General features: G+C 42.3%; 1 protein-coding gene across 4 annotated transcripts; it reads left to right on the forward strand.

Moving 5' to 3' along the window:
• The first annotated feature begins 70,935 nt into the window (after positions 1-70,935).
• Positions 70,936-241,914, forward strand: TNRC18 (trinucleotide repeat containing 18). 4 transcript variants are annotated; one of them, XM_063430182.1, is made up of 30 exons: positions 70,936-71,146; positions 73,939-74,167; positions 115,389-115,514; positions 120,244-121,872; positions 153,590-153,686; positions 160,192-160,397; positions 161,686-161,832; positions 161,926-162,239; positions 167,818-168,214; positions 168,969-169,850; positions 171,558-171,736; positions 172,528-172,661; positions 180,917-181,045; positions 182,159-182,324; positions 183,994-184,312; positions 185,787-186,059; positions 189,953-190,150; positions 199,529-199,932; positions 200,836-200,913; positions 202,175-202,309; positions 209,486-209,627; positions 211,066-211,183; positions 211,293-211,368; positions 218,316-218,424; positions 227,328-227,444; positions 230,376-230,540; positions 233,219-234,468; positions 235,535-235,771; positions 239,223-239,297; positions 240,427-241,914. In XM_063430182.1, exons 2-30 carry the CDS (start codon positions 73,990-73,992, stop codon positions 240,631-240,633), a joined length of 8,487 nt encoding a protein of 2,828 aa, XP_063286252.1. In that variant the 5' UTR covers positions 70,936-71,146; positions 73,939-73,989; the 3' UTR covers positions 240,634-241,914. The 4 variants fall into 4 exon arrangements, with proteins under 4 accessions (XP_063286252.1, XP_063286254.1, XP_063286253.1 ...); XM_063430184.1 differs by having other exon boundaries at positions 182,159-182,252; XM_063430183.1 differs by having other exon boundaries at positions 161,929-162,239.
• Positions 241,915-288,358: the final 46,444 nt, after the last annotated feature.

The raw sequence follows: 288,358 nt of genomic DNA on the forward strand, positions 1-288,358 counted from the left end.
CCCGCACTACAGATGGATACTAACACAAACTAAGCAAATGTGGTACGTGGTTCTACAGATGCTCCTCAATATTGCAAGGGACCTGCGTGTCCAACAACACTGTGGGCCTGCGAGCCCGATTGTATGTCTGCATTTTCTTGTTGTGAAATTCAATTCACCACCAGAGACCTGCGAGTCTTACTGTTACATACCTATGGAAAAACAAATAAAAACTATATTTACAACAAAAAAACAGTTAAAATTTACTTGTGTTGTGCACATGTGTTTTGTTATTAATTTTGCTTTATTATTTCGTAGTTCCAGTATTCGTTTATTCTTTAATTCATACTTTAATTCAATTAATAAAAAAAAAAAATACTTTTTCTTGTACACACTATCAAGTCAGGGGAGGAGTTTTGTTGTATTTTACTCATACCCAACAACATTTTTGGGGTATTGGTGAATTGTTAAAACTGTGGTTTCAAATACTTATAAAATCCTTTTATGTACAGAAATCTTGAAGTGTCTGATGGTTCTGTGAAAGTGTAAATCTTCTTTAGAACGTATGGACTAGGGCGATTTGAACTGATCCATTAATTGTTAAAGGGTTATTGAAAATAATCAGACTGGTGAAATTGAGATCATTTACATCATTAACAGCTGATCGATAAATATCAGCTATAAGAGTAATATACATTAGTTTGTTCTAATCTGAACCACAGGCTGAAGCCCATCCCCCTTTTCATCCATATAGATCAGAATTCATGGGATTCTAACAAAGTCACTATAGTACAGAGGTAGAATACAGTATTTAATGACACCCAGGGCCGGATTAAGAGCCCAGTGGGCCTGGTGCTGACAATTATGATGGGGCCTAATTACAGAATCTTATCGACCAAAAACACTAAAATAGTCATACCTCTCAAGCGTCATGTATCTGATGGAGTTGGTGTTGGAGGGAAACTCAAAGGATGCAGCTATAAGAAAACACATACTCTATGCTAATCTCTTTATCTAATTCATGCTTTCATCTTTCAAGTAAATCCATACTGTGGCGGAACCCACCTCGCCACTGGACATTGGAGGGGCCTGGCTGCCTGCCTCTTACCTGCTGACTATGGCCCCTGGAAAATTGGTACACTTAAAGATTTATATTTGGGCATATTGTACTGTATATTGCTGCTACTGGCCCTTTTAACAGCATCTATGGACACATTGGGACTTTTGGGACTACTGTCCCTTTAAGACTGTGAAGCATGTTCTAGTGTGCTGCCTGTAATATTGTATATGTATTCATGTGTTAAGTTTAGCCTGGGTGATATGTATGCAGCATTCAGCTGATTGTTCGGTAGAATCACTCCATTCATTATATTGAGTGAAACTACCGAACAACCAGACCACCCAGGAATAAGTGTGCCTCCAATTACAGTTTGCAACAATGTTGCAAACGGGTAATTGGCAATCAGTGTAATGTAGTCTTTGTCCTCTGGGTGGCCGCCATTCGGGAAACAAACACGTGGCGGCGGCCATCTTAAACTACCGAACAGCGGTGTTTTGCCGTCGAGTGTCTGGAACTAAAATCGGACACTTGACTAGGCAAACACCGCTGAGACCTCCATACTTCCAGAAATTCGTATGGAAACTACCGAATGACCCGCCGTTCGGTAGAAAGAACCCCATAAACAAGGGAATTCATTCAAACCCTCTCCAGGCTCTATAACACAGGCAATTCGCCTGTTTTCATTCCCTTGTTTGTGACCGACCGCAGGGCCAAAATGCATGGAACTGTTTTCGGATACTTTACCCATGCGGTCGGTCAAATCTTTGGAACCCCATATCTCACGAACCATTCATCCGAATTACTTGAATTTTGGATATGTTGTCCCCCTGAATAAGGGCTATCCAGCGATGCTGGATTTAAAGGTGTACCCCCTGTTTTTGGGGTACATCCAGGAATTGGGGAAAAGTGTGTACTGTATAATTGGGTTAAGTGGTAATCTAAGGGGAGGAAATGTGTGGGAGGTACATCCATGTGATTGGTCAATATCATCCTCCCCCTGGGAGTGTCCTGTATGTACCTGTTTGTGAATAAAAGCCAGGCTGGATGAGCCAGTCCTGAGTTCCTGTTTTACCCTCAAAGTGATGTGTCGTCTCATTATTGGGGGAAGGATTTAATGTATGCTGTTCCAGTTGACTGCTAGGAGTACAAGCCTATTCGTATGGTTCCTATTCAATGGTCTACAGCATTCATACGCTTGGGAGAATTTAAAGGTTTCTCGGATTCGGTGATTATGGTGTCTGCCAGAGTGCTTGGAGTCCTCAGGAAGCACTAGGAGCATCCATTAACGGAGGTACCAAGTCGGGGTGCCAGGCGATCCGTCAAGTAAATCCATACCAACAGCAGTGTCCAGTGAAGCAGGAAGCCAATGGGCGGGGTAAAAGAGTAGGCCACTGATGCGAATCACATGACTAGAACTGCCAAAAGGGGCGAACATGCCCAAAAAGGGGGTATGTCTGTCCAAGGAATTGGAAGGCCAGCCTGGCATCAGTGTCAGTGTCCCCATGTCGCCCAGTCCCCTAGTCTCCCAGTGTCTGTGTCCCCATTTCTTCCAGTGTCCCCATGTCTCAGTGTGTCCTGTGTCACTAGGATACTAGGGGATACTAGACATGGAGACACAGACATTTGGGGACACTGGGAGAAATGGGGCCACAGACACTAGGGACACAGTCATGGGGACGCAGACACTGGGAGACATGGGGACACAGACACTGGGAGGCATGGGGACACTGGCTGGGAGACATAGGGACACTGGGAGGCATGGGGACACAGACATATGGGGACAATGGGAGACATGGGGACAGAGACATTTGAGGACACTGGGAGCCATGGGGACACTGGGACACTGGCTGGGAGGCAAGGGGACACTGGGAGCCATGGGGACACTGAGACACTAGGTACACTGACAGGGAGGCATGGGGACACTGGTAGACATGGAGACACTGTGTCCCTAGTGTCTCCATGTCCCAATGTGTCTACCTATGTCTCACAGTGTCCCCTAGTGTCTCAGTGTCCCCATGTGTCTCAGTGTCCCCACGTCTCCCAGTGTCCCCTAGTGTCTCAGTGTCACCATGTGTCCCCTAGTGTCTCAGTGTCCCCATGTCTCCCTGATGCCTTTCCCCTCATCCCTCACTTCCCTGAGCTGTAGTCTGGCTCTGCAGGCTGGGAGCTGCTGTCTGAACTCTCTGTGCTGTGTAGCTGCTCCCCTGCGTATCAGTGAGTAGAGAGAGGCAGGGAGGGATATGCTGGTATTGCAGAGTAATCTCCGTTTATACTGAGAAAAATATTTGCATTTGTATTGCCGGTATTACTGCAATACCATCATGGCCAGGCAGCCTCAAGTACAGGCTGTGCCTTAAAATACCAGTCAGGTGGCAAACCTAAGAGTAGTTGTTTTTTTGTTTTTTTTAAATGGGCCTATTCCATGGGCCTTGGCCTGGAGCTGCAGCTCCATCAGCCTCTATGTTAATCCGGCCCTGATGACACCAACGTGATTTACACTAGAGACACATCTATAGGTTCTGGAAAGGGTAAATTTGCGTTTATGCATCTGTAAAGATATTGTAAGCAGTTTTATACTTTGGGACTTTGGTTGTTTTTGATATGTATACTAGAAATTGGCTGTAAACAAAGCACAACCTTAAAGTTCACCATTATATTTTTCATTAGCGTTAAGGCTTTAAGAAAGTTTGAATAACCACAGAAATTCAAGAAATGCATACTGAGCTTGGTGTGTATCATAAAAAATATCAAATTATATTTCATGAACCATATGATCTGAATATTAGTACAAACCACCTATGCGTTATTTAGCCACTATCTAACTTCACCTCAACATAAAACAGGAAGCTTTCTATAGCTTTCTGTGATTATCGTTTTTTCACCAATAATCAGTTTGCATCAGATTCTCACCTAACACTGATATGGGATTCATATACAACAGAAGGACATCTGGAGTATCATATACTCTGAGTGAAAAGAGTGTAAGAGTTGGTAATTTTATCAAACACATCCAAGCCAGCATGCTCAACATTCCAAGAAGGAGAACTGACAACCAATTACCAACATTTTACATCTAATCATCTGGATTCATTCCTGCTGTCTGAAACATTAAAGGTATCCATTGGTCCATAACTCATGTTATCCAGTCTGTGCACTAGGTTAACTCTGCACACTCACATAGCATTGGTTCAGAAAGGCCTGCAGCTACCTCTTTTGCCAATATTGGGTATGTTCCGAAATTTAGGTATGGGGACCTGTATACATTTCTATGTAGCTCCCTTGCCCCCTTACACAAAGGTCTTGGATTTATATATTCTCCTGTGATTTGTAATACTAACTTAAGTAAAGCACCAGGTTATTTCACTCTTTATACATGTTATGGTTTGTAAGGGAGTTGAGTTATGATCATTCGTTTACATGGCTGTCCACTCTTTCCATTAGTGCTGAGCACATGTAGCTTTTGGAGCAAGAGTAATACTGTAAATTTGAAGTTTTAGATGGTCGAAATGTTAGGCTAGCTCATGAAACGAACATACTTCAGAGCCAAGGTCAATTATACATTTGATGGGGCAAGCTTTTCAAAGCTATGCTGATCGGGAAATTCACCACAAGCTGCCTGCACTGTTTAAAAAAATAAGCTCCCTATTTCTGTAATGAACTCATGAAATGTAAAGCAAAGTACAGAAAAAAGTGACTATATATTATATTTAATAGCTATTTTTGCATAGCTTCCCTAAATGTGACTTGTTAGAATAATAGATCACTATTATATGTCATTGTTGTTTATTTAATTTCCTTTAAAATGTGTTGTTTCCTGAAACTCTTCCTTTTTTAATGCACGGGTTTGCTTCCTTTCGATCTGTATCAGCAAACCGAACAGCACACAGGAAACTACAGAAACATGCCATGTTGCAGTTGTAGTAGACTGTGCAGGAGGCATATTTGTGATAACACGGACTGTTAGAGGCTGTATAAGCTTGTAGATAATTTACATGACTTAAATACCTGTTTATACAATGTTTTACAAGCATCCTTATCAGAGAAAAACATTATTGCTTTATTTATGTGTTGCAATAACAGAACTCTTGGAAAAGTAAAATTTGTTTCAAAATGGACAAAGCATAAATGTGGCTGAATGTTAGTAACATTTAAGTTTGATTTTATACCAGTGAGCACTACAGTGAAAAAAGTATTTGATCCCCTGCTGATTTTCAACGTTTGTCCACTGACAAAGAAATAATCAGTCTATAATTTTAATGGTAGGTGTATTTTAACAGTGAGAGACAGAATAACACAAAAAAAAGAAAATCCAGAAAAACGCATGTCAAAAATGTTATAAATTGATTTGCATGTCAATGAGTGAAATAAGTATTTGATCCCCTATCAATCAGCAAGATTTCAGGCACCGTGGTGTCTTTTATACAGGTAACAAGCTCAGATTAGGAGCACTCTCTTAAATGGGTCATGGGTGGGTATTCCAGCATGACCATGACCCAAAACACACAGCCAAGCAACAAAGGAGTGGCTCAAGAAGAAGCACATTAAGGTCCTGGAATGGCCTAGTCAGTCTCCAGACCTTAATCCCATAGAAAATCTGTGGAGAGAGCTGAAGGTTCGAGTTGCCAAACGTCAGCCTCAAAACCTTAATGACTTGGAGAGGATCTGCAAAGAGGAGTGGGACAAAATCCCTCCTGAGATGTGTGAAAACCTGGTTCCAAACTACAAGAAACGTCTGACCTCTGTGATTGCCAACAAGGGTTTTCCACCAAGTACTAGGAGTCAAATACTTATTTCACTCATTGACATGCAAATCAATTTCTAACTTTTTTTATATGCATTTTTCTGGATTATTTTTTGTTTTTGTTAGTCTGTCTCTTACTATTAACCCCTTAAGGACTGAGCCAAATGTACACGTTGTGAACAAAACAAAACGTAAACAAAACCTGGCATTTGCGCTACATGTCTGTCCAACCCTAATTCAACTCTTTCATATTAAATGCACCCACCCTTATTATATATAATTTTATTCAGGGGAAACAGGGCTTTAATTTAATAACAAATATTTAGCTATGAAACATAATTTTATATGAAAAAAATGGGATAAAATAAGATGTTTTGTTATTTTTTTAGTTCTACATGACATTTTAACTGTCAATGACATAATACTGTTTGCTTTTACTGCAATAAAATACACATATTTGTATTCAGCAAAGTCTCATGTGTAAAACAGTACCCCCTATGTACAGGTTTTATGGTGTTTTGGGAAGTTACAGGGTCAAATATAGCGTGTTACATTTGAAATTGAAATTCGCCAGATTGGTTACGTTACCTTTGAGACTGTATAGTAGCCCAGGAATGAAATGTACACCCATAATGGCATGCCATTTGCAATAGTAGACAACCCAAGGTATTGCAAATGGGGTATGTCCAGTCTTTTTTAGTAGCCATTTGGTCACAAACACTGGCCAAAGTTAGCGTTACTATTTGTGTGTGAAAAATGCAAAAAACACCAATTTGGGCCAGTGTTTGTGACTAAGTGGCTACTAAAAAAGACTGGACATACCCCATTTGCAATACCTTGGGTTGTCTACTATTGCAAATAGTATGCCATCATAGGCGTAATTTTCATTCTTGGGCTACCATAGGGTCTCAAAGGCAACGTAACCAATCTGGCGAATTTTAATGTGACAAAAATGAAACGCAAGCCTTATATTTGACGCTGTAACTTTTGAAAACACCATAAAACCTGTACATGAGGGGTACTTTTGTACTCGGGAGACTTCGCTGAACACAAATATTTGTGTTTCAAAACAGTAAAAAGTATCACAGCAATAATATCGTCCATGTAAGTGCTGCTTGTGTGTGAAAAATGCAAAAAAGTCACTTTTACTGGCGATATCATCGTTGTAATACATTTTACTTTTTTGAAACACTGAAATTTGTGTTCAGCGAAGTCTCCAGAGTAAAACAGTACCCCCCATGTACAGGTTTTACGGTGTCTTGGAAAGTTATAGGGTTAAATATAGTGCTAGCAAATTCAATTCCCTATACATTCGGCATGGGTTGTAAGGCAGGTCCCGCTAATTGTAGTTAATTAAAATACCTAATTATGTAAAAATATTACATAAATATATATGTAGAAATGTATATATATACGTATGTGTGTGTATATATATATATATATATATATATATATATATATATATATATATACAAAATGTTCAGAATCTGGCACTCTACCTTTAAGTGGATCCAAAAAAAAGCCTTGGTGCTGCAGAGCGTAAATATATATACGAGAAGTGAGAAGAGCACTCCAGAGGACTTGTTTAAAGTAGTTTATTCCGTGTAAAAAAAAAAAATCGACGTTTCGACCCTCAGGTCTTTATCAAGATGCTAAACAGAGTACAACCGTGACATTATATACCCTAACAAATTAAAAAGTAATCACTTACCCTGAAAAAGCTGTGCGCCCCAAAGCCATGTGTGAACGCTGATGTGTGATTGCAGAGACTGCCGTGGCGATCCCGTCAGTGAATGATGACGTCACGAGAGGTGCGACTGGGCAAAAACGTGATCATGCGTCTCGTAACCAAGGGAACCAAGTGTGGGCAGACTTACGTGATGTATGTGAAGTTACGAAAATTACGAGAATTAAGAGAATTACGAGAATTAAAGAAATATGGAAGTAGACGAGATTTGATAGTGGAACCGAGTACTGGAATGGACATGTGCTGTATGCATAAAATAAGGATCCTAACAGTTAATGGACCCAGTTAAGAACGGCATAATATGTATGTATAGTACCCATGGTATAAGTAGTATAATAAAAATAAAAATGAAAATAAAAATAATAAAAATAAAAATAAAAATAACTAGCCGCCAAGAGCGTGTATAGGAGGGTGAAAACTAAGTATACTAAGGTGTATGTGAGGATGGGAAGTAATGAACAATGTAAGGGGACTGAGTGTGAAGTGGGTGAATGTGTATAACGAACGTGACCAACCAAAACGTGAAAGGACATCTATATAAGTAAGCAACCCTGTGAAGAGTGGTCCTAAAGTGCTGTGTACATATATGAGAGTATGCAGGGCTGCCATCAGAAATTTTAGAGCCCCTGACACAGCTTAAGATCTGGGCCCCCGGGGCCAGCCCCGAGTCCGCCCACAAGGATGAAGTGTGTGTGTGTGTATAGTGGATGCGGTATGTGTGTCATGGATGCAGTGTGTATAGTGGATGCGGTATGTGTGTCATGGATACAGTGTGTATAGTGGATGCAGTATGTGTGTCATGGATGCAGTGTATATAGTGGATGCAGATTGTACGTTTTGTGTAATGTTTGTATGCATGCATTAGATGCAGAGTGTGTGTATAGTGAATGCAGAGTGTGTGTTTTTGTAGTGGATGTAGTGTGTTTGTAGTGAATGTAGTGTGTTTGTAGTGAGTGAAATGTGTGTATAGTGAATGTAGTGTGTGTGTCTGTGTGTGTAGTGCAAAGTGTGTTTAGTGAATGTAGTGTGTGTGTAGTACAAAGTGTGTTTAGTGAATGTAGTGCGTGTGTAGTGCAGAGTGTGTTTAGTGAATGTAGTGTTTGTAGTGTGTGCAGAGAGTGTATAGTGAATGTAGTGCAGAGTGTGTTCAGTGAATGTAGTGTGTGTGTAGTGCAAAATGTGTATAGTGAATGTAGTGTGTGTGTGTGTGTGTAGAGCAAAATGTGTATAGTGAATGTAGTGTGCGTCTGTAGTGCAAAGTGTGTTTAGTGAATGTAGTGTGTGTGTGTAGTGCAGAGTGTGTTTAGTAAATGTAGTGTTTGTAGTGAGTGCAGAGTGTGTTTAGTGAATGTAGTGTATGTAGTGTATGTGTAGTGCAGAGTGTGTTTAGTAAATGTAGTGCAGAGTGTGTTAGTGAACAGTGCAGGGGGCAGGAGCTGCAGTGGGAGCAGGCGGGTAGGGGATGCAGTGGGAGCAGGGGGTAGGGGATGCAGTGGGAGCAGGGGGTAGGGGATGCAGTGGGAGCAGGGGGTAGGGGGTGCAGTGGGAGCAAGGGGGGGTAGGGGATGCAGTGAGAGCAGGGGGTAGGGGATGCAGTGAGAGCAGGGGGGTAGGAGATGCAGGGGGGTAGGGGGGATAGGGGATGCAGTGGGAGCAGGGGGTAGGGGATGCAGTGGGAGCAGGGGATGCAGTGGGAGCAAGGGGGGTAGGAGATGCAGTGGGAGCAGGGGGGTAGGGGGATAGGGGATGCAGTGGGAGCAGGGGGGTAGGGGATGCAGTGGAAGCAGGGGGGGTAGGGGATGCAGTGGGAGCAAGGGGGGGGGTAGGGGATGCAGTGGGAGCAGGGGTGGTAGGGGATGCAGTGGGAGCAGGGGGGATAGGGGATGCAGTGGGAGCAGGGGGGATAGGGGATGCAGTGAGAGCAGGGGGGATAGGGGATGCAGTGTGAGCAGGGGGTAGGGGATGCAGTGTGAGCAGGGGGGTAGGGGATGCAGTGTGAGCAGGGGGGATAGGGGATGCAGTGGGAGCAGGGGGGTAGGGGATGCAGTGTGAGCAGGGGGATAGGGGATGCAGTGTGAGCAGGGGGGTAGGGGATGCAGTGGGAGCAGGGGGGGTAGGGGATGCAGTGGGAGCAAGGGGGGTAGGGGCTCCCAAAACCCTCCCAAACCTTACCTCTCTGGTGGTCCTCTTCTGAAGGAACCTCACAATGCTGACATGCTGCCTGTAAGTCTGCTCAGGGCAGCTCCGCACAGCTCACTCTGCACTGTGACTGGTGATGTCACTTCCTACAGAACAAGCTGCACGGAGCTGCCCTGAGCAGTTACAGGCAGCTCAGTGAGGCTGTGTTTGGAGACAGGCACACTGAGGGGCAGCCTAGTGGGGTCTTTGGGAGGGCCCTATAGCTGTCCCTCAGTGTGCCCTGCACGGAGGAGATGATTAGTAGCAGCAGGGGCCCGCGGACGGCTGTGCGGGCCCCTTGCTGAGTGCAGGCTGGCTGGGGAGATTAACTCCCCAGCTCAGCCATTACTTACTGCAGCAGTATGTGGGGCTCGGGCCCCCCAGGACCGCCGGGCCCATGACAACTGTTATGGTTGTCATGCCCTGATGGCGGCCCTGAGAGTATGTGCCAGAGATAATAGAGAAGTGCTGTGGCATGCAAAAGGTCGTGCAGCGGATGGTCACAATACTGGGGCCATCCGCTGAGAGTCTTATGAGGATAATGCTGGTGAAGAACAAAAAATGGGAAATAAATATGGAAAATAAATATGGAAAATAAATAGAGCCCAGAGTATGACTGTCGAATTCATTTGGGCAATGCCTAAATATGTACAGACAGTTATATACAAATATACAGTATAGAGTCCAAAAGTACATCGGTGGCGTGTAACAACGCCGAAAATGGTAGAAGTCATCATAATGCAGAGGTTAGGCAGATGAATCAACAGGTAGACCAAATAGGTCAAGGAACATAATAAAGATGAAAAACCATGATAGTGAACAACTAAAAATACTACAGACGGCCATGATAGATGTGTCCAAGATTTGATGGACATGACAATTAATAAGTTTGTTTAAAAAATATTCCAAGAGAGTTCAAACAAATCAGCGCGTATCCAAAAAAGCGTGAAGAGAGACGTATTCATTAAGGCCCCTGGGATGTAAGGTGTCCAGTGTCTTAATCCAGTATGCCTCCCGTTGGAGCAGGATCCTGGATCGATCACCCCCCCTAGACAGAGGGGGGATGTGATCAATGGCTATGAATTTGAGCGTGGGTAAACGGTGGTTCATCTCCAAGAAGTGCTTGGCCACCGGTTTGTTTGTCTTGCTGTCCCTAAAAGCAGTCATAATGCCTGAACGGTGGCCTCGCATTCTGTCTCGTAATGTGAGATCGGTTTTACCCACGTAGTATAGTCCACAAGGGCAGGATATTAAATAGACTACGTGGGTGGTGAGACAGGTGATGTGATGTTTAACCCCTTAAGGACACATGACATGTGTGACATATCATGATTCCCTTATATTCCAGAAGTTTGGTCCTTAAGGGGTTAATGGGATAACGCTTCCCTGAGTGCGGATGGGCAAATGAGGAACCTGTGAGCATGTGGCCACAAGTGACACAGTTGGTGCATTTAAAGCAGCCTGTTTTGCTGTAAGTTTTTTGTGTCCCATATTGCTCAGGGCAGTCATTGTGGACCAAAATGTCCCTGAGGTTCCGATTCCGTTTCAAGGCAATGCGGGGGGGATGTACAAAGGCAGAATGTAGTGTAGGGTCGGAGGATAATAAGTCCCATCTCCTACGGATAGCCTTGGCGATTTGGTCACTAGCCGTGTGATATAACAGAGGTAGTGTGACAATCCTGGGTTTGGTAACCAGCGTCGTAGGTTGTGTGACATGGCTTGTTGTAAATATCCCAGGCCCTGTCCAATGAGCGTTTCAATGTTGGATATGAGTATCCTCTTTTCAAAAACGCCTGTTGCATCAGAGAGATCTGTGTTCTAGTGTTGTCCAAGTCTGAATTGTTCCTCAGGACTCTGAGGAACTGTGAGGTCGGGAGTGATCTCTTGAGTGCACTGGGATGGAAACTTGTTGCATGCAGGACCGTATTGCGGTCCGAGCTTTTTTTGAATAGGGTATACCCAATGGATTGGTGGGAGCGAAAAATTTCTACATCTAAAAATTGTATCCTCTCAATGTCACAGCAATGACTAAGACGTACCGGGGAATTTATCATGTTTAACTCTTGGATCATGGTCTCAAAGGACAAAGGAGGACCTGCCCACAACATGAGGATATCGTCCACATATCGAAGATATAGAATAAGGTTGGACTGATATCTTGATAGAATGTACTTCTGTTCATATGAATACATATAACTGTTGGCGTAGTTCGGAGCTATGGCCGATCCCATCGCCGTTCCAGTTTGTTGAACGTAAAAAGATTTCTCAAAACGAAAGTAATTGTTACTCAAAGTAAAATCAAGGCATTCAAGGAGAAACTCGATAGGAGGTCCCATATATTGGTCATATTTATTTTTATTTTTTTTATTTTCATTTTCATTTTCATTTTTATTTTTATTTTTATTATACTACTTATACCATGGGTACTATACATACATATTATGCCGTTCTTAACTGGGTCCATTAACTGTTAGGACCCTTATTTTATGCATACAGCACATGTCCATTCCAGTACTCGGTTCCACTATTAAATCTCGTCTACTCCCATATTTCTTTAATTCTCGTAATTCTCTTAATTCTCGTAATTTTCGTAACTTCACATACATCACGTAAGTCTGCCCACACTTGGTTCCCTTGGTTACCGAGACGCATGATCAAGTTTTTGCCCAGTCGCACCTCTCGTGACGTCATCATTCACTGACGGGATCGCCACGGCAGTCTCTGCAATCACACATCAGCGTTCACACATGGCTTTGGGGCGCACAGCTTTTTCAGGGTAAGTGATTACTTTTTAATTTGTTAGGGTATATAATGTCACGGTTGTACTCTGTTTAGCATCTTGATAAAGACCTGAGGGTCGAAACGTCGATTTTTTTTTTTTACACGGAATAAACTACTTTAAACAAGTCCTCTGGAGTGCTCTTCTCACTTCTCGTATATATATTTACGCTCTGCAGCACCGAGGCTTTTTTTTTGATCCACTTAAAGGTAGAGTGCCAGATTCTGAACATTTTGTATATATATATATATATATATATATATATATATATATATACACACACACATACGTATATATATACATTTCTACATATATATTTATGTAATATTTTTACATAATTAGGTATTTTAATTTTAATTTGTTTTAAATATTTTTATTTGTATATATAGTGATATATACGTATATATTTATGTATATAGATATATTATTTCGTTCTACGTGTATTTTGATATAAATATATATATTAATATCACAATACAGTTAGAACAAAATAACACACATTTATATATTTTTTAATTATTTATTTTTAATTATTTTTTTTATTTTTATTTTTTACGTATTTAAATTTTTTAATATTATATATAAATATATATATAACAATAATTATATATATATTTAATCAGTATCAGTCTATGTGTAATTTAGACTATATATATATATATATATATATATATATATATTAATAGTAAAATACACCTAGACAGTGTATGTATATGTGTGTATATATATATATATATATATATATATATATACTTAGATCATATATATATGATCTAAGTATATTATTGTGGGGTTTTTTTACACATTTTTTTTTTTACATTTTATTTGATTTCCAGCCAGCAGGGGGACTAACTGTCATTATGTCACGGTAATATACCCCAACACGCAGGAATAGTACACAGTCAAGAGACAAGAAACAGTGTTCGTCTTACCGGACCTTAGAATGGCCGGACTAGGACGAGAGAAAGACAGAGTCAGAACAAGCCGAGGTCTGGTACACAGAGGACAAAACAGCGGATAAGCAAGTAAGGATAAGGAGAGAGCGGAGTCAGGAACAAAGCCAAGGTCAAGCACCAAAAAACCAACTGAACGATACAAGCACTAAAGGGAACTGGACAGAAACCACGATAGGGCAAGGAGCAAGGGGAAACAGGTGAGTATAAAAACCCTAAGGTTCACTTTGATTGGCTCCTGTCATATCCACGCCCCCAAAACGTGAGTGAATGGGGGATGTGGCCTGACAGGGGCCAATGGGAGACTGATTCTAATTTAGTCTCCCACTGTCCCTTTAAGAGCGCGCCCGAGACGCGCGGCGCGCTCTTAGTGTCGGGCGGGACATGTGACCGCTTCTCGCGGTCACTGCCCGCCTGACTGATCCCATCGTTGGCTGAGCCGCGCGCGGCTCGTGCAGGAGCAGGACCGCGCGCGGCGAGAAGGGAGGACCCCGGCCGGCCCCTGGAGAGGGTAAGTACCGCTACACATTACAGGCAGTCCCCCTGCTGGCAATGCAGCAGCCAGCTAACCCAGCCATGTCCTCGCAAGGACCTCACTCTCACATGGCCGGGGGGGACCGGAGGAGGCAGGATCCGCCGCAGGGGACTCCCTGGGATCCCAGGTGAGTCTCCCTAACCGCGATCGCCAGTGACCGGGAAAGTAACAAAAAAATGGAGGGCGTACTATTACGCCCTGCGGCATTTAGAGCCGCTTAGAATAGGGCGTAATAGTACGCCCTCCGGTTTTAAGGGGTTAAAATACACCTACCATTAAAACTATAGTCTGATCATTTCTTTGTCAGTAAACAAACTTTAAAAATCAGCAGGGGATCAAATACTTTTTTTCCCTCACTGTATTTGCAGGGTTTTTTGCATACAAATCCAGATACATCTGCCTAGGCCCTACAGGACCCCCACCTCCATAGGTGGGTATCATACCGCCCAGGCACTACTATCTGGAGCTGACCTATAGCTTCTGAAAATTGCAAGTGTGTTTTTATACTCCTTTCACCAACTGTCAGAAGATACTACACTACATTGTTTTCTCTTGGTTCTTTTCTCTCCACATATTCACTGATAATCTCCTGTATTCAAGACTATCCGCAAGGTGCTGCTCCCTCATTCTGTACTTTTTACCAGAAGGAAGAGACTCTGGTTTGGAGTGTTTTAGCTGCCTACTAATACTCTCATTAGCGCCAGAAATCCTTTAATAGTTTTATTGTCTTTTTTATTTGTGTTTTTGGGTTGGGAGAGCAGTATAAGAATGTTAGTTTAACCATAAACAGTCTTTTCATAAAACAATGTTTTTCAGGTGGAGTAACTGTTTAAAGGAACAGTACACCCACCCAAATCTCTAGAACCTGCAGTAATGGTTTTGGTGCCAATAGTTCCCTGCCAGAGTAAGTTGTCAAGCTGTGTAAGAACAATTTCGTGGGCCTCCTGTCAGGGTACTCACCTGTTAGACAGACAGCCAGACGTGGCCGCTCCTGGAGTTCCCAACAGGGGACTCGAACCAGGGAACTTATCAGTCCTAGTCCTGATTTCTACCTCTGAGCCACAGCAGCTTTACACAGAGACTACTGAGTCCGGTCCTGTTCATCCTGGCATGGCTTATACACCGGGGGCTGCACCTTGACTTGGCTGTGTCTCACCTGACTCTCATCGGTCATCAGCAGGGTATTTAAACCCAGCCTCTTCCTGTGCTCAGTGTCAAGTCTTTGATCTAGTGTTCCTGTGTCGTACCTGTGTTCCAGTTTATCTGCTTCGTTTATTTGACCTCGGCTTGTGACTACGTTTATTCTGACCTCTGGCATCCCATGACTTCGGCTACTCCTCGTTGTTCCTGACCTCTGGCATCCTTTGACCTCGGCTATCCCTCGACTATCCTGCTGGTTCTGTCCTTGCCTGTCCTGCGTATTTGGTACTGCATCCTGCACAGCCCCCGTGCACAGACCCACAGGCCAGGTGAATTCTTACCTGACCACCTCGGCCTGTGGCTATCTGCAAGGGTGAGCAACATATCTGCGCTACAGACTCCCAACTCAGGTAAGACCCTGACACCTCCCAAGCACCACCTCTGCATCTGGGTTTTCCTGCAGGAGATACAGGGTTGTGCTTGTCGGCTGAGAGCACTTTATTTGACTACATACTTTGGAAAGGCACCAGGGCATGACGGGCACCATAATCACTACAAAAGGCTTTAGTGTTTATGGCGCTTGTGATACCGGAGAAACTGACGGAAGCCAAGCACAGAGAGATGGACACAGGTTTCTTCAGGAAGGAAGAGATTCTTTATTCGGTTCACCGATCGGGACTCAGAGGGACTAATGTCACCAAAATACAACAAGTTCTGAGCCCCGGACAATAGTGCAGGCTCCTTATATAGGCACATAACTCCTCCCATATTAAGCTCCACCCGCACATTCTCTTGACCAATCAATACAAATAAGAATTAACTTCCTGCTTGACCGCATGGCCTGTCCAGCACAATGGAGGAGGGGAATACTACATCCTGTATTCTCGCACATGCTCCGTACACTACTGATCGTATCTTGCCACGTGCAACCAACTGATCGATACGTCAGCATATGCACGTACACATGCCACGTGGTAATCTCGGCCTACTAAATTTATTTTTACCGAGATTCCACCACATTCCCCCCTTTGATGCCTCTTGATATTTTACAATTACTTGAGGCATCACTTAACCTTGGTTTGCATACACCTCAGGTTACCATGAACCAGACCAAACTTTTCCTATGATGTGAATCCCTCAACACTCCTCTTCCTGCATTGGTTCTCTCTGATCTAGAGCCTCATATTTATATATGGCCATTATTTGTGCTGCAGCCTTACTTTCTGCTATATTTTCTATCAGGCTTTGCACAGACCTAACTACTAAGGGGATAAGACATGGCAGGAGTAGACACAACATTAAAATCAGTATGACTCCGCCTACCAATGCCTTAAGCCCTCCAAACTGCTCATACCAGTTACCAAACCAACTACTTGGATTATACCCTTTCCATACCTGAGTAGGCACATGCGCTAGTTTAACCATATGGCTAGTAAGCTCAGCTATTGCTTGCCCTTCGTCATCTATTTGAAGACAGCAATTGCTCAGATTAAACTTCCCACATACACCTCCATCTACTGCCAATAGGTAATCCAAGGCTAATCTATTTTGGTAAACTGCTGTCCTCATCCTGGTATTATGCTTCGCTAGAAGATTGAGCGCTTGTGAGGTCTCATTAGTAATTATCTCAACCACCGCCTGTAACCTTATAATGCGGTTGAGCATATAAATTGGGGTTCTATATCCGAAAGTACCATCCTCTGCCCACGTGGCTGGCCCATAATAATCTATAATACGCTAGGGAGGCCATTCATCATCTTCCCAGGCGCCTATCTCTATGGGTCCCCTTTTCTTCCTATGATTCACATCATACACTTTAACACCCAAAGTCTCACCTGTTTCAATAGGTAACAAGAAGAAGGATGGTTTGAGCATACATAACACACATGCCCCTTCCCAGTCCTGTGGCAACTCCGAATAGGCCTTCTTACCACAGATCCAGTACAAATTTGCTGGGGCTTTCCAACTAGATGTGATAGATAAATCAAACCATACGTCCTTTAAATTGGCATATCTTGCAAACGGGTTAGATGGTTCTGAGACATTTGAAGCCGACCACCAAGTTGTATTCTTTGTATCATCATCAAAAGCTTTTTGCCCTAGACAAGTTAATTCTCCTACAGAAGTATTAAACATCATTCCTTTCCTTGCTATGCAAACATAACCTATGATGGAGGTCTTTAATCTCCACTCAGATTTACCTCTAACACTCATCTGATAATCGGCTTGTGAAGATATTAATTGTTCAACTGCCTCAGAACCGGACATTACCTCCTTTGCTTCCCAAGGCCATTGGTCTCCCATGTTAGTACCTCCACACACATAGCAGTTGGTAACATTAAGACTACCGGCAATACTTTCAGCTAAATCTATGAACAGGTTTTTAGCCTTATGGGGGATCTTATTATCTATACTCATCTCTTCATAAAACAAATGGAATACCTGATGAGTTTGGGAGGTTACCGTATCGGTCTCTATCCCTATAAACAATACTGTCCCAGGGTCTAAACCCGTCCCGTATATTTGAAACCCAAATAAATTACCATATCTATCTAAGAATTGGACAGGATTGTTTATAAGAATATGGACTGGATTACATTCCATAGACTTACAGTATGGATTGGTAGGCAACTTAGTCACAATCATGTCCTTGATATTGCTTTACATGCATCAAATAGCAGAACACCCGAAGAATGTACGGATTCTAACACCATTTTATTTATTAGGGTCCCCTGAGGATCTCCATTCCTGAGAGTCAACCAAATTGTACGGGGTTGATACTCTGGAATGAAGCACTTAGGTTCTCCTATCCCTAAATGGCATACACTATACTCTACATTTAAGTATCTACACCTAGACACATCACCTTTACACTCATATTGCGAATGCCAAATTAGGGTCTGGGAAATATGGTTACCTGTTCTTGTAGTCTTAATGCATACCTCACAGCTAGGAGTGTCGGTACCTCTACCTTCCTGAATATAAAAAGACATATAAATAAATATTATCATAAGCACATCTTTCGTCGGCATCCTCAGTCTTCGTCCGTGCGATGGCACCTCAGCTTCCAGGATGTAAGGGCTGCAGGGAATGGAGTTCTGCTCGTCTTCACAGGGGTCCCTTCGAGACTTTCCTGGCTTTTAAATTACACGTTGGTGAGCAGACAGGCTTTATTATGGCCGTCTAAACACTCACTTACCAATCTCTGAAACAATAAAATTTGTAATCCACAAGTTTCCTCGTCACTCCGACTGAGTCGTGCGCTTTAACCGGATCTTGCAGGGATTCTCTGGATCTGATGTAGCTTGCCAAGAATCTACCGCTGCTGGTTTAACCCTGGAGTGATGAATCCACGGAGTCACTTCAGCCACTTTTATTGCTGTAGGGGTAGACAAAAGAACAACATAAGGACCCCTCCACTTGGGCCCTAACGGTATATTATTCCACTCTTTAATCCACACTTGGTCTCCTGGGTGGTAACTATGAACAGGGGGATAAATATTCACAGGTAATCTATCTTGTACCCATTTCTGTACCTCCTCCATAGTCTTACCCAACTCTACAACCTGCTGCCGGGTAATTCCTTCTACCAACTGACTCAAATCCCCCCTTAAGTTACCAAGTACGGGAGGTGGACGCCCATACATGATTTCAAAAGGAGAGAGACCCATCCTTCTGGTAGGTGTACTGCGAATTCGCAACAGAGCTATGGGCAAAAGAACGTTCCACTTAAGTTGGGTCTCCTGACACATTTTTGCCAACTGGTTCTTAATAGTTCTATTCATTCTCTCTACTTTACCAGAACTCTGAGGTCTATATGCCGTATGAAGTCTCCACTTTATACCAAGCATATGAGTCAGTTGTTGTAGGCACTGATGAACAAAAGCTGGACCATTGTCCGATCCTATAGAGCAGGGTAGTCCATATCGGGGTATTATTTCTCGTAGCAGGAATCTCACAACTTCTCCTGCTTTCTCTGTACGAGTAGGACATGCTTCTACCCAGCCTGAATAGGTGCACACAACTACTAGTAGGTAGCGATGTCCACCAGATTTAGGCATTACTGTATAGTCAATTTGTAAATCGGACATAGGGAGTCCCCCCATATACTGAACTCCTGGTGGCTTTACTGGTCCTTGCCTTGCATTATTTTTAGCACACGTTACACATCTTCGTACAATGGCTTGAGTTAAGTTGGACAATCTTGGTATGTAGAAATGTTTTCTGAGAGATTCTTCTGTACCATCTCTTCCAGAATGCGTCCCGTTATGATAGTTTTGGACGATTTCTACCGCTAGTGATGCTGGAATAACTATTCTCCCATCTTCTAACTGATACCATTTGTTCTCCAAATACTTTCCAGGTTCAGTCTTTAACCACTCTTATTCTTGAGCTGTATACAGGGCCGGCCTTAGGGGTGTGCGAGCTGTGCGGCCGCACAGGGCGCCATGGTGCAGGGGGCGCCCTGCGGCCGCATAGCTCACACGGCATGTCTGTTAGCCGCAATGCTAACAAGACATTTGCCTTGGGCGGCATTTTCCAGGGGGCGGCAAAAAAAGCCGCCCCCAAATGCCCAAGGCAAATGTCTTGTTAGCCTTGCGGCTAACAGACATGCCTGGCTGCTGGGCGGTCGGGCGGCGCTGGCGGGCGGCTGGCGAGGGAGCACTTCCTCTGAGCTGTATGCTCAGCTCCCTCGCGCGCCGCAGAGTGAGGCTGGGAGCCGGAATATGACGTCATATTCCGGCTCCCAGCCTCACTCTGCAGCGCGCGAGGGAGCTGAGCATACAGCTCAGAGGAAGTGCTCCCTCGCCAGCCGCCGCCAACGCCGCCCGCCCAGCCCAGCAGCCACTGGACCACCAGGGAGGAAGAGACCCCCCCAGCATTCCCAAAGGTAAGGAGGCTGGGGGGGGTCTAAATAAATGTTAAAAAATGTGTTAATGTGGGTGAGTGTGTGTGTATGTCAGTGTGTGTCTGTTAGTGTGTATGTTAGTGTGTGTCTGTTAGTGTGTGTGTGTATGTTAGTGTGTGTCTGTGTGTATGTTAGTGTGTGTCTGTTAGTGTGTGTATGTTAGTGTGTGTCTGTGTCTGTTAGTGTGTGTCTGTGTCTGTTAGTGTGTGTCTGTGTCTGTTAGTGTGTGTCTGTGAGTGTGTGTGTCTGACTGTGTGTGTGTGTGTGAGACTGTCTGCGCGTGTGTGACTGTCTGCGCGTGTGTGACTGTCTGCGCGTGTGTGACTGTCTGCGCGTGTGTGACTGTCTGCGTGTGTGTGTGTGTGACAGGGTGTGTGGGAAGGGGTAAGGAGTGGGGGAGAGGGGGATGGGAAGGGGGGGCGCTGTGAAGATTTTTTGCACAGGGCGCCCAAATGCCTAAGGCCGGCCCTGGCTGTATAAACTGGAGTCCATTGAGACAGTGGAGTTGGAATAAGAGCAGCTATATGTTCCACATATTCCTGTCTTCCTGATTCAGCGGCACGCTTAGCTGCACTATCTGCCATCCGATTTCCTTTGGTTACATCACCATCTCCTCTCAGATGCGCTCGACAACGTATAATACCGACTTCTTTCGGTTCCCATACTGCTTCCAATAGTTGTAGTATTTCAGCTGCGTACTTGATTTCTTTGCCCTCTGAATTCAATAGTCCTCTTTCTTTATACAAAGCTCCGTGGGCATGAGTGGTTAAAAACGCATACTTGGAGTCCGTGTAGATGTTCACTCTTAAACCTTCAGCCAATTGTAACGCTCGTGTCAGTGCTATTAATTCTGCCTTTTGACCGTGGCCGAGCTTCTATCACCTTGTCTATCGTTGTTACTGCGTATCCTGCATAGCGAATCCCTTCTTTCACATAACTACTGCCGTCTGTGTAATATTGAACATCGGGGTTCTGGATGGGAAAATCACGAAGATCTGGTCTACTTGAAAATACTTCATCCATCACTTCCAAACAATTGTGTTGACTTTCAGTAGGTTGCGGCAGAAGGGTAGCTGGATTTAAGGTATTGACAGTCTCTAAATGCACTCTTGGGTTTTCACACAACATTGCTTGATACTTGGTCATACGGCTGTTACTAAACCAATGATTTCCTTTGTAATCCAACAACGTCTGTACTGCATGTGGAACTCGTACATAAAGTTCTTGACCCAGAGTGAGTTTATCGGCTTCAGCTACCAGCAGGGCGGCTGCAGCTACGGCTCTTAGACAAGGTGGAAGTCCACTGGCCACTGCATCCAGTTGCTTAGACATATAGGCAACAGGTCTTTGCCATGATCCCAAGTACTGTGTCAATACTCCCACAGCCATTCTTCTTTGCTCGTGTACATACAGGTAGAATGGCCGTGTGTGATCAGGTAGACCTAATGCTGGGGCACTCATCAAAGCCTTCTTCACATCTTCAAATGCCGTTTGTTGTTCTTGAGTCCATAAGAAGGGGTCGTGTTCTGTACCCTTGATAGCTGCATACAGAGGTTTCGCCAATATCGCGTAACTGGGAATCCATATACTACAGAAGCCTGCTGCCCCCAAGAACTCTCGCACTTGTCTTCTATTCTTGGGTGTTGGTATTTGGCACACAGCTTCTTTTCTCTCTGGCCCCATTATTCTTTGACCTTCAGAGATATGGAATCCCAGATATTTGACAGTTGGCAGACACAACTGAGCCTTCTTCCTAGACACCTTGTATCCTGCCTTCCAGAGAATGTGTAGTAGATCGCGTGTTGCTTGCTGACATATTTCTCTTGTGACTGCGGCTATCAACAAGTCATCTACATATTGTAATAATACACACTCTCCTGGGATGGACTCGAAATCCAGTAGATCTTGACTTAGAGCTGAACCAAATAAGGTAGGTGAATTTTTAAACCCTTGGGGCAGTCTTGTCCAAGTCATCTGGCGTTTTGAGCCCGTTACAGCATTTTCCCTTTGGAAAGCGAAGATACATTTGCTTTCTGCGGCAATTCGGAGGCAAAAGAAGGCATCTTTGAGGTCTAAGACTGTAAAATAGGTAGCCCCGCCCGGAATTAAAGCAAGCAGGTTATACGGATTGGGCACAACTGGGTGTATACTAACAACCACATCATTGACTGCTCTCAAGTCCTGCACAGGACGATACTCATCTGTACCGGGCTTTTGAACAGGCAGCAATGGGGTGTTCCAGGGGGAAGTACAGAATTTTAGGATACCATACCGTATGAACTTATCCAGATAAGATTGAATATTTTTCTTAGCCTTCTGCGGGATGTGATATTGCCGTAGACTCACTGGATAAACCCCAAGCTTTAGTTCGATTCGAATGGGTGGAATATTGCGGGCCAGTCCTGGTGGGTTGTTCTCTGCCCAAACTCCTGGTATGTTGAATAAGGATTCATTACTCTTAGGGTTTTGGCTAGTCAACGCTGTATAAAGTCGCCACTCTTCTTCCTTTGGTACGGATAATGTCATAATACCTGAAGGTCCATTAAACTTTAAGGATGTTGTTCCGTTTGGTAGGAACGTAATCTGCGCTTGTAATTTGGATAGCAAATCACGTCCCAACAATTGGACTGGACATTCAGGCATGTAAAGGAATTGATGTTTTACTACGTGGCCTCCCAATGTACAGAGTCGACTTTTAAGAACCGGTTTTTCAGCACTCCTTCCAGTTGCTCCTATTACGGTAATAGTTCTTCCAGATGGAGGAGCAACTAGATCAGTCACCACCGAATGTTCAGCACCAGTGTCGATCATGAATGCACTCCTTTTTCCCCCTATTGATACCTCGACCATAGGCTCCGCTCGACCAAGGGGGATGGAGCCCGGTCGGTATCAATAGCTCTCCATGACCGTGTCAGCCAATCCTACAAAGTCCCTATCGCGGGACCTTTGCGCTGCGGGATAGTATCTGTCTTCTCTTACACTTCCTCTGTTATTACTATTACTCCCTCCGGGACCTCCTCTACCTCTCGCTCTGCCTCTAAAGTTTCCATAACCTGCCCTGGGTGGGTCTCTCTCGTATTGCTCTCTTTTTGGACACTCGCTTCTCCAATGCCCTTCTTCTCTACAATACGCGCACTGATTCCTACTCAGGGGTTCCCTATTTCACCTACTATCGCCTCTATCTGGGCCCCGTCTATCTACGCCTGCGGTTGCTACCGCTAGCATATCCGCCTTTTTACGCATCTTGCGCTCTTCCTCTTTCTTACTTTCTGATTCCCTATTCATATACACCTTATTTGCTACCTCCATTAGTTGGGTGATGGACATTCCTGCGAACCCTTCGAACTTCTGTAGCTTGCGCTTAATATCTCCGTAAGCTTGGCTGACAAAGGCAGAGTTTACCATTCGGGAATTCTCAGTGTCTTCCAGATTAAAGGGAGTATACAGGCGGTATGCCTCCAATAATCGGTCATAAAAGACACTGGGCGCTTCATCACTTTTCTGAATCACCTCAACCGTCTTCGACATATTTATGGCTTTTCTCCCTCCGGCTTTCATGCCAGCAATTATAGCGTCTCTATAGGCTTTTAGTTGAACCATATCTGCGCCATTAACATCCCATTTGGGATCAGCATTAGGATAATGAGTTGCGGCCCATGCTGCTGGATTTGCTTGGTTTAAAGTACGGGCTTCTTCCTCCAGCGCTTTAATAGCCGCTTGGTTTATCCTAGTCCTCTCCTCGTTGTTAAACAATGTCATTAATAATTGCTGGCAATCAGCCCAAGTTGGATTATGCGTCTGGACTATCGAGGTGAACAGGTCGGTCATGGCTTGTGGCTTTTCAGTATACGAGGAATTGTGGGTCTTCCAATTCAAGAGATCGGTAGTCGTGAACGGGACATATACGAAGACTGGGTCAGCATACACCATTTGACCTAAATCATTAAGGTAGGCTGACCCAGGATTCAAACGAAGAGGCATCTGGTAATGTTTAGGTTTTTGGGTTCCAGTCAGTTGTCGGGTTAGTATAGGGCTTGGTGGAGGGGCGTCGGTTAGGGGTTCCGGTCGGGGGGTAATAAGACGTGGGGATGTAGAAGCTTTATTATAGGGAAGGCCGGTGAATAAAATATTCCGAGCCGGGCTAGAGGAAGCCTGACCGGAAGCTTGAAGTGGCGCCAAATCAGGATGGGTGGGTTTAACGGGGGTTGGTTCCGGAAGTGGAGGTTTAGTATGATGTGCGGTGGATTCTGAGCTGGAGGAGGAAGTAGATGGGGACAACGGGGGAGGGGGTGTGGAACTTCCTGTACTTGTATCATTTCCCCTTGAAGAGAAGTAAGGGGGCGGCATAGGGATCTCGGACTCAGGGGGCGTGTCCAAAATGGGCTTAACCATGGTCCTAGTGGACAAACAAGTCCTGGCCACCATGAGGCGACATTGCTCCTCGTGGCATATCCAGGTCCATCTTGGCGAGTCGTTTACGGCCTGCCTCCAACAATCAATGTATGGAAACTGTCCGTAAAGTTCAGGCCTACCTGATACAGCCACGTGTACACGCTGTACCAGATTTGGATCTAAACTGCCACGTGGCGGCCATGCCGCAACCAAAGTAGGCCATTCCCTAGTGCACAAAGTGACCAAACGTGCAGGAGACATTTTAACCCCCAAATCACATACTGTAAATCCCTTTTTAAAATTCTTTACCATACATCCTAAGGGATCCAAAATCGTCGACTCCGACGCACCCATACTTATCAATGGAGCGTCGTTGACAACGAATGCTATACACATGCTCTATTCAACAGTCACACCCGTTTCTTCCGGCAACAGCACCACGTGGTACAGTTACCAAGTGAAACGTACACAATAACACATTAAAAACACTCAGGGAATTCCTGTACACACACAGCTGTTACACCAGTCACTAAGTAATCGAAATTATGCCCTTTGGCGAAACTATACCGTCACCCACGCTATAATTCTCTATATATGAATTACCCGTCTATAACACACCCTAGTAACATCGTCTTTTACAAACAGCGGTTACAGTACGGTTAGCATAGGTCAAAGTACAATTTAAGGTCACAATACAATTATTAGTGGTTATGGTGTTAAACATGCAATAGACGACAGTTATTAGTACTTATATACAGTGTCAGTAAATATACAGGGTTATGGTACCGTGCACTATAATACAGCAACACACTATTAACACTCTCGCTAGACGGCAGAGCTCACGCTATCTAACAAGATATACACGTTACTAAACAATCTTTATCACATATACAATCCCAACTAATCTATTGGCCAGTACCTTGATGGACTACCTAAAACTATCTACATCCGTTTTGGTTAGCCACACTGCCCAAGCACCACATATAGCGAACTAGAGGGCGGAATTTACAACAGAACCCTTTTAGTCTTTCTACTCTATCAAGTCTAGTGGGTTCCAAATTAGACAGAACCCCGCCTGACTCCAAACCAAATCAAACGGTCTTACTAAAGAGCGTTCGATTGAGCGGTGCGCCTTCGCTCCTTCCCTCCGACAGAGGGGGCAGATTCCATACACAGATTAACCCCTTATGGGCCTACCACACAATCGGTATACCCCTAGTGGGTCCGCCGTCTAAAACAGCGGTCGTCTTACCTCCTCGTTCCTGAACCTGAGTTCACACTCATCGACGGGGACACCCCAGCACTTACTACGTAGAGGCCGATGATCTCCTGGACAACAGACCAGTGGTGCCGAGACGAAGGGAGGTCCACGCAGAAGTTCAGGGGTGCAGCCGTAGAGAACGTGGGCAAAGAGAGACCGTCTCACGCCTCTGCTTCTCAGCTACCGTTGAACGATGAGCTTCCCGGCCAATGCACCAAATGATACCGGAGAAACGGACGGAAGCCAAGCACAGAGAGATGGACACAGGTTTCTTCAGGAAGGAAGAGATTCTTTATTCGGTTCACCGATCGGGACTCAGAGGGACTAATGTCACCAAAATACAACAAGTTCTGAGCCCCGGACAATAGTGCAGGCTCCTTATATAGGCACATAACTCCTCCCATATTAAGCTCCACCCGCACATTCTCTTGACCAATCAATACAAATAAGAATTAACTTCCTGCTTGACCGCATGGCCTGTCCAGCACAATGGAGGAGGGGAATACTACATCCTGTATTCTCGCACATGCTCCGTACACTACTGATCGTATCTTGCCACGTGCAACCAACTGATCGATACGTCAGCATATGCACGTACACATGCCACGTGGTAATCTCGGCCTACTAAATTTATTTTTACCGAGATTCCACCACACTTGTACTGTTTGTTTAAAAGAAGACAAAAAAAAAAGTATTAAAGTATTTTAACAGTAAGGATGCACAGCGATGTTCTTTTGTTTGCAGTATATAATGAAAAAAGTATGTATGTTAGTATTGCCAAACAGTGCTCATTTTATGTGTCAAAAGGCAAGCCACAAAGCAAGGGTTTAGAAAGCTTGACTCACAAAATTGTAATGTACATGATCATACTAAGGAGGGAGTCTCACATTCAACTGTCCGGGAGATCAGTTTTCTATCAAATTGCAAATCTGGCAGCAGGGAAGGAGTACGTGCTACACATGCCAGTAACTGACTCCTTAGAAAAGAATCCTTTACACCGACCTCCATTGTCTACATTTATAATTAAAAGAACCCTTATTGATTGAAATAATTACTCCTTTTCTGGAGCGAATAATGTAATACTGCATAAAAGAGTCTGCAGAGCTAACCGAAACCCTGCAGATTTTGCAAATATATTAATGTGCCAATTCCTTACATCATTTCTAATCATGACAGGGGACGGAGGTGGTCTTTCTGGGGAACATACATAACAAATTGTCAGGGTTATTCACTAAAGTACAAACTGTTGGCAATTCAAAGTGAACTTCACATTTTGGACTACAATAACCAAATTGGGGGGACAAAAAATCTGAAACCCTGCAGATTCTGCAAATATATTAATCATGGTGTTAGAAATCATATAACATACTGCTTAGGTGTTATTTTTTTTGATCTGGCAAACATCTTTATTACTTTTCCAGACAATCGTTTCTGCAAATAAATAAATAAAAAACACAAAAAACATGACATTTCAGTTTCCAAGCCATCAGCTGTAACTTCTCTGGATAATGAATCTGGCATTGCACAAGTATCAGAGTTTTTGTTACCAGTTCCAGAGTGTGGTATGGCTGAAAAGGTCTCCTGAGCCAGCACAGTAGCATTTCAATCACCCTGGCTTTGTCATTTCAAATCTTCTTCAGAACTCGAATTATGACACAAATGGGAAAAATTGTAGTCTTATAAAGCTCTGGTTCTAACAAATGCATCCTGGTGCTCATGTATTTATTCTTGAATGTGGCCTATTAGGTATATATCCAATTCTCTTGAACTTCCATTTCCTTGCCTCAAATTCAGTTTGACCCAGAAACTCTGCAAGAGAATGTTGCTGCAGTGGCAGGTAATCGACAAAAAGCCCTTCTAGATGGCAACATGAAGAGTATTATTATTTCTGTCAAAGTATTAAAAAAAAAATGAAAATAAAGTTCAGGAGTTCTTTAAATTCGGAACAAAATTCTTTGGTTCATATTAGTGAGTTCCATGAACCTTGATCTTTCTTTGTAGCACATTCAACATCCTTTTCCACTGACATCTGTAATCCTCTTTAGAGATGGACCTGGAAGTAGAAAACAAAACACACAAAAAAAACTCTAGGTTGGCTCACACTTCTGAACACTTCAGCCTTATATTGAATTCTTCTGGCTTGTGAATCCATGGATTTTAACTTTGACTCAGACTGAATTAGAAAAATTCCCATCAAACAAGTACTCTAGTAGAAGTAAAGATCCGCAAAAACTCATGCATGCTTGCTGATGAAATTTTCCTACAATTGGTAATTTTTGTCTCTGTCATCTGGCAAGGAAATATATACAGGGCCGGCGCTATCATTAGGTGAATAAGGCATTCGCCAGGGGTGCCCACGGGGAGGTTTCCTGGTGGGCTGCACTGTTGCTGTCTGGGGACGCTGTGTTCGGCGAGCGGCTCCTTAGCCACCCCCCAGTGCACCCATTCAGCTGCTGGGGTCTCTCTGCCTCCAACAAGGCTGGCTCATCCTATAGGCGACTTGGGCAGTCGCCTAGGGCTCCCCTTAGGAAGGGTCGCCGCCAGGAATGCCGGCCCCCCTCATGCTGCAGCCACCTGAGCGCTCTATAGAGAGCCTTAGGTGGCTGCAGCTCTGCTTAGGCTGACGCATCCATTAGGGCGCACCGGCCCGGGGGCGTAAGATATGAGGGATGGGCAGGAGGGAAGTGCACAGCACTTCCTCTGGTCAGTCCCTCTGCTGTAGCGTGGCCAAGCTCGGGTACGGTCCGTGGTACAGGAACATCTGTTTTCTGTACCTGGCCAGACTGACAGGAACTGCTCACTCAGTAAGCACTTCCTGTCAGTCCGGCCGTGTACAGGAAACAGAAGCTCCTGTACCGCAGACCGGACCGGAGCTCGACCACGCTACAACAGAGGTAGGTGAGGAGAACGGGGAAGGGAGGGGGAGGAGGAGGGGGGGGGGGAGACCATGAAGGGAGCAATGGGGGGGAGGAGAGACCATGAAGGGGGGAGAGAGGAGAGAGACCATGAAGGGAGGGGGGGGATGAGGAGAGACCATGAAGGGAGGGGGGGATGTGGAGAGATCACTGAGGGAGGTGGGTGAGTGGAGGAGAGACCACTATGGAGGGGGGTGGAGTGATGAGGAGAGACCACTATGGAAGGGAGGGAGGGTGGAGGAGAGACTACTATGGGGAGGGGGTGAGGAGAAACCACTATGGGGATGGGGGGGTGAGGAGAAACCACTATGGGTATGGGGGGTAAGGAGAGACCATTAATGGAAAGGGGGGAGAAGAGGAGAGACCACTAAGGGAGGGGGGTTAGGAGAGTAGAGACCACTAAGGGGGAGGGGAGAGACCACTAATGGGGTGGGGTAGAGAAGAGACCACTAAGGGACAGGGAAGAAGAGACACTTAGGGACAGGGGAGAGCTCTAAGGAACAGGAGGTGAGAGCTCTAAGGGACAAGAGGGGAGAGAGGCTGAGGAAGGAGGGAAAGAGAAGCACAAAAGAGGGAAAGAGAAGCACAAACTCTATTTCACACTACACACACACAATGCATCCCTATACATATAAAGAAACACACAATGCATCCCTACACACACATAAACACACCATGCTTCCCTTACACACAGAGAAACATACAATGCATCCATTACACACACACACACACACACACAGCAACCCTTACACACAAAGACAATGCACCCCTTGCACACATACACAGAAACACACAATGCATTCCTGCCATGAATACCAGGAGAACCTACACACGCAGACACATCACAGACACAAAGATATTGCAATGCAGGTCCTTAGAATGGCTGGTGTGGCGGAACCAGCCCTGCCACTTGTGTCTGGAGAGGACTGCTTGCCAGCCTCTTGCCCTGTGATTATGATCCCTGGGAGGTTTGGCCCTTGAAATAACAGATTTGGGCATAATGGTTTTTTGTTGTGCTGCTGCTGGCCCTTTAACTCGACGAGAAAGCGTTTGTACTTTTAAATTGGCACTTCGAATGCCGTCGAAGTGCCGAAGTAGTCGAAGTGGCCGCCATTCGAAAAACGAACACGTGGCGGCGGCCATCTTGGTTCAGTCCATGCAGTCAGCAGTGTATGTAGCCAAATTCATGGAACTGAAATCGGCTACACAGTTCCGCGAACACCGCTGAGCCTTACCTTCTCCCACAATGATTTTGTAGCTGCAGAGACTAAGCCCCGTTCGAAGATTCGAACGGTCGTTCGAATAGGACTTAGTCATTTTTTCAGCCTGAAATAGACCGACCGCACAGCCCAAATCTATGGAACTGTTTTGGGCAGGAAAATGTGCTTGCGGTCGGTCATAAAGGACTTCCATCTAACTTTTTAACCCCTGAACCGATTGCCCTGATTTTTGAGTATGTGTTTATTTCTCGTATGCTGATTATGAAAATGTATGCTTTATGTTTGTGACATGTATATTTTAGAAGTAATAAATATTGTGTAAAAACTGTATTCCTCTGCCTGTGATAATAAGATTACCCATTGTGTTCAGTAATCATATCAATCAGAGGGGAAGATTTTGTGTGGGAATGTCTGTGTGTATTGTACGGATTGATTGGTTGTTCTGTAAAACCCTGTAGGCTGTACTGTGGTTGTGGATTTTGAATAAAAGAGACTGTATGTGCCAGTATAGTCAGTTCTGCTTGACCTCAAAACGAAGTGTCGTCTCGTTATTGGGGGAGTTGGATTGTATGCTGATTGCCAGGAGTGTAAGCGGATTCTATGCTTTTCCAGTTCGGGAGATTGGTGCTTACAGTTGCTGCCTGTGCATCTGGAAAGGGGAATATCGCCTAAATGGTCTTTAACCTCTGGTGAGCAAAATGGTCCGTTACAGCCGGGCTATGCAAAAGAGAGAGTAGTCAGAGTACAAGGATCACAGAAAACAAAGTAAACGAAAAACGAGCCAAAGTCAGTAACCAGAGAATAAACCACAATACAATGTATTGGGCTATGAAAGACCACAACAGGGCACTGAGGCGGGGGGGGGGGGGGGAGTAGGTGAACTTATATACACACAGGGTGTGTTTGATTGGCTAACTTCCAATTAGTGTTAATTACAACACATGGTAGGTGTTTTTTCCCTCTCTTGAGATCAGTGAGGTCATCACTGTGTGCCGGGTCACATGACCGGGTCAGACACACATATAAGAAAGCTGCCTTGGAGCCTGCAGCATCAGAAACACTGTAAGGTTGGGGAGTGGCATCAGGGACATCTGCAAGCTGTGGACAGGAACCAGAAGACGCTGCTCGCGGTGATGAGGTAAGCAATTCCTTACACACAGTGCATCCCTTACATACACAGAAACACACCTTGCATCCCTGACACATACACAGATTCATACAATGCATCCCTTACACACATCCAGAAACACACAAACACACTGCTTTCTATCCCTTACACAGACACACTGCATCAACTACACAAACTGATATCCCTATAATAACACATAATACATCCCCTACACACTCCACCCCCTGTGAGCGAACTCATGGGTGGAACATGTAGGTGGACTTATGGGTGGACCTTATGGGAATACTCACCGTCAGGCCCTGGGACCCAGACCAAATTAAGGTTTCGACCATGGAATTATGCAATAGCTGTGAATGGTCCAATGGACCATGGAATTATGCAATAGCTGTGAATGGTCCAATGGTTGGATCTCACCAAATGAAGGTTTCGACCATGGAATTATGCAATAGTTGTGAATGGTCCAATGGTTCTCAAATATGTAGATATGTACATATTTGAGAACCATTGGACCATTCACAGCTATTGCATAATTCCATGGTCGAAACCTTCATTTGGTGAGATCCAACCATCTCAGTATTATATGTATAGTGAACTATCAAAGTATTAGTAATTTTTCTTTTTTACTTTTTTCCCTTTTTCCAATTTTTTCGTTTTTCATATTTTTGATTGATTTGATTTTTTTCTCTTTCAAATTTTTTGCAACTTTTTAATAAAAATTATTTTGCATACTTATATATTTTTTTCAATTTTTTTTCAATCTTGTATATATGCCTTTTTCAAAAGAGAATCACTAAGGAATGGATCCATCTGAACACTTATTAACTTATACACAGTATACACGATGTATCTAATTACTGTATATAATTTTACATAGCCTGGGATGTGTATATATATATATATATATATATATAAGCTTTTTGTACCATAGATGAATTGTTAAGGAGTTTATTTTTATCTGTGTACCATACATGTAGTGACTAATATAAGAGTGATTTACCTACTTTGATGCATTGGTTTAGATAACCAGTGAACTGTGAAGGAGATCATCAGAATACAATAGTGATTTATCAGTCTATGTTGTATGAAGTGACAAATACAATAGTGTTGTACATGTTGTTGATGAATTAATTTAGATACCTAGTGTATAATAAATCAATTTCACTTTTTTGCATATTAACTAGAGACTCTCTTATATTTTTTTATGCATATGGTTATGCATATCAGTGCAGTATTTAATTGATGTTTTTTGTATATATCATCAAGGTCCTTGATGGGGAATACCTCTAATACCTGCACCACCCAGTAATTGAGTGCCAACACAATTAATAATACCCAGATACCCCTACACCACCGAGGTTCTGAGCCGCCAACGGACTCGAAACTTACCTAAATATGTTTGAACAGTGTACCCTTTTAACCAATCAACTAACTACCCTTACTCCTATATTAAATAAGGCCCATTATCCTTAATGTTCCTTACCCAACCCCGCCACAAGCTTAGACCTTGAAACCACAGAAAAAACGCCCTGGCCAAGCCTTCCTGAAACCCTAAATTAAACAGGTCCCAAACCACATCTAAGAGATGGACCCCATCAGGAAAGAAATAGCCCGCTAACACACTTTCCACCTCCCTGTGCCGAACCACCACTCCCCTCCACCTTCCTGACAAAGCTAGCCATCAAACCGTTCACCTTCGCTCGGCAGTGACCAACAGCTGCCAGGTCCCGAGCGTGCCACCAACAGAGCCGGGGAACAATTTCAGACCAGACAAGCTGAACCCCAGGGACACTCGCCCTAATACTGTTAATATCCTGCTTCATCCGCTTAACCAAGAGACACTGCGGGATAAGCCACCTGCATCTTCTACCCCCCTCCACCATCCTGAACACCTCACTGCAAACCTCTTGTCACCCGAAGCCCCTGTAGCCAAACCAGAGCAACCTCATTCGGTCCTCAGGAAAGCCCAGCTGCTGACCCCGAAAATGGGCTGCAGCTCTCCTTTTGGCCCAGAATATGAAGGAATGGCCCACGATCCAAGTCACTTGACCTAGGGGAAAAAGAGAAACATGTCAGCTTAGGCAACGTCCCCCAAGCTGTCACCCAAAGCCAGCCCTCACAACAGTTTGTCAAGGCGAACGTAAGACTGGAACCGGACCGATTCCCACCTACCGATCTTTTTAACAAGCTCATCCCCCAGGCCCAACCATGTAGCCTCCTTTGCGGCCCCTTTCCTGAATGAGTGTGTCCCGAACTGGCTCATCCGGAGGCCCAGCCTGCTAAGCTCCTTCTGAAAGACCCTGAAGAACTGGAAACGGGAGAGCGAGGAACCATCAGTGTGTACTAAAAGCGAACTGCCAGTTGTTGGACGCTGAGACAAGTATTGCAAAGTACTAGCTATCGGAATCCCGGAAAAGCATGTAGCATCACTTCGACACCTTTCCCCTTGACATCAGTCTTAGACCGGGCAAGGTAGATTACCACCCGCGCGGGGTCCAGCCGAACGTCCAAGAGCAATATCTCCACTTGCCTGTTAGTGCTGACCAGCTCCCCGATCCGGAAAGCGCTGAAGAAGGCCAGCAAAAGACCACTTCGAATAACTCTTTTTCGTAACCATCGAAGCAGATGTCCTGTAGGGAACACACCAACTTTTCCGGGAGCACAATGGAAACCCCGGGTCGTGTTGCCTTTCTGTAAACCCTTCCCACCCCCGCAGTTTAAACCAGAACCCCAGCGCAACCATGTGCCTATCCACTACTACCGGGGAGGAGCCCCTGCTAAGCAGTCCAAATGTGTACCAAAGCAATGAATCCAGCCCAGCACCAACTGCCAGGACCCTATCCAAACCCTCCAGCCTCAAACCTTACAATATGCCGTCCAGGTATGCAGGCCAATGATGCCCTCAGCAGTCCCCCAAGCAGGACGTCCCCAGTTGCCACATCTCCGTCTGGCAGTCTTCCCCAGCCTCCTGTGCCCCGGGCGCCTCCTTCTGGAATTGGGACCAATGCAAACAAGACAGAGCATCAGCCACCACATTCATGTGTCACGCACAGGACACCACATTGAGGGATATGCGAAGCAAGACAAACTTCTGCAAGAGGCGCACCACTGGCACGGAGGCGGACGACATTTTATTCACTGCATGCACCACCGCCATATTGTCCGTGTAGAAGACCACCTTTCTATTGCTCAGGAGTGTACCCCAAAGAGACAAGGCGACCACCAACAGGAACAGTTCCAGGAAAGCCAGATTCCGTACCAGTGGGCTCCCCAGCCAAGCAGCTGGCCAGTGCGCCACGCACCACCGCCCTTCAAAGAAGCAACCCAGCAGATGATGGCTCGCTGGGTGCACGGTCAACAACCGGAAGGCTGCCTCGATATCCATCTTGGCCATCAGTGCCCCAGCCCAGCCCCCTTTACCAACTCGACTGCTTGTCGAATGATGCATAAGAGGCCGAGCACAGCTCCCTAGCAATGTCATTGTTGACAGATGCCCCTTTAGGCGGTACTTGGGTGGACTCACTGGAGGACCTGGAACAAGAAGGAGAATTCTTGGGCAGATTGCACTGTTCCATATTCATCCTCCCCGCACCACCCAGGGAGCTGGAAGCCCCTGCGGTAGTGGCCACCCAGGGACCTGGAAGCCCCGCTACCCCTCCCCTGTTGCTAAGACTACAGCTGGGCCCATGACGAGGACTGCGCTGCGCACCCCGCCAAAGAGGAACCGAGCGCCCCCAAGAGATGCTAATACACTGCTTCCTGACTCTGACAAGCTGTTGTTCCCTTCTGCCAAAGGACTCCCTCTCTGCCCCCATTCGGGTCTCGGGGACCTACTACTTCGGGACCTCCGCCCGGTCGAGTGTGACCTCGGCACATCCCTTGTGCCTCACAAGGTGCGAACCCCATGGTCCGCCTGCCCGCTTTGGACGGCCATAACTTCCAAGGTGCAAACCCAGTGGCCCACCTGTTGGCTTGCCTCTCGCTCCATGCCACCTAAAGCCTTGGCCACCCGCGCCGACGGAATCCATCGCACCCAGCGCCGCGCCCACCTCGCAGCACCATCGCCAACGTCCTGTAGATTGAGAGCTGCCTGGGTGCGAACATTCTTCTGAACCAGGACAGCCCCTCCCGCACCTGAGAAGTCTGCCGTACCAGAAGACCCACCAGGGGGCTCCGCCACTTGACTGCGCTCCCTCCTTGCTGCGCCCCCCTGTCGTGAGAGGTGGACATCCCCAATGACCCGCTGTCGCTGGCTGCCAGGTGCCCCTGTCTGGGGTTGTGACCCTCCACAAGTTAGAGGGGCCCACTGCCTGCCTAAAGCCAGGGGAAACTGACTGTGTCATGGGTAAAGCCCTAGAAGGCCTGCTTCCACCCCAAACAACGCCCCCAGTAGTGCCAGGGCCTGCTGCAAACCCACCAGGGCCAGTACTAGCATGAGGGCTGCTGGTCCCTCCAGGGATATGGCGCCATCCAGATCTGGGGTGTTCTCCCCGACTGCCAGGCGGAACACCTCCATGGGCCCCTCCTCCACCAGGGGGTCCTGTTGCTGTAGAAACTCCCAGGCCCTGCCCGCTGCCCGCGGGAGCCTGTACTCCAAGTGTGGCAGCCTCCGGACCTGGTGCCGCGCTGCCTTGGGGGGCGGAGCCAACGATGCCCGCCTTGTGAGCCGGCGGGATACCTCGCAGCCAGCTCCTGCCAGGCCCGCAGGTCCCGTGGGGGTCTCCTCTGCTTCTATCCCTGGGCTAAGGCGCTGTGGAGGCCTCCGCAGCTGCGCTGGGTGCCCTCCTCTGCGGCCATCTTGCTCCGCCGCTGCCATCACTGCTTCCAGCCACTCCTGCAGCTGCCCCCCTGCTCCTAGCAGCCTCCTGAAATACAAAGAAAAGCTTTCCAGGCCCAATCAGTGCACAACAAGCGTGCACCAACTCTGCTACGTAAGAAATTAGAGTGAGGGATCACAAAATGGCTGACCATTTATATCAGCCAACCCCCAAAGCCTAATCCACCAATTCCCTGCTGCTCCCACCCCTAGACCGCCTCCTAGCCCTGTCAGGGTCCTATTCCCTAAGCTGCGCTTTCTCCATGGGCTTCATAATGGGCTGATTATGTCTTTAATACATTCATGAATCATTAGTATCCATGGAGGTTATCAACCAAACTTAGATCACTATTCTAGAATTAGAAATTACTCAATTTCCTCCCCGAGCTAGTCATCGCCGATCCTGTGATGTTAAAAACAAAGAGAAATCGATACGACCCTCACCTCAGAGTTAGACCTGCTGTGTTGTGGTGGAATCTCGGTAAAAATAAATTTAGTAGGCCGAGATTACCACGTGGCATGTGTACGTGCATATACTGGTGTATCGGTCGGTTGGTTGCACGTGGCAAAGATACAATCAGTAGTGTATGGAGCATGTGCGAGAATACAGGATGTAGTATTCCCCTCCTCCATTGTGCTGGGTAAGCCATGTGGTCAAACAGGAAGTTAGTTCTTGTTCGATTGATTGGGTAAGAGTATGTGTGGGTGGAGCTTATTATGGGAGGAGTTTCATGCCTATATAAGGAGCCTACACTATTGTTCGGGGCTCAGATCTTGTTGTATTTTGGTGACATTAGTCCCTCTGAGTCCCGGTCAGTGAATCGAATAAAGAATCTCTTCCTTCCTGAAGAAACCTGTGTCCATCTCTCTGTGCTTGGCTTCCGTCAGTTTCTCCGGTATCATTTGGTGCATTGGCCGGGAAGCTCATCGTTCAACGGTAGCTGAGAAGCAGAGGCGTGAGACGGTCTATCTTTGCCCGTTCTCTACGGCTGCACCCCTGAACTTCTGCATGGACCTCCCTTCGTCTCGGCGCCACTGGTCTGTTGTCCAGGAGATCATCGGCCTCTACGTAGTAAGTGCTGGGGTGTCCCCGTCGATGAGTGTGAACTCAGGTTCAGGAACGAGGAGGTAAGACGACCGCTGTTTTAGACGGTGGACCCACTAGGGGTATTGGATACCGATTGTGCGGTAGGCCCATAAGGGGTTATTTGGAATCTGCCCCCTCGAAGGCGCACCGATCAATTAAACCCCCTGTAGTCAGCCCGTTTAATTTTGGTTTGGAGTCAGGCGGGGTTCTGGTGTAAATAGCCCTAGCCGGACACCGGTGTCTTGTCTAGACTAGCGTTCTAGGGTGTATATTTCGTTCGCTAGGTCAGAGGGACCGGGAGTCTAAGCGGCGTCTGTGTAAATTCAGTCCGCTAGATCTCAACCTATCTTGGCTAAGTGGGAAGGCGTGTAAATTTGGAACCCACTAGATTTTTGATAGAGTAAATACACTAAAAGGGTGCTGTTGTAAATTCCGCCCTCTAGTTCGCTATATGTGGTGCTTGGGCAGTGTGGCTAACCAAAACGTATGTAGATAGTTTTAGGTAGTCCATCAAGGTACTGGCCAATAGATTAGTTGGGAATTATAAATGTGCTAAAGATTGTTGTAGTAGCGTGTATATCTTGCTAGATAGCGTGAGCTCTGCCGTCTAGCGAGAGTGTGAATAGTGTGTAACTGTATTATAGCGCACGGTACCATAACCATGTATAATTACTGATACTGTAAATTAGTACTAATAACTGTCGTCTATGTTGTATGTTAACACCATAACCACTACTAATTGAACTGTGACTTTAAATTGTACTCTAACCAATGCTAACCGTACTATAACTACTGTTTGTAAAGACGATGTTACTGGGGTATGTTATAGACGGGTAATTCAGATATAGGGAATTATAGCGTGGGTGACCGTATAGTTTCGCCAAAGGGCACAGTATTAGTTACTTAGTGACTGGTGTAACAGCTGTGTGTGTACGGGAATTCCCTGAGTGTTTTGTTGTGTGCGTTTCGCTTAGTAACTGTACCACGTGGTGCTGTTGCCGAGGGAACGGGTGTGACCGTTGGAAGAGTGTTTGTTTAGTTTCTGTTGGAGACGACGCTTCATTGTTAAGTATGGGCGCGTCAGATTCAACGGTTTTGGATCCCTTAGGATGTATGTTAAAGAACTTTAAAAAGGGATATACTGTATGTGATTTTGGGGTAAAGATGTCTCCAGCACGCCTGACTACTTTATGTAGTAGGGAATGGCCTACTTTGGTTGCCGCATGGCCACCACGTGGCAGTTTGGATCCTAATCTGGTACAGCGTGTACACGTGGCTGTATCAGGTAGGCCTGAACTTTACGGGAAGTTTACATATATTTACTGTTGGAGGCAGGCCGTAAATGACTCGCCAAAATGGATCCGAGTATGCCACGAGGAACAATGTCGCCTCATGGTGGCCAGGACTCGCTTGTCCACTAAGGCCGTAATTACGCCCATTTTGGACATGCCCCCTGAGTCTGAGATCCCCATGCCGCCCCCTTACTCCTCCTCCACCGGAAGAGGAAGAGGAGGTGCTGTTGGAAACGCTCTTCCTCTTGCCCCGTTGTCCCCACCTACTCCCTCCTCTAGCTCAGAGCCCAGCCCCCTTGTTTTAAACCCTCCCCTTCCGATACCTACCTCCGTTAACTCCACCTACCCAGATTTGGCGCCATATCTAGTTTCCGGTCAGGCTCCTCCTAGCCCGGCCCGGAATATTTTACTTACCAACCTTCCCCTTAGTAAAGCGTCTCCATCCCCTTGTCTTACTACCCCTCGACCGGAACCCCTAACTGACGTATCTCAACGAAGCCCCATACTAACCCGACAAATGACTGGTACCCTACAACCCCGACATTATCAGATGCCTCTTCGATTGACTCCTGGCCCGACACTTATTAACGGTGACGGCCAGATACAATATGCTGATCCAGTCTTCGTCTATGTCCCTTTTACAACCACTGATCTATTTAATTGGAAGACCCATAACTCCTCTTACACCGAAAAGCCTCAAGCCATGACGGATTTGTTTACCTCTATAGTCCAGACACATAATCCCACTTGGGCTGATTGCCAGCAATTGTTGATGACATTGTTTAATAATGAGGAAAGGACAAGGATAAATCAAGCGGCAATTAAAGCGCTGGAAGAAGTGGCCCGTACACAAAATCAGGCCAACCCAGCAGCATGGGCCGCAGCCAATTATCCAAACACCGATCCAAATTGGAATGTCAATGGCGCAGACATGGTCCATTTAAAAGCTTACAGGGACGCTATTATTGCTGGCATGAAAGCCGGAGGAAAGAAGGCGATTAACATGTCTAAGACGGCTGAGGTATTACAGAAATGTGATGAATTGCCGAGTGTCTTTTATGACCGTTTATTGGAGGCATACCGTTTGTATACCCCCTTTAATCCGGAGGCTCCTGAGAATTCCCGGATGGTTAACTCCGCCTTTGTCAGCCAAGCCTAAGGAGATATAAAGCGTAAGCTACAAAAGTTAGAGGGGTTCGTAGGGATGTCTATAACCCAACTCATGGAGATAGCCAATAAAGTATATATGAATAGGGAGACAGACAAAGGAGGAAGAGCGTAAAATGCGTAGGAAAGCAGATATGCTAGCGGTAGCTATCGCAGGCGTAGATAGAAGGGAAAAGGAAGTATATAGGGGAACGGATAAAGGCGAGAGTAAATGGAATGGGGAACCTTTGAGTAGGAATCAATGCGCGTACTGTAGGGAAGAAGGGCATTGGAGGAGTGAGTGTCCGCGAAGAGAACAGTATGAGAGAGACAGACCTAGGGCAGGATATAGTAATTATAGAGGCAGAGCGAGAGGTAGAGGAGGTCCTGGAGGGAATAGTGGTAATAATAGAGGAAGTGTTAGTGGAGACAGGTACTATCCAGCAGCGCAGAGACCCCGCGATAGAGAAGATAGGGACTTTGTAGGTTTGGCGGACACAGTCATGGAGGACTATTGATACCGACCGGGCTCCATCCCCCTTGGCCGAGCGGAGCCTATGGTCGATGTAGCAATAGGGGGAAAAAGGAGTGCTTTCATGATTGATACTGGTGCTGAACATTCGGTGGTGACTGACCTAGTTGCTCCTCCATCTGGAAGAACTATCACCGTAATAGGAGCAACTGGAAGGATTGCTGCTAAACCGGTTCTTAAAAGTCGACTCTGTACATTGGGAGGCCACGTAGTGAAACATCAATTCCTTTATATGCCTGAATGTCCAGTCCAACTGCTAGGACGTGATTTGTTGTCAAAATTACAAGCACAGATAACGTTTCTACCTAATGGAACAACATCTTTAAAGTTCAATGGACCTTCAGGTATAATGACAATATCTGTACCAAAGGAAGAAGAGTGGCGACTTTATTCAGTGTTGATCAGCCAAAACCCTAAGAGTGATGAATCCTTGTTCAATATACCAGGAGTGTGGGCAGAGAACAACTCACCAGGACCCAGTTGTGCCCAATCCATATAACCTGCTTGCTTTAATTCCGGGCGGGGCTACCTATTTTACTGTCCTAGATCTCAAAGATGCCTTCTTTTGCCTTCGAATTGCTGCGGAAAGCCAGTGTATCTTCGCATTCCAATGGGAAAATGCTGTAACGGGCTCGAAACGCCAGATGACTTGGACAAGGCTGCCCCAAGGGTTTAAAAATTCACCTACCCTATTTGGATCAGCTTTAAGTCAAGACTTACTGGATTTCAAGTCCATCCCAGGAGAGTGTGTATTATTGCAATACGTAGATGATTTGTTGATAGCGGCAGTTACAAGAGAAATATGTCAGCAAGCAACACATGATTTACTACACATTCTCTGGAAGGCAGGATACAAGGTGTCCAGGAAGAAAGCTCAGTTGTGTCAGCCAACTGTCAAGTATCTGGGATTCCATATCTCTGAAGGTCAAAGAATAATGGGGCCAGAGAGAAAAGAAGCTGTATGCCAAATACCAATACCCAAGAATAGAAGACAAGTGCGGGAATTCTTGGGGGCAGCAGGCTTCTGTAGGATATGGATTCCCAGTTATGCGATATTGGCGAAACCTCTTCATGCAGCTATAAAAGGTACAGAGCACGATCCCTTCCTGTGGACCCCTGAACAGCAAAAGGCATTTGAAGATGTGAAGAAGGCTTTGATGAGTGCCCCAGCATTAGGTCTACCTGATCATACATGCCCATTCTACTTATATGTACACGAGCAAAGAAGAATGGCTGTGGGAGTATTGACACAGTACTTGGGATCATGGCAACGACCTGTTGCATATATGTCCAAACAACTGGATGCAGTGGCCAGTGGTCTTCCACCTTGTCTAAGAGCCGTAGCTGCTGCCGCCCTGCTGGTAGCCGAAGCTGATTAACTTACTCTGGGTCAGGAACTCTATGTGCGAGTCCCACACGCAGTACAAACGTTGCTAGACTATAAAGGCAATCATTGGTTTAGTAACAGCCGCATGACTAAGTATCAAGCTATGTTGTGTGAGAACCCGAGAGTGCACCTAGAGACTGTCAATACCTTAAATCCAGCTACCCTTTTGCCACAACCTACTGAGAGTCAACATGATTGCCTGGAGGTGATGGATGAAGTGTTCTCAAGTAGACCAGACCTTCGTGACTTTCCCATTCAGATCCCTGATGTCCAGTACTATACGGACGGCAATAGTTATGTGAAAGAAGGGATTCGCTATGCAGGATATGCAGTAACAACCATAGACAAGGTGATAGAAGCTCGGCCATTGTCAAAAGGAACATCGGCACAGAAGGCAGAACTAATTGCACTCACACGAGCGTTACAATTGGCTGAAGGTTTAAGAGTGAACATCTACACGGACTCCAAGTATGCGTTTTTAACCACTCATGCCCACGGAGCTTTGTATAAAGAAAGAGGACTACTGAATTCAGAGGGTAAAGAAATCAAGTACGCAGCTGAGATATTACAACTACTGGAAGCCGTATAGGAACCGAAAGAAGTTGGTATCATACATTGTCGGGCGCATCTGAAAGGTGATGGTGATGTAACCAAAGGAAATCGGATGGCAGATAATGCAGCTAAGCGTGCCGCTGAATCAGGAAAACAGGAGTATGTGGAACATATAGCTGCTCTTATACCGACCCCACTGTCTCAATGGACTCTAGTTTATACAGCTCAAGAAGAAGAGTGGTTAAAGACTGAAGCTGGGAAGTACCTGGAGAACAAATGGTATCAGTTAGAAGATGGAAGAATAGTTATTCCAGCATCACTAGCTGTAGAAATTGTCCAGAACTATCATAACGGGACACATTCTGGAAGAGATAGTATGGAAGAATCTCTCAGGAAACATTTCTACATACCAAGATTGTCCAACTTGACTCAAGCCATTGTACGAAGATGTGTGATATGTGCCAAGAATAACGCAAGGCAAGGACCAGTGAAACCACCGGGAGTCCAGTATATGGGTGGACTCCCTATGTCCGATCTTCAAATAGACTATACGGTAATGCCTAAATCCGGTGGACATCGCTACCTACTAGTAGTTGTGTGTACCTACTCAGGTTGGGTAGAAGCATGTCCTACTCGTACAGAGAAAGCAGGAGAAGTTGTGCGGTTCCTGTTGCGAGAAATAATACCCCGATATGGACTACCATGCTCTATAGGATCGGATAATGGTCCAGCCTTTGTTCACCAGTGTCTACAACAACTGACTCATATGCTTGGTATTAAGTGGAAGCTTCATACGGCATATAGACCTCAGAGCTCTGGGAAAGTAGAAAGGATGAACAGAACTATTAAGAACCAATTGGTAAAGATGTGTCAAAAGACTCAGCTTAAGTGGAATGTTCTTTTGCCCATAGCTCTGTTGCGTATTCGTAGTACACCTACCAGAAGGATGGGTCTCTCACCTTTTGAAATCATGTATGGGCGTCCACCTCCCGTACTTGGTAACTTAAGGGGGGATTTGAGTCAGTTGGGAGAAGGAATTACCCGGCAGCAGGTTGTAGAGTTGGGTAAAACTATGGAGGAGGTACAGAAGTGGGTACAAGATAGGTTACCTGTGAATATTTATCCCCCTGTTCATAGTTATCATCCAGGAGATCAAGTATGGATAAAAGAGTGGAACAGTGTACCGTTGGGGCCTAAGTGGAGGGGTCCTTATGTTGTTCTTTTGTCTACCCCTACAGCTATAAAGGTGGCCGAAGTGACTCCGTGGATTCATCACTCCAGGGTTAAACCAGCATCAGTAGATTCTTGGCAAGCTACACCAGATCCAGAGAATCCCTGCAAGATCCGGTTAAAGCGCACAACTCAGTCGGAGTGACGAGGAGATATCGGGATTCCAAGTGTGATTAAAGAGATCAGCAAGTAAGTGTTTTGACGGCCATAATAAAGCCTGACCACTTACCAACGTGACATAGCCAGAGTGTCTTGAAGGGACCTCTGTGAAGGGAAGAGAGGACCTGCAGAACTCCATTCCTTGCAGCCCTTACATCCTGGAAGCTGAGGTGCCATCGCACGGACGAAGAATGAGGATGAACACGTCAAGAGAAACGCACCTGATAATGTATATATTTGTGTTTTTAATTATTCAGGAAGGTAGAGGTACCGACACACCTAGCTGTGAGGTTTGCATTAAGACTACTATAACAGGTAATCATATTTCCCAGACCCTTATTTGGCATTCACAATATGAGTGTAAAGGATATGTATCTAGGTGTAGATACTTAGGTATAGATTATAGTGTATGCCATTTAGGAGTAGGAGAACCTAAGTGCTTCAATCCAGAGTATCAACCCCGTACAATTTGGTTGACCCTCCGGAATGGAGACTCACAGGGGACCCTAATAAATAAGACGGTATTAGAAACCGTACATTCTTCGGTGTTCTGCTATTTGATGCATGTAAGGCGATATCAAGTGGTAGAAAACCGTGGAATGTATGTGGGGATCTTAAGTGGGAGAGAACGTATGGGTCTAATGATAAGTATATTTGTCCCAGTAGTAAAAACAAGTATGTAAATCCAAAATGCCCAAATAAGGATTATAATTATTGTCCATATTGGTCTTATGTAGGGTGGGCAACTTGGGGACAGACAGTAGATAAGGATAGAATTGTTACTAAGTTGCCTACCAAACCATATTGTAAGTCTATGGAATGTAACCCAGTCCATATACTTATTAATAATCCTGAACAATTTATAGATGGGTTCGGAAACTTATTTGGGTTTCAGATATATGGGACGGGTTTGGATCCTGGGACAATATTATTTATAGGGATAGAGACCGATACCGTAGCATCCCAAACTCATCAGGTTTTCCATTCTTTTTATGAAGAGATGAGTGTAGAAAATAAGATCCCCCATAATGCTAAAAACCTGTTTATTGATCTAGCTGAGAGTATTGCTGGTAGTCTTAATGTGACCAACTGCTATGTGTGTGGAGCTATGGGAGACCAATGGCCCTGGGAAGCAAAGGAGGTAATGTATTCTGGTTCTGAGACAATTGAACAAATAATATCTTCTCAAGCCGATTATCAAATGAGTGTTAGAGGTAAATCTGAGTGGCGATTAAAGACCTCCATTATAGGTTATGTTTGCATAGCAAGGAAAGGAATAATGTTTAACACATCTGTAGGAGAATTGACTTGTCTAGGGCAAAAAGCTTATGATGATGATAATACAAAGAATACAACTTGGTGGTCGGCTTCAAATGTCTCAGAACCAACTAACCCGTTTGCAAGTTATACCAATTTAAAGGACGTGTGGTTTGATCTATCTATTACATCTAGTTGGAAAGCCCCAGCAAATTTGTACTGGATCTGTGGTAAGAAAGCTATTCGGAGTTACCACAGGACTGGGAAGGGGCATGTGTGTTAGGTATGCTCAAACCATCTTTCTTCTTGTTGCCTATTGAAACAGGAGAGACTTTGGGAGTTAAAGTATATGATGTGAATCATAGAAAGAAAAGGGGGCCCCTAGAGATAGGTACCTGGGAAGATAATGAATGGCCTCCCCAGCGTATTATAGATTATTATGGGCCAGCTACATGGGCAGAGGATGGTACTTTTGGATATAGAACCCCAATATATATGCTCAACCGTATTATAAGGTTACAGGCAGTGGTTGAGATAATTACCAATGAGACATCGCAAGCGCTCTATCTCCTAGCGAAGCATAATACTAGGATGAGGACAGCCGTTTACCAAAACAGATTAGCTTTGGATTATCTATTGGCAGTAGAGGGAGGTGTATGTGGGAAGTTTAACCTAAGCAATTGCTGTCTTCAAATAGATGATGAAGGACAAGCAATAGCTGAGCTTACTAGCCATATGGTTAAACTAGCACATTTGCCTACTCAGGTATGGAAAGGGTATAATCCAAGTAGTTGGTTTGGTAACTGGTATGAGCAGTTTGGAGGACTTAAGGCATTGGTAGGTGGAGTCATGCTAATCTTGATGCTGTGTCTTCTCCCACCATGTCTTGTTCCTTTGGTAGTTAGATCTGTGCAAGGCATTATAGAAAATATAGCAGAGAGAAAGGCTGCCGCACAGATAATGGCTATATATAGATATGAGGCTCTAAATCAGGGAGAACTAGTACAGGAAGAGGAATGTTGAGGGATTCATGTCTTTAGGGAGTCGCAAAGTCTGGTCTGGTTCATGGCAACCTGAGGTATATGCAAACTATGGTTAAGTGATGCCTTTGGAATTGTGAAAATATCAGAAGCATCAAAGGGGGGAATGTGGTGGAATCTCGGTAAAAGTAAATTTAGTAGGCCGAGATTACCACGTGGCATGTGTACGTGCATATACTGGTGTATCGGTCGGTTGGTTGCACGTGGCAAAGATACAATCAGTAGTGTACGGAGCATGTGCGAGAATACAGGATGTAGTATTCCCCTCCTCCATTGTGCTGGGTAAGCCATGTGGTCAAACAGGAAGTTAGTTCTTGTTCGATTGATTGGGTAAGAGTATGTGTGGGTGGAGCTTATTATGGGAGGAGTTACATGCCTATATAAGGAGCCTACACTATTGTTCGGGGCTCAGATCTTGTTGTATTTTGGTGACATTAGTCCCTCTGAGTCCCGGTCAGTGAATCGAATAAAGAATCTCTTCCTTCCTGAAGAAACCTGTGTCCATCTCTCTGTGCTTGGCTTTCGTCAGTTTCTCCGGTATCAGTGTGACAACACGGAAGTGCAAGTGTGCATGCATGGGTTTCCACTTTGCTATTTCTAGGTAGTATACTTTTTTTTCCTAAAACAAACACGTTTGTTAACTCTTATTTATCATCTTCTAAAGGACAAAATTCAAATAAATATACATTAAAAGGTCCACTCCTAAACTAGCCATGTGAGCGAAAATCCAGCCATAGTTAGAGTGCACTGACTCTAATCTATCTATTGTGTGAAACTGAATCAAATGCCTTGGCAAAATCCAAACAGATCACATCCACTACAACACCCTGATCTATACTTATACTTCTTCTGGGAATGCAATTAGGTTAGTTTGATATGACATGTGCTTCATGAAACCATGCTGATTTATGCTGGCAACCATGATCTTCTCAAGGAATTCTTGAATATTTTCCCTTAATAACCTTTCAGATACTTTTCCAGCTACAGAAGTTAAGCTAACAGATCTATAATTTCCAGGCAAGGATTTTGAACCCTTTTTGAACATAAGAACAACATCCGCCTTCTTCCAACCTTCCGGAACACTTCCTGAAATAAAAGAATCTTGAAAGATTAAAGAGCAAGCATTTGCATATCTATTGCCATAGGTCCTTACTTAATATATACTGAGGAGAAATAGTTATTTAAAAGTTTTGCCTTTTCCTGGTCTTCATTAACTAACACCCCCATCCCGGTTTTTAAAGTACCTACACTTTCATTTTTATTTTATTTTTAGAATTGATGTACTTAAAAAAGGCTTTGGGGTTGGTTTTTCTCTCTTTGGCTATCATTTTTTCATTTAGAAGTTTAGCAAATCTAATCACCTTTTTGCACACATTATTGGCTTCCTTATAACCTTTCCTTGTAAGTTTTAACTAGTGATGTCGCGAACACGCAAACGTTCGCGAACAGGCGAACCTCCATTGACTTCAATGGGCACGCGAATTTTAAAACCTACAGGGACTGTTTCTGGCCACAAAAGTGATGGAAAAGTTGTTTCAAGGGGACTAACACCTGGACTGTGGCATGCCGGAGGGGGATTGATGCAGAGTCTGGTTTTAATCCATAAAGGGCAGAAATCTCCTAACATTCTTAAATCGCAATGGATATGGATTGACACCTGACATATGACATATTGACACCTTGACATATGGATTGACACCTGTCCTCAGAGGCCCTGATACACACTGACACAGAGCAGAATAGGGACTGTTCCCCCTAAATCGGGTCACTTGGCAGATATGGATTGACACCTATCCTAAGGATCCCTGATACACACTGACACAGAGCAGAATAGGGACCCTATATAGGGTCACTTGGCAGATATGGCGTGGTCGTGGGAGGAGGAGGATGACTTCCACCTCTTCCCCTGTTAGATTCCCATTGTGCTGTGACATCACCCTTATACGCTGTGTAAAGCATACTTTTTCATTTATTTTGCAAATGCTGCATCCTTTCCGACTTGTAATTCGGTAACGTTTCCGCCACTGTCTGCTTATACCGGGGGGTCTAGTAGCGTGGACACCCAGCACAGGTCGTTCTCCTTCAGCCTTTTTATACGAGGGTCCCTCAACAGGCACGACAGCATGAAAGACCCCATTTGCACAAGGTTGGATGCCGAGCTACTCATTTCCCGTTCCTCCTCCTCACACAGAGCAGAATAGGGACTGTTCCCCCTACATAGGGTCACTTGGCAGATATGGATTGACACCTGTCCTCAAAGCCCCTGATACACACTGACACAGAGCAGAATAGGGACTGTTCCCCCTACACAGGGTCACTTGGCAGATATGGATTGACACCTGTCCTCAGAGCCCATGATACACACTGACACAGAGCAGAATAGAGACTGTTACCCCTACATAGGGTCACTTGGCAGGTATGGATTGACACCTGTCCTCAGAGACCATGATACACACTGACACAGAGCAGCATAGAGATGTTACCCCTACATAGGGTCATTTGGCAGGTATGGATTGACACCTGTCCTCAGAGACCATGATACACACTGACACAGAGCAGAATAGAGACTGTACCCCTACATAGGGTCACTTGGCAGATATGGATTGACACCTGTCCTCAAAGCCCCTGATACACACTGACACAGAGCAGAATAGAGACTGTTACCCCTACATAGGGTCACTTGGCAGATATGGATTGACACCTGTCCTCAGAGCCCATGATACACACTGACACAGAGCAGAATAGAGACTGTTCCCCCTACATAGGGTCACTTGGCAGATATGGATTGACACCTGTCCTCAGAGACCATGATACACACTGACACAGAGCAGAATAGAGACTGTTGCCCCTACATAGGGTCAATTGGCAGATATGGATTGACACCTATCCTAATGATCCCTGATACACACTGACACACAGCAGAATAGGGACTGTTCCCCCTACATAGGGTCACTATGTGCCTTTTTTTTTGGTTTGGTTTTTGAAGCCACAGTGCAGCACCAGAGGGCCGAAAAATTAGGCATGTACACATGACTGAAAAATTAGGTATTGTTGCAGCCGCTGCTGTAGCAGCGGCCATAAAAATTGATGTTTGTTTCCCAGGCACAAAGTGCCCTAAAACATTGCGGCTTGAACCCTAGTTGGTGGCGGATAAGTCACGCAAGTCAACCGGCATTCAGAGCTAAAATACTGCAGCGTGTGGACCATTTTTCGCCCAAGGCAGCTCACCTCATCAGGTCGTTTTTAGTCGAATGTATCGCCCAGTGTCAGTCCCTTCGGGATCCATCCCTCATTTATCTTAATAAAGGTGAGGTAATCTAGACTTTTTTGACCTAGGCGACTTCTCTTCTCAGTGACAAAACCTCCTGCTGCACTGAAGGTCCTTTCTGACAGGACACTTGAAGCAGGGCAGGCCAGAAGATCTATCGCAAATTGGGATAGCTCAGGCCACAGGTCAAGCCTGCACACCCAGTAGTCAAGGGGTTCGTCGCTCCTCAGAGTGTCAATATCTGCAGTTAAGGCGAGGTAGTCTGCTACCTGTCGTCGAGTCGTTCTCTGAGGGTGGATCCCGAAGGGCTGTGGCGATGTGTAGGACTTAAAAAGCTCTGCATGTCCTCCATCAACAACACGTCTTTAAAGCGTCCTGTCCTTGCTGGCGTGGTCGTGGGAGGAGGAGGATGACTTCCACCTCTTCCCCTGTTAGATTCCCGTTGTGCTGTGACATCACCCTTATACGCTGTGTAAAGCATACTTTTTAATGTATTTTGCAAATGCTGCATCCTTTCCGACTTGTTGTAATTCGGTAACATTTCCGCCACTTTCTGCTTATACCGGGGGTCTAGTAGCATGGACACCCAGTACAGGTCGTTCTCCTTCAGCCTTTTTATACGAGGGTCCCTCAACAGGCACGACAGCATGAAAGACCCCATTTGCACAAGGTTGGATGCCGAGCTACTCATTTCTCGTTCCTCCTCCTCACTGATGTCAATGAAGGTATGTTCTTCCCCCCAGCCACGTACAACACCACGGGTACCAGATAGGTGACAACGAGCACCCTGGGATGCCTGTTGTGGTTGGTCTTCCTCCTCCTCCTCAAAGCCACATTCCTCCTCTGACTCCTCTTCCTCACAATCCTCTTCCAGCATTGCCGCAGGTCCAGCAAGCGATGCTGATAAGGCTGTTTCTGGTGGTGATGGTGACCACAACTCTTCCTCTTCCTCTTCCTCTTCACACTCATCTACGGCCTGATCCAGCACTCTTCGCAGGGCACGCTCCAGGAAGAAAACAAATGGTATGATGTCACTGATGGTGCCTTCGTTGCGACTGACTAGGTTTGTCACCTCCTCAAAAGGACGCATGAGCCTACAGGCATTGCGCATGAGCGTCCAGTAACGTGGCAAAAATATTCCAGCTCCCCAGAGGCTGTCCTAGCACCCCGGTCATACAAATATTCATTAACAGCTTTTTCTTGTTGGAGCAGGCGGTCGAACATTAGTAATATTGAATTCCAACGTGTCGGGCTGTCGCAAATCAAGCGCCTCACAGGCCTGTTGTTTCGCCGCTGGATATCGGCAAAGTGCGCCATGGCCGTGTAGGAACGCCTGAAATGGCCACACACCTTCTTGGCCTGCTTCAGGACGTCCTGTAAGCCTGTGTACTTATACACAAAGCGTTGTACGATCAGATTACACACATGTGCCATGCACGGCACATGTGTCAACTTGCCCAACTTCAATGCCGCCAACAAATTTTTTCCGTTGTCACAAACCACTTTGCCGATATCCAGTTGCTGCGGAGTCAGCCACTTTTCCACCTGTGCGTTCAGGGCGGACAGGAGTGCTTGTCCGGTGTGACTCTCTGCTTTCAAGCAAGTCAAACCCAAGACGGCGTGACACTGCCGTATCCGGGATGTGGAATAGTACCTGGGGAGCAGGGGGGGTGCCGTTGATGTGGAGCAAGACGCAGCAGCAGAAGAGGACTCAGCCGAGGAGGTTATGCAAGAGGATGGAGTAGGAGGAGTAGAGGAGGTGGCAGCAGGCCTGCCTGAAAGTCGTGGCGGTGTCACCAACTCCTCTGCAGAGCCATGCATTCCATGCTTGCCAGCAGTCAGCAGGTTTACCCAATGCGCAGTGTAGGTGATATACCTGCCCTGACCATGCTTTGCAGACCAGGTATCAGTGGTCAGATGGACCCTTGCCCCAACACTGTGTGCCAGACATGCCATTACTTCCTTTTGCACAATCGAGTACAGGTTGGGGATTGCCTTTTGTGAAAAATTTTGGCCGGGTACCTTCCACTGCAGTGTCCCAATACCTACAAATTTTTTGAACGCCTCAGACTCCACCAGCTTGTATGGTAAAAGCTGGCGGGCTAATAGTTCGGACAAGCCAGCTGTCCGACGCTGGGCAAGGGGGTGACTTTCTGACATTGGCTTCTTACGCTCAAACATGTCCTTGACAGACACCTGACTGTGGGCAGATGAGCGGAAACTGCTCAAGGCAGGAGACGGAGTGGCGGATGGTTGAGAGGGGGCAAGGAGGACAGCAGTGGTTGACGTGGCTGAAGATGCTGGACCAGGAGGAGGATGGCGGCTTAGAGTTTGCGTACTGCTTGTACTCATGTGTTGATCCCATAGGCGTTTGTGATGTGCGATCATGTGCCTACGCAAAGCAGTTGTACCTAGGTGGGTGTTGCACTTCCCACAACTCAGTTTCTTTTGGCACAGGTTGCAAATGGCATCGCTGTTGTCAGAGGCAGACACACCAAAAAAATGCCACACTGCTGAGCTCTGCAATGACGGCATTCTGGTGGTGGACACAGCATGCGTTGATTGGCGTGCTGTCGGGCTGATCCCGGGTGCCGATGCATGCTGTCTGACTGTGCCACTAGCTCCTTGCGACGACCTCCCCCTGCTTCCAACTCGTCTCCTCCTCCTCCTCCTCTCTGTCTCCCCATCTGAACTTTCGCCCTGTTCTTCTTCTTGCCGAGCGGGCACCCACGTGACATCCATGGACGCATCGTCATCATCAACCGCTTCACTTGTATTTGACAACTCGGCAAAGGAAGCAGCAGCGGGTACAACATCATCATCATCACACTGTACGTCCATGTGTGTAATGCTGCCTGCCTGAGACATATCCCTGTTATCTACATCCTCTGGCAATAATGGTTGCGCATCACTCATTTCTTCAAACGGATGTGTGAATAACTCCTCTGACATACCAATTAAAGCGGCTGTGGTGCTAGTTTTGGTGGTGGCGGCAGGCGGGTGAGTGGTATCTTGAGAGGTGCCTGAAGCTAAGCTGGAGGAGGATGGTGCGTCAAGGTTCCGAGCGGAAGCTGTAGAAGATTGGGTGTCCTGTGTTAGCCAGTCAACTATGTCCTCAAACTTTTCAAGTTCAGGGTACGTGGCCTCTGAAAACTGGGCATTATTTTAGGGCCAAAGGGAATCACAGCACCACGACCACGATGGCCCCTGCGGGGTGGCCTGCCTCTGCCTGTCATTTTTTTTGGATTACTGGTACTATGCGTGCAAGCTACTGTGAGACCAGATATGAGTGGCAATGTGCACTTGCAGAGGTTGGCAGAGTACACGCTATAGGCTTGACACACCCGCTTGAAGACAAGTAACTGCTATTCAATCTATAACAGTTGTTTTTAAATGTCAAGATTAAGCTATTGTGACACCAGATATGAGTGGCAACTGGCAAAGTACACTGGCAGAGGTCTGCAGAGCACACGCTGAAGGCCTGACACACCCGCTTTGGCCCGGTGTCGCTCCTCATGCTGCGCCACCTGAGCGCTTTTACAAGCCTCAGGCGGCGCAGCACTGCTGCATGGAGGGCGTCCGGGTTTGAGTGACCGGCAGGAGGGAGGCGCAGAGCGCTCCCTCCTGCCGGTCTCTCCATGTAGCGTGGCCGGGCGCGCGGAACGTGGGACAGGAACCTCGGTTTCCTGTACCCGGCCGCCGGCGGAATGACAGGAAGTGCTCACTCAGTGAGCGCTTCCCTTCAGTCCGCCGGCGGCCGGGTACAGGAAACAGAGGTTCCTGTCCCGAGTTCCGCGCCGCCCGGCCACGCTACATGGGCAGGAGGGGAGGGTAAGGACCACTAGGGGAGGGAGGGGGAGATAAGAACCACTAGGGGAGGGAGGGGGGATAAGAACCACTAGGGGAGGGAGGGGGGGATAAGAACCACTAGGGGAGGGAGGGGGGGATAAGAACCACTAGGGGAGGGAGGGGGATAAGAACCACTAGGGGAGGGAGGGGGATAAGGACCACTAGGGGAGGGAGGGGGGATAAGGACCACTAGGGGAGGGAGGGGGGATAAGGACTACTAGGGGAGGGAGGGGGGATAAGGACTACTAGGGGAGGGAGGGGGGGATAAGGACCACTAGGGGAGGGGGGATAAGGACCACTAGGGGAGGGGGGATAAGGACCACTAGGGGAGGGAGGGGGGATAAGAACCACTAGGGGAGGGAGGGGGGGATAAGAACCACTAGGGGAGGGAGGGGGGGATAAGAACCACTAGGGGAGGGAGGGGGGGATAAGGACCACTAGGCGAGGGGGAGGGAGGGGGGGATAAGGACCACTAGGGGAGGAAGGATGGAGATAAGAACCACTAGGTGAGGGAGGGGGGATAAGAACCACTAGGTGAGGGAGGGGGGATAAGAACCACTAGGTGAGGGAGGGGGATAAGAACCACTAGGGGAGGGAGGGAGGGGGGGATAAGACCACTAGGGGAGGGAGGGGGGATAAGGACCACTAGGGGAGGGGGGAGGAAGGACCACTAGGAGTGGGGAAGGTAGGGACCAGTAGGGGAGGGGGGAGAAAGGACCACTAGGGGAGGGGAGGGGGAAGTAAGGACCACTAGGGGAGGGGTGAGTCAGGACCACTGGGGGAGGGGGGTGAAGGAACACAGGAGGAACGGGGGTGGGGAGGTAAGGACCACTGAGGGAGGAGGAGGGGAGGTCCACTAGGGGTTTGGGAGAGGGAGGACCACTAAGGGGGGGAAGGACCACTAAAGGGGGGTAAGGAGAGAGCACTACTAAGGAGAGGGGAGGAGGGTAAGGACCACTAAGGGGGGGAGATTACCACTAAGGGGGTGGGGGGAGTAGGGGAAGGTCTACTAAGGGGTTTGGGAGAGGGAGGACCACTAAGGGGTTTGGGAGAGGGAGGACCACTAAGGGGGAGAGGGGGGAGTGAGAAGACCACCAAGGGGGGACTGCAGAGGGACGGGGCCAAGGGAGAGCACTAAGTGACAGAAGGGGAGAACACGGAGGGACAGAAGGGAAGGGGAAATCAATAATTGACCGGAGGGGAGAGCACTATGATTTTTTTTTTTTTTTTAAATAAAGAGCTGTTCCCCTATCCCTATCCCTATCCTACCCCACAAACCCTCTCTTTTACACTACACACATACACAATGCATCCCCCCCACACACACACACAGAAACATACAATGCATTCCTACTCACACACAGACACACCCGAAACACACAATACATCCCTTACGTTCTCTTACATAATTAATGCACCCCTTAGACACACACTGCATTCAATTACATACACAGAAACACACCTTGCATCCCTTACACACACACACACACACACCCAGAAACATACAATGCATTCCTTACACGCAAACACACACTACATCCCCTATAAACACACTACATCCCTTACACAGATTGCACACATAAAACATCCCCAACTCATGGATGGGCCATGTAGGTGGATTTATGAGTGGGCATTGTAGGCGTATGCCCCCTGGGGGCCCAGACCTTGAGCTGTGTAAGGGGCCCTAAAAAATGGAGCTGCTTCCTGTTCGTTAATTGTTGTGAGCACTGTTACAAACAGTCTCCAGAGAACCTCTTCTACACCAGACCTGTGGAGCCAGACTGAGCCCATCATCAGCCTCTTGTCCTCATCTGGTGGTAAGTAGGCAATCCAATATATTATTAGTGGCACTAATCTCTAATTTACCTCACATTAAATGGATACTATAGTCACCAGAAGCACTACAGCATAATGTAGTAGTTCTGGTGTCTATAGCCTGTGCCTGTAGGCTTTTTAATGTAAACACACTGTCTTTTCAGATAAAAGACACTTTGTGAAGACTGGCGTTGGCCCATATGGCAGAGCATATGGGCGGGGCATTGTGATGTCACATAGTGGGCAGGACATATGGGGGGGGGCGGCAAAATTTGTTTTGCCTAGGGCGGCAAAAATCCTTGCACCGGCCCTGTGTGTGTCATGCTGTGTGTGTGTCTGTCATGGTGTGTGTGTCTGTGTCACGGTGTGTCTGTATCATGGTGTGTGTGTGTCTGTCTGTGTCATGGTGTGTGTGTGTGTGTCTGTCTGTGTCATGGTGTGTCTGTCATGGTGTGTGTATGTCTGTCATGGTGTGTTTGTGTGTGTCAGTCGTGGTGTCTGTGTGTGTTTTTAAAAATAGTGTTTTACTCACTTCAGCCAATCCGCACTGACACAGGAAGCGCCTCTAGTAACCGCCTGAGTGTCTGTCACTAGAGGTGTCACTAGGAAGCAATGTAAACACTGCCTTTTCTCTGAAAAGTCAGTGTTTACATTCAAAAGCCTGCAGGGACAGGCTATAGACACCAGAACCACTACATTAAGCTGTGTGTGTATGCGCCTGCTAGTGAGTGAGCTTGCTTGCATGTGTGTGTGTGCCTGCTAGTGAGTGAGCTTGTGTTTTTATGTCAATGAGCTTATGTATATTAGTGAAATTGTTTGTCTATGAGGCTGTGTATCAATGAGCTTGTGTGTGTCAGTGAGATTGTCTGTGTCTGCATGTGAGTATGCTTACTGTATAATTAAATGTTTTACTCTGAAAGAACCAATATTTTTTTATTAGAAAAAACAATATATATATATATATATATATATATATATATATATATATTTTTTTTTTTTTTTTTATTAATATATATTTATTAATTACTCAATCATCTAGGGTGGCAAGACATAGCCTTACATATTACATGCTATTGTAAAGCGCTACGGAATCTGTTGGCGCTATATAAATGGCAATAATAATAATAATGCGACAATATATGGTGCAATGACTTATGGGGCTGGCATAGATTTTTTTTTTCCAGGGCTGCTTTGTATCCCCAGTCCGTCCCTGCCCGCCGCTCAGGGGTGGAGGCCGGGGGGAGGACAATAGGTGTGTCCCCCTTATTCTTCTTTAGGGCCCCCACCCACCATTCAGGGATGGGGGGACGGGGGAGGGGAAACTTTTTTTGTTTGTTTAGTTTTTTTACAGTGAGCAGCTACAGGCTGCTCACTGTTTACTAGACATGCCCCTACTCGCAGTATAGCGAGTAGGGGCATCATTTACTAATACTAAGTAATCTATACTTAGTATTAGTAAATTTGGCTGAAAGACCAATTTACAGTTGCAAGAAAAAGTATGTGAACCCTTTGGAATGATATGGATTTCTGCACAAATTGGTCATAAAATGTGATCTGATCATCATCTAAGTCACAATCACAGTCTGCTTAAACTAATAACACACAAATAATGAAATGTTGCCATTTTTTTATTGAATACACCATGTAAACATTCACAGTGCAGGTGGAAAAAGTATGTGAATTCTTGGATTTAATAACTGGTTAAACCTCCTTTGGCAGCAATAACTTCAATCAAACGTTTCCTGTAGTTGCAGATCAGACGTGCACAAACGGTCAGGAGTAATTCTTGACCATTCCTTTTTACAGAACTGTTTCTGTTCAGCAATATTCTTGGGATGTCTGGTGTGAATCGCTTTCTTGAGGTCATGCCACAGCATCTCAATCGGGTTGAGGTCAGGACTCTGACTGGGCCACTTCAGAAGGCATATTTTCTTCTGTTTAAGCCATTGTGATGTTGATTTACTTCTATGCTTTGGGTCATTGTCCTGTTGCAACACCCATCTTCTGTTGAGCTTCAGCTGGTAGACAGATGGCCTTAAGTTCTTGTGACAAACTGCCATTTGCCACTGGGCATTGGAGAGGACTGATCGCTAGCCTCCTGCCCTGCGACTATGGCCCTGGGATGTATTGCCCTTTAAAAACTGCATTTGGGCACGATGGATTTTTGTATACTGTTTCTGGCCCTTTATCTGTGTGGTACAAAGAAAGGGTTTGTACTTTTAAACTGGCACTTCGGATGCAGTCGAAGTGCCGAAGTCGTCGAAGTGCCGAAGTCATTGAAGTGGCCGCCATTCGACAAACGAACACGTGGCGGCGGCCATTTTAACTTATTCGAACGCGGTCAGCGGTGTGTGCAGCCAAATCTATGGAACTGTTTGCAGCTACCCAATTGCACAAACACCGCTGACCCGTACCTTCTTCGACACCGCGGCTGGAGACTAAGTCCCGTTCGAAGATTCTCTGTGATTCTCATTTTCTCGGTGCAAAATAGACCGACCGCACAGCCCAAATCCATGGAACTGTATGAAAATGTGGGCATGAAAATGTGCTTGCGGTCGGTCCATAGAGACTTTTTAATATTTCTGGAACCACTGAACGGATTTTCACGAATTTTTAATATGTTGTTCCACAAGTTGCGTTGTTCCTAAAAATGTACATTTTATTCATGTACGATGTAAAAAGAGAAAGTTACAAAATTGTATAAAAATGTATAAGTTTTAGCTTGGAGATAATTGAGGAGATACAGCAAGAAACTCTATTATCTCCCAAGCAGAGGGGCGGGAATCTGTGGGATGTAACCGTTATCTTATTGGTTAATGCCTAATTGCCTGTGGGTGTCTCCCTTGCAGGGGAGCACTGCATAAAAAGAGAGTACCTGCCATTAAACATCAGAGATCTTCTTGACCCTCAATACGTAGCCTTGTCTCGTTATTGGAGGGAACTGCTATATCACACTGGGGATTGCTATGCTCTGCATACTCCCTTGAGGTTGAATCACTTAGCTCTTGTTCCTGATACTCTCTCCTAGAGGAGAGGTCTTCCCCACATGGTCCTGGAGGACAGAAGCTGATTCCAGGGTGGATGGAAGACGGCGCGGCTCCAGTTAAGCTACAGCGGTTGTGGTGGTTGTGGTGTCCAGCGAGGTGCTTGTGTAATTTGACTCATAACTCTCTGATTGGTTACTTAATCCACCAATCAGAGAGTTATGAGTCAAATTACACAGCGTGGTAAAATTCCAAAGAACTTCCCCACGCTGTGTAATATGACACAGAGCACTCTGATTTCAAACCAACCAACCAACCAGAGTACTGTGACAGGTATATGTAGAGACTTACCTGTCAGTCTCTTCATTTACCTGTCAGAGCACTCTAATTGGAGAGTGCTCTGAGCCTAATTGCAGGGCGGGGCAAGGCTTTATAAGCCTTCCCCTGACCGGCAGAGCTCAGTCTGCGTGGAGCCCTCCATGGGTGAAGATGGGTTGGTTTTTTTTTGCGCTTTTTAAAAAAAAAAAAATATTTTTTATAATTGCGTCGGTTATTATGGATTTTTATTTGGCCTTTTTGGGGTCTGAAAAAAATAAGATTTTAGAAGAAAGAAAACATCGAATGGTAAGTTTTTTTTTTTTTTTTTTTTTACAGGTTCTTAGTTAATGGTCCCCCCTCATTATTTTTAGGGTGAGGGGGGTAGGTAGGGGGATAATTTTTATTGGGGGGGGAGGGGTGACTAGGGGTTTGGGGACCCCTAGTCACCTGGGGGGATGGGACATTTTTTAGGGCCCCCACCCGCCGCTCAAGGGTGGGTGCCAGGGGGGAGGACCTTTGGTCCCCCTCCTTATTAGTATTTAGGGCCCCCACCCGCCGCTGAGGGGTGGGGGCCAGGGGGGAGGACATTAGGTCCCCACTTATTCCAATTTAGGGCCCCCACCCGCCGTTCAGGGGTGGGGGCCAGGGGGAGGACATTAGGTCCCCACTTATTCCAATTTAGGGCCCCCACCCGCCGTTCAGGGGTGGGGGCCAGGGGGAGGACATTAGGTCCCCCCCCATTATTTTTGTTTAGGGCCCCCACCCACAGCTCAGGGGTGGGGGCCAGGGGGGAGGACATTAGGTCCCCCCTTATTCTGATTTGGTGCCCCCACCCACCGCTCAGGGGGGGGGACATTAGCCCCCCCCCTATTCTGATTTAGGGCCCTCACCCGCCGTTCAGGGGTGGGGGCCAGGGGGGAGGACATTAGGTCCCCCCCTTATTCTTGTTTAGGGCCCCCACCCACAGCTCAGGGGTGGGGGCCAGGGGGAGGACATTAGGTCCCCCTCCTTATTCTGATTTAGGGCCCCCACCCACCTCTCAGGGGTGGGGGCCAGGGGGAGGACATTAGGTCCCCCCCCTTATTCTGATTTAGGGCCCCCACCCACCGCTCAGGGGTGGGGGCCCGGGGGGAGGACAATAGGTCCCCCCCCCATTATTTTACATTAGGGCCCCCACCCGCCGCTCAGGGGTGGGGGCCGGGGGGGGGGCTTATTTTTTTTGTGGTTACAGTGAGCAGCCATAGGCGCTATAACGAGTAGGGGCATAATTTACTAATACTAAGTAATCTTTACTTAGCATTAGTACATTTGTCTGAAAGACCAATTTAGGTCTTTCAGCCTTTTAGTTGATAGCTCCCTTATACCGTGGGAATTAGGGAGTTATCTACTTATTCATTCCTGTCATTAAACTGACTGGCTAAGTAACTTACATTTTATATGAATGTATGTTACTTGATTGTTGTAAGTGTTGCAAATGCTTACAGGTGAATCCTGGCTATGTTTGTATACGTTTTATTTAAAATTGTATACAATGTAACATTCTTCTTCTTTCACTGGATAAGTATATTAGTACTTAGGCAATACTGTGCTTCGGCACTTCGGCAATTTCGTAACTTCGGGACATCGGCAATTCGGAAGTACCCGAATTGTCCGAAATTCGTCTGAATTCCTATTCGGACCAAAACAAATTGCACATGTCTACTAGCAGCCAGCAGCCAGTGGGCAATATTTAAAAGCTCTTGATGGCAAGTATATATTTTTCATCAATATTATTAGGGTCAGAGTTATTTAAAGGGACACTATAGTCACCAGAACAACTACAGCTTATTGAATTTGTTCTGGTGAGTAGAATCATTACCTTCAGGCTTTTTGCTGTAAACACTGTATTTTCAGAGAAAATGCAGTGTTTACAATACAGCCTAGTGATAACTTCACTGGCCACTCCTCAGATAGCTGTTAGAGATCCTTCCTGGGTCATGGCTGCCTAAAATGCATCCAAACATTCAGTATGCAGATGCTGAACTTTCCTCATAAAGATGCATTGATTCAATTCATCTCTATGAGGAGATGCTGATTGGCCAGGACTGTGTTTGAATCATGCTGGCTCTGCCCCTGATATGCCTCTTTGTCAGTCTCAGCCAATCCTATGGGGAATTACTGTGATTGGATCAGGCTACCACTTCTGACGAGGTCAGTAGACTGCTTGTTTTTTTTGAGGCAAACAGCATGCAGAGCTACAGCTTCAGGCTTGAATACAGTAAGATTTTTCTATATTTATGAAGGAATGAGGGGCCCAGGGGGGCTAGATGGTGGTTTTAACATTATAGGGTCAGGAATACATGTTTGTGTTCCTGACCCTATAGTGATCCTTTAAGTTTAATGGCGGTGGCTATGGGACTGGAGTCCCCTACCACCTGAGAGAAGGGGCATACCGCTATTTAGGGTGAGGAATAGAGGCATGTCCAACCCTCCATTGTTAATGATATAGAAGATGGAGGATCTAGGGGACATTAAGTCCCCCATTTGATTTTACACCTACCGCCAATGGGTGTGGGCCAGGGGAGGACACTAGATTCTCCAGCCTTCAATATTATAATTAGAGCCCCTACCAAATGACCATGACCGCGGAGCTGACTGGAGGCCATCTGCTTTGGCTCCAGATCCGAGCCCATGAAAATGACACAAAATGAAGATACCGACCGCTCCAAAGTCGGATTCTCCGATGTCACTGTATGGAGAATAACCCCAGCTTCAGTCGAATACCCGAAAGAACCTTATCGCACACCGGGAGAGCAGAAGCTGCTATCCCCGGCCTACAGGCCACCACGAGCCTGGACTCATGCGGCTGTTGAATTAAACCTGACAACACGAAGATACGCTCTAATGAGACACCCAGGCAGAAGACTGACACCACACGAGAGATGCCTTCCTACACAGAGAAATCCTCCAGCTCAGGGCACTACCCCGCTTCCCCCCACCCCCTTTGGCCGGCGGGGGATATCCCGACCTCATGGTGAAGGCTTTCACTGCGGTGGGAGTTCCGGCGTAAGTAAAACGCTGATCACCTGCACTGGTAAAGGCTGCCTGAGGAACAGCCCGCTAGCACACATGGATGCTGGCATGGAGGGGAATATTCACTTCCATAGAGAATCACTTTTATGCTGCTCTGGGGACCCAGACGGCTGCTGCCCTGCAGATGGATCTCCGGACGTACTGCCCCCTGGAGAAGTAAAGGACCCTGCTTTTGGGTTTGAGGGTGGCCCAGAGAAGATTTTGTCCCCGGCGCAGTGAGTCCTGTGGAATACACAGACCTTTCCGATGCATCGGTGACCGTGAGGGAAGTGCCCCAGTCCCAAGTATGTGGCCAGCGCTGGGTGAGGCATGCCGGTCCAAGCGCTTCATGGAAGCATATGTGGTGCTGGGGAGGTGCAGGAGACGGTCGGTGTATAGACCTTTTTCCCCCAGTGTATTTTGCATGGCCCATAATCCTGGGGCAAGAGGCTGGCTAGCAGGCTCCTCCAGGAGCCCGTGACAAGGTTCGGTTCATCACACTTGGGTTGTCTTCTTTTGCAAATGGTATGCCATCATGAGGGTAATTCTCATTCATACGCTCTCATAGGCAACATACCAATGGCAAATTTCAATGTTAAAAAACAGCCTTATATTTGACCCTGTAACTTCCAAAAACACTATAAAACCTGTACATGGGGGATACTGTTATACTCATAAGACTTCGCTGAATACAAATGTTAGTGTTTCAAAATAGTAAAAGGTATCACAACAATGATATCATCAGTGAAAGAGCTGTTGGTGTGTGAAAAATGCAAAAAAAGGCACTTTCACTGACAATATCATCGTTGTGTTCAGCAACGTCTACCAAGTAAAACAGTTCCCCCCATGTACAGGTTTTAGGGTGTCATGGAAAGTTACAGGGTTAAATACAGTGCTAGCAAATTAAATTATCTGGACTTTCTGCCTGGGTTGTCAGGCAGATCCCCCAAATTGCAATCAATAAAATTACTTAATTATGTAAAAATATTACATAAATATGCACGCAGAATTTAAATTTACATACATATTTATATATTTAAAGTCTACATGTATATTTATGAAATTATTTATGTATATGATAATTAGATTGATTTAATTCTCTCCAGTTGTCCTGAAAGAATCCAGGAGGCGGGCGTTCACCCTAACAGTTTCAGTGACCACGGTCTAGTGACCTGCATATGCAAAATAAAGGCCACTAAATCCCCTCCCAAGATTATAATCATCAGGTCTTTACAAAAATGTAATCTTGAGGCGGAGCTTGACAGCCGAAACAAACGGTCGCACTCTTCTGGAGCTCCGAGGCCCAAGCGAGCAAATACGGACAAAAACCCACCTAACCGGCTACAGAACCACGGCAACTGCCCCCGGCCCGCACTGTAACAACATGGGTCGCAAAACCACCAAAAAAAACCCGGGGAAAAACAACCCAGGACTCACCATAGGAGACATGTGGCGGCAGGCCCGTGGCGCAAACGAAGCCAACATGGCGGCACTCCACGGAGGTTGTTCGGACTTCTCCGATGACCTCTCAGGGGAGGAATACATACCAACCCACACAGCTGGACGACCCTCACCACCGTCCAACGCCACTCAGGACTCCGCACCGGTAACAGTGGCAATCCTCAGGCAGATGCTAGCGGATCACCACGACGATATCCACAAGGAGATCACAGCGCTGAGGGGGGACCTAAAGGGGGTAACAAGCCGCCTAACTACAGTGGAGACCCGAACCGACACAAATACCGAGGACATTAAAGAACTTAAAAGCACTGTCCTGGAGCTCCAACTACAGCAACGCTCTCAGGAACACCGCATGGCTGAGAACGAAGACGCCAGACGGCGTAACAATCTGAAGCTCAGGGGGCTCCCAGAGAATACAGCAGAGGCAGACCTTCCACAGGTCATCAACCGCTTGCTCAAAACGATATTGCCGCTAGCACAGGCAGAGAACATTCACCCAGAAAACATATTCAGGGTCCCCAAGTCACCTAAGGCGCCTGCTGGGTCCACCAGAGACACCATACTTGCTTTCCGGAACGGCAATGACAAAAAGGCGCTACTGGATGCCCTACGGGGCAAAACGCCCCCGCAGTTGGATGGCAGGGCTCTGAGCTTCTACGCGGACCTCTCCAACGGCACCTTGGCCTGGAGAAGATCCCTCCAGCCACTGACCACTCTCATCCGTCAAAGAGGCCTCAGCTACCGCTGGCGGCCATCCCACACCCTAACGGTCCAACAAGGTACTGACTTACACCAGATACGAGAACTGAGTGACGCGGCTCCACTCCTACAGTCTTTAGGCCTAACAATGGACTGCCTCAAACCACAAAGCCAGACGAGCCAAGTTTCCCCGCGACACAGATGGGACCCAACCAGGACTGTCCCATTTGTCCCACAAGGCCTCACACCGGACCCATACGCTACGATCACCACCTGAACTGACCTGCGTTAGGCGGCCGCACGGCCCACCGGTCCCGACGGCAGGCATAGGCACACTGAACTTCCAGCATACCAAACCCAAGCTACGGTCGGGACAGTCATCACACAGCCTATCATAACCTACCTGAACTGTGTTTCACGCTCCCAACGGCTGGGGCCACACCGCATGATACGCAAAGATATCACATCTAACCCCGGATACCACTATTGATCAGCGCTCACTGTTGCAACTCACCCATCCCTGGAACTGTAATTAACAAGGCCACTAGACTGCCGGCAGCTCCCCACTACGAGATGACAGCTGTACAGTCCACACGGATACCCACGGGACATAACCCCTTTGGGGTCAGAACTGCTAATCACAAATAACAGGAATGTGTATAGATGACTATCATTGCTCAGCTTACCGCATATTGGCCATGGCCCTATATTGTTATATTGTCACATAAAATGTCCCAATGCAGAATATAGGTAGCGACGCACACACACACACACAACGGACATAAAGCGCCAAGCGACCACACATAGATTAAGGCTATGGGCACAGACAACTCAATATAAGGGCACGCACATAGATGACAACCCTGGCTGACATGGCGCAACTTAACTAAGACACGCCCACTCACTACCAGAACCCGACAAATGCCTGGGGCCCGTGAGAGTTAAGGTACAACACCCTCCCGACCCGGCACTCCTAGGGAACATCATTTCACCTGACCACAAATGCTAATTTGTTACAATAGATAAGTTACTAAACTTAAAGTACGTTATACCTAAATAGGTACATTTATCTTTGTTGAGCAGACATGGAGGTAAAATGACATAAGCTGGGGGACCCATGTATGACCCAGTAGTCAAGCTAACGCTGCTAGCACAGAGCCCACATCTTGTACAACATGTTTACCTTCCTGTATTCTTTTAGGTGTGAAGCACAGTTTACGCACTTTTCAATTTTACTTTCATGTCACAGTTAATCCTCATCTGTTTTAGTCTGCCCATAGATTGTAAATAAGCTGAAGTATCTCCTGGAAATGCACTCCAATCACTGCCGTTACTTTTAGTTTGTTGTAGCATGTCTTAACATTCCGGTTAATTGAAACTTGTGAAGCGCATGCCAAGCTCTCACCACACACTTAACCTTAGAACCGGCGAACGCCATACACCTACTTATATGCCCATCACACAGACGGCATATGCCAACTGGCGACAGTTGGTGATAGTTAGCCCAGCCAGCTCGGCACATAGACTCCATAGGTCGCCAGGTGACTCTTCGTTTCCACACATATGCGCACCGTAGATCTAACTGGGTCTGGGGTGCGCTCTAATCATCCCAGCTTGACCCATCTACATAATTACACACGCTTGTATTTTACCCTATTTTGTGAATAACGATTAAGAAATGTAGTGAACTTGCATGCACGATACCTAGAACGTTCAGCGACTCTAATTGCATACTGTTTATTCTCAACCTGTAACATGTTTGCTAGTTTAAGCTTACTAATAATATAAAAATGTGCATCGTCTTGCATGCCACTGTTCTTATTGCAATACCAAAGCTAACGCTGTTGTGGCGTACTTGAAATGATTTGTAAACACCTGCACAACAAAATAAAGAATTAAAAAAAAAAAAAAAAATGTAATCTTGAATACATTTTCAATGATCTTAAGAACATACCATGGTACAGATTAGGTCTAATACCAGATCTAGCATTTTTTCAGTCCGAGCTCTTGCGTGTTTGGAATTTGCATGCCCCCTGCATAAAAGTGCAACTAAAATGGACACTCCTGCCCTGGGTTACAGCTGACCTCATTCAAATGTACCAGTTTAGAAATTCACTGAGGTCAAAGTTCAAGCATGCTGGCTCCCATTCAGTGGCGTACATACCAGGGTCGCAGGGGTCGCGGCTGCGACCGGGCCCAGCCCACCAGGGGGCCCGGCCGCCCCTGCGACCCGGTATGTACGCCACTTGGCCAGCCTCTTCTCCTGGGGGGCCCAGGAGCCGGCCACCTCCGGGCCCCCCGAGGCTGGCCCTGCTGTCACCCGGCTGGCCGGTCCTGCGGGCGCGCGAGGGAGCACTCTCCCCTGAGTGCTTCCTCTTCAGCTCCCTCGCGCACTGCAATGATACCGGAGCCGGAAGATGACGTCATCTTCCGGCGCCGGTATCAGTACGCGGCGCGCGAGGGAGCTGAAGAGGAAGCACTCAGGGGAGAGTGCTCCCTCGCGCGCCTGCCTGCCTGCCCGCCGGGTGACCGGCCCCCCAGGAGCCCAGCAGCACCACTGGACCCCAGGGAATCCCCTCAGCACTCCAAAAGGTAAGGAGGCTGGGGGGGTTAAATTAAAAAAAAAAAAGTGTTAGTGTGTTACTGTGAGTGTTGGTGTGTGTGTTAGTGTTACTATGTGTGTTAGTGTGTGTTTTACTGTGAGTGTTAGTGTGTGTGTTAGTGTTACTGTGTGTGTTAGTGTTACTGTGTGTGTTAGTGTGTGTTTTACTGTGAGTGTTAGTGTGTGTTAGTGTTACTGTGTGTGTTAGTGTGTTTTACTGTGAGTGTTAGTGTGTGTGTTAGTGTTACTGTGTGTGTTAGTGTGTGTTTTACTGTGAGTGTTAGTGTGTGTTAGTGTTACTGTGTGTGTTAGTGTTACTGTGTGTGTTAGTGTTTTACTGTGAGTGTTAGTGTGTGTGTTAGTGTTACTGTGTGTGTTAGTGTGTTTTACTGTGAGTGTTAGTGTGTGTGTGTTAGTGTTACTGTGAGTGTTAGTTTGTGTGTTAGTGTGTGTGTTAGTGTTACTGTGTGTGTTAGTGTGTGTTTTACTGTGAGTGTTAGTGTGTGTTTTACTGTGAGTGTTAGTGTGTGTTAGTGTTACTGTGTGTGTTAGTGTGTTTTACTGTGAGTGTTAGTGTGTGTGTTAGTGTTACTGTGTGTGTTAGTGTGTTTTACTGTGAGTGTTAGTGTGTGTGTGTTAGTGTTACTGTGAGTGTTAGTTTGTGTGTTAGTGTGTGTGTTAGTGTTACTGTGTGTGTTAGTGTGTGTTTTACTGTGAGTGTTAGTGTGTGTGTTAGTGTTACTGTGAGTGTTAGCGTGTGTGTTAGTGTTACTGTGTGTGTTAGTGTGTGTTTTACTGTGAGTGTTAGTGTGTGTTAGTGTTACTGTGTGTGTTAGTGTGTTTTACTGTGAGTGTTAGTTTGTGTGTTAGTGTGTGTGTTATTGTGAGTGTTAGCGTGTGTTATTGTGAGTGTTAGCGTGTGTGTTAGTGTTACTGTGAGTGTTAGTGTGTGTTAGTGTGTGTTAGTGTGAGTGTCAGTGAGTGTGTTACTGTGTGTGTCTGTTACTGAGTGTGTTTGTATTAGTGAGTCTGTTTGATGTCTGTTAGTGAGTGTGTGTTTTGTGAGTGTGTATGTATGTCTGTCGCTGAGTGTGTCTGTCAGTAAATGTGTGTGTCTGTTAGCTAGTGTGTATGCGTCTGTTCGTGAGAGTGTGTATGTGTGTGTCTTCAGCACTTACCTTTCTCCAGCGCCGGACTCCCTTGGCGCTGGGGATCCCTCCGCCTCTCAGCTCCGAATGCGCATGCACAGTAAGAGCCATGCGCGCATCCAAACCGCCCATAGGAAAGATTACTCAATGCTTTTCTATGGACGTTCAGTGTCTGAGAATCGCGGAAGCTCCTCTAGCGGCTGTCAGTGAGACAGCCACAAGCGGCTGGATTAACCCTCAGTGAAACATAGCAGTTTCTCTGAAACTGCTATGCTTTCAGCTGCAGGGTTAAAACTAGAGGGACCTGACACCCAGACCACTTCATTGAGCTGATGTGATCTGGGTGTCTGTAGTGGTCCTTTAAGTGTGTGTGCATCTGCATGCACTGGTGTACATACCGCGGTCGCAGCCCTGCAACCCCTGTGACCAGGTGCCCGCCACCATGTGTTGCGGCCCCGGCCCGCGCAGAGTAAGCGTGCGGGGGGGCCCACGGATCAATTTTTGCACCGGGGCCCCATAGGTCATGTGTACGCCACTGCTCCCATTCACTGTACTTACAGACAATGGCATTGAGTAATGCTTTCCTATGGGTGGATTGAATGCGCGCGCAGCTTTGGCTGCGCATGCGCATTCGACTTCACTTGGGAGCTGACGTCGGAGGGAGAGGAGAGGTGCCCAGCGCTGGATTAAGGTAAGTGGCTGAAGGGGTTTTAACCCCTTCGGCCCAGCGGGAGGGGGGCCCTGAGGGTGGGGAGGACCGAAGGACTATATAGTGCCAGGAAAAAGTTTGTTTTCCTGGCACTATAGTGGTCCTTTAATACATTATTTAATTCGTTCTGCCGCTTTGTACTAGAATGTAATTACTTTACCCACCACTGTGACATGTTAAAAGAGCTTAACTGTTGCTGGAATCCTGACGCACTCTTAATCTTTCCACAGATCCACTACTAGCTCGCTATTTAGCATACCGCAATACAAAAATAAAATGGCTCGATCCTCATTTTCCTACAGAGCACCGCAATTATGGAATAACCTCAGAGACACAGTCAAATCTTCATTCAATCTTAGAGATCTATGGCAATATACCTCAGCACAGAATGCACCTGTCATGGTTGAATATATTTATTACCTGTTATGTATTAAAAAAAATGTTTTTATTATATATAGTTTGTAGATTGTATTTTTGTAATATTGCATCCTCATGTGACAATGCAATGTTTTGTGGACCCAGGACATACTTGAAAATGAGAGAAATCTCAATGTATTCTTCCTGGTAAAATATTTTCTAAACAAATAAAACATGGACATATGTATATTCTGTATTCTATATAAAATTCAACGTTTCAGCCCCCACATGGTGCTTTCATCAGGACAAAAAAAATAACACACACACACACACACACACACACACACATATATACATATATATACACACACACACACACACACATATACATACATATATACATATATATACACACACACACACACACACATATACATATAAACACACACACACACACACACTTTTTTAAATTAACTTTTTTATTTTATTACTTTTTTTCAAACAGCAGGTCACATGGCCATGGGGTCCTAATTTGCAGAGGGGGGACTTCCTGGGCTGTCATACAGTCCCCCCAGATGTAGAGGAAGACCGATCGCTGGCAGGGAATGGTGTTGATTGGGTAAGTTCATAGGAATTGCGTCGGATGTCTTGGTGGGTATGTTTTTTTTTAATGAATTTATTCTTCACCAAGTGCCTCGAGGCACTCAGCACATCGGACGCTTGCCCCGATGGCTTCCGATGCTCTGCTACACTGCCTAGCGCCACATGGGGCAACGCGGACGTGATCGCCCGGCAGTAATGGGAGGTATTGCAGGATGTCTCAGCATCGCTGCAATACCGTTAGGGCGGCTGGAATCGATCACGTTCGCTTCCAGCGCTCAAATTTACCACGGACGTATCAGGTACATCCGAGGTCATTAACAACCGTTTTTTGTCGGATGTACCTGATATGCCGTGGTCACTAAGGGGTTAATGGGCGGAGGACAATTGGTTATTGCTCTGTCCTAACTGTCTGGTGTATTTGTTATTTATTCTACTGCAACAATAAAACCATAATGAGTATAAAATGTTCACACTTTACCAAATAACCTTATGGGGCTTATTCACTAAACCCTGTTTATAGTCAATTGCAAACTGATGTGTGTGTATATATATATATATATATATATATATACAAAAATAGAAAAGTAGGAGCTGCACTCACGGTCTTGGTATCAAAATAGAAAAATTGTTTATTCCATGTGTCACAAACGACGTTTTGGTCCGCTCAGGGACCTTCCTCAGGATAAAGTCAAAGTATATATATATATATATATATATATATATATATATATAATTTTTTTTATTAGTTACATTATTCAAATTTTTGCTATTATTTGGGGTTAAGTGAATAGGTTTAGTACAAGTTATGCACTAAACTGAGAATTCGCCATGAATTTAAAATTCAAGGCCAAAAGTAGCCACACTGGAAGCATATCAGACTTAAAGAATTGTTCGAGATCAGGAATTGTTGTACTTTGAATTCACACATTAGTGAATACCCCCGGAATATGACATTAATTATAAAGCACCATTTCAAATATTTTGTTCTTTTTCCTTAAAGATTACATCCTACAGCGAATTCATGGCAGCAATTATTATGATTATCAGGATTTATTGGAAATTACTATTCATCTCGATGATCTATCTAAAGGATAAAGCATCATGTGATTACATTAAAAAAAAAAAAAGTTAAAGAATGGGTGACATCTGACAAATATCCAGAAGACAATGCAATGCAATGATTTGTTGACCCAGGACATACTTGAAAACGAGAGAAATCTCAATGTATCTTTCCTGGTAAAATATTGTATAAATAAATAAGAGAGAAAACGCAAAAACGGTTTTGTTTTTTTTGTTGTTTATTTTAAATATATCCCTTTCTATATATCCTGGAAATCAAACCAAATAAGCATATTTAGCCTCCATCCATCCAAGCACTGTGATGTATTTATTTCTATATATCTTCAGCCCTAATGTATGGACCATCATGTTTTGGAGAAGCGGTCTTGTGCTCTAGAAAACAGACTTTCCAGCCTCCCCCTACTCAGTTAACCCGTCCCTCCTTCCCAGCTCCCATTCTTGTTTTCCCAAGCAGTGTGCTACTGACGGGTGCCTTGAAACTGCCCACCTGGGTTTGGTTGAGGGTGACTTGAAACTGTTGCCAGCTCAAACTCCTGTTTATTTTTAAGTAAAGGTTACTTTTCTCCTGGAATAACAATCACAGAAATAAAATAACACTAATAACTTAAAAGAAAGCCATCCTAAAACTAGCAGGACAAGCTGACAGCCTACTGTACAAAAGGTGTAAATCACACAGTATCCAGCACAGCTTTTGCATTACATTTACTGAAGAGTTTCCAAATAAAGCCATAGCACTGCAGTTCTTCCCTCACCTTCTGTGACTGTGATTAAGATTTCCCTCATTTGCAACAATGTCCTACATATGATCTCTGGTAATTTTGCGTGAATCTTAGACTGCTTCTCTGAGAATGGTCCTCATTAACCACTGTTCCTGTAACATTTTATAATGGTCTCAATTATTGTTAAATTTCCCTCTTTTATAATATTGTAAAGCGCTGTGGAATACGTTGGTGCTATACAAATAATAATAATAATAATGTTAACCAGAGAAACCCAGTAGGGAGGGAGGGAAAGCCACGTAGGCAGTACAGCAGGAGAATTTTTGCAAATTTAGCGAACAGTTCACCGTTTAGTAAATAAATACCCCAGTAGTAATTTCCCCCCTTCCCCCAACATAGGAGAGTATTCGGTTTTCCTCATACATAACAAAAATGTTTTTAGATATTTTGCCTCTAATGCAATAAAAATCCCAGGGAACACACTTGGCACAAAGCAGGATTTATTGGGAATACTTGCTTGTGTCTCTCAGAGAGAGGGTGGGGGGTTCAATCCATCTAATATTCTGTAGAACTCAGACCTAGAAGGGCGGCCTGGAAACAGCCTGGAAAAATTCTCACCACTCTTTTTGATTATTCAGCCTCCCCGGGGGAGCCTTGAAACCGTCGCAGTTCTTAGTCCATAACTGGCTTTATAGGAATGGCTGTGGGCCAAACTGTTTACATGCGACTGATTGACGGAGTTGCTGGCCAATCGGGTGTTTACTATGGGACTCTGGTTGGGCTTCATGGAGGGAGGCGGGTCTAAGTACACAATGCTTGTTTCATTGCTAGAGAGTCAGTTCATGCTTTGGGATGGGGGACTGCCAGGGGTCTGTGTGATGTGCTGCCTTACAGCTCAGTCCTGGGGGGAGGCTGGTGAGGAATGTGCCTGGATTATAAGGGTATGCTCTGTGGATTATTGTTAGCCAAGGGGAGCATTGAAGAGAGGGGATTGTGGGCTCTGCAGCCTCCAGAGGAGTGAGAAAAGGAGCTGCGTGGACCCACAGCAAGGTAAAAGCCATTTACTAGGACACTACACTCTATAAAGTCATCTCCTTCAACTGAGACTGTATACCATGTTACACTGCTACTAGAATCATGGCAACTAGACCATATCTTGGAATGCACACATCTGTGTTTCTACATGTCTTATGAGACCTCTTGTTGCCTTTTACTTTAATAGTAAATCTTAAAATATATTTGTTAAAAGAGAAATTGTAGAAAATACCCATACTAAATAAAGCAGCTGCTGTACCCCCTCTCACCATGGAGAGTTTTTTTAGGCACTAGTAAAGGGTATAAATAATGACTGAGGTTCAATTCACAAAATACAAGTTCTAGGGGGTAAGCAACCTTTGACACTACAGTTGTTGTGGACTACATGTCCCTAAATATCTTTCAGTCATAATGCTGGCTGGCAAAGCTTCAAGGGAGATGTACTCCACAACATGTGGAGTGCAGAAGGCTGCCTGCTCCTTTTCTAGGACATTGGTTCTTAACCCCTGGGTCAGGACCCAGAATTGGGGCCCCATGTCATTTAATTATTCCCCCCCTCCCCTCCAAACACGCACCTTCTTAATGCCTCAAGCTACTGCTCCCAATAAGTTGTTTACTCAAGTATTGACTTCCACATGCAGTGGATATATATGGCTTCTGAAAAACGTCTAATTAGGGTATTTTGCAATATTTATTTTGTAAGACATCTGACACTTAAAGAATGGGTCACTGAAAATGTATGTACAAGCTAATACCATTTATATAATTTGTTTCCCTTACCAAAAAAGGTTAAGAATCGCTGTTCTATAGCTTTAATTATAAACAGGAATTCAGCCATTTTAGCTACATGTCAGTTTTCTTCCCCCAATTACACACTCCCTACCCGATGAACAGCCGCCACTGGGGCATTTCTAACCTAATGCTGGCTTACTGTATATCCAAAAAGAAAACAGACCTGATAACACTTAACAAGCTATCCGTCTGTAGGTTTCACATGGATCTGTGACTATGGGATCTGATGAACAAAGTGGATTTATAGCAAAGATAGTAAATACGTCATAGACTGGTGCAATATTCCAGTAGTTTTTGAGATGAGGCCTAAATATGGGGTTTGTAATCTAAACTGGAAATCGGGAAAATTTGAAAATACGTGTAAAAATTTAGGTCAAAATAGCTGAAGTTTAACGTTAGATCATTATCTATGGTTCTAATATGGCTACTTTTGACCTAGCATTTGCTTTTTTTTCTTTCTAGTTCTCCCCAAATTCTATTTGTGTTTTTTTTGTTTTTTATTTGAGTTACATTGCACAGCCTCTGGTTTTCTATCCTAGAGGAGAAATCTGAGCTAGCAATAATGGTAATTAAAATATTTTGGAGTTCAAATTAATTTAGCATTTTTATTTTAAACTGTGCATAATGTGGGAGTGGTCCTGCTGGCTAGGTTTTATGTTGCAAATATATATAAATGTACGTATTGTAACTTATTCTTGGTTTTTATATATGTAGGTCAAGACGCTCCATTACTAATATGGCTAAATACAGAATTGTCAGTTGATTGACTAATATTCGTAAAGCGGTATTATAAATCCGAAATCTCTAAAGGAGCTGACTTTTTACTCTACTATGTATCAACCGTTTTCACCACACACTTGATTCCAAAATGACAAATTTTATATATAACTAGTCATTGTATAACTGACGAATGTTATTTGAGCTGTAGCTAGAAGGGGGTGTGACACTTTCCATATACACTTCAACTTGAGCGTTCTTTTTATATATACATATACAATATTATTATTATTAATATAGCTCCCACAGATTCCGTAGCGCTTTAAAAAAAAAATAATAATAATAATAAAAAATATATATATATATATATATATATATATATATATATATATGATATTGTAGCTGTATTAGGCCAGTGATGTAGATATAAAAAACAGATATATTTGTATCTTATAAAAAGGTATTACAAGATACTAATTCTTTCTCTCTCTCTCTCTCTCTCTCTCTCTCTCTCTCTCTCTCTCTCTCTCTCTCTCTCTCTCTCTCTCTCTCTCTCTCTCTCTCTCTCTCTCTCTCTCTCTCTCTCTCTCTCTCTCTCTCTCTTCTATGTACGTAGAGCTTGGCTGCAGAGTGTATATGTGTGTGTAAAACAAAAAAAAACCAGATACAATTAGTATCTTGTAATACCTTTTTTTATAAGATACAAATTTTATGTTTTTTTTTTTATATATATCACTGGACTAATACAGCTACAATGTCATATATATATATATCTATACACACAGCTTTTGTTGATTTATTTTGGCTGCAGAAATAGGTTTTCACCTTTTCATTTAGGAGAGGGGAAAAATACTTCTTATTCAACAATGCATGCACTTTCACATCTTTTCTTTTTTTTTTTTGTTGCTATAAGGTGTTAAGTCACATTAGTACAAAACACACGAATGTTTGAGGGGAAGGGGGGGCAGGGGGTGATCTGTGCTTGCATGTATGCCAGTATAGTCCTCTGAGATTTACCATGCCACCATTTTATATTCTGAATCTGGAATGTGAATGTATGTCCCCTCTATAGTCATAAATAGACTTTTTTTTTTTTTTACCACATTTGCTGCTTTCATTTTTTTTTTTTTTTTTTAGGCAAATCCTCTGTTCACATTATTCACCTTTTTAAGTGCTGTTTTCTGTTAATATGTAAAGTGTATTAACTATTTTGTATAAAAAATTGACTGCATAGTTCTAAAATGCAGCTTCTGTCCATCACTGCACTGAAATGCTAATTATTTCTGTCTGTGTTTTAGCCCCCCTGTCAGGCTTTGGATCATGGTGCGATTTAAACATTCAGTCTAAGGATGGATGGCCGGGACTTTGTGCATATGCCTCCCTCAATGCTGTCAGGATTGCAACTGGAGGGGGGCCGGAATACAGTTGGTGGTGGTACTGGGCACCTTACACCGTCCGCCGGACACTTAGCCCAGCTTTCATCTGCAAAGTACCTTCCATCAACTCTTAATTTGCACTCCCATCCGGGTAAGCACAGTAGAGCATCATCTATAAGTTATATCATTGTATATAGCTATATCTGCAACATCAAGCACATTTGTGTTTTATGTGGCTCATATTGTTTGTCTTTTGGTTGATTCTTGTATATTGCAGGGATGTGCATGTATGTGAAATAAATATAAATGTGCAATGTATGTATACATTTTACTACTATGTTTACTATTTTGTCTTTACCTATACATAATGACTGCATTGAAAGGGTTTTGGAAAATGTTCTAATATTCACTTTTAGCCTGTATACAACATCTTTTGGGGGTGGCATATCTACTGCTGCAGTGCAGACTTTAGAGGGGAAACAAACTCCTATACAGTTGGACATTGTAACCCTTTAAATGCTGTGTACTGAAGAGTGACTGTGAAAATTTTAAGTATTTTGTGCAGTGGATGTGAAAATATAATTAAAAAAATACATTCTCTTGCTTTGCATATGTAGATATCTTTTTGTGAGATACATGATTGCCATTTGCTTTTGCTATCTAGTATGCAGTATTAGCAATTGGCTTTATAATATAGATTTTTTTTTAATTACGATGGGGTGATTCTGTATGGTATTGTCGAATTAAAGGTTGTAATCCCCAAGTAATTTTATTTATTTATTTTTTATATTCTGTATATGATAATCAGGAGCCCTATTATATAATGCTATTTTTGTTTTTCCACCCCTTTAATTGTCTGTGTGCAGAATATTTGCATAAATGACTGCTTTCACTTTTGCAATGTCGCTTTCCATTTGACACTTGGGTACTTGTCTCTTTCAAAGCTTGTGTGCAATTGACCTATTTTGAGATTTGTATCCTGGCATATTGGTAATTTTTTTTTTTTTTTTCTATTTCTCGTTTCCTTGAAATGACAAACTTGTAAAAGCCCACCTCAAATGCTTGGTGGCGAAAATCATCCCTTATGCAAATGTATTGGTGTAGCAGCTTCTAAAATCCTTGAGTACACTATAAAATAGACGCAATGAACCTTGTTAGCTAAAAAAAAAAAAATATTAAGCTACGGTATTTTAAAATCATCATTGAATGGCATGGGGGAGTCCACAATGCTTACTGTACTTGGCTGTTCACATAAATTACACAATTAAATATGTAATAGATTAAAAACATTTAAAAAAATATTTGTGTGTGAATTAATTAAATGTTATCCTAATTGGACAGTAACACCTAAAATGGAGAGTGGTCAGATTACAGTTTCTGTAATAGCCATATTTCTGCAGCAGTGTTGGGTCATTGTGCTGTTTGTGCAAATCACAAGCCTCTCCAAAAAAAAAAAAAAATCCACTGTACTTGCTGTACGATTAGGTCTTGTCACTTTTTCTTTTATTTTCAGAGTGGTTTTTCATTTTAAAATTTATCAATAATGTCTTTTACTACATACACATCTGTTGTATTTTTTCTTAATTTTGTACATATATATCAATTATATTAATCGGGTGCAGAAAAAAATGATGAATGGCAAACAGAATTACTTTATAGAAAATCTGAAGGAAATGCTCTTAATGTTTAAAACTGATTTCTTGTAAGGAATATAACAAGTGACAAATGTAGTTTTATTTTAGGTGTGTAAGAAGTCTACAGTTAGCAAAGTCCTTTAAAAAAAAAAAAAAAAAAAAAAAAATGGATTTAATGCAAAGTCATTTAGAGCAGGGGAACACATCTGTAAAAAAAAAACCCCAAACCTTCAGTTAAGTAAGGCCTTCCTTCTTACTGTTTAATGACCATTACTTACTGAAGTATATATTTTTAAAACTTTAGGCCAAAATCACACAAATGAAAATGTTGCCAACATTAATTTATCCAATTCACTTTTTTGGCCCTAAATTCGAAATTCACCATGAATTAATGATGATTTTTGTGTGTGTGTTTGTGCAAAACTATGCCAGTGTCTTTGTGTATTTTAACTCTACATTATTTAATTTAGTATTTTGGCTAAGTGTGAATTTACTACCAGTTGTGTTGTCTGTAGGATTCAAATACACAGCTAAGGCTGCTTTTCTCTGCTTTGGTAACAGAATTCCTATTTAGTACTTGAGAAAGTTTCAGTTTGAGTAAGTGTTGACCTGCTGAATGGAAGCCTATTTACTTAGGCCTGAAGCCTTAATCTTAATGCAAATTTGTTAGGTATGCAAAGCAACACGTTTTGTCAAGTATATGTGGTAATGTTAATGCTTTGCAGAGCAGGTTTCTTTTCCATCGAACCTGCTTGGTAAACAAGGAAACTAATTTAGTGAAGAACTTGTCAAATTGTTATTTTTGTTTTCTTAAGCTCTGTCAATAAATCAGCCTTTGAATTACCGTAACTTGTTTCATGTGCTACGTAATCGTGTTAAAAATGGAGAGTAGCAGTTTACTTTACCCTTTTGAATAGCTTAATTTGCCTCCCAGCTATTTGACCAGAGTCTTTTGCATTTGTCTTTTTTTTTTTTTTTTTTTATTCTTAAATTTAAAAAATTGTGTGCAAGTGTGTGTGTTTTTAATGGGACAAGTCCTGACACATTCATTCATGTTCCAGTGTTGTGTTTTTAATTTAAAAACAAAAACAAAAAAAAAAAATTTTCTACCCTGGGACACCATCTGATATTGGAATAACAATAGTTTGAGAGAGCACGCTCTTATTTTTCCAAAGAGTGCAATCTCCCAGACAAGCCTCAATCTACAGCGCTACGGAATCTGATGGCGCTATATTAATAATAATAATGACAAACAAAAAAGATGTCCCGCACTCCTTATTGTGAAAAACTGCCAATAAAGGGATAGTTTTTTTTTTTTTCTCTCTCACAATAAGGAGTGCTGGAAATCCTTTTTGTTAATAGGATATTGAAAAATATTTTTAATTTCCACTCTACTGAGCATGTGCTACATGATTTTAGGGTGATCTGCATACACATGGTTGGGTGACCTTGCAGAGGGCCCTTTGATGTTATGGTGGAGTATATTTTTAGCCAGAAGTTACTTTGGCTATAATCTAAAACGTGTTTTTATGTAAAAATTTATTTTTTTTTTTTTTTTTTTACATCATATTGATTGTATACTGGCAAATGATTACTGCAAGGTTTGGCACCAACGGGAAAAGCTTGTTTAAAAAAAGCAGTTTATCAAAAAATTTAAGCTAAAAAGGATAGAGAGAATACATCTGGCAGATCTGCTTTGTACCGAACAAGTCTTTAGTGCTCCCCGAAATATTAAGCAGAGTGAGAGAGATGACATTCCTACAATTCAAGATCTTTTTTTTGTAAAATATGACTCTCTTGAAATTCCATTGCTGTATTGCGTTACTGATAAATAATGGTTACAATTTTACTACTAATTTGGTTCATAAATTGGCACAAAACTCAATCTCGACAGACTCCTCTATTAAACTTGTCTTGGTACTTTGATTGTAAATGTAATCCTATTACTTCCTCTAAAATAACCAGTATCTGGCTACTTCTCAGATGTTGAGAACACATCACAAACTGTATATTAGTTAAGTGGAATGCTAAAGGATAGTCCTCCTTGGGAACATTTTATAGGCCATCTGATTTTGTGTGTATGAAAAAGTAGACTTACCGTATATACTAGAGTATAAGACGAGTTTTTCAGCACATTTTTTGTGCTGTAAAACCCCCACTCGTCTTATACTCGAGTCAATTGTCTGTATTCTGGCAATTTACATTGCCATAATACAGACAAGGACCGGGGGCTGGCAGGCTGTAACTTGCCTTTCCTGCAGCTCCTGTCAGCTCCCTTCTCTCTCCTCCAGTCCGTGCAGCTCCCTCTGCAAGTCTCGCGAGAGCCGCGGGGTCAGAGCGTTGCCACGGGTTACCATGGCAACGCTCCGCGCAGCTGCGAGACCTGCAGTGGCAGCTGACCTGGGAGCTGCACGGACCGGAGGAGAGAGAAGGGAGCTGACAGGAGCTGCTGTGAAGGTAAGTAAGAGCTCTCTGCCAGCCCCCCTCCTACAGCCCATCCACTGGACCACCAGGGAGTGAGAGCCCACCTCCCTGGCCAGCTAACAAGCAGGGAGGGGGGACGAAAAAAAATAATCAAAAAATAATATAATAATAATTAAATAATAAAATGCCCACCCCCCACCAATGCTCTGCATCACACACACACTGCACTCATACACACACACTGTAAATAAATATTAAATTAATATAATTTTATTGTGATCTAATTTTATTTAGAAATTTACCAGTAGCTGCTGCATTTCCCACCCTAGTCTTATACTCGAGTAAATAAGTTTTCCCAGTTTTTGGGGGTAAAATTAGGGGCCTCGGCTTGTATTCGGGTCTGCTTATACTCGAGTATATACGGTATTTTATTTTTGTATTGTTGTCTATTAAAATTGTGCTACATTTTACTCTTTGTAGAAATGTCTACCAATTTGAGCACAGCAGCAGTGGTTTAATAGATTAGTAGCAGTGTCTGTTTACATATTTGCTAGATATATTTTTTTACTCCTCAAAGGCAAGTAGAACTGGGAAATTCTTTAAATATGCAGGGTTGACTGTTGAATCAATTAATTCCTTTCTTTTTAGTGTCTGTCCTTCTGCCCATCAGACAGCCAATTGCACCATACAGTGAGTTGTACATGCTTGGAAGGAAGTGTATGCATATTGAATTGGAAATCTGGTTAGTGCTGTTCAGTCCCTTCCCCCACCATTCATACTCTGCCTGCCATTTCTTCTCTGCTTACTATCTAAAAGGAAGAAAATTAGCCTTCAATTACACTGTTACAGGTGTTGGGAGCAAGTGGTCTTTATGTGCTACAGTATTGGCATGAAATTGTGATAAATGGGTGTAGTTTATTTTTTATTTTTTTCATTGTCATATGACCCTAGATGGAGAATGAGTCATGTGCACAGTATGGGTTGGAAGGTCATGTGTGGGGGTAGTTTGTTTTGCTAACATAGATTGTCAACCTTGTCTCATGAATTTGGTTGCATAGTTTCCTTAAAGGGCCTTTTTTCAGTTGTCTGTCCTTAATTTTCTTAATATAATAATTCACTTTAGATTAAATATTGTCTTGTTTTTTGAGGGCTAGTGGTAGGGGTGGGGGGCAGGTCAATTGGCATGTTGTATGTAGATAGTTACCATCAGTAACTGCCTTCATGTGGCACATGCCACATAGATTGTGTGAAAATTGGGCATGACTGGGGAAAACAAAATTGTGCTGTTGAACTGTGGGAGGATTATTTATTATTAAATATAAGCACCCACAAAGGATACTATACATAGAAAGTGGTGTGCCCCCACTTTATGGGATATGTATTTCACTTTTCATCCCTTTAAACGTAGCAGATGTTGTGTGAGAAACTGCTGCAGCCCTGATGTCACAGGCTCTGTGATTGAAGGTAATACTGGCACTCCGAACCCGACAAAATACATTTTGTGTGTGTGTGTGTGTGTGTGTGTGTGTGTATATATATATATATATATATATATATATTATTTTTTTTATATTGATCATAATATATCAATATCTCTAAAACTGCTACCTGATCTTGCACTGGTTTAAATTTTGCCATTCATGCACAGCTCAGAATTTCATGATTTCCCTAAAGATGCCTCTTTTATGCCTTTAAGAAAATGGAGAAGGCCCTGCAGTGGCTACCAGCTGTGTTCTTGACATTTGGACAGTAGCCAGAATTCCCTGAATTTTATTAAGCAATCCTGTCTCAAAAATTTTCAATTTACAACCTAACCCGGCAGATCTATAGATCCCAAGTATTCAAATACAGGAACAGTGGCGCCCATGGATTTTGTTTTATCATATGAAAACACACCAGGTCTAGAACTAGAATACACTTAAAGGAAAACTATATCGCTAGCAATAGAAAACGTTATTACTATCACTAAAGTGTCCCTCTGTCTCAGCAACCCTCCTCCCTCTGTACAGCCCAGCCATGAAAGGATTAAATAACACTTTCAACACTGCACTGAGATGAAGTGGTCTGGGTGCCCATGGTGTCCATTAAAAGGTTTGATGGCTTTTTTTTTTTTTTTTTGTATGTGAAATATATCTTTCTCATTAAGAAATAATGTTGTATGAGATGCTGAAAAATTTATGGAGAAAAATGTGAAAGAGTAAGCCTGTTCATAGATAATCCATTTAAATGTCTATTATTGCTCTTTTTGGTATTGGTGTTTCTGTGCATTGTGTGTATGTATAATAAATGTGTATCTATATGTTTGTGTATATTTATATTTTTAATAAAAAGGATATAGTTTAGTGTGACTGTCTGTTTTTGCGTTTTATTTTTATTATTTTTTTTGACAGCTATTAAAGTTGCAAGCACAGCACACCAAAATTTGAAAATGGTCAGCTTGGAAACTGTGATGTGTTTTGTAATATTGCCAAACACATGGAAATTTTAAGCTTATGACACATTTCCCAAATCTGGATAAGAAACCGCACAGAAAGAGTTAAAAAAAAAAAAAAAAGAAAATTCCCTTTAATTATTAAGATAAAATGTGTTTAATCAGCAGTAGCATTCAATTAAATGTTTGTGGTTATTTTTATTTTTTTTGAAAAAATTTACTTTAATGTTGACATTCACTAGTTACTTTTTATATAGTGTATACAAATATATTTTTACATTTTGACAAATTAAGCTGAAAAAAATGTCCGGGGCAGTATAAAGAGGTGGTCAGGTGAATGAATAAATGTATTAACAAAAAACTAATTCCACAGTGCCAACTGTAAAATGTTGGTGTATATTGATGTAGTGGAGACACTTTTTATTTTTATTTTATCCCCTGTAATAATCAGTCACGTGCACGTGTAATAATCTTAGTTTGAAGTATAATGTTACTAGGCAGGGTTTTTTTTTTTTATTTTTTATAAATACAAGTACAGATAATAGAGCACAACAGATTCAGTAACATTGTCAGAGACCAGTGCCCACCCCCTCTCTTGCGTAGGCAACAAACCTTTAGCCAATCACAAGAGAGGGCGGGATATTTAAACGACGACCTCACTCATACCCGGTTCCCTTGAAGAGCCGTTAGTCGGCGAAACACGCGTCGGGACTAACAGAGGGAGGTGAAGGTGACAGTTAGGGAGGACGCTCCTGTGTGATTGATAGAATTATACTTACCCCCCTCGAGACCTCTCTAACCGATTTTTGGTTTCAGTTTAGAACAGCAACTCATTGAGCAGGCAGTGATTTTTTACTGCAAGGCTGACGATTGCAGCTCACGACTTAGGAGACAGTTATTCTGATAGTGTGGGGATTTAGCAACGTTGGAAAAGTGAGGGAACGCTGGGTTTTTTGGAGTTCAGATTGTCTCTATTTACCCCCTCCCTCCTGTGCTTTTACTACTTTGCCACCTCCTAATGTGTGGCATCTTTCTCTCTACGAGTTAGTAACTGGATCTCCTCTTTCCTCACTACAGCGAGTTCTGCCCTTATTTGTTTTATTTATTATTTTTTCTTTATTCATTTATTCTTTATTTTAATTTATTCACTTTTAAATTAATTATTAAAAGTTACATTTTAACTTTGAGACTGCTGACCTTATACCAGTACCCTGTAGGTGTATTATTACATTTATGCATGCACCCTCCAGGTTTACTTGTATTATCCTTGTTTTTGTATATATTTCATTCAGTAGGGGTTATCCCCCATTCTATCCCAGCAGTTTGACACACTCTCTCTATATAAAACTCTTTTTTTCTATAGACTGCCTAATGATAAATTTCCCTCAGATGCCTGTGTTTTTACAATAAAGAAGGAATAACAAGCAAAAAATAAAATAAGGCCAAAGAATGGGACGCAAAACCATTAAAAAATACGTACCAAAACCAATACTGTAGCCACGACACCAGATGCTATTATTGACGTATTCACCACATACTTCTTAGACCTATATAACCATTCACCCCACCTCACGACCAACAACACAACCTACACCAATGACATACAGAGGTTCCTATCGGAACTGACCGTCTCAAAAGTGACTGGAGAAGAGGCAGCAACGCTGAGGGACCCGACCACACAAGCTAAGGTGGAGATGGCCAAAGCGTCTCTCAAGGGTAACAAGGCCCAGACGGCTATGACTTCAGTTACTACGAACGATTTAGGGACGTGCTGGCTCCCCATCTCGCGACCCTAGGTAATTACTTTATGCAGGGAGGGAAGCCTGATACGGACATGGCCACAGCAAACATAATTCTCCTACCGAAACCGGTCAAAGACGACACACTAGCCCCTAGCTACAGACCAATATCACTCATCAACACTGATCTTTAAATATTCGCAAAAATCCTAGCTTCCAGACTCACACCCCTCCTTCCGCGACTGATCCACCCAGACCAGGTTGGCTTCATACCTGGGCGACAACTATATGAGAACACCTGATGGGGGATGGACATATCATGATACATGGTGGAATCCAAGATGCCTTCTCTAGCGCTCTCTTTAGACACAGAGAAGGCATTCAACAGGGTGCTGTGGCCATGCTTGTTCAACCTACTCCACTTCCAGGGGTTCCCTAAACCTTTGTGATCGCAATACAGGCGCTCTACGTGGACATACATGCTCGACACTGTTCTCCCTTGGAGGAGCATCAACCTATAACAATCATTGTACCACCAGCGTCCGCATGTTTAAGAGCCTCTGTTCCCTAGTGTCCACATGTGAGCAGCACTACCTTTCTCTACTCAATCACCTACAAACATTTGTGGTGAGCCCACCAATACGGTACAAACATGAATGGTGTACCAGTAGAATAAAGTTTTGATTGACTGCTCATGGAGCGTCATACTGATCGAAGACTTGGAACTAGCTTCTCAGACCTTCTCCCAAATACTACTCTAGCACCTTTCCCGGGTCAGCCTCCTACCGATCCACATATCTGAGTTTTCCCATTCGCTGAAGGAGAAGCGTACATATTGTAATAATGGAATAACAAGTTGACCAGCCCTGTCTGTGTGGTTTCTGTAAGGCACAGTTTCAAAAGAAATATATATATATATATATATATATATAGGTAGATGGAGTTGTGGCTGCTTGCTTCCCTTCTCTTTGTGATGCTAAATCTCTAATTTGGAGGTATCGGCAGTAGTTTCAGGGTGACAAATTGGCTTTGTGCTTGGAAAGCTGATAATCTCTCTTAAGTGTTGTATAGGTAGAGCTATTGCTGTTACACTGTTCGCTCAATACCTCCAAAGTTTGTGGCGGCATACCAGGTAAAAATTCTTTGCTTCTAAGAACAGTGTAGTTGGGGATTGGAAGACCCTCAGCAAATCTGGTAGTTCTTATTCTAAGGGAGTTGAGGATTGCATGGCACGTCATAAGAAGACATGCTCTCTGAGACTTGGGAACCAAATAGAGAATTGTGGGAGAATTAGCTAGGATGTAAAGGGACACTGTTGGCACCGTAACTGCTGCATCTTATTGAAGTAGTTATAGTGCCTGGTGTGGTCCTTTCATTCTTCATTAAACCCTTTTTAAATCTCTTAATGCTAAACGAGTTCCCAGCAACCCGTCTCTCTTGTGCTGCTTTGTCTAATGAGAAAATATTAGCCTAAGCAGCTGCGATTGGCTGGGAGTGTCATCTGACTTAATTCAGCCAATCATAGTGCCATTGTAGGTCTTAATTCATATGATGACAAGCAAGTGTGTAATTTCTGTCTTAGCTCTACCTCCAGTGGGGCAGGTGCTATGGGATGCCAGGGACCCTCATTCAGTATTAAAGGGACATGCCTCAATTTTTTTTTATTTTTTTAACAATCAATGTAATGGAGGGCATTCAAAATTATACAAGTATAGATTACAATTCCAATAGTTGCACACTGTAAATACCATGTTCTTCTTCAGGGCTTAGTCAATGCAGTATATTATAATATAATGCAGGAGAATAAGAAGGCAAAACAGAACGAATGGGATGTTGGAAGAAAACCAACACCTCAAGTTCTGTAAGAGGTTACAAGGGGTATAGGGGGCTTGACCCCAGGGGTAGACAATAGAAAAAAAGGAGAGAAATGAGCTAGAAGGCCACCATACATACAAGTATGAAGGTAGAAAACTGCTCATTCAATAATCTATACCCCTAAAGTAAGTGTACTTGTCATAGAGAGGGAAAAGATCAAACACAGAGAAGAAAGAGAGAAAAAAGAGGGAAAACGTGGGTATATATACCTTTAATAGAACAAGATATACACAGATAATAATAATAAAAAAAATCTAACTGGCTCTATCTATGGCCAGAAGGGAAAAATCCCTAGCAGGAAGGTACAGGGTAGTGAGGTAAAACCTCACAAATACTAACTAAAGCCAACACAGGAGCACCCTATATAGAAAAACAAATAATCTTTATTAGGAATTCAAAACAATAATTACATTAACTCAAAATCAGACCATAATCGCAAAATAGTCCATAATATTAGCAAAGTCTACTACTCCGGTAATCACCAGACCTATATAAACCTATAACAGTGTAATGATAGAACAGAGCAGGCCTTCCCAAACATTTACGGTCGGAGACCAACTTTTGAAAACGATAATTTTTCAAAACGTACTCCCTTTTAATGCATATTTTCAAAATGAATAAACTTGGCACACCGTGGCAGCTTTAGAGGCAAAAGAATGGCACACCATGGCAATCGACTTTAGAGGCATAGATTGACGCCATGGCAATCCATTTTAGATGCATAAAATTGGCACATCATGGCAATCTGTTTTAGAGGCATACAATTGGCACACCATGGGAATCATTTTTATATGCATAAAATTGCCACTACCTGGCTGCAATAGATGCATAAAATTGTCACACCATGGCAATCAGCTTTAGAGGCATACTATTGTCACACCATGGCAGCTTTAGATACATAAAATCGGCACACCATGGCTATTAGTTTTTTTAGATGCATAAAATTGTCACTTGCAATCCGTTTTATAGTCATACATTTGGCATACCATGGCAATCCGCTTTAGATTGATAAAATTGTCACACCGTGGCAATCGGTTTTAGAGGCATATAAGTGGCATATCAAGGCAATCAGTTTTTACATGCCTAAACTTGGCACTTTATGGCAACCAGTTTTAGATGCATAAAAGTGGCATATCATGGCAGTTTTAGAGGCATAATTTTGTCACGTCATGGCAGTTTAGAGGCAGAAACTTGGCACATCATGGCAATCTGTTTTATAGGCATACAACTAGTTGCTCACACACTCAGACACTGTGTCCCTCTCTTTCTAATGAGTATTCCAGTGGTAGATCCTCATCTGTCGGAGAACTTCAACAATGCTATGCCAGCTGGAGATCTACCATTTGCCCACCATTGCAGGGTTGTATTTGTGAGTAGTGTTTTGAATGTAAGCATGTTTTTGTATGAAGTATATGTCTGGATACGTTGGTGTATTTGTGTGTACTGTTGCCATTGGAATGCAGTGTTATACTTGTGTGTAGTATGTGTCTGAATGCAGTGGTGTTTATATGTAGTAATGGATGTTGTTCTTTTATGTGTAGTGTTGGTGTTTGAATGGAGTGGTGTTTGCATTTAATAGGGGTGTTTGTATATCAATTTAGTGTTTTAATACAGGGTTTGACTGCAGTGCATGTGAAACATAGAATGTGATGGCAGATAAGAACCATTCGGGCCATCTAGTCTGCCCAATCGTGTAGTGAATGCAGTGTGTGTGTGTGTGTGTGTGTGTGTATTGTGCAAATCAAAATATATACAGTATGAAATAGACTTGCCGGCACTCCTGGGTTTTCAGTCAGGAAATGTTATTGTCACAAGATGTCGATGTTTCAGTTCCCAATAGGAACTTTCATCAGGACACAAAAAAATAAACAAGTACATATACACAGCTTTTATACTGAATACATAGATCAGTTAATCACTCACCTCCCTCAGCTGTTCAACCAGTGGGTTGGGCTGCCTGCTCCGGGATCCAGGCGCTCATCCCAGACACCTGGGTAATTCCCCAGCCATACACGGCATGGACCGCCTCTGTAGTGAGTGTATCCAACGTTGCTGGGGCAACCACAATGCTACCAAGTGATAAGGTGCCCATCGGCTGTTTGTGGGAACTCCCACTTAAACGGACACTCGAGAGGCTCCGCCAACCTGCCAGGCATGTCTGACGGCGTCTCCATAGCAACCGGGGCACACCAAAACCCATTAGATGACGGCACAATCATCGGGAGAATAACCAGCGGCCACACATTGCATATACACAAACCTGCCACTTCCTTTAATATCACCAAAACATATTAAAAATAGAATATCCATATAAAGTACGTACGTACGTACGTACGTACGTACGTACGTACGTACGTACGTACGTACATACATACATAAAGCAGCCAAATAACCGGCAGAATTAGATGTATTTCAGACTTGTCATAAAGCCTTACATGAAGAGGTGTAAAAATGTGGATTGAAAGAAAAACTAAGTGGTTAAAACTTCCAAATTTTGGACTCGTGCAAAAATAGTGCTAGAATATATATATATACAGTGTTTGAATGTAAGTATATTTTTGTATGGAGTATGTGTGTTTAATGTAGGTGTGCATTTGTGTGTAGTGTATACACACACTGAAACACACACACAGACATACAAATACTCAGACTGACACAGCAATACACATGCAAGCACACACAATGACACATGTTACACACACCCTGATAGTGTGTTGAGGGGGGGTGAGGGTGACAGTATGGGAGGGAGGTGATGATTACAGTGGGGGGAGTTGAGGGTGACAGTTTGGGAGGAAGGTGATGGTGACAGTCTGGAGGCAGGTTAGGGTTAGGTTTGGGGGGGGGGGGGGGGGGGAAGTAAGGGTGACCGGATGTGGGAGATGAAAGCCATTAAAATAATTTTGAGACGTCCCTAATCCAGTGGTCTCTTCTCCTTCCTTCCTTCCTCTCTGGTGGCGCTTGCTGTCTTGTCAGCAGGTCTGCCTTCGCCGGCTGCAGACCATGCCAAAATAGTCTCGCGAGCTGTGGCAACTCTCTCTTTGATTGGCCAAGCTCATTGACAGTTACTGGATGGTCTGCGGTGGAGGCGGAGCTGCAGATGGTAGGATACGCAAGGCCTTATCCCAGTTTCAGAGGGGCCACGCACCCAGCGGCACATATTGCAAGCCGCTGGGCCCCCTCTTGTTGTTTGGCCTGACTTTTTCCTCCGAGTCCCCGGCGTGGGTCAGTGTGACCCACAAAAAATCAGCCGGTGACCAACCTGTGTGTGTTTGGGAAACCATGGAGTAGAGGATCCTGACACCAATACCAGCACCCTCTAACGTTTCGGCCAGAGACCTTTCTGTCGCAGAGTACCCAGCTTGACATGCAAATGAGAACCGACTGGAATTGTGTTTTTAGATTTTATACTGTGTTTCTGTAATTACTTTTTTTAATTGAAATGGCTCTCAAATTGTGGAACACCTGCATGATCCAGGGTTTGTTTATGTTGCCTTTCACTATGATTTACTGTTTCTTCTCTGACTAACTCCCAGACAGACACTCAGGTACCCAGACCCAGTACAGCACAAAGAACGTCGATGCCGAAGGCGAAATCACGCTCAGAGCTAACACCCCCCCCCCGCTACCCACATGGTTAGGGGTAACCACCCTCAATGCCGAGACAGATCAAAGCGAGACACACTACATGACAGCATGATCCAAAGCATCAACACACACTGCCCATGCAACAGGCCCAACACACTCATAACACGACAGACACAAGCATAGAAGCCTGTACACACACGACCATCCAAACACATCACTGATACAAGCCACCGTAAAACTGTCAAACCACCTCGCCCGCCCGGCACGAACACCCAACCGAGACCAGCTAGTCCCGTAGTAGACTGCAAAGAATCACACAGAATACATAGCCAAACATCACACAACGCTAAACTAACCTCACTGTGACCAACCAAACTGTTATAATTTCCTGTTGTTCCTTATTGAAAAATGTGTTTTTCACCTCTATGCCATGTATATACCTCTATAAGCATATAATACCATAGCATGCCATCATGGCACAAAAGTTGTTTGAAAAAGCTATGCACAACAAAATAAAGAATTAAAAAAAAAAAAAAAAAATGAACTAGCTACTTAGAAATAGTTTCCAGGCAGAAACTAGATTTGACTTGTATCTCCCATATTTTAGCAAATCTATCCCATTGGAACTTTTTCTCTCTGCGCAGTTTAAACTCAGTAGTTATCTATGTATGCTGATATTTAGAGAAAAAAATTCAATTGTTCTTTTTGGGCCATTGATGTCTAATTTTAACTTCAAAATAGCTTCAATTACTATTTTTAAAAAGGTAGAAACATATTGTAAAATAATTGAAGGTAGAGCTTGACATATTTTCTAGAATTTAACAGTTAAAGGACCACTCTAGTGCCAGGAAAGCATACTCGTTTTCCTGGCACTAGAGTGCCCTGAGGGTGCCCCCACCCTCAGGGACCACCTCCCGCCCGGCTCTGGAAAGGGGAAAGGGGTAAAAACTTACCTTTTTCCAGCGCTGGGCGGAGAGCTCTCCTCCTGCTCTCCTCCTCCGATCCGCCTCTTCTCCTCCCCGTCGGCTGAATGCGCACGCGCGGCAAGAGCTGCGCGCGCATTCAGCCGGTCACATAGGAAAGCATTCATAATGCTTTCCAAGGATGCTTGCGTGCTTTCACAGTGAGAATCACGCAAGCGCCTCTAGCGGCTGTCAGTGAGACAGCCACTAGAGGAAATAGGGGAAGGCTTAACTAATTGATAAACATAGCAGTTTCTCTGAAACTGCTATGTTTATAAAACAATTAGTTAACCCTAGCAGGACCTGGCACCCAGACCACTTCATTAAGCTGAAGTGGTCTGGGTGCCTAGAGTGGTCCTTTAAGATCCATGCTATACATTCAGACATGGATGCAAGTGAAGAACGAGCATGCACAAACATACAGACAAGTGCACATTCCGACAGGGAGGACTTCCTTGTCCCTTTTGCCTTTACAGGAGATTGCATTTTGGTTCTTGGGCAGTTACTGTAATTGTAAAAAAATTCAGTTTTGTGTTATGTGTTTAATGCAGTAAAAAGAATAGACAGACCCACCCTGGAAGTGTCCTTTTAAATTCCATTTTAAATATTCTTTTACTTATTTGACTTTTACTTGTGCTGCTATTTGATAAATATGCTCACTATAAACTACTTTAGCTAAATAAAGCAGTTTTAGTGTATAGATCATTCCCCTGCAATTTCACTGCTCAATTCACTGTCATTTAGGAGTTAAATCACTTTTTCTGTTTATGCAGCCCTAGCCACACCTCCCCTGGCTATAATTGACAGAGCCTGCATGAAAAAAACAAACTGGTTTCACTTTCAAACAGATGTAATTTACCTTAAATAATTGTATCTCAATCTCTAAATTGAACTTTAATCACATACAGGAGGCTCTTGCAGGGTCTAGCAAGCTATTAACATAGCAGGGGATAAGAAAATCTTAATTAAACAGAACTTGCAATAAAGAAAGCCTAAATAGGGCTCTCTTTACAGGAAGTGTTTATGGAAGGCTGTGCAAGTCACATGCAGGGAGGTGTGACTAGGGTTCATAAACAAAGGGATTTAACTCCTAAATGGCAGAGGATTGAGCAGTGAGGCAGCAGGGGCATGTTCTATACACCAAAACTGCTTCATTAAGCTAAAGTTGTTCAGGTGACTATAGTGTCCCTTTAATCTTGCTAATCATTTTTGTTCGCTAATAAAAGATTATGGGAGAAGGTGAACGTGGAAACCAGTAGAAAAAGCAGCAGAGTATAGTTTGTGAGCTGTGGGTGGCTTAAAATTATCAAGTAATTGCCTATAATTAGGAGCTTAACGTCAGCAGATATACCAGAACTAATATAAGAAGCTAGAAAACCCACTCTTCATATACTATACTGTACACACCTCAATGTTCCCCCATGGTACATCCCTAGATGTTGTTTTCTTTTTACATGCTGCAGCGTGTTATGATACTTATCGCATGATTGCATGATGCATAGCACATTTTCAAGGGATAATAAAAAGTGTGATTACTCTCTAGAAGTTATATGTTCGTTTTAAAGTATTTTCTTTTTGAGGTTGCCAGTGTTCTAAGCAGTTTAAACATGCAGGTCAAAAAATTGTATATTCTCAAAGTGTGCTGTGGCACTTAGAGATTTTGAATTAGTGAGTAGCTACCACCCACACTTGTGGATAATCCTAGCAACCTAGTGAGTTACGGTTGTGTGGCCATACCACTTATTGTTACGGTAAAAAAAACTTTTATTTGCCTTAGACTACATCTTCTTTCTTCCAGTCTAAGCACATGTATAGTCTTGTTTGTGAATAGATTTCCAGACAATGGTTTTTATTGGCCCTGCATATATAATGTTATCATATTCCCTCTGAGGCAACATTTTGCTTAACTACAGAGGTTTAAATTTGTTAACCTTTCTGCATAGCTAAAATGTTCCATTCCTTTTATTAATTTTGCAGCCCTTCTCTGTACTTTTTCTAGTACCATAATATCATTCTTCAGAACAGATGCCCAAAATTGCACAGCATATTTAAGATGTTGTCCTACTACTGATTTATAAACAGGCAAAATTATATTTTCATTCCAAGAATTAATGCCCCTATTTATACATGACAATACCTTATTGGTCTTCGCAACTGCCCATCAACATTGCAAAGTTTTGCATAGTTTCTTATAACAATTCCCAATTCCCTTTTCATAATGTACTGGAACTTGAGAAACTTGAGCCAGCAAAACAGTCTTTGCATTTAGTGCTCCCTAGCCTGCACTGTATTTTTTTTATCATTTTTTTAATGACCTTGTATTGTTGTGTATGTTTGATTTTGTGTGTGTGTGTGTGTGTATTTTTGTGTATGTTTGTGTTGTTAGTATCTCATGTGTTAAATACATCACAGTTGTGTACATGTAATGCGCATAACTGTGAAAGAGTGACTTTTTTTCCCCCTTTCTTTCTAAAGCACTGGTTGCTTGAATATATTATCTCATGTTACAAATAAGCTAGCTATCACAAAATGTTGCTTGTTTACAGCTCTGCGAGTTATCAATGGTCTGTCTACCAGTGTAATTGCTTTGTAAACAATATTATCAGAAACGCTGCACCCTACACTTGGAAAACAGCAGTATATTTCATTGTTTTGTTATTTTTTCAAATTTGAATTTTATTGAAAGATTTTTCATTTGTCTCAACGGGTAAGGGGTACAGAAAGGAAAAAAGGGAACAGGGGGACATAAAGGGGGTGATCACGGATCCATAAGATTTTATACAATTACACATTTCACACTATACACATTACATTCTTTGTATATTGCACATGATGTGCCACATATTATTTTACAGCCTAGGAGTAGCATTTTGTGGTATATCATGTGGAAATTCCTACGGTGTAGCTCACCGAAAGGTAGACCTCATCTCTATCGCCTGGTTACTGTCAGATACCACCTAAATATTGACTTCTTATGGGCTTCTATATGGGAGTAGCAGGAAGTTATTCCTTTTAACGCTAGTAATGATTTTAACAATTGGTCATCAGTAAAATTTAAGTGAAGTTCTTTTTCCCATTGGGATTTGAATTTAAAGTCCTGGGCAGGGAGTTGTTCGTGTAATGCTGAATAACCTATAGATAGAGTTTTGTTTTTAATTGGAGTTCTATGGCATCTATCATACAGTATGAGTAGGATTTTACTGGGGGCCTGCGCCCTTTCCACATTCTTTATTACTTTATCTTCTACTATGCTTTTTAATTGCAGATAGGGGAAGATATAGGAGTGAGGTAGTTTATGGGTGGATTGTAATTCCGGGAATGGTATGATGCCATCTCGTCTGCATAGGTCAATAATACGTAGGGCTCCCAAATCTCTCCATTTATTTAGCGATAGCCAGGGTGAGATCGATTTGAGCGTTGTTAGTGGAGCCCAGGGTAAAAATTTGTGTTCGGTCTTGCTATTCCGGTGTAGGTAATCCCATGCTTGGACTGAAAATTTAGATAATGGTAATATGGGGCGTGTATTGTCTCTGAGACACTTGGGGGTCCACATATGGTCTGTTACCAAACCTTTTGGGTTATATTCATTTTCTAAATCTACCCATTGTATCGTAAGTTTGGGGGCATGGAGTTTAACTGCTGTCTGCTGTCTCCGCCCTCTGGTAGTGCAAAATATTGGGGACTCCAAGTCCACCGTCTTTTACTGGGGTCTGTAGCAGGGACATTGGCAAACCTTGTTTTTTTCTGTTCCCATATATACATTGTGATTATGCGTTGTATATGTTTGCTCAGAGTAGGTGATAGCGGGATCGGCAACATCCTAAACACATATAACAATTTCGGGAGTACTACCATTTTAACCGCGTTTATTCTCCCTAACCATGAAAGCATAACTCCTTTCCATTTATGAAGTAGTTGTTTACACATTAGCGGCAGGGTAGATGGGTTATGTGTGATTATTCCCCTAAGGGTAGATGTTATTTTAATGCCAAAGTATGTAATGTGTGTGTGCCTCCAGTCAAAGGAGAATCTCTCTTTTAGTGTGTGCACCGTGTGCGATGTAAGTTGTATTGGTAATGCCTGTGTCTTAGTCTGATTCAATCTATAGTACGAGATTGCACTGTATTCGTCTAAGATGCGCATGAGGTGGGGGAGCGATTGTGTCGGGTTGGACAGGGAGATCAGGACGTCGTCTGCAAACATAGATAGTTTGTATTCTTTTTGAGATACATGTATCCCTGTAATTTATTTGCTGTTTCGTATTTTGTATGCTAAAGGCTCCAATGATAACACAAACAATAGGGGCGATAAGGGGCATCCTTGGCGGGTGCCATTCGTTATTGGAAAGGGTGATAAAAAACCTGCGTTCGACACTCTAGCTGTGGGGCGGGAGTATAAAGTTAAGATGCCTTGTATAAAAGCAGTAGGGAATCCAAATTTTTCTAGAACTTGTGTCATGTAGCACCAGTTTAGTCTGTCGAAGGCCTTCTCCGCGTCCAGCGCTAAGAGAAGGCCCTCCATGTGTCTTGATTCCATATGGGAAAGAACATTCAGGATTTTTCTCGTATTGTCCGAACCTTGCCTATTTTTTACAAATCCTGATTGGTCGTTGTGTACAATACGCGTCAAGATATGTTTCATTCTTTCAGCTAGGATTTTAGCATAAATTTTCGTGTCACAATTTAGAAGCGATATGGGTCTAAAGTTTTGACATAGTGTGGGTGGTTTGCCCGGTTTCGGCAGTGTGGAAACGTGGGCCTGTAACATCTCAGGTGGCATGTTGCCCGTGAGAAAACAATGATTCAGGAGCTTTGTGAGAGAGGGGGTGAGATTCTTAGAGAAAGTTTGGTAATAAATATTAGGGAGGCCGTCTGGGCCTGGTGATTTATGTGCTGGCAACTGGCCGATCACTTTTAACAGTTCTGTCTTGGTGATCGGTTGTAGGAGAAGATCAATTTCTGTCTGTGTTAACGTAGGGATGTGGACCGAGGCTAAGAATTTTTGTATCTGGGTCGCAGATGGGGTATGTGTGTTAGCGTCCTCTCGGAGATTGTATAGTTTTTTATAATATTGTGCAAATTCGTCCACAATATTTTGGGGATTAGTCACTTTGCAGTTGTTTGAGGATAGGAGCCATGCTACTCGGGAGTTGGCCGTACGTGCTTTTAGCTTGGACGCCAATACGGAACCGGATTTGTTCCCATGGGCAAAAAATCTATATTTACATCTCTGTAGTATATAATTGGTTTTGTCTAAGTCAATTTTGTGTAGTTTATGTTGGAGTTTCCTCAGTTCACTCTGTTGTTTCAGTGTAGGGCTTGTTTTGTTGGCATGTGTGAGGGTTGTTATGTCTTTGATAAGGTTATTATACGTTTCTTCCCTTTTCTTTTTTGCGCGACTTGCATGTTTGATAAATAACCCTCTGACTACTGCCTTATGAGCCTGCCAAATCATATCTATGGAGGAGTGCTGAGTGTTGTTTATTTCGAAATAGGAGTCAAGATCTTCCCTGATTTGGGTTAGTATATGGGGATCTTTCAGGAGCGTTTCATTAAGACGCCATGTACCCCGACCTATATTAGAAAATTTATCTTGTATTGATATAGTGATAGGAGCATGGTCAGACCATGTTATAATTCCTATGTGTGCTGCTTGTATGTTCGGTGTTGTGGATGCGTGAATCAGGAATCGATCAATACGTGAGTATGAGTTGTGTACCTGGGAATGAAACGTGTAGTCTTTATCCGAGGGATGTAAGACCCTCCATATGTCCAATAGTCCCGCTGTATGTATTGCTGTCCTGAGTTGTGCTGCTATGTTAGATCGCTTTTGAGCTGATGCTCTTGCGACAGAGTTCTCGGAGGTTGTGTCTAATCCACTGTCTAAGACAAAATTCGTGTCCCCTCCCATAATTAGTGTCCCGAACGAGTGGGATTGAGCTAATGAAATTATTTTGTTTGCATAGTCCACTTGATTATCATGGGGACCATATACATTCAAAAGCGTGTATGGTTCATTGTTTATGAGACATTGTACGAGGAGGAATCTACCTTCTTTATCCCGTACTATTTTATGGGTCGAATAAGCCACATCTTTATGTATCATTATTGACACCCCTCTTTTTTCTTTTTAATATATCCTGTGTGAAATCCCATCGGGAACGATTTGGAACAAAATTTAGGCATACTAGATTTCAGAAAATGGGTTTCTTGAAAGAAGGCGATACTCGCTTTCAATTTAACTGCTTCCGCTAAGGCTAGCCTCCTCTTGTGGGGGGAGTTCAAGCCTTTGGCGTTAAGGGATAATATGGTTAAAGCCATGGCCGGTCCCGGAGTGGGATTAGTGTGTCAAGTGCCCACATGGGTATCTTGTCCCGTTTACCATCCCTGTCTACTTGTACTATATATATATATCGTCACCTTTAAACATTGTTGATAAATTGGAATATCATAGTCTGACCTATTATAAACTACATGTCTCCTCATATATGGCGTCCGTGGGTATGTGCATAAGACAAATGGTATAATTAGGCGTAAACATGCTTGTGGACCTCTGGATCTAATAATATTCAATAAGCGTTGTTCTTCATTGATACATGAAAATGGAGTCCGTGACGGGGGGGAGGGTATGGAGGGAATAGGTAAAAAACTTTCAGCTCTAAGGCAACTATGTACAGAAAGACAGACCAGGACATAGTGTCCAGCGTCAAAATAGAAAGTATCGGCCCAATGGAGCCAGAGTGGGGGAGGGCAATTGTAGACAATATGGTTAACCCCTTGTACCTTTAGAGTATGTTTGGAAAATAATAATTCCAGCTACCTCTGGGTGGTCATCGGTCTACCTCATGAGACCCTCATGTCATAGGTACAATTAAAATGAGAAACCATGTCACAGCTTTGTTACCCAGTGATCAAAGGTGCGTCATAAAAGAGAAAAACATAAACATATAAAGCATATCAAAACATTCTGATCAAAGCATAGCATATGTTAAATAACCAAATTAGTGCATATGATCAATCTCACGTGTCACCGTGTGTCCTCATTTAAGAGGGTAAGGATTTCACTGCGCCAGCCGGCAACTAGTGTGCTACAGTCTCATTTATGTCTTGCCAGGTGAGACCAGTCCTTAGAGATTTTCGTGGGCGATTTGCGTATATCACTAGTGTGGGTATTATCTTCCGCGTGTTCGATAGCAATGTCCCAGTTCTTCAATAATTTCAGCCCATCCGGTATCGACTTTATCTGGTGCTCCGTACCGTTCTTCTTGAGAAGTAGACATGTGGGGTAGCCCCATTTATATGTGATTTCGGCGTTCCTTAGTGCCTTGGTAATCGGCATAAATTCTTCATTAGGGTAGCAGCTGATAAGTCCACAAATAGTTTGATCCCTGCATATTGCGCCGGTATATTATTGGCTATCCGCGCCGCACGCATAATCTGTTCTTTGGCTGTAAAATGGTGCACCCGGGTGATCACATCCCTGGGTATAGATGGCGCCAGGAATCTTGGTTTCGGCAGCCTGTGTATGCGATCTAGGCAAAGATCCCGATCTGTAAGTTCCGGGCATAGGGTTTTGAAGAATGTTATAGTGTATTCCCGTAGCATAGACGGTCCAATATCTTCAGGTATCCCTCTCAGACGAATATTGTTGCGCCTGTCTCGGTCCTCATGATCTGCTATTTTTGCTGTGAGGAAGGCGACTTTCTCCTCTAGGGAATCATAGGCCCCTGCCAGGGTGTTATGGGCCTCAATAATTTCCTCAGACTTGTCTTCTAATAAAGAAGTTCTCTCACCAATTGCTTGGATATCTGCCCTTACATCACGGGCCAGTTTAGAGAAGTCTGCTTGTAGAGATTGTTGCAGCTCTTGCAGCATTCTGTGGAGAGTTGTTTCCGACGCTGGGAGAGTCGTTCCCAGCAAGATGGAAGTGCTGTCGCTCCTGTCAGAGCACGCTGTGGGTGATGAAGGGCCGCCGGCGCCATTTTGTGGAGACCGTCGCGGAGATGTTAGTGCCGCGATCTGCAATGTAGCCGGGCGCATTTTATTCTTCGCTGTTCTTTGTGCGTTTCGGGTAACGGGTGGTTATGTTTGGTAGCTGGTAAAGGTCGGTAATGCTCTTCTAATTGCTGTGGATTTGATACCCTCGTTGGAGCTGACAGCTCACACAACCATTTCCTCGAGCTGCCAGGCCACGCCTGTTTTGTTATTTTTGTGTCCTTTTGATTGCAAAATTGTTGGTGGATTAATTGCAGCCATACCATCAATTTTAATCTGTGCCTGTAGTTTAAAATCTCTCATGTTTTAGAGCAGGTTTGTCTCCATTTGGCAATGCCTTATTGGACTTGTTCTAAAACCAGTAGTGTCATGATTCTCTTTGGCAACCCTGCTCTAGAACATTTAAACTATAAGCAACTTTAAAGGAGCTTTTACTACTTTCGGAATTACACCACTGAATAATTACCTATAACTTGTTTCATTTTTGCATACAAAAATTTAGATTTAGCAAATTATATCACATTCCAATTAAGCCCAGGCACAACCAGGGTTCACATTGTAAAAAAGAAAGAGAAATAGGAACATTGTTTCTTCAACAATACATGTTTGTTTTAATATAGGTGATTTTCACAGTGAGAAGACGCCAGCGTCCAAGGGAAAGCATTGAGAATGCTTTCCTATAGACTGGCTAAATGCGCGCGATGACATCAGAAGAGGGAGAAGAGTCCACAGTGCCGAGGGAGTCCGGCGCAGGAGAAAGATTAGTGTTTAACCCCTTCCTCCCCCTAGAGCCCGGGGATCCCACACAGGTGTTTGAACAAAAGTGATCTACATTGTATAATTTTTCACAAAGTAATCTATATTGTATGTTGTTGCATTTTAAGTTTAAAAGAAAGTACAGCATCTCCTGAAAACTGTTAACATGAGTTATAGATAATTTTCCCTGGTGCAAATGCTAGAGAAGTGACTATTCTTCTTTAAAATAATTGGTACCAGTGCGTGTGCCAAGTTACTTTAAGTTGTGCTTTTTATTCCTATATTTCTTTTCTTCTTTGTCTTCTTCCCAGTATGTTGTGAAATACTGAAATGAGCCTCACATCAGAGTATTTACGTCCTTCAAACCATCCAAAAAAGGAATGCTTTTGAGGCTCAACATTTTCTATACACTGTGTGTTCTGTATTGTCTTTGCCAGTATCTGTCTTGAAGGTAACCAAATGGTTAATTTAGAAGACCTTTTTCTTGGAACCTGACAATAGGTTGATCTACTTCTATTGATACAAAGTAGCATTTACATAAAGTATTGAGAACCTTTTTTTATATTTTAAAAACCATGCAATAATATGTAACTTTTTTTTTTTTTAATACGTTTCCGATGGCTGTGCTTTTTAGTATTAAACCCTTTACTCTAAATTCATACAGCACCATATTGCACACCGTTTTATCACTGATCGCATTAAGGGAAAAAACTGCAGTGTGTATTACTTTTACTAATCCCTGAACACCGAATCTGTAATTTCAGTATTGTTAATATGCTTATGGTGTTTGTCCTTTCCATGACATTAAGAAGAAAGGGAAAAAATACCATAGCAACCTCTCTCTGGAGAGCTTATTGGTGTACTGTAGTGAACATTCACTGCTGCCTGACTCTTCACTAACCACCAGCTCCCCTCAATTTACAAAGCAGAAGAAGCGTGCAAGATAAAAGTAAAAGGACAAGGGATTGAAGGGGAAATTCTTAGGGATCAAGTGTGATGGCTGTGAAATAGTATGTAATGATGAGGAATGTAACGTGAATTTAGCATTTACAGAACAAAAGCCATTTTAATATCAACCATTTGACTGTCACAACTGAGCCCCTGCTTTTTTTCAAAGGGTTAAATATACATGTCATCCTTTTTTTTTTTTATCACATGTTAAGAAGGGCCTCCTATAGTAAATTACTGTTTATTACATGAAAGGCATGTGAAAAAATTAAATGCACTCATAATTGTGTAGGACAAGTAGATAATACGTGCTTTGCCCTGCGCGATTGTTTGTGAGTGCATTTTATGTTTTTATGTAATGGTAATTCACTATTGGAGGATCCTTGGTGTGTGCTTATCTTGTAGTGTGAAGATTTTTAACAAAGCTGTGGGACAATTGGCCATACTAGCTGCTAAGGATGACACCTATATTAATTGAGGATATAGCACATTGAACAAGCACTGTTGACACACTGTTATAAATATTTTTATATTTTTTTTGTTTTTTAAATAAGCTATCTATTTGTTGAATTATAGAGCACACTGGCCAACTTAGTTAGTGAATTGAGGCATACCATCATATCAGTTTTATTCTGTTTACACAGTTTGTGCATTATGTTAAAAAGAGGGCTGGGATCAAATGGTGTAATTGAGCAATGCAAGAAGTCGTCATTGTTTCACGTGGAAAATATCCAATAGATAAAAAAAATTATAAACTCTTTTTTTTTTTTTTTTTTTTATATCTGGCTGTTCGTGAGGTGCCCTATGCTTTTTATGAAGGGTACCGCTTGTGATATATTGTATTTACATAATTTAAGATGTGATAGGCAGATAGGAAACGGTAGAAGAAGACATTGAATTACCAGTATGATGTTTCTTGGTCATAGCTGTATTACAACATTTTAAAAATAAAAAATATTTGCTTAAATTGGCGTTTAGAACTGTTTTGAATATTGTCTATTCCTCAATTAGCAATTCAAGATAATGTTTTTAGATTACCTTACTGCAGTGAGGTATCCCAACACTGTAACCACCACAAATACTATGAAAACACTCAACTCCTGGTTAAATGAACCTGCTATATTGCCCATATATATAGGGGACCCTTTCAATAAAATGTAGAAAAAGAAGCAATTTCACCCCCACATAATCTTGAAGCAATACACGCTTAATTAACATTTAAAAAATTGTCACATGAAACTGAATCACAAAGGGAGCAAAAATGCATTTCGGACTTGCATGTCCTTATTCATAGGAAGGAACAATAGATGTTACTAATCACATATATAGCCTGTAGTTCCAATTTAGACAATTATTCACTTGACAAATTTATCTCTGATAGTGAACATCCTCTTGAATCTTAAAAGTAAATTATATCAAAATCAAATAATCGGAAAAAAGCCCATTTAAACAATAGTGACAAACCAAACCCCTCCAAAATAAGATCAAGGGTAAATCTTCCAAAATGAGACTAGTTATGTTCCTATTACCACACTAGTATTGATGTTTAAATTCTATATATACACTAAATCAGTATTGGGTATTTTAATGACAGATAATGGTGTTGATGTCCCATTCAAAGTTAAGACCCTGAAGACATCTGGTATCAAACATTGGTATCCTATATGCTTCCCTTTTAGATAGAATATGTGAATTAACCCCACATCTTTATAGAATAGAGTATTCACAATATTATAAAAAAGGAGACTAGAAAAAAAAAAAAGACTCCCTTTTATTCTTTGCAATATCCAATATATGTTCTTTGATTTTCTCTCTAAATTCCCTTTTTGGGAATGTATCTGACATTTTGAGTAATAAGATAAACCACATTTTTAGTTCTACAGTTCTTGGAAAAGTGGAAAGAAAAGCATCAGGTATTTATTAATCCACATCATCCTGACCGTACTTTAAGCATTTCTGTTGGATGGTCATTTAATTCTAAAATATTTATGTAATACTCGTGGCAATTTCTTAGAATTCTCCAATACAATTAAAAAAATATCACAAGGCTACGTTTTTCTAAGGGACAAAGCTCAGGTTGACAAAAGTCAAAGCTTCCTTTTGTCACTTCCAACAACGGTCATGCATCTGGCCTATGGAGGATCTCACAAAAAACCTCTCTATTCTACTCTTGTAAGCTCCTGGCAGATTAAGCATCAGGAGTTGGAAGGAGAAGGTGGTGGTTTCTGAACACTACCAGAAGAACAAAAACAAAAAAAAACACAATAAGGGTATACAGTCCTAGACCTTGCTAACTGTTAACATGTTTTTACATAGAACTTAATAGTTGTGACATTTCACTAGCACCACCACCCCCATACACACACACAACCCTAGTTATTCAAGGCACATTAAAAAAAAAAAATATCTTTTATAATACGCATATTACTGCTTCACAGGGTTGTTTTCTAAAGTGAGAATTCAAGGTGAATTCAAAGTGAATTTCATATTTAAGTCAAATCAACCAAATTTGGAAAATTTCCAATGCTATGCTTACAGTACTCTGGCCTTAAATTTGAAATTCACTTTGAATTAATTTAAACAAACCTTGCTTAAAAGAACATTCTGGTCCCAAATGTTAAGGGAACTGGAATCCCTGAGTGCCATGTTACCTTACAGTGGTAAATCATTTCAAATAGTTTTAACCACAAAGTTCTGTCCCATTTATGCCCATCTTTCTGCCTTCTCACTTCCCTCCCTAGCCGCTCTACTAGTAGAGTAACATTGGCTTGAGCAGCCAGTGATCGGCTGAGCTGGTATTTTACGTTATGAATCTATTACCGGCCACCCAAGACAATTCTTTCACAGGAACCCAAGGGCCAAGGAGATTAGGTTGTATGGTGGTAATGTGGCTGTTTAATATGCATGCTGGGAGCTGTCAAGTAAACACATTCTTCTTCCTTCTATAATTAATACATTTTCTTTTGGAAGAGCAAGCTGAATGCAGATGCAAAACATTGCATTAAAGTCAGTGTAAGTGATTGAGGCACTAACATGCTTGCCCCAAATATTAACCGTAGAATAGTATTAATAGAATCAAAATGTAGAGCAAGTGCATGGTAGAACACCAGTTGTCAGGCAAGGTTGTTTGCAAAGAGAAGTCTTTCTTAGGCAGAGGTTTTGTATTAAAGGGACACTATAGTCACCTGAACAACTACAGCTTAATGTAGTTGTTCAGGTGAGATCTGTAGCTCCCTGCAGGCAATCTGATGTAAACACTGTATTTTTAAAGAAAATACAGTGCTTACATTGATTGATAGGAATACCTCCAGTGGCCGTCACTCAGACGGCCACCAGAGGGACTTCCTTTCATGTATGGCCCTAAAAAGGCCTTGTACACGTCGGACGTATTAAAATACGTCTGACGTGCAGGAGAGAGAAGGCACTGTGTGCGTGCCTTCTCTCTCCTGCCTGTCAGCAGAGGAGAGGGGGCGGGCAAAGACCGCGAGCTGAGCTGTCGCTCAGCTCGCGGCCGCGCACACCACGCATGCGCGGTGGTGCGCTCAGGACTTCATAGGGCGGCATGAATGGTGCCCTATGAAGTATGTGCGCATGTGCGGCAAAACCGCATGCGCACCAGGGAGCAATGACGCTTCCAAATGGAAGCGTCTGATTGCTCCCTGCTCGCGCCCGCCTATTTCGTTATTTTGACAAAATAGGGGGCGCGGCTTCACGAGGCTCCTGGCGCTGGAACGAGGTGAGTAAAAAGGGCTGCCTGGAGTGTCCCTTTAAGTTTTTAATACTTAAAGCAGCACTATCACTGTCTGGGGACTGGAATTGGTGGGCAGGGAAAGGTGAGTTTTACTTACTAGAACCTGTTCCTTGCATGTGACACTATCTTTTTCTGGCTGGTCCTCTCCAGATTTATTGGTGACAACTGAAGGCTTGACACTTCTAGATGACTGTAGCTCCACCCAGTGTCTAGAAGTGTCAGACATAGGAAAAAATACATAAGACAAAGTAGAAAAGAGGAAGCAATTGGGAAAAGGTAAGTACAGCATGACCGTGCCGCTTTAACATTGTTTTAAAAATGGGAAGGAGGGGTAAAATCCTGCTTTGTGTGCCCCTTAGAGAAACACAATTCAAGGGACACCATAGGCACTTAGACCATTTCATCTCATTGGTATAGTTTGGATGAAGTGTCCCTGTCCCCCTTAGTCATGCACTGTAAAATATTGCAATTTTAGAGAACGGACAGCCACTAGAGGCGTATCTTGCAGTTTCACGACATTTGACTCTGTGAAATGGCACTGGACGTCCTCACGCATGAGGATGTCCAGTGTCAAACTCCATTGGGGAAGGGGAAGGCCTAATGAGCACTTGGCACTTGCTGCACATGCGCTTTAGGTCCCCATCGGCTGACAGAGGAGACAGATCACGACCCAATGCCAAGGGACATTGGTGCTGGAAACAGTTAAGTGAATAAAGGGTTACTTAACCCTTTAGATTGCTGGGTTTGGAGCTGCGGGGTCAGAGGAACCCGTTAGTGTTAGGAAATACAAAGCTGTACTAAAGGATTCTATTAAATGTCACAATAATGTGTTTTAATTATACAGGATGACCTAATACAGATATACAGTGGGACCTCGGTTTACAAACGCCTCGGTTAACATAATTTTCGGTTTACAAATGAAAATCCATTAAAAATAATGGCTCGGTTTACAAATTTGTTTCGCAATACACAATTGCACCTGGGTGATTTATAGCACCGCCCCTACATGCTGGAGCCTGTGGGTAGCACGAGGCGTCGAGTGTGGAGGTGTTGGAGCGGCTTTTGCATCACATTTTGGAGCCATTCTGGAAATTGTTTGCAGTTGTTTTGGGACTTTTTGGTGCATTTCTCAAGCTGTGGAAAGGTAGGGAGCTGAGCTTCGTTGTTTGCATGCCTTTTATTGTGTGCTCTGCATTGTGGGTTGGTTTCCATGCCAGCTCATTTTGACTTATTTCTGACCTCCAGAACGGATTAATTGGTTTTCAATGCATTCCTATGGGAAACCGCGTTTCGGTTTACAAATGTTTCGCAATAAGAAATGTCCCGGAGAACGCATTAAATTCGTAAACCGAGGTCCCACTGTACTTGAGAACACGATCATGCCTCAAGTTACTGCATTCTTTACATTTAATATTTAACAAAATACCACAGTGTACATAAAGAAAACCACTAACTAACCCTGTTTTGTTAAATATTTGACTTTGGTTTCTAGTATTCTTATTCATAACTGTACATAAAATATGTAAAATTAAGAAGGGGATTTGAACATGAATATGGATTCAAATCAAAAGGCTTTATTGTTGGACCCATGTTAAAAAATTAATCACGGTTCTGTCTAACTGCCTGTGAACCTGGTAGCTTGATTAATATGATAGGAATGCTCAGACTGTATTTCTTTATAACTTTGCATTTACAATGCAAACCTATATAAACATATATATCAAGTTGGGCATATAGCTGATTTGGAGAATTTTTTTCCAAATACTGTATTTGGACATTCATTTTTAAAATGTGGCTTTATACTTAACGGAAACTCGCTGTTTAGTGAAATAGACCCAAAGCTTTGGAGAATGCAGTGAAAGTGTTAGTAACTGTTCAATTTCATGATAATGTATATCTGCTAAGATGACTTTTTTTATATATATATTTTTTTATTAATGTTATTTATATAGTGCAGCAGTTTATAATTTTAAGAACATTTAATAAAAATAAATGACGAACCTGCTTCACTGAGCTTATATGAAGGATAAGGAGGAAGAACAACATGTGGCGATAGGATAAACAAAAGCAGAATTGAAAAGAGAGCCATTGATATGGATTGTAGAAGCTAATTATGTTACGAGGGAGGAAGAAACAGATTTAAGGAATAACAATTACCCAGGGAGAATAAATCCTGAAAAAAAAGTGGATTCAATAAAACTTCTTAAAGTATTGAAGACTATGGGGAAAGTCTGAAATGGCAAGGGAGTCTGATCCATAGAAATGGAGCAGTCCTTAAATAATCCTGTAAGTGAAAATTAGCAGTAAGGGTGCAAGTAGTTTACAAGAAAAGGTCTGAGAATAAGGCAGAGTGGAGTGACCGAGAACAGGTGTACCTGTGAATTAATGAAGTGCAATAGAGATAGAGTTGCTAAGAACTTTATAGGTTAGTATTTTGTTTTGAATCTTAAATAGTGATGTCCCGAACGGTTTGCTGGCGAATAGTTCCTGGCGAACATAGCTTGTTTGCGTTCGCCACGGATGGCGAACATATGCGATGTTCGGTCCGCCCCTATTCGTTATCATTGAGTAAACTTTGACCCTGTACCTCACAATCAGCAGACACATTCCAGCCAATCAGCAGCAGACCCTCCCTCCCAGACCCTTCCACCTCACAGACAGCATTTTAGATTAATTCTGAAGCTGCATTCTTTTTTTGTATTATTTTTTTGTTTTGTTTGTGTTTATTATACATTATCCTCCATAGCCAGTAACCTGTGTTTATTATACATTATCCTCCCATAGCCAGTAACCTGTGTTTATTATACATTATCCTCCCATAGCCAGTAATGTATAATAAACACAGGTTACTGGCTATGGGAGGGATAATGTATAATAAACACAGGTTACTGGCTATGGGGCGGATAATGTATAATAAACACAGGTTACTGGCTATGGGAGGATAATGTATAATAAACACAGGTTACTGGCTATGGGGAGGATAATGTATAATAAACACAGGTTACTGGCTATAGGAGGATAATGTATAATAAACACAGGTTAATGGCTATGGGAGGGATCATGTATAATAAACACAGGTTACTGGTTGTGGGGGGATAATGTATAATAACCTGTGTTTATTATACATTATCCCCCCATAGCCAGTCACCTGTGTTTATTATACATTATCCCCCCACAACCAGTAACCTGTGTTTATTATACATTATCCCCCACAACCAGTAACCTGTGTTTATTATACATTATCCCTCCCATAGCCATTAACCTGTGTTTATTATACATTATCCCTCCACAAACAGTAACCTGTGTTTATTATACATTATCCCTCCACAAACAGTAACCTGTGTTTATTAGATATTATCCCTCCCATAGCCATTAACCTGTTTATTATACATTATCCCTCCATAGCCAGTAACCTGTGTTTATTATACATTATCCTCCCATAGCCAGTAACCTGTGTTTATTATACATTATCCTCCCATAGCCAGTAACCTGTGTTTATTATACTTTATCCTCCCATAGCCAGTAACCTGTGTTTATTATACTTTATCCTCCCATAGCCAGTAACCTGTGTTTATTATACATTATCCCGCCCATAGCCAGTAACCTGTGTTTATTATACATTATCCCCCATAGTCATTTATCGTTGGACCTAGGCAGCACAATGTCTTAGGCCGGCCCAGAGAGTGAGTGAGTGAATAATATAATATATACCGTATATACTCGAGTATAAGTCGACCCGAATATAAGCCGAGGCACCTAATTTTATCACCAAAAACAGTGAAAACTTATTGACTTGAGTATAAGACTAGGGTGGGAAATGCAGCAGCTACTGGTAAATTTCTAAATAAAATTAGATCACAATAAAATTATATTAATTTAATATTTATTTACAGTGTGTGTATATAATGAATGCAGAACGTGTGTGTTTGTGTGAATGCAGTGTGTATATAATGCAGTGTGTGTATATGATGCAGAGTGTGTGTGTATATAATGAATGCAGTGTGTGTATATAATAAATGCAGTGTGTGTATATAATAAATGCAGTGTGTATATAATGCAGAGTGTGTTTGTATGAATGCAGAGTGTGTGATATACATAAACTGGGTGGGGGGAGGGCATTATTTATTATTTTAATATTTTTTTTATTTTTATTATTTTAATATTTTTTTTATTTTAATTTTTAATATTTATGTTTAATTTTATTTTTATGTCCTCCCTCCCTGCTTGTTGCCTGGCTAGGGAGGGGGGCTATGTAAATTCCTGGTGGTCCAGTGGTGGGTACTATGCAGGGGGGGGCCGGGAGCGACATGTTACTTACCTTTACAGCAGCTCTGGTCATCTCCGTTCACATCCCCCGTTCAGCTCCCTGTGTAAATCTCGCGGTCTGTGTGCTGCACGGTCTCGCGAGATTTACACAGGGAGCTGAACGGGGGAGGTGAACAGAGCTGAACGGAGCTGCTGTAAAGGTAAGTAACAGCTCGCTCCGGCCCCCAACTCATTACAAATACAATGTAAGTTGCCATAATACAGACCTTGACTCAAGTATAAGCCGAGTGGGGCTTTTTCAGCACAAAAAATGTGTCGTCGGCTTATACTCGAGTATATACGGTATGTTCAGAAACATATTAGTAATATATGTAAATCGGGTTCATGCAAAGAGGGTGAAAAGGTATTAAAGAAAAACACACTTATAGCATCAAATTTACAAAGCCAAACTTTTAAAAGCTTTCCTCATTTCTTTCTCGGGATGAGGAATATATTGGTTGTAGACTGAGGATTTCCATCTGCCCAATCTTTTAATAATATGCACTGGAGTGTCAGTGTTGAAGGAGACCGAAGCTGCCCCTATTCTAAATGAAAGACCCAAGACATGGATACAACCCAATCTTAGGACTAGTGTTCTGATGTAGAAGATGAATTTAGCCGTAGTCAGAGGGATTCAGTGAGAGTAGTGGTGAAATGTGTGTGGCATGACTGAGTGTGGGTAAGTAAGAGTCAAGTATTTTAACTGGGCACTAGTTCTAGGTGGGATAAAGTGGTATAGCGGATGGATGAGTAGTTTGGTTCGTTTTAGAGGTTTGTAGAGAAAGTATATAGTGATCATGATTTTTAGCGATATCCAATATTTTTAAGGTGGTCTCAAACAAACATAAAATGCTATATAAAATTTGTGGGAATATTGAATAGTCGTGTACAGTAAATCAGAGAGGGCTCAGAATATCGAACCATAGATCGGTAACCTGGATGAAGTAGGGGGTGTATCTGTTTTATTAAATACGCGGTATTATGCTTTTTAATGCGATAGGACGTTAGGAAAGGTGTGTGATTGGGATAAGTGGTTGTGGCTGTATTTACCTTATCCTGTGACCGACCTGGCTCCTAAGCTTGAGCCGCGCGTGGCTGGATCACTCCTGCCTCCACACGAGCCGCATGCGGCTTGATCTCCTCTTCTGACTTGGCCGCGTGCACTGACCGCAGTGATCGGTCACGTGGCCCGCCTGGCACAAGGAGCACGGCTCGAGTCACAAGCTCGCTCTTAAAGGGGCAGTGGGAACCAAAAGTTGATTCAGGCTCCCATTGGCCCACGTCATTCCAGCACCCCCACACACAAACGTTTTGGGGGCACAATAGCTTGCATTTAAAAAAAAAACAAAAAAACTTTTTTGACTGTAATATAATAGCAGTCAGTTTCCTTCACACGTGTGCGTTTCAGGGCCTGCCAGGGCACAGTGTCACACCAGTGCAACTCATATCTAGTGTAAGAATAGTGTACATTTAAAAAAAAATACAGGGGGCTTATTGTCACCTTTCGGGGACCCTTGGTTTTGTACGTGGCTAGGTGGAGGAAGAGACCTTCAATGACATCAGTGAGGACAAGGAACGGGATGTGGCTAGCTTGGTATCCAACCTTGTGCGAAAGGGGAGTTTGCGGTTGTGCAAATGGACTGTTTGCGGTTGTTTGCGCTGCGTTAAACCGGGAGTTTGGTCTGTCACTGTGAAGCAGGCGTAACCCTTACACTACCTGATCGATACAACATCATACCTGATGTTTTAAAGCACGTTATTCCAAACAATTTAGGAATGTTAGGTGATTTATGCCCTTTATGGATTAAAACCAGATTCTGCATCAACGATGTAATTTTCCATGGGAGTTTTGCCATGGATCCCCTTCTGGCATGCCACAGTCCAGGTGTTAAGCCCCTTGAAATAACTTTTACATCACTATTGTGACCAGAAAGAGTCCCTGTGGGTTTTAAAATTCGCCTGCCTATTGAAGTCTATGGCTGTTCGCCGGGTTCGCCCGTTCGCGAACATTTGCGGAAGTTCGCCGTTTGCGAACGGAAAATTTTATGTTCGCGACATCACTAATCTTAAATAGTACAGGAAGCTATTCATTTGAGAAAAGAGTGAGCTGTGAAATAAGCATATTTTAACACCATTTTTTTTTACAAAAGCCATGTGATAAAATTTGTTTTATTGAACAATTAGGCCTTTTTTAAAGGAACACTACACCTTTAGGAATACAAACACGCATTCCTAATGTTATACTGTCCTAGCCCTTATTTATGTTCAGTCCCCCCTCTCCTCTTTTTGACATGTAAAAAAATGGAGAAATAAATTGGTAGGTACCTTTTTTTTTTTCAATGCAGAGACTTGCTCTGTGCTGCCGCCTGTTCCTCCTCCTGAGAACTTTACTCATTGATGCTTCCCGCTGCAACGATCGTCCAATCCAATTCTCCTCATGCAGGTGCATTGGAGACGTGATGCATGGATGTGGTGCTTGCTGCACACATCTAATGAAATACTTCTCATAGGCAGGGGCGTATTTGCCGCGAGGCAAACAAGGCATTTGCCTTGGGCGGCATTTTCCAGGGGGCGGCAAAAAAAGCCGCCCCCAAACGCCCAGGGCAAATGCCTTGTTAGCCTTGCGGCTAACAGACATCCTGGGCTGGTGGCTGCTGGGCTGGTTGCTGGGCAGGCGGGCGGGCGGCTGGCGAGGGAGCACTTCCTCTGAGCTGTCTGCTCAGCTCCCTCGCGCGCCGCAGAGTGAGGCTGGGAGCCGGAATATGACGTCATATTCCGGCTCCGCCTCCCAGCCTCACTCTGCGGCGCGCGAGGGAGCTGAGCAGACAGCTCGGAGGAAGTGCTCCCTCGCCAGCAGCCCGCCCAGCAACCAGCCCAGCAGCCCGACCGGCAGCCCCACTAGACCCCAGGGAGAGGGAGAACCCCCCCAGCATTCCCAAAGGTAAGGAGGCTGGGGGGGTAAATTAAAAAAAAATGAGTTAATGTGAGTGAGTGTGTCTGTTAGTGTGTGTCTGTTAGTGTGTGTCTGTTAGTGTGTGTCTGTTAGTGTGTGTCTGTTAGTGTGTGTCTGTTAGTGAGTGTGTCTGTTAGTGTGTGTGTGTGTGTCTGTTAGTGTGTGTGTGTGTCTGACTGTGTGTGTCTGTTAGTGAGTGTGTCTGTTAGTGTGTGTGTGTGTCTGTTAGTGTGTGTGTGTCTGTTAGTGAGTGTGTGTGAGTGTGTCTGACTGTGTGTGTCTGTTAGTGTGTGTGAGTGTGTCTGTTAGTGTGTCTGTTAGTGTGTGTCTGTTAGTGAGTGTGAGTGTGTCTGTTTGTCTGTTAGAGTGTGTGTGTGTGTGTGTGAGAGTGTGTGTGTCTGACTGTGTGTGTCTGTTAGTGTGTGTATGTCAGTGTGTGTGAGTGTGTCTGTTAGTGAGTGTGTGTCTGTTAGCAGCTAACAGACACACTCACACACTCACTAACAGACACTCACACACACTGACATACACACACTAACAGACACACACACTAACAGGCACACTCACTAACAGACACACTCACACTCACTAACAGACACACTCACACACAGACACACTCATACACACACACACACACTGACAGATACGCATCCATTAGCTAACAGTTAGCTAATGGATGCGTATCTGTCAGTGTGTGTGTATTTAGAAGGCGGGGGAAGGGCTGGGTGGGGGTGGCGTGGGGGGGGGGGGTGGGGGTGAGGGGGGCGCCTGAGTTTTGTCCTGCCTAGGGCAGCACAAAACCAGGATACACCACTGCTCATAGGGTGAAATACTTCTCAAATCCAGTGTTTCCCTATGAGCTGCTTTTGATAATATGCAACATCCTCATGGACATTGTATGTCGCATGAGCAAGGGAAACTTCGTCATTGCAGTGAAAATGCCTCTAGTGGCTGTCAAGAAGACAGCCACTAAAGGAGAATTTAACCATTGAATCAAGACATTTGTCTTGTCCTCCACATTCGGGGTACTCTTGGTTACCATTGCTGATCTGATTTTATTTTAGAATTTTATGAAAAATTTTCTTAAAAAATAAAACCATACAGTTTTTGATGAAAACATTTTTATTTTGATTTCACGTTCCTTGACATGGAGCAAACTTTAGTTTTCTGTGAATGTGAGCTATTCAGTCTTGAAACTATTTTTAAAAGCTTTGAGACTTCTAATAAAACCTCTTTAAACTTGTTGAGACATTTCACGTGATGAATCTGAAAGTTGACAATGATTGTGCAAAGCTAAGAGAAACAAATCCGAACAATGTACACAATTAACTACAGCAAATGTATACCGTATATGCTCGAGTATAAGCCGACCTGAATATAAGCCAAGGCACCTAATTTTACCTAAAAAAAAACTGGGAAAACATATTGACTTGAGTATAAGCCTAGGGTGGGAAATGCAGCAGCTGCTGGTATCAAAATGCAATGAAAAAGCTTCAGAATATCCCATGACTAATGGGAGTTACAGTCACATTACAGAATTTTGCATTACAGACAGAATTACAGAAAATTACATACAGAATTTTTTTCTCTCACCCCCACTTCCTCAGTGGTCCTTTCCTCCTTCTCCCCCCCACTTCCTTAGTGGTCCTTTCCTCCTCCCCCCACTTCCTTAGTGGTCCTTTCCTCCTCCCCCCACTTCCTTAGTGGTCCTTTCCTCCTCCCCCCACTTCCTTAGTGGTCCTTTCCTCCTCCCCCACTTCCTTAGTGGTCCTTTCCTCCTCCCCCCACTTCCTTAGTGGTCCTTTCCTCCTCCCCCCACTTCCTTAGTGGTCCTTTCCTCCTCCCCCCACTTCCTTAGTGGTCCTTTCCTCCTCCCCCCACTTCCTTAGTGGTCCTTTTCTCCTCCTCCCCCCACTTCCTTAGTGGTCCTTTTCCCCTTCTCCCCCACCTCCTCAGTGGTCCTTTGCCCCTTCTCCCCCACCTCTTCAGTGGTCCTTTCCCCCTCACCTCCTTAGTGGCCCTTTCCCCCTTCTCCCCCACCTCTTCAGTGGTCCTTTCCCCCTCACCTCCTCAGTGGTCCTTTCCCCCTTCTCCCCCACCTCCTCAGTGGTCCTTCTCCCCCCCCCACTTCCTTAGTGGTCCTTTTCCCCTTCTCCCCCACCTCTTCAGTGGTCCTTTCCCCCTTCTCCCCCACCTCCTCAGTTGTCCTTTCCCCCTTCTCACCCACCTCTTCAGTGGTCCTTTCCCCCTCACCTCCTTAGTGGCCCTTTCCCCCTTCTCCCCCACCTCTTCAGTGGTCCTTCTCCCCCCCCACCTCCTTAGTGGTCCTTTCCCCCTCACCTCCTTAGTGATCCTTTCCCCCTCATTGGTCCTACCTATGTAACGTGGCCGGGCGGTGTGGACCGCAGTACAGGAACTTCTGTTTCCTGTACCCGGCCGGCGGGGGACTGAAGGGAAGCTGTGCGCTTCCCTCCTGCTGGTCACCTAAATCTAGCGCCCCCCTCAAGAAGCACTCACTTGAGTATAAGTTGAGGGGTTTTTTTCAGCACAAAAAATGTGCTGAAAAAGTCTGCTTATACTCGAGTATATATAGTATGTAAAGTTATAATGTACATACTTAATTCATAACAGTAAGTTTGACAAGCCCATGTCATGGCCTCAGGTAGGCGGCCCAGTTTTTCCCGAGTACAAGATTATGAAATGTTTATTTTATTTATTTTCTAATAAAAAAAAAATTCAGGTCTCTCATTATCTCTGCAGCAGTGAAGAGAACATTCCTTTAAAAATGCTGCATGTATTACTTGCATGTCAGAAAAAAACTTTTATTCCCAGTCTGTGGCACTGAAATCACTAGTGAATATATTAATTTACTCTGGAAATAGATGTTTAATCAGTCGACGACTGTAAGGCTTTTCTCTTGTGTACACAATTATTTATTTGCTTGAACACTGAATGCTGTACTTCCCGAATCCCAAGTGTCCCTAGTTAGGAGGGGCTATTTTAGGCCCAAATCCCTCCTGTTCTTTTCTCTTCAAATGTTCCTCTTTTCAAAGGGCTCCATTGGTTTTTAAGTGTATAAGCAAGCACCACAGCAATAATATGCACATTAATATTTATATAAAGAATAGTAAATGTGTTTAGAAATCAGTCAGTATAAATATGACACATTGTTCTTGTTCTAAATTACATTTTAGTTGTATAAAGTGTTATCGTCACTTAAAATTTCTCTGAAAAGCCACTCCCCTGGCTATACTCCCAACCTCACCCCCAAATTAGTGTCCTTTGTCCATTTGAAATTTTGGGAAGTATGCAGTTCTATACTTATGTGGATGTCATTTATGCTGCCATTTGGCATTGCAAGCCCACAAATTTTGTTTATTGACCTGGGCTTCATGTGTATGATATTAACCCCTTAAAGGACCACTCTAGTGCCAGGAAAACATACTCGTTTTCCTGGCACTAGAGTGCCCTGAGGGTGCCCCCACCCTCAGGGACCCACTCCCGCCGGGCTCTGGGGGGAGGAAGGGCTTAAACTTACCTCTTTCTCCAGTGCCGGGCGGGGAGCTTTCCTCCTCCTCCTCTTCTTCCTCGCGACGTCATCGGCTGAATGCGCATGCGCGGCAGGAGCCGCGCTCGCATTCAGCCGGTCGCATAGGAAAGCATTCATAATGCTTTCCTATGGACGCTTGCGTGCTCTCACTGTGATTTTCACAGTGAGAAGCACGCAAGCGCCTCTAGCGGCTGTCAATGAGACAGCCACTAGAGGCTCTGGAGGCTGGCTTAACCCTCAGTATAAACATAGCAGTTTCTCTGAAACTGCTATGTTTATAAAAAAAAGGGTAAAAGCTAGCTGGACCTGGCACCCAGACCACTTCATTAAGCTGAAGTGGTCTGGGTGCCTAGAGTGGTCCTTTAAGGACACATGACATGTGTGACATGTCATGATTCCCTTTTATTCCAGAAGTTTGGTCCTTAAGGGGTTAAAGCGGTCTTTAAATTTAGTACATCCACTATTTGTATGTGCTGCTTGGGTTAAATGTTTGAAAAAGGGGACAAAAAAAAATTCTGAATAGGTCAGTTAATCCTCCTATAACACCCACTGCCATTAAGGGTAATGAGCCTTGACACCATGCCAGTTTATGAATCACTATTTTTATTGCTACTTTGTTTCAGCAGTACAGCAGCCTAAGCACTCTTTCTTTTTGCCCCTAGACGTTCTCTCGTGCCACTGCAACTCCAACATTTCTTTGGACTTGTTTGTTTTACAGCTCTGTTTAAATGATGTAAAAAATACACACAATGCATGGAAGCCTTTAGTCATAGTCCCATCATTTTAAAGGACACTCTTGTGATAATGAAGAAATTAATTTCTCCATTGATTCCTTTGGCTTCCATTGAAATTTTTATTTTAGAATGTTGCACATTATGTATGGAAGTTGTTCTGGTGAGTATAGTCCGTCCCTGCAGGGATTTTAATGAAAACACTGCCTTTTCAAAAAAAAAGGCAGTATTTACAATACTACCTAGGAACATCTCTAATGGCAGTCACTGAGATGGTGATTAAAGCTGCTTTCTGGGTCGGTGCAGCACTACCGTTCTGCATCTTCATCTGCAGAGAGATGATTCAATTCATCTCTATGAGGAAATGCTGATTGGTGCAGCATGGCACCAAAGAGTATCTGCTTAGACTGGACGTCTTGCTAATAAGCTAAATAATTGTGGAAAACCGCACAGCTTCTTGAAATGCACTGCACTTGGTCACCAAAAAAAAGTAAAGCATTCACTATCTAAGGAATTCAAAATCGAATTAAGTTAAATAAGATTACATTACTTTACAAAATAATTTTCTGCTGTCTTTTTTTTTTTTTTTTAACATGATGCAACCAATCATGAATCTATGCATGAGTATAAATTAATAGAATGCTGTTGTCAACCTGAACATACATACTTCCCGGAGCTTTAGAGAGGCATTTTGATCCATTTGATCTGCTCGAAATGTGTACTTCTAAAGGTGAACTTTTTATATACAAGGTCTCGTTTTCCTGGCACTATAGCTTCCCCCTTTGTCAAGCACTCCTGCAGCACTGAAGGTGTTAATAACCTCTTCAGTCACTTACCTGGTCCAGCGCCGATGTCCCTCGGTGCTGGCTTAGCTTCTGCCCACGCTCCTCCCCCACCAGCGGATGTCGACAATGGGCGCACTCGCATTAGAATCTCCCCATAGGAAAGCATTATTTGGGGATTCCAGCGATGCTGGAGGTCCTCGTGCATAGTGTGAGGACATCCAGTGTCATTTAGATGACCAAAAGTCATCTAAGAAGCCTCATGTCCCTATTGTGGCTGTCTGGTAGACAGCCACAAGAAGAGGAGTTAACCCTAGCAGGTAATTATTGCAGTTTATAAAAACTGCAATAATTACCACTCTTGGGTTATGGGTGATGATGAGCTGAAGTGGTCTGGGTGCCTACAGTGTCCCTTAATCAAGACACACAACACACCTACACAATTATCTAATGTGTATATAACTATATAGCATGCTCTCTCTGTGTGTTTTACATGTATATTTGGTAAGTTTGATAGCTTTTACCTAATAAATGGCTTGATAAACGTAAATATTTCTTCCTCTAGTTTGCTGGTGGTTTATTGAATAATGTCAGAATGGACCAGATTGGCTTTTATTAAACTTTTACCACCACATTTTTCCAGTGCAGGTGCTAATGTGCTTCCACATCTCATGAGAAGTGCACTATTATACCCACATTACCATATGGTTTACATTACATTTTATGGTCTTTCATGTGTCTAGCTTTTTTCTTTTCAAACCAAAACATTTGTGTGTGCTTGTTGATGTATGCAGTATCTCTCTTGTAAAAACACCTGGGACTTTCAAATTATGGCAGAGGTGAGCAAGTATCAGAGGGAATTGAGCTAATTAAGTAGTAAATCAGGGCAATTTATTCCTTAATTACAAATGGGAGTATATACATTTTGTTAATCTTTTCCTCTTTTCCTCAGGGTTTTCTCACCTGGCCAGCAATCTATATCCTTCCTACATTCCCTTGAGTCACTTGGAGCCTGCTACTGTTGCAAACCCTCTCCTTGGACAGCTGGGGCCGCACAGTCTATTTGAGTCCCAGAAAGGTAATAAGACTGATTTATGATGCATATCCTAAATTTTTCTTTGCAACTTTAAAATTGTATATTGGTTTAGCATTATGTTCCACTTTACTATTTGTTATGCAAGCAGAGTACTTGCAATATTGTCTGTTGAAATGCTTATATAAACCCTGTAGGCATTGTTGGAAGTGTATTCAGCAGCACATTGGATATTATTGCCATCTCTTTGAACGGAAAAACTTAGATCCGAAATTGATTCATGAAAATAAATTTGAGATATACACTGCCTGGCCAAGAAAAAAATCGCCACCTGGAGTTAACTAATCAAATAGTTAAAGAGCCTCTTATTGGATAGTCACTGCATGGGTGATTATCTTTCAGCTGGAAACAAGTTATTTAACCCCAACTGATGCAACGAGTAGCTTCTCATTTCTTAAACAACCATGTCAAACGACACATCCCGTGGTCGTGGAAAAGATGTTAGTCTGTTTGAGAAGGGTCAAATTACTGTCAAGCAGAGAAAACATCTAAGAAGATTGCAGAATTTGGGTTAAAAACTGTCCGACACATTATTAAAAACTGGAAAGATAGATTGGAACCATTGTCTTCGAGGAAGTAATGTGGTCGGAAAAAATCCTGATTGATCATGATCAGCAATCACTTAAATGTTTGGTGAAATCAAATTGTAGAAAAATAACAGTAAGTTTAATAGTGAATATAAGAGCATTTCCACATGCACAATGCAAAAGGGAACTCAAGGAATTGGGACTGTACAGCTGTGTAGCCTTAAGAAAACCACTAATCAGTGAGGCTAATCGGTAAAAAAATAAAAAGGATTCAATTTTCTAGGGAGCATTAAGATTTTTTTTATGAAGCACAGGTCACGTCAAGCTAACTTAATTGCATCCTACGAAGAAGCAAATATAAGTATAGATCAGGGTGTTGCAGTGGATGTGATCTATTTAGATTTTTCCAAGGCATTTGATTCAGTTCCACACAATAGATTAGTGTTCAAACGCAAAGAAATCGGTCTAGATGAAATCTTGTTCTTGGGTATAACATTGGCTTAAAAATAGTGTACAAAGAGTTGTCATTAATGGTAAATTTTCAAGCTGGACAGAGGTGGCAAGTGGTGTCCAGGGCCGGACTGGCCCACCTGGATACCGGGAAATTTCCTGGTGGGCCACGACATCTGGGGCTGTGCTGCGCATGTATGTGCCACCGGGTGGCCGGTCTGGTGGCACACACTCTGAGGGGGCATACCGTATTCCACGCTGGAGCCGCCAGGCCGGGTGGCAGCCTCGCTGGTCCAGCGGCACTCCTGTCACTAATGCTGATGGCTGAAGGAGGAGGGAGGAGCATGTCTATCTACCATGCTCCCGTGCGGTTCCCACAATTCCCAGCACAGTATACTGTATCAGCATGCTGTGCTGGGAATTGTGGGAACCGCACGGGAGCATGGTAGATAGACATGCTCCTCCCTCCTCCATCTACCATGCTCCCGTGCGGTTCCCACAATTCCCAGCACAGCATGCTGATACAGTATACTGTGCTGGGAATTGTGGGAACCGTGAGGGAGCATGGTAGATAGACATGCTCCTCCCTCCTCCTTCAGTCCTCAGCATCAGTGACAGGAGTGCCGCCGGACCGGCGAGGCGGTCACCCAGCCCGGCGGCTCCAGCGTGGAACGCGGCCGGCCCCCCTGACTTCTCCCAGTAAATGGAAGGGGAAGAAAGGGAATAGACAAGGGGAGGGGGAAAATAAAGCAGAGGGGGGGATAGACACAGGGAAAAAGAGGGAGAAAGAGACAGAGGGGGAATAGAGAGATGGTGGAGGTAGAAGAAAGAGACAGAGGGGAAGAGAGATGTGAGGGAGAGAGAGACACAGGGAAAGGGGGAGAAAGAGAGAGACACAGAAGGGGAGGGGTAGAAAGAGGCAGAGGGGGAAGAGAGAGACTGGGAAGGGGGGAGACAAAATGCCACACAGAGGGGCTGGAGATAAAGAGACATACATAGCACATAGGGGCTGTATATATTACTGGTGGATCCCTGTTCCCCGAGGCTCTCCCCTGTCGAAGAGAGGACCCGGGAGTTCAGCCTGCAGCTCCTCTGGGTCCTTCTTGCGCGAGCACAGATCGTTGCTGCGGTTAACACGGCAATGCTCCGGCTCTTGCGAGAGTGAATTGTAGCCCTGGAGCTACAGGCTAGAGTTCACTCTCACCACTGCGGCCACCAGGGATTCCTGGTGGTCGCAGTGGTGAGAGTGAACTCTAGCCCCACACACACACACCATACACATTCACACACTGCCCCCCCACACACACACACCATACACATTCACACACTGTGTCCCATACACACACTGCCCCCACACACACACCATACACATTCACACATTGCCCCATACACACACACACACACACACACTGCCCCCCATACACGCACACTGGCCCCACACACACACACCATACACATTAACACACTGCCCCCATAAACACATTGCCCCACACACCCTACACATTCACACATTACACCCCCCGCCCCAGACACACACTGAACCTTTCACACACACTGCACCCCTCACACATTGCCCCACTGTTCCTATACCCTACTACAGCCCCATATCCCAGCAGACCCCAGGTAAGTTGTCAAACTTTTCTTAAACGGTTTGACTACTTACTCTGGGAGGGGGTCCTGGCACCATAACCACTACACAGAGCAGTAGTGGTTATTGTGCATGGATTATTTCTTTAAATAATCTACAAGTGCCCCTCCTGGGATCAAGCTCTGGATCCGCCACTGGTATATGACATGTATATTAATGTATGTATTGGTGATATATATATATATTAATGTACATTTACATATGCATAATACACAGAGAAATGTCATTAATATGTACCATATGTAATGAGCAGATATTGGCCCAGTCTTGTTGCTAGGTGCATACTCCAGCACAATAACATATTTAAAGCAAAGAGCGCACCCACAGGACTTTAAAATAAACAAGATAACGTCATTTTTTACAATTGTGCCCTACGTACATTCACCATTTCAGTCCCATTACCAAGCTTTCCTTAATATGTCAAGGTAGTTGGACTGAAACATTGATTACATGCAAAGGCACGTCTGCTTAAAATAAATCTGCACTTTTGTTTATTTTGAAGCCTATGAGTGCTTTTTTTAACGTTGGGGTAATAATTTTTGATTTTAAGTTATCTTTTCTAACTCTGTATCTGAACACTATGCTGGCGCAACACATTATGGGGCTGGTAAATATTTTTTTTCCAGGGCTGCTTTTAATTCCCAGTCCGGCCCTGGTGGTGTCCCTCAGTGTTCTGTTCTGGGACCCCTTCTATTTAACATGTTTATATTTGATCTTGAAAAAAGCATTGACAGTCATGTTTCAGTGTTTGCAGATGAGACAAAACTCTGTAAAGTAATACAATGTGAGCATGATATTACTTTGCTGCAGAGGGATTTAGATAGACTGGGGGACTGGGCACTTAAATGGTAGATGAAATTTAATGTTGAAAAATGCAAAGTTATGCACTTCGATGTAAAGAATGTACAATCAACGTATACTCTTAATGGAAGCGAATTAGGGATAACAACACACGAAAAGGACTTGGGAATTGTTATAGACAACAAACTGTGCAACAATGTGCAATGTCAATCAGCAGTGGCTAAGGCCAGTAAGGGCATTGCCATGCATGAAAAAGGGCATTCATTCTCGGGATGAGAATATCATCTTGAATATGCTGTGCAATTTTGGGCACCTGTTCTAAAGAAGGATATTATGGCACTAGAAAAAGTGTAGAAGCGGGCTACAAAATTAATAAAAGGAATGGAATATATCAGATATGAAGAAAGGTTAACAAATGTAAACCTCTTTAGTTTAGAAAAACGTTGCCTCAGAGGGGATATGATAACATTATACAAATATATCCGGGGCCAATACAAACCTTTGTGTGGAAATCTTTTCACAAACCGGACTTTACATAGGACACAAGGTCATGCTTTTAGACTGGAAGAAAGAAGATTTTGTCTAAGGCAAGGAAAGTTTTTATTTTTTAATTTTTTTTTTTACTGTAAGAACAATAAGGATGTGGAATTCTCTTCCTGAAGAAGTGGTTTTATCAGAGTCCATACAGATGTTCAAACCGCAACTAGATGCATACTTGCAAAAACAGAATATTCAAGGATATAATGTTTCAATGTAGGGTAATAGCTGCTTGATCCAAGGATAAATCTGACTGCCATCCTGGGGTCAAGAAGGATTTTTTTTCCTAGCTTGTTGCAAAATTGGAAGTGCTTCAAACTGTTTTTTTTTGCCTTCTTTTGGATCAACAGCAAAAACCAAATGTGAGGAAGGCTGAACTTGATGGACACATGTCTCTTTTCAGCTATGTAACTATGTAAGATTGGACTCTAGAGCAATCTTTATGCTTTTTGGTGGCGACTCTGTTTTTGACCAGGCAGTGTATATAGTGTGTGTGTGTTTTGACAAACCGTTCTGCAACTTCATCTATAAGTTAAATATGTATATAAATATTGGTGTTTGACAACATTATAACACAAGGGCTATATATTATCTGTATGTATATTTAAAATGTTTTTTTTAAACATTTTAAATTGCTGAATATAATTATGGATCTAATTTATGTTGATGTTTGGGCATGTCATGTTGTGGACAAATATAGTTAATATTTACTATCCCTCTCCTCCCCCTCCCCCCCTTTCCTTTCTCTTAGATGGGTTTTATTTACCTTCCCATGCTGGGCAGTCACCTTTACACACATCTATGTTGAGGCCTTCAAGTAACCAAGAACAGAATTCCCAGCTGCAAGAAAAAGAACTCTCTAGTCACTCCCATAAGAACACAAAAGAGATTGCTAAGGACTCCAAGGAAAGAACTACTCGGAACGAGATTTTGTTGGCATCATCCAAAAAGGATGGTCGACTTAAGGAGGAGTCACAGTATCATAGTGTGGTGGATCTTACCCAGGATACTAAAGTTGAAGTAGAGAGGAAAAAGAGTGGGCTTCAGAGGGTATCTAAGGCAGGGGAATACCTCTCAACAGTTAATACTGACTTTGTGCCAAATCGTGTGTCCAGCAGTGGAGAAACAAAATCCAAGAATCCTCTTCAGACATCTCTTTTGAGTAACTGTAATGCTGGAGGTGATCCATTGGCTAAAACTCAAGGTTCTGAGCAGGACAGATGTGCCAGAGACTCTAGTAGACATGATGAAAACATGAGGCCTTCAGGTCACGTACCTTTGGTGAACTCATCTGGGAATTTGAACATGTTGTGTAGTTGTTCCACCTCACACCCTCCGCAGTCATGTAGTAGAATGGTTGCTTCTTCCACATTCCCTTCGCAACCTGTCCATTCCAACGTTTATACTATCTTTCCAGCAGTTAAAGAGTCAGGAAGGGAACATAAGGTTATTGCACCTACATTTGTGCCTTCTGTTGAGGCATATGATGAAAGAATTGGACCTGTACAAATTGCTTCCCAGGCCCGAGATCTGAAAGGCAAGGAAGGAAAATCAACAGAAAGAACTGATCTGTCTCGGAATCTTTTACCACAGGAAATGTCCAATGAGGCTAAAAGAATGGAAGGTACAAGGGAGAAAAACTCAGTAATTCGATCTAATACCTCTCTGAAACGTTCTGTTGCTTCTGATTCCTTTTTAAACCGTCCTGGCCTTGTTTCTCCAGAAAACAGGGACTTTATCAGCAGCAAAGATGCAGAAAACAGAGAACGGGGGCAACGTGTCAGGGAATCGTGCAAAGTATATGGTTTGTCAGAGTCTCAGCGTCAACATACAGAACATTCGCAGAGAAAGCTGCCTGAGCAAAAGTGGAAACCATTTGAAATGAGCAACTTTGCCACCACTCAAATGGCTGTTCTTGCTGCACAACATAACCAGGTAAGCCATGCAGAAGAGGAGGCAAAGAAAGTGTATATGGATTCTACCAACCATCCGAGATCTTTAAGTAGCTGCAGGACCAGTTCTGAATGTCTGCACAACCCTGCTCATGGTGAGAGCTCTGCCATGCAGAACCTTATTAAATACAGTGGGAGTTTTGCCAAGGAGGCAGCCACATGGAAGAATAGTGGTAAGAAAAGCCCATTTGGGGGTCTTGGGAATATGAAATTGGATGCATCCCAGATGAACACTGCCAAGGCTCAGCAATGTCTGCCACAGCCAGGGGTGAAGAGAGACACAGACAGACCTGATAGTGCCAAATCTTTCGGGCGGGACAGTTTGGGTCCCCAGGGAGAGGTGGAGGTTCGGCATCCACCAGTGGGTATTGCTGTAGCTGTAGCTCGCCAAAAGGATAATGGTGGATCTAAAATTGGCTGCTCTAAAGGTAAGACCGTAAGATCTGCTGTTTTAACATACTACATTTTCTCTATTGTGTGTTTAGTGTCTGCTGTGTTCCAGCCTTTCAGGAAATCCATTACTCATAAACATTGCCTCTTCGTTGCATATAGTAATCTCATTCACCCTTCTTTCCTTCTCAGCTCTGCTGTTACAGTGTAGGTGTTTTTGTCCTTTTGAAATTATTTTTATAGTGCAGAAATATCTGTATTACTCCAGTATGGTTTCTATTGCATTCATAAGAAATAGAAAGGTAACCACTTTTCCTTAGGCAGTGTTTTATTTGATAGTGATATTCGTAGACTGGGAAACACTACTCTGTACAAACAGATTCTCTTTGTAGTAATTTGATGCACATTTAGTTTTCTAGTACATGATCTTCTCCCCGACAGAGATTTAGCTCAGTAAAGGGGTTTATTTATTAGACAAGGAATTGTGGAGACCTGGAGAGAAAATCACAACTTTTCTTTTTTAACTAAGCTTCTGGTTTAGTGTATAAACCCATATTTTTTTAATAACTCTGTTCTCTTAATACTGTTACCAATTACATTATATTTTAAACTAGACAGCAGAATTTCAGACCTGATGAGATATCATCATTGTCGTGTGTACTGTTTCCTTGTCGTGATTAGGAAGAATCTGTGTTTATTCCTAGAATGAAACGTTGGTTTATGAGCACAACGTTACATACATTTAATACATAAAATTAAACTGATGCACGCAATAACATTTTGTTTATTTATTTTTTCAATTCTTTCGTTATGGTCAAAAAATAGTATAACAAAGTAATACATAGGACATTACGGCACAGTTCAAAATGGTACAACATGACATGGCATCTCGTGCTGCGTCTCAACCGAATCAGGCAAATTAACAGTATGTTCTTAATTCACCCTACGATCACGGTCACCCACTTTGTTCTCAGTACACTTAAGAAACACAACATTTTTTTGTTGCTTTTGAGATGAAAATTAAAATTCGAAGAAAGGATAGAGAGGACAGAAAGGTCCCTTGGCTCTGGCGGAAAAAAATTCCGTACCCGGGGGGGATTGCTTAACACTATGCAGGGCACAAATATGCTTACAGAGCCGACTCACAAAGTGAAAAAGAGAAGGATAGGATTGTAAATTTTGATCATCTGCTAGATAGGGGGAGCTAGAGAGAGGAGTTGGGGGGAGCAGACCCTTCTGCCCCCTCCCCACAGGGCTCTACCAGCGTCTCACTTCAGTCTATAAAGCCACTTGAGTTCCAGGGTTTCCATATTTTCTCAAACTTGTGTACCATGTTTCTCACGTATTTATTTTTAAAGGTCTTTTATTTAAATCTTTTTAACTTTAAAAACATGTTTTGGCAGAAGCCACTGGTAAATGTATGGACTAACAGGAATATTCAGTAAGTGGTATAAAGTGCATTTAAATTCCAAGACCAAAGTAGCAAAACTGGAAGCATCTCTATCTTTGAGAATGTTTCTAGTTCAGCTTTTTTAAATTACGTGAATAACGTTAAAGTTAAACTTATCTTAAGATCTTGTGGCTCACTGAAGTGTATGAGCACAGCTGCCTGTACAGCATGGATATCATGTTTATTTTATGAGTGTGAGATGCATATGCAGCAATTTTTTATTTTTGCTCAGAAGAATAACATATTGTTACCTGTACTGTAACGGTGGGCACATAGTGTACATCATATTTTTTTTTTCTGTTCATATGCATGATATTTGGAACAGGATGTAGCTTTAAGGAACACACTCCGAGCACCATAACAACTACAGCACACTGTAAGTAGTCAAACTGTATTAGAAATGTTTGACTGCATATTTAGGGTTTGCCAGGCTCTCTCCCTTGTCTCCCCTAAAGCCATCCCCAGAGCAGGATGCTCTCTGTCTGTGCCCAGTGCTGCAGATCGTTGTTGAGGGAGGGAAATACCTAAAAAAAAAAATCTTACTGGATCAGATCTCCAGTTCTAAGCATAGTTCACTTTCAAAAGCGAAATGTCTCTAACTTTTTCTCTCCTTGAGGACTTGATGGTTCCTTTAAGGGTGCTTGGTGCTTTATGCTTTCCCTTTTAGATTTGCTGCTAATAGTAATGCAAAATCCCAAAGGAGTTCCAAAAAAAGTGCTTTATTATGAGTAAAAATCCAAATATAAAATAAAGTAAGATCAAAGAATAAGTCCCAGATGTTAGTCTGGTTTGACTCAATAGTCTGCAACAGTGTCCAAAACGCGTTTCGCCTTACAAAAGGCTTCCTCAGTTGGCTGTTAGGTGAATCTTCCCTCTCCTATCTGCTTAAAAATCCTCCACTTGCCGGGTCCTGTGCGCCTTTTTTTCACTTCCGGGTTCCATCTTGTGGAACGCAACGTGCGTTCCAATGTTCGCATCTATTTCCGCGTTCTTCATTACGATGGAACGCACGTGCGTTCTGGCGCTTAATTCAATGCGCCTCCACTTCCACATTCCTCGTTGCGGTGGAACGTACGTGCGTTCCAACGCTTCACTCTATGTGAGTCTCCCTTTGTTGTCATCTTCTGGTGAAACACACCTATTAAAACAACAAACTTTATCAATAACATAATTAAAAGCATGACAGAAATCTAATTTCTCTCCTTTCAAGCACATTATATCTATCAGCTAAAAGGCATATTAGCTTAATTATCTTAATAGAGGATCCATACAAAGTATATCAAATAAATAACATCTTATGAGCATACATACAAGTGAACATAAAAGGTTATATAGTAGTAGCAGTTTGTAAATGTCTTTTAAAAGATATATAAAATATCTTAAAAATGGAGAAAAAATATAAATAAAATAAAATTCAGAATTTTTAAAAAACCTTATGCAAGACTAAAAAACATTACACATTATTAAAAGGACTATTAGCTCATAAAATGACATAACTCAAAGTCATTATTCAATCCATGTGGGACCATGGTATTAAAGTCGTAAATGAATTTCATTTCTTCCCTTCCTATTTTTTTGGTGTAATCTCCCCCTCTCCAATCTTTTTTCACCAATTTAATTGCGCTAAAAAACATTCCATCAGGGTTTGAGTTATGAACTCTCTTAAAGTGACTTGAGACGCTACCCCATTTTTTATATTCCTTGTGTGTTCCTCCACTCTGGTGTTCGAATTGTTCGGCCGACATACACGAGATTGCATGGGCATTTTAGTATGTAAATTACTCCCTTTGAATAGCAGGTTAAATGATCCCTTATCTGAAATTTTTGATTGATAATAGGTTCCATGTCTGTGAGTCTTTTCTTGCTCTTAGTGTTTCTGCATGCTAGACATTGTCCACAGCCATAGAACCCTTTACTCATATTTAGAAAAGTATTATTTACAGGTGTTCTCTTTTTATTGCAACTCTGTACTAAAGTGCTTTTTAAATTTTTGGCCCCTCTGTAAATTATTTTGGGTTTATCTGATAAAATGTTTTTCAAAATGGGATCGTCTTTTAAGATATGCCAGTGTTTGTTGATGATATTGTTTATTTTTCTATTATTTCCATTAAAGCTACATATAAATGGGACGTTGTTACCGTTCCATTTTCTATTTTTTTCTTTGTCCTTATAAGTCAAGGTGTTTTTTCTAGGAATTTTTAGGACTTCTTCTAGCGCTGTCTGGAGTTTTCCTTCCTCATATCCTTTTTGTATGAATTGTGTTTTGATTATATTTGCTTGTGTTTATATAATCGTGATCATTAGTGCAATTGCGCCTAATTCTCAGGAATTGGCCCTTGGGAGCATTTGTTAACCAAGGGGCGTAATGACAGCTTTTTTTTTATCAATATACCCATTAGCATCGACTTCTTTAAAATGGTTTTGTGTTATAATCCTATTATCTTTTATGTTGATCTCTAAATCTAAGAAATTGATTGTGTCCTGGCTAATCTGTGCTGTTAAGACAATATTCCACTGATTATTATTTAAATACAGGATAAAATCATTCAAATCTGTATTAGTACCTGTCCAAATAAAAAATATGTAGTCTATAAAACGGCGGTAGCACACCAAGTCCCTGATATACAAACTGCTCCTCCCAACTTGGTGCCCATTGCCGTTCCCCTAACCTGTAGGTAAAAAGTCTCATTAAACCAGAAAAAATTATTTGTTAAAATCAGGTAAATGCCTTCTAAAATGTACGAAATGTGTTCCTCCTTAAAATTGTGTTTGTTTAAAAAGTACTGTACTGCTTCAAGGCCTTTTTCATGCGGTATAATGGTATAAAGTGGTGTCCTTCAGATACGCTGGATTCTTTACCACAAGAGGCTGTAGCAAATGGTCAAGGTACTCTGACACCTTAGCTGAGATAGAATCTATCCCAGATATGATGGGCCTCCCCGGTGGATTCTCTTTGTTCTAATGTATTTTTGGGACATGGTAATACACTGGTGTCTTAGGATGCGGTGTTGACAAATATTTGGCTTCTTTAGTAGTTAGAATACCCTTCTCTAAACCTTTTTCGATGTAGTCATCAAATTTTTTCTTTATATTTTCTATCGGATTTTTTTCTAATTTCTTATACGTGCCTGGATCTGAGAGGATTCGTTCCGCCTCTTGTTGATACTTGTTATTTGGCATGACCACTATACCCCCTCCTTTGTCCGCCGGTTCAATTACAATTTCTTGGTTCTGTTTTAACTCTTTTATTACTCTTTTCTCCTTAATTGACATATTTTGCTGATATCTGTTTAATGGTTTAATTTTCTTTATTTCTTTCATTACCATAATTTCAAAAGCTTTTATTTCACCTGAGATGAGATGCTTCGGAAAAAAATCTGATTTTAATTTAAGCTCTGTGTGTATGTACTCTGATGATACTTAATCATTCAGTTTCTCTTCTTTGTTATCAAAAAATTTTTTTAGGCTAAGATTCCTAATAAACTTATTAATATCTATAAAAAAATCAAACTTATTAAGATCAGAGGTAGGGGCGAATTTCAAACCTTTTTGTAAAATTGCCACTTCCCCTACGGGTAGCTCATTCCCCGTTAGGTTAAAAATTCCTTCTGAATTTATCTCTTTCCTCTCTTCTCCATATGTCTCTCTTCTTCTTTTTCTGCTTCTCTTTCTTATGTTACCGATCTCTGTCTTTAGCCTGGAGGTTCCCAAATTTTGATCTGGCGTTGTTGTTTCGATCTCTCTGCTGTTAGGTCCTTCTGAAAAGGAGTCAATATAGATGCATCTTCTTGTCTTGATACAGAGAGCTCTTCATCTACCCTCTCAATTCTATGTCTTTGTAACTTTGGGGAATATCTATCATCTCTTCTCCTCCTCTCATCTTCCATGTCGTGCCTCTTCTTTCTTCGTTTTTTTCGGGGCTTTATTTGACTACTTGACTATAGCTTCTATAGTCTGTATATTTGGATGGAGGAGAACAGTTTCTCCTATGGTCTCCCCATCTGGGAAAGGTTCGTTCCTGTCTTTGTGGGTCCGAGCCTTCCTGCTCCCTTCTGTCTCTTTGATTCTGTTCCCTAGTTAATCTCCAGTCAGGTACTGTATTTGTTCTTTGTTCTCTATATTTATCTGTATATTTTGTTGTAGAGGGTGAACTATTTTTTTGGATTCGTTTATTTCTAGAGGGTGATCTACTCTTTCTTTTTCCTATGTATTTTGTTTTTTGTGAGTAATCATCATATCTCTTACATGGTATTTTTTCTTTGTTATACCTTGATTTCTGTTTATTTATAATATTGATAGTACCCGTTTTATAGTCATTCTTATCTCTCAAATATTTACTCTTTTTTACTTCAATCACTTCTTTTTCTATTTTCTCTACTCTAGTTTTTAGATCCCTCATTATTTGACTATATAATTCAGGATTAGTGGACTCCCTTATTCTGAATTGATTTTATTTATATTTTTTCTCCATTTTTAAGATATTTTATATATCTTTTAAAAGACATTTACAAACTGCTACTACTATATAACCTTTTATGTTCACTTGTATATATGCTCATAAGATGTTATTTATTTGATATACTTTGTATGGATCCTCTATTAAGATAATTAAGCTAATATGCCTTTTAGCTGATAGATATAATGTGCTTGAAAGGAGAGAAATTAGATTTCTGTCATGCTTTCAATTATGTTATTGATAAAGTTTGTTGTTTTAATAGGTGGAACGCATGTGCGTTTCACCAGAAGATGCCAACAAAGGGAGACGCACGTAGAGTGAAGCGTTGGAACGCACGTGCGTTGCACCACAACGAGGAATGCAGAAGTGGAGGCGCATTGAATTAAGCACCGGAACGCACGTGCGTTCCATCGTAATGAAGAACGCGGAAATAGATGCGCACATTGGAACGCACTTTGCGTTCCACAAGATGGAACCCAGAAGTGAAAAAAAGGCGCACAGGACCCGGCAAGTGGAGGATTTTTAAGCAGAAAGGAGAGGGAAGATTCACCTAACAGCCAACTGAGGAAGCCTTTTGTAAGGCGAAACGCGTTTTGGACTCTGTTGCAGACTATTGAGTCAAACCAGACTAACATCTGGGACTTATTCTTTGATCTTACTTTATTTTATATTTGGATTTTTACTCATAATAAAGCACCTTTTTTTTGGAACTCCTTTGGGATTTTGCATTACTATTAGCAGCAAATCTAAAAGGGAAAGCATAAAGCACCAAGCACCCTTAAAGGAACCATCAAGTCCTCAAGGAGAGAAAAAGGATTGGGACATCCTTGAATGGTCCAGAGGCGTATACCACCCGAGTCATATGAGGGTATGACTCCAGGTTTGTGAGGTATAACATTTCATCTTATATACTTTCAATTCTTATTTACAGTGTTGCACTACTGCCTGTATAATTTTGTCTTACAGAATACTGACTGTATCATATTTCTAGGAGCTCCACCTTTTTATATGTATACTCATTTGCAATAAATATACAGTCCCAGTGATTCCCCCTCCTACTTTTGTTGTTTCCGGTCAGGAGGAGTACCAGGTCTCCTCCATTATTGATTCCAGGTTCTCTCGTGGCTTGTTGCAATACCTAGTTGATTGGAGGGGGTATGGGCCTGCTGACCATTCTTGGGTTCCTGCTTCTGATATCCATGCTGGCCGTAAGATTCGCTCTTTCCACGCCAAGTTCCCTCTCAAGCTGGGCCCTGCTCGCCCGGTGGACGGTCTTCAGGTGGGGGGGGTAATGTAACGGATTCATCCGCACATAGAAATCTTTATGATGGTATTTACTGTCATGACAGGAATAGTTGTGCCCATCTGCAACCATGCGCCCAGATACCTGATAAACCCAGCATGTCTAGGGATGCCGGCCGCTGCGGATCTATGTCACCTTATAGCCCCAAGACCGCCGACCTTGATGACAGCGTCGGCATGCTTGTAATGCCGCACGCGCACGTTTTGGGGTCAAGATCGGTCACAACCAATCGGAATAACAGGAGGGTTATTGAAACTTAGTTTTACATTCTCTCATTGCCCTGTTGTGGTTTCTGCCTGATGGTAATCAGAGAGTGCGTTCCTGATCTTGATATTTTGGTATTTGACTTTGACTTTATTCTGACTTCCCTGATTTCTGGTGTCCTTGACCTTTGGCTTTCCCTCATCGTTGTGTTCCATTCTGTGTCTCTGACCTCGGCAAGTATCCTGACTATTCTTTGGTACGTTAAGTCCGGCCATTCTAAGGCCGGTAACCCATTACCTTTTAGTCCTAGGTGTAATACAATTCTGCGTGCTGGATCAATCAGTAATCCTGACAATTACTATGCATTACTATATAATAATGTTTCTGCTTTCCTTGTGCCACCATCACCCTATTCACCTTTGACAAACCCCACTTGATCAGTGTGTATGATACATGGGAGAATGGCTAGTATTTTGACGTGTGTTGGAGGTTTTCCAGGCTTTCACAGGGTGGCAACATTTGCAGTTAACATTTCGGCAAAGTGACTTTTTCACTTGCAAATCAAATTGGTTTAACTAATTGAGAGGAGAGGATGAAAGAGAAATTCTTATCATAGAGGTCTGTGAGCCCATCTGGTCCTGGGGCTTTTTTGGAGGCTAGTCGTTGAATACTTTTTTTTTTCTTTCTTTTTATATCTTCTGTCTCAATACCATTATTATTCTTAAGCTTGTACAAGGTGCTGTAAAATTTGTGGTTTTATCATTTTAGAACTTTTGAGTCTGATATTAAATAGGTGTGTTTTAGTATGTGCCTTATATCTCTTGCTGCTAATAATTTACTTATTAATTTGAGCAAAATTTGTATTCATTTTCTGTAGTGTTGAAACTGTTTTGGAGTTTCTCATTCATTTTTTTTCAATGATATTTGCTCCGTCGGAGGAGTCAGATCAGGGCCAGATTAAGAGCCCAGTGGTGCTGACAATTATGATGGGCCTATTTACAGAATCTTATCGACCAAAAACACTAAAACGATCATACCTCCCAAGCACCATGTATCTGATGGAGATGGTGTTGGAGGGAAACTCAAAGGATGCAGCTATACGAAAACACATACTCTATGCTAATCTCTCTCTAATTTATGCTTACATCTTTCAAGTAATCCATATTCCCTAACAGCAGTGTCCAGTGAAGCAGGAAGTCAATGTGCAGAGTAAGAGTGTGCCACTGGCACGAATCACATGACCAGACCTGGCAAAAGGGATGAACATGCCCAAAAAGGGGGCATGTTTGTCCAAAGAATTGGAAGGCCAGCCTGGCATGAATGCATGTCAGACTGCCTGCCAATCATCCAGGCTGTCCAACTAAGGGCATACTATGCAGGCAGCACCCTGCGCTTGACATAAATGCATCAAATGATGCGCCCACTCCACGCTTTCTAAGGACTGTCCCCTAGCATTTACATGTCCACTTATCATCTTACTAGCAGGCAGAAGTTCCTGGTATATAGTCTGGGACAGAGAAAAGGTGTATGTGGTGAGTGTAGAAGAAAGGGGACATGCCACAGTGTTAGAGAGACCAAAGTCTGCATTATCTAAACTAATTTTATTGTCAGCCAGTCCACACAAGTTTTGTTCCCATGCATTCCTCTTAAGCTTCCAAACTTAAAGGGACACTGTAGTCACCAGAACAACTACAGCTTATTGTATTTGTTCTGGTAAGTAGAATCATTCCCTCCAGGCTTTTTGCAGTAAACACTGTCTTTTCAGAGAAAATAACTCTGATGGTCACCCCTTAGATAGCTGCTAGAGGTGCCTCCTGGGGCAGTACTGCCTAGTGTGCAGCACTGCCATTCAGTGTCTCCACCCTCTGCATGCAGACAATGAGCTTTCCTCATAGAGATGCATTGAATCAATTTATCTTCATGAGGAGTTTCTGATTGGCCAGGGCTATGTTTGACTTGTGCTGGCTCTGCCCCTGATCTGCCTAGTTGGCAGTCTCAGCCAAATCATACGGGTAAGCATTGTAATTTGGTCAGACCACCACTTCTGATGATGTCAGCAGACAGTCAGTTCAGAGGCAGACAGGGACAGGGCCAGCAGCTGCAGACTTGAATACAAGTAAGAGTTTACTATATTTAAGGAGGCAAAAGGGGGTCAGGGGGGCTAAATGGTGGTTTTAACATAAGGAAATAATAAATACATGATTGTATTCCTGACCCTATAGTGTTCCTTTAAGCAAGAGTATGTGAAGAATAGTTAGGGGTTCCACCTTTCTGAGAAAAAAATACCAGCCTTATACATTTGTATAATTAATTAGTTATGCGTGACATCACATGATGTAAATCACAAGGAGTGACATAAGAGAAAATTCTGTAAAACTCACAGTTTGATTCTGCTGTATAGATGGATTGCTCCCAGTGTCTCCCTGTCTCCCAGTCTCGCAAGTCACCCAGTCTCTCAGTGTCCCTATTTTTCACAGTGTCAGTATCCCCATGTCGCCCAGTCCCCTAGTCTCACAGTGTCACTGGGAGACATGGGGCATTGAGACACTTGGGGACACTGGGAGACATGGAGACACTGAGTCACTGGGGACACTGGGAGACATGGAGACACTGAGTCACTAGGGACACTGGGAGACATGGGGACACAGACACTGGGAGACTAGGGGAAACTGGGAGCCATGGGGACACTAAGACACTAGGGACACTGAGGCATGGGGACACAGACAATGGGAGACTAGGGGACACTGGGAGACATGGGGACACTGTGTCCTTAGTGTCTCCGTGTCCCAATGTCTCAGTGCCTCCCAATGTCCCTATGTCTGTGTCCCCATTTCTCCCAGTATCCTCTAGTGTCTCAGTGTCCCCGTGTTTTCCAGTGTCCCCAAGTGTGTCTGTGTCCCCATGTGTCCCCTAGTTTCTCAGTGTCTCAGTGATCCCATGTCTCCCTGCTGCCTTTCCCCCCATCCCTCACTTACCTAAACTGTAGAACTGCTGTCTGAACTCTCTGTGTGTTTATACTGAGAAAAATACCTGCATTTGTATTGCCGGTATTACTTAAATTCTGGTACTGGCCAGGCAGCCTCAAATACCAGCTGTGCCAGTAAAATACCAGTCAGGTGGCACACCTAAGAGGCCTGGGCCTGGGCTGCAGGTCCATCAGCCCCTATGTTAATCCGGCCCTGAGTCAGATGGAGAGCGGAAATGGGTTCTAGAGATATCCTTTGGTGACCTCAACTGGGTCGGTAGGTGGGACTGAAATGGTTTCTTAAGATATAATGATCTGCTTATAAAAAGCCCTCTAATTACGGTTTTGTGTGCAAGTCATATAAAAAGTAGGTTGTGTTACATCGGGTGTTTCATTGATGTGAAAATCTTCCTCTAAATTTTTTTGTGATGTTTGTGGTAAGTTCTTTGTTGTGTAATAGGGTGTTGTTATGCCTTTAAGGGTTGCAGCCTCAGACCCTAAATTGATCTTTTAGTGTCAGGATGAATGGGGCATGATCTGACCAAAATATCCCCTCTATAGCGTAAGCGGTTACTGATTCTATGTGGAGGCAAGGTATCAGGAAAACATTGATTTGGGAGTGTGTATTTTGAACTGAGGAATAATAAGAATTGGATCTTACCTCTGGATGTAATGTACTCCAGATGCCATAGTAGTTGTTAAGCATGAAAAGTTTAAGGTTTTATTTTGTGTTTTAGGCCTGTATGTCTGGAGGTGGGAAGCGGGGGGTACCTATACCTAACTTAGGACACAGAGTGTAATTAACAGCGCCACATATCACCGTGACTCCTTTCTGCATTTCTAGTAACTTGGTGAAGCCTCCGTCTTGAAAATATGTTGACTTGTATTTGGTGCATAAATATTAGCTATCGTATATAATTTGTTATTTAGAAGAAGGATTACAAATGTAAATCTACCTTGGATGTCAGCCACTTTTTGTAAAAGTTCAAAGGCTACTTATTTTATCGATTCTCCTCTTGATTTTTGATATATACACTGCTCCAAAAAATAAAGGGAACACAAAAATAACACATCCTAATATTTAATTAAATATTCTTCTGAAATACTTTGTTCTTTACATAGTTGAATGTGCTGACAACAAAATCACACACATTAAAAAATCTAAATCAAATTTTTCTGGAGGTCTGGATTTGGAGTCACACTCCAAATTAAAGTGGAAAAACACACTACAGGCTGATCCAACTTAGATGTAATGTCCTTAAAACAAGTCAAAATGCGGCTCAGTAGTGTGTGTGGCCTCCACGTGCCTGTATGACCTCCCTACAATGCCTGTGCATGCTCCTGATGAGGTGGCGGATGGTCTCCTGAGGGATTTCCTCCCAGACCTGGACTAAAGCATCTACCAACTCCTGGACAGTCTGTGGTGCAACGTGACGTTGGTGGATGGAGCGAAACTTGATGTCCCAGATGTGCTCAATTGGATTCAGGTCTGGGGAACGGGCGGGCCAGTCCATAGCATCAATGCCTTTGTCTTGCAGGAACTGCTGACACACTCCAGCCACATGAGGTCTAGCATTGTCTTGCATTAGGAGGAACCCAGGGCCAACTGCACCAGCATATAGAAACATAGAAACATAGAATGTGACGGCAGATAAGAACCATTCGGCCCATCTAGTCTGCCCAATTTTCTAAATACTTTCATTAGTCTCTGGCCTTATTTTATAGTTAGGATAGCCTTATGCCTATCCCACGCATGCTTAAACTCCTTTACTGTGTTAACCTCTACCACTTCAGCTGGAAGGCTATTCAATGCATCCACTACCCTCTCAGTAAAGTAATACTTCCTGATATTATTTTTAAACCTTTGTCCCTCTAATTTAAGACTATGTCCTCTTGTTGTGGTAGTTTTTCTTCTTTTAAATAAATGATATGTTCCATTCCTTTAATTAATTTTGTAGCCTGCCTCTGCACTTTTTCTAGTGCCATAATATCCTTGTGTTGATTCCATTTATGTATTTAAATGTTTCTATCATATCCCCCTGTCTCGTCTTTCCTCCAAGCTATACATGTTAAGATCCTTTAACCTTTCCTGGTAAGTTTTATCCTGCAATCCATGAACCAGTTTAGTAGCCCTTCTCTGAACTCTCTCTAAGGTAGCAATATCCTTCTGAAGATACGGTCTTCAGTACTCCGTACAATACTCCAAGTGAGGTCTCACCAGTGTTCTGTACAATGGCATGAGCACTTCCCTCTTTCTACTGCTAATACCTCTCCCTATACAACCAAACATTCTGCTAGCATTTCCTGCTGCTCTATTACATTGTCTGCCTACCTTTCAGTCATCAGAAATAATCACCCCTAAATCCCTTTCCTCAGATGTTGAGGTTAGGACTCTATCAAATATTCTGTACTCGGGGCGGAGCTCCGAGGCAGACACATCTCTAGACAGCTCCGAGACAAAACTCGGCAAAACTAAAGTTTAATACTGCAGAAACCGCTAAAATCGGTGCTCACTCACCGCCGATGAGAGGGGGAAGCACCAGCGAGCAATCGGATGCCCTTCACTTTACCCGCGCACGCCAAAACCAGGCGCCGAGGTCTTCGGGCCTACCACGTGGAAAGCCTGCGGCCGACCACCGACCCCTACTGGAGCGGAACGAGCACAGATTACTGCAGACCGACCCCTCCAGACGGCGACATGGTACGCAAAACACAGAAGCAGACCCAGTCTGCACCCAGAGAAGGCCAAGATATCGGCCAACTACTCACCCTGAAGCCCAGGGGGGTGACACAGCCAGACCCTGTAGCAACAACTGACTCACCAACAGGGACCCCCTCCACGCCGGAGACCACGGCGATACCCGATGGAAATGCACCGTCCACCAAACAGGACATACACAATCTGCTGGTACACATACAGCAAATGTTTGCGGCAGAACTTAAAACTGTGCGGGCAGAAGTACAGGCGGTTACTAACAGGGTCCAAACGACAGAAGAGGCCCTCACTGACCTGAAACAGGATTTGGCCGCCATCAATGACACCGTGCAACACCTACAAACGGCTCAGGCTCACCAAGGTGTCAAACTGGCCTACCTAGAGGACAGAGAACGGAACAGGAACATCAAGATTCGCGGAGTGGCGGAGGCCCTTTCACCCGAGGAGCTTCCCCACTTCGTCAGGCGCCTAGTCTCCACCGTTATGTCCACAAAAAACGCAAAACATCTCAACTTTGACGGCATGTACCGCATTGCCAAATCATCGCAGGCACCAGCCACGGCCACCCGGGACATTATTTTACGTTGCCAAACTCAAGCCGACAAACAACAGCTCCTCAATGCAATGAAATGCAAGAGCCCTCTACAATTCGAGTCACACACGCTCACGTTCTTCCAGGATCTGAGCAGAGCCACGTTACTGTGGCGCAAATCGATGCAGCCGATCACGAAGTCACTACAAAACGCTGGCCTCCCCTACAGGTGGTCGTTCCCTAGAGCTCTGGTGGTCACTCAAGATGGAAAGACTTTCAGGGCCCAAGACCCCACAGAAGGAACTGCTTTCCTCCAGGCACTCGGAGTACAAGGCCAAAGTGCAACGACAGACACAAGCCGAACCTGGGACGTATCCAGAGTCACCCCTTTTACACCCAGAGGTCCCAGTAACTCAGTGACTTGACTTAATACGGGACTATAATCTATATTGGGTTTCCTCCTATAATGTTCCTTTCTGCTTCTTTTAATATTTTATTTTAATGTTTTATACAAATTTCTCATGTTATCCGCCCACGACATCAATACACAACTCACTTGCCGCCACTACCCCTCAGTGGTATACTAAGATCTGCCTACGAGAGCTATAGCCTAACACAATCGTTGCTCTCCCGGGTCATGTCCTAGACTAGCCATACCAACCGAGCAACATGTAAACCTCCCTCTCCCTCCCCCCCCCCCCCCCCCCCATAACCACGTAGGTTAGGGGGAAAAAACACTAAGAACTGGAGCTAGAACTCATACACACAGTCGCCCACAGGTTAGACCGCAACCTACACATAGCCTTACATGATACACCTTCTATACCCTTAGACACCCCACTCCTGGGAACCACTAGCACACTCCTAGATGTATATAAAGAAAAACGGACCATCTCACAAAGACATAACTGCTCATGTATGTTTACAATGTTTTTTTATCACAATTTTGTTTACCTGCCTTGAATCACCCGAACAAAATAAAGAATTAAAAAAAATATACCGTATTTTTCGCTCCATAAGACGCACCTCACCATAAGACGCACCTAGTTTTTAGAGGAAGAAACCCAGAAAAAAAATATTCTGAACAAACTGTCCCATAGTGTTTCTTACTATGGGACAGTTTGTACAGAATATTTTTTTTTCTCCCCTGTCCCATAGTGTCTCCCCCTCCCATAGTCTTCTCCTCTCTCCCATAGTCTTCACCCACCCCCTCCCCATAGACTTCATCCACCCCCTCCCCATAGACTTCATCCACCCCCTCCCCATAGACTTCATCCACCCCCTCCCCATAGACTTCATCCACCCCCTCCCCATAGACTTCATCCACCCCCTCCCCATAGACTTCATCCCCCCCTCCCCATAGACTTCATCCCCCCCCTCCCCATAGACTTCATCCCCCCCCTCCCCATAGACTTCATCCCCACCTCCCCATAGACTTCATCCCCCCCCTCCCCATAGACTTCATCCCCCCCCTCCCCATAGACTTCATCCCCCCCCCTCCTCATAGACTTCATCCCCCCCCTCCCCATAGACTTCATCCCCCCCCTCCTCATAGACTTCATCCCCCCCCCTCCTCATAGACTTCATCCCCCCCTCCCCATAGACTTCATCCCCCCCCTCCCCATAGACTTCATCCCCCCCCTCCCCATAGACTTCATCCCCCTCCCCATATTCTTCTCTCCCATACTGTCCCCCTCCCCTTGTCCCATAATTACTTACCTGTCTTGTAGCGTTGGCCGGCAGCACAGGGCGCACCGCGGTAGTGGAACTTGAATTTTATGTTCCGGTTTCCGGCGGGACTGAAAGGAAGTGCGCACTCAGCTTGTGCACACTTCCTTTCAGTCCCGCCGGAAACCGGAACATGAAATTCAAGTTCCACTACCGCGGTGCGCCCTGTGCTGCCGGCCAACGCTGCAAGACAGGTAAGTAAAACTTCATATTCGCTCCATAAGACGCACAGACATTTCCCCTCACTTTTGAGGGGAAAAAAAGTGCGTCTTATGGAGCGAAAAATACGGTATATATATTCTGTACTCTGCCCTTGGGTTTTTACATCCAAGATGCATGATCTTGCACTTATCCACATTAAATGTCAGTTGCCACAACTTTGACCATTTTTCTGGTTTACCTAAATCATTAGCCATTTGGCTTATCCCTCCTGGAACATCAACCCTGTTACATATCTTAGTATCAGCAGCAAAAAGACATACCTTATCATCAAGATCTTCTGCAATATCACTAATAAAAATATTAAAGAGAATGGGTTCAAGTACAGATCGCTGAGGTACCCACTGGTGACAAGCCCAAGCTTCGAATATACTCCATTGACTACAACCCTCTGTTGCCGGTCACTCAGCCAGTGCCTCACCTATTCAACAATATTGGAATCCAAACTCAAAGATTGTAGTTTATTGATAAGCCTTCTATGTGCAACAGTGTCAAAAGCCTTACTGAAATCTAGGTAAGCAATGTCTACTGCACCACCCTGATCTATAATTTTAGTTACCCAATCAAAAAACTCAATAAGATTAGTTTGGCATGATCTCCCTGAAGTAAAACCATGTTGTCTCTGATCTTGAAATCCATGTGTTTTTAGATGTTCAACAATCCTATCCTTTAACATGGTTTCCATCACTTTCCCCACTACTGAAGTAAGGCATACTGGCCTATAGTTGCCCGACTCCTCCCTATTACCTTTCTTGTGAATGGGCACAACATTCTCCAACTTCCAATCTTCTGGGACTACTCCTGTTATCAATGATTGGTTAAATAAATCTGTTAATGGTTTTGCCAGCACACCACTAAGCTCTTTTAATAGCTTTGGGTGTATTCCATCTGGTCACATTGACTTATTTGTTTTTACTTTTGACAGTTGAAATAGAACCTCTTCCTCTGTAAACTCACGTGTAATAAATAACTTGTTTATCCTTTTTCTTAACTGAGGTCCCTCTCCTTCATTTTCATCTGTAAATACCGAACAAAAATATTCATTGAGGCAGTCAGCTAGACCTTTATCCTCTTCTACATACCTTCCCTCCTTTTGTTTTTAATCTAACTAATCCTTCTTTTACTTTTCTTTTCTCATTTATGTATCTAAAAAAAGTGTTGTCCCCCTTTTTTACTGACTGTGCTATTTTCTCTTCTGTGTGTGATTTGGAAGCTCTTAAAACTTGCATAGCCTCTTTCTGTCTAATCTTATAGATCATTCTGTCTTCCTCACTGTTTTTTTTATAATTACTAAATGCTAACTTTTTGTTTTTTACTACTTTGGCCACATCTGCGGAGTACCACAGTGGTTTCTTGAATTTTTTTACTTTTACTGACAAGCCTAATGCAAATTTCTGTTGCCTTCGGTAGTGCAACTTTTAAATAATACCATTTCTCTTGGACGCCATTTAAATTGCTCCAGTCTGATAATGACTCCTTTACACATATGTGTGGTGTGACTCAGTCACTGTTCTTATATTAAACCACACTCATTGATGATCACTGGATCCAAAACTTTCACCTACAGTAATATCGGATACTAAATCTCCATTTGTTAACACTAAATCTAGTATGGCCTCTTTACAAGTTGGCTCCTCAACGACTTGTTTTAGAGACAATCCCAGTAGGGAGTTTAGAATATGTGTGCTCCTGGCACAAGCAGCTATTTTTGTTTTCCAATTCACATCAGGAAGATTAAAGTCACCCATGATGATAACTTCCCCCTTCATTGTCATTTTAGCTATTTCCTCAACTAGTAGATTATCTAACTCTTCAATTTGTCCTGGGGGCCTATAAATCACACCTACACGAATTACTGTGTGATTACCAAATTCTAACGTAACCCAAACGAACTCTATGTTCGCCTCACTAACTTTTATTAGGCTAGATTTTATGCTATCCTTCACATACAGGACCACCCCTCCCCCTTTCCTGCCTTCCCTGTCTTTTTTATATAAAGAGTACCCTGGTATTGCTATGTCTCAGTCATTTTTCTCATTATACCATGTCTCAGTAACAGCGACTAAATCTATACTATCAAGGGGTCTAGATCTCAGCTCAGTACCTAATGGGAGTCAGGCTACCACTGGCGAAGACATGGAGGGCTGTACGGCCCCCCAAAGAAATGCCACCCCACACGATTACTGACCCACTGCCAAACCGGTCATGCTGAAGGATGTTGCAGGCAGTAGAACGTTCTCCACGGCGTCTCCAGACTCTGTCACGTCTGTCACATGTGCTCAGTGTGAACCTGCTTTCATCTGTGAAGAGCACAGGGCGCCAGTGGCGAATTTTCCAATCTTGGTGTTCTCTGGCAAATGCCAAACGTCCTGCACGGTGTTGGGCTGTAAGCACAACCCCCACCTGTGGATATCAGGCCCTCATACCACCCTCATGGAGTCTGTTTCTGACCGTTTGAGCAGACACATGCACATTTGTGGTCTGCTGAAGGGCATTTTGCAGGGCTCTGGCAGTGCTCCTCCTGTTCCACCTTGCACAAAGGCGGAGGTACCGGTCCTGTTGCTGGGTTGTTGCCCTCCTACGGCCTCCTCCACATCTCCTGATGTACTGGCCTGTGTCTTGGTAGCGCCTCCATGCTCTGGACACTACGCTGACAGACACAAACCTTCTTGCCACAGCTCGCATTGCTGTGCCATCCTGGATGAGCTGCACTACCTGAGCCACTTGTGTGGGTTGTAGACTCTGTCTCATGCTACCACTAGAGTGAAAGCACCGCCAGCATTCAAAAGTGACCAAAACATCAGCCAGGAAACATAGGAACTGAGAAGTGGTCTGTGGTCACCACCTGCAGAACCACTCCTTTATTGGGGGTGTCTTGCTAATTGCCTATAATTTCCACCTGTTGTCTATCCCATTTGCACAACAGCATGTGAAATTGATTGTCACTCAGTGTTGCTTCCTAAGTGGACAGTTTGATTTCACAGAAGTGTGATTGACTTGGAGTTACATTGTCATGTTTAAGTGTTCCCTTTATTTTTTTTGAGCAGTGTATGTAGAGTGGTATTGTATTAAATAATTGGCTAAGCCAAACTGCAGAGTTTTTGCTTTAGGGAGAAATCCGCGTAAATATTTTTTTAGCATTCCTCATTAGCATATGCCTTTTTCGGGTCATATTTTGCTCTCTTTAGTTGTAGGAATAGATTTTCATTTTGAAACGTTAAATATTGTGCAGAGTTTAACTTAGAGAAACCTATATACAGTTTTGTCGTCAAACAACTGTGTATATAAAACATATATGCACGCTCATTCGCTAAACCGAAATTTCAATTCTCACAGAATGTAATAGTTTATTTAAAACACCTCACCTAAGCAAAGAATAATGGGTGTTTAGTTACGGTATATGATCATACATTGCATAAGTCTGCCCTAACGTCAATATGCGTCATTCTTGGCAGGTCGTATCATAGCAACCTAATGCCTGCTTATGCATCCATTTTTCAATACTATCAGGCAAGATAGGTATTCCCATCGGGTTTCCTCGCGGTTTTCCACACTGTTAAGTTTATATTCGCTTAACTGAGAGGGTATCTATATCCGACTGCAGAAAAGCTTTTGTAAGGGGCTCGGCCTCCAATAATCCCTCTGTGTCGTGTATAAGGCTCCTGCCTCACGATCCACCACAACCACCTTGCATGGCCGTTTGGACTGCATGTTTTGCAGAAAATCCTGTATGAGTTAAAGAAATTTAGCCTGTTAGCCTTTTCTTGTTGTGTCTTAGCCTTAAGACATGCTTCTTATTTTGTCGCTAGTAAGTGCTATTCATTATGTGTATTCAATAAAAATCTGACTCCCATCTTCCTTCATCTGGCCATACCCACTAGCACAGTATATTTCAATAAAGAAATTGCTTTGCGAGAAGGAGAATACATGCAGAGGCGGCTCTAGACTTTATGAGGCCTTAGGGGAAACTCAAAGATGAGGCCCCACTAATACCAAAGTGAAAAAAAAATAGTTGCAATACATGCACACTGTCACATATACATGTTGATGCACTGTTTACCTGTGTATGTGCCTGAGAGTGTGTCTGACAGAGAGTATCCGTGTGTGTGTAAATGGATGTCTCTGTGAACATGTTTGCGTTTTTGTCTGGGACTGTATGTGTATGGGGTAGCTGCTTGAAGTGTGTGGGGCGTGTGTGGGGGCGGGGGGGTTTGCCTGTGTCCTTTGTGAATTGTGTTTAAAGGCAAAGCTATGTTTCCTGACTGTGTGTGTGTATGATGATTGTGAAAAGGTGAGTAAAGGGGTACCAGTTGCAGGGAGAGTGTGACTGGGGGGGTGGGGGGGTTGTGAGAGAGAATTAGGAAGAGGGAGTATGACATGGTTTGATGAGGGAGTGTGACAGGGCGAGTGGAGGTAAGTGCGCCAGAGCAATTGTGGCATGGTAGGAGGGACTAGTGTGACAGGATTAAGGGGGGTGACAGGCTGAGTGCAGCATAGTGAGGGCTGGTGAGTTTGGAGGGGGGTGAGATTAACAGGATTAGGAGTGTTTAATGTGAGTGTGGATGCATGAAAAGGCTGATAGTGTGGGGGGTTACGACAGTGTAGGGAGGGGGACAATGTGTGTGGAGGTGACAGTGTGAGGGGATGCTAACAGTGTCTGGGGAGGCTGTGTGAGAGTAGGTGATGGTGTGAGGGAGGGAGGGTGAGTGATGCTGTGAGGGGGTAGGTTGATGGTGTGAGGGAGGGGCGGGACTAAATAGCTTTTTGGTGGTCCGGTGGGCTGCCTGGTGATCCACTCTGCAACACTACAGAGCTGCAGATCATGAATCTCGCGAGACCCGCCAGAGCATTGCCGTGGTAACCCGCGGCAACGCTCTGATTGGCCAGTTCTCACGAGACACATGGTCTCTTGATGGTCACATTTTGTCTGCGATAGCTGGCCGGGCAGCCAGGAGGGGCCTCGCACCCGGTGGCATACTGAGCAAGCTACCGGGCCCCCTCCTGGTGTCTGGTCCTCGGTCACTGACAGAGGACCCGACACGGTTTGCTCTCAGGTGGTTTAGGTGGCCACGAGGCCCCAGCCAGTGCGGATTTTTCTTCAGAAATCATCAAAACTTCTTCTCTTTTTCATCTTTTTTTAAACTAAGTTAATGTGGAGAAAAATACAGTGTGACTTATGAAGCCAAACCTTTGAAATGCACTTAAGCTGTTTTGGTGCCTGGAGTGTCCTTTTAATACAGAAAAAATGGAAGTGGGCATGTAGTAGCAGGTAACAACCAGGAATTTCTATTTTTGGCAATCTTTGGCCTTAAACTAGTTAGACCCATTATTTACACATGCTAGCCTGATTGTAAATAAATATAATAATTATTTAAAAAAAATAATAATTAAAAAGTGTTTTTTTTTTTTTTTTGTTGGAAGGGGGAATGTCTCTCCTATAAACACAGTAGAAAAAAATTAAAGAGACACTAGAGTCACCAAAACAAGCTTTAGCTTTATGAAGAACATTTGGTGTATAGATCTTGCCTACTGCTCAGTTCCATTTAGGAGTTAATTAACTTTGTTTATGCAGCCCTAGCCATACCTCCCTGTATGTTACTTGCACAGACTTCCTAAACACTTCCTGTACACGGTCATCAAATGTTTATACTTCCTTTATTACAAAGTTAGTGTAACGGATCGCCTGGCACCCCGACTGGGTACCTCCGTTGAAGGATGCTCCTAGCGTTTCCTGAGGACTCCAAGCACTCTGGCAGACACCACAATCACCGTATCAGAGAAGCATATGAATCCTCTCAATCCTCTGAATGCTGTAGACAGTTGAATAGGAACCTTACGAATAGGTTTGCACTCCTAGCAGTCAAACTGGAACAGCATACAATAAATCCTCCCCCAATAATGAGACGACACTTCACTTTGAGGGTTAAGCAGGAACACTAGATTTATTCACATCACCTTCTTTGAAGACATTCTCCCATGCAAGGGAGGGATTTACAGTATACCAATAGCATAACGGTTACAACCCACAGATTCCCTCCCCTCAGATAACCAGTTAACATAATTAACATGTACATAGTTTTACCCGAGTTTTGGATGTACCCTAAATACTTGATAGCCCTAGTCTGGAGGAACAACATATGTGAAAATCAGCCCATTCGGATAAAGGGTTCGGGAGTTATGGGACTTTAAAGTTTTGACCGACCGCACAGGCAAAGTAACCGAAAATAGTTCCATGAGTTTTGGCCTTGCGGTCGGTCCCAGATCGTGCGTTAAAAGTCCCGAACGGATTGCCATCCAGAGTTATACTGAAGTCCGGATGAATCCCCATATGTACATTAGTCTTTCTACCGAACGGCGGCTCGTTCGGTAGTTGTGGCACAAATCCATGGAAGTCTGGAGGTCTCAGCGGTGTTTGCCTAGTCGAGTGTCCGATTTTAGTTCCAGACACTCGACGGCAAAACACCGCTGTTTGGGAGTCAAAGATGGCCGCCGCCACGTGTTCGTTTTACGAACAAAGGCCACCCAGCGCTCGTCAATTAAGCTGCGGTTAATCGCAGCTGCTGGGTGGTCAATTGATGGCACACTCCAGTTCCCAGGTGGTCCTTAGATCGGTACTTTGTTCGGTAGATTGAATCTACCAAACACTCTGGCAGAAAGGCACGAATAAGCCTTTCTGCAGGGAAAATAAAGGTTTGAACTGCAGGGCCATAATCCAAAGGGAGCAGGCGGGCAATCAGGCTTCTCCAGTTCACAGTGGCGAGGGTAGTTCCTCCACAGTTAGTTTAATTTACTGTTCATATCTTGCTGACCATACAAGAGCCTACTGTGTGTGATTAAATTTCAGTTTACAATGGAGGAGATAAAATGTCTAAGGTAAGTTTAATATCTGATTGAATATTGTTTTTTGCGACTATAGTGTGCCTTTAAGAATATAGTCCTGCAGTAAGTGCTTGGACATTTGTCCAGCTCTAAATGCATGGATAAGAGGTGTACACCTATGACCAAGACCTAGTTTACCAGCTTCAAAAGAACAACTTTCATGGTAACATCTTTAGGGATTAAAGCTTCATGGCAGTTACCGTTCTAAAACCCCTACTAGACCTACACTTGGATAATCCTGGCATTCATGATGTGTATTGTGGGAAACAGAAAACATTGATACCATGTTTACCTAAATCCACGCCGTTTTTAAATTTTCATGGGCAGGAAGTGCATGAAAAACGCTATTCATAAGTTAATTCAGTTCACACAAAAGGCAAATGAGAATACAAAACATTGTTTCACATTCTAGAACAGCTATAAGATGTTTTCTCTTAGGGCCATGTGATGTGTAGTGTTGAACAGGGGGCCTTTCGATGTGAGACCGGGCCCTTGTAATCTCGGCAGCCTGGGAGGAAGTGAGATCCTGTCACTTTCTCCCAGCATATACAGGGAGTGCAGAATTATTAGGCAAATTAGTATTTTGACCACATTATCCTCTTTATGCATGTTGTGTTACTCCAAGCTGTATAGGCTCGAAAGCCTATTACTAATTAAGCATATTAGGTGATGTGCATCTCTGTAATGAGAAGGGGTGTGGTCTAATGACATCAACACCCTATATCAGGTGTGCATAATTATTAGGCAACTTCCTTTCCTTTGGCAAAATGGATCAAAAGAAGGACTTGACAGGCTCAGAAAAGTCAAAAATAGTGAGATATCTTGCAGAGGGATGCAGCACTCTTAAAATTGCAAAGCTTCTGAAGCGTGATCATCGAACAATCAAGCGTTTCATTCAAAATAGTCAACAGGGTCGCAAGAAGCGTGTGGAGAAACCAAGGCGCAAAATAACTGCCCATGAACTGAGAAAAGTCAAGCGTGCAGCTGCCAAGATGCCACTTGCCACCAGTTTGGCCATATTTCAGAGCTGCAACATCACTGGAGTGCCCAAAAGCACAAGGTGTGCAATACTCAGAGACATGGCCAAGGTAAGAAAAGCTGAAAGACGACCACCACTGAACAAGACACACAAGCTGAAACGTCAAGACTGGGCCAAGAAATATCTCAAGACTGATTTTTCTAAGGTTTTATGGACTGATGAAATGAGAGTGAGTCTTGATGGACCAGATGGATGGATTGGTAAAGGGCAGAGAGCTCCAGTCCGACTCAGACGCCAGCAAGGTGGAGGTGGAGTACTGGTTTGGGCTGGTATCCTCAAAGATGAGCTTGTGGGGCCTTTTCGGGTTGAGGATGGAGTCAAGCTCAACTCCCAGTCCTACTGCCAGTTTCTGGAAGACACCTTCTTCAAGCAGTGGTACAGGAAGAAGTCTGCATCCTTCAAGAAAAACATGATTTTCATGCAGGACAATGCTCCATCACACGCGTCCAAGTACTCCACAGCGTGGCTGGCAAGAAAGGGTATAAAAGAAGAAAATCTAATGACATGGCCTCCTTGTTCACCTGATCTGAACCCCATTGAGAACCTGTGGTCAATCATCAAATGTGAGATTTACAAGGAGGGAAAACAGTACACCTCTCTGAACAGTGTCTGGGAGGCTGTGGTTGCTGCTGCACGCAATGTTGATGGTGAACAGATCAAAACACTGACAGAATCCATGGATGGCAGGCTTTTGAGTGTCCTTGCAAAGAAAGGTGGCTATATTGGTCACTGATTTGTTTTTGTTATGTTTTTGAATGTCAGAAATGTATATTTATGAATGTTGAGATGTTATATTGGTTTCACTGGTAAAAATAAATAATTGAAATGGGTATATATTTGTTTTTTGTTAAGTTGCCTAATAATTATGCACAGTAATAGTCACCTGCACACACAGATATCCCCCTAAAATAGCTATAACTAAAAACAAACTAAAAACTACTTCCAAAAATATTCAGCTTTGATATTAATGAGTTTTTTGGGTTAATTGGGAACAAGGTTGTTGTTCAATAATAAAATTAATCCTCAAAAATACAACTTGCCTAATAGTTCTGCACTCCCTGTATAGAGCACCGTGCGGGATAGAGCTGTTGCTGCTCCCGCACCGGCTCCCATCAGCCTCCACTAGCAGCACTAGATCCCCAAGCAAGCCACCCTTCCATACACAAAATATATGCTTACAGGAGGGTTACAGCAAATATAAAAATTCTTACCTTTACGTTTGTTAGATTTTGTGTATATATGTCAGTTTGTGTATCTGTGTGTAAAGGTGTATGTGTTTCAGTGTATCTAAGCTGTAGTGGTCCTGGTGACTATCGTGTCCCTCTAATTCTTCAGCAGACTATTTATTGTAGGTCGTTTCCTATGTCTGAAAATTATAAATGTGTCTGTAGTGAGGGCCTAGTGAAAGAAAAGAACCCCATAATCAGAATTCTAAAACAGGGCCCCAAACAAAAAAATCCACAGGGGTAGAAGTTGCACAAGTTTACAATTTTTTTTAGAACAATGTCAATATTTCAGGTTCTATATATGACACTGTTGTGAAATCTGAGCAGCTGGCACAGCATTTCAAGGTCTTGAAGGGGAAGGATAAGGACAGGATCTTTCAGCAGATGTACTAACTGCTGTTACAATTATTATGTACAGTATAGATTGTCTCGGCTCCTTTTAGTAGTTCTGATTAATTTCATGTGATTTACATTATTTTGCCGCTCGTTCTGTTGATCTAGAGCATGGTTACTTACCCTGTACATGTGTTCTCAAGTATGGCAACAAATTTAAATTTGATAAGATTAGGGCTGCTCTAAAAAACGACTTTACAGTGCGGTGTAGAGCAGAACGCGATAACGAATGCCTGATAGTGTAGATGAACATTTTAAGTGCACCTGTTGTACACATTTGAAATGAAGGCAGAGCCCAGCGTGACATCTGTTGTACCAGTCATATTGCTTGTAGTGTATAGATAGAAATGTATTTTAATTTTAAGATGTATCTGATTTTTGTGTCAGGAGGCCAGCAACAGACTTTTTCTTTGTGTGCTTTGTTACTGAGTGATGTAGCAGACCTTTATAGAGATTATGCAGATTTTAACAATAAATAATGCTCGTTTACAACATAGTGACTTCTTTTGCAACCACTGCTCTCTAAAATGTAAGTGAGAAAGGGACATAGCAATACCAGGGTACTCCTTTATATAGAAAAGACAGGGAAGGCAGGAAAGGGGAGGGGTGGCCCTGTATGTGAAGGATAGCATAAAATCTAGCATAATAAAAGTTAGTGAAGCGAACATAGAGTCCGTTTGGGTTACGTTAGAATTTGGTAATCACACAGTAAATCTTGTAGGTGTGATTTATAGGCCCCCTGGACAAATTGAAGAGTTAGATAATCTACTAGTTGAGGAAATAGCTAAAATGACAATGAAGGGGGAAGTTATCATCATGGGGGACTTTAATCTTCCTGATGTGAATTTGGAAAAAAAAAATAGCTGTTTGTGCCAGGAGCACACATATTCTAAACTCCCTACTGGGATGGTCTCTAAAACAAGTCGTTGAGGAGCCAACTCATAAAGAGGCCATACTAGATTTAGTGTTAACAAATGGAGATTTGGTATCCGATATTACTGTAGGTGAAAGTTTTGGATCCAGTGATCATCAGTCAGTGTCATTTAATATAAGAACAGTGACTGAGTCACACCACACAAAAACAAAAGTTTTAGACTTTAGAAAAACAGACTTTTCTAAAATTAGAATATGTGTAATGGAGTCATTATCAGACTGGAGCAATTTAAATGGCGTCCAAGAGAAATGGGATTATTTAAAAGTTGCACTACTGAAGGCAACAGAAAATTGCATTAGGCTTGTCAGTAAAAGTAAAAAATTCAAGAAACCACTGTGGTACTCCGCAGATGTGGCCAAAGTAGTAAAAAACAAAAAAAGTTAGCATTTAGTAATTATAAAAAAAAACAGTGAGGAAGACAGAATGATCTATAAGATTAGGCAGAAAGAGGCTAAGCAAGTTTTAAGAGCTTCCAAATCACACACAGAAGAGAAAATAGCACAGTCAGTAAAAAAGGGGGACAACACTTTTTTTAGATACATAAATGAGAAAAGAAAAGTAAAACAAGTATTAGTTAGATTAAAAACAAAAGAAGGGAAGGTATGTAGAAGAGGATAAAGGTCTAGCTGACTGCCTCAATGAATATTTTTGTTCGGTATTTACAGATGAAAATGAAGGATAGGGACCTCAGTTAAGAAAAAGGATAAACGAGTTATTTATTACACGTGAGTTTACAGAGGAAGAGGTTCTATTTCAACTATCAAAAGTAAAAACAAATAAGTCAATGTGACCAGATGGAATACACCCAAAGCTATTAAAAGAGCTTAGTGGTGTGCTGGCAAAACCATTAACAGATTTATTTAACCAATCATTGATAACAGGAGTAGTCCCAGAAGATTGGAAGTTGGCAAATGTTGTGCCCATTCACAAGAAAGGAGTCGGGCAACTATAAGCCAGTAAGCCTTACTTCAGTAGTGGGGAAAGTGATGGAAACCATGTTAAAGGATAGGATTGTTGAACATCTAAAAACACATGGATTTCAAGATCAGAGACAACATGGGTTTACTTCAGGGAGATCATGCCAAACTAATCTTATTGATTTTTTTGATTGGGTAACTAAAATTATAAATCAGGGTGGTGCAGTAGACATTGCTTACCTAGATTTCAGTAAGGCTTTTGACACTGTTGCACATAGAAGGCTTATCAATAAACTGCAATCTTTGAGTTTGGATTCCATAATTGTTGAATGGGTAAGGCAGTGACTGAGTGACAGGCAACAGGGGGTTGTAGTCAATGGAGTATATTCGAAGCTTGGGCTTGTCACCAGTGGGTACCTCAGCGATCTGTACTTGGACCCATTCTCTTTAATATTTTTATTAGTGATATTGCAGAAGATCTTGATGGTAATGTATGTCTTTTTGCTGATGATACGAAGATATGTAACAGGGTTGATGTTCCAGGAGGGATAAGCCAAATGGCTAATGATTTAGGTAAACTAGAAAAATGGTTGTTACAACTGACATTTAATGTGGATAAGTGCAAGATAATGCATCTTGGATGTAAAAACCCAAGGGCAGAGTACAGAATATTTGATAGAGTCCTAATTTAAACCTCTGAGGAAAGGGATTTAGGGGTGATTATTTCTGATGACTTAAAGGTAGGCAGACAATGTAATAGAGCAGCAGGAAATGCTAGCATAATGCTTGGTTGTATAGGGAGAGGCATTAGCAGTAGAAAGAGGGAAGTGCTCGTGCCATTGTACAGAACACTGGTGAGACCTCACTTGGAGTATTGTACGCAGTACTGGAGACCGGATCTTCATAAGGATATTGATACCTTAGAGAGAGTTCAGAGAAGGGCTACTAAACTGGTTCATGGATTGCAGGATAAAACTTACCAGGAAAGGTTAAAGGATCTTAACATGTATAGCTTGGAGGAAAGACGAGACAGGGGGGATATGATAGAAACATTTAAATACATTAATGGAATCAACATAAGGGTATTATGGCACTAGAAAAAGTGCAGAGGCGGGCTACAAAATTAATAAAAGGAATGGAACATATCAGCTATGAAGAAAGGTTAACAAATTTAAACCTATTTAGTTTAGAAAAACTTCGCCTGAGAGGGGATATGATAACATTATACAAATATATTCAGGGCCAATACAAACCATTGTGTGAAAATCTATTCACAAACCGGACTTTACATAGGCCACGAGGCCATGCGTTTAGACTGGAAGAAATAAGATTCTAAGGCAAAGGAAAGGTTTGTAACTGTAAGAACAATCAGGATGTGGAATTATCTTCCTGAAGAAGTGGTTTTATCAGAGTCCATACAGATGTTAAAACAACTACTAGATGCATACTTGCAAAAACAGAATATTCAAGGATATAATCTTTCAATGTAGGGTAATAACTGCTTGATCCAAGGATAAATCTGACTGCCATTCTGGGGTCAAGAAGGAATTTTTTTCCTAGCTTGTTGCAAAATTGTGCTTCACTAGGTTTTTTTGCCTTCTTTTGGATCAACAGCAAACAACAAATGTGAGGAAGGCTGAACTTGATGGACGCAAGTCTCTTTTCAGCTATGTGACTATGTAACTATGTAACACAGTAAAGGAGGAGACTATATTTAAAAGAAGAAAAACGACCACAACAAGAGGACATAGTCTTAAATTAGAGGGACAAAGGTTTAAAAATAATATCCGGAAGTATTACTTTACTGATGGGGTATTGGATGCATGGAATAGCCTTCAAGCTGAAGTGGTAGAGGTTAACACAGTAAAGGAGTTTAAGGCCAGGGACTAATGAAAGTATTTAGAAAATTGGGCAGACTAGATGGGCCGAATGGTTCTTATCTGCCGTCACATTCTATGTTTCTATGTTTTTTACTAGCCAGCTGCTACTGGCTGGCCACACAGGATGAAGTGCGCATGACCAGATGTGTATTTCTGTGCTTTACCAGCAAGCCGATAGTATGTGAGTAGTATCTATAGTAGTAGCCATTATAAGAGACCTGCTACAAAAATGGTAATTTGGAGCAACTAGTAGCCATCAGCTGGTAATAGGGACAGCTTACAGCTATTTTCTATTGACAAGGTTGTGACCTATATATCCAATTTTTTTGGAAGTAATCACAAGGAGGAGCGTCGCGGAGGCGGAGACAGCGGCGAGGGACATCGCCGCTGTCCCAGGTAAGTCACTGAAGGGGTTTTCACCCCTTCAGTAACCGGGGATTGGGGGGTGGGAGGGAGAGGGACCCTCCAGTGCCAGAAAAACGGATCGTTTTTCTGGCACTGGAGTTTCCCTTTAATGTAGTGGTTCTGGTGTCTATAGCCTGTCCCTGCAGGCTTTTCAATGTAAACACTGACTTTTCAGAGAAAAGGCAGTGTTTACATTGCTTCCTAGTGACACCTCTAGTGACAGACACTCAGACGGTTACTAGAAGTGCTTCCTGTGTCAGTGCTGCACAGTGTGCAGCACCTACATTTAGGGCCTTGAGATGTGTCAGGGGCCCCAAATTTTCATTGGATGGCAGACCTCCTGCAGTCCCCTACTCTAGGGATTTTGCCAGGTGGCGAACCTGGGGTTTTAGTCTTGGCTCAGAATAGTCAAATGTACTTCTGCATCAATTATTGTCTGTGTTTGTTTAGAGGGCTTATTTCAGCTTGGGCCTGTTTTGAAATAAATTCAAAATCAATGTTTACCAGTCTGCCCAATATTTAAATTTTCTTCATTTAGCCACTATGTTACTTAGCACGCAGCATTCTTTATGTGGATAAGGATTCTGTGAATGAATAAGAATTCTGTGGAAAAAAAAATTGGTGGTAATGCCAAGCATTCCTTCGATTCGCTGTGGAATAAAGGGCACTAGCAGAAGGCTGTTGCAGGTCTAATCTTTCATAGTCTGTCCTTCTTCTTGCATTTATTTATAAAATATTTTTTACCAGGAAGGGTACATTGAGATTTATATTGTTTTCATGTCCTTGAGAGTGCATACAAAATTCTGTTACACATATAACAGACATATACAGTATAATTATAAATATTTTATTTCACATGCACATGCCATATCAACTGACACTGTTAATTTTATTTTGAGATTTTATTATTGGTCGATGGATGTAGATATTTTTTTTTTGATGGATGCAGATATTTTTTACACTTTGTTAAAACCACATTAGCTCATAGTTTGCCTGTTCTGTAAAATGACTACCAATTTATTTATTTTTTGTTTACTTGAAGTTTAAGGTTGGCTTCATATTTAATTGTGGTTAACCTTCAACAGAGAATTCAAAGTAGTGCATTTTTCATTATTCATCTCCTTTGCAATTTTTTGACTTGGAGAAAGTCTGTTAATGGTATTGTTTCCTCAGTTTTTGTACCCTCTGTACATTATTGTACATAGAGCGTAGGGTGTGAAAGATAGACATGTGCTTACTGTAGGTTTTGTTTGTTTTAATTTCTACTAATTGTTAATCACAACAATGTACAAAATACTAACTCGGAAAATAAATTCTATTGTTAGTATAACAGATATCTCTATTATTCTACTGTCTTTGATTTTTTTCTTTTCCATTTCTATTTGTGGCACTTAAGCATACTAGTTCTTGAAACTTTATATTTAAAGGGACTCTCCAGTGCCAGGAAAACAATCTGTTTTCCTGGCACTGCAGGTCCCCTCTCCCTCCCTCCCGCCTCTCCTCCTCTTCATTACGTCGGTCGTGAGCGAGACTGATCCTGCCCGTTGGCCGCGGAGACCTAATGTGCATGCGCAGCAATGCTGCGCATGCGCATTAGAGCTCTCCATAGGAAAGCATTGAAAATGCTTTTCAATGTTTTCCTAAGGGGAATTGAGCGAGGACGTCCAGCGACGCTCTAGCACAGGTTTTCTGTGCTATGGACCAGGAAGTGCCCTCTAGTGGCTGTCTAATAGAGGTGGAGCTAACCCTGCAAGGTAATTATTGCAGAAGTGGTCTGGGTGCCAGGAGTGTCCCTTTAATACAACCTGAAAGTAGTAGACTGAAGTGGTGGTTGCAGTGAGAATGTGGAAGGTGTTTTCAATCACAATTTTTTCCCCACCATAACTTTCTTGGTTTTTGCTTTGCAAGTATCTCCAAGCCTCAATTGCAAGTCAGTAACCAATCTCATGCTGATGAGTAGCAGAACAACGAAACATTTGTCTATGAGTGGTTCATTGGCTCTGCATCTCTTCCTGAGTTGTTTCAAAGCTGTTGTGTGCAGCAAACATAAACACCAAAGAATACATGTTGCAAATGGAATAATGAGTCAAAAATGTTATTCTTTGTTGAACTAATGTGGATAAGCCCACCCAGAATCCTTTCGCAGTAGTAACATCACTGCAAATTTGAGATTTCTGTTGAAAAAGCAAGTCTTATGGCCTGACTGGTGTGCAAATCTGTGTTTAACAATGTATTATATATATATTTGTGTATATGTATAGAGAATAGGCTGCACTCACGGTCTTAATAAAGAAACCAACTTTTTTTTTTTTTTTTTTGTCAATCAAATAAAATCCCACTATATTTTGTGGAAATACAATCCTGCAGTGTAGGCCAACATTTCAGTCTCTCCTGAGGACTTTCCTCAGGACCACTAAAATCATATTTTTATAGAGGTGATTTATTTACCTATTTGTGGTAGAAACCATTACTTGAGTAAAATGTTTATTTTGTTTGTTTAATGGACTAGGACGTGCTGAAGAAGAGAACGTGGATGAGCGAGTCAGGCATAATGATGAGCGCTTGCTGGTCGGAAGAATGGACCGGGTGCAGGAAAAACTGTTACGGTGAGCACAATGATCCAAAATCAAGGGTTGTACCTGATATAAAGTTGTCTCCCATAAGAATATGTTGCACGTTAGAGCAGTTCACGTGTTTTTCTGCTAATAGCTTTTCCTATTCCATTATGAAAACATAATAGCTTATCTAGCTTTTTCCTAATGGAAAAAATTGATACCGTTATTTCATGTTCGCAAAACTTTACAAAAGAAGCATCTAATAATGAAATGGCTGCAAGTCTCACCATGAGATAGATCTTGTGTCTGGTATTGTTCAGACTTTTTTCAATATTACCACTGACGTATAGAGAAAACATAGTTGTTTTTTTTTGTTAAGCTGTACAAACATTTCAAGAAAAAAGCACATGTAATAAATATAAAAAAAACAGGCAGATTATGTCTACTTAATAAAATGCACACAAATGTATCTCAAAGGTTCAGAGGGGTTAGACAATTATGTTTTGTTTATTTGTGTTTTGTATGTTCTGTTTGGGGGTGGGGGACTAGGAAGGAACCACTAGGGTTTGGCTGAGAGTTCTTAAATGCTTCCTGATTGAAGTAAACTTTACAGCAATAGGATCATGTTCTGAGGGATACATTCAGAGGCAAGCAGAATATATTTTTAGGTTTAACCTTTTTTATATTTTTTATTTATTAATAAACAATCGGACAGCACAGGTGTTAGGCCTGGGTGAAAACATATGGCAACATGATATATTGTTCAAAGCATGTTTTCTAGAACAGGTCTCAAAACTTCCACTCGCCACTAACTATTGGTAAGTGAAAATTCAGTACTTACAAGTAAAAAGTCACCCCTAGTGAGTGTGGCAGGGTTGCAGTGGCGAGTCATTTTTATGGGCTTGATAGTAGCATAATACATAACATTTTAAGCCCTCTATATAAATCATTAGAAATGGCTGGCACCTTTTTGTTAAATCCAGGGCCAACGCAAACGTTAGGCGAATTAGGCATGTATCTTGGTATGTTTCCTGGTGGGCTGCCCCTGTCTTAGACCGGAGTGCTGGCCGAGCTCCTCTTGAGGGGGGTCCTGGTGGTGGATGGCATAACAACGAAACAGCTGTCTATGAGTAGTTCACTGGCTGCAAGATAAATGATAAATGCCAGGTGGGAGGGAGGGAAGCAAGCAAGCATCAGCGGCAGTGTGGGCGGCGACGGAGGCTGCCAGCTTCTCACTCCTCCCTTGTGCGCCCTCTGTAATGCTGGGAGCCAGAATATGACACCATTCCTGCCCCTTCATACTAAACAGCAAACGGGAGGAGTGAGCAGCTGCCCCACACTGCACCCCAGGGATAGGAAATGACCCACACCAGACCTCCAAAAGGTAGTAAGGCTGGATGGGCCTCAAAAAATAAAATAGTGTCAGTGAGTGTGTGTCTGTGTCTGTCAGTGTGCGTGTGCGCGTCTGTCAGTGAGTTTGTGTGTCAGTGAGTGTGTGTGTATGACCATGTAAATAAATCATTGTAAATTAAATTATATATTGTTATATATTGTATTAATAAAATGTTTTGCTTAAAGTGAACTTGTCAGACAATCTCACTGTAACATAAATTAAATTCCACCATTATTATAAATTAAATTCACCAAAAGCATTGAATACATAATTTCTCACAGCGATAAATTATGTATTTAATGTAAAAGGTATGCATGTGTGTATAGATACATATATTGGGCAGTGTGTGTATGAATGTACGCATTAACCACTTAAGGAGGCATGACAGAAAAATACCGTTTTGCAGTATTTTTCCAGCAGGGTCTATTTTCTTGCTGGTAATTATGAGCCCCAAGTATCATTTGATTCCTGGGTCTCCCCTCTCTCACCTGGGGCTAGAATTAGTGGCACCAGAAAGTGAGCGCTGCAAACAAGCTTTTAAATGTGGATTTAAATCCCCACTGTTACAATTTGGTGTGATCAGGGTTAAATCCCTGCTCACACCATGGAGTACCAGGTATCAATGGAAACCTGGGGCTCCCCTCTATCAGCTGGGACATTTTTCGTGACCCCAGCCTTTTTGATGAGCTACATGCAGTGCTGGAAGTCAGCATGGCATGTATCTGCCTAAATAGGCCTTTAAATGCCTATATCTAGATTGTCATGTGAGGATGGTTAAATCCCTGCTCACACCATGAAACCCAGGTATCCTAACAAACCTAGGGCTCCTCTCTGTCAGCTGGGGCCATTTTTAGTGGCCCCAGACTGACCGCTGAGCTGCATGCAGAGCTCAAAGTGGGATTGGCATGCAGCTGTTTAAATGGGGATATAAATCCCCATAGACAGCAATGCAGTGTGAGCAGTGTTAAATTCCTGCTCACACTAGGAAACCCAGGTATCAGCTGGGGACATTTTTTAGTGACACCAGGCTTTTTGATGAGCTGCATGCAGAGCTCAAAGTGAGATCGACATGCAGCTCTTTTAATGGGTATTTAAATCCCCATAGACTGCTATGTAGTGGGAGCAGGGTTAAATCTCTGCTCAAACTAGGAACCCAGGTATCAGTAGATACTTGGGGCTTCCCTCTGACAGCTGGGGCCATTTTTAATGGCCCCAGACTTTTTTGATGAGCTGCATGCAGTGCTGAAAGTCAGCACTGCATGTAACCCTTTAAATCCACAAACAAGACTGCAGCTGAGTGATCAAGCTCAGCTACAGTCATTCTCTCAAGTGATCTGGTGCATGGGAAACCCCCAGGGTCACCTTCTATGCCCCAATGCCATTCTGATCAACGCTGGGCTTTTTTCAGTTGCCCAGCACAGATCACATTGCATTGGGTATAATGTCTTGTAAGAGATAGGAGACTGCAGTACAGAAAATAGCCAGTAGATGGCAACGTACCACTGTCTGTTTTAGTTTAAAATCCCTTTTCTAATATCAGTACTGATATTAGCAGAGGGAAACTTTTGGGATTAAGATTAAATTAAGGGTTATTATTTGGTTTTGAATAAGTATGAGATTTATTATCAGGTTTATGTTTAAGATTAGGTTTATAATGAATTGTAGTATTGGCATTATGTTTCAGATTAGGATTTAGATTATGGTTCAGATTAGGATTAGGGTCAGCACGGGCATCCCTTGCTGAATATAGCAATGGAATTCCTCTGCTGACACCCGCAGGGGGAATCATTTTAACACTATTGCTAAAGGTGGGATTGAGATTAGGAGTAAGGTTATAATTAGGGTTACACATAGATTAGGGTTATGGTATGGGTTAGGATTGTGGTGAGGTTTATGATTAGATTGAGGGTTAGATTTGGGATTAGGATTTGGTTTAGAATTAGGGCTTGGTTTAGGATTAAGATCGCTACTTTCCAAAGATATACATATGGGGTATATTTGTACTCAGAAGATGTTGCTGAGTACAGCTAAAATAATTGTATGACAGTGGGACACGCAAGATTTAAAAATTAAGCATCAAAAATACTATGTGTATGAATTTTTTTTTTAAATAAAAATGAATACCACAAACTTTGAAACAAAATGTCACTTCAATAAAGCTTATAATATATTATGTGGTGTCCCATTTTGCAAATGGTATGCATTAGTTGCGTAATTTAAATATTTAATATTTAAAAATACTTGCCGAGGTCAGGGACACAGAATCAGACACACAAATGAGGGAAAGCCAAAAGTCAAGGATACCAGATATCCGGGAAGTCAAAGCAAAGCCAAAGTCAAATACCAGAAAATCAAGATCAGGAACGCACTCTTGGATAACTATAGGCATGAAACCATGACAGGGCAATGAGCAAGAGGAGAATTGAGTTTAAATACCCCTCCTGTGCATCCGATTAGCTGTAACCGGCCTTTGACCCCAAAGGCAGTTACCAGGTTTCCATGTGCATGATTGCTGCTCAGCACAAACCCTCCTGTGGATTTGATTGGCCATGTCTGGCCTTTGACCCCAAAAGTAATTACCAGGTTTCCATGTGCATGATTGCTGCTCGGCACAACTTTTCCTGTCAGGAAATGCCATTAACCACATTTTTCTGTGCGGATGAATACATGACGGATATAATTTTAGCCATGTATTTTTTTTAATTTTTTTTTTAAATTCTTTATTTTTTGCGTTCAAGAGTGAACATAGCGGCTTACTCTGCCACAATGACATACGTAAGCGTGGGCATGACATATTGATTTTACAAGTATGGCATTCGAAGTAGTGCACATTTTTAAAATTATATATGCAAACAAAGCATAGACGTCTATTGACTACAAATTATAGTTGAACTCGTTAGCTTAATCTGCGCGTTTTATGAAAAATATACAAGCTATATAAGTGAAGTGCCAGAGGGTTAACTGTGTGGAGCATGAGTTGAAAGCATCGATTTGAAAAGTAAAAGTTATAAGTAAAACCCCCTAGCTACATTAGCATCTTAGCTTAATAGCCTCCGTTTTGGCTGCGAGTGTTGGGATATGTAGGAAAACAAGACTGAACATAGTAAGAGTCATAAAATAAATGATATACGTCAGCAGACATTCGTGTGAGTTCCAGAGGGGCAAAGAGAGTCAAGTGTCTGATGATACTATCCTGAGTTAGAGTTTCAGTCCCTGTGGGGTCAGCCGATGCCTTGACGGGGCTGGGTGAGTATTCCCTGCAGTAGGTGGTGCATCAGCACAAAGTCCTGCTGTGAAGGTCTCATTGTTGGCACCTCTCTCCCAATCTTCCATGCTTTCTCTCTTGCGGGCTGTGTGGGGGATCTCCGTCTGTGTGTCCTGCTGGTGTGGTGCTGTGCTTTCTCCTGGTTAATATCGTGGTCGGCACCGTGGATGCTCGTGTGTGGAGCCGTGCACTGCATGCTGAGAGTTGTTGGAGTCACTGAGGTGCGAGCAGAACTTGCTCGTCAGTAAGTCGCCTGCTGGGGCATGAGGGTATGGGTGCTGGCCCTCCGTGCCGGTTTGTGGGTTCTGCTTTGTCGAGGGACTGCTGTGGAGGTATGGGGGGGATTCCCGCCTATTTGTCGTCGTGTCGCCGGGCGGATCCATGCTGTTACCATTTTTATCGCCCGCTTGAATGCCTGTCCCCGGGCGTGAAGCTTGGTCCACAGATTGGCACATAGCCGGTTATAGAATTCTCTTGTGCACTTGGGGGGCTTGCTGAGTGTGCGGTTCTTTATGGACTGTGTCCGTGCCGCCATCTTGTTTGTGCCTGGGTCGCTTCGGTTCGCATGAGGTCTTGTCTCCTGTGCTGGTCGTAGCTTGGGGGTGATCGTCCCCTGCGAGGACCGAGATGACCCCCGCCGGTCCAGAGGGGGAGGGGGGTTAGAGGTGAGTACGTCGAGGTTGCCATCTGCAGGGTTACCAACGAGGAGAGCGGCCGCCTCTCCCTGACCCCCTTCACAATTAGAGACTGTTTTCGATATATCCAAATTCGAAGCTTCATAAACGAACCCACTCAAAAAAAGGCATGCACTACCCCCCTCACCCCACTAGAAAATGTCTGCATTAAACACCCACTACACAAAGAGCAAATCTCAACAATTACTCCCTCCTCAGCCAAAATAAGAGAGAGGGCTCCATGACCTACGTGTCAGCCTGGGAAAGGGACACAATTGGGTGGCCATCTGGGAAGCCACGGCAACGGTATTGATAAGTATAAATCACAAGGAGCAAGCGTATAACACACTCCTCAGGTGGTACCTCACCCCCCTATGCCTGAAACAAATAAAACAAACAGATAACGATCTGTGCTGGAAATGGCGTGGGGAAAAGGGAACGTACATCCACCTTTGGTGGGAATGCACACATATAGCCACCATCTGGCAACAAATAGCCCAGCTGGCGTCGCAGGCACTTCACACACCCATCCCGATGGACCTATGGCTGTGGCTCCTCTCTAGACCCCTCCAGAACACCCCAAGGGCTCAAAATAAGCTTGTAGTTATACTAGCGCTAGCCACTAGACGGGCAATCGCAGAGATATGGGGAAGCCCAGACATCTCATCCATAGACCTGGTAAATTGCAAAATTAATGACACCATGAAAATGGACAAACTCTCCGCCCTCATACATGACACCGTCAAACACTTAGATAAAATATGGGAGCCCTGGATCTTCGCATCTCCCACTATACCAAACAGACCTCGTGGACCGGACTAGGTGGGTGGGGATGTATGTATATCAGTCTTAACTGTAAACCAAATGACAAAATGTAGCCCTAAATAGCTGATCTAGAAGAATTCTCCCATTTGGCTACAGTTCAGCTGATTTTGCTTAAACTTTGCAATTTGGTTTTCAACTCATTTGAATTCAGAGTTTAGTAAATAAGCCTCTGTGAGATCGTATTTGCATTCACGAGGGGTGACAAAATGGATCTTTCCCTTGGGCGGCAGAAATCCTTGCTCCAGCCCTGGTTAATTCACCGTATTCTTAAGGACTTAAAATGTTAGTTTTGTAATGTATTTTTTGATGTAGCAATGTAATATTTATAGTTACCGGTACATCAAAAAACTTTAGACAAATGGCTGGTTGTCTAATAACGTAATTTTGTTTTCTGCTCAGGGAAAGCAAGGATCTAGCAGATTTTGCACGAATGCACAACGCTGGATGCACCACTGGTGGGCTGAACTCTAATCTGATGGTAACTGGAGGCCCAACCCTTGCAGCTACTGGACGTTGGTCAGCTGATGCTGCTGCACACTTAGCAGCTCCACCATGGATACCCAGGGGTGCTGCCCCTTCTATGTGGCTCACAAGTCACCCATATGGTAAGTGACCCATATTGTATAATGGTAATTATACAATGCATGTAGCTCCAGCAAATCTCTTGAATTCTTTTTAGATTGCATTTTTTTGTGAGTGACATTTACACTTGTTACATGTGTAACAATAATTTACACATATACTTTAAAATTGGATATATACACTAGCAAGCTGATGGTATGTCCTTACAGAGGAATTGTCTCAAATAAGTTAAACAAAAAGAAATACCTTATTGAGAACATAAAGGGACACATGTAAAGCACCAAAGCAACTTAAGCTTAACGACGTTAGCCAATCGCCATATTAATTGGCTAAAAAAATTAAATAAATAAAATCCTATTGGTCAATCAGAGCCCCATAATACTATAAGAGGTCCAAAACCTTCCACCCATGCCCCCACCTACAGTGCCTATGAGAGCGGTCATGGGCATCGGGTGGGGAACTTTTAAATAAGTAATGGGGGTGGTCAGATTGTTGCCATAGGTGGAGGCTATGTGATAAAAATTAATGGCTCCTCCAGCCCCCACCCTTTGATGGTGGCTGCAGACCCTAATTGGTTAAACAATGGTGGGATGGGATGTCCAACCTCATGCCTTCCCTGGTGGCTAGAGGCCCACTATCCCCCCTTAAAATAAATGAATGTATCTACCATCCCCAACCTATCAAAGGAAAGGGTGCAGTTTATCAAATACCTGTAAATTAAAAATTATACATGCCCATGTAAAGTCTTCTTTATTCTAATTCTTATGTTTATCCACACAGGAAAAAAAAATCCTAACAACTCTTAATACATTTTTTTTAAAAAACTAATGTTTTCATAGCTAGGAAAGCCCTTATAGAGAGTTTTGCACTCTGCCAGCTATTACATTGCATGGGAACATTTTCCAGGCTATGTCAGAACAGTAAGAGAGCTCTGATTGGTTGGCTTTATAAAGCGTTAATTCAATGCTTTCCTTTGGGAAATCTTGGATGCATGCTATGTGCTATGGGGAGCATTGGATATTCATGATGGCCCTCCGTGATGTCATAGGAGGCGAGGAGGTAAGTTGGAGAATAGTAGGTAAATTGGTTGCTTTTTTAAATTTTATCACATTCTAGATGGGGGACCTGAATTTTAGTAGAGACAGGAACAACCTGGTAGGTGGGCCACAAACCCTCAAGGCTTGCAGTGACAAGTAAGTCTTAGGTCTGTCTAGTTGTGTAGGACATTTGAGCCCTGATTTTATGTGATTTAGCATTGTTGCTTAATTGTGTGTATATGTGATGGTTTTTTATACATATCTTTCATTTAAGGCCTAGCTCATCCATCCATTCATCAAGGAATAAGTCCAGCATTTCCTCCTGGGATGGCTGCTTCCCTGCCTTCTGCCTATCATTTTGCAAGAGATCCCCAGAGTGGCCAAATAATGGTAATCCCAACAGAACAAATCTCTCATTTTGGTAAGTGTGAGAAATAAATGGCTCTGTATTTCTTAGGTGATATAAGATGGCCAATGTAAATAAATATATCTTTCTTTGGCTTGCTTCCCGTAGCAGAGATACTGGACCGGATGCCGGCATTATGGCCAGCTATGTACACTCCGACTCGCAGCTCTCTTCAGCATGCCCATCAGCTCCAGCTGTTATCACAGCAGCAGCTTCTACGGCAGCATGAACTCTTTATGCTACAGCAGCAGGCAGCACATGCCATGGAACTTCAAAGGAATGTGCAGCTTGATGCAATGGAACTTCAGAGAAGTGTGCAAATTGATGCTCTTGAGTTGCAAAGAACTGTACAGCTAGAGGCTCTAGAATTGCAGAGGAGTACACAGCTAGATGCACTAGAACAGAGGAGCAAACATCTAGTGGTAAGGACTCAAACTTTGTTCCCTACTATAGTTCTAAAAAAAGTAACCTCTCTCTGCTCCTGACAGCCATGTCTGGAAATTGTACATGTGGCATTTACATATCATATCTTTCTTTATCGTGCTTAAATGATAGACGTGACTTTAAAATGTACTCATATGTTAAGCGCCTATTTATCAGGTTGCTGTAGAGTTTGTGTTTCTTATCTGGGTCGCAGAGCTACACTATATCCAGCTTGTACGCACAGTTGTGAAAAAGTTAGTTGTGACTTAAAATCCTAATTGTTATTGACAAAATGTATCATGCATCAGGAACACTCTATTAAAAACAAAATATATTTTTTAAGTATATGTACACTTTTTAGGTTTATGTATATGTACCCCATATTTTAAATTAATCTTAAAAGCACAACTAAACTTATTTAGATGAAAATTACCGTAAGTTATTTTGATGTTTAGACTCTTCCTTTTAAAGGGAAACTCCATGCACCATAACCACTACACCACCCTGTACTGGTTATGGTGCCAGGAGGGGCCCTGATGCCCCTTCCACATTGTAAGTAGTTAAACTTGATACTAGCTGATTTCTTACCTTGGTTTTGCCAAGGCTGCTAGCTGCCTTCTCTCAGCTTGAAGCTCTACTGGCAGTCCACGAGTTAGCTCTTTAGGTGAGGGAGATCAACTAAGGCTCCAAACCAATAAGTTGGCTGTACTGCAGGTCTCTGCTCAGGAGAGCTAATAGACTTCTGGCTCGCACTTCCAGCTGAGAGGCAGAGAAGTGGGGGCCGTTGCACTCCTGGCACCATAAACACTACAAAGTTACATAGTTACATAGGCTGAAAAGAGACATGCGTCCATTAAGTTCAGCCTTTCTCGCATCCATTTTTGCTGTTGATCTAAAAGATCGCTCATAGAAATATTGGTAGAGTACTTGCCACTCGTGAATGAACCTGGTAATAACAGAGCGTGTGTATTTGATAGCGAACTCCTTGCCTCAAAAGAACATTCTCTTTTAAATAAAAAGCAAGAAGTTTAAAACCTATGGTTGTAAAATTAAGATAACCAATGTTTATCTCTAGGATCTTAAAAACTAGTATTCCTTGTAGTACTACCTGAAAGTTTAGCATCTGTGTGATGTTATGGACCTCATCAGTAATTGGTAAAATAATTTAACCGCTCTTTCTAGTGATAAGCAACAGATCCCTTGTATCCAAGGGAAGAGTGAAGAGTTTCTATGAAACTGGAATTTGGGAATGATTATGCAGTATCTTGCTTTCAAACCTATGGATGCTTCACAAAAGTGCTTGAAATGCAGATATGTTTTATGGTTCTACTGTGGATTTTTTTTCCATTGAATCTTCTAGATACTTTTCAAATCATTGCCTAAATATATGACTTGGTCAACATAAACATAAAAGTCTTGCTGGCTACTTGGGATTGCAAAGAAGTCCTCAGTGTTTTCAAAACTGATAAATGGCTTTGGGACATCATCCAAGAACACAATTTATCATTGTTTAACAGTGTGATCATAATTGTGAAAACACAATAAAAGCCATTTAACAATACGCATATTAAATATAAGTTTCAAAATCTATCCAGAGCCTGATGAACATTTCAAAAAATGACTTGCAAAAGAAAAGAAAGACTTGATGACCTTAAGCCAGTCTGAAATCCTTAGCCGCAATGTTATTTGTCTAAACTCCGGGATCCACAGACTAGCACAGTGATCCCATGTGCAGAATATTTTGCTTTATTAACCATCCACCCCAAATGTTCCACACTGTTTTTTTTTTCTTTTTTTCTTTTAATTCTTTATTTTATCGTGCTTAAGTTAACAGTGCATGTTTGTCTAGCCACTATAGCATCGACACTACTTAGTAGTAACCATTATAAATTATTTTCATTATGGCATTAGCAAGTGATAGCACAGTTTTTAGTTTTATGAGAGAACAGTGTAAAGAAACATGTAAGTTAACGTAGAGGTACTTGATCATGCAGTAGATCACTTCTAAAGCAATAATAACATATATATCAACTTGCACAATACATGCTGCTTTTCAAGTGTCAACAATAGCGTGTTAGAGGCGTTGCACATTGTACCCAAGACAGATCAATTAACAGTAAGAATATACTTGTGAATATGCCCTATTTTATAATCTAGGCCTGTATGATATAAGGTTAAAGTTAGGCTAATGTTTATAGGCATAGCCGGCATGCAGTGCGTGAGGGCTACGCGTTAAAAGCAAGATGTCAGTTATGTATAATAATAATAATATGCGTGTGAAAGGTGTGCCTGTGAGTGCAGAGACTGCGGCAGATCTGTCTTTCCTCCATGACAAAAGTATGCGCGGTGTCAGATTATTAATTTCAATGGCGTACATGAGGGTAGGCACGGTAGGTTTAATAGGCTTGTGAGTTGAGAGTGAGAGTGGTGGTAATAGTACCTGAGCTGTATCTTCCACCTGAGATTTAGAATGTGGTAAGCCTATTCGGTATGATGTGGTGTATGCTTAAGTTATATAGCTAGTGCATAAATGCTCGATGGAACCGACTGGCTGGTGTCATTAAACATAACTAGCTGTCCAGATGTGTGAGCATAGGCCCACAATGGTGACAAAAATAAAAATTTAATAAAATATAAAAATATATAAAAAATTTAAAAAAAATCACAAAAAATACACAAGTTTCGTATTCTTCATAAGTGTGAGGAAACTTAAAGTTGCAGGCATGCCTGGGTTCTCAGGTAGTCGGGAGGTATGCACGGTGCTGTGCAGTACGTTATGCTAGTCCTACAAGATGTGTCCAGCTTCAAGTGGTGACCTTGGAATATGGGTCTGTGGGTGTTCTCCGGGGTACGAACTCCGGGGCATCAGCAGAGTATCCTCCTTGTGGGCGCATCGACGGAGCCAGTGAGTCCAAGGGGAGGCTAAGTAAACCCAGCATCCCAGTGGCCTCTTGTATGTTGTGTATTATATGCCTGTTACCTCCTGCTTCTATAGTAAGGGTGACCTTGGAATATGGGTCTGTGGGTGTTCTCCGGGGTACGAACTCCGGGGCATCAGCAGAGTATCCTCCTTGTGGGCGCATCGACGGAGCCAGTGAGTCCAAGGGGAGGCCAAGTAAACCCAGCATCCCAGTGGCCTCTTGTATGTTGTGTATTATATGCCTGTTACCTCCTGCTTCTATAGTAAGGGTGCGACCTGGTCCCCAGTGGTACCGGATTTGATGGAGGCGCAGAAGAGCCCGATAAGTCCGCGTAGAATGAGAGGGTCATTCCCTCGAAGAGATATGTAGGCTGACCTTTAACAATATCTATGACCGCTTTTTTGGCCCTGAGCGACTGAAATTGGAGAATCATGTCACCTGTTGCGGTTGGAGGGGCCTTTGCTGGTCGTGGTATGCAGAATATTCTTTCCAGGGTGGTTGCTTTCGCTGCCTTTGGGGTTAATAACACTGTGAGTAATCTCCTGATAAAATGTGGAAGTTCGGCGTCTTGGACAGTGTTGGCAACCCCCCCGTAGCTTTATATTGTTCCGTTGGTTCTTATCTTCATGGGCGGCAAGTTGTTGCTCATGTTGCCGGGCTTTTGTTGCTGGAGGTCTGCAATCTGGTTCGTGTGGCCGGTGGAGGTGGCTTCCACCGCTCCTAGCCTGTTGGTAATGCCTTTAATGTCCCCTCTGAGCACACTTGTGTGTTTGCATAGAAACACTATATATAGAGAGATCTTTATATATAGTGTTTCTATGCAAACACACAGTTTAGCTGTGGAGGGGGGAGGGTATAGAAAGCGAGCTGAGCTGTCAGTCAGACAGCTCGCGAACGCGCATTCCGCGCACATGCGCGGTTGAGCGCTGAGTTTCTTCATAGGGCGGCATTCAATGCCGCTCTATGAAGAATGCGATTGGTGCTGCTCTAAACCACATCGCAATGACGCTTCTCAAGGAGAAGCATCCTATTGGGCCCTGTGATTTCGTAATTTTGACAAAAAAAGGGGTCGTGGCCTAGCGGGGAGCTCGGCGCTGGAATGGAGGTAAGTTTTATTATTCAAACTTACTCTTTTTTTTATGGCAAGTTCATATAAAAGCAAGAAAGAAGGCTAGGGAAGCGGTCTTTCTTGCTTTTATATGTTGACTACAGTGTCCCTTTAATTGAGCAGTTTTGGTGTATAGATCATGCCCATCCAGTCTCATTTCTCAATTTGCTGCTTTTTAGTTATATCAGTCACAGGTGTGGCTAGGGCTGCATAGACCGAAACAAAAATAATGTAACTCCTAAAAGGCAGTGAATTGAGCCGTTTTTGTGACTATAGTGTCCATCTAAAGTTTGTATTCTCTTCCTGTACTAGAATTGAGTTTATATGTTTTTGACCATGCCCTGTCCCATAGATAGTATGGATATCCATTCAGGGCACTGTTGGGGGGAAGCTACTTATGTACTTTGTATAACCTCCTCCAGCTAGAATGCCTAACTGTAATAATCCTCAGCCATCACATTTTAAAACCACGTTTGTGATATGCATTTGATACAATGACTTTCTATAATTCAGTGCAAATTCTGAAAGACTATTTTCGTACAGTTTATGTAATTCAAACATGCAGCAGAAAACGTTTGTGCACCCTCAACCAGTTCCGAGATGAAAAGGTCTTACTCCATATTGGCACACACCCAGCATTTTATTGGCAACAATCCCCAAAGCATCTGTAGAATTTTTTAGTGTGCATAGTGTGGGAGCTATATATTTCAACCATTTGGCAACATTCTCAAAAAATGTCTGTTGGATTCATACCAGATGTTATCTACTTCATATCTGTAATTCTCAGCAGCAAAAACTAAAAGATAGACTAGTGTTTGATATGTGACAATATTTCAAAGAAAAAAAGTAATCTGTGTAATCTCTTCCTTCTCCCTCTACTGTCATGCCTACTGAAGTGGAAACTATAGAATTCAGTTTATCAATGTCATCCCTTTTTGGATGAAATTCATTTCATTATCTAAGAGCATCCGTTGATTCCCTGAGCCAATTCATTTTGCTTGATAAAGCTCGTCGCTGCAAATTTCTGTTATAGATAAAAAATGTATTTAAAAGAAACGGAATAGTTAATTATTTTGCATATACATTATTACACAAATGGCCAAATCAAATATCTTGACAATCATAGATGATATTGCGAATGCAGAAGTTGGCACTTCCACAGTAACGGCTTAAAAAATGGAGGCTAGATGAGAGTGCCCAGGCAACCAAGGTAAGTGTCAAACCTTTTGAAAACGTCTTGCGTACTGTGGGATGGCACCAGAAGGCTCCTGGCAATCTTACCAGTACAGAAGACCGTAGTGGTTCTGTTCCAATACTGCTAATTTAATTTATAACATATTGGATAAATATAATGGTCTCAACATGGAACGAAGTGGACATGTTTAGCTTTGTTGATTTGCTATTTTCAGGCAGAGGGGACACTTTTGTTCTTTTTTTTTTTTTTGCTAAATAGCTAGTGTGTGTAATTCTGTGTATGCCATAACTGCATTTCGCATTGTTTTTGGTGTAATCTATGTGATTGTATTATTTTCTTCAACTCTGTTCCAGGATAAACTCAAAGTAAGTGAGCAACAGCCAGAGGCAGAGGACAAGGTTGCAAAGCCAAGTCAAGAACAGAATAAACCTCTGGTGTCTCATGCAGGAATGAAACAAAGGAAGGTCTTATCTCCATCTGTTTCTGCTTCACATACTAAAGAACTCAGTCCTCCTCCTTCTTTCTCTCCAAAACACTCACTGCTGCCTATGCTAAAAACAGAGATTGTTCATAAAGAAGAGTTAGTACCACAAGACCCATGTGTATATTCTACACATACTAAATCACCCAGACCACCCTCGGCTTCTCTTCCTTCTCCCTCTACTGTCATGCCTACTGAAGTGGAATCTATAGAGGAGACAGAAAAGAAAAATAGGGATGTGAAAAAGAATGTTTCTGCTACATTCCAAGGTTTGTCACTTAGTGACCTGTTTTTTTTTATTGTTTATTTATTGTTTAGTAGGTAGGCTAACTGATGTGAACTTGCAATCTTTTTGCAAAAAATGGCCATTGTGTCACTTGGATTCCATGTTCATTCAGCTTAAACGCCTCCATGTTTACCACTAGCACGAAAATAACTTGACAGACATTGACGCACATTGTTTAGCATGATGGGTAGATTAAAGTGGTTCTTTCACTTCTGAATATTTCATGAAGGTAAACTCTTCATGAAACATTCATGATGACGGTCATGAAATTTCATTCAAATCATAAGATATTGTGTTATACGATAAAGAAGGAACTACTTTAGTTTAGGGATTACAACAATTGACCAAAGGAATTTTGTGCTAGCGGCTGTGGGAAACTGGTATCTTCTCGATGTTGCGGGATCCTCCCTAAACCTCAGTGTTATGGAGTCATCTGTAGACTTCAGTCTTGTACTCTCGCAGGCTTTTGGAGGATGAAATGCCTGGAGATGGAAGATTCATATCAGAGGATAGCTTTAGCTTTGTATATCTAACGTTTGCTTCTCAATCTGGCTGCAGCACACAAACCGGGTGTTGTCCGCTTCATGGGTCTTTGCAAAACATGAAAAGATCACAAAAGTTATAGAGCTGCATTAAATTGTGTTTTCTTTAGGGCATTTGGCATGTCAAGCATACGATAAAAGAATGGAAATTAGAATGTGTTTATTTTTTTTTTTTTTTTTTTTTCTTCTTTCCAGAGGTCTCCTCCCCAGGTTATCCATTCCAAACTCTACCATTTAGACAACATTACCCATACTTTATCCAACCAACAGCCGCTACAGATGCAGACTGTTATGCTCCAGACGTTCCACTCTCGGCTAGTAACTCCAATCAAATGGAAACCTCCTTGGAGTTAAAACCCACGCGCTTAGTCATTTCTGAAGGTTTTGATCCAAGTGTAGCAGATGCTTCAGTTGAGTCTTTAGAAAGTAAACTGAAGACCGAAGATGATGCCTTGAAAGCTGATTGTGAACAAAAAAGTGAACTTGCCAGAGACTTGCAAGGGGAAGACTTGACCTGTCCGCTTGTTTTGCTCCAACAGAGTGAAACCTCAAACATTGAAGATGGACAGAACCAAGGTCTAGAGAACTGCCAAGCAGTTTGTATCTCACAAACCAGTCCTGAAACTTTAAAAGAGACAAGTTCAACTCAGACAGACTTTAGAAGTGCATCCAGCGAAGATGGTGAAGATGACCAGATCACCCCAGGTCTCATACCTCTTGATAGTCAACATGCTCAAAGCATGACTGATTTTAGTGACTTAAATATTTTTGAAGAAGGACATGCAAACAGAGAACAGGAATGCATGGACCCTGTAGCTGACAATTCATGTAGTATTGGAACAGATATTTCTTACGTGCCCGCTAACATGTTGTCCATGGATATTAAACCCGAAGATCCATTGGCTGGAATGAATGCCTTAGTGGCTGCAACTGAGTTGCCTCAGTTCTATTCTTGTTTACCTAGTAATGCTGAAAAATTTACTTCAGAGCCAGGGGATTCTGCTCTTTTCCATGGCATTGCTCTGCTAAGTGACATGGCAGAACTTGAATTGGAGAAAAGAAAAAAGGAATTATGTGGTAAGAGTTCCACTCCCATTTACCTTGTTTATTTTTAGTTTACCCAATGTAAGACACAGGATGTACTAAAAAATACTGTGATATAGAAGGGGTCAGCAACATGCAAGTTTGGTAAACCTAAATGGTCCACTGTGGAGGTCAGGGGATCTCCACTGTCACCGTAGAATTCACCTCTTTAGCGTAAGAGGTTTGTGGTCTGCATATTACGCAGATGTGTACCTCTTCCTCGCAATCCGGAACTTCTGAGTGATTCAGTGCATTGCCCCTGGTTACCATGGCAATGCTCAATCCCACTGAGAAGTGTAAGACTGAAGGGATAGGTACAAGTTGTCAGTATCCACCAGGGATCCACCTGGATTCATGTCCCTGTTCTTTCCTTTTTTTATATGTATGTGTGAATGTGTTAGGGGTGTGTGTGTTAGGTCTTGAAATGTTAGGTCTTAAAAATGTCGCAATTTTAACAAATCTATATATATAATGCCAAAATACCAGAGTATTGCAGTATGCAATGATACCTTTTTTTTATTGGACTAACATAAAATTTCAGAGACAAGTCTTTGAAATATTATGCTAGTCCAATAAAAAAGGTATCATTGCATACTGCAATACTCTGGTATTTTGGCATCTTGTCTACTGGACTAATACGGCTAATCCAATCTTTTTTATTTATATAAAATCTGGATAGATAGATATATAGGTGAGTGCAGCCCCCTGAACATGCAGAAATGGGGTGCTGCTGGGGGCCAATGTGACACAGGTTTTCACCCTTCCCTGTCACAGGTGCCTCATCTCAGGGCCTTGTACTGTAGCGAGCCCCAGGTGGATTTTTTTTTCCCCAAGTAAGTTGGTTAATCTCATAAGAGCAGACATTAGGCTGTTAGAGTAGGACCTGCCAAAGATGGGGTACATTGATGTTGTGGCAGGCTTATGCAATGTATGATCATATAATGTAACTAAACCCCCATTATTTTTGCCTAGATTAGGTGTATGTGTGTGTGTGGTCTTAAAATCTTGCAATTTTAGCAAATATCTTTATATGTATAGATAGATATATAGGTAGATATAACGATAATTGCAACATTTTAAGACCTCCCATAAAATCCAACTGCAGTCATCCAACCCACATACATACATTGCACCTCAAACATCTCACACTCAACACACACAATAAACAAAGAGCCCACAAACACATACAATACCACTAATGGGTCACACCACACACAGCCTGCATACAATCCCACAAAGTAAGGTTCCCGAACATATTCCCACAACCCTCCACAAGGTAGCCGCGCACCCTCCACACAGAAACACAAAATAATTTTCTCAACAATTTGTTCCACATTATTATTATTATTGTTGTTGTTTTTTTGTTTTTTTTAATAGAGCTGGTACTCCAAGGAACATTAAAGTATTACATGGGCACCACTCTAACAAAAGATTGACGACCCCTTGTATAAAATGTAGCAAAAAATATTTAAGGCCATTAAGGTCATATTTTACTGACACTGGGGTATAATATTTAAAAAGCCTGTGTACAATTATCTCTCTTTATTATAAGAGGAATTTACATAAACTAAATATATATCTCACTGTGTTCTTTGTCCACAAACTGCTAAAAAAAAAAAAAAGCCAGGTTAAAACTCTATGAAACATGTCTCCTAGGTAGGAGTCACAATTGGTAACTGACTGACCTTATTTTGTATCCAGGCATGCAGACATGTTATCCTCCAGTTTCCCTTGAGAGTTTGCTCGCTGCTAGCACACAGATGTTGATGGAAGTTCTCTCGCGCCCTTCTCTGGATTGTTTGAAAGCAGAGTCCATTCAATTACCTAGAGATTTGAATCCTAACAAGAAATACAGCTGGATGCATAGAAAAGATGATACGGTGAGTGTAGTTTGCAGGACGTGACATAGTTTCTATATAAAGGTATGCTCCAGGCACTGGGGTAAGCTTGATGCATATAATTATAACAACTTGTCTCTTCACTGATGCACATATTTGTAAAACTGCCTACCTCATTTTGTGTTACAGAAACCCCTGCTCAATATATTTGTAATAATTTTTTAAAAAGGCTCAGTCACTGCAATGCCGTAGCGAGCAACATCTCAATCATTGAAAATATATAAGTGAAAATCTTACTCCACAAAATGAAAGCTGTCACTAGCTTCCATTCTTCATATATTTTAAATATTTGCAGAAGTAGTTCTCATGATTTCTTTATTTTAATAAATTATGTGCTACTCGTTGTTAAATAGTTCTTGAGTGAACCACTGTACTGGGATCACTCGGATGAGAAATTGATAAGTATTCTAACATGTAATATTGTGCATACAATTCTTAGTCTGTTTTTCAACGCAAAGCTAATGGAAACTAGGGATTGGCTGACACACTGTAGCAACTTCCCCGTTACAGTGTTAAAATATGGACGAGATCTTTAGGAAAAACCTAAACACATACATATCCTTTCTTTTATTCTCTGTATTAAATATAATAGTGTGTCTTAAATTTAAACTAGATAAACAAAATTATTTCTCTTGATTAAAATTACTTTTTTTGGGTGTGTTTTTTTTTTCTTATGCTTCTTACCATATGCTGTGTGTGAATGTTCTACCTCGAAATAATAACTCATAATGTGGTGGTAATTAGGCGTTGGCACGTTTTTTGTTTGCATACAGCTGTTTTCGATGAAGTCTGCCATTGAGCACATGGATTCTACAGAACTTGACTATAGGATCAAATTAGCAGAGCTGCAGAGACAGTACAAAGAAAAGCAGAGGGAATTGGTTAAGTTGCAAAGAAGGGACTCAGAGTAAGTATTTACCCTTTCATTATTTGTCTTGTGAGTTTGTATAATTGTATCTTAGTTAAAGGGATTCTACTGTGCCAGGAAAACAAAGCTGTTTTTCTAGCCTATAAAATCCTACAGTGACCCCCTCTCGCGGGGCTGACCGGTTTAAAAGCCCGTCAGACACTTATCAGAAACCAGTGCCGATGTCCCTCGTTGCTGGATCAGGCTCCACCAATGCTCCTCCCCCGCCGGCTGACGGCAATGGCGGCACTCTCATTAGGATTTCCCCATAGGATCGCATTATTCAATACTTTCTTGTGGGGAAAAATCTATCGCTGGAGGTCCTCATGCAGAGCGTCCATTTCAAACCAGGAAGTACCTCTAGCGGCTGTCTGATAGACAGCCACTAGAGGTGGAGTTAACCCGGGATTGTAATTATTGCAGTTTCTTAATAACTGCAATAGTTACTATTGCAGGGTTAAGGGACATTGGACACTGCACCCAGACCACTTAAATGAGCTGGAGTGGTCTGGGTGCCTTCAGTGTCCTTTTAAGCTCACTGCAATATCATTGAGCATTGTAGAAATTGTAAGCATCTTGGTTGCTATGCTTTAACTAAGGATATGGTGATATCTAGGATGCTCAGTAATTTTTCTGCAAGATTAATTTGCAGTGTTTATGCAAGTACAGTAAAAACGGAACAAAAAAAGAATGAATTTGAGTATTGACTGTTTGGCTTTGAAGTGGCGAACTCTCAAAATGTTGAATTAGTGTATCTATTGGAGCCGCACAAGGCGGCCTCTCAAATCTTTAAACAGACGTGCCTGTCAATTTACATTTGTATTTTATTATAGTAAGTTAGACTTGTAATTCTCACAGATTTTTGGGAGGTAGAAACAAAACAAGCAGAACTCATTTTACGCTTTATGCTGGTATTCTCACACACTAATAAATACCGATGGACTTGACATAATTCTTGTATAGTGCAAACTAGTCACTGTAGCCATTTTGAACAGTGAACAACACAAAGTGATTTTTTTAGGGTTTAGATGATCTCACCCTCCCTTCCATAAAACACAGCAGTGTACAGTGCAGCGATAATGAAGAGACGTTTGCATGCAAACAAATCAGAGCTTACCCATTTTGTTATGCAGCAAAGGTATTTACATAAATATAAAAGGAAACGAAAAAGTATATAATAGTGAAATATTGTTTAACTGAATACAAAAGATAAATAAAATTGGAAATGTTGGCTCTGAACGTGTGGGCTTTCTGTGCCTTTATGGTGGCAACAGCAACCTTCCTTTGTATATCCCTTTAAGAACTCTGGTAAAATATATGTAGAATAGGAGATATAAGGTGCAGAAAAATAGTGCAGGATATCCAGATATCAAAAATACAGTCTGTACATATGGTAAAACTGCTCACCTTATTTAGGAGCCCATAAAATACTAATAAATGCAGGTTTTGCATATCATGCCAATTCTGGATTGGCAAAGCTCCCTTTTGGTCCAGTTGGAAGAATTGTGGTTTTGCAAATAAAAAGTAGCTTTTAACCCCTTCCCAACCGCGGATGTACCAAAAATTGTCCTTAAGGACCTCGGACGTACCTACTACATCCGTGGTATTCCTACTTACTTACATGATCTCCACCGTTGTCTGACAGCCCCCCTAGACAGGACCCCGCGGGCCATGTGACCACTCTGAAAGAGCGGTCACGTAGCCGCAATAGGCGTCCATAGTGCTGCTTGACAGGCAGTCCCCCTGCTGGTGAAAAATTTAAATGTTAATGAAAAAAATAAATTACATAAAATATATATACGTGTGTGTGTGTGTATATGTATGTATGTATGTATGTATATGTGTGTGTGTATATATATATATATATATATATATATATATATGTATATAGTTAATACAATGTTAAACAAAAATCTGCACACCAGTCAAGCCATAAGACTTGCTTTTCCCACAGAAATCCCAAACCTGCAGTGATGTTACAACCACAAAGGCTTCTGGGTGGGTGGGCATATGCAAATTAGTTTAACAAAGAATCACATATTTGACTCATTCCATTTTAAACTTGAATTCCTTTTAATCTGTGTTTGCTGCATACAACAGCTTGAAACACAATTTAGGAAAAGATGTAAAACTAGTGAACCACTCATGGACAGCTGTTTTGTTGTTAATGCAACTCACCCGCATGAGGTTGGTTACTGGTTTTCTTATTGAGGCTTGGTAGTGCTTGGGAAGCAAAATCCAAATCGGTTATGGTGGGGAAAAATTGTGATTGAAAACCCCTTCCACCTGAAGTCTGTGGATAGTTAACCCCTTAACGCCGTTACGGCGTTCTATGCCGTCCCGCATAGAACGCCGTAACGGCTTTGAGCCCTGGAGCCGCTGGGATACTTACCTTCCCGGTGCCCCACTTCAGGAGGACTGCCTGACAGGCCAGGCAGCCCTCCCATGCCAAATCAGGCCCCCTATAAGCTGGCTGTGGATCTGCCTGCAGGGGGACTGTCTGAGCTGTCAGACAGTCCCCCTGGTGGTGGAAAGCGTAAAAAAAAATATGAATTAAACATGTTAAAATAAATGTGTGTGTGTGTATGTATATATATGGGGGGATATTTGGGAGTCTAGCCAACTCCTTGGTTTTGCACCCCTCCCTGTTACAGGTGCCTCATCTCAGGTCCCTATTTAGCCTTGTACTGCAGAGAGCCTCAGATGGAATTTTTTCCCAAGTAAGTGGTTAATCTCATAAGAGCAGACATTAGACTGTGAGAGGAGGACCTGCCAAAGATGGGGTACATTGGCAGGCTTATGCAATGTATGATCATATAATGTAACTAAATCCCCATTATTTTTTTGCCTAAATTAGGTGTTTTTAAAAAAAAACTTTTACAAACTAATAAAAATCTGTCAACATTGAAGTTGCTGTTTAGTAGATAGGAGAGTGTGCTGGATCTTGTGTATTGTTTGTATGTATATATATATATATATATATATATATATATATATATATACATCTTATATATGTAACGTCATACATAGTGTATTTGAATGTTAATATAAGTATACATATTAGTAATAAAATACACTTAGACTGACGTTACATATATAAGATATATATATATAATACATATATATTTTATATTTATATATACACATATAATTACAAGAATAAATACAATAATAAAATAAATAAAAATATTTTTTTAAAATTTAAATAAATTATATATACATATGTAATTTCATTCTAACTGTATTTTGTTATCAATATATATTGGTAACAAAATACACTTAGAATGACATTCTATATATATCTATCTATATATAAAATACAAACAACCGCAAATATATTTATATAAATATATATAGTTACATAAATGATTACATAAGTATACACGTAGAATTTAAATACATATATGTATATATATTAAAATTATGTATATTTAATCTTTTAGCATAAGTATGTGATTTTCTTAATTAAAATTTGATTGACATGCCTGACAACCCAGGCAGAAAGTGCAGAGAATTTAATTCGCAAGCACTATATTTAACCCTGTAACTTTCCAAGACACCATAAAACCTGTACCCAGGGGTACTGTTTTACTCTGGAGACTTCGCTGAACACAAATATTAGTGTTTCAAAATGATAAATTGTATTACAACAATGATATTGTCAGTAAAAGTGAAGTTTTTTGCATTTTTCATACACGAACTGCACTTTTACTGATGATATTATTGTTGCAATAGGTTTTACTCAGGGCTCGAGTCCTGCAGGAACGCGTGGGAACGGCGTTCCTGCACTTTTTTCACAGGAGGAACGCTGTTCCCCCTGCAGACACTCAGGGGGCGGCAAAAAATGCCGCCCCCAAATTCCCTGTGTTCCCCCTGTCATGGGGGGGGGGGCACCTGATTCCCCCCCCCCCCCCCCCCTGGCGGGCGGCTCTCTCCCGGTCACACGCGGCGAGGGAGTTGTGTCCTCTCTGCTCCCTCTCACCGCGCACCGTTTTCTGATGCAGGGAGCCGGAATATGACGTCATATTCCGGCTCCCTGCATCAGAAGACAACCCACGCGGCGAGAGGGAGCAGAGAGCACACAGCTCCCTCGCCGCGTGGTACAGGGAGAGAGCCGCCTGCTTCACTGCAGCCCCACTGGACCCCTGGGACCCACCCATGCCAGCTTTCCTAAAAGGTAGGGAGGCTGGGTGGGTGGGAAATGTTAATTTTAATAATTTGTATATATGTATGTTTGTTAGTGTATGTGTTTATTTCTGTTAGTGTGTGTGTGTATGTCTGTTAGTGTGTGTGTGTATCTATGTGTGTGTATATGTCTGCTAGTGTATGTGTGTATGCAGTGTAGGCTAAGTAATTTATATAAATATTTTGATTAACAATCATAATGCATGGTAAAAATATAGCTTATTAGAACAAAGTATGCAATTTAGATATAAACAGGTGGAACAGATTTGATGATTTACAGAAACCTCCTAAAATGAGCCAACACTCCAGGCTCTTAAAGCACTACAACTCGCTTGCTTCCCTTGTATTTGGAGGATTTAAAAATTATTACTATTTTTTTTTTTTTTAAAGAGTTGAGGTAAAGAGAAATCTTCACTTTTATAAAACAAATTTTTTTTACACCATCCCAGATGTCAGTCAGACAGCTGACCGAGGTTTACTGCCCCACTCCCTTTAGACTATAGTTTATATCGGACGTGGTGGTCTGAGACGATCTTGGTGCTTCCATTCATACACTTGTAATACAGTTTATTCGGAAATGTATGATTGGTCAGGTGTGAATGCATGGTTTCCCGAAGGATTTTTAAATCAGAATCCTCTATATGGACAATGTCCAGCACAGATGGGAATGTCTGTGTCGGATAAAAAGTGTAGAGCATACAGTAGCTGTAAAATGGAATCTACCCCCCCCCCCCTCCACACCCCCCCCCCCCCCCCCCCCCCCCGAAAAAAAATTAAATGAGTGTGTTGGGGTATATCTATTAAATGGTTGATTACTTTTTACTGTGGATTGTTTGTTAATAACATCGCAATACTGCTTTCCATTGCAGTGGCGGCTTACATGTTCATTAAAGGAAAGTACTTTTTATATCTTCTTGTTCTTTTAAATGTTACTGTAGTACTTTACAGTGGGGTGTACAGAATAGAGTAAGAACATTGAAAAACGGTCTGGTCACTAAGAGGTTAAATATATAATAACAACAAAAAAATCTCTCAATGAGAAATAAAAACAATAAAGGATTTAAATTGAATATACAGTCCTCGAGGTATCGGATGCGTTTTGCCTGGTATCCAGGCTTTTTCGATTTATTTTTTTTTTAAATTCATCCTGGTATAGTATTATTCAAACTCAATCAAAAGGGAACTTTGCCACTCCAGAATTGGCATCATATGCAAAAACTTGGAGCCAGTATTGTATAGGCTCCTAAATAAGGTGAGCAGTTTTACTATATGTACAGACTGTATTTTTGATATCTGGATATCCTGCACCCTATGTCTCCTATTCTACATATATTTTTCTTAAGGGAATATACAGAGGAAGGTTGCTGTTGCCACCATTAAGGCAATTGTGAGCATTTCCTATTTTCTTTATCTTTTTTTTTTTATTCACTTAAATAATATTTCACTATTATATACTTTTTTTTGTTTCCTTTTCTATACATATGAAACTACCTATGCTGCATAACCCTATGGGTAAGCTCTGATTTGTTAGCATAAAAACGTCTCTTCATTAGCGCTGCACTGTACACTGTTGTGTTTTATGGAAAGGAGAGTGATATCACCTAAACCCTAAAAAAGCACTTTGTGTTGTTTGCTGTTTTTTTGCGGGATAAATTGGAGTATTCATATAGTGCTATAGCTGCTAACATTTCATTTAAGTTTAAACTTTAAGCGCAAGTATAATTCACTCACAACTTTCTCCTTTTACTGTAGCCATTTTGTTGACCCTCGTGGAGCCACTTAAGATGTATGGCTGGGAAGTGGCTATGTCATTTGCAGCCAGTAACACATATATAACCTCTAGTTATCCTGGTTCTTTAGAGGAGTAGGAATAGGGCTCCATCATATCTCCAATGTTTTCAGAATTCAGGGTTAGCTTTAACTCTACACTGATCAGCCACAGCATTAAAACCACCTCCGAATAATTTGTAGGTCCCCTTGTACTACCAAAACAGCTGTGATGCTTTGAGGCATGAACTCCACAAGATCTCTGAACATATCCTGTGGTATCTGACTCCAAAACATTAGACAACTTGCAGGTGGGGTCTCTATGGACCGGATTTGTTGTTCCAGCACATCCCACAGATGCTCAATCGGATTGAGAGCTGGGGAACACCATAAACTCTTTGTTATGTTCCTTAAACCTTCCTGAACAATGGTTGCAGTGTGGCAGGGTGCATCATCCTGCTGAAAGAGACCACTGCCATCAGTGAACACAATTGCCATTATGAGTTTAACCAAGTTTGCAGCAATCTATAGGTAGGTGGTACGTGTCAATGTAACATCCAGATGAATTCCGGAACCAGGGTTTCCCATCAGAATATTGCCCAGAGTATAACAATGCCTTCGGCCTGCCTTCTTCCAATGTACATCCACATGAATGCCAGGATCCAACATTTCTCAGCAGAACATTGCCCAGAGCATAACAATGCTTCCAGCCTGCCCTCTTCCTATGTGCATCCTGTTGCCATCTCATCCCTAGGTACATGACGCACATGCTCCCTGATCCAAAAGAAAATGTGATTCATCAGACCAGACAACCTTTTTCTAATGCTCCATTGTCCACTTTGGACGCTCACATCCCAATTGAAGGCTCTATTGGCAGTGGACAAGGGTCATCCTAGGCACTCTGACCTGCAGCTAGGCATCAAATTACAATGCACTGTGAGTTCTGACACACTTCTAACATTCAACAATTTCAACTACGGTAGCTCTTCTCTATGATCGGGCTAGCCTTCACTCCTCATGTGCTTCAATTACCCTTTGGTAGCCAATTCCCTGAGGCCAATTCCAACACATAAAATTCAAGAACTGACTTTACTTGCTGCCTAATATATCCACCCCTTGACAGGTGACATTGTAACAATACAATTGATATTCACTTAGATTAGATAGATTACATGACTGTGTTTGATGGTTGATGGGGAGAAGGTGGGGATGCTCTCCCTTTCCTAACCACAAATTCAAACTTAAATATAAGATCCCTGATTTTTAATGGATGGTAGAGCCCTATTCCTTTTTTTTATTTTTTTATTTAAAGTTTTTATTTTATGTTTAAATCTTGAAAACAATTGTACAAAGTACATCGGTATCATTTCAAAGTGCAAGGTTACAGCTTGTTGCATAAAACATTCATGGATACATAGTAAATAGAGTTGAGCGGACACCTGGATGTTCGGGTTCTGACGAACTTCGAAAAATAGTCTGCGTTCGGGATCGAATTTGACCCCAAACATGAACCCCAAGTCAATGGGGACCCGAACTTTTGGGCACAAAAATGCCTCTAAAAATGGTCCTGGAAAGGGCTAGAGGGCTGCAAAAAGGAAGTAAAATGGGTGTAAGAGTAGGATAAGTGCCCTGCAAACAAATGTGGATAGGGAAATCACTTAAAATAACATAAAATACCTAAAAAATTAAAAATACAGCTGAGCCATAAAATAGCACTAGATGGAATCTTTGATTTTATCTTTGGAAGAACATAAATCTAAAGCATGGCTGTCAGGAGGATCAACATAATTATTCGTTTGAGAGAGGGTTGGAGTGCAGGGTATTCTCTTGCATTGTTCAAACTGAGCTCAACTCCTGATGCATGGAGAAAAGGCCTTCACAAGCCTCTACATTTATACTATGTGACCCATAGGTTGAGGAGGTGGTGGCGTAGGTGGAAACAGCGGTGGAGGAGGAGAAGGTAGCCAACACTGTTTTTTTATATATATATATATATATATAATTTTTTTTAGTTGGGGTAGCCCCCAAAATATTGGGACATATAAAAAAAGAAACATTTGTGGCCTGCAGTTCAATAATAAGTTAATGGTGAAAGTTCATTTTTCAACATAATCTGAGAAGTTCTAGTGAGGTGTATATAGTGGGATGGGTGGAGTGGTAATTTATTTATATGACCACTTTAGAACGGTTTTTAATAACAAATAAAAGAAATGTTTGTTTTTTCATGTTTTTTTGGAGGAGTTTGCTTTGGTTTTCTTCACCCTGACATTTCTGTGGGTCTTTGATAACCTTGTTAATTTTAGGGAGATACGAGATGAGAAGAGTAGGAGCTTGAGAAGAAGAGGCCCTGGGAGGCCACGGAAAAGGAATCATGGAGACATACGTCTGTCTCCACTTCTGGAGAGAGAAAAGAACAACCACAAAATCAGAAAGTAAGGCTGAAGCATGAATAAGGCAGCATTTGTTATTTAATATAGACGATGGGCAAACTCGATGAATCAGGATGCATAGTTAGAGATAAAGGAACACTATAGAGTCAGGAACACAAACCTGTATTTCTGATTCTGTTGTGTTAAATCCACCCTCCCCTTAGCCCCCTTAGAAGGGGCTAAAAGCCACCTTATTTCCAGCTCTGTGTGGGTCAGCTTGCGCTGGACCTGCCCCTGATCTGCCTCCTTGGTGACATCATCAGAATTTACAATTTTTAGCCAATCCAATGCTTTATCATAGGTAAAGCCTTGAATTGGCTAAAATCGACAAGGAGGTGGGATGGGGCGGAGCCAAATATCGTTTTGCAGAGCGTGGAGATGCTGAACGGCAGCACTTCCCCACGAAGCACCTCCAGTGGCCATCTGAGGAGTGGAGGTATACCTAGGGGGCAATGTAAACACTGCCTGTTCTCTGAAAAGGCAGTGTTTACATGAAAATGCCTGCAGGTAATGAGTATACTTACCAGAACACCTGCATTAAGCTGCGGTTGTTCTGGTGACTATAGTGTCCCTTAATTGAGAATTCATTGTTTTCTTCTTAAGACTAGTACTATATTTAATGGCTACATACCTACTGTTGTGAAGCTCCTGATATTCTTTGTTTTTGACCTTCCTTATCCATATATCAGATTATTGTAATTCTGGATTAAATTATGGGTATTTTTCCTCTTTTCTTTATTTACATAGACTAAAACAATCCCATCGGTGGCCTGGTTAGTCCGGCTTTGTTACTTCTGATGACTAATGTCTTAAATGGTGCACAGTAGTAGTGGATATGTTGTTTGGTGTATTCCTATAAGGAACTGTACAGATAGCAACCGAGTAGCTCTACTAATGCTTTGAGTTGACTTCAGTTTAATTCCTTTGGAATACACTGAAGGTAAAATTGTGGACACTACAGATATTTAGTAAGGATGGAGTTAATTTACAAAATGTATACCTCAAATCGTCATTATATGGAATGCATTATTAATACGATTAATATCTCCCAGTTTTAGCAGAAATACTTTGTTTACCGTTTTACAGTCTATTTATGTTAAATGTGTTTCCTTGCAGTCTGAACAAGTGCCTTCTGCTCTCTGAGGATTCGGAGACAGGAGAATGTGTGAGAAGGAGGCTAATTAACGTTTTGGAAGATGAGGTGGAAAATGTAAGTGGAAAACTGAAAAACAGAATGCGAAGATGGGAGGAACTGGCCAGATCTTCAGGGTCCAAGTGTGAGGTCCGTAATGTGGGCATCAACCTTAATGCTAAAGAAATAGCTGACCATGTAGAAAAGACAATGAGTTATTTAAACATCAAGTAATGTACTAAGCAGAAAAGTGATTTGATTTTGTTTATACGTTAAATAAAAAATAGAAAAGACTTAAGGAGCAAGACAAGCTTGACCCTAAAGTAAAAAAATAGGACTGAGTGGGTAGAGACGGGCATGAACCCCAGATAAATCGATAAGAAAAAAAGATACCTCAGGGGGCTAAAGGAAGAGCGAAGACAGCGTGTGCCAATTTAAACAATATATAACCAATATTTGAACAATATATTAACAGCCACTCCTACATATACTATACAGGCTACATAGATCCTTCCTTTTTAAATCCCCAACATGTTTTTTTTTTTTTGTTTTTTTTCACATTTAACTTTTTGGTTTACTGTCTAAGTTTTTTTTGTTTGTTGAGTTCACATGTTTTGTACAGTACAACCAAGTACTAATTCAAGATAATTTTATATATATATATATGTATAATATCTTTTGCCCTCTGAGTTGCCACTCTCACTGTGGGTAAATCCCTGTGAGACTTCTGGGGAACGGATATTCGTGTGCTATTGGCACACGCTATCTTCGCTCTTCCTTTAGCTCCCTAAGGTATCTTTTTTTCTTATCTATACATTAAATTATATTATCATTTGAATACTTAGTGAAAATAGAAGGTTGGACACCACATTAATATAAATCCATGATATTTTTTTCTGCAAAATAAGGTGGATTATTTTTATAGTTAAAGTGCCTCTGTCATTGTTCTCCAAAAATATAAAATCTTTTGAAATACTGACATTGGCAGTGTTAGAATATCACTAAAATTCCATCACAGTCAAAAGAAATTACAAAGTAGGACTACTTAGTCTTTAAGTATATCCAGTTTTTCACATCTCTGTAATACTATTGTTAATCCAAAAGAAAGCAAAAAACGCAATTTGAAGCAATTTACAGTTTTGTCATAAGTTTTGGGGGGAAATGCCTTTGTGACGCCAAGAACTGTCAGTCAGATTTTTTTCCTCCAATCAACACGCTGTTACCACATATGTTCACTATTATATCCTCAAATATTATGTGTTGTCCCCCCATCCTCAAAATATCAACAACAACCAAAATAAATAATATATATACACACACACACGTTTTTACATTTTATTTTATTTTAATCCTTTTTAGGCAGGTTTCTAAATGTGTATTTTCTACATGTGTAAAAAGAAAAAGAAACCTTTCTCCTCTGCCATAGGCACAATCTCTTTTAAGTCTAAATAGGTAATCTCATGTCCTTTGTGCAGTTCTATTATGGAACAGGTTACCAGAGAGCTGCTTGTAATTGTTTAATGTTATTATATCCCCTCTGAGCTGCCTTTTGACAGTCATAATATAAATATCAAAAATAGAAGTGTATGTATTCCCTTCTTTGTATTTGAAACTTTCTGTACAATAGTAAAATGTCAGAATCAATACATTATCAATTTACTGCAGAAATGATTGATTAAACTCAAGATTGGTTGTTTTTATAAAGAATATAATTATTCTGTCCATGTGTCTTTAATTGTTGCACAGATTGATTTTCTAAGTGACTATGGCATTTTGTCAGAATGTTCATAATAAGAAATTATTTGTTTTACAAAATCAGGTTCGAAGCAAATGCAGAAGGAAAATGAAGTCTATTGACCAAGACCTACTGGCAACCAAGTTGGACAAAGCCTTGTATCTCAGCAAGCAAGACCACCTGAAAGATCAGTTTAAACTTTCAGACAGCAGTTCAGGGAAACAAAGAAGTGCAGGGAAAACAAAGACTATTTCATCTACAGAATCCAAACCGATCCATACCCTACACTTGCCGTTTATAATACCCAAACAAGGAAAAACTAAATTCAAGAATATGGACACAATGTTTAAGGTTAAAGGGGAACACACATCAGTTTTATCAGAAGTTAGCAGCTGCTCATATAGTGAGTAATATCCTGGTTTGTAATTTTACTTAGTTTTTTACAGTTTGCAAGTTTCTAATAGCACAACACTGAACCTGTTTGCCATGCCGCTCTCAAGATTATGTGCATGCTAAAGAACATCTAATAGCTTCAGGAAAATAATATCAGTTTGTTGCTTCATTAATATATTGGATAGTAAGTAGCAGTTTTCCGGACGTGCACGTGTCACAGTTGGGGAAAACTTTTTAACCTTCTATTAGCTTGTATTAAGCTTGTATTACAGGAACACTATAGTGTTAAGAATACAAAGCTGTTTTCCAAACACCGTAGTGTCCCTCTGCCTCCACCCCACCGTCACTGAAAGTGTAAAAACCCCTGACACAATTCTGTCTGACATCAGCGTGCATTACGCCTTCCCTATAGGAAAGCATTGTATCAATGCTTTCCTATGGGGATTTGAAGATGCTGGACATCCAGTGTTGCTTCTTGGAGTAAAACTCCTTGAAACTGCAGTAAGCGCCTCAAGTGACTACCTGGTAGATAGCCACTAGAGCCTGTCCTAACTCTGCAATATAAACATTGAAGTTTCGAGAACAGTTTAACCCCTTACAGTAAGAGTACCTCCAGGGGTATCCTGGCACCATAACAGCTTAATTTAGATTGTTATTTTGGTGCCTACAGTGTCCCATTAAGAAAGTGTGATATAGTTAATGATATCCACTCTAGCTATTTGTTTTTTATAATAGCTGATAGCTGTTTAAGTAGAATCCCAATCGCAAACCCTTCAAATTTGTTCTACTAATTACCTGAATAATAATTTTTTTTTTAAATGAACTAAACGGCCAATCAAAGATGTGCAGTTTTATAGTCACAAAAAAGTTAATGGGTTTCTTGTTCCAGTGAAAGGAATCCATTTTTAGTTTTATGTAATATTAGTTTTGTGCCCATTTGGATTGGAAACAAATCATGTTAGTGGGCAATTTGTGCTTGCTTTGACCTCCAATGTGTCATAAGTAATATCCAAAACAATGCAAATTGGAAAGACAATGTCATTAAAAGATGTGTTTTTGTAGAATTTTCACTTTCTGCAGTAAACCCATTGCAGCCTCGAGAAGGGTATAGAACTCTCACAAACCCTTAGCCTGTTGTTTCAGCGGGAGTGGCTGACCTCTGTTACCTTGCCACATAGCTCCATTAATGTTTTCTTATGAACGGTAAGTAAGGGATCCTAATAGAAGCAGGTATCCTAAAAGAAATCTAGGAGGAAGAACATACTATACAAAATATGTTGTGAGTGGATAATTCTATTCTCTTAATGTATTATGTCTTGTAGAATTCCTTAATGAGAGTTTATATTGGTTCTCCTTTCTCCTGTTAATTGCAGTACTTTATAGTTGTTCATCACTTCCTTGCGCCAATGAAAATCAAATTAACTTGTACATTTTACAAACACTGTCAAACCCTGTCTAGATTTGAAACCCTCTTTTGCTTGCAGATACAGACACAGAGGACGATGAGCAGACTCTTAGAACAAAATGGCCCTTGCAGTCTAACTCAAGATCAATGCAACCAATGATGTACAATTTGATATCCAGAAAGCGTAAGAAAAGTCCAGAATATCTTCTATCTCCAGCAAGTGTAACTTCTAGCTGTGGGACTGTCAGGTCTAAGCAGGATGTCACAAGGAAAAAATCATTTTGTTCACTCCTGCAGAATGCAGAAGCTGGGTCATCTTTCAGCGACTCAACGGAGGACTCGTTTGACCAAGGTTATTAGATTCCAATAGAAAACACTGTTATTTGAGAAGGGTATACTCTGATATACCAGATGGTCTCTGGTTGGCCATCTGTGCATTTTGCAGCATAGTCTGCTATATGATAAAATATTTTATATCTGTAAAATTGTGCTTTCATTATTGGCTCTTATTGAGCTGCTTTAAGTCTCCTGTCTCTATGTTGCTTTGCCATCGTGATCTTTATTTTATTTTCTACCTGACATTTAGGTTCCATATGAATTAATGGTTTAATTTTGTTTTAATATTACTTTTTTTACTTTGTTTGTTTTTGTAAATCAAAAAGTTGTCTGAGGTTGTGATTTTAATGTTTGTATTATCAAGATTTATTAAACCTATCAGATTCATTTTTAACTAAACAAGTGTGCTTTGTGTCTCTTGCGGTGCATTCTAAGTAGGTAATCTAAGATTGGCTTTTGTTCATTCTGCTTTTCCCTCCGTACCCACCATTCCTCACATCACATCAAGGACTTTAATTTTGCAGATGAAGTCCTGCAATCACTATTATTAAAATATCCCTCCTCACAATATGTTCTGGATACATTATCACCTGGATAGAATTTTATCTTCAAAGTAGTAATCTTTTATTAATTTATGGTCCTAAATATTTTTAAGGAAGATGTTGTAAAGCAGCTTTGCATTATTTTTCTAGAACTAATGGTATATATACATTTAGAATATTTTTTTGGTGACTTCTTAACCCAATGGTCATCAATGTAGTCTTAAAGACTTTTTTCAAAGTTTTATTATAATAAAGGATATATTATTGTGAATCTGAAAACCAAAATAGTTCCCACAGCAAGGGAAGGTTCGGAAATAAATCCAGATGAAGTTTGCAGTAAATGTAACATTTTTGGCATCTTCATTGCTTCTGACCAGTTTGAACTCACTGACAAGTCAGTAGAGAACATATCTTTAAATTTAAAAAATATTAGAAATTATTTCAAAATTAATATGGTAGCTCTTTATGTTTAAGGGATATTTGTATAATAGAGATTGCAAAAACAAAAAGAAAATTTAAAACTTTCCTTGATACTAAAAACAAGCTGAAACATCAAGTGCAGAAATTAACCAAACTTTTCTAGAATGCTTGCTTTTTCCTTGCAGCTGCTTGAGCATTCCTTCATCTTTGACCCTTACCCATGATGCTTTGAATGTCTGTATCGGTCTCTTGCATTTGTTCTCACGCTGCACTAAGGAAGCAAAGTGATTGGCTGGAGTAGGGCAGACACCGCACAGCGTGGGTCAGGTTGACAGCCATCAGAACCATGAACTCTTTTATGTAGGTAGGAAAAATCCTTTCCTTTTGTAATCTGTAAAGTTCAACATCTTCATTAATAATAAATTATCCAGTCTTACCTGTGACACTTATGTTCTGTAAAATTGGTTAAATGGATTTTTTTAAGCCTGGTATTAAATGCTATGCCTTACCATACACCCATCAGTCCCCAGACCATACAGTTTATTGTTGACTTGCATAGTGATCAGTGGAATATTGCAAGGAACGAGCAATGAAAAATGTTCTCTATGAATGTCTTGTATTCAGCAGACATGAAATAAACATGATCTGGCTTGAGTAAAGCATTCATAAGCATTTTATAATCATCATGCAAGACATTTACCGTACATTGTTAACAAATTTGAGAAGTTTCACATGAAAGAATCCCTTGCAGATTATATTATATGTGCAGATAAATTCCTGGGGAAAGGCACTTTTAGGCAGTAATTATTAAATAAATTATCAACTATATTTTAGATTGTCACTAAAAACTGACATGTTGCTTTACAGGTATTTGTGTATTAAAATTCACAAATTAAAACATAAAATAAAAAAATCTCCTAAACACACATTTGAGATTTAGACCTCATGTTTTTAATATTTTAAAATGAAGACGGAAAGGAAAACCAGGGAGAGAGACAAGACCCAGTAGCTGTCTATGGTCTGCCTTCACCTAGCCTGCTTTGTATGCTCCCTTGCCTGCCTGGCATTGTGACAGAACATGTCCTGCAATTTTTACTGGGTCTGTATTGTGTCCATTGTCTATACGTGTTCTCTCTAGACTGCTTTGATATCCATCCTGTTCCTGTTGCACATCAGTTTTTAGATGCTAAATAACCTCTATGGAATTATATTGTTGCTTAACCTATAACATTCTCATAGCTTAACTAACACATTCTGTCCTATAAATGGAACAAGCCTATCACTTCCAATCCACTTTATATTAATCAGAAGGCCATTCAGAGATTGTCTAAAGTTGTAAATTTATTTAGAACACGTAGAGAATTCTAATAATATGTTTGAACACACCTGCCTTGGAGCACATAATAATAGCACCCATCCCAAAACCTGTCACCTTTACAAATACTCTCACTGTGTGGAATCCTGCACCCATTACAAACTCGGTAGAGATAAATACAAATCTCTGTATACAATGTTTATATTTAATTACCAAACATTTGGCAAAGGCTTATTACTTAAGGTGTTTTTTAAGGAATCGGAAGCATGCATTTTAAGCATATTGTTCTAGAATGCTCCAAGACAGGTAGGTGGAAATATATTCTTTATATATTCATTGCCAAACATAAATCAGTTAATGCAGCATGTAGGACAGTTGTTTTATGCTTTTGTTATACTGCCAAATCATGTATTTATTTGTAGAAATTAAACTGTTTCCAGTGGTCCTTAAAGGACCACTCTAGGCACCCAGACCACTTCAGCTTAATGAAGTGGTCTGGGTGCCAGGTCCAGCTAGGGTTAACTAATTGTTTTATAAACATAGCAGTTTCAGAGAAACTGCTATGTTTATCAATTAGTTAAGCCTTCCCCTTTTTCCTCTAGTGGCTGTCTCACTGACAGCCGCTAGAGGCGCTTGCGTGATTCTCACTGTGAAAATCACAGTGAGAGCACGCAAGCGTCCATAGGAAAGCATTATGATTGCTTTCCTATGTGACCGGCTGAATGCGCGCACAGCTCTTGCCGCGCGTGCGCATTCAGCCGACGGGGAGGAGAAGAGGCGGATCGGAGGAGGAGAGCAGGAGGAGATCTCTCCGCCCAGCGCTGGAAAAAGGTAAGATTTAACCCCTTTCCCCTTTCCAGAGCCGGGTGGGAGGGGGTCCCTGAGGGTGGGGGCACCCTCAGGGCACTCTAGTGCCAGGAAAACGAGTATGCTTTCCTGGCACTAGAGTGGTCCTTTAATAAAGAATTGGACTACATGGGTCACATGGACATCGTGATGTACTGGTTTTAGAAACACTGCTTTAGATAAACAATAGATACACTTGATCATGTTTTGGCATAGGCTATACAGTAGTCCATCTATACCATACTATTACACCTGATCCCCAAAGCATAAAGCTCTTGTCAAACATCATAAAAGTAATAGCTAAAGGTCTTTACTTTATACTAATTTAAATTCAAGATGACCATGTACAATACATTTGTTCAATCTTTGTGCACAATCAATTATTAAATGCACTAAATAGTTACATGTCCATTTTCAGCAATTGTCCATAAAACCTGAACCCCACATGCTCCTATATTTAGTTTATTAAAAAAAGAACTTTGATTCCCTTTACAGAGAGATTTTTTTAGTACATTATGAAAAAAAAAATTCAAAATTAAATAACTGTTAAATTGAGATGCTAGAACCCAACCCATCTTGTAAAGGCAGACATCGATATTCAAACTGCTGTCCAATCACTCAGGCAAATTATCAGTAGTTATATATAAGATATAGCTATAATTTTTCATTTAAAAATGTCTCAAATGACATTGGTAATTGAACAGATAATAGACTATTCAGCTTTGTACTATTACAATGTATACTAAACAACGGATATGTAATAAATGCTTTCTCTCTGTTTATTAGATGACAGTTCAGAAGAGGAAGATTATAGTGGTTCTGATTTAGATCCTTTGAGATCCCACCACATGGAAGAGAGTGGTTTAGGTCTCCTTGCCCGGTTTGCTGCAAGTGTCCTTCCCAGTCCCATCAGGTCTCCGTCTCGATCTGTTCTTGAGTTGGATGTAAAACAAAAAGCAAAAGAGGAACAGATAAGTCTAATTGGTGAGTTGAGCAAGAATGTACTGCCACGGATTGCTAGAAAGGGATGCATTGCTTGCTTTTCATATAATCCTTTAGAGATATAAAACAGGGTCAGTTTAACTTTAATTTGCATAGGTGACAATTGATACATTTCCATCTTTCTTTTTGTACCCTCTTAATTTCTATTGCACTATATTCAGCAAGTCCGTTTTCATTAACTAGGCTTTTGGGGGGATCCAAAGACGTAACCGAAAAGAGGATCTCATTTGTTGTTTTAAATCACTGTTCTTTGAATTAGTCTTCCCAGGTTCATCTTAAGAGGTCATTATAAGGACCAAAATTTGCAGCCATTAAAACATAATCTTTTTTTATAAAGAAAAATACGGAAATCATAAACAGATTGCACGAATGTTGTTTACTCCATGATACAACAGTGAGTTGTGATTGAGACGTGTACTCTTGTTCCCTGAAAGAGTGGGGCGGGGGGGCAGTTTGGTGATCATCTTTTTTTTATTTGAAGTGTTAAATGAACAGATTTGTACTTAATACTCAACTGTTTATAAGCTCTAATTTAATTTCAATGCAAAAACATAACCTGGTCTTAGTTGCTTCATATAAAGTTATACCTCTTTTTAAGAGTAAAATGATGTAATCACATCTAAATATGTCTGTTAAGATTAGCTTGAGGCTTGAATCTTGAATAATACTATATTGTCTTATGTACTTCAAAATTAATATGAAATGTTCTACATTTAATTATGCAAACCTTGTATGTGTGAATGTAAGTCAACATATGTGTACTTTACCATTGGTTAACGATTGGGAAGAAAACCAAAACTTTTTTATTTTTTTTCATCATCATACACAAACAAAATTAGTTTTAATGTTACATGAATTAAAAAGTCTTTATTTGTAGACTAATAAGCATCAGGTATATATACCTGATGTATATAGTATGGGGATACACGCTATATTCGAAAAACTGAAACTAGAAAGAAAACCACTTACTCCAAACATGTAAAGGAACTACAAAAGCAAAACACAGAGAGCCTGGTCAAGTTAAATTGCTCACAAACATAGGAGAAAAAAAAAGATTTAAATGAAACATTGAGATTAGAGGCTAAGCAAAAAGCTGAATGCCTGACTCATTTGAGCCCTCACTCACTATTTACTCCAAATCTCGGAATTTGGAGAAACTGAATTTAGTTTTTTGCCAGAGCAGAGTCTGATGTATTAGCAAAATGCTATTTATCTCAGAGGATGACCTCCATTTTATGGAGGTGCCATTTATGGAAAATGATCTATGATTCAGTTTAACTTGGACCTTGAGAAGGAAACCACACAATATATTCCTGTCCTTGATGAAAATAGAAGCCACAGCTTTTGGACAATCTGCATATACACTGTGTTTTTGCTAGGCTAGCAAAAATCTTTAGTTGTTTTAAGAATTTAGAATGGTCACTTCCTCTTAACCCTATAAGGCAGGGGTGGGGAATCTTTGGCCCTCCAGATGTTTTTCACAACATTTCCCATAATGCTCTTACATCCATAAAGCTGGCAAAGCATCAAGAGAGATGTAGTCCAAAATATCAGGGGATCCGAAGGTTCCCCACCCCTGCTTTAAGGGTTTAGGGCCTTTATTGCTGTACTTTGCTAAAGAAGAACAGAGCAGCTTTCACTTTATCTATGCAACCGTAATTTCTCTTTTTCGTTTGATACACCAATACATTTTAATGTTTTTTAAAGAACAAACAGAACTTTCTCTCATCTTATACATTTTGCATGAATTAAGAAACACATTATCACAGACTTGCTTATTTGTGCACACATGTTTTTCAGTAAATAAAGCACCCCACAATATATTTGTACTAGTTTTGATAATAACTTGAATGCCTGGGATTCTCATATATTTTACGGTGCACATTACCGTTTTAGAGCTGTTGTCTAAATCTGGTATGCTGGGATTGTGAATTTAATTGCAGTCAAATTACATTTGTCTATTAGCAATTAGGTAGTTATACTAGAGCAATTTTGACCCAGATCTCTGCCAAATTAGAAATGCTTTGTTTGTATTGTGTTTTATTTTTTTTCTCACGCTTTTTCTTCATGTTTTGCTGTGAATTTCTTAAACCTTACATGAACAAAGAAATTATGCTCCATACATCCCCTGTCCGATTCCTCACTTATTTTGGGTTGGCAGATTTTGTTTTTCAAACTAGAGAGCTAAAATTATGAACCTGGTAGTTTGTTTTTTTGCAGTGAAGTAAGAACTTTAGAGTCTGCTATTCTGCCACAATAATAATATCAGGAAGTATTACTTTACTGAGAGGGTAGTGGATGCATGACCTTCCAGCTGAAGTGGTAGAGGTTAACACAGTAAAGGAGATAGGCATAAGGCTGTCCTAACTATAAGATAAGGCCAGAGACTTATGAAAGTATTTAGAAAATTGGGCAGACTAGATGGGCCGAATGGTTATTATCTGCCATCACATTCTATGTTTCTACAATGTATGACACAGTCTGTTATAATAGTATGTTTTTGTTTACATTTTTCACACACAGTGGATCGCAGTATACTTGTGTTTTTTTTGGAAAGTGAAGACTTTACAGATTTCAAACTTTACTGTGCCTTGGTTTGATTTGGCATATCTTAGCAGTCTGCCATTTAAAATTTCCAAAAATATTCAAATATTCTTCAATTAGTCCAAAATATCGCAATTCTCTTACCCACCCACAGCTCTCTCTAAATCTAGCCTTGTTTATCAAGGTTATCTATGGCTTATTGTGTGGTTTGGTTGTTTGTATTTTATTTTTATTTATTTTTTATTTTGGATGTGCATGTTATACATAGCAATGACATACACCAAAACAGCATGTCTGAGATTGTACTTAAGTTGAACATTGGCATGAGGAATTGCACAGTTTTATATAATTTTAACAATCATCAGCTTGGCTAAACAGTGAAGTCATTAGAATAAAGTGAAAAGGTCAACGCTTAACAGTGCTTGGCTAGTTATGCTAAAATAGTTGTAGTGTGGTAGTGTGATTTTTCAGTGTGGTAATAGCTGGCTTGTGTGAAAGTTTATACAGGTTGCGTTGCTCTTGTGTAGGCTATTTGGAAACTGCATATTTTTAATTATTATGCTGAAACTTGCTAGTCACAATGTTTAAGTATGTTCAGTATTTTGTAACGCGTAATATCACTTTACCACTAGGACATATATATGCGTAAAACCTTATAGATAAAGTAGTTAGTGCTGGGTAAAGCTTAAGCACTGCAACTATAGTTAGTTGCATAGAGTATTGAGCGAAACAAGTAGTGTAGTTGACGCTTGTATAAGATAATGTCCGCTTGAATTAAACTTGAGAAAACAGTAGTACTTAAAATTAGCATTATAAATCTGCTTAGTGAGAACTCCAGGATAGTAGGAGCTTTACTGGTCAGTGACCTGATCAGTCAGCCGATTCCCACGTCTGGGAAACTGAAACCCTGGAAGTGGGGGTTCAAGAAGGCAGCGTATGCATATGGCATGTACTTCAAAGCTCTGTCTTGCATGTGTCGCTTCCATGGGCTGCTCTTGTGAGATGGGTCTTTAGGTAGGCCTGTGTATACATTTGCCAGTCCCTTGTGGTGGGTGCTAGACCGGACCATTTTTCCCTTCTCTGTATGTAGGTGCAGAGTGTCTCTACAGGGCTTTCCGACTGCTTTTTGGCGGCAATCTCCGACGACTGCGTCTAGCGGTTGTTTGCCCGCGGGGATGCTGCATCACCGCCTTACTCCCGGTGGATATCTGCCCAGGTGGACGTGTGCGGTTGGTTGCTGTTATGTTTGGAGGCGTCTTGCCCGGTTGGGGCCTCTGCGACTCCTCTTCATGTTGCCTCCATGTTTCCCGTGCTGTCCAAGCGGCCTGTGCTGCCATTCTTAAGCGGGCCTCCCATTTCGCCCAGAAGAGCTCAAAGGTGGCATCCACCTCATCCGCAGGTGCCAGAGGTGAGCGGGTCGGATGTGTCGGCTCTGCAGGGCCGGACCCTGTGCCTTGCTGCCGGCCATTTTGGTTGGGCCTCGTGGCGTCCGTCGATCGGGGTTGCGCCCTGGAGCGTCCCGAAGGTGAGCGCTCTGTGTGGGTAGGTGGACCGAGATATCCTCCACCGGTCCAGGGGGGTGGAACGGGGGTAGCCAGTCTTAGCGGCGGGAGAGTGACCGTCCCTCCCGCGCCTGCCATGTGATTAGGCCTCTGTTGCTTGTAGAGTGGCTGGCGTTTGTCCTGTCGCTTGAGTGGTGTCATTGTGCTCCACTTAGTGTCATCTCTTGTTTTGTGGCTTTTGTGTCAAGATTTGTTGCTGTTTGGTTTATGAAAATCCGCTTTATTTGATGGTTGGTGCAGGAGCTCCAGAGGATAGCATCCTCTCAGCTCCATGCTCAGGCCCCGCCCCCTATTAATTTTTTTTTAACTTAAAAAATGGGCGATAAGAATATAGGGATGAAGAAGTAATGGGTAACGATGAGGTATGTTGGAGTGGAATTTTAAAACTGTAATGGCTCACACAAAAGCTGATCGCTCTATGAGATCAGCCTTCTGTGTCAGTATTAATATGATGTTTGCATTGTGATTGCGGTGTTTGCATTGTCACCATTTGCCTTTCCTTGGTCTCTAAATTGATGTCACACTGCGTCTCTAACTCAAGACTAGTACATCTTCTCTTTTGTCTTTCAATTACTAGTTGTGGCGGACTGCCTGGCACCCCGACTGGGTACCTCTGCCAATCACTCTTCCTAGTGCTCACAGAGTACTATAAGCACCGCACCAAACACCATAACCACTGTAGCCGCCGCAGCTTGGGTGGGGTCTCACCGTCCCTTCCCACCCTGGACCAAACACCTGGATCCAGCTCCCAGCATGGAAGACCTCTCCTCCAAGAGAGTATCACTGTATAACCAGTAACAGAGCAAGTGATATAGCAGTAGAGCTGTTCCCCCCCACACATAAGCCAAGGCTGGTTTATTGGAGGCCATACACACACCCTTTTATGCAAAAACCCCTGCAAGGGGTTTCCAATACAAGAATACAGGGAAATCTCTCCCATGATCCTTTGGGCCTGAGAGATAATATTTGAGAAGCAAATTTTTTGTATCAGGTACCCAAAAAACATACAATTTATAAACATCCCAAAAGTACCCTCAAAATCCATAGAAACCACACAAAAGTGACCAACATATCCGAAAATCACCCAGATCGGTTCAGTGGTTCGTTTTTTCCCTTGAAGTCAATTATTTGACCGACCGCACACATGGTCCAAACAGTTCCATGAAATCAGTGCTAACTGTCGGTCTCTTTCGGGAGTATAAAAGTACATAAAATACCGAATGGAATCCATAGTTAACATGTGTAACTTGTACACCTTTTTCATGGGAACGATTCCACCAAACAGTGCCCTTCTAAGTTGTATAGAACTGAACGTAGGCGATGATGGAAGTCCAGCCGTGTTTGGGAGTTTGTGTCCGATTTCAGTTCCATGAACTCGACGACCAAACACCGCTGCCTGCGTTCATGATGAACAATTAGAACACTGCAGTGGAACTCGTTACAAAGTGTCAAGTGGGCTTAACAAGCACACGGGTGGTCTCTGGTACATGCGCTTTTTCGGTTCCCGAACATATAGGGAAATTGCACGAGCAAAGTCTTTTCACAGGGTTTTTGCAGGGCCCATAGTCTTTGGGCAGAAGGCTAGCCAGCAGGCCCCTTCAGGAACATGTGGCAGAGGCATTTCTGCCACACAATTCCTCCAATAATAGTATGCCTTTTGGTTATTGATGACACCATTAGCCAATTCCTCATAGACTTGCTGTCTTGGAGTCAATATCAAATGAGTCTTTTTCACTCTTCATATCCAATCAGTCTCCTAATCCAGCCACCTATGTCAGTGTTAAGCAAATTCAGATAATCATTCAATGGAAATTGGTCTTGGCACTAAACATTTGCCACCTTGCTAGTCAAAGGCTCTGACCTGATAACAGTGGGCTGCATCTTTATGCCTCGATAGTAAAAGCTGCTTCTGGAGATCAATTGTTTTGCAGCTTGGCATCATTTATGAGAGTACTGTAACAATGTGATGCCATATAACTTCTACAAGTCAGGATGCAGTTAGGGAAAATAAGGGAATACACCTACAAAGCTCAAGTGCAACTAATGATCCCCCTCTAGATATTTGATAGCAAAAGGAGAAAAATCAGGAGTATTGTAAACATATAGATTGATATTTGGGTAGCGTAAACAAATAGATTGGTCTGTGCATCAAGTAGGTAGCTGGTTCTATCACTTTTTACAGGAGTCTTTAGCAGGCTAGTACCTCTTTTTCATTTTTGCTAAACCAGGCGTGTTCAGTAACAAACCGTACATAGCCTTCATTAATGAATTGCCCTCACGGAGGTATTCTGTTCAATTCAAAAGCTAGGAAAGGAATATGCTGCATTCACCCCAAACATTATTTAAATTTGCATAGTGTTTGTGTGCTGCTTCAAATAGTAAATGCATAATTCATAGGCTTAGCATCTTTTAAACTTACAAAACCAAGAAATGTCTATTTTTTTTTTTACAGGCTCTGCATATAGTTCTATTACATTTGAAATATTAACGTTAGTAGCAGCTGCTATTCTATGGAATTAGTATAATTTGATGGAACATAATGTTGCCATAAAACCCCAGTTATGGGTATCCTTAACCCTTTGGTCTGCTGTTGTTTTCTCGTACACTTATATGTACACTTAATATGTACGTATTAAAAGGGGGTATGTTTATCTCATCTCCCAACAGGTTGAACTGCCATGGAGAGTGTGGGAAGTCTCTTTTAAAATATTTATAGTGGTTTGTGTAAATGGATAATGTTTTAGTTTGGAAAATCTGCTTTGTATTCCTAACACTATAGTGTTCCTTTAAATATTGAAAGTTCCATCTATGGTGGATATGTAAATTACCTGTGATTTTGTAACCCATCATGCCTTAGCCTCCTGTAAATCACTGAATGAATGCATCCTTTTCATTTATGCTTCCATAGATTTAGGACTGCCAACACTTTAGATGTTTCCTTTAGCAATGTAGCACAGTGTGAGGCACTGATGTTGAGCCCCTCCACTGTTATGGACATTTTCAAATATATAGTATGTTTTTAGAATGAAACATGGTATTTTTCTAAACTATGTGCTTTGTCTTTAAGAGATTTTGCAAACTGTCAAGTTGTTAGAAATGGAAAATATTGTTTCTCATACAATGTTTCTTTACTTATCAAATAGACTTCTTACCTAGATACGTAAACAAGATGTTCAACGTTAAGATGCCATTTTGTCCTAGGTTAATGTGACACCAAGTCATCAACCTTGTATATGTTCAACATTAAATTTTAGTCCAAACAAAGATTAAGATGTCTAGGTAATGACAACAGACTGATTAAGATGTTTTTTTTTTTTTTTTTTTTCCTATGAGAATTTAACAAATCAAGGCAATGTCATTTAATGGCCATGGTGTAATCTACATGCCAAGTTAAGGTAGATTAGGGTTTGTTTTTCTGTTTTGCTAACTTGACCTAATTGAAAATATAAGGTATAAATATGTGTACTTATTAATATTAAGAATAGAGGGGAGAATTTGGAAGGAGAATGGTGCTAAATTTTACGAGACTGAGAGGTTGATTTGTATGAACAAGTGGGTATGTTATTCTATTTTATTTATATTGCAATCATATACTTTAATAGTATAAACTCTGCTGTATATTGTTATAAATATAACGTTTTTATATGTCTATATTTATTTATATCCAATAAAATATTTTAAGACAAAACGTTATTGCCTTCAAAACAATCCCTATCTTTCTATTAAACGGAGAACTCTGATGAACTATGTAATATTATGGCTAAAGATATCTGTACGGCCAGCCCTGCTAAATTGTATGCTTTAAGACTTTATAGTGGTAAGTAGGGTTACCAGCGGTTACACCACGCTATACTGAATGCTCCCCATAAAGATGCATTGATTCAATGCATCTCTGTTGGGGTATGCTGATTGGTGCAGTGTTTCCTATGGGGAAGCATTGGGTTTGCTGAGATCATCTCAGCCATGGAGGCGGAAAGGTAAGTTTAAATCCCTTTTCACTGCTCTGTCAAGTGGGTCATGGACCCATGGATTTAACACCGTAGTTTCTGGAATGCATGTTTGTGTTCCTGACACTATAGTGTTCCTTCAGATTAGTATATATATATAAATTATAGACAAGTATACACATCTTTTTATGCCTTCTGCCTTACAACCTTCAGAGAAGATTTGCATGTTAAAGGGCGGGATCTGAACTACTTATGAGCGGGATAAGTTTGATATTCAAATGTTGTTGTCTATCTCTGCAATCGCACAAGTGTGCAAAAACATGACCTGAGCTGTGACTAACTGAAGAGCATGCTTTTGAGGTTTCTCTGAGCTTTTTCCATTAACAGAGTTCTCATTTTGTCTGTTTTTGTTCACTTTAAGAAACATGTACTTGAGTTGTGAAATATAAAATTGAAGGCAACACCTGCACTTAATGAAGTCCATGTACCACTCATGCAGCCTAGTCTCCTAATGCTACACGGTGGGATATTTGTGGATTGGCTGGGATTATCAGGATTGAAAAATTCAAAAGCATGGACACACGACAGCTTCTTATTATCTGAGCCTAATAAAACCGCTAAAGTAATATGAAGCGGTTATGTTCCCATGCCAATTGGATTCCTACACATTTGTTGGAGATTGATGCCGTCTCTGGTTGGATGCTATCCCTTTCTATAATTTTCTAGAATTCCAAAGCAATTAAAAGAAATAAAATAAAGAAGGGACTACTTTTACTTAGTTACATAGCTGAAAAGTGACATGCGTCCAGGTCCAGGATTTCTCACCTCTGTTTTTTCTGTTGAACTAAAGAACGTAAAAAAACAAACAAAAAAAAACAGTTTGAAGCACTGGCAATTTTGGAACAAACTAGGAAAATGTTCCTTCTTGACTTTAGAATGGTAGTCAGATATCCACTTGGATCAAGAAGCTATTATCTCGCTCTGGTTTTTGGTGGAGGTGAGGTACACACAACAGGGATAGACCTGTGGCGGGTGGACAAACAAAATGACAAATTGACAAAATGACAATTTTTTCCGCAAATGATGTGAAGGTTATAGGGGAGGGAGAAAAAAATGATATGGGCAGGGTATACCATGGGAATTTGCAGCAAATGAGGCTCTTCTGTTGGCTATATCTTTCCACTTTGGCTCTTCTAGATAAAATCTAAACCAGTGAGGAACTATGTTTTATTCAATGGTGTTAGCGACCATTCCCCTTTAGTTGTTAATTGTGTGTTTTGTTTTGTTTTTTCTCCTCATGTTAACAGGTACTGAGTTTGAATATACAGATTCAGAAAATGAGGCAAAGATTCTGAGAAAATCATCACCAATCATGACACCAATCAATACAAGTGAAGCAGGGCGGTCCAATTCAGGTATAGTAGAAGACAGCAGTAGTGAAAATGGAAAACAGTTTGACAAGGTTCGAAAGTTGAAGAAACTAAAATCGCCTAAAGACTTTAGTCAAGAATTTGGACCTGAAGTAAGTGATGATGACCTGTGGAGCCGGCGCCGCAGCGAGCGCATCTTCCTTCATGATGCTAGCAATTCTACAGCTCTCTTACCTGTAACATCAACCAATGCTCATACTGCCTCTAAACCTATCCGGAGTGGCAAAATTTCAATAATCAGTCCTAAGAAAGTAAAAGAGAGGAAAGAACTTTATTGCAAGGTATGTACACTGTATTTAAATTGTTTGTGCGCTTTGGAACATACAATGGATTTATTTGTACTTAGAGTGGTTAACATAAGAATGTATTGGCAAATGAGGATAACCTACATTTATGTATATGCATTTAAAACACATACACAGCAATGTATTAACCATCTACTTACTTCAGGTGGAAGGGGTTTTCATCCACACTTTGTTCCCCACCACAACTCTTTTGGTATGTACTTTACAAGTAACGCCAAGACTCCATAGCATGCCAGTAACCAACCTCATGCATTAACAACGAAACAGCTGTCCATGAGTGGGCCACTGGCTTTGCTCATCTTCCTGAGTTGTGTTTCAAAGCTGTTGTACACAGCAGACACATACTCCAAGGAATCCATGTATAAAGTGGAATTATGAGGCAAAAATATGGTTCTTTGTTGAGCTCATTTGCATACTCCTACAAGCAATCAAGTCTTATGGCTTGACTGGTGTGTGTATTTATCGTTAGCAATGTATTAACTATCCATTTAAATAACTATATTTGAAAGGGAAAATTATCCATTTAGATCATTTCACATGCTAAAACCATTTGAATGTTGGTTTTCCTTCTTCTTGATAGTGTTTCTCTTACTGCAGCTAAATCTAATTTGATCATTCTGCAGGTATTTTTGACAGATAAGATTGGTGTGAAAGGTGACTTGCATATACATCAAAAATATGTTACTGTTAAAATCCTTGCTTTCTTCTTTGAGAGCTCCTAAGTCAAGATTTAAATAGAAGCACATAAATGTTTGTGGCGCTACCCCAATTGGAAGTATAACAAGTTATAATATTGTCAGAAAAAAATAAAGTATATCACTCACTTTGTCCAAACTTGTACAATTGATGCCCACGGTGCTGGTTTTCTTGTTCCACAAGGTAATAAATGAAGCAAAAAGACTTGAACCTCACTCATGTAGCATCCAGCAAAGTTTCACGAGGAAGTTCGATGAAAAGGTGATGATTTATTCAAAAGAAAAGTATTTATACATGGTGCAGACAAATGTAGTGACATAAACAGAACACATAAGAAGAGGTAGAGTATATGGGGGGGAGAGTAAACAACAAAACGTGAAAGAAACTGAATGTGTATCACGGTTACTAACAACACTACTTCAGAAGTTGATCAGAATACAATTTTATGAAATCAATATTTTTCTAAAAGGTAAAAATAAAATGTGTATTTTCTTTTAGACGAATTTGCAAAAAGTTAAATACAAATGTGTATTTCTAAACTTTTGGCCATTTAGGTCCCCAGCTCCCAATTGCAGGGAGAAAAAAAACATTGTTTTTTCGGTTTTTTTTTTCATTCGCAGCGCTGTTCTCCATGCTGCCATCTCACCTACATGGCTGAGATTATCAAGACCAATGATCTCAGCCAGTCCAAAGAATTGGGAGGCTTGTCTCTACATTTGGTCTCTTGAAATAGCAGAGTTTTAGTCTAGTGCCTCTAGTAGCTGTTGGGGAAAAGAGGGGCATGGCACCCAGACCACTTCATTGTAATGAAGTGGTCTGGCTACCTATAATGTCCTTTAAAGGGATACCAGTTCACATATTTCTGTAAATCTGTTTTGAAATATTTTAACAAAAATCAAGGCTCCACTGCATCCATATATCAACTCCTCTACATTAGAATTCAACATGATAGGTACAGATTGGTCTAACCTTGGAGAACAGTGATACGCTGAAAGTTCAAGGCACAAATAAGTCTTTGCTCTCAGACCATTGCCATCCAAGGTAGAAGAGGAGGGCTATTGGTGGCGGGGGACATGGGGGTTTGCCTTGACATTCCGTTATCACTAATAGAGGATATCGATAGAGAGGCTACTCCTATCTAGGCACTGATCTATGAATTAAGAAGTTCCCCTTTTCATATTTGGGGTAGGGGGGTGATACAATTATATTATATAATTCCCCACTGTCTGAGCACTTATTTGAGGCAGCTTGGTTCCATTGAAGGCAAAGCCTTAACCAGTAGTGGCTCCCATGAGAGCAAGGGGCTTCTTACAGGGACAAAGTGGCATATTGGCACTCCACATGGACAGTAGGGCATCCAGTTTGAGGGCATTTTTACTTATCATGAGTCTAGAATATTTGTTTGGTGATACTACAAAGTATTAATTTCCAAATCTATTAAATGTAATATTGCATGCTGTACCTCTGTAATTATTTATATTTTTCGTGATTTAATTTTTTGTAATTGTATTGTTAAATTTAGAAGAAAAATAAGGAGAGCTATCCTCTCACTGGCGGCTGTAGCTCTGGAGCTGAAGATCAGTTCAGGGTCACCAGTTCGATGAGCTCCAGTCGAAAAAGTAGATTGAAGTTGAAAGCAAAGGATGCTAAGAAAGAGGTAAAGGATAACATTTCTCCAGAAATAACTAAACTTACAACTGAATTAACACTCTAGGCAGGAGTTGACCATTTATTTTGTTTATGTACGTACAAGCTTTGCATGTTCTGCTGTGAGCTCTACACACACACACACACACACCGTAAAGTATGGGGATTATGGCTTATCAGCTTTGTATTGTAGATGGCAACTGATGTCCAACTCACAGAAGTGAAGACTACAATTACAGTTACAACTTTTAGTATTGAAACAAAAAGGAGAACATTGTAAATTGAGATTGTGGGGTAGAAACTGTTGATTTGAAGAACAGAAAACTATTCATTTGTAAAATAAAAACCTAAAGAAGAACACCCAACATAACTAATTCTAATAAACCGTCCAAGTGCACTTAACATTGTAGTAAGAGGAACTGTGACTTCCAAAATATTTTTATATTATGTTTATTTATCCCCTGTATTTAACAAATGTATGTTTGTAAAGGTATATTACATTAAAATGGAAAAAAAATATGAATTAAAATGTTAATTATATAATTAAAACCTTTAAATACACGGATTTTTGAATTATTATAGACCCGGTTTGTCAACTCAAAGTTTGTGTACCACAGAGGGTGTGCACGTCAAGAGCAAGGAATTTCATAATGGGGTGTCTTGCATTTCCAGAGTTGGTGGTAGGTAGATCAAAAGTGCCACTTAATTATTACCTGGGAACATATGGTTTGCACCTCTGGCAGGTGTAGATTGCTGTCCACTCTCTTGCAGTCTGCTGCTTCTCAATAACTCAAACTGCTGCCCTTGTGACCATGCAGACCACAAGTACCCCCTTTACCTCCAGGGATTATTACGCTAGCAAAGGGTAAATGACCAGCACCTTTACAGGAGCATGCCACTCCTTAAAGGAGGCAAATATATTTTTTTATATATTAAACTTAATGGGGGCACATCACCAGACACTCAAAATACAGTCTTCAAAACAGACATACATCCTCCCTACATCACACGCTCAAATGCAGAGTCCCAATGCACAACTTTCAACACAGCAGGAAGATTGATCAATTAGAATGAAAACAGAAGAAAAATAGAGTGGCAGAAAAATAGCAGGGAGGAGACAGATGTTGGAGTAAATGTGCAGCATGAGTTGGATTTAAAGACACCAAGAAAAGGAAACTTCAAGAATCTAGAGAGAATCTAGTAAAGACAACAATAAAAGGGAATTGGTAAAAGATACAGCATGGTGCTACTATCACCTATGTGGGCCACTCCACCACACACATAGATTAAAACACAAATACAAATCAGAATTGGTGACAGCGCACAATATTATTAAAAATATTACTACAGCTTTAGTACAAGGTGTAGACCAAACAGAGCTTGACATCTGTAAGTGTATGTGTATATCAGCAAAGGGATTGAACATGTGTAATATGAGACCTGTGATCCTGGGTGATTTGAATATTATTAATTGTGTTTATTACTAAATCTTTGCCCAAAAAGCAGCTGTCAAGCTCTATTTGGTTTACACCTTGTACTAAAGCTGTGGTATTATTTGTATCTATAATGTGTGCTTTCACCAATTTATATTTATAGAGAGAATCTTGAAAGGCTAAAAAGATGGGGTGGGGGGTGAGTGGACTGGAAGGTGATGTGGAATTAATGAGAGGGCCGCTAACTGCCTAGGGTGGAAAAAACTTTATATCACCCCTAGTTTAGATGTACTTAGACAAAAGAAAGTTGTTTTTTTACAGTAAGAACAATAAGGATGTGGAATTCTCTGCCTGAGGATGTGGCTTTATCAACATCTGTACAGATGTGCAAATAAATAATATTCAGGGACTTAATTTCTAATATGTGGGGTAGGAACTTCTTGATCCAAGGAGAGATCGAACTGCCATTCTGGGGTCAAGATAGATTTTTATTTTTTTTCCTAGTTTGTTGCAAAATTGGAAAGTGTTTCAAACTGGATTTTTTTATTTTTTTGCCATATTTTGGATCAACGGCAAGAAAAGATGTGAACCTGTAAACATTTTAGCCTATATAATTATGTAACTTTGGATCCTGGCATTCATGCGGATGCTACTTTGACACATACCATCTACTCGGAGATCGTGGCAGACAACGCACACCCCTTCATGGCAATGGTGTTCCATGATGTAAATTGCCTCTATCAGTAGACAATGCATCCTACCACACTGCAGAAATTACTCTGGACAAGGATTGGTTTGAGGAACATGACAAAGAGTTAAAGGTGATCTAAATCTGAGTGAGCATCTGTGTGTTGTGCTGGAATAACAAATCCGATCTGTGGATGCCTCACCTCCTAACTTGCAACTCTTAAAGGATCTGTTGCTAATAAGATACATTTTGGTAATTTAGTTTGAGAAAAAAACAAAATCTTTAACGTCCCTTAGTTGTAATTTTGTTCTGTCTGTCTGAAATGTTATCTCACCAAGTGGCTTTGATTTATAAACTCAAGATAGGAATATGAGAATGCAAAGAAAGGTTATATATATATATATTTTGACAATCTTTATTTTCCATTTTATTGTTTGACATATATATTGTTGTGCACGCTGTAGCAGTAGCGAAGATCATTTCGCGATATTACATCTCCAATGTCAGCGAACAATTATTCACAATCAGGTCATCAGATCACATAAGTAGGAGCCAAGCATGCTAATTCAGATAAAGTTATCAACTTCTGTGGGTGAGCAGTTGTATGGTAAGATGTTTGGATGCGCAGCTGTATAGCTGGTCATATGTGAGAGCATGCTGGATGACAGTCAGGGTAGCCAGGTGGTATGTTGTTGTTCAAGTGACATCATTTTATACGATCTCAGTTCCCAGTGTGGTGTGTTACTTTGCATACAGTGTGTTAATAGGTAGCTAACTGTGTCCTCAATTTACCCTTCTGCCCTCCTGCTCTCCGTGTTCGGCGATAGTATGCCGGTTCCCCTCTTATCTGTGAGTCGTGACCTACTTCCGTGGTTATATAGCTACTCCGTGTGTGTTTCACGGCTGTGGAGCCTACAGGCAGGTGCGGTTGCGCTCCCCGGGCTCTTAATGCCTGTAGTCATTCTCAGCGCAGGACTATTCGCTCTTAGGGGGTGCGTCCGGGTTTCTGCCTGTGGCACTGTCTGTCGGGCTGCTAGGTTGGGCGGCTGTTCTTTTATGTCGGGTCTGTTCTAGTTTCCACCTCTAGTGTTAGTCAGTTCTACGGCTCTGTCTCTCCAACCGATGAATATGTGGGGTTCCGGTGTTACGTCTCCCTATCTAGTACTCTTTCCGCCGTTTGGCGTAAGTTTCACAAGTCTGATAGGATTCTACCAGCTGCTGTGCGCTCTCCATCCTATCTAGGACTAAATGTGCCCCTATTGCGGGCCTGTCTGAGTTAGTCGTTGGGGGTATCGTCCGTAGTCCAGTCATCAGGGGGGTGGGGGGTGGGAGACACTGGGGAGGAGGGGGGTAGTTGGTGAGGTTAGGTTTGTATGTTTTGGCATTCTGAGGGCCTCTGGGGTATCACGCTAAGGTTCGTCGATCTGTTGGCTAGGTATGTTGCCCAGGGATACCAGGTCAGTGCACATTGCTCCTGTCTACCATGGAGGTCTGCCGTTAGGGTTTCCATTGAGTGGATTTCTTCCACCTTTGTCACCCATTGCTGGAGGGTAGGCGCCCCCTTCTGTTTCCACATCGCCGGAATAAGGGCCTTGGCTGCGTTGAGCAATGGTAACGTTAGGGATTTCTTATAAGTCTTAATGGGAGTGGGGGTGTGGTGCAGTAATATCGTTAGGGGTTCTAAGAGCATCCCTGTTCCTGTGATTTTGTTTATCTCCACCCTGATCCTCTCCCAGTATGTGGTGATTATGGGGCATGCCCACCATATGTGGAAGTGCGTGCCGATGTGTGTGCCGCATCTCCAGCAGATGTCCGGAGTACTCTCGTTCATGCGGTGTAGAATGTCGGGTGTTCTGTACCAGCGGGTTAAATTTTGTAATTTAGTTCTTTGTACTTTGAACTGATAGAGCATTTATGTGTGAGGGTGTAGATCTTGTCCCAGTCCTGCGAGGTAAGGGTTTCCCCTGAGTCTTTCTCCCAGTGGTCCTTAAATTTGAGCACCACATCCCCACTGGTTTGGGCCTTGAGCATGGTGTATAGGGTGGAGATACCCCTGTGTATGTGTGTTCGGTGTACGCACAGGTGTTCAAAGCTGGTGAGGGGTCTGATCAGATGCCCACGTCCCGGTAAGGATCGGAAGTATGTCTTTATTTGGTGGTATCGGAATTGTTCGAGTAACGTTGGTGTTCTATCGGGGCAGAGGTCTATGAGTGGTTTAAGTCCTTGTGCGCCGAACCATTGGTGTAGTTAAATCCAATCTGCTTGTTGGAGACCGGATAGGTCTTGTTGGGATAGGGCGCCGGCCAAGTCCGGGTTATGTGTGATGGGCGTTAAGGGGCTAGGGGAGGTGGTGAGTTGCAGTCGATAGCGTGCAGCTATCCACACTCTGAGCGTGGCATCAATCAGGGTATTTTTGGTGTGTAGGTCAGTGTACGAGGCGGTGTGTAACCATAGTCTGGAGGGTATTTTTCTGTCCGTCTGTTCTAGCTCCAGAGTCACCCATTGTTTTAATGGGTGTTGTACGTGCCAGTCCGTCAGTCTATGCAGATGTGCGGCACGGTAATAAGTCTCTATGGAGGGTAGTCCCGTTCCTCCCATCTGTTTTGGTAGTTCTAGGGTGGATTTTTTTGTTCGGGTTGGGCGGGAGTTCCAAACGAATCGGCGTATGGCAGTCGTTATGGAGCCGAAAAAGGCTCTGGGCACGGTGATCGGCACTGTTTGGAATATGTAAAGTATCCTGGGTAAAACGTTCATTTTAACCGCATTGATACGCCCGAACCAGGAGACGTAGTACGGGGACCATTTCTTAAGGTCTGCCTGTAGAGAGTGTAATAGCGGGCGATAGTTATGGTGGTATATTTGGACGGGTCCTTGGGTAGCCATATACCCAAGTATTTTAGTTTGGTGTCGCACCATTTGAACCGATATTGGGAGTAAAGGTGTATTGGGGGGTTTGTATGGGGCAGGAGGTGGAGGACCTCGGATTTATCCGGATTGAGCTTAAGGTTAGAGATTGCTCCAAACTCCCAAAAAGATGCAAGGAGGTTAGGCAACGAGATCAGAAAGGTTATATTTTAACTATAAATCATACTGTGCCATTTGAGTCTCTGAGTATATCAAACAGCACATTGTTATGTATTTAATCCCTTAAGGACACATGACATGTGTGACATGTCATGATTCCCTTTTATTCCAGAAGTTTGGTCCTTAAGGGGTTAAACCTAAAAAACTTCAGTTTAGCGTGGAGTCAGCCATCCAATTGTTAGTGGTTTAGTTGCTTGATTGATTTTATCTTTTGGGTGTTTGCAAGAGCAGCATATCACCAAAGTTCAGGAATCCCAGGTTGGACACTGCAAAATATATATAGTGATCTCCACCCTTGGTAAATATGAGCAAAACATTCTTTGTTTTCCAAATAATAGTCTGCTCTCATGCAAATCAAACAATTGCAAACACAACACAGGTTTATTTAAAAATATATATATTTGTTAAATATTTGTGGCACGATTACTGGCACCCTTTTAGTCAATACTTTGTGCTACATGCATTTGTCAAGATAACAGCTGATTCTTCTCCTGTAATGCCTGAGGAGGTTGGAGAATACATGGCAAGGAATCTGAGACGATTGCTGTACACAGAATCTCTCCAGATCCTTCAATTTTTGCTATCGATGCTGGTGGACTCTCTTCTTCAGTTCACCTCAAAGGTTTTCGTGGTTGTTAAGTCAGGAGACTTGATTTTGGCAGGACCTTGATTTTGTGGTCAGTAAACCATTTTGTGTTTTACTTCCCATGTATTTTTTGGATCCTTGTCCTGCTGGAAGACACAGCCACAGCCCATTTTAAACTAAACTTTTTGGCAGAGGTAGTCAGGTGTGTTTTTAATATTTGTTGATATTTGATTGCCTGTGATTCATTGTAACCTAACAAAATGTCCAGTTCATCTGCAGAAAAACAGCCCCAAAACAAAAAAAGCCACCACCATATTTAACTTTTCCATATGGCTACCTCTAGTATTTATTGCCAAAAATCTATTTTTTGGTTTCATCTGACCATAGCACCCGATTCCATTTGAAGTTCCAGTAGTGTCTGGCAAATTGAAGTTTGTTTTTTGGATGAGAGTAGAGGGTTTTTATTCTTGTGGTTTACCTTGGACCTTACCACTGCTGCCTGCCCTCTGATCCTTGATGGGGATATAAACCACCTATGCACTTAGGATTGAGCATTCTGAAATTGCGCTTTTCATGTACTGCTCTTTTATTTGTTTTGTTTTTTAAATTTTACATCATGGTGTGTACTATATATTTTTATTCACCGGACCTGGTTGTTGAGCTACCAATTGGACTGTCGGTAACTATTTTAGCAGTGAATTCCTCTTTTATCAGCTTTATCATGACTTGTTGATAAAATAAATTGAGGTATGTTCACAAAATAGTGAGTTGACAAAGCTAAAATAAACTAGTTGGACAAAATCTTTAACGTCCCTTAATTGTCATTTTAGTCTGTCTGTCTGAAATGTTATCTCACCACGTGGCTTTGATTTATAAACTCAAGATAGGAATATGAGAATGCAAAGCAAGGTTATATTTTAACTATAAATCATACTCTGCCATTTGAGTCTCTGCTTAGAGTATATAAAACAGCACATTGTTATGTATCTAATAGTAAACATCTATGAAGGTAATATTCCTTAAGTATTTAATAGATAAATATTAAACAAACTTGATGGACCAACAGTTTAATTTTCCTATATATGTATGTATTTTGTTTAAAGAAAAAGCCCCCCAGGGTGTAGATTGTGTTTACAGTGCAACAATTAAACTGTGCTAATGATGAACGCAGAGGTTACCATAAGGAAATCCCCGGACTCCCCATGCTGATATTATATTCCTTCAGGCATATCCTGTTCTTAAGAACTTCTATAAAGCCTGATAAAAAGATTTTTTTTGCCATAAATATTTTTTTCTGAAACCTTAACCTGTTTTTCTGATATTTCTACCGGTATACATTTTGTGTAAGCTATTTGGAAATCCATGAACAGGCCTTAATTATATCCTTGCTTTTAGAATCGTACAAAAGGTGGAGCAGTTAGCAAGTTGATGGAAAGCATGGCTGCCGAGGAGGACTTTGAGCCCAGTCAGGACAGCAGTTTCTCTGAAGATGAAAATGTTCCTCTGAGTATGCACCCTGAGCGCCCAATCACTCCAGGTGAGATCTGTCTCTTCCAAAACATGCATGTTAGCAAAGGTCAGGGCATTTGTCACCCTCTCCCCAAATTTTAAATGTAATGGGGGGAGGGGCAGGGAACGCAAATGTTTTAAATTGTATTTAGCACTGAGCAGTGCTTGTGTGTTTCAATGTAAGCATGTGTTTGTATGGAGTATGTGAGTGAATGTAGGAGTGTGTTTGTATGTAGTATTGGCATTTGAATGCAGGTGTGCATTTGTGTGTAGTGTTTTTTTTTATACAGTGGTATGTTTATATATAATGGTGGTGTTTTAATACTAAGGTGTGTTTGTATGTAGTGTTGAGGTTTGAATACATGGGTGTACTTGTGTGTAGTGTTGGCAAGATGTATGCACATACACACACACACGCATAGTGTATATATATATATATATATATATACACTGATACACTTGCAGTTATATAGACATACAGATGCACACTGACAGACAGATACACAGACACATACACTGACACAGATACATAATCACACATACATATACACACACATAGATACATTGACACACAGATACAGACGAGCTGACACACATGCAGCTACACAAACAAATACTGACACAAATACACAGATACAAACACTGACACACAAACAAATACAGACATACATACACAGATGCAAACACACACAGATACACATGCAGATAGGTACACAGTGTGTGTGTGTTTTTATAGTGTATGCACTGTGTGTAGTGGATGCAGTGTCTGTTGTGTAGGATAAGTACTGGGTGAAGTGGGGTGCAGTTTTTTTTTTTTTTTTTTTATTAGTTGAGCTTATTCCTTCCTTCCCTCCACAGACAAGAGGCGGGGAGGAGGGAATAAGCCCAACTAATTTTAAAAAACTGCACCCCCTTCCCCCAGTACTTATCCCACACCACAAACACACACAGTACATGCACTGCACAAACAGACTCTGCATCCAAAACGCACACACTGCATCCACACACACATATCACACTATTTCCCCTCTCTCTGCCTCCTACCTGTGGCCAGGAACGGGGGACACAGTTCCCTGGTGGGCCGGTGGCTATAGTAGGCTTATAGTGAAGAGGGACCCAGGAGTCATCTTGCACCCTTCAGCAGCAGCATGTCTTTTCCTCTCCTTTGCCGCAATAGCATTGCCATGGGTTGCTATGGTTGCATTCTGCTGCCCCTGTGTCTTCTTGCATGATGAAGAGGGGCCCAGGAGTCAAAATTCTGCCCCTGTCAACGTGTGCCCCAGGCACTCCCCTAATCAGTGCCACCTGGGACTCTCTGCACTCCCCATATCAGTGGACCATCTCCCCCCCCCCCTGCCCCCCCCCCCCCCGCCCCTTTAGTACGCCACTGTGGAAGGTCATCTAGAATGGTTGCATAGATCTTTTTGCGTAGAGAATTTTTGATTTTATTTTGCCCTTTTTTTCAGCTCCACGCTCCTGTATTATAGACAAAGATGATTTAAAGGATGGGTTACGAGTTCTTATTCCGATGGATGATAAGCTTCTCTATGCTGGCCATGTACAGACTGTACATTCTCCAGACATGTGAGTCATTCGTTAGTCTTTAGGAAATGCTGAAGAGCTTGTTATACCTTAATACTGTGCCATTTGTCTACTACTGCCTTCTTTAGTTTCCACATCTGTTCTCTTCCAGATATCGTGTGGTTGTAGAAGGTGAGAGAGGAAACCGTCCCCATATCTACTGCCAGGAGCAGCTCCTTCAAGAAGCTGTGAGTAGCACAAAGTAACTGAGGCTAAAACTGTTAGATTGTATTTTTGTTAGGATTGGCTGTGTAACAGAGCTGGTGAAAAAGCATTTTTTGGAGTTGTGAAGTGTGTTTAGCAGCTATGATGCATCGTGTGTATCTTTGTGTAAGCATCATTCTTTAATTGAACTAGTATTTGTGCTACAGTTTGGTTTATATGTTATGTAAAAGGTTTAGCTGTGAAATTACTCTTCAGAGTGGTATATTTTCGGCTCAAATATACATAAATCTATTTTATTTTATTTTTTCTTGTGTTAAGACTTTCTCAGATGTTTTTGTAACCAGTGCAGAGTTCAGGAGAGAGAAGCAGAGTTAGATGAGTCCTATAAATGCTTATATAATTCAACAGATTTTATTAATTTTGATTTGATTAATTGTTTCGGGTTTTGTTTTTATTTTAGCACATATGGTCAACTTTAGCAATTCTTTGCCTGATGTAAAGACTTGGGTTTCCACTATACACAGCTATTTAATATAGATATATTTGACTACTGAACTGTGGAAAAGACAGTAAAGCATTTCATAAACATGGTTTTGTTAATGATGCCTACATATGTTCCCATCTTTTTGTTCTTTCCTGAAATTGTGTTAGGCATGTGGGTGTGAATGGTAGCACGATATGCTTCAACATGTTATCCAGTGTTCATGTGCACTGTTGACATACACTATACACTTAGAGCCCTGGATTCTTAACCCAACTAATATACTGATGTAGGTAATGAGGCATGCAAAGTCCAACATAAGATAAACCTAATTTAACTTAAACCTAACTGGTACGCAGATGACTACTTGTCAGGTGTGCCAGGAAACGGTATACTGTCTACAGAAAGACAGAATGGTTCTGAAATTCTCTGGATTTTTAATCCAGGTGAAATATTTGATGTTGCACAGTCTGTTTTTCAGTTCTATGTCTCTGGGTTATAAGTTTTAATGGGTTTGATAGAGTCTCTACTTTTGCCCCAAGCTTACTCTCCCAGAGTCACATTATTTTGGTTATTCTTTTTGTGTCCTTGTCCTTATTTTCCTGTTTTGTGTTTTAATTAGTCAAGAAACTGGTATCTTAAGGAAAAGAAGAAAATATGAAACATAAATTATGGAGTCTGTGAGAACAGAAACTGTTTAAAATGAACTTTCTGTCCGTTATTGTCAGTTCGGAGGAAATTCTTCCAGTAGAAAAACATCTTGAGTTGCTGAAGATGCTAATTAATGTTTTTATATTTCTTAAAGGGTTACTTCAAGCATCATAACCACTAAAATGGTTATGATGCCAGCCGTACGGTGGCTTAGTTTCCCTGAAACAGGGCAAACCATTTAATAACAGTTTACACTCGTATCTGTGTCCTCACCGGGTGCCAAGGGTCCTCCATTTCCAATCCGGCTTCTACAGAGCTGCAGAAGTTGAAAGTCAACCCGACAGCCATCCATTACCTTTCTTCACCCTCTACTTATTTTTTTTTCAATCTTTTTTTGAGGTTGTAGTGAGGTTCAAGCACATTTTGGGCAAATTGTTTCAGAGACTTACAAGTTTGCTGTTCCTGGAAAGGAAGTGTTGCCTTCTGTCTGTTTCATTATGAGGTCTGTCTCTGCAGACTAAGCAGAAGATGTCTTCAGTACCTGTTCTGGTGTCTGACCAGTGCATTCCGTGGCCGGAGTCCAGATGTACACCCATTAATGCTTTAAACATAAATCCCCAGGTCTTGAAATATCCTCTTCATAGTAGTGACAGGGATATATTGCTGTAGTAAGCCGTACGCAGTACTGGAGTTCAGTAAAATATCCATCCCAATACAACATTTTTGTTATAGGGAGTTTTGACTCAGTTGCCATATTCACTTGACAGCAAGATTGGTTATAATTGTTTTAAAAGCAACTTTTATTGTATACTTGATAACCTTTCACAAAAATATCAGAGGAATTTGTGTAAAGTTACCCTTAAAGATTGCTTATCCTTACCATATAGGTAATCGAGAATTGACCATATAACCTTGCTAACTTCACCCCACACACAAATTGTAGCTTTGTTTAACTGTAATCTTCCATACACTGGTCAAGTCCTATAACTTTGGCCTCAATTTAATATTGTTAAAATGATTTCATATTTTTGAATAAACCTTTAATTCAAAATTAACATTTAAATGTTATTGTTTCTCAAAATTGTTGTATTTTGTCATGATATATTTTTTTTTATATTTTGAAAATTAAATGTTTATAAATATTAAATCATTTGAAAAGCTTAAATAGTAAAATAAAATATTAAGTTGAGACCTTTGAGCCAATCCCTAGTACTTACCTTTCCTATGTTTGGATCGGTAATTATAATGATTAATTAAAGGGACTCTATAGTCACCATATAAAAGCAAGAAAGACAGGTCCCCCAGCCTTCCTTCTTGCTTTTATATGAACTTTCATTAATTAAAAAAAAAAATTCGGTGTTTTTATATTAAAAACTTACCTCCGTTCCAGCGCCGAGCTCCCCGCTAGGCCGCGCCCCCTTTTTCGTCAAAATGACGAAATCGCGGGGCCCAATGGGACGGCTTCGCGCTGGACCAATCGCGTTCTTCATAGAGCGGCATTGAATGCCGCCCTATGAAGAACCTGAGCGCTTTACCGCGCATGTGCGCGGAATGCGCGTTCGCGAGCTGAGCTGTCTGACTGACAGCTCAGCTCGCTTTCTAAAATTATCAATAAGGGGGGGGACCTACTGTCCCCCCCCGGCCCCCACCCCTGTGCGGCGGGTGGGGGCCCTAAAATTATCAATGAGGGGGGGGACCTACTGCCCCCCCCGGCCCCCACCCCTGAGCGGCGGGTGGGGGCCCTAAAATTATCAATAAGGGGGGGGACCTACTGTCCCCCCCCCGGCCCCCACCCCTGTGCGGCGGGTGGGGGCCCTAAAATTATCAATGAGGGGGGGACCTACTGTCCCCCCCCGGCCCCCACCCCTGAGCGGCGGGTGGGGGCCCTAAAATTATCAATAAGGGGGGGGACCTACTGTCCCCCCCCCGGCCCCCACCCCTGTGCGGCGGGTGGGGGCCCTAAAATTATCAATGAGGGGGGGACCTACTGTCCCCCCCCGGCCCCCACCCCTGAGCGGCGGGTGGGGGCCCTACAATTATCAATAAGGGGGGGACCTACTGTCCCCCCCCGGCCCCCACCCCTGTGCGGCGGGTGGGGGCCCTAAAATTATCAATAAGGGGGGGGACCTACTGTCCCCCCCCCCGGCCCCCACCCCTGTGCGGCGGGTGGGGGCCCTAAAATTATCAATAAGGGGGGGGACCTACTGTCCCCCCCCCCGGCCCCCACCCCTGAGCGGCGGGTGGGGGCCCTACAATTATCAATAAGGGGGGGACCTACTGTCCCCCCCCGGCCCCCACCCCTGTGCGGCGGGTGGGGGCCCTAAAATTATCAATGAGGGGGGGGACCTACTGTCCCCCCCCGGCCCCCACCCCTGTGCGGCGGGTGGGGGCCCTAAAATTATCAATAAGGGGGGGGACCTATTGTCCCCCCCGGCCCCTACCCCTGAGCGGTGGGTGGGGGCCCTAAATACAAAGGGGGGGGACCCTAGTTAACCCTCCCCCCCCCCCCCCCAAAAAAAAAAATATCTCCCTACCTACCCCCCTCACCCTAAAAATAATGAGGGGGGACCATTAACTAAAAACCTGTAAAAAAGAAAAAATGAGATAAAATCAACTTACCATTCGATGTTTTCTTTCTTCTAAAATCTTCTTTCTTCAGCCCCAAAAAAGGCCAAATAAAAATCCATAATAACCGACGCAATTAAAAAAAAAAAAAAAAAAAAAAAAAAACGAGCGCAAAAAAAAATAATCCATCTTCACCCATGGAGGGCTCCGCGCAGACTGAGCTCCGCAGGGTGGGGAAGGCTTATAAAGCCTTGCCCCGCCCTGCAATTAGGCTAAGAACACTCTGATTGGTGGGTTTGAGCCAATCAGAGTGCTCTTTGTCATTTTACAAGCGTGGGAAAGTTCTTTGGAATTTTCCCACGCTTGTAAAATGACACAGCGCACTGTGATTGGATGGATTTCAAGCCATCCAATCACAGTGCTCTGTGTCATTTTACAAGCGTGGGAAAGTTCTTTGGAATTTTCCCACGCTTGTAAAATGACACAGAGCACTGTGATTGGATGGATTTCAAGCCATCCAATCACAGTGCTCTTTGTCATTTTACAAGCGTGGGAAAGTTCTTTGGAATTTCCCCACGCTTGTAAAATGACACAGAGCACTGTGATTGGATGGATTTCAAGCCATCCAATCACAGTGCTCTTTGTCATTTTACAAGCGTGGGAAAGTTCTTTGGAATTTCCCCACGCTTGTAAAATGACACAGAGCACTGTGATTGGATGGGTTTCAAGCCATCCAATCACAGTGCTCTGTGTCATTTTACAAGCGTGGGAAAATTCCAAAGAACTTTCCCACGCTTGTAAAATGACACAGAGCACTGTGATTGGATGGCTTGAAATCCATCCAATCACAGTGCTCTGTGTCATTTTACAAGCGTGGGAAAATTCCAAAGAACTTTCCCACGCTTGTAAAATGACAAAGAGCACTCTGATTGGTTTAAACCCACCAATCAGAGTGTTCTTAGCCTAATTGCAGGGCGGGGCAAGGCTTTATAAGCCTTCCCCACCCTGCGGAGCTCAGTCTGCGCGGAGCCCTCCATGGGTGAAGATGGATTATTTTTTTTGCGCTCGTTTTTTTTTTTTTTTTTAATTGCGTCGGTTATTATGGATTTTTATTTGCCCTTTTTTGGGCTGAAGAAAGAAGATTTTAGAAGAAAGAAAACATCGAATGGTAAGTTTTTTTTATCTCTTTTTATTTATTTATTTTTTTACAGGTTTTTAGTTAATGTTCCCCCCCTCATTATTTTTAGGGTGAGGGGGGTAGGTAGGGAGATAATTTTTTTTTGGGGGGGGGAGGGTTAACTAGGGTCCCCCCCCCTTTGTATTTAGGGCCCCCACCCACCGCTCAGGGGTGGGGGCCGGGGGGGACAGTAGGTCCCCCCCTTATTGATCATTTTAGGGCCCCCACCCGCCGCACAGGGGTGGGGGCCGGGGGGGGACAGTAGGTCCCCCCCTTATTGATAATTTTAGGGCCCCCACCCGCCGCACAGGGGTGGGGGCCGGGGGGGACAATAGGTCCCCCCCTTATTGATAATTTTAGGGCCCCCACCCGCCGCACAGGGGTGGGGGCCGGGGGGGGACAGTAGGTCCCCCCCCTTATCGATAATTTTAGGGCCCCCACCCACCGCTCAGGGGTGGGGGCCGGGGGGGGGGGGGACAGTAGGTCCCCCCCCCTTATTGATAATTTTAGGGCCCCCACCCGCCGCACAGCGGTGGGGGCTGGGGGGGGGAAGGAGAGTAGGTCTCCCCCCCCCCCCCCTTCAACCACTATTGTGGACAGTAATCGTCCCTGTGGGTTCGGGCTTCAGCTGTCAGCATAAGCTGAAGCTGTCAGCTGAAGCCACGCCCACAGCAGTGCTGACAGGCTATCAGCACACAAAGCGCGTTCACAGTGCTTTGTGTGCTGATAGCCCGTCTGATGCATTCACCCAGAATGCATCGGACGAGAGGCCTTTTTAGGGCCTCTGAACTCGGAAGTCCCTCTGGTGGCCGTCTGATTGACTGCAACAAGAGGTGTTCCAAGCTTCCAATGTAAACACTGCATTTTCTCAGAAAATACAGTGCTTACAAGAAAAAGGCTCTGGGTAGCTGTAGCACTCACCTGAACAACCTCATTAAGCTGAAGTTGTTCAGGTGACTATAGTGTCCCTTTAAGCATTCTGTCCTCTCCCCCCCCCCCCCCTTATTTTTTTTGTTTTTTATTATTTATTTATTTTTAGAAAGATGGCCAAATTCTATTAATTTGCAGTTTTTTTATATTAATTATAAAAGTTTACAAGAAGTTTTGTCCCTTATATGGAGGAGTTGGAAATTAGATTTGTTGAAGAGCCTGTAGATTTGTGCAAGTGAACTACTTGCTCGAGCAAACGTTAATACAAGACACACAATGATCAGCAGACATTTTCCCCTATGTCTGCATAAAAAAATAAGGAGCTGTAGTTACAAGAGCATTTGCTATTACAGATTTTTGAAATTTTGATCTCTAAGATCACAGCTCTCTAAAATCTGTTTTATTTAATCTAAACTTGTAGTCCTGTTCTCTTGTTTCAGGCTATTCAAATATATATATATATATATTATTTATTTATTTTTAAGTGGACTCCTGTAAACTGCCTCCATTGTACGTTATTGGCATTTTAAGTTAGTATACTCTGAATTTAACTTGTTTTTGAGACTGGACAGCCATTTTAAAGTTCTTTTGCATAACCTCTGATCATTCCGACTTCCACAACCAGGAGATGGGTGGCAAGTAAAGGCTTTGGACTAAAATCTCCATCGTGTTCCACAGGAATATTTACAGCAGAGGAAAATTGCAGCCATTAATCACTAAAGATTATTTGATTTGTTACTATATTCTTATATTACAAACAACCAGTGCATTTTTATGTTCTTTTTAGGAGCATATTTTCTTTACTAGACATGTTGTGCTAATACAACAAAGTACTCATGGATTGTGTTATACTTTATAGTATAAGTCCAGCCCCCCTGTAAAATATTGATTACTGGTCTATATTTCTTGTGTGTCACCCCAGCTGAAAGGTGTTTGTTCCTTATACCAGCACTGTCCATCTTTTAACATGACTTTAAGACTTAGATATGCAGAAATGGATACAATTTTATTAAATGAACAATATAATAAGGTAGATGGATTTAAACGACAGAAGTAGTCTGCGGGCAGTAAATGAACACCAGCAATTTATCATTTGGTAAATTCTGTGGCCTCTGTTGCAATGCTCTTACTGTCATCACCAAATGTTTATTTTCTTTTTGGAATAGATCATAGATGTTAAGCCACCCTCTATCCGCTACCTGCCTGAAGGCACTCGAATTGCTGCTTACTGGAGCCAGCAGTATCGCTGTTTGTATCCAGGCACCATCATGCAAGGTGAGAGGTTATCAAAAGGTTGTAATTACTTTGCTTGAAGAGTGTTGTTGCTCACTGGAACTTATTAGGATAAAGGTTAATGGAGAGTATGCTCTAGGTCAGGGGGTAGGCAGCCTTCGGCACTCCACATGTTATGGACTACATCTCCCATAATGCTATTACAGCCATAATGCTTGAAAAGCATCATGGTAGATGTAGTCCACACCATCTAGAGTGCTGAAGGTTGCTATACTTGCTCTAGGTCATTGCCCTGTAATAGGCCTAAGCAAAAAAAAAAAAAAAAAAAATTAAATAATCATTCAAATATTGCATTTAACTCCCGCCCACTTACCCCTTAGCCACACTACTTTCTGAAATTATTTTGACTTGTGAAATAGTACCCTGTGGTGCTCTATACCCTAGGGATATCACATAACTTCTCCCTGCTGAAAGTCATAGCACACTGATGATTTTGTTTTGGCCCTGCAGTTATTTTTGACTAAATTCTTCCATGATATTAATACAGCTAGACGAGTATCATGGGAATGTAACCCACAGTATTTGCAATTTCAAATATATCTTGGATGTATTTATTGATGGGCAGCTTGATGTGGGTGGGGATTTATCTTTATACCCAATACTTTAACGAACCTCTAACCTACAGAGTGCAGAGGAGCACTCCATGCGTTAGGCACACAGATCATGTTTGAAAGCAAACTAAAACAAGGTGCAAGAGAATACAGAGAATGCAGTACAACAACTGCATTCTAGCTTGCCCCTCAGCAGTGGGCCTACACACAGTCACGGCCTGTAGGCACAGCTTTCCAAGTCCCCTCCCCCCACACCCCAAAAAAGCCATGGCACCATAACAACTTATTTTATATAAAGTTGTTTAGGTACCTGGAGTGTCCCTTTAATCAAGGCCTTATAACACACTGTGTATATAGTTTTTTTTTTTTTAAAAATGAATTAGCTGTCTTAGTCAGTCACTTAGATATTTGAAATGTTTTGTGTATGATGCGCATTAATGGGCAATCTGCTTAGAACTACAGAACTACAGACCTTTTTTTTTTTTTTTAATTCTTGGTAGGGTATTGTTGATTGTGAATTTATACTTTTTAACTAAGCTATTGGAAAAGTAATAGCATCTAACTAGTGCCAGAAGATTCAGATGGTATTGTGTGTGTTTGTAAAAGGAACTGGTGGTGTTTGTGGACATGGTGAACTGGTGTATCTATGTGTAAAAAGGGGATTGGTTCTGTATCTCTGTGTGAAAAAGAGGATTGGTGATGTGGTCAGTTGGTGTGTAAAACAGATCAGTGATATTTCTATCTGCATAATATTTAAATGAATGGACATAGGAACTCTCAAGAATGGGGGAGTAGCATTTTTACTGGCATGGTATTCTTATTCACTATAACTGGAAATTATCTGGAGTGCCAAATTTTAACTATACAAGGATATGAAATTAGCTTGTTAGCTCCCAGTTAAATTATACATAATGTATGTTAATTTGCTCCACTTCCTACGGCCTCTATGATACACTATACGTCTCATTTAGTAGGGGAGGGGTGATTTACCCATTTTCTTTCCTCACATAATTTACTTGGTGGTTGGCATCCCCCCTGGTTCCTCTGCCCATGCGTATAGAGAGATCTTTTGGGGTTTTTTTATGTGAAATAATCGTTTTTGTTTACTTTTTGACAAGCATGTAAATAGTTGTGCTAAATTTGTTTTTTTATAGGTGCCATTTAAGATTAATGTAATGTGCAGAACCTGTTATGGATGTTATGTTTGGCTTACATGCAACTAACTCTATGTTTTTTTTCTCTATTGCACGTGTTTGCTGTTGGGGTGTGTAATTCCTTGCTGTATCTCCTGAAACATGGCTGCTATACACTAATAGCTTGCAGTGTCATATTTATTTCTCCTGAAACATGGTGTCAGAAGTAGCTGAATTTGGTCTGCTCTCACACACTTGATGCCAGGAGCTTGCATGTCTTGAGCAGTGAAACTTTTTGGAAGTGATTGTGCTTCCTGTAGCAATTACAGCTACTACTGTCCTGCAAACTGAGCATTGGGAGCAAGAAAACCAGCATCATGGCAGCTGCTCCCATGCTCCCATAGGCCTTCTTACCACAGATCCAGTACAAATTTGCTGGGGCTTTCCAATTAGATGTGATGGATAAGTCAAACCATACGTCCTTTAAATTGGCATATCTTGCAAAAGGGTTAGATGGTTCTGAGACATTTGAAGCCGACCACCAAGTTGTATTCTTTGTATCATCATCATAAGCTTTTTGCCCTAGACAAGTTAATTCTCCTACAGAAGTATTAAACATTATTCCTTTCCTTGCTATGCAAACATAACCTATGATGGAGGTTTTTAATCTCCACTCAGATTTACCTCTAACACTCATCTGATAATCGGCTTGTGTAGATATTAATTGTTCAACTGCCTCAGAACCGGACATTACCTCCTTTGCTTCCCAAGGCCATTGGTCTCCCATGTTAGTACCTCCACACACATAGCAGTTGGTTACATTAAGACTACCAGCAATACTCTCAGCTAAATCTATGAACAGGTTTTTAGCGTTATGGGGAATCTTATCATCTACACTCATCTCTTCATAAAAAAAAATGGAATACCTGATGAGTTTGGGATGCTACAGTATCGGTCTCTATCCCTATAAACAATATTGTCCCAGGGTCTAAACCCATCCCATATATTTGAAACCCAAATAAGTTACCATATCTGTCTAGGAATTGGTCAGGATTATTTATAAGAATATGGACTGGGTTGCATTCCATAGACTTACAGTATGGTTTGGTAGGCAACTTAGTAACAATCATATCCTGGTCTGCTGTCTATCCCCAAGTTGCCCACCCCACACAAGACCAATATGGGCAGAAATTATATTCCCTATCTGGGCATCTAGGACTTACATACCTATTTTTACTACTGGGACAAATATATTTATCGTTAGACCCATACGTTCTCTCCCACCTAAGATCCCCACATACATTCCACGGCTTTCTACCACTTGATATCGCTTTACATGCATCAAATAGCAGAACACCCGAAGAATGTACGGTTTCTAACTCCGTTTTATTTGTTGGGGTCCCCTGAGGATCTCCATTCCTGAGGGTCAACCAAATTGTACGAGGTTGATACTCTGGATTTAAGCACCTAGGTTCTCCTACTCCTAAATGGCATACACTATACTCTATATTTAGGTATCTACACCTAGACACATCACCTTTACACTCATATTGTGAATGCCAAATTAGGGTCTGGGAAATATGATTACCTGTTCTAGTAGTCTTAATGGAAACCTCACAGCTAGGAGTGTCGGTACCTCTACCTTCCTGAATATAAAAAGACATATAAATAAACATTATCATTAACACTTCTTTCGTCGGCTGCATCCTCAGTCTTCGTCCGTGCGATGGCACCTCAGCTTCCAGGATGTAAGGGCTGCAGGGAATGGAGTTCTGCTCGTCTTCACAGGGGTCCCTTCGAGACTTTCCTGGCTTTTAATAATATGTTGGTGAGCGGACAGGCGTTATTATGGCCGTCTAAACACTCACTTACCAATCTCTGAAACAACAATAATTGTAATCCACAAGGTTTCCTCGTCACTCCGACTGAGTCGTGCGCTTTAACCGGATCTTGCAGGGATTCTCTGGATCTGTTGTAGCTTGCCAAGAATCTACTGCTGCTGGTTTAACCCTGGAGTGATGAATCCACGGAGTCACTTCGGCCACTTTTATTGCTGTAGGGGTAGACAAAAGAACAACATAAGGACCCCTCCACTTAGGCCCTAACGGTATATTATTCCACTCTTTAATCCACACTTGGTCTCCTGGATGGTAACTATGAACAGGGGGATAAATATTCACAGGTAATCTATCTTGTACCCATTTCTGTACCTCCTCCATAGTTTTACCCAACTCTACAACCTGCTGCCGGGTAATTCCTTCTCCCAACTGACTCAAATCCCCCCTTAAGTTACCAAGTACGGGAGGTGGACGCCCATACATGATTTCAAAAGGAGAGAGACCCATCCTTCTGGTAGGTGTACTTCGAATACGCAACAGAGCTATAGGCAAAAGCACATTCCACTTGAGTTGGGTTTCCTGACACATCTTTGCCAACTGATTCTTAATAGTTCTGTTCATTCTTTCTACTTTACCAGAACTCTGAGGTCTATATGCTGTATGAAGTCTCCACTTAATACCAAGCATATGAGTCAGTTGTTGTAGGCACTGGTGAACAAAGGCTGGACCATTGTCCGATCCTATAGAGCAGGGTAGTCCATATCGGGGTATTATTTCTCGTAGCAGGAATCGCACAACTTCTCCTGCTTTCTCTGTACGAGTAGGACATGCTTCTACCCAGCCTGAATAGGTGCACACAACTACTAGTAAGTAGCGATGTCCACCAGATTTAGGCATAACTGTATAGTCAATTTGTAGATCGGACATAGGGAGTCCCCCCATATACTGAACTCCTGGTGGCTTTACTGGTCCTTGCCTTGCATTATTTTTAGCACATGTTACACATCTTCGTACAATGGCTTGAGTTAAGTTGGACAATCTTGGTATGTAGAAATGTTTTCTGAGAGATTCTTCTGTACTATCTCTTCCAGAATGCGTCCCGTTGTGATAATTTTGGGCAATTTCTACCGCTAGTGATGCTGGAATAACTATTCTCCCATCTTCTAACTGATACCATTTGTTCTCCAGGTACTTTCCAGGTTCAGTCTTTAACCACTCTTCTTCTTGAGCTGTATAAACTGGAGTCCATTGAGACAGTGGAGTCGGTATAAGAGCAGCTATATGTTCCACATATTCCTGTCTTCCTGATTCAGCAGCACGCTTAGCTGCATTATCTGCCATCCGATTTCCTTTGGTTACATCACCATCGCCTCTCAGATGCGCTCGACAATGTATAATACCAACTTCTTTCAGTTCCCATACTGCTTCCAATAGTTGTAGTATTTCAGCTGCGTACTTGATTTCTTTGCCCTCTGAATTCAATAGTCCTCTTTCTTTATACAAAGCTCCGTGGGCATGAGTGGTTAAAAATGCATACTTGGAGTCCGTGTAGATGTTCACTCTTAACCCTTCAGCCAATTGTAACGCTCGTGTTAGTGCTATCAATTCTGCCTTCTGTGCTGATGTTCCTTTTGACAGTGGCCGAGCTTCTATCACCTTGTCTATCGTTGTTACTGCATATCCTGCATAGCGAATCCCTTCTTTCACATAACTACTGCCGTCTGTATAATATTGGACATCAGGGTTCTGGATGGGAAAGTCACGAAGATCTGGTCTACTTGAAAATACTTCATCCATCACCTCCAAACAATCATGTTGACTTTCAGTAGGTTGCGGCAAAAGGGTAGCTGGATTTAAGGTATTGACAGTCTCTAAATGCACTCTTGGGTTTTCACACAACATTGCTTGATACTTGGTCATACGGCTGTTACTGAACCAATGATTGCCTTTGTAATCTAGCAACGTCTGTACTGCGTGTGGGACTCGTACATAAAGTTCTTGACCCAGAGTGAGTTTATCGGCTTCAGCTACTAGCAGGGCGGCTGCAGCTACGGCTCTTAGACAAGGTGGAAGACCACTGGCCACTGCATCCAGTTGCTTAGACATATAGGCAACAGGTCTTTGCCATGATCCCAAGTACTGTGTCAATACTCCCACAGCCATTCTTCTTTGCTCGTGTACATACAGGTAGAATGGTCGTGTGTAATCAGGTAGACCTAATGCTGGGGCACTCATCAAAGCCTTCTTCACATCTTCAAATGCCTTTTGCTGTTCTGGGGTCCATAGGAAGGGGTCGTGTTCTGTACCCTTGATAGCTGCATACAGAGGTTTCGCCAATATCGCATAACTGGGAATCCATATCCTACAGAAGCCTGCTGCCCCCAAGAACTCTCGCACTTGTCTTCTATTCTTGGGTATTGGTATTTGGCACACAGCTTCTTTTCTCTCTGGTCCCATTATTCTTTGACCTTCAGAGATATGGAATCCCAGATATTTGACAGTTGGCAGACACAACTGAGCCTTCTTCCTAGACACCTTGTATCCTGCCTTCCAGAGAATGTGTAATAGATCGTGTGTTGCTTGCTGACATATTTCCCTTGTAACTGCGGCTATCAACAAATCATCTACATATTGTAATAGTACACACTCTCCTGGGATGGACTTGAAATCCAGTAAGTCTTGACTTAAAGCTGAACCAAATAGGGTAGGTGAGTTTTTAAACCCTTGGGGCAGTCTTGTCCAAGTCATCTGGCGTTTCGAGCCCGTTACAGCATTTTCCCATTGGAATGCAAAGATACATTGGCTTTCTGCAGCAATTCGGAGGCAAAAGAAGGCATCTTTGAGGTCTAAGACTGTAAAATAGGTAGCCCCGCCCGGAATTAAAGCAAGCAGGTTATATGGATTGGGCACAACTGGGTGTATACTTACAACATCATTGACTGCTCTCAAGTCCTGCACAGGGCGATACTCATCTGTACCGGGCTTTTGAACAGGCAGCAATGGGGTGTTCCAGGGGGAAGTACAGAATTTTAGGATACCATACCGTATGAACTTATCCAGATACGATTGAATATTCTTCTTAGCCTTCTGCGGGATATGATATTGCCATAGGCACACTGGATAAACCCCAAGTTTTAGTTAAATTCGAATGGGTGGAATATTGCGGGCCAGTCCTGGTGGGTTGTTCTCTGCCCAAACTCCTGGTATGTTGAATAAGGATTCATCACTCTCAGGGTTTTGGCTAGTCAACGCTGTATAAAGTCGCCACTCTTCTTCCTTTGGTACTGATAATGTCATAATACCTGAAGGTCCATTAAACTTTAAGGATGTTGTTCCATTTGGTAGGAACGTTATCTGCGCTCGTAGTTTTGATAGCAAATCACGTCCCAACAATTGGACTGGGCATTCAGGCATATAAAGGAATTGATGTTTCACTACGTGGCCTCCCAATGTACATTGTCGACTTTTAAAAACTGTTTTTTCAGCACTTCTTCCAGTTGCTCCTATTACGGTGATACTTCTTCCAGATGGAGGAGCAACCAGGTCAGTCACCACCGAATGTTCAGCACCAGTATCAATCATGAATGCACTCCTTTTTCCCCCTATTGATACTTCGACCATAGGCTCCGCTCGGCCAAGGGGGATGGAGCCCGGTCGGTATCAATAGTCATCCATGACCGTGTCAGCCAATCCTACAAAGTCCCTGTCTTCTCTATCGCGGGACCTTTGCGCTGCGGGATAATATCTGTCTTCCCTAACACTACCTCTGTCATTACCATTACTCCCTCTGGGACCTCCTCTACCTCTCGCTCTACCTCTAAAGTTTCCATATCCTGCCCTGGGTTGGTCTCTCTCCTACTGCTCCCTTTTTGGACACTCGCTTCTCCAATGCCCTTCTTCTCTACAGTATGCACACTGATTCCTACTCAGGGGTTCTCTATTCCACTTACTGTCGCCTCTATCTGGTCCCCGTCTGTCTACGCCTGCGATCGCTACCGCTAGCATGTCCGCCTTTTTACGCATCTTGCACTCTTCCTCTTTCTTATTCTCTGATTCCCTATTCATGTAAACTTTATTAGCTACCTCCATTAGTTGGGTGATGGACATTCCTACAAACCCTTCTAACTTTTGTAGCTTGCGCTTAATATCTCCATAGGCTTGGCTGACAAAGGCAGAGTTTACCATTCGGGAATTCTCAGGGGCTTCCGGATTAAAAGGGGTATACAAGCGGTATGCCTCCAATAATCGGTCATAAAAGACACTGGGCGGTTCATCACTTTTCTGTAACACCTCAGCCGTCTTAGACATATTTATTGCTTTCTTCCCTCCGGCTTTCATGCCAGCAATTATAGCGTCTCTATAGGCTTTTAAATGAACCATATGTGTGCTGAACCGGGAGCCAAACGAAGTGGCATTTGATAATGTTTAGGCTTTTGGGTACCGGTCAGTTGTCGGGTTAGTATAGGACTTCGTTGAGGGGCGTCGGTTAGCCATATTCAAGAAGCCGCTTTAAAGCTTTTGCAGAGCATGATGCTTACATTACAGAATTACAATCTCAATGTTGTGTACAAGCCAGGATGTGAAATGTACATCAGTGACACCCTAAGCAGAACTATAACGGAACACGTGGCACCTAGAGGTGAGCATGAGCATCTTGCAGTTTGTTTGCTGCAGCAGGAACAGAATTTCTATGCCGAAGTCAATCAAGCAGACTATCTTAATGTCAAAGATCAGCGGCTACATTAGCTCATACAGCACACAGAAAATGATGCAACTTTGCAAGCACTGAAGTCTATAGTTCTGATGGGGTGGCCAGATGAAAACGATGCAGCACGTGCAATTATGAAGGAATATTGGTCCTTCAGAGATGAGATCAGCATACAAAATGGTATCTTGTACAATTTCCAAGGGTCATAGTGCCAAACATGGCAGACATTCACAACCACCTGAGAGACTTAACCTCTAGAATGTTATTACAAGGACAGTGTTTCACAATGTTGATTTATTAATACTAAAAGAGGGAGATGTTAGGTTTGGTTTATATGCAACTAACTCTATGGTTTATTCTCTATTGCACGTGTTTGCTGTTGGGGTGTGTACTTCCTTGCTGTATCTCCTGAAATATGGCTGCTATACACTAATAGCTTGCAGTGTCTTAATTTATATCTCCTGAAACAGAACCAGGTTAAACTAGTGACAGCAGCTTCTCCTCCTGTTCTACATTCGCATCCTGTTATTTATATTAAAAAAGTTTGTGGTTAAGACCATTGTGGTAATTTTCAGCTATTGGCAATAGTGGATACATAAAAACATTTATTTGCTCAGCTTAAATTTATGGAACTTCCTTGTTGTTCTATTATTAGGAAATCTAGACCAGGAAGAAGACATAGACCTGATCACAGTGGAGTTTGATGATGGAGACACAGGACGTATTCCACTGTCTCATATTCGTCTTTTACCACCCGATTACAAGATACAATGTAAGTTCAAGGGTTTTACTGAGTGTTACACAACACTATTGTAGAGAGAAGGCAAGGATCATACTCCTCTATCTTCAGTGCCTAATTAAATTGTACCTGTCATGGTACTTCCAAGTTGGCTTGAAATTAGAGAGTTACATTTAATTTTTAAATTGTGCTAGTAAATGTATAGAATTTAATGTAAAGCTTTAAACTGTTCTCCCCAACCTCACATATCCATTAAAGGGACACTGTAGCCACCAGAACAATTACAGCTTAATGTTGTTGTTCTGGTGAGTATAATCATTACCTTCAGACATTTTCATGCAAACACTTTACATTGCATTTTACATTGCCTTCTAAGAGGCAGGCCAGGAGCGGAGCCAAACGCCACCCTGGCCAATCAGCATCTTCTCATATATGCATCGAATCAATGCATCTTTATGGAGAAAGTTCAGCGTCTTCATGCAGAGAGTGGAGTCGCTGAACGTCTGAGGTGTGGCCACTACAGGTGTTCCTAGGCTTTTATGTAAATACTGAATTGTCTCTGAAAAAGGCAGTGTTTACATTAAAAAGCCTGCAGTTACAGACTATATTGAAGCTGTAGTTGTTCTGGTAACTATAGTGTCCCTTTAACCCCTTAAGGACACATGACATGTGTGACATGTCATGATTCCCTTTTATTCCAGAAGTTTGGTCCTTAAGGGGTTAAAGTAAAATCAAGCATTTCTCCTTGTTTTAGCAGCAAGAGAAGTATATGTAGTTGCAGCCTATCTCGCAATTAACCCCTTAACGCCGTTAGGGCGTTCTATGCCGTCCCGCATTAAATGTGCTTTAAAGCCATTGAGGCGGCATAGAACGCCCCCAGGAGCTAGGAGGTACTTGCCTCTGCCGCGATCCTCTTCTGGAGGGCTGCCTGACAGCCTAGGCAGCCCTCCCCCGGCAAATGTGGCCCCCGGGGGCCATGTGATCGCTCTCAAGGAGCAATCACATGGCCCCCTATAGCTGGCTGTGGATCTGCCAGCAGGGGGACTGTCTGAAATGTCAGACAGTCCCCCTGCTGGTGGGAAGAATAAAATAAAATGATTAAACATGTTTTAAAATAAATGTATTTATATAAAAATATAAAATATATATATATATATATTATAATTATAATATATATACATCTTATATATATATATAACGTGATACGTAGTGTATTTTAATGTTATACGATACGTAGTGTATTTTAATGTTAATATAGGTATATATTAGTATTAAAATACACTTAGAATGACGTTACAAATATATATTTATATATACACGTATAAATACAATAATAAATAAAATAAATAAAAGATTACAAAAAATAAAAAATTATACATATGTAATTTTATCCTAACTGTATTTTGTTATTAATATATTTATATATTGGTAACAAAATACACTTAGAATGATATTCTATATCTATCTATATATAAAATACAAATAACCGCAAAAATATATATACAGATAAATATATATAATTACATTAATAACTACATAAGTGTACACGTAGTCTTTAAATACATATATATTGAAATTCTACGTGTATATTTAAGTAATATTTTAACATAATTATGTGATTTAATTAGTTAAAATTTGATTGACATGCCTGACAACCCAGGCAAAAAGTGCAGAGAATTTGAATTGCAAGCACTATATTTAACCCTGTAACTTTACAAGACACCATAAAACCTGTACATGGGGGGTACTGTTTTACTCTGGAGACTTCGCTGAACACAAATATTAGTTTTTCTAAATGGTAACTTGTATTACAACAATGATATTTTTAGTAAACGTGAAGTTTTTTGCATTTTCCACACATGAACGGCACTTTTACTGACGATATTATTGTTGTAAAACAAGTTACCATTTTGAAACACTAAAAGTTGTGTTCAGCAAAGTCTCCTGAGTAAAACAGTATCCCCCATGTCCAGGTTTTATGGTGTTTTTAAAAGTTACAGGGCTAAATATAAGGCTTGCATTTCATTTTTTTCACATTAAAATTTGCCAGATTGGTTATGTTGCCTTTTGAGACCGTATGGTAGCCCAGGAATAAGAATTACCCCCATGATGACATACCATTTGCAAAAGTAGACAACCCAAGGTATTGCAAACGGGGTATGTCCAGTCATTTTTAGTAGCCACTTAGTTACAAACACTGGCCAAAGTTCTTTTGCTTTTTTCACACAAAAACAAATATGAACGCTAACTTTGGCCAGTGTTTGTGACTAAGTGGCTACTACAAAAGACTGGACATACCCCACTTGCAATACCTTGGGTAGTCCACTTTTGCAAATGGTATGCCATCATGGGGGTAAATCTCATTCCTGGGCTACCACACGGTCTCAAAGTTAACATTACTAATCTGGCAAATTTCAATGTGAAAAAACTGAAAAATGGAATGTGCTATATTTGACCCTTTAACTTTCCAAAACACCATAAAAACTGTTAATGGGGGCTACTGTTGTACTCGTGAGACTTTGCAGAATCCAAATATGTGCTTTTTTTCCCCAGTAAACGCTATATATCACATACAGCTAAAATGTGAGGCGGAACTACAATTTTTAAAAAAAAATTAAAATTTCTCAGTTCTTTTTATTTTATTCATAATAAATATTTAATATGAAATGAAAGCCCTTTTTTCCTGAACAAAATGATATATAATAAGTGTGGGTGCATATAATATGAAAGAGGTGAATTACTGTTGAACAGACATATAGCGCAAATTCCAGTTTTTGTTTACATTTTGTTTTGATCAGAACATGTACTATTGACTCCGTCCTGAAGGGGTTAAATCTGCTCTGATAGCAGCATATGCTACAACATGCATACATTTAAAAATACGTTTGCTTTATAAAAAAGGAAATGATTCTTAGATTATTAGATAGTAGACATGTACATCAAAATGTGTTTTTTCTTTTGTAGGTGCAGAGCCCTCCCCTGCTTTATTGGTTCCAAGCGCAAAACGGAGAATACGGAAATCCAGCAAAGAGCAAATAGAAGGAAAAGATGGTGGTCCTATTGGCAGTGAAGAGGGGCTGGTGAAGAGCAAACAAAGAGGACGGAAACCAAGTATCAAGCAAGTTGCTGGTATGTAACTCCTTGTAATGTATGGTATTACTGTATTACTAAAGGGACCATATTGTGATTAAATGGGAGAATAGTTATAATTTTTAAACACCCAAAACATAATTACCCTAAATAATGCTGCACTGAGATAACAGAGTGAGAATATACTTATAACGTTAATCACAATGTCTTCAGGGTTCCATAAAAATAAATTAAAACCCAGATAGACCCTTGTCAGAACTTTTTCAGCACGCTCTGGGTATGTACACTTTTTAGAGACTTTAAAGGAACATTCCCACCCTTGTAAAAATATTGGCTCATTGAAGGTTTTATAAGGGCAGGAAAAGTAGGGAAGGTCTGATTCTAAAAAGTGTTTCCAACATTCCAGCATTAAAATAAATATATTTATTGAGAATGTTGGAGTGTTCCTTCAAGGGACACACAAAGGTTGGTTTGCCAGACATGTTATGCACTGCATAGCTGATTCATTATAAAATGTGAAAAGAAAAAAGTAACTATACAAGGGTTTCAGTTCAGGCTGTGTTGCACAAGTTGTTAGAGGAAAAATTTAAAGAAATGTATATAGCTCACCACTTCCTTTATTTGTTACATGACCCATGCACCATACACCTCTGTGAATCATGGCTGTGGTACTTTTGCCTGTAGTGTCTCATTTAAACTGTTTAGTGTGTACCTGCCATGGTTGCATTGCAAGTTAATTTGGTAACCATTGAATTTTAAAAGCAAGAGTACATTAATTGAGTAATGCATTTTCACAAAATGTCTTTAAGAGAATTTATTCATTATTTTATATAATATGCTCACTAGGGGGTGCTACTTTATGCAAAAAAAAAAAACTATTTTCTACATATATTTTTTTTCCTTTTCAAACACTTCTGTTTTATATAGAAAACATCTGCCCACTCTTACTGCTTATGCATATATTTCCATAAACTGAAACCTCAGGCTGAAATTCTTTAAAGAAAATGTCATTGTGGAGAAAAATATATTTTATTTTGTATTATTACACACACAGCTCTCTTATGTCATTCAGAATTACGTGATATAAAAGCATTTAGGTGTATTATTTTTACATGTAATTTATAATCAGTATGCAGGGAAGTTATTTTAATCTTGTAAGATCTGCTCAGGTTCTCCCTTCTCCTAAAATCCCCCATTGTGCTTGAAATGCCTATATTTACAATTTAGGTGCAAAGGACATTTAAAAGACCTATGTATGCACCCAGACCACTCCATCTCGGTGAAGTGATCTAGGTGCAGTTGCCCTGCAGTTTTAACCCAGCGATGTATAACATTTTTGTAGAAATTGCAGTGTTTACCTTGAAGGATTTTTAAACACTCCTAGTTGCTGTTATGCTGCCAGCCACTAGGGGAACTTCCTATGCTGCAACCAAGGGAAACTTGAATTCAATGCTTCCCTATGAAAATCATTTGATTGAATGAGCGTGTGCGGTGCTCGCCATGCATGCACATCACATCCCAAATGCTCCTCTATGATAAATCCCCTCTATGAGGAGCATTGGAGTAGACAACCACAGAGAGCAGTGCCTCCAGGATGATGTACACTATAGTGTTCCTTTAAAATATACTCATTTTCATGAGCTGAAAAGGTTCTATAACTTGCTATACAAATGAGCATTAATTGCTGCATAAGATTCTCTGAGCTACCTTTTGATTTTATATAGTAATGCACAATTGGAGTTCTGTGGTTGGGTTGATGTAAGGCCACAGATCATGGGTGCAATCAGTAAATGTCATTTGGAGATCACAATAAGTTGTTCTTGGATATTTACACACTCAGTCTATGTAAATCAAGAACAGAATTGGACAATTTAAATCATCAAATTATATTATCAATATTTTTGTCTTAAGAAATGTAATGGAAGCACTTCCTGAACTAGTATTAATTATATTGAATCATCTGATAACTTACAAATGCAATGTACAAATTGTAGCACACTGCTCTATAAAACTAGATAAATAGCTCAAAAAAACAAACAACAACCCAACTTATATTTTGAGTTTACTGCAAATCTGTTGGCAACTCATAGAAATGGGGTACACTAGCATCGGTTGAGATTTAATACAACAGAACAATCTTATGTGACTTAATGCTCATTTTATTTTATTTTGTGATGCTCTTTTGTTTAATGATATCATAGGGAATGTGATGTATATGAATACAGATAGGCAGTGGTGGTTGGGGCAGTTTAAAGATGGTAGGTTACAAGCCTCTACCCCAGAAGTTGACTTCTGACCATTTTCTACATGTGCTCAGTAAGATATCATCCTTTTGTGAACACCATAAACCTATAGATACGCACATGTGGGAAACGATAAAAAAACACTTTTAAAAGGTCCTACTCCACTCCTTGATACCATTGCCCAATGATAGTGCTAAATACAGAACAAAATGTTGGCCTGTCTTTTAGGGTGTCTAGAACTGGATAGCCCTATGCAAAACAAATTGGTAGCATCATAAATCTTGTTAGCGCAGGCAAGGCTATTCCCAGAAAATAAGAAATCCTCAAAATATGGACATGAATGCTCGTTTAGAACTTTGAAGCAGCAATTTCTAAACACATAGTAGTGCCTTGAATTTAGTTCTAGCTTGGGTAAATTTTAAGTAATATGCAACTTCTGTTAGAATCACTTATTTATAACTGTTGGTGTTACAGGAGATGTATCAATTCAAGAAATCATTGGTGATGAAGAAATTGCAACATCAGGTCAAGATATCCAACAAAATGTAATGCAGTCAAACACAGGAAACACCGACCGGAAAAACCCTTCAACCCCAACAGAAACTCCAGCTGCCATTGTTTCAACAAAAGCTACAAAACCTGGAAAAGTGAAGATTACCACTAAGCTCTGTGGTTCTAAGCAGACTTCTTATCCAGGGTCTGTGTATGGAAAAGTTGCAAATGGAGATGGGCATTGTGACTCCAACATAGCCGTGTTCACCCAAAATGTATTAGAAGGGAATGTGAAAGCAAAGAAAGTAAGAAAACAAGATGATCAAGGAGACTTTGTACCAACTTCCAAAACCCAGAGGAAGACAGATAGTGAAATTCTGGTGAAATTGGACCATGAAGGGGTAATGTCTCCAAAGACTAAAACAACTAAGGAGGCAATGATGAGGCTTGAAGATCCTATCACCACAGTACGAAGAGATCAAAAAAACGTGGGCATTGGCTACTCTAACGTAGTCATAACTGAAGCCAAAGAGAAGCCTTTAAGATCAAAAGCTAATGCAGCAGAAGACTCTCTGACTCATCTCTTTGGATCTGAAGTATTTGATAGTGCTGAAGACCATTCAAGGAATAAATCTGATCAGCGCCAAGAAAATCAAGAACCTAAAGAGGAGAATGAGAGCAGTGGTAGTAGCTCAGAATCTGAAGCGGATGAGGGCAGAGAACAGAAGGCCAGTCAAGCACAGAAAGATAGTACCAGCAGTAGCTCTTGCTCTTCAACAGCTGTATCATCAACAAAATCTTCTTCATCCTCTAGCAGTAGCTCTTCTTCCTCATCATCATCCTCTTCCTCCGCATCATCTTCTTCTTCAACATCATCATCTTCAAGTTCAAGCTCTTCATCAACTTCAACAGATGACGATTTGTCCAGTAGTTCAGAGGATGAAGCTCAGGAGGCACCCAACCCTTCAAATACCCAGCAACATCTGCAAGTGAAAGATATTAAACCAGCCAGCGATTGCAGAGTTGCCATCCATATTCCGAACCAGAAGCCGCAAAAACAAGAGCAGCAGAAAGGGTCTAAAGGCAAACCCAAAAAAAGAGAAGGTATACATCTACCTACAACCAAGGAACTGGCCAAGAGGCAAAGGCTTCCTTCTGTGGAGAATAGACCTAAGATTGCAGCATTTTTACCTGCAAGGCAGCTCTGGAAGTGGTTTGGAAAGCCTACACAGGTAATACTAATTAGCTACCAATATATACAGTGGTAATTTTAAAATATAGTAGTGAACTATAGCATTCTTGCAGAACAATCTGAGTTCATATTTGTCATTGATCTGTCCTTAAACTCAGAACAATCATTTTATTTTTTACTCAAAAGGGATACTATAGTGCCAGAAATGCAAAGCTGTATTTATGGCACTTTTCCTCTCCCCTGCCCCACCCCGGTAAATAAAGGGTAAAAAAAAACACTTTATACACTTACCTTATCCCAGCACTGATGTCACTCGGCGCTCCTCCGCTTCAGATATCCTGTGACAAGCAGGCGCTAATGTTCATGCACGGCAAGTGCCACGCGCATTAGACCTCCCCATAGGAAAGCATATGGGGAAAAATCAGAAGCTGGATGTCCTCATGCATAGTGTGAGGACGTCCAGCATCAGATACCGAACCAAAGTACCATTTTGATCCAGGAAGCACCACCAGTGGCTATCTTGGAGAAAGCCACTGGAGGCAGACTTAGAGTTGTACTGCAAACATTGCAGTTTCTCTGGAACTGCAATGTTTTACATTGCAGCTCTAAGTGCAAAATGGACACTAGGCACTCAGACCACTTCAGCTCTTTGAAGTTGTCTGGGTGCAAAGTGTCCCTTTAAATAATCCCAACATTGTAATTTATTTACACAGTTGTCATTAGTTTATTAGGTCTCTTGTGATTGCTCTCATTGATGTAGTAATACATTTTTTTATGGGGGTGTTTGTGTGTCTGAAAGAATTCTGTTTAGAAACTTATTGTTTTTTATTGTATACTTATTGCAATTTTTTGCAGTTTTTTTTCTTTGTACTATTTTAAATTTTTTGTATTTATTTCTGGGTGGCTCTTATATTCGAAACAATTGGTGTACCTGAAGTACTGTATGACTAATGCACTCTTTATTTATTTTTTAGTGCAGGAACAATCACCAAATACAATGTCTACACATATATATTTATTTGGTCTTAAATAATGATATGCTTCATAGAAAAATATTTTGGTGAGTAATTGCTCATAGTTGACGCCAAATCATTCTATTATTTCAGAGGAGAGGTATGAAAGGAAAAGCCAGAAAATTATTCTACAAGGCTATTGTCCGTGGGAAGGAAATAATCAGAATTGGAGATTGTGCAGTGTTTCTGTCTGCAGGGAGACCGAATCTGCCTTATATTGGTCGTATACAGAGCATGTGGGAATCTTGGGGGAATAACATGGTTGTAAGGGTAAAGTGGTTCTATCACCCAGAAGAAACTAATCCAGGAAAGAAACTCAATACTGGCAAGGTAAAGGAAACCAGCAGAGCTAATGTTTGGGGTGAATTTGCTACTAGAAAATATTTTCATAGGCAATATGGCGTAGTTGCGTGCCTTCCACTAGTTTTTGGTACCAGGATTTATTCAAACATTGATGTTCCTATAATATAAAACAAATTAGAGCACTAATTGTTTCATATGATGAGGATTTACATTTTTTTTATACACTGAACAAAATTATAAACACAACACTTGTTTTTGCCGCAATTTTTCATGAGCTGAACTCAAAGACCTGTGCAATAATCATGCTGTCTAATCAGCATCGCGATACCACACCTGTGAGGTGAATAGATTATCTCGGCAAAGGAGACGTGCTCACTGACACAGATTTAGACAGATTTGTGAACAATATTTGAGAGAAATAGGCCTTGTGTACATAGAAAAAGTCTTCGATCTTTGAGCTCAGCTCTTGAAAAATAGTGGCAAAAACAAAAGTGTTGCGTTTAAATTTTATTTAGTGTGTTTTAAATATTAATAAAAAAATGTGTTAATTAGGAAGATTGAAAACAAATACACTTGACAATTCATAGAGTAAATCTGTGACAGTATTATTTTGTATTATAGGAACAAACCGGGACAAATTGCAGATAAAATGTCATCCGTTTTACTATTTTTGAGCTTCAGATTGTAACAATGAGAAAATATTCAACTGCAAATTCTCAATTATATATATAACATATTGATCATATCATGGCCTCCAAAACAATTTCTAATTACCAATTGTAAAACAAAATATAGGGAGTAGCTTAAGGCTACCTATTTTCTTTTATTAAGGTGACACTCTTGCTAGGGCACCATGCCTGCTTCCTTACTGTTAATTTTTTTGTAATTTTCACCAAAGAGGGCTTTAGAGCAGCGCTCATAAGTCTGATTAGAAACCCTGTCAATCAGAGAGTCAGGAATTGCATGTGCAGCACCACTCATCTGAGAGAGGACTTTCTTTGGACTTGTAAAACTAACTATTGGTGAGTTGTACTTGTAAGTCACTCTCACGTCAGCATGCTAAATTTGAGACACAGAACATGTAATTCCCAGCTCTATGAGCTCCACTTTACAGCCCTTTTTTATAAAAATATAATTGTGAGGAAGAAGGGATGGGACGGTATTCTAGCACCATTACAACTTCCCAAAGATTACGTATCTTGGTATTTAGAGTGTTCCGTTAATTCTGAATCAACATGAACAATAAGGAATTAAAACAAACAGCATGCATATTTTCTCTCTATTGAGAAACTGTCATATATGCTTTAGATAAGCTGTCAGAATATGTCTTAATCGTATTAACAGGGCTCAAAATTTCAAGTCATATATTAACATTAGTGTTTTTAAACCACCAACATATTTAGCAGAGCTATAAAATTATACAGTGGGGGCATATATAACAGCAGGTAATCAACAAACTAACGTCAGCTGTTACAAGAGGTGATATTATCAGAGTAACTAATACATAGTTGTTTTTTCAATTCATTTTTCCCGTGGAACCCTTTGACATAGTGTATCAACATTGTGGAACCTCCTAACCCGTAAAAAAATATATATTGTGCCGTTTTTGTATGTGCTGGTGTGTGTCTTTGTGTATACCCACAGATAGCGACACAAACTGGCACATAGTGGCACACAGATACACACACACCTTGACACACAGTGTGTATCTGTGTGTGTGTATCTATGTTTGTATGTATGTGTCAGTGTGTGTGTGTGTGTATGTATCTGACACACAGATATACAAACACACACTGGCACATAGTGGCACACAGATACACACTGACACACACACTCAGACATAGTGACATACACACACTTGCACATGCACACACTCAGATACACACATTGACACATACACACAGTGTCATATACACACACTGACACTCAGATACATACACACACATACAAACACAATGGCACATACACACACATACTGACATACACACTTAGATACACACAGTGACACATACACAAACCTTAACACACAGATACACACTGACACACTCAGACACACATACACTCTCATTGACACACATACACTCTCACTGACACACACACACTCACTGACACACACACACTCTCACTGACACACACACACACATACACTCTTACTGACAGACACCCATACTCTTTGACAGACACACTCTCACTGACAAACACGCATGCGATTTTACAGACACACATACGACACATATAAACTCTCACTGACAAGAACACATACATTCTTACTGACAAACAAATACACACTCACACATTCACTGACAAGCACACATATACTCTGACAGACACACAAACACATACAAACTCCCAAACAGATACACATACAATTTATTATTTTTTTTAATTTTACTCCACCCAGCCCCCCTACCTTTGGGAGTGCTGGCATGGAGTCTCTATGTCCCATTGGGGCTGCTGGGCTGAGCATGCGGTCCCTGGGGTCCAGTGGGACTGCTGGGCTGAGCCTGGGTCCATTGGGGCTGCTGGGCTGAGCGTGCAGGCCCTGGAGTTCAGTGGGGCTGCTGGGCTGAGCCTGGGATCCGGTGGGGCTGCGGAGCACTGGTGTGTGGTACCTGGGGTCCAGTGGGGCTGCTGAGCGGCTGGCGGCGAGGGAGCAGTGATCTCCCTGCTCAGTTCCCTCGTGTGCCTCTTAGTAATGCCGGAGCCAAAGTGACGTCATATTCCGGCTCCAGCATCACTGCTGTGCGCACGAGGGAACTGAGCAGGGAGATCACTGCTCCCTCGCCGCCTGCAGCCATTTTATTTTTAAACATTTTGGCAGAACACCAATTGGGAAACACTGTTCTAGACTAAAGAACTATTTTCATTACCCCCTGCTACTTCCTCTAGGATATTATTAATTACCACTACCATTGATTAAATTTCACCGTACATGTTTTTTTGTTTTAATCTAATTCTATTTAATATAAAAATTTAAAAAATAACTATTTGAAATACACCATGGTGTAAATATTCTTCTTACCACTACTTGCTACACTCAATAAAACAGTGATGACTAAATGTAGCACTGCAGATATTTGTGATTTTCATCTCACTTGATCAATACAGTCTATACAAAGTGAGTCAAAAGACATGGCTAGCCCTAACACTTAAATACTGACATGATGCTAAATGTTACATTATTACCACTATGACATAGGCCAGTGGGTGCAACCATTGGCCGTATAGTGATAATGATGTGATTATTTTAATGTCATATATTATATAGCAGTTTTATAGGTGGTTCCTGACCTCTGTCACCCAGTACTATCAGTCTAGCACAGACTTTGTTATTAATTAGTTTGTGTTTCCTTGCATTCATAAGAGAATATCGTCAATACTGATAATTACTCCTAGATCACAGTTTGTGTTATCTTGTATACAGTTTATCAGTATTTGTTTTATAATCAAGCATTTTTTTCTTTTTATGGGCATAAAGAATTGGGATCAGAAATCTTGCAAAGGTGCCACATCTGGTCTGCAAGTATCCAGTCAGAGGAAAGATTTTATGGAGGTGAGTGGAGGGTGTACATTGCCCAGAGTTTGCGATTTCCCCACATCCATAACCAGGCAATAAGGGAATAAAACTAGTCTCACCATAAGTAAACATGTATGAATACAATTTTCTACAAAGAAACATTAACTTTTAATACTCTTAACGGTATAGCAGTAGTTGGTGACATTGGTTGATAATAGATGTTTTCAAATCACATTTGCCCTGCTGCTCATTCCCCTGATCACATTCATGGTTGATTCCACTGTTGTGTCTTTCAACATGCTCCAAGATGGCTTGATGAAATCAGAACTTCATTATTAAGTCTGGCCATTACAAGAAATCAAACATAAAAATGTAAAGTGCAGATACAAAGTAAAAAAAAAATTGCCTGTATTTCCTAATTATTTAATATTTCTTGCCCTTTGAGTTGCACTGCTCAAGAAGGGCTGCTAAAGGACATGTTTCTTAGCTTTTTATTTTGAAGGGGGAAGGTTGGAATTCCATGAGCAAATTCATATGTTCCACATAAAAATAATTAGTTGCTTCATGTTATCCTTATGAAAGTTACTTCAGTCACATATAATTGTTAAGCATCCCAGTTCACTGCATGTCTACACAAGGAAAACAATGGATTGGGTGATAATATATCCTATGTGCTTCACTGGCATAAATAAAGGAGGAAAATATAGCTGCCTTTCACAGTAAATGTATAGCATCCATTGTTTACAGAGGATTTATGTGAAGCTTTACGCTTTCAACAGTTTTAATGTTAAATACCTTACATGTAGCTCAATGGTACCTTATCCATTTTGACACTAACCGTAATTATGTAAATATTAGGATAGTAATAACAATTATATTTTCAAATGTATTTGTTTTTTTACATTCTTCTCAGTTTCAAAGTGTTTCAGTTGAACTAGAGAAGCCATTTGTTGTTGGCAGTTGCCTGGGTTTTGACAAGTAGTGTTCCTATTTCAATACATAGTCCTAGTCCTACTTTTAATATTATTGATTTCAAATTTTGGGTCTTGACCAAGGGTCTATAAATTGCTGGTCTAATTCAGTTTATGTTACTGTATATACAAAAACAGTTAAATGTCCAGTGTAAATATCTTGTTTCCTAATTTGTTGCTTCTTTGTACTACAGCGTGCCTTGTATCAGTCCTCTCATGTCGATGAGAATGATGTTCAGACTGTGTCTCACAAATGTCTGGTGGTTGCTATTGAGCAATATGAGCAGATGCGAAAGACAAAAAAGTACCAGGATAGTGAAGATCTTTATTACCTGGCTGGAACATATGAACCCACCACAGGAATGATATTTAACACAGATGGAGTGCCTGTTATCTGTTGAACATACAGAAATATTTTTTGCAAGTTGTAACCGGTTTAACAGACTTTGTCTTGACTAATCATACACTAATGTTTATACAAAGGGAATCTGACTACTCCCAGCACATCACTCTCCGAAATATAATGTCATTAGTAGTACTAACATCACATAGTTTGGAAAATTCTGCTAAATATTTTTCATATAGGGTACAATATGTTTATGACCCACACAAACTTCAGATGGATTGAATGTTATTTGAGCCTTAGTTCATGCTCGCTGAACCGATACATGATTGAAGAAAACAGTTTGTTATGATTGTGGGATGTGCGTCAAATCCCAAGAACACTAAAGAAATAAGGAAATGCATGAGGAGAACTCTCAACCATATAACATTAAATCAGTGGAGAAATAAACTTCTGGACTTTTTGTTTCTTCAGGCTGTAAGAGCCGATTGTGAATATGGAAAATGGGAAAACAGTACTTTAAAAAAAAAAAAAGATGGTGGCGTATAATACCCATAATGCACAAAGACTTGTATTATTTTTTTTGTGAAGGAAAAAAAAAAATTAGAAATCACAAAAGGCTTCACGGATAATCTTATCTGGGAATATAATTTATAGTGAGAGCAAGCTGGGTGTCTCTAACAAATAGAAATATGGTCCAGATATTAAAACACTACATCCTGGACCAAACCTCCCATGGTTTTTCATGTACATAGTCATCAGATGGATTACATTTTCACCTAGATACGTATGTTTGTGTATGTATTCTATGTATAATGTGCGTGTGTGTGTATATGTGTTATATATTATCATGTATACAAACACACTGATCATACTATATATACATACATATACATATGCATATATGTAGTTTACCATAAATATATATATATAGAGAGAGAGAAATTTTAAATTCTTTTAAAACTGTAAACAATCTACAGTTAACGTGAACAAAAAGGTTCAACTCAGTCTAATGACTAGAAAAGTGTTTTTTATTTCATATTTGTGTTTGTAAATGACCTGGGAACACACCTGCACATATACACAAGCTCAGCTCACAGAAATGTATTTGTACTGTACTTAACGCTACAATGTAAATGAGAAAAGGATTTCATGCTGGTACACTGTACCAGATAAAGCACTTACTGCCTTTTTCAGACACCACGGTTTTCCAGACAATCTTGCTGTGGAAAGAGTTTGTCCTTTTTTTTTTTTTGTTTGTTCATGGTTTTTTTGGGGTTTTTTTTTTTTTAAGCTATTTGTTTTGTTGAAAAGTTCTGTGTGCTCCCTTTTCATAAAAAAAAAAAAAAAATACTGTAGCAAATACTGTGTCCTTGTTATTTTTAAAAAAAAAAACATATTTATTTAGGTGTGTGTGTGTGTGTTGTTTTTTTGTTGTTGTTGTTTTTTTGGGGTGAGACCAAACACAAAAGTCTCCACTGTGTAATTGCAAACAATACTGTTGTGCATCACCTGTATATCTTAAGTTGGATTTTGGAAAGTCCTCCTTGGGCACATAGACTAAAGAAATCATACTTCCAAACTATGAAGAGTTTCCCAGCTTGACATGCAAATGAAAAGCAGAAGGCATCGTGCTTCAGATGTAATTCTGCATTTCTGAAGGTACCCTCGGCAATGGAGGCTTATTATTATTATTTTTATAATTCTTTATTTTTGGAGTGCAATGTTACATATAGGAGTAAGCAATGATTAATATTAGGAAATATGCTATGTTAAGAAGATGTATGCAGGTATGCTGAGTCAAAATATGCTGCACAATAATAAATATGCTCAGGTGTTATAGGTCAGTAGATGAGTGGTCAATAATAACTACATAATCAAACTGTGCAATCTGACAGAATAGATAATCAAGATTTTGAGGTATAAACATGCTTGGGGAAATGCCACCAGATAGAACAATGGGTTAAGAGCGATCATGTAAGAGGCAGGCTGTGTTGCCTATAATACACAAGGCACAGGAGTTAATAAAAGGGCGGGATAGCTAGAGGCAAAAACAGTGTAGATAATAAGAAGCCACCATAAAGAAAAAGAAAAAATAAGTAGAACCAGTAGGATAGGCTTGAAACAAGCCAACGTCCCCGCTCAGCCAATGCCACAAGGTGCCTGGTGAGTCCTCCACCGCTTTCCTGCCACAGGTGCGGATCCCCCAGGCAGCAGGCGTCAGAATGACAGCTGTACTGCATCTCCACTACCCATGCTGGTAAGACTCCCTGTGCGGCAGTCTTATATGCTTGCGGGTAGCTGGTGGGTCTGTGGACCGACTTGCTTCTTGGCCCAGAAGAGGGGAGGGAGTGCCAGAACACTGCTGGAGACATTTGTGGGCTCAGCCGATGAGGGTATGTGGCGCTACTGGGGGGACTTAATTCGGGTCCAGAAGGCTACAAATAAGGCCTCAAAGGCCGCATGGAATTTGGCTTCTCAGTGTGACTGCGGTTCAGCCGTAGCAGCAGCCATCTTAGGTGAGCCACGAGGATCTAGTGACAAACTATGCCTCTAAGGTGTAGTTTCGTTCTCTGGTGGGGACTGGGATATCCCCCACCGGTCAAAGGGGGAGGTGAGTAACAGGGCTGTACAGAGGGTTTAGTGGGTAGCATTGGAGATCATCCGCCTCTCCCAGTTGCTGGTAGCACTAGGCTACAGATTCCAAAAGGGGTGAGAAGCTTGTCAGACCAGATCAACTCAATCTTATAATGGTACAGGTGTTTTTAGTATCGGTCTTTAGTCTCAGCAAGTTGTTTTCTGTGCCACCAAAATGTAGTTTATATTCTTTTTGAGTTTAGAGGGCCAGACCTATGTGGAAACACGTACGGCCATCTTGAGTGCCATGCCTAGCGGAGGCTATTTTAAACACTGCTTTTTTTAAAACCATATTACATGGTTACCGAGACTGAAAAGAGACATGTCTCCATCACGTTCAGCCATAGCATGGGTTGCGATCCAAATGTATTAGTGATGAGAAACCAGCCATGGACTCTACCGTCTCCACCTTGTGGGTTTCATTAGCATTGGACCGGTTCTATATTTATTTATGATAAACTTTAGATACTGGATGGATCTGATAATACATTGCAGAGTACCGGATCTAAGGCAAGGGAAAGTAGTTAATTATTATTAAAAAAATAAACCTCATTATTTACATGTCAGATGATGTTTCTATCAAAGAAACAAATGGATCCATGAGCTTAAATCATGTCCTCTTCCACCGTGAACTCTAAATGACATGCATGACTTCCTATAATTACTAGAATGTGAGTACAGCTGTCATTTTGATCCCTTTTAGGGTGGAAGCTGCTGCAACCAAATTTAAAAACTTTAAATTTTCAGCTATACATGTTCTAAGACTTTTGCTAGCATAAAGTAAAGAATAGTTATGTCATATAAAGGGTCACCAAATCATGATAACTTCACTTCAATAGTTAGTTATTGTTTGCTTATTTTTTTTATTGTTTATTAAATCATAGCATTTGATAGGAGAATATTAGAAATAATGAAATTTCCTTAAAGAACGCTCAGGTTTAAGTATATGCTATTACCCTGAACCATAGGGGCTCAAATGGAACTCCAGGCCTATGTCCACTGTTGGGCTCCCCCTTCCCCTACAATGCTCCTCTAGCTACCCTTAGTATACTAGTCTACTTGTATACAGAAGAGATTTTGGTATTATGCATAGAAAAATGAAAAGGAAATATACCAAGAAGCATGAGATTTGCGTGAGTTAATTATTGAAATACGCATTGTACATTTCTTCAGATATACAAATTTCTTGAATGCAAAAGTACAAGCATTATTATATCACGATAGTGTAAATTAATGATTAATGTAAAAAAAAAAAAAAAAGGAATACAGTTTAATGCTTGCTGTATACTTCTAGGCCCAGGAAAAACAATATACCTGAATAAACAACAAGAAAATGAATTATATGTCAACTTTGTACAACTAATCCTAATTAAAACGACATAGGAAATGAAAAGAGCCAATTAAAACTTGACACAATCAGTGACTGAAATTGCCTCAATCCGTGCAGAAAGAACAGAGTACCACTCATTTGCAGCAATGAAACAAACAAACAAAAAAGTAAAATAAAAACATTGTGGTGGTCCATATGAACCTTAAAAATTAGAGTGGACCACAGTGTCTCCTTGGAATAAAAGCAGGTATCTATAATAATTGTAGTAGAGACTCGGAAAAAGGTTACTTTCCCTATTGAACTTCTTAGTGTTAGTGAGTTGGAGAGTAATCAACAAATTGGTAGGGCTGTCAAATATTTCACCCCCTCTACTATTTTACTGGAGAAGGAGTGGACTCACTGAAGCCCCTGGTGTGTAGGTGTTGGGGAAGCAGGGACTCTTTCCTGCTTCCCCTCTGTGTGCAGCAGTATCAGCAGCGGGTGGAGGCCCCCGCTGCTGATTTGGCTCCACCTCCACTGCAGATTTGGCTCCGCCCCCACTTCTCCATGCAATCATCCAGCCCCTGCGCTGCATGTGTTGGCTGCCCGGCGCCTCTGCTGCCATGGCGCCCTGTGTAGCTACACTGTTCACACCTCCCCAAGGCCAGCTCTGGCACACGGGGCGGACCTCCCTCTCTTAGTACGTCACTGGGACCAGCGAGTGCTAGGGGACAGTCCTTAGAAAGCGTAGAGCCAACGCATCATTAGACGCATTTATGCCAAGCTAAGGTAGCTGTCTGCACAGTATGTCCTTGGTTGGTCATCCTGCATGACTGGCAAGCAGCCTGACGTGCATTCACGCCAGGTTGACCATCTAATTCTTTCTGCTGACACGCCCCCTTTTTTGGCATGTTTTTCCCTTTGGTCAGTTCTGATTACATGATTCACATCAGTGTCCCACTCTTTTACCCCGCCCACCGAAATCCTGCTTCACCAGACAGTTCTGTTATGGATTTGGATATGGATATTGGATGGTATGGATTTACTTGAAAGATGAAAGCGAGAGATTAGCATAGGGTATGTTATTTCTGATAGCTATATCCTATAAGTTTCCCTCCAGCACAGCATCCACCTGATACATGGTGTTTGGTAGGTATAACTGTTTTAGTGTTTTCTATCGATAAAATTCTGTAATTAGGCCCATCATAATTGTCCGCACCAGGCCCAATGGTTCTTAATCTGGCCCTGACTATGACCTGGAAATTAATAAATAGTACTTTGTGCAAGTAGGAAAACCCTTAAAACAAGCCTCATGATCCTAGCTACCCAGGGCCGGCCCCTCCATTGGTCTTAGTGGGGCCACGGCTCCAGGCGGCACTGTGACAGGGGCAGCATTTTGCCACCCCTGTGCCTTTAAGAAATCTGGAGCAGGGCCCGGGCCACCTATTTGCACATATATATATAGCGAGTACCGCTATATATGTGTGTGTGTGTGTGTGTGCGCAGTTCTGGGCCCTGCGAGTAATCAAACATCCCCAGCAGCAGGTATTCTTCTCTTGCAAGCCGCAAGAGTGTTACCTTAGGTTGCCATGGCAACACTCTGCGCGGCACGCAATGCATGTTGTAGTGTTGCCATGGCAACCCACAGCAATGTTCTTGCGGCTCTTGAGAGAAGAGTGCCTGCTGCTGCTGGGGATGATTGATTACTCTCAAGTAGTGTTGTCGCGAACCCGGAATTTTCGGTTCGCGAACGGTGAACTTCTGTAAATGACTTCAATGGGCAGGCGAATTTTAAAAACAACAGGGACTCTTTCTGGCCACAACAGTGATGGAAAAGTTGTTTCAAGGTGACTAACACCTGGACTGTGGCATGCCGGAGGGGGATCCATGGCAAAACTCCCATGGAAAATTGCACAGTTGATGCAGAGTCTGCTTTTAATCCATAAAGGGCAGAAATCACCTAACATTGACACCTGTCCTCAAAGCCCAGCCCTGATACACACTGACACAGAGCAGAATAGAGACTGTTTCCCCTACATAGGGTCACTTGGCAGATATGGATTGACACCTGTCCTCAAAACCCCTGATACACACTGACACAGAGCAGAATAGAGACTGTTCCCCCTACATAGGGTCACTTGGCAGATATGGATTGACACCTATCCTAATGATCCCTGATACACACTGACACAGAGCAGAATAGAGACTGTTCCCCCTACATAGGGTCACTTGGCAGATATGGATTGACACCTATCCTAATGATCCCTGATACACACTGACACAGAGCAGAATAGAAACTGTTCCCCCTACATAGGGTCACTTGGCAGATATGGATTGACACCTATCCTAATGATCCCTGATACACACTGACACAGAGCAGAATAGAGACTGTTCCCCCTACATAGGGTCACTTGGCAGATATGGATTGACACCTATCCTAATGATCCCTGATACACAGTGACACAGAGCAGAATAGAGACTGTTCCCCCTACATAGGGTCACTTGGCAGATATGGATTGACACCTGTCCTCAAAACCCCTGATACACACTGACACAGAGCAGAATAGAGACTGTTCCCCCTACATAGGGTCACTTGGCAGATATGGATTGACACCTGTCCTCAAAACCCCTGATACACACTGACACAGAGCAGAATAGAGACTGTTCCCCCTACATAGGGTCACTTGGCAGATATGGATTGACACCTATCCTAATGATCCCTGATACACACTGACACAGAGCAGAATAGAGACTGTTCCCCCTACATAGGGTCACTTGGCAGATATGGATTGACACCTATCCTAATGATCCCTGATACACACTGACACAGAGCAGAATAGAAACTGTTCCCCCTACATAGGGTCACTTGGCAGATATGGATTGACACCTATCCTAATGATCCCTGATACACACTGACACAGAGCAGAATAGAGACTGTTCCCCCTACATAGGGTCACTTGGCAGATATGGATTGACACCTGTCCTCAAAACCCCTGATACACACTGACACAGAGCAGAATAGAGACTGTTCCCCCTACATAGGGTCACTTGGCAGATATGGATTGACACCTATCCTAATGATCCCTGATACACACTGACACAGAGCAGAATAGAGACTGTTCCCCCTACATAGGGTCACTTGGCAGATATGGATTGACACCTATCCTAATGATCCCTGATACACACTGACACAGAGCAGAATAGAAACTGTTCCCCCTACATAGGGTCACTTGGCAGATATGGATTGACACCTATCCTAATGATCCCTGATACACACTGACACAGAGCAGAATAGAGACTGTTCCCCCTACATAGGGTCACTTGGCAGATATGGATTGACACCTATCCTAATGATCCCTGATACACACTGACACAGAGCAGAATAGAGACTGTTCCCCCTACATAGGGTCACTTGGCAGATATGGATTGACACCTGTCCTCAAAACCCCTGATACACACTGACACAGAGCAGAATAGAGACTGTTCCCCCTACATAGGGTCACTTGGCAGATATGGATTGACACTTGTCCTAATGATCCCTGATACACACTGACACAGAGCAGAATAGAGACTGTTCCCCCTACATAGGGTCACTTGGCAGATATGGATTGACACCTGTCCTCAAAACCCCTGATACACACTGACACAGAGCAGAATAGAGACTGTTCCCCCTACATAGGGTCACTTGGCAGATATGGATTGACACCTATCCTAATGATCCCTGATACACAGTGACACAGAGCAGAATAGAGACTGTTCCCCCTACATAGGGTCACTTGGCAGATATGGATTGACACCTGTCCTCAAAACCCCTGATACACACTGACACAGAGCAGAATAGAGACTGTTCCCCCTACATAGGGTCACTTGGCAGATATGGATTGACACCTATCCTAATGATCCCTGATACACACTGACACAGAGCAGAATAGAGACTGTTCCCCCTACATAGGGTCACTTGGCAGATATGGATTGACACCTGTCCTCAAAACCCCTGATACACACTGACACAGAGCAGAATAGAGACTGTTCCCCCTACATAGGGTCACTTGGCAGATATGGATTGACACCTATCCTAATGATCCCTGATACACACTGACACAGAGCAGAATATAGACTGTTCCCCCTACATAGGGTCACTTGGCAGATATGGATTGACACCTGTCCTCAAAACCCCTGATACACACTGACACAGAGCAGAATAGAGACTGTTCCCCCTACATAGGGTCACTTGGCAGATATGGATTGACACCTATCCTAATGATCCCTGATACACACTGACACAGAGCAGAATAGAGACTGTTCCCCCTACATAGGGTCACTTGGCAGATATGGATTGACACCTATCCTAATGATCCCTGATACACACTGACACAGAGCAGAATAGAGACTGTTCCCCCTACATAGGGTCACTTGGCAGATATGAATTACCACCTATCCTAATGATCCCTGATACACAGTGACACAGAGCAGAATAGGGACTGTTCCTCCTACATAGGGTCACTTGGCAGATATGGATTGACACCTATCCTAATGATCCCTGATACACACTGACACAGAGCAGAATAGAGACTGTTCCCCCTACATAGGGTCACTTGGCAGATATGGATTGACACCTATCCTAATGATCCCTGATACACACTGACACAGAGCAGAATAGAGACTGTTCCCCCTACATAGGGTCACTTGGCAGATATGGATTGACACCTATCCTAATGATCCCTGATACACAGTGACACAGAGCAGAATAGGGACTGTTCCTCCTACATAGGGTCACTTGGCAGATATGGATTGACACCTATCCTAATGATCCCTGATACACACTGACACAGAGCAGAATAGAGACTGTTCCCCCTACATAGGGTCACTTGGCAGATATGGATTGACACCTATCCTAATGATCCCTGATACACACTGACACAGAGCAGAATAGGGACTGTTCCCCCTACATAGGGTCACTTGGCAGATATGGATTGACAAATCCCTGACAAACAGCTACCACATGCAATGAAGGCAGCAGGGGCGCAAATGACCCACTCCCGACGCGGGAAGGTAGTGACGACAAATAACAATACAGGACTCTTTAGAGGCCCTGTGATTGTAATCAGTCCACTTGAAATCCTTTAACTTTGATCAATTGGAGGGAAGTCTGGTGCAGAGCCACTGACCCATGCGCAGGGCCAGCCTTAGGCCTTTGGACGCCCTGTGCAAGAAATCTTCCCGACGCGGGAAGGTAGTGACGACAAATAACAATTCAGGACTCTTTAGAGGCCCTGTAATTGTAATCAGTCCACTTGAAATCCTTTAACTTTGATCAATTGGAGAAGTCTGGTGCAGAGCCACTGACCCATGCGCAGGGCCAGCCTTAGGCCTTTGGGCGCCCTGTGCAAGAAATCTTCCCGACGCGGGAAGGTAGTGACGACAAATAACAATACAGGACTCTTTAGAGGCCCTGTAATTGTAATCAGTCCACTTGAAATCCTTTAACTTTGATCAATTGGAGGGAAGTCTGGTGCAGAGCCACTGCAATGAACCTACAGGCATTGCGCATGAGCGTCCAGTAACGTGGCAAAAAAATTCCCAGCTCCCCAGAGGCTGTCCTAGCACCCCGGTCATACAAATATTCATTAACAGCTTTTTCTTGTTGGAGCAGGCGGTCGAACATTAGGAGTGTTGAATTCCAACGTGTAGGGCTGTCGCAAATCAAGCGCCTCACTGGCATGTTGTTTCGCCGCTGGATATCGGCAAAATGAGCCATGGCCGTGTAGGAACGCCTGAAATGGCCACACACCTTCCTGGCCTGCTTCAGGACGTCCTATAAGCCTGTGTACTTATGCACAAAGCGTTGTACGATCAGATTACACACATGTGCCATGCACGGCACATTTGTCAACTTGCCCAACTTCAATGCCGCTATCAAATTTTTTCCGTTGTCACACACCACTTTGCCGATATCCAGTTGCTGCGGAGTCAGCCACTTTTCCACCTGTGCATTCAGGGCGGACAGGAGTGCTTGTCCGGTGTGACTCTCTGCTTTCAAGCAAGTCAAACCCAAGACGGCGTGACACTGCCGTATCCGGGATGTGGAATAGTACCTGGGGAGCTGGGGGGGGTGCTGTTGATGTGGAGCAAGACGCAGCAGCAGAAGAGGACTCAGCCGAGGAGGTTATGGAAGAGGATGGAGTAGGAGGAGTAGAGGAGGTGGCAGCAGGACTGCCTGCAATTCGTGGCGGTGTCACCAATTCCTCTGCAATGCCACGCATTCCTTGCTTGTCAGCCGTCAGCAGGTTTACCCAATGCGCAGTGTAGGTGATATACCTGCCCTGACCATGCTTTGCAGACCAGGTATCAGTGGTCAGATGGACCCTTGCCCCAACACTGTGTGCCAGACATGCCATGACTTCCTTTTGCACAATCGAGTACAAGTTGGGGATTGCCTTTTGTGAAAAGAAATTCCGTCCGGGTACCTTCCACTGCGGTGTCCCAATAGCTACAAATTTTTTGAACGCCTCAGACTCAACCAGATTGTATGGTAAAAGCTGGCGGGCTAATAGTTCGGACAAGCCAGCTGTCAGACGCTGGGCAAGGGGGTGACTTGGTGACATTGGCTTCTTACGCTCAAACATGTCCTTGACAGAAACACATGACTGTGGGCAGATGAGCGGGAACTGCTCAAGGCGGGAGACGGAGTGGCGGATGGTTGAGAGGGGGCAAGAAGGACAGCAGTGGTTGACGTGGCTGAAGATGCTGGACCAGGAGGAGGATGGCGGCTTAGAGTAGGCGTGCTGCTTGTACTCATGTGTTGATCCCATAGGCGTTTGTGATGTGAGATCATGTGCCTACGCAATGCAGTTGTACCTAGGTGGGTGTTGGACCTCCCACGACTCAGTTTCCTTTGGCACAGGTTGCAAATGGCATCTCTGTTGTCAGAGGCAGACACACAAAAAAATGCCACACTGCTGAGCTCTGCAATGACGGCATTCTGGTGGTGGACACAGCATGCGTTGATTGGCGTGCTGTCGGGCTGACCCCGGGTGCCGATGCATGCTGTCTGACTGTGCCACTAGCTCCTTGCGACGACCCCCCCCTGCTTCCAACTGGTCTCCTCCTCCTCCTCTCTGTCTCCCCATCTGAACTTTCGCCCTGTTCTTCTTCTCTTCTAGCGGGCACCCACGTGACATCCATGGACGCATCGTCATCATCAACCGCTTCGCTTGTATCTGACAACTCAGAAAAGGAAGCAGCAGCGGGTACAACATCATCATCATCACACCGTACCTCCATGTGTTTAATGCTGCCTGCCTGAGACATATCCCTGTTATCTACATCCTCTAGCAATAATGGTTGCGCATCACTCATTTCTTCAAACGGGTGTGTGAATAACTCCTCTGACATACCAAGTAAAGCGGCTGTGGTGCTAGTTTTGGTGGTGGCGGCAGGCGGGTGAGTGCTATCTTGAGAGGTGCCTGAAGCTAAGCTGGAGGAGGATGGTGCGTCAAGGTTCCGAGCGGAGGCTGTAGAAGATTGGGTGTCCTGTGTTAGCCAGTCAACTAAGTCCTCAGAACTTTTCAAGTTCAGGGTACGTGGCTTCTGAAAACTGGGCATTATTCTAGGGCAAAAGGGAATCACAGCACCACGACCACGACGGCCCGTGCGGGGTGGCCTGCCTCTGCCTGTCATTTTTTGGGGGATTTGTGGTACTATGCGTGCAAGCTACTGTGAGACCAGATATGATTGGCAATGTGCACTGGAACAGTTCTGCAGAGCACACACTGTAGGCCTGAGACACCCGCTTGAAGACAAGTAACTGCTATTCAATCTATAACAGTGAAAAACAAATTTTGTTTTTAAAGCACGCTATAGAGACACCAGATATGATTGGCAATGTGCACTGGAACAGTGCTGCAGAGCACACACTGTAGGCCTGAGACACCCGCTTGAAGACAAGTAACTGCTATTCAATCTATAACAGTGAAAAACTAATTTTGGTTGTAAAAGCACGCTATAGAGACACAAGATATGAGTGGCAACTGTCAAAGCACGCTGGCACAGGTCTGCAGAGCACACGCTGAAGTAGGCCTGACACCAAGATGCTTGCAGACAACTAACTGCTCTTCTATTACAGTGAAAAAAAATTATTTCTTTTAAATCGAAAGCTTAACCAATTGTTAAAACAGATATGAGTGGTGGCACTGGGCTAATAGGCACAGTATCCAATGTGAACCTCACACAGAAGCTGGCAGGCAGGCAACTGCTCTTCTATTACAGTGAAAAAAAAATATTTCTTTTAAATCGAAAGCTTAACCAATTGTTAAAACAGATATGAGTGGTGGCACTGGGCAAATAGGCACAGTATCCAATGTGAACCTCACACAGAAGCTGGCAGGCAGGCAACTGCTCTTCTATTACAGTGAAAAAAAATTATTTCTTTTAAATCGAAAGCTTAACCAATTGTTAAAACAGATATGAGTGGTGGCACTGGGCAAATAGGCACAGTATCCAATGTGAACCTCACACAGAAGCTGGCAGGCAGGCAACTGCTCTTCTATTACAGTGGAAACAAAATTTTGGTTGTAAAAGCACGCTAAAGAGACACCAGATATGATTGGCAACTGTCAAAGCACGCTGGCACAGGTCTGCAGAGCACACGCTGAAGTAGGCCTGAAACACAGACGCTTGCAGACAACTAACTGCTCTTCTATTACAGTGAAAAAATTGTATTTATTTTAAATCGAAAGCTTAACCAATTGTTAAAACAGATATGAGTGGTGGCACTGGGCAAATAGGCACAGTATCCAATGTGAACCTCACACAGAAGCTGGCAGGCAGGCAACTGCTCTTCTATTACAGTGGAAACAAAATTTTGGTTGTAAAAGCACGCTAAAGAGACACCAGATATGATTGGCAACTGTCAAAGCACGCTGGCACAGGTCTGCAGAGCACACGCTGAAGTAGGCCTGAAACACAGACGCTTGCAGACAACTAACTGCTCTTCTATTACAGTGAAAAAAAATTATTTATTTTAAATGTAAAGCTTAACCTATTGTTAAAACAGATATGAGTGGTGGCACTGGGAAAATAGGCACAGTATCCAATGTGAACCTCACACAGAAGCTGGCAGGCAGGCAACTGCTCTTCTATTACAGTGGAAACAAAATTTTGGTTGTAAAAGCACGCTAAAGAGACACCAGATATGATTGGCAACTGTCAAAGCACGCTGGCACAGGTCTGCAGAGCACACGCTGAAGTAGGCCTGAAACACAGACGCTTGCAGACAACTAACTGCTCTTCTATTACAGTGAAAAAAAATTATTTATTTTAAATCGAAAGCTTAACCAATTGTTAAAACAGATATGAGTGGTGGCACTGGGCAAATAGGCACAGTATCCAATGTGAACCTCACACAGAAGCTGGCAGGCAGGCAACTGCTCTTCTATTACAGTGAAAAAAAATTATTTCTTTTAAATAGAAAGCTTAACCAATTGTTAAAACAGATATGAGTGGTAGCACTGGGCAAATAGGCACAGTATCCAATGTGAACCTCACACAGAAGCTGGCAGGCAGGCAACTGCTCTTCTATTACAGTGAAAAAAAATTATTTCTTTTAAATAGAAAGCTTAACCAATTGTTAAAACAGATATGAGTGGTGGCACTGGGCAACTAGGCACAGTATCCAATGTGAACCTCACACAGAAGCTGGCAGGCAGGCAACTGCTCTTCTATTACAGTGGAAACAAAATTTTGGTTGTAAAAGCACGCTAAAGAGACACCAGATATGATTGGCAACTGTCAAAGCACGCTGGCACAGGTCTGCAGAGCACACGCTGAAGTAGGCCTGAAACACAGACGCTTGCAGACAACTAACTGCTCTTCTATTACAGTGAAAAAAAAATATTTCTTTTAAATCGAAAGCTTAACCAATTGTTAAAACAGATATGAGTGGTGGCACTGGGCAAATAGGCACAGTATCCAATGTGAACCTCACACAGAAGCTGGCAGGCAGGCAACTGCTCTTCTATTACAGTGAAAAAAAAATATTTATTTTAAATGTAAAGCTTAACCAATTGTTAAAACAGATATGAGTGGTGGCACTGACTGTGCAAATGGGCAAGGCATCCAACCTCACACAGAAGCTGGCAGGCAGGCAACTGCTCTTCTATTACAGTGAAAAAAATGATTTATTTAAAATCTAAAGCTTAACCAATTGTTAAAACAGATATGAGTGGTGGCACTGACTGTGCAAATGGGCAAGGCATCCAACCTCACACAGAAGCTGGCAGGCAGGCAACTGCTCTTCTATTACAGTGAAAAAAAAATATTTATTTTAAATGTAAAGCTTAACCGATTGTTAAAACAGATATGAGTGGTGGCACTGACTGTGCAAATGGGCAAGGCATCCAACCTCACACAGAAGCTGGCAGGCAGGCAACTGCTCTTCTATTACAGTGAAAAAAAAATATTTATTTTAAATGTAAAGCTTAACCGATTGTTAAAACAGATATGAGTGGTGGCACTGACTGTGCAAATGGGCAAGGCATCCAACCTCACACAGAAGCTGGCAGGCAGGCAACTGCTCTTCTATTACAGTGAAAAAAAATATTTATTTTAAATGTAAAGCTTAACCGATTGTTAAAACAGATATGAGTGGTGGCACTGACTGTGCAAATGGGCAAGGCATCCAACCTCACACAGAAGCTGGCAGGCAGGCAACTGCTCTTCTATTACAGTGAAAAAAAATATTTATTTTAAATGTAAAGCTTAACCGATTGTTAAAACAGATATGAGTGGTGGCACTGGGCAAATAGGCACAGTATCCAATGTGAACCTCACACAGAAGCTGGCAGGCAGGCAACTGCTCTTCTATTACAGTGAAAAAAAAATATTTATTTTAAATGTAAAGCTTAACCAATTGTTAAAACAGATATGAGTGGTGGCACTGACTGTGCAAATGGGCAAGGCATCCAACCTCACACAGAAGCTGGCAGGCAGGCAACTGCTCTTCTATTACAGTGAAAAAAATGATTTATTTAAAATCTAAAGCTTAACCAATTGTTAAAACAGATATGAGTGGTGGCACTGACTGTGCAAATGGGCAAGGCATCCAACCTCACACAGAAGCTGGCAGGCAGGCAACTGCTCTTCTATTACAGTGAAAAAAAAATATTTATTTTAAATGTAAAGCTTAACCGATTGTTAAAACAGATATGAGTGGTGGCACTGACTGTGCAAATGGGCAAGGCATCCAACCTCACACAGAAGCTGGCAGGCAGGCAACTGCTCTTCTATTACAGTGAAAAAAAAATATTTATTTTAAATGTAAAGCTTAACCGATTGTTAAAACAGATATGAGTGGTGGCACTGACTGTGCAAATGGGCAAGGCATCCAACCTCACACAGAAGCTGGCAGGCAGGCAACTGCTCTTCTATTACAGTGAAAAAAAATATTTATTTTAAATGTAAAGCTTAACCGATTGTTAAAACAGATATGAGTGGTGGCACTGACTGTGCAAATGGGCAAGGCATCCAACCTCACACAGAAGCTGGCAGGCAGGCAACTGCTCTTCTATTACAGTGAAAAAAAATATTTATTTTAAATGTAAAGCTTAACCGATTGTTAAAACAGATATGAGTGGTGGCACTGGGCAAATAGGCACAGTATCCAATGTGAACCTCACACAGAAGCTGGCAGGCAGGCACCTGCAATTACATTACACAGGAAAAAAAAAAAAAAGCAGCCTGATGTTCTAGCCCTAAAAAGGGCTTTTTGGGGTGCTTTCCTTACAGCAGAGATCAGATGAGTCCTTCAGGATTGTAGTGGACACTGAATACCCTAGCCTAGCTATCAATTTCCCTATGTAATCAGCAGCAGCTAAACTTTCCCTCCTCTCACTAAGCATGCATCTTCCGAATGAATCGAAAATGGATGCTGGGAGGGAGGTTGGAGGGTGTGGAAGGGAGGGAGTGCTGCTGATTGGCTGTAATGTTTCTGCTGACCGAGAGGCACAGGGTCAAAGTTTGCCCAATGATGACGAATAGGGGGCGGATCGAACTGCGCATGTGTCCGCCCGCCGCGGCGAACGCGAACACGCTAATTTCGCCGGGAACTGTTCGCCGGCGGACAGTTCGGAACATCACTACTCTCAAGTCAGGGCCCCCATCCTCACTGTCCGACATTTCCACTAGACTACCAGGGAATCATGTATTCCCCTCCCTGCCCACAGGTAAGAGGCATGGAGGGGGGAATAAGTTAAAAAATAAATTAATAAAACTACTCACCCCCACAAATTTACTTATCACCACATCACTAGCAGTCACTGCATCCTCTATACACACACATACTATATCCACTATATATATATATATATATATATATACACACACATACACACACACACTACATCCACTACATACATACACGCAGTCTCTACACACACTACATCCACTATATACACACACACACACACACACACACTGCATCCACACACTCTACATTCACTATACACACACACACAAACACACTCTGCATCCACTACACACACACACACACTCTTTCCCATAGGAAAGCATTGGGAAGCTATTGAGCATGCACGGCAAAATAATGCAACAATAAGCATCTCCTTATAGAGATGCATTAAATCAATGCATCTCTATGGGGAACATTCAGCGCCTCCATGCAGAGCGTGAAGACGCTAAATGAAGATAGGAGAAACTTTAGTTAGGAGAAAGTGTTTATCAAAAGCAAAAATACAATTCTTAAAGGAACAGGCTATAGACACCAGAGCCACTACATTAAGCTAAGAATTTATTTTTTGTCGTTGGGAAAAAAAACTAGCTCCTAACTTTTTTAGCTGGCTCCTAGATTCAAAGCAAATTTGTCAAGCCCTGCACTATACACACAAACACACTGCATCCATTAAACACACACACGCAATGCAATACACAGACACTGAAGCCACTGCATCCACTAAACACACACACAAAACATAGTGGACGTGTTTTGGTTGGTGTGGTTTTGTTGGAGGGGGTCAGCATTTCATTCTTGGTCCCAGGCAGCACAATGCCTTGAGCTGGCCCTGTAGCTACCATGCAAAAATGTGAACTTCATTACAGGTGAAAGAAGTGCAAACTTTTAACAAATTCACATGTTGTTTGATAATCAAACACAAGCACTGTAACATTAACAGCACCACAAACCTATGCAATCTATGAGTGTACATAAATGTATATAGCACATTTAGATATTGTTTTATGTATGCATTTTATTTTCCATACTATTTATACTTTGTCCTATCCACAGTGTCTTTCCCTTGAATTTTGTCCCATATGTCCACAGCATGCCTGTCTCCTTTGTCCGCTTTTGTCTCTGTGCCTTGAATTAACCACGGTGTCTTTCACTTTAACTCTCTTTTGTCTTGTCTTTACATCTGTCCATGCCTTATATTTCTCTTCTTTGGTGTGGCTTCTCACAGGGTTTGCCTTCCTTTGTCTCTTCTCCAGCTATTTCATGTCCTTTCCTGTGACTTCTGCTGATTCTTCCCCTCTAAACATATTATACTATAGTTATTTCCCAGTCTTGTCCCAGCTATATTCCCATAATTTCTAATGCCTCTATCATTCATACCCATAGCCATATTCCCCCCCCCCCCCATCCATATGCCACATTTATGTCACTAGCTCCCTACCCAGAGAAGTCTCCATTTTATTTTCATTGCTATATTCCACCTTTGCATATTACCTTAGTTCATCCCCCTTTTGCCATATTAACCAATTTCTTTTTACCCATTGACGATACACACATATTCACCAGGCAGTCTCGCTCCCTCTGTTCTTTCTGCTCTATAAATGTAATGGAGCTTCTAGGGCTGGAAAATGATCAATCAATATCTTTAATGAGATATGTTTCCTGGTAGATTAACCCTGTTGGATCCAACAGATATTTTCTGAAGAATGACATGAAAATTTTTCCAGAGACCAATTTTGTAACATAGCTTACTGTAACTAACCCCCTCCAAAATCAATCTACAGTTTTCCAGTTTACATATTTTCTGTGGCTGCAAAAGGGAATAATATGGCCAAAGCTACATTTAAAATACCCCTTTTATTGATCAGTCTGGGTAAAACTTACATCAGGAGATACTTATTTATGCACTACAAAATATGACTGCAGAATCTGAATGGACATGCAGAAGTGAAGTTAACCAATGTAACTAGCAACCTTTCAACCTACATTTCCAACAAGATCAGTCATAATACAATAAATGAAACTGAAAAGGTCACTAGCACTGTGTTGAAAACCAGTTAGGCAGGAATGTGATCAATATAATGTATTTGTCTAGGAATTGTGATCAATGGCAAAACATTCTTGACTCCTCCTTGCTCAGAGGTCTACTATGATTTGTAGCTTCTATGGTCCACTATATTTCTATGAAGTCATTATTGCACACGTCAATAATTCCTGAAATATTTATCATGTACCTTCAATGTTGCATTTGTTCTGTAAAGCTGCTGATAGATCATAATATTCATGTGTCCTTAAGGGGTTAAAGGATGCATTGACCTATGTAACAGGCAAAGTTCCATACTTTCATACATAACATGGATTTGCAGGAATGGATAGGTTCCAATAGAGGAATGTAAAATGCTACATATCCTGCTTTCTTATCTGCCTAGCAAATCATATGTGTGTCTTGTTGATAGTGGTATACATACTGTAGGAATGTTTACTTCTTTTAAATTACTGCAGGGTTTATTCACTAAGCAGTGAATTGTGGTGACTTAAAAATCGAAACACAGACATACAACAGAGACATACAAAGAAAACAACGCACAACAACCCAAGCTAGACCAAAACAGAACAGACACCTAGAGATAGAGATGAAGGAAAGACATACAGAGGAAGGTATGCACGAACTGTGTAGAGAAGCTAGCCGACCTAGTACTCTCATAGACTCACACGAGACAGGGAGGAAGCAGAAAAAATCAACCGGTAGAGAAGACTCGACACTAAGCTCGGTAAAGGACTTCAAACCCCAACAGAGATGACAACTAGCTCAGACACCTAACATACAGACTACCCCCGATCTGCTTTAAACCAAACACGACGAACACAAACCAAGAACACCTAAAAGGATACACACCACCACACAAGATGTAGGACACGACTAATCCACACAGGGGAACAAAGGGACCACCAAACAACTAAAGAGCCACTTGAAGGCATACTAACCCGAAAGAGACCAAGATACCACTAACCACGAGTAAACCTAACCTGACACCTTGAACAACCCTAGAGTACTAGAACAACGACATAACTGGACACTACCACATAAACAGCCTGCACCCAAAACCCGGCCTAACGCATATAAAGAAACCACGAACGATTACAATGATCACTCGAGCTCTTAGGGTGAAGGAAACAGAACAAGCAAAACACCAAAATGGAAATACACTAAAGCTTGGCTGCCTGGATGGGAAACGAGCTAAATAGACGAGTTCCAGAATATGCTCACAACCAATTAAAAACAACATAAAAATATAGCAATACAATGGGTCATGATGCAAAATGAAGACACAGACATCCAAACACAAACAGCACATACGACAGCACTAACTCCACCCGAGAATCCACCCTACCTGCTCTTACAAAAGTAAATGCAAAGGTATAAATACACCCAAAAACTCGCAATCACAGACACTAATAATAGATAGCCAACACGGAAACACGTTCTTATCCCATCAAAATAGAACTGACTGTACCTGATTATGTTCATTACCAAAAGCTAAACGTTTAACTGTTCTACGAATGTTCATCCATATACGCTCAATGCTATAACATGATTTCTATGTTACCTGTCTGAAAAAGAAAAAGAAAGAATGTAAAAAAAAAATAGAATTGTAAAGGAAAAGTCAAGGATTTTTTGTACACTTTTGAGTAACAGGTATTTTGGCCTAGATTTTGCAATTTGGTATCAATCCATCACAATTCACTATTTGGCAAATAGACCCAGCTGTGTCTAATAGGAGAACAATTCCTAGTATCTACACGGTTTGGTAATATTAAAATCAAATATGATCCATTTAATGTGCAACACCCTGAGAGTTGCCCCACCCACTCACCACGAGAAACGGAACTGTCTATCAAATATTTCTCAACAAGCACTCTGGTAGGAAGAGGTTGCATAACTTGCAAAATAAAATCACTTCCTTTTCTAAAGTAAAGGAACAGCACTTTGTTACCCAACCTGTTCAGTATATTCCTAACAGATAGCTGGAGCAGTGTTAAGATGTTCTCTTCCATTATCTGTGGTGGTACCATTACTGCCAATTGGTGTATTTTACCTATTGTTTATTTTCATTAATTCTATGACAGGATTTACCTCAGTCTACACTACCCCCTACTAATCCCCATTAATAGTGTTTGGAAAACTTATAGATTGGCTGTTCTATTGTTTGATATCCTAAATCAGGGCTGCTCAACAGGTAGATCCCCAGATGCTGTAGAACTACAACTTCCATGATGCTTTGCATGCCTTTAGAATGCATTTAGAATGACAAAGCATCATGGGAGTTGTAGTTCTACAACATCTAAGGATCTACCTGCTGGGCAGCCCTGTCCTAAATGTTGGTGATCTTAAAGGGAATCTATAGTGTTAGGAATACAGATCTGTATTCCTAACACTATAGAGTCCTCTGGTCCCCCCTTCCCCTGGACCCCTGTGGTGCTAAAGGGTAAAAAAACAGCAGTGATGTCCCTCAGCACGCTACCTATCCCGGCGTCTGACATGGGGTGCTAATGCGCATGCGCAGAAAGCACATTATGCCCTCCCTTCAGGAAAGCATTGCTTCAATTATTTCCTATGGAGATTTTCCTTGCGTTGGATGTCCTCATGCAGAGCGTGAGAGAGTCCAGCGTCAGTTAGGGGACCAAAAGTCCGCTAGCAACTAGAAAGTGCCTCTAGTGCCTGTCTTATTGAAAGCCACTAGAAGCAGTCTTCGTTCTGCAATGTAATTATTGCAGTTTCTTTTAATGAGATGAAGTGGTCTGGGTGAATATAGTGTCCCTTTAATAGAGCACTATGGTGTTAGGAATACATACATCTATTCCTAATGCCCTATTGTTCCCTTACCTATGTACCTTTATATTCCATGGTGCACTGGTCTCCATGTTGTCGATAACGAGATGCTGAGATCCTCAAGATTGGTCTATAGTAAAAAGATAGGAAAGCATTGGGATGTGTGCAAATCACTGAGTTGTGCACATGAAATGCTCTATATGAGAGTCATTCAATCTATAACTAAGTTTATAGGACAGTTTGTATATGTTTCCAGTGAGTTTTGTAGGGAACTTGCCCTCCCTGTCTAGAGAACCCTGGTGGAAGAAATCTATCACAGCGAGTGCATTGTTCACTTTTTTTTTGTACCTAGTCCTGGAAGACAAGACTACCAAGAGATGAGAAGAGAATATGGTGATACTAATTTTGTGCGTTGTGGAAAAATTTGATTCAGCCGAATCACCTGATCTAAAAGATTTTTAGCTTGGGTAGTCTGATATTCATCCATGTGGCAATTCGGTTCATCCTAATATCATCCAGTCAAAATGTTTGGGAAAAAGACAAACCAAACAGGTGTGAATTAGAGCCAATCAATGAAAATATATATATTTATTAGAGACACTATAGTCACACAACCCACTTTATTTTTAATGACTTGGTCTGGGTGCAGGGGCCCTGACCTTTGTTTTAGAAACTGCAATGTTTATATTGCAGGGTTAACTCAACCTCCAGTGGCCGTCATACTGACAGCCACTAGAGGTGCTTCCGTTGCACTGACTCAGACCCGTGACACTCAGTCCTGTGACACGGAGGTCCTTAGGAAAACATTAAATACAAAGCTTTCTTATGGGGAAGCTTGAATATGGGGTTACACTCACTGCACATGTGCTTTAGGTGCCCAAATCTCCTCTATCAGTTTTAGTGCATCTATTACGTATGAAGAAAAACAAAATTCACAATCCAGAATAAATATAGTGCTAGAATGTGCCAATGCCTACTATATAGTGCAAGGACTTCACTGTGTCCACTGGGGAAAACCTACGGCCAGGTGGCGGCATATGCCGATGATCTGATGTTCTTTGTCACTAATCCACAATCAACTGTACCGCACCTACTCGAGTTACAGAGAAATGGCAGGGCTCAAGCATAACTTATATAAGTGTGAGGTGCTCGGAGTCTCTATGTCCACCACCGAGACTGAAAATCTCAGTTCTCAGCTGCCCTTCCACTGGTGTTCTTCCCATATGAAATATCTGGGGATTTGGATAATGGCTGATCCTCTGGACCTCTATCAGAGGAATTTTACACCCTTGCTACACAAAATATAACAAGATCTCCTGAAGTGATATCCTTATATCTAATGGCTTGGAAGCATAGCAGTTGTCAAAATGAACATCTACCTAGGCTCCTCTACATCTACCAGACAATCCCGTTGGCCCTACCCATGTCATACTTTGCCTCCTTATGTTCAACAATACTGCGAAACATATGGAGGAACGGGAAACCACAAGTCAGACACGATCTACTATGTCTTCAGAGACAGCAAAGTGGGGGGGCTGTGTGTGTGAGGGGGGGCGGGGGGAAGGGGTGCTTTGTGTGTGTGGGGGGGTGCTGTGTGGGAGAGGTAAGGGTGCTGTGTGTGGGGGGGGTAGGGGTGCTGTGTGTGGGGGGGTAGGGGTGGTAAAGATACGTAAAAAAAAAATAGATAAATTAAATCTTTATCCCCCCTCCCTTCTTCTTACCTTTGGTAAAGGAGGGGGGGACACAGCCATCCCTGGTGGTCAGGTGGTGGCTGTGTCCCCCTGTCCACCCGCGCGATGCTGTGTGGAGCGTTGCCATGGTAACTCGTGACAACGGTCCACACAGATTGCTTGTGGGAAGACAGGAGAGCTGCCTAGCCCAATGATCCCTGTGACAAACAACCCTCTCTTGGGGGGTGGACTATCGCCAAGGGCATGGGACTCCTTAGGTGTTGAGGTGTTCACCACCAATACATATAGTCCTACAGAATGCTGGATTGCGGCCGGTCATGGAATTCCTGGACGGCTCCACACCAACTCACACATTCCGATACTCGCAGATTCAACACTTCTACCACACTCTTCCAAACAAAGCAGCCATACATCGGGAACTCACCTGGTTTGAATGCCTATGCAACGACAAGACTATCCTTGATGGGGCGGTCTCGTCGCGCTACCAACATCTACTTGTCAGACACCTGGAGAGCAACCATACCTTCAAACGAACCTGGGAAACCATCCTGGGGAAAAATCTCTCTGATGCATTGTGGGAGAAAATCCTGAGATTAGCCCATAAAAGCTCGGTAAGCACCAGGTACCAGGAAACCAACTACAAACTCCTCTCCTCTTGCTACAGAACACCTGAGTATCTACACAGGGTGTTCCCCACAATACCCAACACTTGCTGGAGATGCGGGGAGGCTGACGGAACGATCAGACACCTCTGGTGGGATTGTTCCTGAATAACACCATTCTAGGGGTCGGTCAGCACCAGGATCTTGGAGATTCTGGGGGAGACCCCACCCTTCAAGATAAAATACGGACTCCTCCATGCAACCGCATCCCCACTGGCCACATACAAAAAAATCTATCTACCGTCATCTTCTAAACGTGGTCAAATCCACGATACCTGCCCTCTGGAAACAAGACAAGACCCCATAGTAGAGCAGTGGTTAGATAGGGTTGTTAAAATCCAGTCAGCAGAGGCAATGCGAGTGTCCTTGACGGGTTATGAAACACATGGAGCGATGGCGGCCCTGGTTTAAGTATGTGGCACGGGGAGACGCCGCGCGAGTCGGGGGCCGAGGCTAGCTCGCGGGGTCCTGAATAACCTTACCACCATGTTCCCTACCCCATTCATTACTTTATTCACCTCTTTACTAATGTCCTAATATCAACCGCATCCTCTTTCATTTTACTTCTCTCAATGTCTTAATAACTCTGCAGGCATCTACCCTGGCGGGCCCAGACAGTGAAAGGGGAACCCAGTAAGCAAGCCACAACTTCTGACACGGGTGAAATATTAGACTAACCTCGAGAGTCCTGCCCCGTAGCTACACAGGATATTTAGAAGCTGATGGGAGCACACACTAGCAACCATACCACCCACAGCCACAGCCTGTGTCTCCTGCCTTGAATTTATCCCAATCTCCCAAAGCCCCGGCTCTCGGCACCCCCACAAACATACTCAAGCACCTAATAATTTAGATATATCAGATATCATCTGGCAGCTTCTTACCCAACCAAATCCTCTCGATCAAACGCGGAACACAAGTGAGATGCTATCTAAGTGGGCTACGCACCTGGTTAGTTCCTGAGGGGTTTGCATGCTCTCATTACACACTCTGGAATAGTTGACAGGCTTTGATGCCTATACGTTCATATATTGTTACTCCTTTTGACCTTCCAGAGCACTGAATATAGAACTTCATATGTTTTACTGCATTGTTGCTCAATCGCAATGGGACCTGCGAGTCTCACACATACGCCTACTGCTATATTGTATTATTGTAACTATGTATCTTTGCATTAATAAAGCCTTGTTACATATAAAAAAAAACTATGGCCAGGAGTGGAAAAACTGAGACATGGTCCCATGATTTTACATTGCTCCTCCATTTTACTGCCTTGGGTTCTTTCTCTGCTTCCAAATCTCCATTTATGTCCATCCACATGTCCATTCAGCTACACCTATGAACCGTTTGTGTGTCTCTGTCTCCTTTTTTTTCCCCACAGTTCTACACTTTTTATTCCCTTTCTCACCTGTCCCCCTTCCTCTATTCTTCCTCTCTTTTTACTGGCATTTCCCACCACAGCATACACTGATCTGCTTTTAAAATTTGCATATAACCACTACTGCCTTCCTTTTGTGGCAAGTAAAGTGACTCTCATTTCATCATTGGCTAGTTTGATGAGTAATCTGTCTGCACTATTGTGGAAACAGACACCTCTGTTCTCTGACTGCTCATCCAAGTTTAAAGGACCACTATAGCCACCCAGACTACTTCAGCTCAATAAAGTGGTCTAGGTGCCAGGTCCCCCTAGTTTTAACCCTGCAGCTGAAAACATAGCAGTTTCAGAAAAACTACTATGTTTACACTGTAGGGTTAATCCAGCCTCTAGTGGCTGTCTCCCTGACAGCCACTAGAGGCCGCTTCTACGATTTAAGTAAATCACACTTATTTGACGCTGGATGGACATTGTCATGGAGTCCAGCATCAAATAAAATCCCCATAGGAAAGCATTGAGTAATGCTTTCCTATGGGTGGGTTTGAATGCACGCGCGTGCCTCTGGCTGCTCATGCGCATTTGGCTCCACTCTGGAGCTGACGTCGGTGGGGGAGGAGAGGTTATCAGCGCCGAAGGAGCACAGGCATTAAGGTTAGTGGCTGAAAGGGTTTTAACCCCTTCAGCGTCAAGGGAGGGGGGCACTCCAAGAGCCTATAGTGCCAGGAAAACGGGTTTGTTTTCCTGGCACTATAGAATCCCTTTAAAGATATAGTACAGTGCTTCACTGCGAAAGTAGCAAAGAAAAATATTATTACACTGTGCACCGGGCATTATGTAAAACCTTTCTATACTGCACCTTTGGTATGATGACTGTTTCTGCTTGGAAGATTTGCTCATCCCAGTTTGACACTGTTACTTGCATTGCAATTCTTTGAAAGGCGGTATTGCTGTTGGTAGAAATTGATAAATAGTAAATTGGGCCATTCCTGATGTAGTAAGCCAGTGGCACGTAGTGTGACATCACCCTTCTTGCAGACACACAAACACAGATAAACACACAAGAACAAACAAAAAAGTCAGGCACACACAGCCATAGACACACACACACAGGCATACACAGAGAGAAACACAGACATGCATGTACAGATACACACAGGCACATACAGTCAGACACAAGCAGGGACCGATAGTAAAAATCAGACACAGACAGACACAGAGAGTCATAGACAGGCCAGCACAAACACAGACAGATACAAAAAGACCAACACACACACTAGAAAAAAAAGGATACTGGCTCCCTTACCAGTACCTTGGAGGTTGTATTCATGCAGGGGGCAGGAGGAAGTCAGGATGCCGGCTGGTTAATGTGTTTCAGGGCTGACTAGCTTTCCTTGTTTAGGATGCAGTGTGAAAGAGAGCAGGCAGCATGCAGCCAGCTCTGTACACCATTGTCAATTTCCCTTGTCTTTTGCTGTGGCCACTCCTCCCCCTACCGCTGCCTGGCAGCTGCTCTGTGGTCTCCCTGTCCAGGGAGCAGCACAACACAAAGAGAATATGAGTGTTATATTCCCTGTATTTATTAGTGGCATTTATGTATTTATTTATGGCATTTACAAAGCACCAAAATATTCTGCAGCGCTGTACAATTGTATCTCTATCAATGTGGTGCTTCTGCAACTCCTACAAACTTTAAAGGGACACTATAGTCACCAAAACCAGTACAGCTTAAAGGACCACTCTAGTGCCAGGAAAGCATACTCGTTTTCCTGGCACTAGAGTGCCCTGAGGGTGCCCCCACCCTCAGGCACCCCCTCCCGCCCGGCTCTGGAAAGGGGAAAAGGGTTAAAACTTACCTTTTTCCAGCGCTGGGCGGGGAGCTCTCCTCCTCCTCTCCGCCTCCGTTCCTCCCCGTCGGCTGAATGCGCACGCGCGGCAAGAGCTGCGCGCGCATTCAGCCGGTCACATAGGAAAGCATTCATAATGCTTTCCTATGGACGCTTGCGTGCTCTCACTGTGATTTTCACAGTGAGAATCACGCAAGCGCCTCTAGCGGCTGTCAGTGAGACAAAGAATTTACAAAATGTGATTTTGGGGTTAAAATGTCTTCTGTACGTTAGATTACATTATGCACTAGGGAATGGCCTACTTTGGTTGCCGCATGGCCGCAACGTGGCAGTTTAGATCCAAATCGGGTACAGCGTGTGCACGTGGCTGTATCAGGTAGGCCTGAACTTTACGGACAGTTTCCATACATTGATTGTTGGAGGCAGGCCGTAAACGACTCGCCAAGATGGATCCGAATATGCCACGAGGAGCAATGTCACCTCATGGTGGCCAGGACTCGTTTGTCCACTAGGGCCATGGTTACGCCCATTTTGGACACGCCCCCTGAGTCCGAAATCCTTATGCCTCCCCCTTACTCCTCCTCAGGAAGAGGAAGAGGAAGTGATACAGGAAGCACTACACCCCTTTCCCCGTTGTCCGCATCTACTTCCTCCTCAAGTTCAGAATCCATCCCCCTCATTACTAAACCTCCCCTTCCGGTACCAACCCCCGTTAAAACCACATATCCTGATTTGGCGCCATATCAAGCTTCCGGTCAGGCTTCCTCTAGCCCGGCTCGGAATATTTTATTCACCGACCTTCCCCACAATAAAGCTTCCACATTCCCATGCCTTACTACCCCTCGACTGGAACCCCTAACCGACGCACCTCAACGAGGCCCTATACTAACCCGACAACTGACTGGTACCCTAAAACCTAGACATTATCAAATGCCACTTCGTTTGACTCCCGGCGCAGCATACCTTAATGATGAAGGTCAAATGGTACATGCTGACTCAGTCTTCGTATACGTCCCGTTCACAACTACCGATCTCTTAAATTGGAAAACCCATAATTCCTCGTACACTGACAAACCACAAGCCATGACCGACCTGTTCACCTCAATAGTCCAGACGCATAATCCTACTTGGGCTGATTGCCAGCAATTACTAATGACATTGTTTAACAACGAGGAGAGGACTAGGATAAACCAAGCGGCCATTAAAGCGCTGGAAGAAGAAGCCCGTACATTAAACCAAGCTAATCCAGCAGCATGGGCCACAGCCCATTATCCTAACACTGATCCCGAATGGGATGTTAATCGCGCAGATATGGTTCATTTAAAAGCCTATAGAGACGCTATAATTGCTGGCATGAAAGCCAGAAGGGAAGAAAGCCATAAATATGTCTAAGACGGCTGAGGTGTTACAGAAAAGTGATGAACCGCCCAGTGTCTTTTATGACCGATTATTGGAGGCATACCGCTTGTATACCCCCTTTAATCCGGAAGCCCCTGAGAATTCCCGAATGGTAAACTCTGCCTTTGTCAGCCAAGCCTACGGAGATATTAAGCGCGAGCTACAAAAGTTAGAAGGGTTTGTGGGAATGTCCATCACCCAACTAATGGAGGTAGCTAATAAGGTTTACATGAATAGGGAATCAGAGAGTAAGAAAGAGGCATAATGCGTAAAAAGGCGGATATGCTAGCGGTAGCGATCGCAGGCGTAGACAGACGGGGACCAGATAGAGGCGACAGTAAATGGAATAGGGAACCCCTGAGTAGGAATCAGTGTGCATACTGTAGAGTAGAAGGGCATTGGAGAAGCGAGTGTCCAAAAAGGGAGCAGTATGAGCAGGGCCGGCGCGTCCATAAGGCGGCACAGGCGGCCGCCTTAGGGCGCCAGAGGAGGGGGGCGCAAAAATCCGAATCCCCTGCCTCTGGCTGGAGACTCGGATTTGTAATTTCCCCTCTCTCCCTGCAGCCAGCACACAGGAGCCTGGCAGTGAAGTCAGCCGTCCTCCTCTGATGATGTCAGAAGGGGGCGGGACTTCTACTGCTCCCAGACTCCCCAGCGGTCCTGATTGCAGCTCCAGCCTCCAGTGCAGCCCGTCCCATCCGACCACCAGGGATAAGGTTCTCCCTCCTGGCCCAAGGTAAGTCTCTGGGAGGGGGAAGGGGGTGGGGGAAGAACTTGTAGCATTTTTTTTTTTTTTTTTTTAAATCGTTTTTTTTTTTCCAGCCACTTTCTACAGCCCCTGCCCCCACCATACTCCTCCTGCCCCCACCATACTATCCCTGCCCCCACCATACTATCCCTGCCCCCACTACACTGCCCCTGCACCCACTATACTGCCCCTGCCCCCACTATGCTGCCCCTGCCCCCACTATGCTCCCCCTGCCCCCACTATGCTCCCCCTGCCCCCACTATGCTCCCCCTGCCCCCACCATACTATCCCTGCCCCCACCATACTATCCCTGCCCCCACCATACTATCCCTGCCCCCACTATACGGCCCCTGCCCCCACTATATGGCCCCTGCCCCCACTATACGGCCCCTGCCCCCACTATACTCCCCCTGCCCCCACCATACTCCCCCTGCCCCCACCATACTCCCCCTGCCCCCACTATACTCCCCTGCCCCCACTATACTCCCCTGCCACCTCTATAGCCCCTGCCCCACCATACTACCCCTGCCACCTCTATAGCCCCTGCCCCCTCTACAGCCCCTACCCCTCCAAACTGCCCCACCATACTACCCCTGCCCCCTTTATAGCCCCTGCCCCACCATAGTGCCTCTGCCCCCTCTATTGCCCCATGTGCCCTTCTACAGCACTTCTATTTCCCTCTATAGACCCTGCCCCCACCATACTGCCCCCTTTACAGCCCCTGCCCCCACTATACTCCCCCTGCCCCCACTATACTCCCCCTGCCCCCACCATACTCCCCCTGCCCCCACCATACTCCCCCTGCCCCACCATACTCCCCCTGCCCCCACCATACTCCCGCTGCCCCACCATACTCCCGCTGCCCCACCATACTCCCGCTGCCCCACCATACTACCCCTGCCCCACCATACTACCCCTGCCCCCACCATACTCCCCCTGCCCCCACCATACTCCCCCTGCCCCCACCATTCTCCCCCTGCCCCCACCATTCTCCCCCTGCCCCCACCATACTCCCCCTGCCCCCACCATACTCCCCCTGCCCCCACCATTCTCCCCCTGCCCCCACCATTCTCCCCCTGCCCCCACCATTCTCCCCCTGCCCCCACCATTCTCCCCCTGCCCCCACCATACTCCCCCTGCCCCCACCATTCTCCCCCTGCCCCCACCATTCTCCCCCTGCCCCCACCATTCTCCCCCTGCCCCCACCATACTCCCCCTGCCCCCACCAGACTATCCCTGCCCCCACCATACTCCCCTGCCACCTCTATAGCCCCTGCCCCACCATACTACCCCTGCCACCTCTATAGCCCCTGCCCCCACCATACTACCCCTGCCACCTCTATAGCCCCTGCCCCATCATACTACCCCTGCCCCCTTTACAGCCCCATGTGCCCCTCTACAGCACTTCTATTTCCCTCTACAGCCCCTGCCCCCTGCCTCCCCCTTTCACACGCCTCTACTGCCCCTGTCTCCCCCCTCTACTTCCTCTACCCGCCTCAACAGCCCCTGTCCCCCCCTCTACTTCCCATTTACCCCCTACCATACTGTCCCTGTGACACCACTTTATTGCCTCAGTGTCCCTCGTTACAGCCTGTGCCCACACCATACTGCCCCTGTGTCCCCCTCTACTGCCCCGTGTCCCCCCTCTACTGCCCATTTCCAACCACATTGCCCCTTTGCTCCCACCACAGCCCCTATACTCCCTTCTACAGCCTCTAACTCCCTTACTTCACATCCCTTCCACTCCCTTTTACCCCATAGCTCCAGTACAGCCCCTATTCCCTTACTACAGTCCTTACCCCCACTACAGCCCCTCTCCCCCAATTGCTGCCCATATCCCCCACACTACAGCCCCTGTTCCCACTTGCAGCCATCAACCTACTTCAGTCCCTAACCCCCTACTACAGCCCCAATTCCCCACTACATTTCCTAAGCCCCCAATTACAGCCCCTAACTCTCAACTACAGCCCCTGTCCCCCTACTACAGCCCTTAACTCCTTAATTAGAGCCCCTATTACCCCACTAAAACTCACTACCACCCCCCCGCTCTGTATACCTGTCTGCATGTCTCTGTATGACTGTCTGTCTGTGTCTGTATGTCTCTATATGACTGTGTCCGTGTGTTTCTGAATGTCCCTGTATGCCTGTATGTCTCTGTATGACTGTATCCATATGTCTCTGTATGCCTTGTTCTGTATATCTTTGTGTGAGTGTCTATGTATATATGTCTCTGTATGCCTTGTTCTGTATGCCTGCATCTTCATGTCTCTGTATGTCTGTGTTTGTATAACTGTGTCTTTATTTATCTATATGCCAGTGTCTGCATGTCTCTGTGTGTGTGTCTGTATGACTGTATGTCTGTGTACCTGTATGTGTTGATTGTATGACTGTGTGCCTGTATGGCTGTGTTTGTTTGATTGTGTGCCTGCATATTTCTGTGACTATGTGCCTGTATGTGTGTGTGTAGTTATATATCTGTCTATATGGCTTGGGAGGGAAAAGTTACACAAAGGAGCCTGAGGGGAAGAGGGACACACAAAAAACAGGCTGAGGGGAGAGACCCACAGAAAAGGGCTGTGGGAAAGAAAGACACACAAAGGGGCTGGGGGGGAAAGGAGATACACATGGGGGTTGTAAGAGACATACAAGGGGGTGTAAGACACATTAAAGGGGGGTACAATACACTACATGGGGATTTCAGAAGGCTGGATATGAGACACCGCTAAAGATACATCTTATTCGTGTGTGGGGGGGCGGCAAAATTCATCTTCGCCTGTGTAGCCAAAAATCCTTGCACCGGCCCTGAGTATGAGAGAAACCAACCCAGGGCAGGATATGGAAACTTTAGAGGTAGAGCGAGAGGTAGAGGAGGTCCCGGAGGGAGTAATGGTAATAACAGAGGTAGTGTTAGGGAAGACAGATATAATCCCGCAGCGCAAAGGTCCCGCGATAGAGAAGACAGGGACTTTGTAGGATTGGCTGACACGGTCATGGATGACTATTGATACCGACCGGGCTCCATCCCCCTTGGCCGAGCGGAGCCTATGGTTGAAGTATCAATAGGGGGGAAAAGGAGTGCATTCATGATTGATACTGGTGCTGAACATTCGGTGGTGACTGACCTGGTTGCTCCTCCATCTGGAAGAACTATCACCGTAATAGGAGCAACTGGAAGAAGTGCTGCAAAACCGGTTCTTAAAAGTCGACAATGTACATTGGGAGGCCACGTAGTGAAACATCAATTCCTTTATATGCCTGAATGTCCAGTCCAATTGCTAGGACGTGATTTGCTATCAAAACTACAAGCAGAGATAACGTTCCTACCAAATGGAACAACATCCATAAAGTTTAATGGACCTTCAGGTATTATAACTTTATCAGTACCAAAGGAAGAAGAGTGGCGACTTTATACAGCGTTGACTAGCCAAAACCCTAAGAGTGATGAATCCTTATTCAACATACCAGGAGTTTGGGCAGAGAACAACCCACCAGGACTGGCCCGCAATATTCCACCCATTCGAATTGAACTAAAACTTGGGGTTTATCCAGTGAGCCTACGGCAATATCATATCCCGCAGAAGGCTAAGAAGAATATTCAATCGTATCTGGATAAGTTCATACGGTATGGTATCCTAAAATTCTGTACTTCCCCCTGGAACACTCCATTGCTGCCTGTTCAAAAGCCCGGTACAGATGAGTATCGCCCTGTGCAGGACTTGAGAGCAGTCAATGATGCGGTTGTAAGTATACACCCAGTTGTGCCCAATCCGTATAACCTGCTTGCTTTAATTCCGGGCGGGGCTACTTATTTTACAGTCTTAGACCTCAAAGATGCCTTCTTTTGCCTCCGAATTCCTGCAGAAAGCCAATGTATCTTCGCTTTCCAATGGGAAAATGCTGTAACGGGCTCCAAACGCCAGATGACTTGGACAAGACTGCCCCAAGGGTTTAAAAATTCACCTACCCTATTTGGTTCAGCTTTAAGTCAAGACTTACTGGATTTCAAGTCCATCCCAGGAGAGTGTGTACTATTACAATATGTAGATGATTTGTTGATAGCCGCAGTTACAAGGGAAATATGTCAGCAAGCAACACACGATCTACTACACATTCTCTGGAAGGCAGGATACAAGGTGTCTAGGAAGAAGGCTCAGTTGTGTCTGCCAACTGTCAAATATCTGGGATTCCATATCTCTGAAGGTCAAAGAATAATGGGGCCAGAGAGAAAAGAAGCTGTATGCCAAATACCAATACCCAAGAATAGAAGACAAGTGCGAGAATTCTTGGGGGCAGCAGGCTTCTGTAGGATATGGATTCCCAGTTATGCGATATTGGCTAAACCTCTGTATGCAGCTATCAAGGGTACAGAACACGATCCCTTCCTATGGACCCCAGAACAGCAAAAGGCATTTGAAGATGTGAAGAAGGCTTTGATGAGTGCCCCAGCATTAGGTCTACCTGATCACACACGACCATTCTACTTATGTGTACATGAGCAAAGAAGAATGGCTGTGAGAGTATTGACACAGTACTTGGGATCATGGCAAAGACCTGTTGCCTATATGTCTAAGCAACTACTGTGGCCAGTGGTCTTCCACCTTGTCTAAGAGCCGTAGCTGCAGCCGCCCTGCTGGTAGCTGAAGCCGATAAACTCACTCTGGGTCAAGAACTTTATGTATGAGTCCCACACGCAGTACAGACGTTGTTGGATTACAAAGGCAATCATTGGTTTAGTAACAGCCGTATGACCAAGTATCAAGCAATGTTGTGTGAAAACCCAAGAGTGCATTTAGAGACTGTCAATACCTTAAATCCAGCTACCCTTTTGCCACAACCTACTGAAAGTCAACACGATTGTTTGGAGGTGATGGATGAAGTATTTTCAAGTAGACCAGATCTTCGTGACTTTCCCATCCAGAACCCTGATGTCCAATATTATACAGACGGCAGTAGTTATGTGAAAGAAGGGATTCGCTATGCAGGATATGCAGTAACAACGATAGACAAGGTGATAGAAGCTCGGCCACTGTCAAAAGGAACATCAGCACAAAAGGCAGAATTGATAGCACTAACACGAGCGTTACGTTACAATTGGCTGAAGGTTTAAGAGTAAACATCTACACGGACTTCAAGTATGCGTTTTTAACCACTCATGCCCACGGAGCTTTGTATAAAGAAAGAGGACTATTGAATTCAGAGGGCAAAGAAATCAAGTACGCAGCTGAAATACTACAACTATTGGAAGCAGTATGGGAACCAAAAGAAGTTGGTATTATACATTGTCGAGCGCATCTGAGAGGCGATGGTGATGTAACCAAAGGAAATCGGATGGCAGATAATGCAGCTAAGCGTGCCGCTGAATCAGGAAGACAGGAATATGTAGAACATATAGCTGCTCTTATACCGACTCCACTGTCTCAATGGACTCCAGTTTATACAGCTCAAGAAGAAGAGTGGTTAAGGACTGAACCTGGAAAGTACCTGGAGAACAAATGGTATCAGTTAGAAGATGGGAGAATAGTTATTCCAGCATCACCTGCGGTAGAAATTGTCCAAAATTATCACAACGGGACACATTCTGGAAGAGATAGTACAGAAGAATCTCTCAGAAAACATTTCTACATACCAAGATTGTCCAACTTAACTCAAGCCATTGTACGAAGATGTGTAACATGTGCTAAAAATAATGCAAGGCAGGGACCAGTAAAGCCACCAGGAGTTCAGTATATGGGGGGACTCCCTATGTCCGATCTACAAATTGACTATACAATTATGCCTAAATCTGGTGGACATCGCTACCTACTAGTAGTTGTGTGCACCTATTCAGGCTGGGTAGAAGCATGTCCTACTCGTACAGAGAAAGCAGGAGAAGTTGTGCGATTCTTGCTACGAGAAATAATACCCCGATATGGACTACCCTGCTCTATAGGATCGGACAATGGTCCAGCCTTTGTTCATCAGTGCCTACAACAACTGACTCATATGCTTGGTATGCTTGGAGACTTCATACAGCATATAGACCTCAGAGTTCTGGTAAAGTAGAAAGAATGAATAGAACTATTAAGAATCAGTTGGCAAAAATGTGTCAGGAAACCCAACTTAAGTGGAATGTTCTTTTGCCTATAGCTCTGTTGCGTATTCGAAGTACACCTACCAGAAGGATGGGTCTCTCTCCTTTTGAAATCATGTATGGGCGTCCACCTCCCGTACTTGGTAACTTAAGGGGGGATTTGAGTCAGTTGGGAGAAGGAATTACCCGGCAGCAGGTTGTAGAGTTGGGTAAAACTATGGAGGAGGTACAGAAATGGGTACAAGATAGGTTACCTGTGAATATTTATCCCCCTGTTCATAGTTACCATCCAGGAGATCAAGTGTGGATTAAAGAGTGGAATAATATACCGTTAGGGCCTAAGTGGAGGGGTCCTTATGTTGTTCTTTTGTCTACCCCTACAGCAATAAAAGTGGCCGAAGTGACTCCGTGGATTCATCACTCCAGGGTTAAACCAGCAGCAGTAGATTCTTGGCAAGCTACAACAGATCCAGAGAATCCCTGCAAGATCCGGTTAAAGCGCACGACTCAGTCGGAGTGACGAGGAAACCTTGTGGATTACAAATTATTGTTGTTACAGAGATTGGTAAGTGAGTGTTTTGACGGCCATAATAACGCCTGTCCGCTCACCAACATATTATTAAAAGCCAGGAAAGTCTCGAAGGGACCCCTGTGAAGACGAGCAGAACTCCATTCCCTGCAGCCCTTACATCCTGGAAGCTGAGGTGCCATCGCACGGACGAAGACTGAGGATGCAGCCGACGAAAGAAGTGTTGATAATAATGTTTGTTTATATGTCTTTTTATATTCAGGAAGGTAGAGGTACCGACACTCCTAGCTGTGAGGTTTGCATTAAGACTACTAGAACAGGTAATCATATTTCCCAGACCCTAATTTGGCATTCACAATATGAGTGTAAAGGTGATGTGTCTAGGTGTAGATACCTAAGTATAGAGTATAGTGTATGCCATTTGGGAGTAGGAGAACCTAGGTGCTTCAATCCGGAGTATCAACCCCGTACAATTTGGTTGACCCTCAGGAATGGAGATCCTCAGGGGACCCTAATAAATAAAACTGTTAGAAACCGTACATTCTTCGGGTGTTCTGCTATTTGATGCATGTAAAGCGATATCAAGTGGTAGAAAGCCGTGGAATGTATGTGGGGATCTTAGGTGGGAGAGAACGTATGGGTCTAACGATAAATATATTTGTCCCAGTAGTAAAAACAAGTATGTAAGTCCAAGATGCCCAGATAGGGAATATAATTATTGCCCATATTGGTCCTGTGTGGGGTGGGCAACTTGGGGACAGACAGCAGATCAGGATATGATTGTTACTAAGTTGCCTACCAAACCATACTGTAAGTCTATGGAATGCAACCCAGTCCATATTCTTATAAATAATCCTGACCAATTCCTAGACAGATATGGTAACTTATTTGGGTTTCAAATATATGGGACGGGTTTGGACCCTGGGACAATATTGTTTATAGGGATAGAGACCGATACTGTAACATCCCAGACTCATCAGTTATTCCATTCTTTTTATGAAGAGATGAGTGTAGATAATAAGATTCCCCATAACGCTAAAAACCTGTTTATAGATTTAGCTGAGAGTATTGCTGGTAGTCTTAATGTAACCAACTGCTATGTGTGTGGAGGTACTAACATGGGAGACCAATGGCCTTGGGAAGCAAAGGAGGTAATGTCCGGTTCTGAGGCAGTTGAACAATTAATATCTACACAAGCCGATTATCAGATGAGTGTTAGAGGTAAATCTGAGTGGAGATTAAAAACCTCCATCATAGGTTATGTTTGCATAGCAAGGAAAGGATTGATGTTTAATACTTCTGTAGGAGAACTAACTTGTCTAGGGCAAAAAGCTTATGATGGTGATACAAAGAATACAACTTGGTGGTCGGCTTCAAATGTCTCAGAACCATCTAACCCGTTTGCAAGATACGCCAATTTAAAGGACGTATGGTTTGATTTATCTATCACATCTAGTTGGAAAGCCCCAGCAAATTTGTACTGGATCTGTGGTAAGAAGGCCTATTCGGAGTTGCCACAGGACTGGGAAGGGGCATGTGTGTTGGGTATGCTAAAACCATCCTTCTTCTTGTTACCTATTGAAACAGGTGAGACTTTGGGAGTTAAAGTGTATGATGTGAATCATAGGAAGAAAAGGGGACCTATAGAGATAGGCGCCTGGGAAGATGATGAATGGCCTTCCCAGCGTATTATAGACTATTATGGGCCAGCCACTTGGGCAGAGGATGGTACTTTCGGGTATAGGACCCCAATATATATGCTCAACCGCATTATAAGGTTACAGGCGGTGGTTGAGATAATTACTAATGAAACCTCACAAGCGCTCAATCTTCTAGCGAAGCATAATACCAGGATGAGGACAGCAGTGTAAATAGATTAGCCTTGGATTACCTATTGGCAGTAGAGGGAGGTGTATGTGGGAAGTTTAACCTGAGCAATTGCTGTCTTCAAATAGATGACGAAGTGCAAGCAATAGCTGAGCTTACTAGCCATATGGTTAAACTAGCGCATGTGCCTACTCAGGTATGGAAAGGGTATAATCCAAGTAGTTGGTTTGGTAACTGGTATGAGCAGTTTGGAGGGCTTAAGGCATTGGTAGGCGGAGTCGTACTGATTTTTATGTTGTGTCTACTCCTGCCATGTCTTATTCCTTTAGTAGTTAGGTCTGTGCAGAGCCTGATAGAAAATATAGCAGAGAGGACGGCGGCTGCACAGATAATGGCCATATATAAATATGAGGCTCTAAATCAGGGAGAACCAATGCAGGAAGAGGAGTGTTGATGGATTCACATCATAGAAAAGTCTGGTCTGGTTCATGGTAACCTGAGGTATATGAAAACCAAGGTTAAGTGATGCCTCCGTAATTATGAAATATCAGAGGCATCAAAGGGGGGAATGTGGTGGAATCTCGGTAAAAATAAATTTAGTAGGCCGAGATTACCACGTGGCATGCGTACGTGCATATGCTGACGTATCGGTCGGTTGGTTGCACGTGGCAAAGATACGATCAGTAGTGTACGGAGCATGTGCGAGAATACCGGATGTAGTATTCCCCTCCTCCATTGTGCTGGACAAGCCATGCGGTCAAGCAGGAAGTTAGTTCTTGTTCGTTTTGATTGGTTATGAGAATGTGCGGGTGGAGATTAATATGGGAGGAGTTATGTGCCTATATAAGGAGCCTGCACTATTGTCTGGGGCTCAGAACTTGTTGTATTTTGGTGACATTAGTCCCTCTGAGTCCCGATCGGTGAACCGAATAAAGAATCTCTTCCTTCCTGAAGAAACCAGTGTCCATCTCTCTGTGCTTGGCTTCCGTCAGTTTCTCCGGTATCAGTAACACCTCTAGTGGCAATCAATCAAATGGTCACTAGAGGTGCTTCATATGTTCAGCGTGTGTGGAGACGCTGAATGCTCCCCATAAAGATGCCTTGCTAATTATTATTATTATTATTTTAGCGCCAGCAAATTCTGGAGCGCTGTACAATAGGAGGACTAACGGACATGTAATTGTAACCAGACAAGTGGACGCACAGAAACAGAAGGTTTGAGGGACCTGCTCAATGAGCTTACATGCTAGAGGGAGTGGGGTATAGTGACACAAAGGGTAAAAGTAGGGGTAATGAAGTAGGTTGCTAGAAAATTATTCACTAGGCTTAGTAGGTTATTTTTGACAGTTGCAGGAGAGGAGTCAGGTTGTGGGGATGAAAACCTGCTAACAGTTAAATTGATATGCACTCCTGAAGAAGTAAGTTTTCAATGATTTTTTTGAAGGAGTGGAGACTGGGTGGTGAAAGTCTAACGGTGATCCAATGCTTTCCTATGGGAAGGTCCTAAGGCGCTTTCAGCGCTCAAGGTGCATGCGCATTAAGTGCCCATCATTGGAGGAGGCGGAGCACCAACCCAGCACCAAGGGAGATTGGTGCTGGAATCGGATGAGTAAGTAAAGGATTTTTTTTTTTTAGTCAATCTGATTTTTATTAAGGCATATAGTATGGGGTACAGAAGAGAAGGCGGAGGAAACGTTAAAGCGAGTTACATTATAGGGTCGGTACAACAATACACAAAGTTAAAGTACATTTCCAGATTTTCAATGCCTAATTTTTTTTTTTTTTTTAAAGTAACGTAGTTAAACTCCAAGTTGTAATTACAAGCTAAGGATCGTAGGATCCGGATTAATATCTCGCTAGGTCATGCTAGTCAGGCGACAGATTACACATAGATAAGAATAAACAAAAAACCATTAGTTACTTATGCTAGGTACATGCTGACTGCACTATGCAAGCAGGTCTGGCTAGTTCAGCATTAGTGACACTGCTCAGGTAAGTTAAGTTATGCATAAGCTACGACATTGTTAAAACATGCGCGCACAGGTGTTTTGCCAAATTTCGTCACGTAAATACATAGAAATTTCAGGCTTATTTTGTATCGGTTAACAAGTAAACTCAAAATTTAAGAATAACAGATCCAGCTTAACGTAAAATGTACCATTTAACGAAAAGAAAATATGCCAAGGTGAGAAACAGTACAGACAGGCTGAAGTGAGACATACTGTGATTGCTGCGGTGTGGTTCAGTTAGGTCAGGCTAAGGCAGATCAACCATGTAACACAGCACAACGCGTCAGCGGTATTAGGCGTTTCAAAAGCTAAACATAATTTGGCAAAACATATCAAATTAACAACTGGCTGATTACAAAGCAGGCTATAGGATCATGCTGTAAAAACCGCCAGTCTATCTTGGCAATGCAGGGCAAGAGCGGAGCAACGAAGTAGCTGTAGTCGTTGGAGATAACATGGACAGTTCAGGTGTCGGTTATGTATTGTGCAGTCCGTTACCGGGGTTTCCGCGGGCAGATCCCGTTGGGCGAACGGTCACCTTCAGCCAATACCTCTGCGGGGAGACGTTGACGCTCGTACCTGAACTATCCCCGTTGTTGGGGCGAGGGGCGAGTGGTGTGGGGCCGCCCTCCTGCCCCGGGTCGTTGATAAGGCCAGCACCCTTAATCCACAGACTCGGTGACTCGATGAGGCCGGGTCTACCCCTTCGTGGGCGTCCTGGATAGCCTGGATGTTCTGTCGCCGCCTGCGGCGGTCAAGCTTCCGGCGGTGTGGTCGGTGCTGCGGAGTTGGTCTCCGTGCGGCCTTCGGCCCAGGTAGGCTGCCAATGTGAGTGGTGAGCGCGGCTCTGCGTGGGTCGCCCGAGCGCGGCCCCTTCCCGTTCTGCTTCCTCTGCTGCACTGCCCCCTGTTCCGGGGTACGGGTTGTTTGTCCGCCACGCTGCTCCAATTTGTCCCAGAAGCGCTGAAATATGGCGTCTATTTGCGAGGAGTAGTGCTCCGGTAGAGTGAGCTGCTTATCAGGGTCTTGTGGTGCCTTGAGCTCTGCCCCCAAGTGCCTGTCCACCATCTTGTCCGTCGTTTTGCGCCGGCTGTCTCCGTCGCCGCTTGGACGGGAGAGTGGTAGTGCTCGGTGCTTCAGGCTGGCAGGGACCGGGATAACCCCCACCGGTCCATAGGGGGGGGAACGGGAGTACAAGCTTGTTCTTTCCGCGGTTAATAGGTACAGGGGAGCGGCCGTCTCCCCCGCGCCTGCCGCGTGTGTAGGCCGCAGATGCCGAAGCGGAGAGTTCAAGCTTTTGGGCGACATGTTTGGTGTCCCCCGGTAGGTCCCGGCTTTGTCTTTCTCGTTAGGGACTGAGATTTTCTCGGAACCGCCGTATCGAGCAGATTACCGTCTCAGTTAGTCGCTTGGTGCGGGAGCCCTAGGGAGACACGTCCGCACAGCTCAGCGGTCAGGCCCCGCCCCCCAAGTAAAGGATTTTTAACCCTTTATGTTCCATGGGAATGGTATGGTGGCTCGCAAGGGACCACAGGGCCAATGTTGTATTCCTAACACTATAGTATTCTTTTCAGGAGAAAGCATTGGGCTCAGGCAAAAAGATTTTGAGCTAAGGGACATTTGGGGTGGGAGACCCCAGTACCCAACCAGTGATACCACAGCATTTAGTAAACACCTGCGGGCCTGGCCGGTGGGCAGTGGTGGTCATGGGCCGAGGTCACAGGATCTCCCCTGCAGGTCTATGCAGGGCCAGCACTATCTGAGTGCCGGCCCTGCTGCATTCCATGATGGGCAGGTGGGGAGATCAAAGATCACCCTCACCGGCCCACATGTAGTGTATAGCGGCTGCCGGCGGGGGAGAGAGGGAGGGAGACAGGAGAGGAACTCGGAGGAGCTCTATCTTGCAGCTCCGCCGGGTTCTTCTCACGAGATTCTGAGTGGTGGGTCTCGCAAGAGTGAACTCTAGCCCCACAGGCTAGCGTTCACTCACCACTAGCACCACCAGGAATGGCAGCAGCACGATCCCCCCTCCCAGGCTACAGGTAAGAAGGGAGGGGGGATATAATCACTCACAGACACACACTGCACGTTGACACTCACAGCACCCCCCACACACACACACACACTTCACCCCTGACACTCACAGCACCCTCACTCACACACACACTGCACCCCTGACACTCACAGCACCCTCACACACACTGCACCCCTGACACTCACAGCACCCTCACTCACACACACATACAAACACACACACACACACTGCACCCCTGGCACTCACAGCACCATCACTCACACACAAACACACTGCACTGCTGATACTCACAGCACCCTCACTCACACACACACAAACACACACACACACACACACTGCCCAGGCTAAAGGTAAGAAGCAAGGGGGGATATAATCACTCACAGACACACACTGCACCCCCCACACACACACACACACACTGCACCCCTGACACTCACAGCACCCTTACTAAAACACACACTGCACGTTGACACTCACAGCACCCTCACACACACTGCACCCCTGACACTCACAGCACCCTCACTCACACACACATACAAACACACACACACACACACTGCACCCCTGACACTCACAGCACCATCACTCACACACACCGCACCCTCACACACAGCTTGCTCACACGCAAATAGAACCCTTACGCAAATACAGCACCCATCACTCACCAACAACCCCTAACACACACACTACACCCCTCACACACACACACATAACCCTCGCACACACACAGCACCCTCACACACACACTGCACAATACTCTTTCCTGGCATTTTTATCTCCTGGTATCCCATCAATGGAGACACCAGAGACAAATTTCAAGCAAACACAGTGCAAGCATGTTATTAAATTTTATTGTGCTGTGCAGAACAAATACAGGGTCTTCTTCTCATGCTAGAGCTCCTCAGCAGAGCTCTGCGCATGGTCTGCCCTGGAAGAGCATTGAACCAACATGCTCACTTTGTGATGGGGCGTGCTTGTCATTGGTGATGACAAAACACACCCTATCTGGCCCGCCCCCTTTTTGCAGGCCGCTGTAATTAAAAAATGCCCGGGCTAAATTTTCTTCCCATTCCGGCCCTGAACACCTGTGTTGACTTTTTCAAGTCAATTTGGCTTTTATACACAAAGTTGTCCAGAAGGCAAGTACTAATACTAAAACCAGAGTCAGGCTATTTTGTAAGCCTCAAAGGAGCATGGAATTTGGTATTTGGCCCCTTCAACTTGTAGAATCACTGCCAAAGGGCACTGGCAAGCCTAAACACATAATGCATTAATAATTCTGTCTCTTACATACTTTGTATACCTATGCTCAGACACACATATATGTATGTGCTTACACACAATATATCTGTATATCTGTGTGTTTATAAATATATACTGTAGATAATTATATATAAACATATCTCTGTCTATATTACGTTTATTGTTCCTTTTCCTCTAACATCTACATAATGCATAACATTTTCAATATTTCATATTCTTAAAATTCTGTTTGATAATGAGCAATTTAGCAAGTTAACAGCATTAATCCCAGAGTTTATCTTTAATATATTGAAGTAAAAAAGATAAGCAGCCAGCATAACACACCTATTATTAATAATCACATTCAGTCGTTGCAACGTTGACCTTAGCCCCACCATCTAACAAATAATAATAATTCAAAAAACACAATGGTCTAGCACATCAATATATATATAAAACTCCAAATTTGTTGAGGTCCTACAACAAAAAACTAAATTTCTGCCTCAAAACGTAAAAGGTATCTATAAAGTTGGACATTGTTGTGCTTTTTAGCCTTTATTATTTTAAATTAATAATACACATTCTGACTTGTTTGATTTCTTAGTCTGTACCTCACTTGCACCTGGTCTGTTTTACCTTTTTTATACAGGATTTTTAAAAAGGCACAAGTTGTTATTATCCTTGTATTGTTCCTATAAGTAGCAAGGGAGAAACATACCACGCCTTACGGATGTAGTTGAGCAGTTTGCTCTAAATTGCCTGCAACTGCTTAGTATTAAAGTGTCTCGTTAATGTCCTCCAATGGGATCTGTTGGAATCCCCTCTATGCATCCTGGTTATTTCTTGTATCCAATCTCATATTTGCTTGTAAAATAGAAATCCTGCTTAAGATATTTTGTAACTATATGCCTGATAGATTGCAATTCCAAAGCTGTTGCAGGACTAGACCCTCTTATTAGATTCCACAACATTCTGGCTACCACACTTAAATTATTAATTTATTTGAACACATTATGGGCTTGTTTACAATCTTGTTGTTAAATACCTACTGTAAGCAGTCGCTATTAAAGCAGAAGTGTTGTTTTTTTGTTTTTTTTCTGGATCCCAACTGACTTATAGCCCCTTTACAACTCCCTCACAACCAATTCAGGCTCCGTGAGCAGTGCAACTTACCTTTTCCCATGTTGTTCCGGTCCCGCTGAGTCTTCTTTGACGGTTTTAACATACCAACATAACCAAGAAGAGTGACAGGTCTGCTTTGACAAGACCCAATAACTTTTAGTGGCTAATAAAAGCACCCCCAGATTTACAATAATGTTGTTAAACTTTCATATCCTGCCATTAATAATAATAGCAAAGGTTTAACCTGGACAGGTACATTTAGATAATCTCCAGTTTCCAAATACGTCCTGGTGATGTTACTTTTCCCCTTCATGTTACTATTACTCAATTTAATAATAGTAATAACAACTGGCGCTACAGATAGCAACTGCTCACATATTATCGACTTGATGTTAAAGCTCAGAAAGATACCATACCATTACATGCACACTTGGTTCTGTGTGAAAAAATGATTCAAAACTGAATTGATTGACAGAGCCAGGGACCCCAGGCACTATACCCAATTAAATGAGATGATGATTAGAGATGAGTTGGATATAGATCTTACAGTGTCCATTTAAAAAAAAATACTAACATAAATCCCACTGGAGCAAAACACATTTTTTGTTTTAGTGATAAAGTGTATACAGACATTTTCTTCAAAAACATTTGAAGCTAACCTGAACTCAAACAGATCTGCCCAAAGATATTCTAAACAAAAGATAGGTAGGATAAATTGACCAAGCGTAACGATGTGCACACCCCTGCTCTAAGAACTGAAATTCCAAAGTATCCAATGTAACTACCCTATCTGTGGTCTTTGTCAAATGAACTTGTCAAAATGTTGCCACCCATTTAGCAAAGGAATGCTCATCAAAATGGATATGTGCTGGACTATAAATAATGGAACCAGATCCTGGCTCATTGCACCCCCACCTACATTCATTTAAAGGGGTGCTCACCACGTGTATATTGCTTTGTTATTGGGAACTGATCGATATATCTTTAGACGGGCAGGCCACAAAAAGCAATAATTAAGAGCATTCAATAAATCAAAAAAATGCAACCTTTGTGGTATATTAAGATTTATTACAGTCAGGCTTTTGGTTATCTAACTGTATCCCAAATCCCTATGTATATTTAAACAAATGAAGGTTATTTAATTACTCCAGTGGCCAATAGAGGGAATGCCCATCTGCCACTTTAAGGCAAATCTCTTAGATGGGTTAGAGGTTCGCCTTGACGTGGCAGATGGGCATTCCCTCTAATGGTCCTTGGACTAACTAAATTAACTCCATTTGTTTAAATATACGTAGGGATTTTGGAAAGAGCGCAAGTAACTTTTATTTTATTTTACTGTATGTATTAGGGCTGATGTGTACTATGGTCGTTGCTGCCGCCCAAGAGTAGTGGGAGTTTGAGTGCAGGACTTGCTTTTTTGTAATAGCAGAGATCATTAACTATCCATGTAGTACAGCAGCCTGATGGGTATCCTGCGATCATGAGTGGGTACTGGGTACTTTTTACACTTGAATCATCAGCAGTATATCATGGTGACAAGTGGGTGCTGGTAACATCACAACCAATTTTAGTTTGTTATCTATCAGTACCAATTATATTGTCCATTGTTACTAAACAAGTAACCATACACGCTACCATTCATCTTTGTAGCTGGTATTTCTACTGTGCCACGCATCTATACTAGCACATAGGTAGGAACATAGTCAAAAGTCTGTTACAGTTCTAGTAATGCCGCTCCCAGATGTGGAAGTAGTAGAAAAGAGAGAAAAAAAAACAACAACTCTGCAGACTCTCTGATATTTAACGTTTGAGGAAGTGACACTTCCTCCTTGAAAGATGGTTGATGTGTGGAATATGCAGAAATAATCACTTACTCTTTTTGACATACATTACAACTTGTATTTGGTAACTTACAAACATGTATCCGGACATTCTACTGAGAGGATTGAATGTCAGTAAACACGATGGCTATATATATATATATATATATATATATATATATATATATATATATATATATATAAAAGTGTTGTGTTCTGAAATGTGGTCTAAAATATCATAAATAGAGCAGCCACCATTACATTGCTGGCTCCACCAACTTTTCGATGTTTGCGACACTTTTCAGAACAGACACTTTTTGTACATAATCCCCAATGTTTCAGAACAGTTCGAATAATTGAAGGGATTAGGGGATCTGTGGTGCAATGATCAGAAAATGCAGAGTTCAAACAAACTCAATTAGCAAGGCAAGGTGATTCACTAAAATGTAAATTGCTAGGAATTCAAAGTGAATTGCAAATTTTGAAGACAAAAAAAGCTGTATTTAAAACATAACAGGGTTGGAGAATGAATCCAATTTGGCTGCTGTGGCCTGAAATTTTAAATTCTTAACAATTCAGTTTGTAGCATTGCTTGTTATTTCTATGGTTCAAAGATTAATGCTTGCAGGCGAGCCACGCCTTATCCTGGCATGTATTCTTTCAGAGGTAGTGGGGAAAATCTACTTAAATGAATGAGATAATTGGGTGACTGACAAATCTGCAGAGGAGATTGGAGAGCAGGAATTAAGAGAAAAGTACAAAAAGAAAAGAAAAGAAAAGAAAAGAAAAAATGTCTCAATAAGTCACATAAATGTGCTTAATGCAGCAGGAAGCAGTAGTTTGCAGACACGGCAAACATGCACTCTCACACCACACTCATGACTTTTGGTGTGGCTATCGGCTCGGCTTGAGAATTTGATTTAGATATTTTATGTTACAAGTCAAAAGAACATTGACATACTTTATACTCCTTACACATCTTTATTGCACTCCTAATCTCTGACGATTACTTGCATAATGTTGTGACACAGGAAATTATATCTGCAGCACCAGAATTCCATATAAGGTAAGGGTAGTAAAGAGTTCGAGCTGTAGCTGTCCCTGAACTACAACTCCCATAATACTTTGTTAGTTCATGAGTTCTTTTTACACTTGAATCATCAGCAGTATATCATGGTGACAAAAAAAAATGCACGTTATGAGTGAAATGCTTTGGACAGAGTTGCACTGTGCACATTTATTTACTAAATAGTGAAAATGTATTGAACTGAAATATATGATTTAACTGATATATTTTAAGAGGAAAAAACAAGAGGATATTTTTTCCAACTCTGGTAGTTCAGCCTAATTTTTGCAATTTGGCTTTCAATTCATCACAAATCACTGTTTAGTAAATAACAATATTACGCAATATGTATGTTTTCCTTTTTCTTTATAGTGAGTCTTCAATGAGATATACCACAACAACTGTAATAATATTAATCATAATAATAATATATAGTCATTTGCGATTTTTATAGCACTTTTCTCCCTGTGAGACTCAAAGCACTTTACAAGTATATAAACATAAAGACATAAAAGTTAGGAGTTTCTGAAGGTCAGCTGAGCGGACTGAATGCCTGATGGAAGAGGTGAGTCTTTAGCTTTTTTAAAAAAAGTCTGTAAGGACGGTGCCTCTCTAATTGCGCGGGGTAAAGATTTCCAGAAGGTAGGGGCAGTGTGGTTGAATGCCCTGGACGGACCCTGAGTCTATCTTTATTCTTGGCACTGACAGAAAGGATTTGCTGGCTGACCGAAGTGAACGAGATGGAATGTAGGGGGTCAGGAGCTCTTTCAGGTACTGTGGGCCTTGATTGTTTAAGGCTTTGAAGGTTAGCAGGCTAATTTTAAAATATGCTCACTATTTAATTACATGATTTTGCTATTTCATGACGAAAAGTCATGATTTTATGAAAGACACGGAGGCGAGTATTGCTTAACCCTTTCTCTACTGTCCACCAATAGCAGCAAATAATACAACAGTAAGAAAGAAAAAGGTAACCATAGTGATAGGCCACACCCATACCAAGTCTCAGTATAATAGTCGAGAAACAGATTGGGTACAGCTCACTCTGGTATACTGAAGGAGAAGGGGGGTAACCCCTAGTGAAATCAAAAAGGGAAGTTTGAAGGTAGTATACCAGTATAGGGGTACTAGAAGCACATGAGAAGTGCTATGAGTGATAATACCGATGGGAGGCTAAAGATACAAATCAAAAACAAAAAAGAATTTATTGAAAAAGATATATTAAAAATTGCCAAAAAATTGGCAATCACCCAAAGTGTAACACACAAACTAAATAAGGTGGAAAAACCTGAAATAAATGATTAAATGAAAGACATAGCTTGATAAC

This window comes from Pelobates fuscus, chromosome 8 (genome assembly GCF_036172605.1).
Source record: "Pelobates fuscus isolate aPelFus1 chromosome 8, aPelFus1.pri, whole genome shotgun sequence".
Taxonomy (NCBI): Eukaryota; Metazoa; Chordata; class Amphibia; order Anura; family Pelobatidae; genus Pelobates; species Pelobates fuscus.

Bases quoted from the DNA above. Each gene is read 5' to 3' on its own strand.
- TNRC18 (XM_063430182.1), top strand. From the start codon at position 73,990: ATGGATGGCCGGGACTTTGTGCATATGCCTCCCTCAATGCTGTCAGGA. The intron at 202,310-209,485 runs GTAAAGGATAAC...CCTTGCTTTTAG, and splicing joins CAAAGGATGCTAAGAAAGAG to AATCGTACAAAAGGTGGAGC. The intron at 211,369-218,315 runs GTGAGTAGCACA...TTTTTGGAATAG, and splicing joins AGCAGCTCCTTCAAGAAGCT to ATCATAGATGTTAAGCCACC.